At 36.8% G+C, this 237,778-nt stretch overlaps 1 protein-coding gene across 3 annotated transcripts; it reads right to left on the bottom strand.

Annotated features, from left to right (window-relative positions):
* Nucleotides 1-47,613: 47,613 nt before the first annotated feature.
* On the bottom strand, nucleotides 47,614-228,408 carry nolo (ADAMTS-like no long nerve cord). 3 transcript variants are annotated; one of them, XM_090394335.1, is made up of 19 exons: nucleotides 227,824-228,408; nucleotides 184,362-184,448; nucleotides 146,626-146,781; nucleotides 144,987-145,217; nucleotides 143,010-143,154; nucleotides 138,449-138,578; nucleotides 132,224-132,425; nucleotides 125,851-126,016; nucleotides 125,302-125,416; nucleotides 124,508-124,638; nucleotides 114,604-114,765; nucleotides 113,817-113,946; nucleotides 112,662-112,872; nucleotides 95,655-96,195; nucleotides 91,953-92,806; nucleotides 81,544-81,696; nucleotides 71,528-71,710; nucleotides 66,017-66,168; nucleotides 47,614-51,579 (listed from the first exon to the last, which is right to left on the bottom strand). In XM_090394335.1, the coding sequence occupies exons 1-19, from the start codon at nucleotides 227,869-227,871 to the stop codon at nucleotides 51,573-51,575; spliced, it is 3,804 nt and encodes a 1,267-aa protein (XP_090250461.1). In that variant the 5' UTR covers nucleotides 227,872-228,408; the 3' UTR covers nucleotides 47,614-51,572. The 3 variants fall into 3 exon arrangements, with proteins under 3 accessions (XP_090250461.1, XP_090250460.1, XP_090250463.1); XM_090394334.1 differs by having other exon boundaries at nucleotides 66,021-66,168; XM_090394337.1 differs by lacking the exons at nucleotides 47,614-51,579; nucleotides 66,017-66,168 and having other exon boundaries at nucleotides 71,640-71,752.
* Between the last annotated feature and the right edge of the window lie 9,370 nt (nucleotides 228,409-237,778).

The following is a 237,778-nucleotide window of genomic DNA, read 5'->3' as shown; positions in this document are numbered from 1 at the left end:
TTGACACTGGTGGACAGTCAAGGCAGCAGAATATCACTTGTAAAGGATATAGTGGAATTATTGAATGAGCACTTTATCGGTGTATATCATACTGATGAAATTGATGTAGTGCAATATATAGAAAGGAGGTAAGTATTACATTTCATATGGGTTAGGTTTGTGCAAATAGAAAGATAAAAATAGAAAAAGTAGGGGGGGGGGAATATATATTAAAGATTGCGGACATGTATGATGCTATGTATTATGGGAGATACTAAGGAAAGTGATCTGAGCTCACCCCACCTTTACCACGAGTTGATTCAGACCTAAAAATACTTCAGGCGCAAACTTGACTTACCTGCTTGTTTGCTTGCTTGGGAAAAATGATTAAAACCACGTTTATAAAACTGCTTGGTATCTTTAACATATAGTATACCCAAGGTAAAGAACTGTCTATTTATATATATATATATATACACACCGTATTTTTTGCTGTCCTATAAGACGCACCCCCCCCCCTTTTTTTTTTTTGTACACATTTTTTAGGAAAAAAACTTTATCACTGAATATTATAATGAATTTACAGTATTTCAAATATAAAGTAAAGTAGGTCCACTTTCAACAAATACCTAATCAACTAGGAAAGAGTACCCACCTTTCAATCTTTTTCGTCAAAACCCAGAAATTCATCTCCAGAGTTAATGAAGAGACACTTGAAACCTCTTCTAAATCAGAATCTGAGTCCTCATACAACAAATTGTCCTCTGTACCATCCAGTGCATTACTAATGCCACACTTCTTAAATGATTTAACCACTGTCTCAGTTTTCACAGCATCCCATGAAGCTTTGACCCACTCACAAACTTGCGTAATGCCAAGGTTCTTCCTGATGGCATAACCTCAAAATCTGAAGATGAAGGCATCTTTTGTGATATTTTTGTTTAAGTCCACATACATAACTGGTTTCTCTCTATGAATCTTGAACACCATGATGTTGATCCAGTAAAGTTGGCAATCCCTCTGTTAGTGGCTTTCGTTTGATGAATAATCATTTTTGTAGATACTGAAAGTCCCACTTTTCTGTGGTCTAAAATCCAAGTATTCAGTTCTACCTCAAGTTCTGGCCATTTTGCAGTTCCATTTCGTAGGTTATGTTTACTGTGAATTGCTTTTTTTAGATCCTCTTCCTGATTCCACCAAGTTCTTATCATTTTCTCAGTTTGGGGGTGGCACGAAATGTCTCTCTGCAGCCCTGTTTCCATGTTCTTTAGCATATGCAGTCACACGTAGCTTGTATGCAATATTGTAGCAGTGCCGACGTTTTTCAGCCATAATTTGCCAAGAAATTTAGAGAAAATTTAATGGCAGAACTTATCACCGTTCACAACAACCGCGACAACAATTGGAAAGTTTAAATGAAGAGGAACACAGTTGTGATCGTCGATGACAGTGCATGCGCATCCACTGAACTCTATGTAACTGGAATGCTCTCACACACTGCAAGGAAGCAAGAAAAGAAATTGTGTAACTCAGAAAGAGAAAATTTCCAGAATGAAAGTAATAAAAAAACTGAGTATCGGCATATAAGACACACCCTGTTTTTCAGATATTTTCAAAGGAAAAAAGTGCGGCAAATAGTGTATATATATAAAACTATATGCTAAAAATCACAAATTTAAGTTCAAATTGTCTAATCCATTGGATTGCGTCTGGGGTAGCCTGGAACAGGTCCATCAATGTGCCCTGAAAACTCTGCAGTGGTGTGCTGAATAGTGAAATACCTCCTTGTGGTGCACCCTGGGTGACATCTTTGGCAGCTAAACTTTAACGACTATTGGGAGCTGAACCTGTCATTTTTTTTGACCTCCCGGCTGATATGTGCAAAATGAAAGGAGAGTGTAACAGGAAGGCAAAGTATTAGGAGAATTGGAAGTGAAAGAATCAAAGGTGTATCAGGTGTTGCTACACCTTCAGGAAGATTTGAATAGAATTTTGACTTGGACAACTGAGTGGGGATTGTAGTTTTAATATTAATAAGTGCAAGGTGTTACATTTTGTAGTGCAGAAATATAAGGCTGTGTACTATATTGATGGTACCATACTGCAGAAAGTGGATGAGATTTGGGAATTATGGTTGAGAGTAGACTGAAATTTAGAGGCCATATTGCAAGTGTTGCAGAGGCTGCACATCATAGTGCTACTATGATAAAAAGTACTGTAACATGTAGGGATAAGGAAGTGATTGTGCCACTGTATAAAGTACTGGTCAGACTACACTTGGACTATTGTGTTCAAATTTGATCATTTGGTTTTCAGTGTGATGTGGAAATATTGGAGAGGGTCCAGAGATAAGTGACTAAAATAATATCAGAACTTTGGAATGCTGGCTAAGGACAGAGGTTGAAGAAATGTGGATTGCAGAGTTTGGTGGATAGAAGGAAAAGAGGATATGATAGAGACATTTAAGCTAGTGAGAGGATTTTATCAGATTAATCTAGATGGGATTATAAAAAGAGTGGAAGTGAGAAGGGGAAATGCCAGAGGCCATCCCTGAAAGTTATGTAGGCATGTGGTGAAAATGGAGGGGGGGGGTGAGGAGTAGATTTTTTACAAGGAGAATGGTCAGTGAATGGAATGCATTACCAGAATGTATTATTAATGCAAGGAGTGTTAAGGATTTTAAGATTCGGTATGATATATATGTTGTCAGTTGAATGAACTTCTCATAAGTCTGCCGACTCCATGGAGGGTGGAATAATAGTAATAATAATAAATGTTTACATAAATTTATTTAAATGCATTTTGATAAGTACAGGTACTTTGGAATCTTGCTATATAGTATGTGATTTCTTATGACTTCTCTTTAAATACTTTTAACTTAAATTTATTGAATTTTCTCTTTGCCCATAACCATGTCTGTCTTCTTACACCTTTGTTATTCTCATTTTTCAAATTTGTACATTTTAACGTGCCATAAAAGTGTGTAGTCAGAAGGTGATCAGTCAGCACATTCTACACCAATAAAAGCTACTGGTGAGTTCATCTTTCATTTGTTTTGTGCTGTGTGCTCCAGGAGATTGCCTCAAAATAAAATAGCTTTCTTGTTTATAATAAAAATGCAGCCATTACATATATATAATTAATTTGTCGAATATCAAAGAAATATAAAACTATAGACTTATTGAAAAAGGATTTTAGTTTGTGAAATAATTACTGTTATGAACAATTGTGAATAATAAATAACTAGTATAAATAAAGTTACCAGGAAAACTAGACAAAAAGACATAAGTAGTTATTTTTCATATCCTATGATTTAACATGGTGTATTCAATTCTTGCTATAGCAAACAGCATTATAACAAACTCACTTGTGGCTTTTAACAGTTTGTTACAGCAATTGTTGATAACAGCATAGGGATAATACACACAATATACAAACATTAGAGATACCTACCTAATAACATGTTGGTCCTCTAGCTCAATGGACACTGGCATCCGAGGCATTGACTCCACCAAATACTGGAAGGTTGCCAGAGGTAATTGCACCTATTCCTGTTGCAACATTGTCTACAACTGTGCCTCAGATGTCTGTAGAGCATAGAGTGAGCTTGGTTCTGATGTCTTGCTCTACAGCATCCCAGAGACATCCAGTTGGTTTAAATCTGGGGACTTCAAGGGCCACTTGATGGTCCCAAACTTAGATGAGTGTTTCTCAAACCCAGTGGGTTCGAGGAACGCGCATCTGAGTTTGCCAATGCACCACCCCCACCAGGTTGCAGTCGGAGGGGGTGCATTGGCCTGTTGAAACCGACCATTGACTGCAGGATGCATGAAGGCCATGAAAGTGTGTAAGTGATCAGTCAGCACATATGAACCTCTCCAGACACACTGAGGGACCAAATATGTCACATGAGAAGGTTCCCCCAAACCATCACAGTCACCACCTCCTTGAACAGAGCCAACCTGACACTACAAGGCCATGGCCCCGTGTGTTCCACACCTGCACCTTCCCATCAGCTCTGTACTGATGATAATGGAATTCATCAGACCACATGACACTGGTACACTCTGCAGAGGTCCACTTTTGATGGTCCCAACATCAGGCAAAGTGCAGTGCCTGATTACGAGCTGTCAACAGTGGTACATGATTAGGGCATTGGCTCCTGTAGCCCATGGTTTGTGTTGCTGTTTCCCTGTGGTTGGTCCGTATGAGCCTGGACAGGCTACATCAATGGTGTGTGGGTGGTTGGCCACCTCTTGCTTGCTTGCTGGGGTGCTGGTACATCCGTTGATATACTTTCAGTAGACCCTTGATATGGGTTGCCCTTGAGAACCCTGGGGCTCTTATCACTTGGACAATAGAATAACTCATCTGTTTTTGTGCTGATATGTTCACAATCAAAGTCAATAAGAACGCCACATTTACTCATGTTCATCGATTGTGATACTGTTGGGAAGTTGTGATGCCTGCCTATTTACTGTTTGCATTTAGATTGGGTACATTTGACTCTGTGCAGGGAATGCCAGTGTCCATTGTTTGAGTGTACTATGCTAAAGGAAATTCACTAAAATAATTCCAGTGATCCTAAGGTGCTTGCTGTAGTGAGAACTGAGTATATCCACAATAAAATATTCATTTATTACAGACTAGTTTGCAGGCTGTATGGTCTGCCACCTTCACATAAAATACCTTAATTCTCTGTATGTTTGATATACTTTTAACTACATTATTTAAATTTAAAAAAAATTTCCAGTGAAACAACAGTCAGACTTTGTATTTACAGTGTCAGACACAAGCACCATGTTTTTTTTATTGCACTGTGTGGATGAGCAAATTTCTGAGGCTTCCTTGAACTTAAGTGTACCAAATTACAATTGCATTATCTTTCTTCTCTTTGTGTTATGTTCTAAATGCATAATAAATTCTGCAAGGAGGAGTCTGTCTTACAAACTACTGGTTTCTTTAATGATTAAATGAGATGGCTTCATTGATCATGGGATAGTAGATTACTTATTTGAAGGAGTGAAGGTGACTTAGGTTTCAGTATCGAAGCTGTTCTGCTCAAGTTTTTTTTTATGTGAGAGAAAGTAACAGCACCTCTGTAGTGCTGTTACTTTCTGTGTGCTAGTAAAATAATGACTTTTTTTGTTTTGTAATCAATATTTAGGATGTCATTTAGGTAAGGAGAAGATAGAAAATAAACCACAAAGAGGCCTGCATTTATGTAATTGAGACTAATTATGAGTAACATATGTAAGTTTGAATTACATAAATTTGAGTTTACATATCAAACCCGACTCTTAACAGGTTAAGCGTCTCTGCAGCATGTTAGGAATATTAATATGTAAGGACTTATTGTAGTACATCAAAAGCTCCACTCCTGGAATCCATTTCAGCACAAATTGTGAGTCTTAGTTAAATGGCCTCATAGCCTGAGTTGCTTCATCTGTAAGGCCATTACTATTTAACTTGTATATTAATGATATTGGCGAAGATTTGGATGGAGATATTCAGTTGTTTGCAGATGATGCAAAGTTGGGATGAACCATAAAGAGTAGTGAAGATGTTGTGGCCTTGCAAGAAGACTTGAATAAATTGAGTGATTGGGCAAGCAAATGGGGATGTGAGTTCAATGTTGCAAAATGTAAGGTTTTAAAATTTGGAAAACAAAGATGGGATGCAGAATTTATGCTTGGTGAGAATATATTGTTGGAAGTAGAGGAAATAAGAGATCTGGGAGTGATAGTGGATAAGGATCTAAAATTTAGGGGACACATCGCCAAAATTGTGAAGACAACACAAAGACTTCTGGGAATGATGAGGAGGACACTGACATGTAGAAGTAGGGAGATTCTTGTTCCATTGTATAAGGCTTTGATTAGGCCACACATGGACTATTGTGCCCAGATTTGGTCACCTGGTTTTCAGAAGGATGAAGAGATGTTGGAAAGGGTCCAAAGGCGACTGACTAAGGTAGTCTCTGACCTCTGGAATGTCGAGTATGAGGAAAGATTGAAAAGATGTAATTTGCAGAGTCTAGTGGAGAGAAGGAAGAGGGGAGATATGATAGAGACCTACAAGTTGGTAAGGGGTTGTTATAGGATCAATGGTGGAGAAGTTCTACAGAGAATAATGGGAGATCAGGGGAGAACCAGAGGTCATACCTGGAAACTGTATAAAGAGGGTGTGAGTAGGGGAGTGAGAGGCAGGTTTTTTTCGTGCAGAGTTGTGAATGATTGGAATGCCTTGCCTGAGAGTGTGGTGTCTGCAGGGAGTTTGAATGTGTTTAAGACCTGGTATGATGAGATGTGTGTGAGATAAAAGGACCTCCTAGATGAGTCTTTGACTCCATGAGGTCTTGTTTAATAATAATAATAATAATAATAAATAAACCAAACCAAACCCAGTTAGATGAAATTAGATGTGTAACTCTCTCTCTCATGCACATTTATCTACTGCTCTTCCTCTGATGGGACATGGTTAACAAACTTACAGCCAGTAAAACATCTGCCGAAACACATAAACCAACTTATTGGTTGATGATCGAGAAAGAAAATTGCTTAAGAAACCACGTTAACAAAATGCAGCCAATTAAGCTTTAATCATGCTCTAGCATCTTGTAAGATACTTTGCAAAGGTTTCAACTTTGTGCAAACTCATAAAATCTCTAAAGTGTACATGATTCATCTATTTGGATAATGTTGCTGAGTCAGAAATCATGTAGATTCAGCAGATTCTACATGAATTTATGCTCTCTGGAGCATGCATAATGATAGTTACCTTTATAGTATTTAAAGCCAATAAAGGTAACTCTCCAGTAAAAGATGTGAATACTACACAATGGTCCATGAGTTTTAGGACTTGATTTGTTGCACGTATAGTACTGGAATGATCTATTGGTAAATTTACCAAGTAAAACCAACTAATGTCTACACCTCCAGAGAGAGGTTAATTTGTTTAGTAGTGTGTGAGTTATGTGTAGTAAAGTGTTTTTTCTTTGTGCATCATGGATATGAAAAGTAAACAGAAAATTACTATTAAATTTTGTTTTAAACAGGTCTTTCTGCTACAAAAAAAAAAAATCCTAGAAATGGTACTAAAGGCACATGGAAATGATGCTCTGAACTGATCTAATGTCTTCAGACGGTATTCACAATTTCATGATTGAAGGGAGGTGGCAGAAGATGACGAGAAGTGGCCATTCCACATTGACTCAAAATCAGGAAAAACATTGCTGCTGTCGCGAAGTTGATGAAGAACAATCATCGAATCACATCGCAGATGTTAGTGACACTTCAAACATCTCTGAGTGTTGTTCTTTGCATTCTGAGTGAAGATTTGTGAAGAGGAAGTTTGTGCACATTTTGTCCCAAATGTCTTGAAAGCTGGGCAAAGAAGATCAAGTCCCATCCTGTCAAGACATTATTGCAATGCGGATGTAGATCAAAATTTCTTTGACAGAATCATTACAGGAGATGAAAGTTGGTGTTTTGCTTACACCCTCTGTCCAAAAAGAAACTTAACTTTTCAAAAATAGAAGAAACTAGTGGTGCCACCTGTTGTATCTTTTTGTTGTCGAAAGCGGCAACCTTCATTAGTGTTGTGTCAACTGTTTCATTAGAAGCTGAGTTATAGTGCCAAGAGTGACAGTGTGTTTTGATGAATGGTCGGAAAATGAGTTTCAGACAGAGAGCTGCGATTGACTTTTGTGTTAAACTTGATAAAAGTTTTACCGAAATGCTTCAAAAAGCATACGGTGATGAATGCTTATCCTGTACTCAAGTTTAAGTGATTTCAAAGTGGTTGTGAGACGCTTGAGGATGACGAAAAGCTGAGCCATCCAAAAACTGGACTGAGCAAAGTTAACATCCAAGAAGTGCGTGATTTCATCAAAGAAAACCTGAAATCGTCCATGAGATTGAACATGAATTGGGGATTTCAAAATCAACTGTACACAACATTTTGACCGAGAGTTTAGGCCTTCGTAAATTGAATTTGCAATTTGTTCCCCACAAGTTGACCAATGACCAAAAAATGTATCAAATTGAACACTGCGAGGACCTCATTAAAACTGCTCGTAAGGACTTATACTTCCTTGAAATGATTGTTACTGGTGACGAAACGTGGTGTTTTGATTATGAGCCTGAAACAAAGCACCAGAGTGCTGAGTGGAGACCACCAGAAGAAGGACATCCAAAAAAAAGTCACTTGGAGAAGTCAAAAGTAAAGACAATGCTTATTTGTTTCTTCAATTTGTTTCAAGATAAAATTAACCATTCACCTTTCTGCCTGGCCAAACGATCAATGGTGAATTTTATCTCTAAGGTTTTGAAGCGAGTGATAGTGAGAATTCGTCGCGTACGGCATGAATATCGTGATGACCGACCGTTCATCAAAACACACTGTCACTCTTGGCACTATAACTGTTTCTAATGAAACAAATGTCATATATACAGTTGACACAACACTAATGAAGGTTGCAGCTTTCGACAACAAAAAGATACATGTGGTGCCACTAGTTTCTTCTATTTTTGAAAAGTTCGGTTTCTTTTTGGACAGAGGGTGTACAATCCCAAACAAAGTGAGAGTTCTGAATCGATTGGCAAGACATCTCCCAGATTGAAGAAATTGAAATTCCAAAAGTCATGCAAGTATGAAGAATCCTCTATGAGATCCTTCATACAGGATTATCAGTGGTGGCCTGATATATATCACATTCAAGAAAGCCAACAGTCTTATCCAGCACTTCTACAATTGGCTCAAAGAAAATAAAGACTAATTAACTTCTAAACAACCAGTCAATTTGATGATTGATAGTTCCTAAAGTTGACAGACCACAGGTGCTGTAAGTCTTGGATGTCAGATTCTCTTAACATATACAATCTGTCAAGATATTTATCTAAATTATTAGTCCTACAAATTGGATAGATGGACTTGTATGTCAAAAAAGTTCCAGATATTTTATTTCATATCATAAATGGTTACCACTTTCAGATATAATCTTAATGTTGTAACCAACCATTGGAAAAGTAATATTGTTCAATAACATATAAAAAGAATGCTTAGCTAGCCTCATCAGTCTTCTCACAACTGGTCAACATTTACAACATACCTTCAAGCAAGAAATCTAATCCTAAGTAACCACACACACATGCACAATTTCCATGGGTGACTACTAATTCTCTTCTCTTCCTTCTTTCCATGTAGTGAAAAGAAAGTATCTTCAGTGTCAATTCTATAGAACCCTTTTAATAAATTATATGCTTCTAACATTTTTCTCTCTCGTTTTTTTTTTTTTTGCATGTCAGCTGGTTTTTGAAGCCCACAGACTTTTAGTATATTCTCCTAGGGATTATTCTCATCCCTGCATGTTAGTGTGTTCTTCAGCAACTGTGTAATTTGATGTGCTTAGAGTTGAAGTTTAGAGAACAATATTCCCTTTAAACTTCTACTATCATTCCCCCCCCCCCTCCCTCTCCAAAGTTCCTGGCCTCATTAATTTCCTGAAGTTCATTTCATTAATATGGTACTCAGCTGTGTGCTCTATGCCTTTTTAAAACTTCAGCTCACTGACTTCATTAATATTGTTTGTATGAACTTTCCATGATGAGTATGCTGACTCCATGAAGGTTGGTTTGGGCACAGCAATAGTTTTATTAATACCCTAATCACCATGCCTGAGATACTAATTGGCCCATAATTTGCAAGCTCTGTTTTGGAGCTTCTTTTATGCAGTGAAACAAATTTGTCCTCTTTCCATCACTTAGAACCTCCCAAGAACCAGTTGTCTCTTGTCAGATGTCATCTCTTTCCAGGAGGTTGACTACCATGAACTTCCACCATGTATGGTTTTGTGCTTCTCATTCACATTCTTCATAGGACAGAAAAGGTCCAGTCCTTAATATTTTCCATCCAATCTGTTCTTTGTCTTCCTCTTCTTCTTTTTCCTTGTATCATTCCTTCTATAAGTGTTTTTTGTAGGGATTCATGCCTTACTACGTGACCAAGATAGGTTGGTTTCCTTTTCTTAATGGTTTTCAACAGTCCTAATATTATCCATTCATCTCTAATATTTCTAAATTAGTTTTTTTGGCAGTCCATGGGACGCTAAGAATTCTTCTGAGGATCTACATCTCAACGGCTTTTAGTTTATTTTCACAATATTTTGATATTGTCCAGGTTTCTGCTCCATGTAGCAGTGTTGACCATATGTAGCATTTGGACAGCCTAATTGTTTTGTGTGAATTTGCTTTGAGATCAGAATGTTTTTCGTGCTAATGAAGGTTGGTCTAGCAATTTCTATTCTTAATATTTCCTTATCACACTTTCCATTCTCTGTAATTAGTTGACCCAAATATACATAACTCTCTACTTGATCTAAAGTATTTCCTCTGATCTTAATATTTATATCGGGTATTTTCCCTTTTTCTCTTGTTACCAGCATAATTTTTTTTTTTTTTTGAAGTTGAAATTAAGTCCATATTTTTCACTTAGCTTCAGCTTGTAGGTTTTGAAGATCTTTTTTATTTTCAGCCAGCAATACTGTATCATCTGCATATCTTAAGATGTTTATATTCCTGCCTCCAATGCTGACTCCTTTAAATTCTTCTAATTGCTGGAAGATATTTTCAGTATAGAATGTGAGGTTAAACAATATAGGAGAAAGAACACAGCCTTGTCTGACACCCTTCTTTACTGGGAATTCCTCCAAGCTTTCTCCTGATATTTTTGAGGCAGTTTGCTCCCAATATAGATTTATCAGTAATATCGTATCTTTACCATCTACTCCTAATTTTCTGATGCATTTGTTTTCATTTGATTGTTTGATTAGTGTTCATGTTGTATATTGTCAAAGGCCTTTGTTTAGTCAATAAAACATAAGTAGACTTCTTTCTGCTTCTCCAGATATCTTTCTATAATAGTTCTAATGTTGAAGTTCCTTTATTTTCCTGAAAACCAGATTGTGTTTCATTAATTTCCAATTTGATTTTATGTTTATTTCTTTCTAGGATGATATATAACATAACTTTTGCTATCAGACTGATTGTTCTGTACTCTTCACATTTGATTGTCTTCGATTTTTTAGGTATTGATAGGAATGTTGAGTGCTCAAAATCTTTTGGTAGGTGTCCAGTTTCATATATTTTGTTACATATGTTAGTCAGTGATCTTATAGCCTTATCATCTAAAGCCTTTAGATATTCTGTCATAATCCTATCCATTCCTGGAGCTTTTCCTGGTTTCAGTTTTCTTAATGGCATTTGTTACTTCCCAGGTAACAGTAGTAGGCCCCTCTAAATCTTGCATTGGCTTATCTAGTCTATCATGATTGTAGAGTTCCTTTGAATATCTACCCATTAGGATGTTTCCACTGCTATCTTCAATGCAACGAGAGCCTACCCTTTTGCAAGATTTGCTGTTAGTTCCCTAACTTTTTTTTCATAAAGTTCTCTGGTTTTGTGCTTTTTGTCCAAAAGTTCAATTTCCATGCATTTGTTGTTGAGCCATAGTTCTTTTGCAATCCTACATTCTTTCCTGATCTCCTTGTTTAAATTCTTGTATTCATGACGATTTTTGTGTTTCTTTCTTTCCTCCATTTTCAGTATCATGTCATTCATCCAGGATTTATTCATCTTCTTCTTCTTCTCAAATTTGGGAATTGTTTGTTTTACTGCCTTTTTTTTATGCCCTCTTTAAATTTCTGCCATCTATCCTCAATCTCATCTTTAGGGTAAGGAGATGGAATCAGGAACATTAACAGCAGTGGATTGTGCCAGTTCCTTTTAAAATTTATCTTCTATTTCTTGTTTTTTAAAAGAGCCAAGATCATATTTTTTTATGTTTGTAGGTTTCATTGTTTTCTTTAATTTTATTGCTGCTTTAATCACCACAGAGTTGTGGTCTGATCCAATATCATCCCTGGGTATGTTTTGGCTTGTAAGATGTTATTTTGGAATCTTTTTTTAATCATTATATAGTCAATCTGGTTCCTTCAGCTGTCTCCGGGACTTTTTCTGTGTAAAGTCTTCTAGGAGGGTGGCTAAATAAAGTATTTACTATTACCAGATTGTTTTCTTCACAGAACTGTGAATTGATCTTTGCGTGATTAATGAACTGTGATTAATCTTTCTCCTCTTCGATTTCTATATCCCAGGTCTTGGTTTCCCATGCAGGAAGAGATCTTTTCTGAGCCTACTTTAGCATTTAGATCTCCCATAACGATAGTTATATCATCTGATTTAGTGTTGTTAAGTGCATTTTGAATGCTTTCATAGAAACATTCTACATCTTCATCTGGGTAATCAGAAGTAGGTGCATATATTTGGACAGTAAAAATATTAAAAGATTGGGCTGCACTTTTTAATGCAATTATCCTGTCACTTATGGGCCAAAATCCAAGTAAGGATTGCACAATCTTATTTTATAGTACAAATGCTACTCCATTCCTATGACTGTCTCCACATGAGTATGTAATTGAATGGCTCTTTCTGTTTATTTTTCCACTATTAGTCCATTTGACTTCACTGATACCAGCAATGTCAATTTTCATTGCTTCAAGTTCTTGTATAAGGTTATCTAACTTCCCAGCTTCATATAAGATCTTTACATTTCAAGTTGCAAGCCTTAAGAGAAGAGTCTTGGTTTTCAGACATGAAGGATCAGGAGATAACCCTCCCTGGAGGGTTTAAGGCATCTTCGTCATATGCTATTTTCATAGTATCCGTCTTACGTTCCCGAGTTTCTTTCTCTTCTTTCCTGTAATGTTTCCAAGAGACAAAAGTTGCAGAGGGTCCAACCTTGTCTCTATTGCTTAAATCTAACGTGGTTCTCTGTTTCATGGTTTACTATGGAAAGTTATGTGGTGAGGTTCCTGTCACTTCCATGGTGACTGGCCACATGTTTTGTCTCTGAATGTGCTCGGACTATGTCACATGGTTTGCATCATGCCTTCATTACCATTGTCAAATTGAACTAGAACCAATTAGGAGTAGTTAAATTATTTCTGAGGCTTAAATTAAACAGCTTGGTCAGAGGAGGTGCACATTCTCTTAATGCACAGACTGATATGCCATCTAATCTCCATGTTTGCATTAAAGTTCTGCAATATTGTAAGCACCTCCAATTCACCTACCTATATTCTTTGAGTTAAAATATTTTAACTAGCATGAAAGATTTCTAATAAACTGAATCAACATAGTTTATTTTTTATGTCACAAAATATTGTACATGTATTTGAAAAAAAAAAAGGGAAAAAAATCATTACTACCTCTGATAAAGGCAAGTTCTTTAGAGGTAGCCAAATGATCCAACAGTTTGATGGAAATTCAACACTTGGATGCTATAAAACTTAGAGATGCACAGAATGAATCTGAATCCAGTTGAAGGGAGTTTGAAACTTCTCACAGTTAACTGAAGACTTTGAAGATTTGAGTTTTCTTTGGAAAAGGCAATGACTATGGTTAAGATTGGAAATCCGTTGCTTTGGAAGTCTTTACTGAAGAGGTAACGAATGGCTGACCTCACATCAAAAGGCGCCACCATTGAGGCACTTACTGAAATGTTAGAGTAAGGCATTACTGAAAAAAGATGATATAGAAAGGCTTAGGTGTTGTTGATGATTCATAATGTTTTATGGTGTAAACAACACCAAGAGAGGAAAAATACATTTATTAAATTCACTAATATTTCTTTGGTTTTCTAACCAACATTAGAGTACAGTTATAACTGTGATAGGCACAACCCTAATCTACATAATTGAGGAAAACAATTTAAATTGTAACTGACAACAGAACTAATGACCTTACATGGCACTCTATGGATCAGATTTTTTCAGACTTTTTATGGTGATCTGATTTTGGATAAAACAAGTTTTATTCAAAACTTGTTTTATGCTATAGCAGCAAAATTTACTTGGAAGGGATGGTGGGGGGATCAGAAAGGCTCCTTATTTCAGAAGAAACTATATGTAGATTTTTATTTTAACAAACTGGAAACAATGACTTGTAAAAAAATTTTTTTTCCCTTTTTCAATGATTAAATAAAAGATGTGGCTAGTAGAGTGTGAGGACTAGATTTTTTGCTTAGAGAGTTGTGAATGAGTAAAATGAGTTGCTAGAGTCAGTTGCGAGTGCTTTGTCTGTTGATGGGTTCAAGTTGAGGTATGATAGATTGTTCGTAGTTCGGGTCTCCTGCGATGAGTTCTTGGACTGCATTAATATTAATAATAATGTGTTTCTTTATTATATTGTTATGAAAGTGCTACTTTGGTATGATATGAATACAGTTTAAATTGTATTTTCATGAATGTGTAAATACAAAATGTAGAAAACAATTTTCGTGAAAACAAAAATTGTATTTACATGAATGTAACCTACATTCATGACCCCCAGGTATATGGGAATTTAGAGTTTGATTTATGATGGTTTACTTATGTTTTATTGTGAATTCCACTCTCAAAAAGTAACAGACCTATGGTACAATATTTTCCAAATTTTATCTGGCTATGTTTCCTCCCCCCCCTCCCTTCTTTAGTAGTAGTGTAATTTTTTTGCAGATGATCATGTCTACATTACATAATTATACGTTTATTTATGTATGTAGTTCGCTGACTTAAATAACTATATTTGTAATTACCAGTAAAAGTATCTGATATTTTTAATGTTATCTGATATTTGTAAGGCAACAGTGATGTATGTACATTATTAAACTTTAATTAAAAAAAAGTTGCATTTCTGGTGTTTTATTATTATTATTTCTTTAACATTTATAGCTTAATTTTCTCCATTGATAGCTCATATGCCATATTTTGAATGTTTGTATTTTCTGAGGACCGATAATTTTTTTCCAGTACTGAGAATTAGTACTGTTGGTGGACTTGAGAATTAGATAAATTATCTAATCTAATCGATTATCTAATCACTCAAGAATTGAGAATCCTGTGCTAGTGGCACTTGGCAAGCCATATCATATCTATAGTAAGCAGGGTAGTGATCACATAGTATATGAGGAAATTCATTTTTCACTCAAAGTAGTTTACTAACATCCATATGTCTACAGAATATGAAACACAGCTTATTCGTTAGAGAATGAGGAAGTTATCCACTCAGTCATTCAGAGCAGCACAACTTGTTTATATCTACCTATTAGTCCACTTCCAATTTCTTATTCGTTTGTGTTTCCCTAAGTTGCTGAATTATCAAAGCTGGTTAACTAGGAGGAGTTTTCCATGTAACCTTTTTAAGGAATGTGGAGAATCTAGACTTCTGACCTAATCTCCAATCCAATAGTAGGGTCTATACCTGCACTGCATACTGAATGGGTGATGGTGAGCTATCAGTGTGGGATTTAGCTGACCAAATTGTCTTATTGGCTTAAACCAAAATAAAATGATCGTACATCACAAAATTTCATGACAGCTGGGCATTGCCTAGCTCATAGATGGCGAACCTATGGCATGTCAACGATTTACAGGTAAATCGTTGACATATTTCAATTCAAAAAAAGGTTGAATTGAAATTTCAAAAAAGGTTGAATAATTTATAATTCAAGTTTAAATTTTTATTATTATTATTACTACCACGGGCTACTCCAGGAGTCCTTAGACTCATCGAGGGAGGCCCTAAACATCATGTTCACACAGCTGTTCAACATTCTCACAGTATCTATCATACCTTGCCTTGAACTCGCTCACTGTCATAGCACCCACAACAGACTCTGGCAGCTTATTCCACTCATTTACCACTCTAAAAGTAAAGAACCCAGCTCTAATACCCCTGCTAACCACGCTCTTGCCCAGCTTCCATGGGTGTCCCCTAGTTCTCCCACCACCAGTCCTGATCTCAAAAATATCCTCTGAATTAATCCTATAGAATCCTTTTAGCAATTTGAATGTTTCAATCATATCTCCCCTTTTCTGCCTATCAACTAGTTTCTGCAACCCACAGATCTTCAACCTGTTCTCATATGGTTCATTCCATAGACCTGCTATCATCTTAGTCACTCGCCTCTGGATCCTCTCAACCTCCTCCCCATCAAGAAGGAACCGAGGTGACCAAATCTGGGCACAGTAGTCGAGATGAGGTCTTATCAGGGCTCGGTACAGAGGTACAATAACTTATTTTTCTCTGCTTGTCAAGGTATTTTTCAACAACCAAGTGAGTTGATGAGCTGATTTAGCTACTTTCGCAATGTGCCCCCTAAACTTCATCTCCCTATCCACCAACACTCCCAAGTCCCTGGCCTCATCAATCTCTTGGAGTACAGTTCCACCAATGTGGTATACTGCTGCTAATCTTTTCACTCCAAAATGCATAACCTTACATTTTGTCACATTAAATTGACATCCATTCTCCTTAGTCCAGAACTCCAATCTATCTAAGTCATCTTGCAAGACTTTGACATCTTCTGCATTCACTATCGCCCTACCCAACTTTGCATCATCAGCGAACAAATGAACTGTCCCACTTAGACCCTTCCCTATATCGTTAATGAACAGATTAAACAGCAGTGGTCCAAGAACAGAACCCTGTGGCACACCACTAGTCACAGGCCGTTTTTTGGACTCTACTCCTGAATAAACTACTCTTTGATATCTCTCCATCAACCACCCAGCTATCCATCTCACCAACCCTATATCCATTCCCATATGTTGTAGTTTATGGATTAGAATTCCATGTGGTATCCTGTCAAACGCCTTTGCCAGGTCCAGCAGTATCACTGTAAACCCATTTCCCTTATCCAGTTCAGACGTCACCTTGTTATAAAACTTGAGCAAGTTACTGAGGCATGATCTACCCTTCACAAAGCCATGCTGTCCTCTGTACAGTATCTCATTTTCATCAATCCATTCCTGTATTTTTCCCTTGACTACTTTCTCCAAGACCTTGACAACGACTCCTGATATGCTGATCGGTCGGTAATTTGCAACCATAGTCTTGGATCCTCCTTTAAGCAGTGAAACTATTTTCCCCTCTTTCCATGCCTTCGGGACTAAGCCAGACCTGAGACTCAGATTAAACAACATGGTCAAGGGCACTGATAATTCATTAGCCACTTCATGCAAGACCCGTGCCGGTATACCATCCAATCCCACAGATGTATTCACATTAAGGTTCTGTAATAGACTATTCACCTCCACTTCATTCATCACAATTCCCATATAAACTAATGGTTCCTTCATTTTTTCAACGTCACCACCTGGATGATATACTTTTGCAAAGTGCGCGCTCAGTAACTCCACTATATCGACTGGTTCAGTGAACTCTTTACCATCTTCATTCCTTAAAATCATTTTGCCATGTACAGTTTTTTCCTTGCTTGCAGCATATTGAAAGAACTGTTTGGGATTCTCTTTTGCTTGCATAGCTAGTTTCCTTTCATAATCGGCTTTTGCTGTTTTTACCACACTCGTTACCCTTCTGGCCTGTACTTTATACTTTTCGTGTGCCTGCAGGTCACCCCTTTCTTTAAATTCCCTCCATAGTTGTTTCTTTTTTTGCAGCTCAAGCTTAATGGTGTTATTCATCCATTTAACCCCTCCTTGTTTCACTATTCGGACCTTAGGTATACAATCAGCCATAACCTCCTGTAAATACTCTTTGATCACTTCCCATGCTCTATTGACGTCCAGCCCTTGCAGTTGTACATGCCATGGCACTGATCCAAGCAATCTCCTAAGCTTGTCATACTTACCAGCACTGTAATTCCACATATACCCTGTCTTAATCACAAATTTCACACCTTTAGCCACCTCCCAGGTCAAGACCTTATGATCACTCTCACCAGTAGGTGGCAACATGGTCATATTCATTACAGTCAAATTCTCAGATACTATTACCAGGTCAAGCACTCTCACACCCCTAGTATTTTCAATTACATGCTGTTTCAGATAGTTATCCCTTAATAATTGAATAAAATCCATTACCTTCCTCACATGTGTCCTCTCCTCCATCCAATCAATGTTACCATAGTTGAAATCCCCCATAATAATTACCCTCCTTCCACTCATTTCATCAATTTGTTTATGCATACCATTTCCACCATCTATTCCATCACCTGGTCTATAGCAGCACCTAACTGTATATTCTATTCTGCCAGTATCAATCTCACACCAAATAGCCTCAAATGAGCTCCTTTCACTATCCTGCAATACTTCAATTTTCCTTGGCTGCAGTTCATCAGCTGCCATCAATAACACCCCTCCACCAATTTTATTCTCTCTGTCCCTCCTAAACATACTATAACCTACACATTCTATCCCACTAACTATATCATCTTCCGTCAGCCATGTTTCACTAATGCCAATAACCTGTGGCCAGGAAGAGCCAATCAAGGCCAAAAATTCTTCCTTCTTGTTCCTAATACTCCTGGCATTAGTATACATGAATTGCAGTGTTCCCTTTGTCCCACCCCTATCTTGATGCGTTATTCTAAATATCCCATTCCCATTTTTTGTCCTTATTGCTGGCTCAGGTACATTATATACATTTTTACACTCAACTATCTCACTGATGTCTGGATATCCACTTCCCCCCCTCCTTGGTAGTTCTAGTTTCCCTGGTTCTGCACATCCATTTTCACTTCATTCAGCAACACTTTTTCCAGTCTCCGCACACCAAGTCCATTCAAATGCAGGCCATTCATCTTCTATAAGTCCTTTCGCCCATCAAACTCATTCCACACGTCCACAAATTCCACACTACACCGTCCGCATAACCTGCGCATAATATCATTTGCGATTATGGCCCTCCTTCTAAACTCCTCTCTGTCATACCGCGGTAACAGACTCACCATTCTAACTCTGTCACTCTTTTCTTTCGCTACCTTTAACAATACTTTCAAGTCCTCTCTCATAAAAAATTTATCACCTTTCAATTCATTCGTACCAGCCACAATTGTTATTTCTTTCACCCTCTGTTTTTGCACTCTAATGCTCTCACTTACATCCTTAAATTTCGCACCCGGTAAGTACGATTTAGTTACACTCCCATCTATTACTCCTCTTAATAACGAGTCACCATACAACACTCTCTCCTTCATTTCGGAAACTCTCCCACGCTGTTTATTAACGTTAGCCGAATCACTCTGGAAAGAGTTTTGCAGGTGCTCTAATTGCCGCTGTGCATCTTGTATCACTGCGCGCAGCCTAGCGATCTCACTTCCTACAAATAATTCCTCATTTTTTTTATCATTCAAACCATTTCCTCTTTCTGTATAATTGCTCTCACTCTCTCTTAGATCACCGCTCACATTGCCATCTTGTACACCGCAATTCCCTATCGAGCCACTATTTTCACTCGCGTTCTGGCTTTCTTCAACCATAACTGTCTCACAACCTGACACATACTTCGACTCCTCACTTTGCATACACTTTCTACACATTCTTCCACCACTATCACTTTCAATCCATACTCCAGCCTCATTCGGGAATGCATACATTCTACACACATCACATTGGACAAATTCTCTCACATTATAGTTTTTGAACAATGGCGTCGTATTTTTGGACGCCATTATCTTACGTCGCATTGGAGCCATATTCAAATATATGAAACGTATCGTTAAAGACTAAATTAATTTACGGAATTTACACCAAAATCACACAGACACAACAAGCTACCAAATTTAGACAATATTACGTTATGATTTTTAACATATTCTAATTTCCATTCAAAATGGTACTTAGCTTTCGGGAGCTCCCTGAAAACACGACCGTTCCTCTGGCCCTCTAGCGGCGACTCTTGTTTTGTTTTGCATATGATTGGTGCGGTATTAACAAAAGGTCGTGTGACACAAAGACAAAGACGACCTACAATTGTTGAGTTGAAATGTTAATTCTCTTCAACCAAATTCCATAACATGTGAAACTGTCATAACATTCACTATATATCTCTTAGTTGTAACACGTTAGCGATGGGGGTGTCGTTTATTGTTCTGATGGAACTTCTTTTTATTGACGGGCTCAACTCACACAAAGTTTCAACCTTTGGTTGAATTTTATTGCTGCTTGTTTGCATTTGAGCTGGCACAGGAACTCACACATGCATTATATTGCATATTTCAATTCGTGGTAGAATTTTATTTGACGTTAGCCTTTGTGATCTGTCATAATGACATCGAGAATTTCAAATGCAATAAAACAAACATTTATTTCATGTAATTGAAAAATTGGACAAGAGTTTTTAGTTAGATATTGTTTTTCCAGTGCAACATATAGTTTTGCTTGAGTCTATACAGCAAAGTTTCTGTGAGAGGGGACATGTGATTCATGTTCCAGCTTTTATTCCTGCTTTTATTCCAGCTGTTTCTAATTGCACTATTTGTTGAGAAATATATTACACAGACTGCAAAATCCTCCATACCTTAATCAGGGATACAATAAAACTACTTATTTTTCTTGCATCTGCAGTATAATAGCTGTTGGGGAGAGCGTGTTGTTAACCACAGGGAGCAAGTTACTGTCGCCTCGACATGAACATGTTTAAACATTTTTTGTGTGTGAGGCATATGCAACACTTTTTAATGTCTTTTTTCATAAAGTAAAAAATAACTTTTTTCATAAAATAATTCGCCCTCGCGTAACTGGGGTGCCAGTTACGTGAGGCGAGTTATTTTCGAGTAAATATGGTAAGCATTTCACCGACAAGTTGATATTCTTCTGATGCTTCCCTTGCTCAGCTAACTTTGATGGTGAGTTACAATGCATAAATATTTTACTCACTATTGTTTTTTTTTCAAACCAATATAATGAAAATCAATTTAATAATACAATAATCAATTTTACACTGAATAACATAAATTTATATATAAATAAATATATATTATAAATTTATATATAAATTAATTAATTAGTTAAGTTAGATTAATTTTCTATTAATTTTTCCCCTATTAAAAACTGCCCAGCACATGCAAATTGATTGGTAAATTTTTGGCACACGCACATAAAAAGGTTCGTCACCACTGGCCTAGCTTAACAAAACTTAACTATTATGGTGGGAACCAAGGTGAACAGTGACAGGTCAGCTGCTGGACTTAAACTCCAACTCAATATCAGCAGGGTTAAAATTGGCACAATTGGCATAAGCATTAACAGAAGAGAAGTGGAACTAGCAGAGTGTATGAGATGGATATAACGCATTAACAAGGGAGACAAAAAAGATTCTTTTAAGCAACAAATATGTGTTATATTCAGCCAATAATGATCAGAGAAAAGAAGTACAATTGACATGAGAGATTGAAAAACATGAATATTCTTCCAAGAAGATGGTATATGTGGAACTGCAAGGCAGGTGATTGTGATAGGCTTCAGAGGAAGCTCTGTCATAACATAAAATCCTGCAAGGATAGAATGTTAGTAATGCATGGGGGGCATCTTAACTATAGTTAGTTAGTTAGGAGTTAAGTTTAGCCAAGCAGGCCAAAGGAAATCCCAAACAGTTCTTTTGTTGCATGGTAAGTAAGAATGATTACAAAAGAATATATTAAATAAATGCTGATAGTCATGAGGTGACAAGCAGATAGAATAGTTGAGTTACTTAAGTGACCACTTTGCAAGGATATATCATCTGAGTGAGGTTAATGCTATGACATGTGACAGAAGCTTATGTGAGATTAAACCTAAGTAACAAAAGTTGAAGAATTGGAGGTCCTTAGGATATTGCAGAATCTGAATACAAATACAGCTGTTGGATTGAATGGGATATTGTCTCACATTTTACGAAAACATGCAGAGGAAACTGGTGATGCCTTTGACTGGGCTGTTAAATTTAAGTCTGGCAAAGTCCCAAGAGAGTGGAAGGAGGAGGACAAAATAATTCCTTAGCATAAAGGAGGATCTAAGTCTATGGTAGCAAATTACAGACCAGTTAGTATCTCAGGAGTGGTGGTAAAAGTACTGGAAAATTTGGTCAAAAAAGAGAATTCAGAAATGGGTGGATAAGAATATTATTATTATTACGTGACACCTCCAGGGAGTCCAAAGACTCATCGAGGGAGAGTACCTACGCTACAACTCTCCGTCTCCTCCACCACTCATCCACAACTACAGCAAACCTTATCTACACCAACACCATCTACTGCTCACTACCACCACTAGTATTTTCACAGACAATCACAAACATTCATGCTCGCGGTGGGATTCAAACCTACAGCCTTTTGACTGGAGAGTAGATACACTAACCACTCTGCCAAGATGGTTTTGTGGAGGTCAGTCATACATTAGTAATTTACCAACTTTTTTTTTAATAAAGTGACAGTTGAATTGGATAAGGGAAATGGCTGCATGCTTTTTTTTTAACAAAGGCATTTGATAGTGCCACATGGAACTCTGTTACCCAGATGAGAACAAATGGGAATGGATATGACACTGGTTGTATGGGTAATTGGATAGCTGCTGGACAGATATCAAGAAGTGGTATACAGAGCAGCAGAATTCAGGTGAATGCAGATGATTAGTGGTGTGCCATAAGGTTCAGTGCTTGGACCACTACCATTTATCATAAAAGATATAGGAATATTAATTTTGCTGATGATGCAAAATTAGAGTAATAAGTGAATCAAGGCAGTGTGAAGAACTTGCAGTATGATTTAAATAGGCTGTCAGTATGGCAGAAGATAATGGGTGTCGGTGTAATGTGGAGAAATGAAAGGTGCATTGTGGATAAATAAATTACAAACTGTGTACCATTGATGGAACTGTACTCCAGGAAATAGATGAAGCTAGGGATTTAGGGAGTGGTGGTAAAGAGAGAATTGAAGTTTAGGGGACACATTGTTAAGGTAGCTCATAAGACACTTGACTATTGAAGAATATGCTAACATGTAAAGGTAAGGAAGTTAATCCTGTTTATAAGGCCATGATATGTGCACATTTGAATTACTGTGTGCAAGTCTAGTCTCCTGGACTGCTTGGAAATGAAATCTGGAGAGGATTCAGAGGCGAGTGAACAATATGGTGAGTGGGCTGTGGAATGTGCCCTATGAAGATAGATAGATTGAGGGTGTGTGGATTGCAGAATTGGTTGATATGGAAAAAAAAAAAGATTATGATAGAAAAGTTTTAAGTTACTTAAAGGGTTTTATAGGATTGATGTGGGGAAATGTTTCGGCACTTGGCTAGAAGGGGGGGGGTCGGGCAGAACAAGAGCATCCCTGTAACTTGGGTAAGAGTGTGGTTATTGTGGACTAGATTTTTTGCTTGGAGAATTGTGAATGAATGGAATGGGTTGTCATAGTCAGTCTTGAATGCTATGTCTGTTAATCAGTTGAAGGAGAGGTATGATAGATTGTGTGGATAGTTTGGGTGTCCTGTGATGAGTCTTCAGACTACATGGAGGTGACTGTACAATAATAATGTTATTCAAACAAAATATAAGGATGTTGGAAGTTTATTTTGCACTTGGTTAGACTATAATAAATTTAGTTTACTCCTTTATCCAAGTGTAAGCAAACAAAGTTTGCACCTGGAAATATCTTCAGGACTGAGGTAAGGTGGTGCAACTCCAAGCAAAGATGGACCAAGCTCTCATCACTCCCTGGTGTTGCACCTCCTTACCTCAGTCCTGAAGATATTTTCAGACGCAAACTTTGTTTGCTTACACTTGGATAAAAAATTAAACTAAATTTATTTAAGTCTAACCAAGTGCAAAATTAACTTCCAACATCTTTCTCTAAATCCAGAGTAATTCAATAATAAGGTGGTACACCTGTTGCCAACTTGTATAGGTAAATATGACCTCTCCTATTGCTTCTGCCTTAGTATCTCCAAGTTTGGGTCTGCCTCCCATGCTGGATATATATGAGAGGCTCTGCTTGGAGTAGATTTTTGTCTGTCTCTGAGTAGAGCCACCGCTGAGATTATGGTTCTGTCTGGTGGTGGTGGGGTGAGCCTGCCACTGGGTATAGCTAACGCTGAGAAGTTCTTCTTGGTGTTGGGGTGAACCTGTCACTGAGTGGAACAAAGCTGAGTTGGACGATCTTTTGGGATCGTCTAATTTTTAGAGAGGTCTTTACTAAATACATCTCAATAAAGGTTGAAACCGGTCTGGGTAGTGGCCCTTTCCCTTAGTAGTAAGGAGACATATCCACAAGGAGATGTGCTTTGCATTATGGGAGATACTGAGACAAGGAGTAATGAGAGCTTGGTCCACCTTTGCTTGGAGTTGCCTGGTGTTGCACTACCTTACCTCAGTCCTGAAGATATTTTCAGGTGCAAACTTTGTTTGCTTACACTTGGATAAAGGATTAAACTAAATTTATTAAAATATAAGGATAATCTTGAATGGCAGGCAATAAAAGGTAGAGCAATGCACACACACATGTTAGAATGGGGATTATACAAAGGGACTTTTTTTTTTTGTGCATTTGGTCTTACAGAAGATTCTACTAAGGAAGAAGCGGAATAATTTTTTGAGATATTGGAGAAGGCAGCTGACACAAGGAAAAAGTTGGTCTTTATTATAGATCTAAAGAGCAGAGTAAGAAATGATTACCAGTCATAGAAATGTTTTGGGAAAATTTGGAGAAATGAGCAAAGCTGATAATAATGGTAAGTACCTGCTGGATTTCAAGACATGTACTAGTCATTAGTAACATGTTCTAAGATGAAGATGTGTACAAATTGAAGAGAAGACACAAGAAATAAGTTTTTCGTTGACTGTGTTATTGTTGTTAATGATATCATCATGCTTATTCAGGATGCAGAGTATACAGAGAATTTGAAATATGTAGTGATCTCTATTTAGTTTTGAGCAGGATAAAATTGAATATCATGTTGAAAATAAAGGTGTGGTAAGAAAGTTTTAAAAGAAACAAAGTCCAGCAGATTTTTAGAAGTGAACGGTAGACACAAATATTATGGAAGGAAAAATGGATGAGTTCGAAAACAAGAGTCGTACTTAGAGACACACAGTGGCTGACACTGAAGAAAACATTGATTTACTTCGAAAATACCTTGCAGATAATTTAACTTCATCCAGAAGCATCTGGTGTGATTATCTGTAATAAGTTAAAAAAAAAAAAAAATTAAATCTTGACTCAGGAGGTTAAAGATGCAGTCAAGGAAAAGAAGAAAGTGAATCAAAAGTTCCTGCCAAATTAGTCAGTATGTACTCTGAGAGAATATAATGAGAAATGTAAGAATGCAAACATGATGTGAAGTTGGCTAAACAAAAGTCATGAGAAGACTTTCATAAGAACATAAAATAAATATCAGGATGGTGGCAAATATTTGGAAGGCTATTGAAATATTTTAGAAGCAGAGGAAAGAGTGTTGTGGAAGTAATGAGTTAATAAAGGTAACATGAAAACTGAAGGTAGAGATATTCTAGATGTCTGAAGTAATTACTTTGAAAGATTACTAAATGAAACACGTAGTATCAGCATGGTAGTAGAAAGTAAGGATCGAGAGGGAAAGTAATCAGGAGTACATATCAGTACGTGAGATAAAAAGCCATCAAAAATCTGAATGGAAATACAGCTTAGTACGTGATATTTGACCAGAAATGCTGAAATATGGAAATATAAAAGTTTTACAGTGGCTACACTGCATAATTTAGAAGGCCTAGTCAAAGGCAACCATAAAAGTGGAAATAAAACAATGTGTGGTTTACAAAGGGATTTCCCTACCGAGGGTTCCTAATAAGATTTACGCAAATATACATGAGAAAAGATGAAGAAAATTGCAAAAGGGAAAGAAAACTTGGAGAAGAAAGCTGGGTTCAAGCCAAGCAGGAGTTGTCAGGATCAGATTTTCACTTGAAGACAGGTAAATCTTTTAATTTGAAGATATGTTTGTGATTTCTTAACTATTTCAAGTTATCTAAGTATCTGTATTTAACTTTTGAAAATCTGGAAAAGGTGTAAATTTGGAAAATTCCAAAGAGGCATCGAAAGAAAAGCTGTTCAGAGTTTTTTTCTGGTGTAAATAAATGGGATGTGATGTCAAGCAATGTGTAATCTATATTTGAGTTGTAAGCCACCAGTGAAAATTAAGGGGGGGGGGGGTATAGGAAGATGGTTTGATTTTATATCAGGTATGAGACGAGGCTGCACATTATCTCCATTGTTGTTCATCACCTATATGGATCACGTTATGAAGGAAGGTGGCATTAAATGTGATGTCAGAATTGGAGATCTATACAGATCTTTACTTTTTTGCAGACGATGTTATATTTCTAAATAAATTGAGTACAAGTCTGCAGGATCCCCTAACTAAATTGAATAAGTGCTGTAATAAATTTAATATGAAAATCTGCAATAAAAGGACCAAGACCATGAAAATAGATAAGAACATTGAAAACATAAACTGCATCCTGAATGGAGAACTTTATAGAACAAGTAAAAAAAACTGGTTATTTAAGTACAGTTTTTAGTGAAGATGGCAAATTAAATATGGAAATAGATAACAATTAGAAAAACTAGTGTAATAGGAAGTCAACTGAATAAATTTATATAGAATAAGAGAAATTTGTCAAAAAAAAAAGTAAACTAATTGTATATAAGAAAGTGTTGAAACTAATTTTAATTTATTGGAGGAAAAATGTCAATAGGAAGCTAATGTTTCAATCCGTACTAACATAGCATCCCATATCCCTTCAGAGAATACATGTCAGGAATTTCATGATGGATTATTGTTTCCCTTAATTTTAGTACCAACCTTTCATGGGGTTGCCTTTTGGAAAATCCAGAAAAATTTCCATGTATGTATTTGTTGGTTGTAATCAGTTTATCTTTTGATGGCACATGAGGTGTTCTATCGGTTGCCTTTTGGAAAATCCAGAAAAATTATCATGTATGTATTTGCTGTTTGTAATCTTATTATAAAAAATATGAAAGAAAAAAAAAGTATTTAAAAACTGCAAGGAAATATAAGTATTAAAAAAATGCACTCTTCAAGAACATTCTTAACTCCATGTCATCATTTCTAGCGATTACTATTTTCATCAATCCAGTTATGTTTTTAGCCCATACAATATTTATTACAGATTCAAAGTACTTGAATAAGTAATATATTCAGTTTCCAAAGTAGAGTTCTGAATTATCTAACCTTTAACCCACAAATTGTACAAATGTATTATAATATGTTGGAGTCACATAAGCAAAGCAGCTTAAAAGAAAAAAAAAAACTTATCTAATCTGTAGTGTTAGATAAGTTTTTTGGGGGTATTTTCATCTATGTTGCAACACGTTGCAAGCACTTCAATGCCTATCAGTGCCTAGTCTCATCTTTCCCCATTGTTGTATTCAGACCGAAATACACCACTGAAATATTCATTGCATCATGTCATCATAGCATTTCCAGCAACTGGAATCATTTATTGATATTTACTCTCTCTTTAATTGATTGGGTAACTAAAACTATAATTGTCCTTGACTTGTTCTGCCAGCTTTTTTTTTTTTTTTCCATATTCCACTTTCTCTTTCTTTGTCATGGCTGTTGCTTTTCTTGTTTTTGCTTTACACCACTCAAATAAGCACCCTTACATTTTTTTTCCCATTCCCTATCTTGGAAATTTGAATTCCTTCATATTCTGTTTTAGTCAGTTTATCTTTTGCAAACACTTGCTTTTCACTTATTCCTAATATATCCATCATTCATACTACTGTATGTTAATAATTAGTAATGTTAATTATATATTGGGTTTTATCCTTTATCCAAGTGTTAGCAAACCAAGTTTGCACTTGAAGAACTTTCAGGACTGGGGCAACTTGTGGTAAAGGTGGTATAAGTTCTCATCACTTGCCTTAGTATCTCCCATAATCAGAAGACTTTCATAAGAACATAAAATAAATATCAGGAAGGTGCAAATATTTGGAAGGCTATTGAAATATTTTAGAAGCAGAGGAAAGAGTGTTGTGAAAGTAACGAGTTAATAAAGGTAACATGAAAACTGAAGATAGAGATATTCTAGATGTCTGAAGTAATTACTTTGAAAGATTACTAAATGAAACAAGTAGTGACAGCATGGTGGTGGAAAGTAAGGATTGAGAGGGAAAGTAATCAGGAGTACATATCAGTACATGAGATAGAAAAAACACATCTCCTTGCAGACATGGTTTCGACCTTTATTGAGGTCTCATTAGTGGGAGCCAGACCCAGAGGTGGTGATACTAAGGTGGAGAATGGAGAAGTCATATTTACTAAGGCAAGTGATGAGAACTTATACCACCTTTACCACAAGTTGCCCCAGTCCTGAAAGTTCTTCAGGTGCAAACTTTGTTTGCTAACACTTGAATAAAGGATAAAACCCAATATATAATTAGTAGCATAGCCAAGTGAAAAAACTTCCATAAACTTATCTCTAATCCAGAGAATTTTAATAATAGGTTGTGACACCCTTTGGCAACTCGTATAAGTAAATATGACTTCACCATTATTTCCGCCTTAGTATCACCACCTCTGGGTCTGCAGAAGTAGTTGTTTCTCACATCACTGCTGAGATTATGGCTCTGCTTGTGGTAGGGGTGAGCTTGTCACTGAGTGGAACCACCTTTTAGTTGGACAGTCCTTTGGTATCATAGCATCATACATGTCTGCAAGGAGATGTGCTTTGCATTATGGGAGATACTAAGCAAGTGATGAGAACTTATACCACCTTTAACCACAAGTTGCCCCAGTCCTGAAGGTACTTCAGGCGCAAACTTTGTTTGCTAACACTTGGATAAAGGATAAAACCCAATATATAATTAGTAGCATAGCCAAGTGAAAAAACTTCCATAAACTAGTAATGTTTTTATCTAGTTTATTAGCCATAGTTGAGCAATCCAAGGCCAGTCCCTCTTACATCTTTTTCCTTTGCTCTCTCACCTAAGGCAGCTAATTTTAGTTCTTTTATCATCTGTTATCTGTCTTCCTCTCTCTGTTTCATCATATACTTGTGTCTAAAACCAAAGAATGAACACTATTTTTGAAGATTATAACTGCAAATTCAGCTTGGAGCAATTTGTATAACTGACAATTTCAAGTAGAAAGTAGGTACACATCCAGATTTTTGAATCATGTGCAAAAGCATCATCTGGTATCACTCAACAGGGCAGAAGGCTATGCTGAGCAAATTGTGTTTGAAGGGAGCTCTTTTTGTGAAGGATAAAATTGCAAACTTCGTTGTCTTGTAATGTCTCAAAAACATCATCTAGATGATTTCACTTGGGGAATAATTATTGGAAAGTTTGAAGGCCACAAAATTACTGATATTCTCAGAGTTTGGAATCCCACATACCATTCTATTTAGACTGAGTAGCATTTCAAACCATTGGAATGCATTCCAGGCATTGCTGAGAGGTCTCCCTTGCTCTACCATGGAGCACGAAGACAGATTTTTGGTTATAACAGCAAAACGTAATCTATGCACCGTGGCAGGTCAGCTTGCATTTTGGCTCCATTCAGGTACAGATATCTTGACAAACTCTAGCAAGACGTCTGTGACAATTAGGCCCATATGCACAAAGGCCTGTAGTCTGTGTGTGTCTCTTTATCCACAGCTTATCATAGAGCATGTTTTCAGTGTTGTGTATCCATAAAAATTGGACACCAGTGGACTAATATACTCTTTACAGATGAGCCATTTTAGTCTTTCCTCTGATTCTAGATGACACTTCATCTGGAATGAAAGTGGTACTGCTTACCATTGGGTGAATGTTCTTGAAAGACATGGTGTTGCTGGGGTCGTGGTGTGGGGAGGCATTATGCTTAATGGATGTGCTACAGGTGCTGGAAAAAGGGACTGTGACTGGTGAATGATAATGCAACAAAGCTCTTTAACATTATATTGGATTGTTCTATGGTGCTATAGACAAAGAGTTCACTTTCATGGATGACAATGCCACACCACATCGTACACAAGCATTGGAGATACTTCTGGAGACCAAGGATATTAATCGAATCAAGTGGCTAGCTCAGATCTCAGTCCCATAGAATGTGTTTGGGATGCAATAGGGGAGATACTGCTGCTCGAAATTTCCCCTCCAGATAACATACAAGGTCTTAATGCTTGCTACAAAGGAGGAGTGGACCAGTTTGTGTCAAGGACTCCTGAATCAGTTGTTACTAAGCATGGTACAACATTGTGGGAGCTGCATCACAGTTCAGAGTGTACATATTCCATACTGAAATGTCTTTCCACATAGTTTTCTGTAAGCTACATCCTTAGGAAGTTTGTAACTTTTGCTAAAAAAACACATTGCAGTTTAATTTGTAGAAATGTATAGCATATTTTATGTGTATTAGTATGCTGGCAATAAATTTATGTTCATGAAAATGTTTTCATATACAGGTAAAATTGCAATTTGTCCTTAGCTTTTGGACACCAGTGTAATAATCCACTGCACATTCTCTCTTTTGAGTTTTGATCACTTGCACTATTATCATTTAAAGACTCCCATTTTCCTGACTCGAGACATTCTTTCAGTAACAGTCTTTGCATCCTTTCACTTTCATGCTTAGAATATTATCTTCAGCTGTCTTTTCACATTTCAGATTTCTAATAGCTTTTTATCAGTATTTCTTTATTACTCTCAAAAAGGTGTACAGGGTATAGTACTACATGATTAAGTTTGTTGCTATTAATCTTCCTATTGACTTTTTTTTAATGAAATTAATGTATTTATCAGGTCTCCAATATTGTAAATCCTTTGTTTTTTTTTCTTCCTTTTGATGCCTCTACTGACTATATCAATCAACCCAGATCTTGGTCTTTCTTTGGGTCTTTTCCTGTTGCTCTGCTAGTGAACACCTGTTTTGCATAAGCTTTTTTTTCTCCCATTCTTCTTGTGACCATACTATCTTAGATTGACTCTTCTCACACATCCTGAATGAAAGGAAGTTAATGATCAATGTCCTTTTTCAATATTTTTATTGTTAATATTCTGACACTGATGCTGTCTTTTCAGTCATTTTATTTTCTTCAGAACTCTCATATCCATTGTCATGGAAATAAATCTGGTCTTTATTCTAACTTTTTAGATCCATAGGTTGACTGGTTTCGACCAGTCAACCTATGGATTTCAGATTGTGAGCTTCGACCAGGTTGACTTGTACACTCTTAGTTTGCCTAATTTCTTGCTTATTCTACATAACTTTATCCAAGTGCTACTATACTAGTATTTCTTATTCTATTATCTCTTTTGATAATTAATTCTTCAACTTCACAGAAGATAACAGTGAAAATAGTATGCCTTTCTGCTGTAACTTGATTTCACATCCAACCAGCTTTTCTTATACTTTAGTTCTGACTTCAGAAACAAGAATAGACTATATACAGGTCTTTATAACACAAGTTAAGTATAAGCTATATATTGCTATTTAACCATATAACTAATGTTTTCAGGTCCTTGTCCATACAAGGACCTTGTCTTCAAGACAAGAGACTTGAATACAAGTCTCTTGTCTTCTCAGCATTTTTCAATACATCCCAAACAACTATATATAGAACATCCTGTTATTGCATTTCAAATTTCAAAACCTTATCATTTGCAAGGTTGATGTGCTACTTTTGTGTGTCCACATTACGATCATTCTACCATTATATTCAAATCCTTGAGAGAGTCAGAACATCAATTTCATTTTGCATAGCTCTCTCTTCAACTTTGCATCATCTGTAAATACATGTACATTGTTTAGAAAGAAGTCAACGGATACCATAGTGTGAGGAACAAACAGCCATGGTAACTGCCTTAATAAAATGTATCTCATTTTGCTGTGATGACTGCAGCAATCCTATGGGGCATACTTTCCACAAGTGCACGATAGCGATCAGTGGAAATTTTGGATCATTCTTCCTATAGGCATGTAATGAGGTTCTGGACTGTTGTGGAGTGGATGTCCCTTGATCTCACCCAGGGCTCCAGTTTATACCACAGATGTTTGATGAAGTTGAGAACAGGACTCTGTTCTCAACTTCATCAAACATCTGTGGAGGCCAGTCAAGTGTGGTAATCTTCATGTCCACATACCACACAGTTGCAGCAGCAGCTTTATGACACTGTGCATCGTCTTGCTGAAAGAGACAAATTGTCAGTTCCGTAGAAACACCACAAAGTAAGATGGATGGCTTATCTAGGATATTCAGATACCTCTTGGAGTTCAATATTTGTAGCACTACAAATGTGTCATGAAATTTTGAAGAAACAGTAACTGCTGGATGGACTAAATGATGGCAAACGTTTTAAGGATTTGAGAATAGAACTTTAAGAATGCTACTGATATTTTATAGCTAAAATATCAGTAGCATTCTCTGCTAAAAAGAAAGATCACATGTTTGGCTTCATTATAAACAAGAGGATAAAACATTTTATCATGGACTTCAAAGCAAAATGACCTATAATGTGTAGATGATGAATCAAATTTTTTAATACAGTTTTATCTGTACAGATGCTCTAACTGAAGAAAAGAATGATGCCAAAAAAATCTCTTTTACAATGATTTAGATAAGCCCATGAGGAATGCCCAAGATATTAAAATTATTATAGGTGATTTGAATGCTATGATGGGCAAAGAGGATACATATAAGCCAACAATTAAGAAATATAGCTTACATAATAAATCCAGTGATAATGGGAACAGAAACATGGCTATTGGTAGTACAATGTTTAATCATTCATAAAATGACCTGGAAGTCTCCAGACAGAAACACCTTCAACCAAATTGATTACCTTTTAATAGATACAAGACACTTATCCAGTTTGATGGATGCCATATTCTATAGAGCAGTGTTTCTCAAAGTGTGGTACGTGTACCCCTGGAGGGGTACGTGGCAATTTTCGTCTATGCATAATTAAAGGAGTCATTATATTTTTCAACAAACAGTGCAATTAGAGACAACCTGGGATAAAATGGCACTAACTAATGAATCACATCCCCTCGCCAACAGAAACTGCTGTATAGACCAAGCAAAACCATATGTTGCCGGTGGAACATATGGTTTTGCTTGATACCACTCCCATCGTTAACGTGTTAAAACTAAGATATATATATTGAATGTGTTTCAGATATTATGGAATTCAGTTGAAGGGAATTAGCATTTCAACTCGACTGTTGAAATGCTAATTTGTCTTTGGTTTGCGCAATCTTTTGTTAATACCGCACCAATCATATCCAGTTCTCCGCTGCTCTACGTAACTCAAGTCTTGTAAATTACTGGTAATTTTTCTTAAAATAATGGGAAAGAAGATGACGCTATTTGGGTAGATGACGTTGATGATGCACACAAAGAAACTGTTCTCGATGCCAAAAGTAGTGATAGCGAGTAGGAGCTTCTTGGTAAGTTGCACCATTTTCAGTTTTTTTCTGAAAACTTTACTTTCTGAAAATTCCCGCATGTATCTCGCAACACGATATTTTAGCTTTAATTTTGGGAAAAAAAGTTAGTTATATTCAAGTAAATACAGTATTTTTTTTTTTTTAGCTTTCAAATTCTTACGTATGGATCATTGATTAAAGATTGGATTTATAAAACCCCCAAAAGAGAGCAATATAGCAAATACAAGTAGCTGTAAGCAACAAAAAACATTGATATTGCATCTGGATCAAATGAAATTGATGAGTGTGTCGTCTGACATATCTAGAGAACCAAAATTTAAAAATAAATCATATTTTTTGTTTACATGAACATATAAATTCAAATAAAATAGATATTTAATTTTAATTAATATTTTAAATTAATTTTTTAATTAATGAATTTAATTTTTAATTAATTAATTAGGAGGTACTTGGTAATAATGAAAATTTAAGAAGGGGTATGCGGATATCTGAAGTTTGGGAAACACTACTATAGAGAGACAAATATTGTCTCTAACTACTGTCTAGTTATATCAAACATTAGAAGCAGAATCTCAATTACAAGGAAGATGTATGGATCCCATGCCAGAAAATTTAATAATGCAAAATTACATAAGCAAGGTGGATATTAGATTCAGCATTATTTCAAAGCTGAATGTAAAACTATAAAAGTTTTGTAAGTTGACCAGAGAGCTTGTGGGAATACATTCCTCAGCATCCCCTAGTTGCCTTAGTGTGGACTACTTAAAAGACATAGGCATGTGTCTATATATATTCACCTTTTGTCCATTTTGATATGGTTTCACTGGCCTGACAGCTGTTTTGAACCGGTTAGTTCTCATCAGAGACTAGGTAGAAACCTTGAGAGCAAAACCCTCTCGTTCAGTAAGTCTTCTTTTCAGCCATTTGCTGTCCACTGCTGGACGAAGGCCTCCTCCAGTTCCTTCCACCTCTCTCTGTTCTTGGCAATTGTTGACCAATTTTTCCCAACAAAATTTGACAATTCATCACTCCACCTTCTTTTAGGACATCCTCAGCCTTGTTTCTCTTCTTTTGGAATCCAGTTCATTAGTATGGTGGTCCATCACTCATCTTCTCTTCCGGATAGGTGTCCAGCCCATTTCCATTTTAGTTGCTTGTGGTGAAGAATGATGTCAGTGATATGAGGAGTCTGGCTTCTTATCCAGGTGTTTCACTTATCTTTTAATGTGATGCCTAGCATCAATCTCTCCATTTTTCTTTGAGTTGTTGCTAGTTTATTTGCCAGTACTTATGTTAGAGACCAAGTCTCACAACCATATGTAATCACTGGAAGTATACACTGGTTAAATGTCTTCCTTTTTTAACAGAGTGGGACATCATTGTTTTGAAAAATGCTTTTCAATTTTCTTAATGCACTCCAAGCAAGTTGAACTCTTCTATTTATTTATTTCCTTTTGGAGTCCACAGTTTAGATCAATGAGATGACCTAAGTATGTATATGAAGAGACCCTTTACAAGAAATTGTTTTCTATTATTATGTTTTTTGTTGTTACAAAATGATTAAACATGATTTTATTTTTTTCTCTGTTTATTTTTAGATTGACTTTTCTGTTTTCATGATATAGGTCTTCTATCATTATATTAAGGTCTTCTGGAGTGTTTGCAAAAATTATATTATCTGCATATCTGAGGTGTGTTAAGTTTCTGTTATTAATTTTTATATTCTCGTTCAGTACTAAGGAACTTGAAACGTCAGAGATGTATTTTTCGTAAACGAACTCTCAGTTGGTGTGTAAAAGTGATTACTAAAATAAATAGCCAAGAGACTCCAATTCAGTGATGCAAAATTACATAAGCAAAGTAGATATTACATCCAACATTATTTCAAAGCCAAATGTAGAAACTATAAAAGTTTCTTAAGTTGAAGTCAGAGCCAGTTATAGCGAAAATGTTAAAGCTGTTTACTCTGATAGAGTTCATTTTGGTAAATTAGGAAACTACAGCCATGTTAGGAATATTATTTTAATTTCCCTACATTTTGACCTTTATATTAAGATTATCATCTGGAGTATACACATACATAAATATAGCAAGACAAGCTATAAACAAGTATGCTAAAGTAACAATGATTTGATCAACTGTTATTCTGCTAATGGTTGTACGGGCATGCACATCCATGGAGTCCAAAGACTCATCACGGGGGGACCCAAGCTATCCACACAATCTTTCATACCTCTCTTGAACCCATTTGCAGATAAAGCACTCACAACTAACTCTGGCAACCTATTCCATTCATTCACAACTCTCCAAGCAAAAAATCTAGTCTTTACACCCTTACTAACCACACCTTTATTCAACTTCCACAGATGACCCTCTTGTTCTGGTCCCTCCAGCCAAGTGCAGATCACCTTGGTTATTGATGACTCTTCTGATCCTGTGACCAGGTCCAATACTCTCACACCTTTAGTCCCATCCATCACATGCTGCCTTAAGTAATTTTTATCTCTTTGTATATGTATAAATTCCATTTTCTTTCTTCCAGTCTGTATCTCTAGTTGAAGTCCTCTATAATTATTATTACTCGACCTGTACTCGTTGTACAGGTCAAGTGGCGATGCATGTTTTCCAGATCATCTGTGGAACTTCCTGGCCTATAGCAACAACCAACTGTATTTTCTGTCTAATTTCTGTTTAATCTCACACCAGACTGCATCAAATGAACAGCCATCCTCACACCTATCTCCTATTCTTCTTTGGCTGCAATTCATCTGCTATAATCAGTAGTACCCTTCCCCCAATCCTATCTTCATTATCATTCCTGAAAATACTAAACCCTTCACATTCTATCCCTGTAACTACATCATCTGCTGTTATCCAAGTCTCACTAATGCCTATAACTTTTGGTGAGGTTGCACTAACCAATACCAAAAATTCCTCCTCTTGTTCCTGATACTTCTGGCATTAGTATATAGAAGCTGCAGCATCTCTTTAGGTCCCCACCCACCTTTAGTTCCTGAATTAACTACCCTATTCAATATTTTTGCTTGAGAGACTAGATTCTGCCCTTGTTCATTCTTACTCACTTGCCTCATGGGTGGTTTCACACATGCTCACCTGCTTCCACTCTAATTGCTTAATTTTTCGTGAATTTGCACTTCAGCATGCTTTGAACAAAGCTCTAGACACCTAACACCAAAACCAGATGCAGTCCATCAGCATTGTACAATTCCTTCTTTCCATCTAACACAGATCTACAAATTCTACATAATTTATTCTGCTCAACCTATGTATAGACTCATTAGCTAGCAATACACTCCTCTTCCTCCGTTCCCCTCTATCATAGCATGATAGGAGACTACAATCTTCACCTTCTCCCTCTTCAGTTTTGCTTCTTCTAACAACTCCTTTATATCCTCCCTCATAGAATACTTCTTGCATCTCAAATCATTTGTGCCAACCAAGACAACCATTTCCTTTATCTTACCTTTTTTGCATTTGCATGGTGTAACTAATACATGAACTGGGTAAACACATACACCAGGGGAAACACAATTTTGTCACAATTTCATTAAATACTCCCTGATCATTGAGTCTGCATATATGCTTTTCTCCTTAACTTGTTTTTCTTGTTTGTTTGCTTGGTCTTTATTATTACTTTGGCCCACCTGCTTCCTTCTCTTTTCAGCCCTGATAATCTCTTGCTGCTTCAGCAATTTTTCAGGTTTGTGCTTTGTTCTATGAACAGTAACATTCAAGCACTATTTCTTCATTAATGTCCATTTCATTCTTCTTGATTTTTATGGCTGCACATTCGACATTAATAACATAATTTTCCATCCTATCATTGGTACTGTCCATTCTACTAACATTTGCTATGTTCTCATCACCTAATAGGCACTCGAGTTAAATAGATGCCTGAAAGATGTGCAGCCCAGAATGTTATGCAGGAATAAGAAGGCATAATCCTGAGTGAGAAAAAAATTATACTAGAAAGATAGGTAGAGCATTTGATCAACTATTGAATACTATATCTGATCAGTCGGATGGCATCAATAAAAGAGAGCCAAACTGAAGATTTTGAAGCAGTTCAACCAATACCACCAATTGCTGAAGTGGAAGCAGCTGTTTCAAAACTTAAGAACAGTAAGGCTCCAGGAATAGATATGATTGAAGCAGAATGAATAAAAAATATAAGTGCAGAATATTTTAGGCAGTATTGTCTATTACCAAAATTTGGATTAATGAAACAATCCCAGATGATGGAATCTAAGTATCAATCATATGCCCTATCCATAAGAAAGATGTAATCTGCTCTAACTATAAGAAAATCAATTTATTATGTACTACCTATAAAATTTTCTCCAGCATTCTATTCAAGAAACTTTGCCCCTATGTAGAGAATGTTATTGGTGATTATTAATATGGATTCCTTCAAGGAAGATTTACAAATGACCAGATATTCATTATATGCCAAATACTTGAAAAATGATGAATGAACTTGATGATGATGCAGTTCGTGGTTTGGTGGAGAGTTGTAGTGTAGTTGCCCTCCTTCAATGAGTCTGGGACGCTCTGGAGGTATCAAGTAATAATAAAATTTGGAATTGAAACACACTGTCTTTTCACAGATTTAGCTGCATATGATAGCATAGATAGATCTCATTTCTTTTAGGGTTACACGTGATCAGCACTCATATTTGTATATTTAGGGACTCAAAAACACACGTGTTGAACAGATTATTTTATTAATTACAAATAAAATAAAACTTGACGTTTCGACCTCTATATCGAGGTCATCATCGGAAGAATACAACTGTATACAGACCAAGTTACATGCTCATGCTTTCTATACCAGTAAACTAAATCTATGCAGTTAATAAATCTTTTTTCTAGCCTGACCTCTAGTGATAGAAAAAAAAAAAAAAAATATATATATATATATATATATATATATATTTTTTTTTTTTTTTTTCCTCTATCACTAGTGATAGAAAAAAAAAAAAAAAACTAGTGATAGACCTCTAGTGATAGAAAAAAAAAATAAAAAAAAAAAATATATATATATATATATATATTTATTTCTATCACTAGAGGTCAGGCTAGAAAAAAGATTTATTAACTACGTAGATTTAGTTTACTGGTATAGAAAGCATGAGCATGTAGCTTGGTTCTGTATACAGTGTATTCTTCTGATGATGACCTCGATATAGAGGTCGAAACGTCAAGTTTTATTTTATTTGTAATTAATAAAATAATCTGTTCAACACGTGTGTTTTTGAGTCCCTAAAATCTACAAATATGATAGATCTAATTTATTTATTGCTTTGGAGAAACTACAGATACCACAGAAACTTATCGCCTTGGTTAAAACTGCAATGAGAAGCACTCATTGTCAGATTAAAATCCAAAACACCTCTGATCCAATATATATAAAAATGGTGTTTGACAAAGAGATGCCTTATCTTGCTTATTGTTTAATATAGTACTTGAAAAGATTTTTAGTTCCAAATTCTGGCATGTGTGGTTCTGATATTGATATTATAGTGGTAAGACTTATACGTTGGTTAGACATAACTGGTAATTAATTTACGGAATTAACAACGCATATAAAGTAAATTAATTAAAGATAACTTTAATGAATCACTTCTATATTTCGACAATGTCACATTGTCATCTTCAGGAACATAAAGATATGGTATGTGCACTACAGGAACTAACAAAGCAAATGAGGCAGAAATTAAGACACTAATTTTGTTCCTAAAGTCCTAATGGTGCCCTCTTGCGGGCTAATTTGGTAGTCTTGGCCGTTGGGCTGAAGTTCTCATAATGAAAGTCTCCCAAATTTGGGGCAGTTTCATGCACCCAAATTTGTTGAGGTTAGGAACGTTTTTTAGAGCTGCTGAAGATTCTTTGAATAATCTTTCGTATTTAAACTTGCTGCGATGGATTATTTTTGTCTTCTTCCAACGGATTTTATGGTGGGTATCTAAGGCATGGTCTGCCAGCCCAGAGCGGCTGTACTGGTGAAACCGGATGTAGTCTTGGTGTTCTGAAATCCTGATATTTGTTGTTCTGCCTGTTTGGCCAAAGTAGGACAATTTGCAGCTGCAAGGGACCTGGTATACACCAGGTAGGTCTAGGGGAAGTGGTTGGTCTTTGGTAGAGCGGATAAGGGATGCCAACTTTTTATATGGTCTGTAACAGGAAGTAAGGTCATATTTCTTGAGGATATTAGTTATTTTTTCAGAGGTGCCCTGGATGTAGGGGATAGTGATAGACTTGGTGTAGTCTTTATTGTTGAGGGGGGGAGGGGGGTTGTGGTTTTCAGGTTTTAGTATTTTTTGGATTTTTTTGGGGTTATAGCCATTGGCTAAGAAAGTGTTGAGGATGTGGTTTAGTTCTATAGTCAGGGCCTTGTCATCTGAGCAGATTAATTTTGCCCTGTTATATAGTGTTTTTATCACCCCATATTGTTGTGAGGGGGGGGGGTGGGATTGCTGGTGAATGTATCTGCCAGTGTGGGTGGGTTTTCTGTAAACAGAGAAAACCAAAGATCCATCAAGCTGGCGGGTGATTAAAGTGTCTAAGAAGGGTAGGGTGTTGTTTTCCTCTTTTTCTAAGGTGAACTGGACTCTGGGATGTTGGTTGTTTAAGTGTGTTAGGAAGGAGTGGAGTGAGTCTGAGCCATGTGGCCAAATAGCAAACACATCATCCACATAACGAAGCCAAATAGTGTGTTTTTGTGGGGCGGAGTTTAAGGCTTTTTCTTCAAATGTCTCCATAAAGAAATTGGCCAAGGGTGGGGAAAGTGGTGAACCCATGGCTGTCCCCTCTATCTGTTTGTAGAACTTTCCTTGCCAAACGAAATAGCCTGAGTTCATTGTGAACTGAAATAGGGCTGAGATATCGGGAGGAAACTTGGCTTGGATGAGCTCAAGGGTTTCTTTGAGTGGGACATTAGTGAATAGGGAGGAGACGTCAAAACTGACCATTATGTCAGTGTGTTGGAGTGTGAGGTTTTCTATACTGGCTTTAAAGTGGGCCGAGTTTTTTATGTATGATGGTGTGTTGCCAGTGTAGTGTGTGAGTGTTTTGGCTAAATGTTTGGCTAATTTATATGTGGGGGAATCAATGCCATCCACTATGGGACGTAATGGCACATTTTGTTTATGTATTTTTGGGAGTCCATATAATCGGGGGGGTCTAGAGTTATAAGGTTTAAGCTTGTTGGTGACTTCCACAGGCCAAGAAGTGACTTTCTTAAGGAGTCTGTGGATAGTTCTAATCTGAGAGCTGGTCGGATTATATTCAATGGGGAGGTAAGTAGTACGGTCTCGTATTAAAGAATTTAGCTTACCTTTGTAGTCTTTTTGATTGAGTACCACAGTGGCGCTTCCCTTATCAGCTTTGGTGATTACTATTTTTTTTTTTGTTTTTTAATTCTTGTAGGGCTGTATATTCGTTTTTGGATAAGTTGGATTTTGGAGGTTTGGCTTTAGTGAGAACACCGACTACATCCAGTCTCACGTTGTTGGCGGTATGGATAGGCAGGTTGCGAATTCCACGCTCTATTTGAATCATGATTTCTTCAGCAGGAATCCTTTTTGGAGCTAAGGCGAAATTGTGACCACGTGAAAGTGCGGCCCCCTCCCCCCCCTCAACAATAAAGACTACACCAAGTCTATCACTATCCCCTACATCCAGGGCACCTCTGAAAAAATAACTAATATCCTCAAGAAATATGACCTTACTTCCTGTTACAGACCATATAAAAAGTTGGCATCCCTTATCCGCTCTACCAAAGACCAACCACTTCCCCTAGACCTACCTGGTGTATACCAGGTCCCTTGCAGCTGCAAATTGTCCTACTTTGGCCAAACAGGCAGAACAACAAATATCAGGATTTCAGAACACCAAGACTACATCCGGTTTCACCAGTACAGCCGCTCTGGGCTGGCAGACCATGCCTTAGATACCCACCATAAAATCCGTTGGAAGAAGACAAAAATAATCCATCGCAGCAAGTTTAAATACGAAAGATTATTCAAAGAATCTTCAGCAGCTCTAAAAAACGTTCCTAACCTCAACAAATTTGGGTGCATGAAACTGCCCCAAATTTGGGAGACTTTCATTATGAGAACTTCAGCCCAACGGCCAAGACTACCAAATTAGCCCGCAAGAGGGCACCATTAGGACTTTAGGAACAAAATTAGTGTCTTAATTTCTGCCTCATTTGCTTTGTTAGTTCCTGTAGTGCACATACCATATCTTTATGTTCCTGAAGATGACAATGTGACATTGTCGAAATATAGAAGTGATTCATTAAAGTTATCTTTAATTAATTTACTTTATATGCGTTGTTAATTCCGTAAATTAATTACCAGTTATTGATATTATAGGAAGGATACAAAAAAACAATGAAAGAAACTTTTATCTGTTTAGAAAAGACAGCAAAGAAGATGTATCTGCAAATTTATCAGATATATGCCAGTAACTAGAAAAATGTATGATGATGATTCTTCTCAAGTTGAAATTGGTTCGTATAAATTTGAAACCATGTGTAGTTTTAAATACTTGGGATAAGAAGTTAATTGTAAACAGTATTGAGATTCAGGAAACATTTGTCTCTTGCAAACAGATTTGCAAGAGATGTCAATTTGCAAACAGATGTCTCTATGCAGTTAGGAAAAACACCTTAGTCCCATTTCATCTCTTGATCTCAAGAAAAACAAAAATAACTATGTACAAAGTGCTTGCAAGACCAGTATTAACTTATTCCTCTGAAAACTGGTTGTTATCAACGGCAGATGAAAAATTGCTAGGTCTATTTGTAAAAGGATTCTCAGACATATTTTTGGAGCAGCACAAGAGAATTGGAGATGGCAAAAAAAGATACAATAATGAATTGTACAGATTGCTTAATGAGCCAGACTTTATTAAGTACATTGAAATCAATAGATTAATTTGAGCAGGATGTGTGGTCTGAGTTTGATGGATGGAAAGATTTTTACAATGCTAATAGGCTGCACTTAAATGGATTTGGAGTTAGGTGTCTGCAGAGAGCTTTATTTACTGTGAGTGTGAAAGTATAAAAGTCGGGAAAACTAAAACAATTAGGACAGATGCAGATGAGTTTGTGTGAAGGCACCAATGAAGTGAATGAGTGGGGAATGAACAAAAAATGTGGAATTTTTCAGGGCAACAATATCAAATGGGATAGTCAATTCAAAATATAAAATTGGTTGCTGCTGTAGGCCAGAGGGTGCCAGCGATGATGTGGAAGATATGCATCAGCAGATTAGCATGATGAATGCAAGTTGAGTAATTATGGCAGGCTTCAACTTCAGAGACATAGATTGGGAGGAGGAAAGATCACATGGTAAGAAGGAAATGGAATTTATATGCTTACTGAGAGATAATTATTTGAAGTAGAATGTGATGGAGGGGACTCGGGTATGAGAGTGTTGGATCTTGTTATAGGGTCAGAAGACCTGTCCATACTAAAGTGGCTATCCCCCAGTTGGAGAAAGTGATCATGTGGTCTTGACTTGAGAGCAAAACAAGTTTGAGATTCCAGTTAAGGAGTATTATGTAGAGCTATAAGACAGGCGATTATGATACACTTAGGAGATAGCTTGAAGCAGTACCATGGCATAAAGATTTTCAAAGGAAGGATGTTCACTGAGCATGGAGAATAGTTAAGGGATATCTGGAGGAAGTGGTATCACACTATACCCAAGGTCAGGAGGTTAAATCAGGTGGAAATTAGATGTATGAATAGTATCATTAAGCATGAGCTGCAAAAAAAGAAAATGTTGTGGAGAAATAAGGAGAAAATAAGGAGAAAGATGACCAGCTAACTCATGAATAATATAAGGATGTAGGGGAAATGTTTCAACACCTTGGCTAGAGGGAACAGAAGAAGATGTCATCCCTAGAAGTTGGGTATGAGTGTGGTCAGCAAGGGTGTGAGGACTATTTTTTACTTCGAGAGGTGGTGAATGAATGGAATGGGTTGCTTTGTGTCTATACTGGTTTCAAGGAGAGGTACGATATTGTGTTGATAATTCAGATCTCCCACAATATGTTTCAGGACTCCATCAAGGTGCCTGTGCAATAATAATATATGGATGGATAATAACAGAAAGATAAGATGATGTTCAATGCTATACCAGAAGGAAAAAGGGAAATTTGAAATGGGAGGATGGAGTGATCTAGGATATATTAAGGCTCTGGGAATCAAAAATTGGAGGAACACAGCAGTGAATAAGGAAAACTGGCAAAAGTTTCTGAAGAAGGCAAGGGTCCTTGTAAGGCTATCAAGCTAATGATAATTATAATCCTATGGCATCAAGAGACTCATTGCAGAAGGTACACAACGTCATAAAATGCTCACAAAACTGCTTTAAGCTCATTTAATGGATCTGCATTCATCATACTGTCAGGCAGTGTGATCTGTGCATTCTGCTCACCAGCCGCTCTCCATGCAAAGAACTTGCTCCTTACACCCTTCTTATAGAGTTTCCACCTCATTCTATTAAACATTTCTTCCACATTAGCCTAGCAACAACTTAAATGTCTCAATCATATCTCCCCCCTTTTTCCTCCTATTCACATGCCTTTACAAACTGCATTCCTTCAATCTGTCTTCATACTGCACATTTCAAAGACCAGTTATGCCTTAATCACCTTCTCTTCTAATATATTATCACCTGCTATGGATCTTTGTTCAATGATCCATAGGAGGGGGTATTGAAGGCTTTATACACTGTACAGAAATAAAGAAGTTATGGTTCCATTGTACAGTGTATAAGAATACAGCAATACATAGAATTTAGTCCCCTGGATTTCATGGTGATGATATATTAGAAAGGGTCCAGAGAAGATGATTAAGGTGTAACAGGTCTTTGAAATGTGCTGTGATGACTTTAGTTTATGCAGTGCAACCCCAGAATTTCAGATCCTTGTCCACCACCACTCCCAGGTCTCTTGTCTTCACAACCTCCTTCAAAATTTCCCCACTGAGTGTGTGCTCTGCATCCCATTGTTGCTTATAAAATTTTGGAACCTTACACTTTGTAACATGGACCCCAGATCTTCAGACCTGGGAAATTGTTATACTCAGTTGTGTTAAATAAATTGTATTATAAAGAACTGAACTTATCATTTTCATCCCAATAGTTTTTAACTTACCAAATGTGCAACTACATGTATAAAGTGATTCAAATTTGGTCATGCACCTACTGTTCTGTTGTTTGAAATCCCTCATTGTTGTTCTTTGCTTGCAATGATGATAATGATGTCGTCTCATGTTATGTAAAACAAAATATGTGTAAAATAAATATAATTTTAATTTTCTACTGTGGTACACGTTTGATTGTATAACCTATCTGACAACCAGTCTCATTTATCCAACGCTAATCTAGTATCCAATCCCATCTATTCAATTTAGTTACCAACTTGTGTGGCAATTTACAAAAGGCTTTGCAAAATCTAAGTATGTCACTATATATGCACCTCTTGTCCAATACATTCTTCACCTTGTTATAATAAATGGATTTCATCCATTTATTGACTTATTCACTCTTTTTTTCCTTTAGAATACATTGACATGTTGATTCTATTAAATATTTTTTGGTCAGTGCTCAAATAGCATTTATCTCCTTCCTGCTTAACTCCTCTTTCCATGCCACAGCTCTAAGCTGTCTCCTAAGCTTTTCATAATCACTAGTCTTCTGGTTGCACATACAGGGTGTTCAGGATAAATTTGACAGTTTCGTAAGGAAAAAGAAAATCTTCTTTGTATCTATTAAATTTAATGAATTGACAAAAAAACATTACAGGCAGAGTTAATTACAATACTATCAACAAGATTTACTCAAAATAACCACCATTAGCATCGATCACAGCTTCAATTCTGCTTCGGAACCTCGAACAAGCTGATGCTACAGTCTCCCTGGGAAGGGCCGCAAAAACTGTTTTAATTTTATCCATTAACTGGGCTTTTGTATTACTGGAAGTGCGATTGGTGTCTTTTTCAACTGCGCCCCATACAAAATAATCCATGGGGTTAAGGTCTGGGGAGTTTGGAGGCCAAACATTTGGACTGGTGAAGTCGTAGAAATTTTCAGACAACCATTTTTGACTTTTCCCAGAGGTGTGGCAAGGGGCCGAATCCTGCTGCCATACATACGGCCTACCATTGGCTACCCTTGTTATCCAGGGCTTGACTACAGTTAGCAACTCCACGAACAAAGCCCGAATTCCAATGCCAGGGTTCTTCAACACCTGTTCCTGCAGATTTGCGAGGAATTCTGCTGTACGAACGCAATCAGATCGTCTGCTAGGGATCTTTCTTCTTGCTACATCCTCGTAGTCACCATTGCAAGTCTCTAGTTCATGCCTGATTGTTTTTACTGTATTCAGGGAGCATTGGGCAGCAGTCGTAATATCCTTATTTTGATGGCGGGCACGAATCATCATGATACAAGTTATTCTCTTCCATGATTCAGGTGGGTTCCAGCTATTCATCCTTTCTGACATCTTGTATATGAATGAAGAAGGGTCCAAACTTTTAAATGAAGAGAAGTGTGTGTTAATACATGTAACTTACGGAAAAATATAATTAATTATAAATATGTCAAATTTATCCCGAACACCCTGTATATCCTTTGCTCATGCATGATCAGATCTAACTGTCGATCATTGCATGCCCTCCTTTAAACACTGCCTAATATAGTTGTCTCTCAAGAAACTTATTTTCCTTATTCCTAAATGCTATCGTTTCATTTCCATCTATATACTATATAGTGATATGTTATTATATCACTAACTGAAGTTGCTTATATTATAGTTGCTGTTTTTTATCACCACACTCCACATTCCTTGGCCTATAGCAACATCTGACTAAATATCTCTTCCTGCCAATCTCTGCCTCACAGTATACTGTCTCAAAACCACTGTCACTATTTCCTTCTTGCATTGCCACTTTGTGTGAAAATAAATTCCTTCATCAGAAACTCCCATCCCCCCCTTGCATTTTTGTTCCCATCAGGATGTCATTCTCATCCAACCACATTTCACTTATTCCAACAGTTTTTGAACAAATAAATTCAGTGAAACAATCCCATTTCCCATATTTCTGATGTTTCTAGCATATATTGTAAATAAATAGCAGTTCACTTTAGGGCTATAACCACTCTTACCTGTGCTATCTGTTGGTTGACTTCCCTACTCCTCCCTGTATCTAATCACCTTTATCATCACTTACCCCATATATCTCTTCAGACTCAACTGACTTCCCCTTATATTCCGGCCATCTCATTCCTATGCTAAGCATCCTCATACACTCATTCGCTGCTGCTGCGAACACTCTGCTTATGCCACATCTCCCTGTCCATCTTGCACTCCTGTTCTCTCTCACGACTATTATTTTTGCCAGTCTATACAATAATGCTATACTATACTATATGTTAAACGTGTATCCAAACGTATTTCCAAAACACTTATATCTATTGCCATTCTAGTAGCCTTCTGCACTGTCAACCAAACTGCTGCTTTTTAGCTTAATGAAGGAGAGACTTTTCTCACTAGCCTATCCTGATGTTTATCTACAGGTGTAAAAAATTCTACAATTTTTTACACCTGTAGTTTATCCTACTTTGATCAAATGCAGTCTACTGCTATTATATAAACAGCTGTAGACTGCATTTGGCCAAAGTAGGATAAATTTTGACTTTCTAAAAACACTGTGAATCCCCAAACAATTAACATATTCACAATAACTATATTGTGATCACTGACCCATTTCAAAATTAAAATCTGTACTGATATTTATATCACCAAATTCAATTTCACTCAGTCACATTTTTATTGTTTCCTCAAAATATGATTTACCAGTTTGTGATGCTTTTGAATGGTTAACTGTTTTTAAGACTTGCAGTACAGGGAAATCAACCAGTGCTACAGGTTTGGCAAATCCATTTTATGACATGTGTTTAAGGAGAGACAAGAGTTACAAGTATAGTAAAAACAATTTTTAAAAGTTAATGCCAAATTTGCTTAGATCCTCAAAATTTCTCATATATCAGCACTGAAGGGTTAACACCAAAGTAAAAATCAGAAATATTAAAAAAGTTGTTTTATTTTTTGGATCTTATTTCAATTAAATTATACTGATCCTTCCAGTAAGTAGCTCTAGTTACATACATATAATTGCTGTTAAGTACATATGGATTGACAAATGAATACTCTGAACTAACTGTTTAGCACCTGCCAAAGTAGGTTCAAAAGAGTTATTTCTACTGTGTGATTTTAATTATGCTAGATTTCTCTGAATGTGTATGTTGTATATAAGAGAGAGAAAAAAAAAAAAGCTGAGATTGAGACACCAAGAATTTTTTTTTTATTCATTTCAAATACAAAGTACAGTGTTCCCTCACAGTATACTTTATAAATTCTACATAACAGTATAAATGTAAACCACTGAAGTACAATTCATTGTCTACGTTCTCAGATGAAACCTATTTCATAATTCATTAAATAAGAATCGATGGAGGAAAAAAAAGTTGAATTAAAATAGTTACTGGTATCTAGTAACTATTAATCTTTTTTTCCTGTTAAGAAGTGACAGAAATTTGAGATTTTAACTTATTTGTAAAAGTCTGTGGAGAAAGATATAGAAAATAATGTGTATATATATTATTTGTTTGTTCCATAATTTAATAGACTAGTTTTAATGTAGTTAGCAATCCGTGTATCATATTGTTAGGATTATGCTACATTTTCACAATTGCCCTCTTTGGCAGAGCAGGCAGTATTTAGTACACTGATTTCAGTAGTGTTTTTATCAACTTTGCTTATTTAAATGAATCACTTTACATCAGTAATCAGAGAGAGTTCTTTGATGTATTCTGTTTCTATAATATCAGTGTCCTCTTGCTTTGGTTGGTGGTGAAAATATTTGATTGCAAAATATGCAATCCTGCTCTTCTTTTTTTCTTCCACACTGAATAGATACTATATTGCATCTACACATCTGGTTTGGTTATGGTTTTCCATTTGGGAGATTGGAGAAATGCAAGTGCACTGCAGATTTTCTACTTTAGACAGTAAATGCTAACTCAGAAAGTCATGTCAAGAGAGTAGGAAAATTAATTTCAATAGTAGCAAATTAACAAGTCAGGTCTTAATGCCTCTCATAGTCACTTGTATTTTGCTGCATTTTTTCATTTGGTATTTATTTGAAATCAGTATATTAAAATCATCTGCAAATAAAAAAGTAACAGTGAAGCTACATCAGAAATGGATAGTAAGTGATTCAAACTTCATATCTAAATATCTACAATTGTTAACAGATATTTATGACTTCTAATTAGAGAGTGAATGAGATTTAAAATTTGCAGTTACTAACCTAATTAGTGCTTTGATATTTTACCGAAGTGATTGTTGATATGATGGAGCTTAATTTTATATGCTAAGAAAACCATTTGTCTAAATTTAAACTCAAATATAGCATCAAGAAATACTTTACTTCAATAACTTTTATTTCTAAGGTTTTATATATAAAAGCAGTCCTGCCAGAGGTTCTTATTTGATGATTATGCTAATCATAGGTTGTCATAAATGTAACTGTGGATACCTGAGAAATATTATGTAAATCATTATCACAAAACTTAAGAATCCCACATAAATTACCACTGAATTATACATGAAACAGAAGCCAAATCACAAGTTTAGTTTAGCTTATGCCATTCTTGTTACAAAAAAGTTGTAACAAACCAAACGAATGTAGCAGTATAAACAATTTTTTTGTTGTCGTTGAAATCCATTTAAAATTTAGTTAAAATCGGAACATTTTGTGACACTTGAAAAATAAATGTATTTTCTTATTTTGAGATTAAATATATAGATAGTAAATTAGTATTGGCACTTGTTCTGTAGAGACCTACCATATGGATATAAGTTTTGTTTTTATTTATTTCATTAATTCTAGCTAGCTCCTCATAGCACGAGAACTAATGGAACAGATAGTGAAAATACAGTGGCATGTAGTGGTAAATAGCTACTGTTACTTTGTGAAAGCCTACTATGTACATACTACACATCTACAGGAACTGTGAGAGATAAATCAAAATATCCACCATAGTAGGCTTTTCTACAGTGTTTGCACTGCAGTGCAAGAATATAAAAAGGTGGGTGGGTAGGGGGACTAGATTAGGTGCAAAGTTTTCCAACGATTTGTCTCCTAGCTACTGCCTTATTGCCACTATTACACTTTGGTTTTTGGGGACTGTGATAGTATAGATAGATAGAAAGGAAGAGAGAGAGAGGCAAGAATTTGGGGGAGAGGGGGAGAGAGAGAAATAGAAAGCGATAGATAAATTTCTCACGTGTGTTATGTGTATAGTGTACACATATATGTAAGAGTTATGTCGGCAGTGAACTGCACGCTTATGCACAATTACTGTAAAAATTAATGGACGTTTCACATCACCCATGTGTGGGTTTTATTGAATGAATACTATCTAACAAGTAACCCGTGGAATGTTCCGAGCAGTATATGTGTGTATACACACACACACACACATACACACACACCAATGCTCTAGTGATATATTAAAAGGTCATTCGGAACCACATATTAATGAAAGCACCTATCTTTATATACTGATATTTACTGGACTTGCTCACACTCCATTATCTGAAGGGACATGATGCTCTGGAGTGTAACGATGATGATGACCTGTACCAGTTATGGACTCTGCTCTGTTCATTCTATAAATATTTTAAGTTAAATGATTTCATATCTAAATGTGCTTCTAAAATGGAATGTATTTAATCATTTGTGGAATGTATACAGATTGAAAAGGGTATATGTTAAATCTGGAACATCGAATTTCTTATTTATTTATGCAGTGACATATGATTTTATTCTATCATTACTAATAAGTTAATGACGTATCTTGAAATAATGCTTAGTGGATTTTTTGAATTTTGATACGAAATGTCTGTATAAATCAAGAGTGTTTACTAATTTATTTTAGTAGTTTGTAATGCAGTTTATTATCTGCATAATTATCAATAAGTAACATCAGCAAAATTTTAATAATTATTACTATTATCATTATATAATAGTATTAGTATTTAATTAGCACAGTAAGCTTTATTTAATAATACTGCATGGATGTAGTTTTCATTTAAGTCGGTCATTTCTAACCAAAAACTGTCTGCCTTCAGAGTCTTTTTATGCTTCCCTCCCTTCCCTGAGCTTATCAAGAAGGAAAGGGAAGGAAAAGAGAGAGAGAGAGAGAGATATGTTTTCTTGTAGGTATCTAAAGCTTACATGGTTCTAAAAAAAGTGAATAAATTATCATTCTCTCATTAAAAGAGTATATATATAAAGAGAGAGATGTAGAAGTAAAAACTTACAGAAAAAAGGCAGCAAACTTTGATTTTTTTTTTCACAACATTAAGAAACAATGTATCACAGTCATTAGATTGCTATAAATAGTTTCAAAAACACAAAGATTATTTTACATACTTGAAGGAGCCTCTGACAGATATTGAAACTGCAGACTTAAAAGAGTATAATTGTATATATTGCAGATTTTATCCAAATATGTTGATAACAATGGCAATTAAAAATGTCAGAAAATCATTTCACAACAAAAAAGATGAGCTACTGACTATTTAATTATTAACATTTTTAGTATAAAATTAAAAATGATATATTTAATAATTGTTCATTTCACAACTCATGTAAAAGATTACTTCTTATGTAAATATAACAAAACATTTCAAACTATACATACTAATTTATAAATACAGCAGAACAGTAAAATCTAATGCAATTTTTTGTTTCGCTGAAGACCAGTTGAAATTTACATCTGATTTAATTTATAACTCTTAGTAATACTAACAGATAGCAATGAATCTTCAGTAAACTATAATATTTGTTCTTCTAAATTGAAGTCATAGTTGATTGTTTTGTACAGTTTATTTAAAATTTTTCCATTCCAGTCAGGCATGTATATATGAAAACAAAATTTATTTTAACTTTGTCTATGGTATCACTGGAATGACAGTATGGAATGTGGCATGATATGAGGTGAGCCAAAGATAATGAAAGGGAGGAAGATCAGAAGATAGAGACAGAGAGATAGAAAGAGAGCCGTCCAACATTCTTCAACTAGTATGCTTGACTCTTCACCGAACCAATCATGGGAGATGGATTTCTTAGCTGTCCGTGCACGTTTTACAACAGTGATGTCGATAATGTGACATCCAACACATTTGAAGGGTCTTTGCTAAACCACAGTAGCTGGAATCATCTGTGCATTCAGCTTCTGAAATAAAAGAAAGAGATGTGATTATTATAAGTTATCATGATGTTAAAAAGATGTAGAAAAAAAAGAAAGAATAGGAAATGAATTTGAAATATCTGGACTATGAAACAAACATCTCATAACGGTGTATCTGTTTGGATTGTCAAGTTTCATTTCTTTTCATATAAAGAAAAATTTTGTATAAAAAGATAAGTGGGAGACTGGTTATGTTGCATTTTTTGTAAGGACATTTGCCATTATGAAGCTATGCAAAGAAGAAGATCAAGGTAGGGATGTGTGTGTAGGATTACTGAATTCTCTCTCACACACACACACACACACACACACACACAGGAGGGAGGGAAAATGAAATGAAGAACCAAAGTGAAAGAGATCAATTGTTGAATTCCTTTAAGAAAAAGTTGAAATCACAATGAGATAGTGGAACTCACTTGAGATCCTGATAAATAATCTTTCCCTAAGAAAAATTTAACCAAGATCAAGGTAGGCACGTGAAAAAAATGCTAGAAACAGTTTCTTAAAATTTCCTTGGATCTCCTGACAGTATTGATTACATCAAATTGCAGTAATTTTCAGGTTCAATATATATGGGGACGAGGGGTCTGGAAAGCTCTGATAAACATCTAGAACAAAAATGATATTAAAGCAACTGATATAACCACAAGAAAGAACATATTTTGCAAGAAGAATGATTGTTATGGGAGATTTTAACTACAGTAGTATAAATTGGAGAGAGGAAGATGCATGTAGCAATAGTGGAATGGAATTTCTAGAATTCTTGAGGGACAAATGTCTTGGGCAACATGTAACAGAGGGAACAAGAGGTTCAAGAGTTTCGAATTTGGTTATAGCATCAGAAGAGTTGTTAATAACTGAGATGACATCTCTCCCACCAGTTGGAGAGAGTGACCATATGGTTTTGACTTGGAAAATGAATAGACATGCAGGAGTATCAAAGAGAGGAACTTATGTGGAATTATAAGGCAGGTGATTATAATAGTCTTAGATGTCAACTTGGGGAAGTATCATGGAGGGAGGAATTGGAAGGCCGGGATATCATTAGTGTGTGGGAAATTGTGAAAGAATATTCGTTAGCAGCAATGGTAAGTTGTATACCACGAGTGAAGAAGAGGACACAATTTGGAGTAAAGTGGATGACAAACAATATTAAACAGGAATTGCATGCGAAAAAAATGCTATGGAAGAGATATAAGGAGACAGGTGAAGAGAAGTGCATGAAGAATATAAGACACAGGCCAGAAGAGTGACTAATGTGGTAAGGAAAGCGAAACTGGAATATGAGAGGAGATTGGCCCTAAGATCCAAAGAAAATCCTAGGGAATTTTTTAGCTATGTGGCCAGTTAGAGAAGAAATGACTGTGGAAGAATGATATTGTGGGATAAAAATGGAAATAGAGTGACTGATGCAGAGGACATAGTGGAATTGTTCAATGAACACTTTATTGGAGTATTTCACCCTAGAGGAGTCAGTTTTAATGCTAGAGGGATAGGGCAGGTTCGAGGTTTAGAGGTACATGAGGAGAGTGTGTTTCAGATACTGGGTACTCTGGATGTCAGTAAAGCTTTGGGACTGGATGGTATTACACCACGAGTTTTGAGAGAATGTACTAGGGAACTGATAGTGCCTTTAACCTGGCTTTTCAATGAAAGTCTGGCTGCGGGAAAGGTGTCCAGGGAATGGAAGGAAGGTAGGATAGTGCCATTGCATAAGAGTGGTAACAGACTGGAAGTGTCTAATTATAGGCCAGTCTGTGTATATGTCATCAGTAGTAGTTAAGATCTTGGAGAAAGTAGTGAGGGACTGTATACAGCATTGGGCAGATGAGGGTAATGTTATCTGTCAGAGTCAACATGGATTTGTGAAAGGGTGCTCTTGTTTTAGCAATATTCTAGCCTTTTATAATAAAGTTACAAGAACATTAGATGAGGGAAAGGCATATACTGCAACTTTCTTAGACTTAGCGAAGGCATTTGACAGGGTGCTACATGATAAGCTGATATTTAAGTTGCAGCATATGGGTCTGGATGTCAGATTAGTCAACTGGATTCAGGATTGGCTGTCTAATAGGTATCAGAGAGTTGTGTTTGGTGGAGCAGTTTCAAGGAGGCAGAGGGTTACAAGTGGGATCCCACAGGGCTCAGTACTAGGACCTATATTGTTTAACCTTTATATCAATGACATTGCAAGGGGATATTCAGTTGTTTGCAGATGATGCGAAGCTGGGAAGGATTATTAGTAATAGTGCAGTTGTGGTAGTCCTGCAAGAGGATTTGAATAAGCTAGATAGATGATAGGCAAATGAATGGGGGGGGGTCAGTTTAATGCAGCAAAGTGTAAGGTCTTGAGGTTTGGGAAACATCGATGGGAGGAGTTATACTGGAGGAAGTAGGGGAGACAAGAGATCTGGGGTTGATGATTGATAGAAACCTGAAATTTAGGGGACATATTGCAAAGGTGGTGAAGGGAACACAGAGGATTGCTGCAATTATGAGAAGGACACTGACCTGCAGAGATAAAAGAGTTATCATTCTGTTGTATAAGTCTCTGATCAGATCACATTTAGACTATTGGTCTCAGATTTGGCCCCCAGGATTTGAAGGGGATAAATTAACTGTGGAAAGGGTACAAAGACAGATGACAAAGATGGTTTCAGGACTGTACAATTTTGGTTATGAGGATCGGCTGAGGGAATGTGGACTGCAGAGTTTGGTGGATAGAAGAAGGAGAGGTGATATGATTGAGACTTTTAAACTGTTGAGAGGTGGTTACAGGGTTGACACTGGGGAGTTCTTTTGCGGTTGAACAGAGGGAAGGAGTGATGACAAGAGGCCATCCCTGGAAGTTACAAAAGGAAACTGTGAGCAAGAGGGTGAGGAGTGGTTTCTCACCACTGATGGAGTGGTGAGAGCGAGAACAGTCAATGAGTTTAAGGAGTGGTATGATAGACTTTGTGTTTCTTAGGGGGACCTCCCCTCGATGAGTCTTGACAGACTATGTTTCTTAGGGGGGGGGGGGGCTCCCCTCAATGTGTCTTGACAGACTTTATGTTCTTAGGAAGGACCTCCCACGATGAGTATTTTGATTCCATGGAAGCCTGAATATTAATAATAATAATATCATCTTTAACCCCCATGTTTCATCAAATTGTAATAATTTGTTCTTTTTCTTTTAGGATATATAAGAAGACATAAAATTAATTTTTGTTCTAGGTGTTGATCAGAACTTTCCAGACCCCCCCCCCCAGTACTTGTTGGAACTTTTGACAGAGCCTAGTACCAATAAGAATCACAATGTGTAAATCTATTTTTGATTAGACTTTTAAAATATTAATCCTCTTTTTTCCAAGGATCTCATAGTCAGTATTTTAGAAATGTTGGCGATAACAGATTCTGAGTATGTAACTCACAAAACTTGAAAAATATCTAAAAATGAAAAAGAGAACTGAAGAACAGTTGGCAGACGATTAACAAGCTTCCTACACAGATGATCTCCTTTCTGGGTAGGATTACTATATATAAAAAAATAAATGTACCACAGTTATAACCTGAAAATGGTATCAGTGTTCATTGTGATTTCTAATTTAAGCACTTGTTTGTGTGCAGTGGCAAAGGTATGACTTGACTGCAGAAACTGACTTAATAGTACCGATAACAATTTTTATTTTATTTTATTTTTTTTATTGATCCCTGTGCACAAGAGTTCACAAGACTTAAAACAGAGCAATGTTGTACGTAAACAAGTGGTTAAGAAGAAAGGAGTCTGTTAGCAAGTTTCTTGAGAAGCTAGAAGTTGTATTCATTGGAAAAAACAGTGTGGTGATGGCTATTTCAAAGAACAGCAGTAGATAGAATGAAAAGGTTGGTTCAATAGAACCAAAGGTCAAATGGAGAGTTTGAGAGCAGTGGACGATGAGGAGAGACTGATTGACTGAGTGAGCAAAAGGTATATGAGGAACTGAGCAAATTTGATGTTAATAAGCCTGTGGAACTTGATGATATATCACGACATACACTGCTTGGAAAGACGTTGACAGACATCCCCATGAGCAAGGTGCATCATGCCATGTAACGAGTTGCGTTTTTTGTAGCTGGAATAAATTGGAGGAATATGATGCAACTGTGTCCAGGTGATATTGTTGCAAGAAGAGAACTGATGGAGTTTGAAAAAGGCATTGTGATAGGATTCCATGTTGTAAACCTATCTTCAGCAAACTGTTGACAAATTGGGCCATCGCAGGTCAACAATGATACCATACTGAGATGAAAATGCAAGGAGTCGACTGCAAGTGCTACTCACAGTGGATGATCCACCACACTCATTGAATGTGACTAGGATTCTAAAAAGGTTAATATATAAAAATCCACTATTTGTCAGCCGGCACATTGATTGCTGAGTTCCGGGCATTGACAAGCACACGAAACTGCACAAAAACATTCAGAACCAAGATTTGCAATATATAAGTCCCATGTTACCAAAACCAACATGCAGCATCATCTTCAGTGGTACAAAGAGCATACACAGTGGGACATGGAAGCTTGGAAAACTGTGTTATGGAGTGATGAATCATGCTACATCCTCTACCAAGCAAATGCTCAGTGAATGTGTTTTACCAGATTGTGTAACTCCAACTATGAAATTTGGAGGTGGTGGTGGTATTGTCCTGTTTTTCCTGGTTTGGCCTTGGATCTCTGTTTGTGGTGTCACGAACATTGAACTTCAAGATGTATCTGAACATTCTGGACAATGCAATACTTTCTACTTTGTGGTGTTTCTATGGAACTGACCATCGTCTCTCTTTCAGCAAGACAATGCACCATGTCATCAGGATGCTGCTGTTGTAATGGTGTGATTTGTGGACATGAACATCATGCTTGATTGGCCTCCAGAGAACCCTGATCTCAACCCTACTGAACATCTATGGGATAAACTGGAGCACCAGGTGAGTTTAAGAGATAGCCACCCCACAACAGTCCAGGACCTCATTACATGCATACAGGAAGAATGCTCCAAAATTCCCATTGATTGCTATCATATGTTTGTGGAAGTAGTATGCCTTGTAAGATTGCTGCAGTCATCACAGCAAAAGTAAGTCCTACATCTTATTAAGGCAAGTGCCTTGGCCATTTGTTCATCTCACTATGGTGTCAATTTATATCTTTTCAAGCAGTGTATTTTGAAGGAACATGCCATGGAGTTAACATCTGCCTTGGCATGTTTGTTTAATATGAGTTTTACATTGGGTCAAGTTCTAAAGGAGTGTAAGGAAGGCAAGATTGTACCACTTCATAAGGGAGGTGACAGACCTCAAGCCTCAAATTATAGGTGTTGTGGTTAAAATGTTGGAAAGTCTAGCAAGAACCAGAATCCAGAAATGGGTTGACAATAGTGGTATTATTTTTGATGGACAGCACAGAGTTGCTGAAGTGAGGCCATGTTTTAGTAATCTGCTTACTTATTACAATAAAGCGACAGCTGCATTGGATGAGGAAGATAGATAGATACATAGTAGTATACTTAGATTTTGCACAGGCATTTGATAGATTCCACATGATAGGTTGATAGTCAAAATGAAGATGGTGTTGAATATTAGACTAGTGCATTGGATTGGAGATTGGCTATCTAATAGATATCAGCAAGCTGTGTATTGGGGAGCAATATCCCAGAAGAGGCAAAGTCACTAGTTGTATGCCTCAGGGATCTGTTCCAGGGGCATTGCTTTTTAACCTGCATGCTAATGATATTGTGTAAGATTTGAATGAATAGGGATATTGAGTTGCGTTTGCATATGATGCAAAGTTAGGATGAACTGTGAGGAGTAGAGCAAGTATTGTGGCCTTACAAGAAAACTTGCATAGATGGAATGAATGGGCACAAGAGTAGGGATGACAGTTCAATGTTGTGTGTATGACAAAGAGACTGCTTGCAATGAGTCTTTGACTCCATGGGTGTCTTGGGATAATAATAATATGTTTGGCTTTGGACTGTGTATGGGTGTTGACCAGTGAAGCTGTGAGGACGAGTCATCTGTTGATTGCCCTTTTCTGCATATGAGAATTCTTTCCACTCCTTTGGAATTTGGTCCAGTCTAAGAATCAAGTTAAAAAAGTAGCCAAATTTTAAATGTTGCTAACTACCTGGAAACATTTCCTCAAAACATATATCACCAAGCCCTACAGCCTTATTAACATCTTACTCAGTTCTTCAATACCTGTACCTCAGAAAGTACCTCTGTCTCTCTTCCAGGTAGTTAGCAACATTTAAGTTCCAACTGATGTCACATTCAAATGAAGTCTCTTTATGAATTACTCATTTAATATCTCAACCACATCCTCTGCAATGATTATCATTTTACCATCTTCACCAAGCATTATCATCTCTTTCCATAATCATTATTTCTTCTACTGGAACCATATATATTAAATAATGAAATAATTCACTAAAGAAAGGGTTAGAAAATTCACTGATGTGCCTTTGTTTCCTGTTTGTAATTAGTACCTCTTTTATATAGACATTAATCTCATACAGGAGTAGTTTCAAAAACAAATGGTGCCATATTTGGGTAAGTGACATACATGGAGAAAGGAGGACCACTTTCATTAACAGTTGGAGATTATAGTTGTATTTTCCTTGGGAAAAATAGTAAGGGGGAAGGCTGTCCCAAACAACAGAGATGAAAGGAATAAAAGAGAAGGATGAAAAATCTGTTTGATAAGTTTGAACTTGTGTATTGTATTTGGATGTTAAATAGAGAGGAAACCATCTACCATGTCATGCAGTGTACAACTAGAGAGGGAAAATGGCGACTTAGTCACCATACCACCAGCTTGGTATGGAGGCTTTTGTGCAAATGAAATCAAATTTCCTGGAAATGACAAGAGTATCTGCATAAGTTCTCCAAATCTTTCAAGAGCTTATATCCAAAGCCAGATAGGATTGGATAGAAGATCTGCTATAGAAAAATAGTGGCTGCAGATGATCTCAATTGTTCTGAAAAAGAATGAAGTAAAGGCAATGGACAATAGTTTGATGGTTGGATTTTTTTTTTATTTTAAGGATCGGCTGAATGTAGGCTTGCTTCCATACTGCTGGGTAAATGCAGATGAGTATAATATCTTGTAATATATAACATGGTTTAATTCTGAAGTGAAAATTTTAAGCACAACTGGAAGGATACTATCAGAAGAGGTATGCAGAGCAATCAGCTCATTTCGCTTGAGGCCTCCACTGAAAAGCCTTAGCAAAGGTTCTTCACATTCTAGATGGGATTCGAACCCAGGAATTTCCAACCAAAGCACATAATGAAAACTATTTGAAGTATCAGGACTCATTCTCGTTTGCAGATGGACAATTTGTATTAGATCATTACAAATAGTAAATAGTTCAGAAGTTAGAAAAGGGAAGCCAGTTTGAATTATAAAAGCTGAAGTCTCCAAGGAAAATGATCTCACTGTCTGGGTAATTAGACTGTAGAAAATCAACCCTCAGAAATAAATAATTAGAGATTAGGCTAGTTATGAGAATTGGGAGATCGGTAAAGGCAGTAAATGAAAGCAACAAAGTGTGAACAAGGAAATTTTAAGCCAGAGTTCATCATAAAGAGATGATTTAAGGACTGTCATTTTCTTCCATGGAAGTATGCAGAAGTTCCTTACTGAAAATTATCATGTTGAGGTTCAGTAAGGAATCACTGATCAGATTTTGATACAGTAATCCCTCGATTAATGCACCCCCAATTAGTCCGTTTTCGATTAGTGCGTCATTTTTTTTTCGATCCCCAAATTCGATTAGTGTGCCTGTATACATCTTAGAAATAAATGTTACAGATTTTAAAAATTTTCTATCTATACATTTTTTATGGCTAACTATTTTAAAAAATCACCACCAGAATGAAATAATTTAGTTACTGATTTGAAACATTTTACAAAGTTATTTTTAATGCCATATACTACACTACTTCCATGTATGCTATGTATACTATGTTCCAAATTTTTACCGCCAAAATTTATGTCGTCTACTACATAGCATTTTCCTGATCATATCTCACACCTCCTTTGCAATTATTTTCCTTATATACATTTTTTTTTTTAACCAACCTTTCATCATGAGCAAAAGAATTAGTGAGCAAAAAAGTGAAAGTGTGAAAATGATTCAAAAAGTAATCTCATTGGAAGAAAAACTTGAAATAATAAAGAAAGTGAACAAGGCAAGTCCAGAGCAAAGATAAGACAAGAACACAAAAATAGGTGAATCAACTCTAAGAGCAATTTTAAGCAAAGCTGCTGAATACAAACCTGCTGAACTGACCTTATTAAATCAAAAGCATTAAGTCTCTTTGCAACCTTGAAAGAAAGGGCTATCAATGATGGAAAAAAATAATTCTACATTAGTGCTGGGTGGTTTGAAAAAGAGCCTACATAATGTTCTAATCACAGGCTAAGCTGCAAGTGCCGATAAGGAGGCGGCTGCAAATTATCCAGAGATTTGAAGAAAATTGTATAAGAAGGCGGGGGGGGGATCTATTGTGACCAACAAATATTTAATGTCGATGAAACTGGCTTTTATTTGGAAGCCAATGCCTTCCAAGACTTTTCTGGCTAAATCAGAAAAATCTCGGCCTGGTTATAAAGTCGCAAAGTTAAGTGAAATTACTGCTAGCAAAATGCAGTCCATTTGGAGGCACATTCTTCCACATTGTGCAAATGATTTTAGAGGCTTTTCAAATGAATCTAAGTTAATTAAATCTCATTCTAAGAAACCGAATGATTCGGACCTGCTAAATTTAGATGCACAGCAGGAAGATCCTGATGAATATGAAGAAAATTTAATCACTGACAAGCCCAAAGAGATTTCACAGAAACAAATTTAAATATTTTCCATGCAACCAAAACTTTTAAGTAGCAATGTTTAGAGAGTTTTAAGTAGCAATGCCCTTGTGAAGAGAGAAGCAGGAAAATTTGCAGAAGAGGCAGTTGTATGAAAAAAGAAACAGAATGCCTGCCAGAATAATAGATTTATATTTTGAATATGTTTTATTGTCTTTCAGCTTCATAGTTTTCCTTTAACTAGGCTCTGATTTATACCCTAATTCTTTTATGAAAAACTCAAGGGTAAAAAAAAAGAAATTTGAGGAGCGAATTATACTTTTTTCCATAGGTTATTATACTCGATTAGTGCGTTTTCGATTAATGAACCTGTTTTAAAGAACGCATTAGGTGCACTAATTGAGGGATTGCTGTAATTTAAGTTTGAATTAAGACTACAAACGTTAAATTGTTTTTTTGTTTTTTTTTGCATAGACTGATTTTTTTGTGGCAGGTTTTTTTCCCTGAACAACAGTGTCACTGTCATTTTTGATAGTATCTGTTGGAAATTTATAGAACAGGCGCATGCATTGAGGGGGGGAGGGGGGGATGAGAAACTAATGAGCATGACATAGGGAGCACCCACTCCATAAGTCATGCTCATGTCTGTGCCTATATATGACCTCCATGCACCAAATAATCCATATAATTCCACATAAATTCCTTCCTTGATACTTCTGCATGCCTGGTCATCCTTCAAGTCATGACTACATGGTCACGCTCACCACATGGGACAAGTATGTCATCTTGGTCACAGTCAGATCCTCTGGTGCTTTGACCAAGTCCAAACTTCTTAATTCTCATGTTCTCTCCACCACATGCTGCTTAAGTCATTTGTCCCTCAAAAATTCCAGAAATTCAGTTCTCTTATACTTGCTCCCCTTATGAAAGAGCATACTGTATGCTCTTTCTTTTACCTAGTTCATATATAAATATGAACTAGGCATATGAACTATACTTAAATTTCTCCATAATTATCACACATTTTGCACTTACCAAACTCATATACCTAAACATTTCCTGCTCATCACCATCTATTTTTGTGGTTTATAGCAAAATCCCACTAAAAAGCTTGTCCTATCCACCTCTTCCTCACACCATATACTCTCAAAGCCATCAATCCCTTTTCCCCTTTTAGTTCTCTACATTTAGAGGGGCACATTTCATCTATTAACACTCCACCATCCCTCCCTGCTGAAATATGCTATATCCTTAAATGCCTTACTACCCTTCAATGCTATATGCTTATAGCATTGAAATATATTGAATACAGTACAGTTTGCATTTTTGGAAATTATGGAGACAACTACTGTGTTTGAATAAAAACTTTAGTTTACTATTACTAAAATTTTACAATTCGACGTTTCGACCTTTATGTCAAGGTCATCTTCTGGAGCGTACAAATATACACAGGAAACAAGCTATACTACAATCATACTGGTTCGTTAAAGACACTGACTAACCGCTACCACAATTGTTGGCCTGACCTCTGGTGAAAAAAAAAAAAAAAAATTATACATCAACGCTAGAGTCCTATTATTTGTGTTGTCTACTATATACATATATTAACATCATTCCAGCCAGTTGGAGTTGAATGGTTTCTAATAATAGCAGATTGGTTAGAGTCCTGACTATGTTGAATCTTTCAAATTAGGTTGGCTGAATGTGTGCCATCCAGATCCTTGGAATTTTCATACCATCTTTATTGTTGATATTTGGGTGGTTTATCAGAATTTCGCAGGATTCTTTAAATTTTCTTTCGTACCATGTTTTTGTGCGGTGTAAGGAGCAGGTGCTTTTCCAGTTGATTTGGTGTAAGGTGTTAAGTGCATGGTCTGAGAGGCCTGCTTCACCATAATGGTTATATTTAATGTGTCTAATGTGTTCTTTCTTGCGTATAGGGATTGTCCGTCCTGTTTCACCAATGTACGGCAAGTTACAGGTGCAGCGGATGCAATAGACTCCAGGATGTGCTAATGGGAGGAGAGGATCCTTAGAGGAGCTGAATATGGTTTTAAGTTTAGTGGGTGGTTTAAAGGTGGCATTGAGGTTATAATGTTGTAGGATTCTGTTGCTTTTTCTGATAACTTTAATGTATGGGATGGCTATGGTTTTACTGTAATCTAGATTCGTTTTTGTGTATATTTGTATGCTCCAGAAGATGACCTCGACATAAAGGTCGAAACGTCGAATTGTAAAATTTTAGTAATAGTAAACTAAAGTTTTTATTCAAACACGGTAGTTGTCTCCATAATTTCCAAAAATGCATTCGGATCACCGTGCAAGCCTAAAAGAAAGGATACAGTACAGTTTGTTTTGCTGTTAATTATCTACAGAACAGCTGACTCATAAACTGCGAAAGAACTATATACCATGAAATCCCCCTTAGTGGAGGAGACCAAAATGAGGCTCAATAAAAGCTTGTTGTAGGTGGTGTCCCAAACATCATAGTTTTTCCAATACTCATAAAATCATAAAAAGAGTTAAGTAGTAATTGCTTTTATGATGTAAATGGCTTGAAACAATTTTACACCATTTATTATTACAACTCTATAAAATGTTCAAACTGTCATTTTTGTCTCTTGGTTTCATGAGGGTTTCAGGTCAAAGGTAAAAGATATTTAATGCAAAAACAGGTATACTAAGCAATAAGTATCTGGTCTCATCTCATCATATCATTAGCTGCAATGCAATGTCATCAATACATTCTTTTCAGGTAGTGTATGACTAGCTGCACAGAATGTAGCTAGTCATACAGTTGCTACACATTTGACTGTCAAACATGTAGCAACTGTTTGAGAGCTACAGCAAAAATTGGGCAATGATATTGGCCTTACTTTCTGCAACCATTGTTATTTATATTTTTTATATGTGAATCCCACCAATGAAAAGATGTATATATATATTTTTAAAATTAAAAATTCAAAAATTTATATTCTTGTTTAATCCTTTATACAAATGTACTTGGATAAAAGATTCAGTGGTGCAGGGATCCCACATCTAGATGCTAGTGCTTTTTTACACTGCTTAAAGTCTCTGATTAGCAGGGTAGTGATCTCACAATGGGTGACAAACATGTACAGCCTAACAACTTTCACAAACATTCCTGTCACCATGGATGTTTGTGAAAGTTAATTCATTTTAGGATAAAAGGAAATGAAAGACTTATTTTTTAGATATCCATACAGTGAACTGTTTAGCTACTTTTCTTTTTATTTTAGTAAAATTATGGAGACTACAACTGTGTTATGAATAACTATTTTAATTTCCCGATGTCTTGACATTCATATGAAGGTCATAATCTGGAGTACATGCACAAGCTATGTTACATTACATAAATGGCTACAGCCAAAATACTATTAACTAAATTTTTTACAAGACCACTTAAAAACAAAAACTAGATCACAATAAAACTGTAGCCATTCCATACATTAAAGGTATATCAGATCAAATAACCAGAATACTACAGACATACAACCTTAATGGCACCTTTAAACCTCCTGCAAAATATTCAACTCATCCAAGGATTTGCTTCCTCCACTGGCCCACCCTGGAGTACACTGAATTCATTGCACCTATAATTTGCCCTATGTAGGTGAAACAGGATGCACAATTCCTATCAGAAAAAAGGAATATAAATGGCATATTAACTTTAGTAACTATGGTAAATAAATCTGGCCTTTCTGATCCTGCCCTGAATACTCTACATAGAACTGACTGGGAAGGCACCTATTTACATCACACAATTTAAGGAGGCTGTGAAATTCTTATGAACCATCCTAATCTCAACAATAATGGTGGTCTAAAAATTGCAAGAATATGGATGGCATATATTCTACTTACTTAACCTTTTGATCTAAGAGTTAGTTATAATTAGGACTGTGAGCAATCCAGGATCATAACTCTAATATAACACTTGTTAATTTATGGATTAGGCTACTACTTTGTTGTATTAAAACTATCTATATGAATTTGTTATCTGATGATGTTATAAATAGAATGTAGCTTTGATGTAGGTTTTTTTTCACTAGAGATTATTATTATTATTACAGGGCTCCATGGAGTCAAAAGACTCATCGTGGGAGGTCCTTCCTAAGAACATAAAGTCTGTCAAGACTCATCGAGGGGAGATCCCCCCCCCCCTAAGAAACAAAGTCTATCATACCACTCCTTAAACTCATTGACCGTTCTCGCTCTCACCACTCCATCAGGCAATGCATTCCATGGTTCAGCCACCCTCCATGCAAAGAAACCACTCCTCACCCTCTTGCTCACAGTTTCCTTTCTTAACTTCCAGGGATGGCCTCTTGTCATCACTCCTTCCCTCTGTTCAACCAAGCGAAAGAACTCCCCAGTGTCAACCCTGTAACCACCTCTCAACAGTTTAAAAGTCTCAATCATATCACCTCTCCTTCTTCTATCCACCAAACTCTGCAGTCCACATTCCCTCAGCCGATCCTCATAACCAAAATTGTACAGTCCTGAAACCATCTTTGTCATCTGTCTTTATATCCTTTCCACAGTTAATTTATCCCCTTCAAATCCTGGGGGCCAAATCTGAGACCAATAGTCTAAATGTGATCTGATCAGAGACTTATACAACAGAATGATAACTCTTTTATCTCTGCAGGTCAGTGTCCTTCTCATAATTGCAGCAATCCTCTGTGTTCCCTTCACCACCTTTGCAATATGTCCCCTAAATTTCAGGTTTCTATCAATCATCAACCCCAGATCTCTTGTCTCCCCTACTTCCTCCAGTATAACTCCTCCCATAGAGAATGCAGCATCCCATCGATGTTTCCCAAACCTCAAGACCTTACACTTTGCTGCATTAAACTGACCCCCCCCCCTCATTCATTTGCCCATCATCTATCTAGCTTATTCAAATCCTCTTGCAGGGCTACCACATCTGCACTATTACTAATAATCCTTCCCAGCTTCGCATCATCCGCAAACAACTGAATATCCCCTTGCAATCCACTGGCAATGTCATTGATATAAAGGTTAAACAATATAGGTCCTAGTACTGAGATCAGGCAATTAGAATAATGATTGATCAAATCATTGTCACTTTGGCTTATTATTAGGTATGTAGCTTTTCTTTGTTGTGTGTACTCCAGATAATGACCTAATATGAAGATTGAAATGTTGGGAAATTAAAATAATTATTCCTAACATGGTTGTAGTCTCCATAATTTTACTAAAATGAATGCTAATCACCATCTAACACTAAAAGAAAAGCTTCATATTTTTGTTTCTGATTATATAATTCCCAAATTTAAAACAGAGTATAAAAACTCATTTTATACTTATTTAAACATAAAACGGATGAATAGTGCATATGCTAATTTAAATAGCACATATATCTAACAAAGAATAACAGAAAATGTTTAAAACAAATGATTACAGTTATTCATGAAAAGAGAAAGATTATCAGAGAGAGCATGTGTATGTGAACAATTAAAACCTGAAGGTTATAAGTGTTTTAATAAATAAAAACTTATTTTAAATGTCAAGTAACTGCCGAAACCAAAACACAATAATAATCACTTACTCACTCAAAGCGCATGGTGAAACTATGCAAGGCCTGATCACAGATGGCCTAGGCTGTTCACGACAGGCATTTCCTGCTGGCTTTTTGGTTCCATACCATACACACTGTAAGATTCGACTCTGAAATCCTTGTTCAGAACATTCACCAGTACACTAGGGAGAAAGAAACAAAATAATTATTTGATGAAGAGAATTTTGTTGTGGGTTATGATTTTATGGATGATAGAGAAGTGGAATGCACTGTTTGAGTGAGTTACCAGAACTTTAGATGGAATAATGAAGCTCATTGCAGTGCAGGAGGAATGCTTCAGACATCAGAAAGTCTGTTGTATCACCTTTTAAACTTGTTCAGTGTCTGCACACCCTCATCTCTCTCTCTCTCTCTCTCTCTCTCTCTTGGTCAGTGCATTCCATACACCTACAACCCTCCATGAAAAAAAAATTAAAAAAATGCTGTTTACTTTTTTATTGGCAATTTCCTGGTTTAATTTCCAGGGATGGCTCTTCCCTGGAAATTACTTTTTTGTTTATTTTCATGCTTTTCACACAACCCCTACTACTTCTTTATTCTACTCTAGTGGTGCACCCAGGGAGGGGGCCAAGGGCCCTGTTCTCCCCCCCCCCAAAGTTAAAAAACACTAGAAAATTTTCCAAAATACTTTTCCCTAATTAAAATTCATTTTTTATTTATGTTGTGTCATCTCTTCTATTTATATACTACTTATGCTTATGAATTAGGGGTCACATAAGATGAGAAAACCCTATAGCAGTGTTTCTCAACCTATGGTCACGGACATTCCGCCACTATTTTTATTTGTAGCAGCAGAATGACAACTAATAAAAGAGGGGTGAAGTGAAACACAATATGGTTTTATTCTTCCACCTTCCCTTGCTGTTTTGTCAGATTTGAAGTGAACATGTGCTGTCCACATGACCACAATTCAACCAATTGCTTGTTGTTTACTGATTTTTATTGTTGAAGGTTTTTCCTCCTTCAACCAAGGCTCAATATATCTTCGGAAGTGCTAAGTAATACTTAGACAAAATGTGTTGTGAGTTAACTCCAGTATTTATGTTTTTTGGAAATCCTGCGAAAAACAAGCTGACAATTGAGTTGAAATGCTCTCTTCAACCGAATTCCAATAATATGTGAAACTGCCATAACAGCATTCACTATATATATATATATATCTTAATTTTAACACTTTCGGTTGCATTTTATTGCTGCGGAGCGAACTCACACAATCTAATTAATGACAATAGTTTTTAGTTATTGTGTTTGCCGGTGCAACATATAGTTTTGCTTGAGTCTATATATATATACAGCATACTTTCTGTATGAGGGGACATGTGATTTATTAATTAGTGTCGTTTTTATCCCAGTTGTCTCTAATTGCACTAATTTGTTGAGAAATATATTACACAGACTGCTTATACCTTATTCACTGACATAATAAAAGTACTTGTTTTTCTTGCCTCTGCAATATAGTGGCTATTGGGAGAGGGTGTGTTGTTTCCCGCTGGAGCAAGTTACTATCGCTCTGAACGTGTTTCAGCTTTTTTTCATTTGCGAGGTATATGCGAAACTTTTTAATTTCTTTTTTCGAAAAGTAAAATCAGGGGTTGAGAGTTATATGCGAGTAAGTACGGTATTTCAATTATGGATAAGTACATTGGTACCTTCTTTAAACGGAAAAATATCTCGGATGACAGTGATAATACAAAATGAGTTTGTAATGACAGTTTGTGTGTAGTTTCTGAAGAGAAAGAGGTCTGTAATGAATCCACAGAAACACAGAATTCCCATCAGTTACGATGCGATAATATTAATACGCTGAAAGGAAAGGAAAGATTTGCTGACTTGCTGGACACTCGACCAGTGGATCGCATTCAAAGGTAAATACAATTGGTTATTTTGTAGGAACATTTTTCTATTTTGTGACTTTTCTCCCTTTACGGTAATTATGCCTACATCGTGTTATTATTCACAATTGCTTGCAGTTTTGAATGTGTATATAAATCAATATCAACAGTAGCCTGATTACGAACGCGTGATGAAAGGGACGGGGAAGTTTTGAGTAAATACAACTGATTATTTTGTATAGGGCCCCGAAACTTATTAGTTTAGAATTTAATCACTGGGAAAGGGTTTGTGTCTACCTCAAAACTCTGAAACAGAATTTGGAAACATTTTCCGAATAACTTTTTATAAGAAATTTCTGTGATTTCACGATCCATTTCATGCTTGCAGTCACGAAAACGACCTTTCGTTATCGAAAAAAGAGCAGCTAATTGAGCTTTCAAGTGACAGTGGGCTTAAAATGCAATTCCGTGATCGTGGTTTGGCTCGATTCTGGATCTCGCCGTCAGTGAGAAGTGAATTTCCCGAATTATTTGAAGTTGAAAATCGTCATGCAGTTTTCTACAACCTATCTTTGGGAGAAACGATTTTTATTGCTCCTTCAAATAAAAACAAAATACAGAATTCGTCTTAGTGTGTGTGCCGATCTTCGACTGAAGTTGACCAATATTGAGCCAGATATCCAGCAACTCTGCAGAGGCGGAGAAGTTGAACCATCTCATTAAAAGTAAATAGTGACATAATTATATCATATTATTTATTTGTTTAATAAAAATTAAAACTTTGTTTTTTAATTTTTATCCACAAAATTTAATTTTTTATCTATATATATCCGGCCTGGTTGGCCGACTCTCCAGCCAAAAGGCTGCGAGTTCGAATCCCGCAGTGGACATCGATGTTTGTGATTGTCTGTGAAAATACTAGTGGTAGTGGTCGGAGGTAGACAGCGTTGGTATAGATGATGATTGTAGTTGTGGTTGGTGAAGAAGGAGAGTTGTAGAGTAGGTGCCCTTCTTCGATATGTCTTTGGACTACCTGGAGGTGTCATGTAATAATGATATCGACAAGATATGTTTATCGTGCATCACATAGTTTGAATTTGGCACTTGGAAATGCTATATCTGTGACAAATAAGAAATTGCATTGGCATAATTGAAAAGGTACACAATTTCTTTAATACCCCTAAAAGACAGGACGTCTTTGTTGTTTATAATATTAATATCTTTTAAGATTTATAATATCTTTATTTAGCTTGCAAAAAATATTTGCGTGCACCTTACCATTGTCTAAAACAATGCAAAAATTTGACAGTGACCTCTTAATTGCCCTAAATTTTGTTGATGATGTTGTGGCTCAATTAAATACCGTTCGTGAAACGCCAGATTCTTCATTAAAAGATATTTACGATGAAGGATGTATAAAAGCTAATAATTTTAATATTGACATTAAAAAGCCAAGGACTTCATCAAAACAAACATTAAGGTCCAATGTTCTAGCCGATTCTGTAGAAGAATATTTCAGGAGAACTATTTCATTCCATTTATTGACCAAATATTGACTCAACTTCATGAACGTTTCACTCGTCACCTCAATATTTTGAAATATATTTTTTTCTCTTCTACCAAATGGAAAAGATGCTCCAACAACAAGTGCAATGGAAGATTTTCGTCAATTATGTGAATTTTATGCAGATGATTTGCGTTATACAAATCCAGCAATTTTGAACGCCGAATTCAAGTTGTGGTATAAGAAATTTGAAAAACCGTTTGCAATAGCTCCATGCAAAAATTCCGTTGATGCAGTTTCAAAGTGTGACAAAATGATATATCCTAACATCTATAACTTATTAAAAATATTTGCAACGCTTCCGGTAACAACATGCGTCAGTGAAAGATCATTTTCTAACTTACGCCTTTTAAAAACCTATTTAAGATCTACCATGACACGATCACGATTGAACGGACTGGCTTTGCTATATATATATATATATATATATACACACACACACACACACACACAGAGAGAGATATATATATTAATGTAACCATGACTGAAATAATTCAAGAGCTTTGTAAAAATAAAAGAAAACTGGCTTTTATTCTTTAAACACATTTTTATAATCACCTAATGAATTTTATTGAATGAATGAAGTTTAACGAATTTTAGTTGAACGGATAAAAATATTTTTAATGCAAATTCATTGTATTAAAAATATTTTTATCCGTTCAACTCGCCCCCCCCCCCCAAGATTCAATCCTGGGTGCGCCACTATTCTACTCAATATTAAATCATGTATCTTAAATTACCTTTTTGAAATGTAATAAGAATTTTTCTTTAACTTTTTACATAAGCAGTCATATTTTTAGTCCACTATTATTTAACTCTTTATTTTTTAAGTACTGTCATAGGTAAAGAAGGTTTGAAGTTTAATACTAAACTATTTCGATGCAAATCATATGACAATTTATTCAGTAAAAATATTATTTTTAAAATTAAAATTTTTAAAGCAAGTAGCAAATATACTGCATTTTAATATGTTAAGAGATATTTTGCAGATTCCATAAACTACTATACCATAAAACTTGAGAGCTTAGGTAGAGCCAACAGGAAGACAAACATCCTACTTACACCACTCAGCATATTCCATGGATATCAATCTCTGCACTGCTAAAAAGAATTGAGAAGATGGGGTGGAATTATGCGCAGTGTAATTGAGGCCATGATGGTCATTGTATCTGTTAACTGTGTGTGTGTGTGTTCTCTAGCTGGGTTGCCTGTCTCGCGAGAGGATAAATTGTGCCACTTGCACATGAGCTGCTGCAGTGGCGCACCCAGAGGGGGACCAAGGGGCCCTAGCACCCCCCCCCAAAAGAAAAAGGAAAAAACACTAGAAAAATTTCCAAAAATCTTATCCTAATTAAAATTAATTTTTTAATTTATGTTGTGTCATATCTTCTATTTCCATACTACATATGAATTAGCGATCATTGCAGATGCTCAATCATAGGTCGTATGCATTCTCAAATCGTCTACTCAACTCTCCCCCCCCCCAGGTTAAATCCTGAGTGCGCCACTGAGCTGCTGAATATAAGATTAACTAAAATCATTGGTGTAGAATAGGCATTCGGTAACTTTGCATGGACAAATCAACAGCACAAAAAAGGCATGCTAATACCACATAATTGCATATTTACAGTGTGAGTTAGAAAATAGTACTTATAGGCATTTTGAATGTTATTAATGTAAATTTTCTAAATTTTTTTTTTTTTTCTCGTAAACATTCTTTTTTTTTTCCCAAGAAATCAGTTAAACACATTCAGGTTTTTTTTTTTTTAGCGCTATATGGAAGTGACTTTTTCCTACAAAAATCCTACCCCCCCCCATTTTTTTAAGGAGGAAGAGATAAACTGGTAGACATAACTTACAAAGGAATCAAGGCCTGATAGTTGCAGTCTCCGTGAGAGTAACAGCGTTAGCAGAAGTCTAATTCTTGTTAAAGCTACTATTATATTAGAAAGTTAAATGATAATTATACTGTATAATATCCAAGAGTGATATAATCGTTTAAAATGTTTTAAGTATTTTTTTTTATTTCTTGGATATGAAATTTTCATAACAAAACTTCTAAGTGATTAAATTTGAAACTATTACCTCTGACCACTCTCCAACTTTCCATGTTCCTCTGCACTGTTCATTGGAGCAGTCCCTCTTCCTTCGCGGTCTCGTGTTTTCATCGCATTTGTTGGCATCGGCAATAGTTCCATTGTGAAGGCGACAATATACTTCTCTCCTCTGATAAGCAGTCTTCCAGGTGAAGCAGTTGGCGTCCGAGCACTAGAACAATGATTAGAGAGGACCCATCATTATTCTTTAAACCTATAAGGTAACAGCGACCACACTATTATAAGTGAGATTACTATGATAATAAGGAACATCAACATGGATAAAAGACTATGTAAGTGGGAAAAACGTACAACTCGAATCATGAAGCAGGAGCGCATCTTGAAAACGTTGTTGAACTCAATATGAAAAACTGGTCGCTATCATGACTATTGGTGGACTGAAATAAATGATGCATCATTTCATTTTTTTTTATTAACTAAACGTAAATTGCACCAATAATGAAGTATGAAGGCGCTGTTAAAAAAGTTCATAAAGTGAGTTGACCATTTGGTAAAAAAAAAAAAAAAAAAAAAAAAAAAACCGGGATCACTAGATAGCAATTTTATTACACATTTCTATATGCAACACTGTCGAAATAGTGAATCGCGTGCGAATGTAAAATTTTGCATTAAACTGAAGAGATGTTACTAAATAATTTGCTAAGGCACAAAGGCTCCGTCTTACATACTATCAAGTAGTTTAAATAACACGCACACAGTTATAATTAAGTAATTTCGCTGGTTAAAGTGCTGATTCAGAAAAGCCAATCCTATAATGCCTTTTATTTCTCCAAAAGGTGTAGGCGGATCTCTTTCAGCCCTACTTTTGGAAGGCTAGTGGATAGCCACCTCCATCCTTAAGCATCACTGAAAGCTAAGTCCATGGCTCTCATTGATTTCAGAGCCATCAGAAGAGAGAGTACCGCAGATAACTGCTGCTATCTTGAAATCCTAAACCATATTGTGTAAGTTAATGTAGGTTCTACGATTTTTTATTTTTTTTCTTGAGTTGGATAAAAACCCGAATTTTCAGGAGAAAAACGCTTAATTGCCTAAAAATGTAGACTAATTTAGGAAATAGTTGAAAAAAAAAAAACATAGGAAAACTTTGTAAACTCGGCAGCTCCTATAACGGTTCAGTTTTTCTTCTAGAGGTCTAGCGCTCTGGGAACAAACGTCATTTTCAAACGGCTATGCAGGCACAATTCAGAGCTAGATGGAAAAAAAAAAAAAGTACTACTTATAATTTAGACAAAAATAATTATTTTATTTATTTATTTTATCCTAGATTCTGAACATGCAACGCGTGGTGGCAACCTCTATATTCCATAACTGGAAAATAGACACGAAAACAATAGAATCTTTCGGCTCTGTTGACATGATGTCCGCCTTATTCTGGTAAACGAGCTTAATAGATATGTTCAATGTCTTATGACGGCTATCATGGATAACAAGCCCCACTTATGATGAAGAGACATTAGTACTTTATATTAATATAAACTGGACTGTATACATGTAAGTTGTATTGTATATTAATTCAGTGATGCACACCCCGGACGAAAATTTTGCATCATGTCGAAGTTAAGAAGGAAAAAAAAACAGTAATCATTGCTTATGATGACACTAAAGGTTAAATGGGAAGCAAACGTGTGATAGCATAGCAACGACATGTGGATATCCATATTTAGAAAGAAACGTGAGAAATGTTGATGTTTTTAATGGCATACAGAATTTCATGTGCGGACAAATTCTTTTTAAATTCAATCTGAAAGCAGTTTAGTGTTGCACAACGAGAAATAAAAGCGCATTCAAAATATGGCTGCCCTGTTGTATAAAAGAACTTGTGACAGCATGCCCCTCAAAGCGAATGCACTCAAATAAAAGAAATACTGTTGGCCGATGTGTAGCCGACATACTGTAAGGTCATAGCACTTTTCTTTGAACTTGATAGTGGTTTTATCAAGTATTTTTGTTTCCTTTGTTTCTTTATGTAATAGTCAAGAAAAAACACAATACTATGCTCCAAAGGACTGACGGAAAACAAAATACTGTACTTCATTCCTGAGAAACATAATGTTCATATACTTGTCATTAGTGAAACCTGATTTGACACTTCTTTCCCAGTTGCACATAAAAAGTAGGTCTAATAAAGAATTCAGTAAAAGATTTTTCTCACAAAAAAGTGATTATATTGCTTTCTTGAAGGGAAAGCTTCCAAAAATCTGAGTGTTACAATAGTCAAACGAAGAAATCCTTCCAAAAATTAGAAAGTTGCACAATAAACAGCTTTGAACACAAATTGAACTCAGTTGAATTAGATGCATGGAAATCTTTTAGATCATAATTTTCGGGTTTTTGATAAAATTCGAGATTCTGGATGTTACGAAAAACACATTTTTCATACGAATTTCTTCACAGACAATTTAGCTAAGTGTGCGTGACGAACAAGGTGAATAATTTCGCCAATATACACCACAGAGTATAAGTATATAAGGGTCTCGGTTAGCCTCGTGGCTTTGCGCTACGCAACCATATGACAGGGGGAAGGAGTGTCCCAGGTTCGATTCCCGTCGAAGACGTGAGGAATTTGAGGATCTTCCTCAGCCATAGCCAAGTTAGCCGGTCTTGGGCGCGGGCAGTAGGGTTTTTCCGCCAGTTTATCTGGCGTTTTTTATCCCGCAAACGGGCCCCGTGAACATACGCCTCTACAGGTCGGTTGGGAGTGGTACTAACAAGAAGTCGCATCTAAGTAACACGCGGACCCTGCCGAGGAAGCTGGAGTAACGCGTAGTGAAAGAAGTATAAGTACCACAGAGCGACTGGGATCTTTCAATGATAGGAAATCATTACTAATTTTTGGCAAGAGAATATATATTACTGTTCTTGAAAAGAAACATTAATCTCCTGTGTAATATATTTAGAAGACCATGTTTTTGTGCATTCATTTTAGTGTTTTAACATTTACGACAACCATGATGCGAGTCAAATGATTATTAACCATTCATCGTGAAAGGTCCAACAGTTTTACTAGTGGTCTCATGTTTTAAGTTCATTTAAATAATGTCACCTTTCAAAATGCATAACATATATTTTGAGTACAAATTAAAATTACTGAGAAGAGACTTCCTCGTCTCTTCTGTAGGTATTTATTATCCATGGACTACATTCTGCTAAACTAGCCACCGTCATTCTTACACTTTCTTTCAAACTCTAAGCATACAAACAGCTACTGGTCAACATCCATTTACTATCTAGCATTAAGCTTAGCGCACTAAATTCTTATAATCCTCTTTCAATTCTGTTTTCACCGAAGATCGCAGCCTTCAGCTGTTCAAGAAAACGCCAAGAGATTCACTCTTAAGCTTTCACCACCAAACACGATAATGATGTGCGGTACGTTTTGCAACCTTGCTTTTGATTTTGTTCATGAGAAACTTTTGTCCTAAAACAAAATTCTGCTTAGCAGGCCAATAAAAACTACATTAACGTTGCACTAAAACTGTGAAAAGACAGCCATTTTAGTGAAATATTTTATCATCAGTTTTTTTGGTAAAAAAAAAAAGTGCCTGAGAGATTAAAAAAAAACAATAATAATATTCTTAATTGATGACCAGTAAAATTAATGAAAAAACCTTCGTGTTATTAGCTGTCGCTTAAGTATAGTTTCCCCATTTTTTATATTTTTTTTAAATGCGGAACAAATAGCGTGATAACCAAAGGAATTTGAATTGTCAATCACCTAAGATAATTTTTTTTAAAAAACGTATTTTTTTTAATTAGAAAATTTATAATTATTGAACTTACAAGGAAAAATTATTTATATATAATAGCAACATTGTGACTTAGGTAAAGGGCTGGGACCAAAGCTCAACTTCTCCAGATGTGGAATTAATAAAAAAAAAAAATATATATATATATATATTAAAGGAAAATCTGAGGAGGAGGGAGGAAGAAACTTGTGAATCCAAAAGAAGGGGGAGGGGGGGGAAGGGAAAGAACAAAGAATCTCTCGATACACCGCTTCTCATTTTTTAATTTGAATCCTCCCATAAATTGTCTCACAAACTGAGAAGCACTACCTAGACTGAAGGTTAAGTCCCTTGTTTGTTCTATAATATCCACGAGTTTATCATCACGTCGTGTTCAGTTTTAGTGTTTCTAAGATATAAGATGCTGTTTATCTAAACGCAGTTACGCATTACACAGTTTCTATAATATATCTGGCACGACAGCATCTTGGTCACTACTTGTAAATTATCAGTCCTTCAACGTCATTTTGAAAATACTTCCGCGATGTACACAACACAAAATGAGACCATAAGGGGAAGGGGTTCGCAACCACTCAATCAAGACTCTGCTGTAAGTTGACAACAAAACAATGCTATGGAGCATTATAGTATGGGAATTAATTTTACGTAAGACAACCAAATATAAACATAGAGCGGATGTACTTAAAGTTAACAAACGATTGTTTACAATCTGTGGTATATTTCTACAAACAACGTTTTATTAACATTTTTATTTTCATATATTTTATTGCTCATAAACTATATATCAATATTTAATCATCAGATAACGCTTATGAAGAAATATGGTCTTTTATAACTCATATAAAAACAATACTGTTTACCATCTCCTTACTGCATTATAAATCATAAAAAAAAAGATTACGTAGTTATCAATAAATACGTAATCTTTTAAAATAGTACACGTCTTCTTACTAAATTATAAAATGCTATTATTACTCGAGTAATCACCTACTTACATATACGTAAAACACTATTCGGTTTCGGAGTTCGCCAAACATGCAAAACATTGCTGGTTTGATGGGTGAAGCACTAATGTTTTCATATTCCCCTTTGTCTGTGAGGGAGGTTCTTTGAGTGGAGTGTTATTGAGCTCTAGGCTCGTCCTGTGAGGACATTGAGATTAGCTACATTCAGCTGAGCGTAAGATTGATTTGGGTCTTTTATATATATTTGTAGTATTCCGCTTCATTGTAGTCCGAAGGTTGTTTGATCAGTGGGTTTGGTTGATTACTTGCTTTTGATGAACTTTTCTGCTAGATCGTGGAGAAGGGAGGAAACGTAAAGAATGTTGACTTCTCTGTGAATCTGGGAGTTTCTTATGAACCATGGGGCATCCAGAATCATCCTCAGGCATTTGTTCTGTATCCTCTGCAGTTTTTGAATATTTGTATTCGAGGTATAGCTCCAAGCAGGAGATGCGTAAGTGATGACTGGGTGTATTACCATCTTATATATATATATAAGTAGTTTGTTACGTACATCCAGCTTGCTTCTGCTGTTGATCATGGGGTAGAGTTGCGCGATTGCTTTAGATATCTTCGAGCCAATGTGTTTATGTGATTGCTGAATTGAAGTTTTTTGTCGAGTATCACGCCTAGGTATTTAACTTCAGTCTGCCATGGAATCTTGACTCCTAATAGGTGTATATCCTTCTTGCTCTAGACCTTCTTTTGGGTAAACATAATTGAACTTTTTTTGGGTTTACTTGTATCTTTCAGTCCATCAGCCGCTCTTCTAGTATATGAATACTGCTTTGGAGTCTACTGATTGCCAGTCGGGGACTGCATGATCTTGCTAGTAGAGCAGTGTCATCTGCATATAATGCAGTGATGGTTGTACTAGGGTTTTAGGGAATGTCAGCTATGTAAATTAAGAATAAAAGAGGGGGCCCTGAGGCACACCAGCCAGAATTGCATCTAGTTGATGCAATTTCATTTATTTTGACTTGCATAAATCTGTCTTTGAGGTATGTATCTATTATTTTTATTAGTTTAATTGGTAGGTTGAATTCTATGAGTTTATAAAGCAGGCCCTGATGAATTATAGCCACACCTTGTCAAAAGCCTTTGCAACATCTATGAAGACTGCAGCTGCATGGAGGTTCCAATTGAAGCCTTTTGTGATATGCTCAACCAGTCTATGTATCTGTTGTACAGTATTACGGCCCTTTACGGAATGCAAATTGCTTGTTTGTAATGATTCCTAACTTGTCCGTTTCAGATTGGAGCCTTGTGAGTATAACTTTTTCAGCGACCGTACCAAGACAGGGTAGAAGGCTGATAGGTCTGTAGCTTTCTGGGAGTTGGGAGTTCTTTCTAATCTTTTTTGATAGTTATGATGTCGGCAATCTTCCAGGTTGTGGGAAAGTGCTGAAATCTGAGAGTAGCGTTGATTATGTTGACTAAACGAATTATAGCTTTTCTGGGTAGTAATTTGATTATTCTGTTGGTGATGCCATCTGGACCTGGAGCCTTTTTGCTGTTCAGGTGGGCTATAATACTTGTTATTTCTGCTGGAGAAGTAGGTGTGATAGGTTCAGAATTGTCCTTTTGTTGTCTTAACGCTTGCTTGACACGGCGGTGAATTTTGTAGATAAGGTTGTTTAAATTTTCATAAGAGTGGTTACATTGTGTTTCCAAGATGTCTATTAGAGCTTCAGCTTTTTCTTTGTCTGTGTGGGCTTCTTGGTCTGTACTATTTCTGAGTTCAGTTGAGCATGCCGTTTTAATAACCACCGAGGTGGAACAACAGCGACATGAAGAAATTTATGAAATTTATTAATTAATTTATGAAATGCAAAGAAGCTTAATTAATATTAATAAGTGTATATATATTAATACAGCCTATTGAAGCTATCTTATTTATACTAAGCAAAAACGTTTACCAGAAACATTAAAATTAAAAGGTATAAACTAAATAGCATACAGTTAAAATTGTTATAAACTGTTATATTTTAGTTGTTGATCGTTTCTTTATATCTATCCACGGCTCTCATAGCACATTTAAAATCCGTGAATGTTTTCATATTTTACTTTTAACTGTCTTAGGAATATTGTATACAAAATATATGCACGAAAATCATTGCAAGCCTTTTTTATCAATAGTTTCTTGGAAAGTTTATTTAGTGTTTTGACTTTCGGTAAAACGTTGATTATTGCTCTCCATTTGAGGATATCTCCACTAGAAAATCCTCCACTTTACATTTGAAATGATAGAAAAAAATATGATTTTTTTAAACAAAAAATCTCTGTCAGCTGCATTAATAAAAAGCGAAAGATTTATTTCTGAATAAAAAAATTTAATTTATAAATAAGAGGCATAGAAATGTATATACTGACGAAAAAAAATTGCGAACAACTAGCAGTTTTTTATTTAAAAAAAAAAGAAAAGAAAAAGAAGTGGTCTTTTTCAGATTGACAATATTGATGTCAAAATTACGCATAAAACTGAGACCAAAACATTATGGAAAGCAAGCCAAAAACTCTTCGCAGACGTAGCAATACTTCATTAAATAATAATTATTATTCTTATGCAAGGCCTCTATGGAGCAGCGGAACTCATCGTATGAGGTTCGCCTCAGAATCTGCAAAACTATTTATCTGTGCTGTCGCCATCTTCTCACGCAATGCCTTCCATGCATCTACCAATTTACTTGTAAAACACTTCTCACTCTCTCAAACTTGCTCCTCTGTGCAACTTCCAGAGATGACGTTCCTTGGGCTACCATTTTTTTTTTTTTTTTTTTTTTTAAAGCTAGCCTTATAAACCTAATGAGCTATACAAGCTCGTCCAGAAGAGGATTTCACAAGCATCCATGCTCACGATGGTACTCCAACCCACGACCTGTTGGTTGGAGAGTAGATATGCTATCCCTCCTCGGCCACCAGTCAGCAATTAAAATGAAAAAGAAAACTGAAAAATCACTCCTTTGTTGGTAAATCACTCTCAACACGTTATCTATAACAGCGTTTCTCACAGTGTGGTCCACTGCCAAAAGTGGAACGCGTGGTTGTGGGGATGTGAGAGAATTTTATTACTGAATAAGTTTTAGTTATCTTAGGTTGTAAATTTTCAGATACATTTTAAAATAGTATACATTAAAATCCTACTAAGTAAAAAGTTTTTTTATATAATTCCTTTAATTTCAATATTGTAATATGCCTAATATTTTACCACATGCTGTGTATTGAGAACTTTTTACTTTTTTCTTTGCTCGAGTGGAGTTGGACGCTGTAGTCTCATCTCCACACAAAATCATCCATGGCTACAGCGTCCAACTCCACTCGAGCAAGGAACGGTAAAGCGAAGGTCAGTCGACTTTCAAAGCCCTGCGGGCGCCACTCCTGTGTGGATTAACTCGAATGGGTAGAAATGAAGACTCTTCCGTAGAATATTCCACACAGTTGTGTAAGGCACATCATGTGTCTTGATTACAGCACGCGCACGCTGTTATTCATGTCCTGCTCAACAACGGCAGTAACAACTTCATTCACTTGTGAACTGACTGATTTGCGATTTCTGCCAGGTCTAACTTCCAACGATCCCGTTTCTTGAAAACGACTAATGATTCGTCGCGAAACACATGGAGTTAGTGGACATTGTCGACATTTGTTCAAGCGACGAAATTCGCGGGAGTGTAACAAGAACATTGCAATTCTTTAGGTGGTACAGATTCATAAGCAAAGCACGTTAGAGCAAGGTTAGTCCTTGATTAACCTTGGATGGTATTAACAACCAGAATGAAGGGAAAAATCCCGTGTTCATCTTTTTAAACGCTCCTGACACCTGCCGAGTTGCGTGATATGTAAATTCTATGTATTTGGTTTTTACAACGTTCCCTGGTGGTGAATTTTGGAATTCATTTTCCCCCCCCTCAGATATCGCTTCTGTGACACACAACGTATTCTTGCAAAATTTCGCAGCATTTAGTGGATGGGAACGGGATTGATTTTGATCACCTTGTACATTCCGTTTGACTCAGAATGTTTATCGGCTTCTTCAGTCGAGCAGATTTCCAGTATTTATGAAGGTTGTGTGGTAATCGCGAATAATTATCATGGCGCGTGTGTGTGAATTTTATTTGCGAGTTGTACATTAGCCGGAACTGCACACCTGTTTTGGGGACGGTAAATTCAAGTTTTCCTAGAGAAGAAATCCTACACTTCCGTCGGAAATTAGCATTCGATTTCAAAATGTCTAGAAGGATTCTGCTTTTTATTATTTTTTTAATGCGAATTCCCACTTACAATACATTAGCGCTGTGTGCAGGTTAAGAATTTTATTTATTTATACATGTATGGTGTATTGCATTTTTAAACATAATCCTGAAATCCTACTCTAAACAGCCACATGGGACTTTTTTTCCCAAGCTACTGCCACTTAAGGCCTCCAGTAAGTAGGTGTCATACCAGACAAGGAATTTCATCTTTAACCTAAAGATAATCACAAAGATCTATGCCCGCAGCGGGATTCGAACTCGCATCCTCTTGACTGGAGAAATGATAAGCGGGCGGACCATTCAGTTAACCAGGACGGCAACACCTGGATGAAAACATAGTAAGTTTTTTTTCCCTGCAAATACTAGGAGATTAAAACCTCTTAAAACATTATAAGGAAAAGTAAAATGTTCTTACCCTAGTATAGAAAGCCTCCGTAATAATTCAATAACTACACTCTTTTGGCTTGAAAGACTCTGTTTCAAATCCTTGTAGAATCCTTAAGAACCATTCTGTAGAGAATTTTCAGTTGAAAAAAAGGGAGTTAGCTGATGGTTGAGTATTTTCACTGAAACGAGTTTTTTTTTTTTTCCATCTTGCCAAACAGCACAAAAAAAAAAAAAAAAAAAAAAAAAACACGTGATTAACAGATATATAAGACGTTGGTCCCATAGCCATAGTTGCTTCCTAAGTTCCAAATTAACCAACAGAGGCGCGTTTTTTGCTTGTTTTGAACTCCTTAGTATGTAACCGCCCATGCAATATGCATTTAATTATTTTAACAATCTTTTGTTTACCTCAGCTTGAATAAAACTAAAGATGGATATTCTGTTTTAAATATCTTGCTTTAATCATTCATGTCTTTAAAAGTTCTTTCGTTTTCAAATAGTAAAATTGTATAATACGTTGAATAACAACTACTTAACTCGTCTCTTCAAATATCGATTATCTTATTATGATCATATCGAAAGGATAAATACCTGGGACCAGGGCGCTGTTGCCCAATGAGGACATTCCTCCGTCCCACACTTTTGAAACGTGGCGGGATGTTCAAGTCCAGCGTCGATACATAATCTGCTGTCTACTGTTTTGGAGATGTTGTTAAGCCTTACTAAACATTGAGCAGCACGAACCTGAAAATAAATATTGTATCATTACAAATATAAAGAGAGATCAACTATTTAATGAATATTAAACAGTATGGGACGAGATCATATGAAGCGTACATTAGAAATAATGTACACACACCCCTTGAGGGTGCGTATTAGGAACTAGAAGTCAACGAGAAGAACTAAAAGTCACTTTTCTTTTTATAAGAAATACGATTTATTCACAATGTTCATTCACATAGCACAAATATAAACCTCGCTAACAACAATAATTTTTTGGTTTCGATAATGAAATGCGGAGAGTAGGCATATTTAAAATAATTATAATACTGGAGGAAAACTCACGTAAAATACTTTATTATGCATAGAATTTTCGCCTAAGTTCATGGGCATCATCAGTACAAGAACACAAAATAGCATTTGAACACTAACAGACAATTCTGAAAAGCGCCACCTAAGTACAGTGTTAAAAGTTAGTTTTATTTCAAAATGAGCAATTTTCAATTTAAACTAGTAGAATCAGACATTTGCAGTAGAAGATTATGTACTTAGGTGGCGCTTTTTAGAATTGTCTTGCTCAATTGCCATTTTGTGTTCTTGTATTGACGATACTTATGATACTTAGGCGAAAATTCTACGCTTAAAGTATTTTACGTGAGTTTTCTTCTGGTATTATAATTATTTTAGATATTTTTTTTTAATCAGAAAAAATGAAATACTGAAAACAAGAAGAAATTCTAGAAAATTCATTAATTTTAGGAGCCTCTTACAATTTCACTGCTGGTTGTCATTTAGTCATCATCCATGCGTTACTTCACGGAAAATTTTAAATTCTATTAATTTAAATTGAAAATTGCTCATTTTACTTAAAAACGTAAATTAACCTAAATGTCTATTTATTTATTTTTTTTTTTTTTTTTTAAAAAAAACGTGTTACGAGCTAACATAGTTTAGTCAATATAAACAATACCCTTTGACAAATTTATGAAATGTATTTTATAAATTTTAAATATTTATAAAATTTATAGGCTGTGCTTTGTGAAGCAAGCAAATACAGCTTATTTGCGGTGGGAATCTAAGCAAGTACTGCACACATAAAATAATAAGGATAACAGAAACATTGACATGTCAATACATATATATATATATATATATCAACATGTATATATGTGCCCTCTGATTTTCGGAAGTCCGCGCGGTTAGCCTAGTGGCTATGCGCTTCGCAACCATATGTCTGGGGAAGGAGTGTCCTGGGTTCGTTTCCCGTCGCCGACGTGAGGAGCTTAAGGATCTTCCTCAGCCATAGCCAAGTTAGCCAGTCTTGAGCGTGGACAGCAGGGTTTTTCCCCCAGTTTATCTGGGGTTTTTCATCCCGGAAGCAGGCAAACTGACCCCATTCATGGGGCCAGTTTGCCTGCTGTAGATCCACATGGACGGGACTGTAGATCCACATGGATCTACAGCCCCGCCCCTATTGGGGCTCAACTCGTCCCAATAGGGACGGGGGAGAAAAGGGAGGAAACTCCATATAAATAAATAAAAAATACTTTCTCTGGTTTTCATGATTTGAAATATTCGTTCGTCCAACTTCTATAGGGAAATTACATAACAGCTGGAGCTATTAGTTAACGGTAAGCACAATAACAGATGAATAAAATGGAAATTTACTATGTGAGTTTCGACTTTATTCAAGTTTGTCAGAGCAACACGTGTAATAAAAGTTCGATATTTTTAAAGTTGTGATGTAAAGAAGAAGGAATAAAAATAAATGGAAGAATCATCAATAACTTAAGGTATGCGGGTGATCCAGTGGTGATGGCAGAAAGCGAAAATCATTACAATAAATTGTTCAAAGAATTGAAAACTCCTGTAGAGAGTACGGACTAAGGATTAACACAAAGAAGAAGACCAAGATAATGATAATGGGCAGAAAAATAGGAGTAATGCAAAAATAAGATGTGGAGGAAAGATTTTAGAAGTGCAAAGATTTCAATATTTAGGTAGTTGGATCTCAGAGAAAGGAACTTCAGAGTTGAATATTAGAAAAAGAATAGGTAAAGCTAAATCGGCATTTATGGAAATGAAGAGAATTTTAATCATCATCGTATGTTACGCCTTCGCGCAAGCCTACACATTCTACCGCGTAAGCTTCCGTAACCAATAATCCCGCGGAATAGGTTGGTTGCTCCTTATTCCAGGTAGTAGCCCATGTCTGTCGAAGCGTGTGTTCACGGGGAAGAAAACCCCCAGGACAAACTGGGGAAAAACCCTGCTGTCCACACCCAAGGCCGGCTAACTTGGCTATGGCTGAGGAAGATCCTTAAGTTTCCTCACGTCGCCGACGGGAATCGAACTTATGACGCTCCATGGTCGCGAAGCCACTAAGCTAACCGCGTGGACGAATTTTAATAAATAAGAATATTAAAAAAAGGTGTGAGAATTCGAATAGTTAAAGCAACAGCCTGGAGTATCAAGTTATGGAAGTGAGTCATGACACTCAGAAAGAGAGAGATGGAAAGAATTGATGCATTGGGAATGTGGTGTTATAGAAGGATGGAAAAGATTAGCTATACAGAGAGAATATCAAATCAAGAAGTTTTAAGAAGATTTGGGATGGAAAGAACACTGCTTAAAAACATTATGCAAAGAAAGACCAGATTTGCAGGACATTTTCTGAGAGGTTCCTCAGGACATCTGACAAGAACTATATTACAAGGGAAAGTTGAAGGGAATAGAAGGCGTGAAAGGCCAACCAAAGAGTGGTTTAATGACATCATGGAATGAACTGGTTTAAGAATGACGGAGGCAACAGACCGAGAGAAATGGAAGAGTTGCTCATCTGCTGCAACTCTCTTTTTAGAGGATGCTACCGGACGACGACGATGTAAATCACCGTTGCGTGGAACTCTGTGGTTCACGCATTTGTGCGCATGAAATTTGATCTAGTTCGATTTTATGAAACCAAACTCGAACATCAAAGGCAAATGGGCATCTTTTTTTAAATTAAAATAGCTTCGTTGAAGTGATATTCTTATAGTATTTTGAAGCCACAAGTCGTGATTGCTAAGTCACTGTGTATGACACCCCCAACCGGCCATGACGTCTATAGATGTCTAGCAAAATCTGGATACGATTCTGTAACATCTATTGAATAACATGGATAAAAAGTTCGATTTCGTCTCGCTATTTCATCCACCATGGCCGGTAGAGAGTACTTTTTCGATGTCATGTGAAAGAAAAAACTATCCTGTAATATATATAGACAAGTTATTTCATATCTACCAGAGATCATCAAGAATGTGGGAGCTTTGGGAATTGATAGATTCTTCTTATTTGACTAACAGGTTGAATGATGCCACTTTTGTTATAACTTTTTAAGATCTTTGAAATCGTTATCGATTCCTCTCTAATACAAGACAATAACGGTCGCGATATCATTAGGGCGGGGGGTGTCATAAAGGACGGTGTATTTTTTCCCCCGATATGTCTTGAGTTACAGCTCTTCCTAAAAGTTGAATTTTTGTTGTAATTATACCGATTCTTTACTGTCAACAAAACTTGAAAGTGTATTAACTGCTCACTTTGTGTGCTACTTTATGGAGAACAGTCGAGGGGGGGGGTGCATTTTCTGTTTTTCCTTTCTTCTAGGACGTCTTTCAGGAAGGAAAGTGTACTTCCTTGTTCAAGCTCCATTGTAAATTGGATGGTAGAGAAGAAATTTCTCAGAAAGTTCAATATTAAATATGGTGGAAATTATCAGTACCTTTCACATAGCTAATGCAAAGTATAAGTTTTTGTGGCGAACCGTTAAGAGCCTGATTTAATATTTAGGCTCTTAACGGTTGTGGATAAGAGGCTTATTGATACTATCAACAATTCAACAAAGTGGGGTGCCTTCTTTATGTATTTGGAACTCCCATAAATCCTAGCAATGACAGCGAGGTTCGACTTTAGTTTTTCTGACAAACTATAGTCAAGTTCGCTTTGCAATTGGGGACCGAGTCGATTATTCTGTACTGTAGATGTTTTTGTCTTCTAATACGATCGACGTATTTTGCCCTTTATGTCAAAACACTGTCATTACTAGGATTTATAGGAGCTATAAGGTACTCAAAGTAGGTATCATACATTTCCCAATTGCTGATAGTAGCAATGAGCCTTCTTACTCACTTTCCAAGTGGAAAGTAAGCCCTCAAATTTGTTTCGATAGGAATGATTTTTTAAGGCTTCATTATCCTAAAGCCACAGTCTAGTTTGTAAGAACCGATTGTCATATTTTCAAATTTTACAATTATTTATATATATATATATAAATTTATTTATATATCCCATTTCCCTTTCGCATGTTAGGCTCAATAACCTGTCAATGCCAAGTAACTCGTCTGATCTTAAACCTAATTAATGCGCTGATAGGGCGGTTGATCCTATCTGCATTAGTGTGCTAGGCTGTCAGTTGTGTGTTTTCTTCTAGTCGGTTGTTTTATGCAAAAGAAAAAATCTTGCTACAGCCGTATGAGACTGGCTAACTCACCTACAGTTGCCGAGCCTTGAAAAGGCTCTTCAGCCTTGACGGGATTTAAATCCCTGCTTTTCCAACCAAAGGATTTCATCAAAATTTGATTGAGTTATATATTCCGAAGAGACCAAAAATGTATTTTTTTAAAGCCAATTCATGTCCCTAGTAAGTGAAGCGGTCTCGCACTGGGTGATGAAATTCATCTTCCACCTAAAGACATTCCTGAACATCCATGGATTCGAACCCATAGCCTATTAGGTGGGAAGTAGGTAAGCTAATCACTCGCCCAACTTGACCGATCTGCGCATTTTACTTCATGTTTATTGTCCGGTGAACGTAAATGTTGGTTTCTTCTACCGAGTGCATTCGTTTTTGTGTATTTAAATTTTTTTACTGAGAGATTAAATAACTGTTAAGAATTAAAACGATAAAAAAGTAAAAGCGAACACATGAATCGTTATACATTTTGAATTATCGAAATTTATTCTTATAAGAAAACATTTTTCAATTGACTTCTCTCTGCGAGCGTTTCTGAAGAAATAAGTCGCAATAAACCATAAAATAAAGAACAGTTTCAATCGAATATTTAAACAGATAGGCTTTTGTTACCTCTTGATAACTTCCATGACGCAAAATCAGCTGAAGAGTGTTACAGAAGTTAGATTTTCACCGAATCATACCAATCATGGTATTATGACTACGAACGTCAATCTGGGCAGAGGCCCCTTTAAAGGCTGTTAGTATCGCATATTATTATTATATCACTGTCATTCCTTCCCTTAAATTTTTATATATAACGGAAAGAAGTTTAATTTCGTTATTTATTAATATAAGTAAGACCAATAAAATAAACCATAGCGTTGCCGTTTATACGAAACGAAAATTTTAAAACGAAAATCATCAAATAAATAAATGAATGATATTTTAAAACAAATCCATTGTGATTTAAAATAATAATAATTTTCCTGATTTGTGGAATTTCCGAGCAACAAGAGGTACATCGTAGTCAAAACGTGACATTTATACTAGAATTTCCCCCTCCTCTATTAAAACCGAGTTTTGGCGCCAACAACGTCTCGTGTAGTTTACGTAGCATATCTTATATATTCTTTTTTTCTCCCATCAAATAGCACAACAAAACATTGTAAAAATCCTAATTTCTAAAAGTTTTACTGTTGATTGAAATTTGCATTTTTCTTAAAGGCAAAAGAAACTAACTACTAAAAAGGATCAAAAGAAACTCCAATACAAAATGCAGGAACGACTGATAACACACAATCAGTACCATAAAACAAAAGATAATAAAAGAGGAACAGTTGAAAAAATGATAACACGCGAACATTTCAGAGATACTCCGTTTGAAGGGGCGAACAAAACTTAGAACACTTCTTAAAAGTAGGTTAAGTGATCCTTTGCTCAGACATGGGTGGCCAGTTTTTTAGAAAGTTTTCGTATAAATTTTAAGAAAGACCTGGATAAAAACGAATTGAATGCTAACGAATGTTTTGAACTTTTTGGTACTCGACCGAAATATTTGGAATTTGTTCTTTTCCTGAAGATAAGGAGAAACTATATTGGTAAACTTCAGAAAAATTTTGGAATGCGAGTTGATTGAGATTATTTCAGTGACTGCTAAAATGAATGAACAATCAAAGAATAAAGTGCTTTTGTCAACAACAACAACAATCAAAGCTCTCTCTCTCTCTCTCTCTCACACACACACACACACAGAGAGAGAGAGAGAGAGAGCGCGAGAGAGAGAGAAACAGGAAGCAGTACAGAAACAAGAAAAGCTGTTTAATAGGAGTATTACGAATGTAGTTTACCCTGACCTTGGATTGGTCATTTAACCAATCTACCGACAATGAATCAATCATGAAACCTTTAGATCGATACAATGCAGAGGTTATATCGAAATTTGGGTTCTGAATCGGGATAACGCCAAGATTCAATGCCCCGTTTCATGTGCGAAGGATAAATCCGTTCCATAATATCCCACTATTTCTCTTTCTCACATTTTCGGACTTTGGGGATCGAAAAATGAGAGAAATGAACAGAAATACATTTACTGTAAATAATACACTTGGAGAAACAGGAACTTTAAAAAAAAAAGGACGGCTGTTATTTGGTTATGCTTTTCGGCCTTTTTTTAATCTGTTTTGTGGGAGAGGAAAGGAAACGAGTTTCCATCTGGGGTTTAACTTATCCTCCGTTGAAAAGTCTTCATAAACGTTCTTTGGGACTTAAGATTCGAATCCCGTTCTTTGAATTCAAAAGCACAGGAGCACGAACTGTGCTGCGAAGGTACAGCGAGTCATAAAACGCAACGTCAACAGTAGTTTCCGCTTTTGGTAACTCAGTGGTAAGATGTGCAATCTATTTCCGAATATTTCGCATTGCAGGCTAACGAATGCCACAAATATTCTTTTGAACGGAAAAAAAGAAAGACGAAACTATAACGAAAAAAAAATAAGATGATATTTTAGAGTTCTGCGAACATTAAACGTTAGTTGATTTGTTTTTTTTTAGTCTCGGACTATTTGGTAACGATCACAAGTTTTTCCCACTGGAATTACTCATCCTCCCTCCCTGTTTCTTTCTCCTTTCTTCCTTTCTCAAAATTTTAAGAATTTAGAATCATGTTGGAAGATGTTTCTGTTTCCAACAGAAACTGATGGGAGAAAAATGAAATGAAGATTTTACGAAAGGATTTTATGATAATAAATGCTAGAAAGATAAAATGTTCTTTGTTTTAGACATTGCTTCAATTAAACCATCCACTAGCAATCAAAAAACGTTCGGACTCTTCTCGGCCCACGATACGAACCCAACAATGCAGGATTAGTCAGCTCATGCACGTCGATCATGCATTTGGTGTGTGTGTGTGTGTGTGCGCGCGCGCATTACAAAACATTCCGTGAACTATTTCAGAATCTAGGCATAGTCACGCAAATGCATGAATTGATTACTTCATTCTTTGCTGTTATATTTAACACACAAACATGCATTAACCATTAAGAGAATCAAACACCAGCATTTCACGCTCAGCATCATTTTGCAAACTCCGTAGAACAGTTCAACTTGCTTAAGCATTGATACTTTAAATAATGTTTTGTATGACTTCCTAAGACTTTCTTTAATTTAGATTTTCAGCAGTCACGGCTATTCCAGACTATCATATCGATTTGGTTTTGATGATATCCTGATGCTAAACTGCAAACTCATTCGACCCTAATATGCTTCCCAATAGATATTTCTGTTTTCTTCAAATTGCGTTCAGTTTCTGTGTGCTGTCCATTGTTTACTTGATTAATGCCAGCGTGTTTTCATAGAAAAGAGCAGATGTTAGCTGCAATAAAGCATATGGCCGGTTGTTTTGACTTCGATACAAACCATGTTGTTAGAATTTTGATGCGTTATATTAGCATTTCCACTTGGATAAATACAAGTATAGTTAAAAGCTATCTAGTGTGTGTGTGTGTGTGTGTGTGTGTGTGTGTAGAACTCTTTGAAACATAAAACAAGCGTAATGAACCCCTTATTTTATACTGTCTAGAATACACCAGGTGCACAATAGAATGATAAATTATGCATGATAACCTATCGAGTCGTATTTGACTTTCCTCAAGAGATTTTACTTGGCATTATGAAGGGGTCTGGCGAAACCTCGATTATAGTTTGTTAATTTATTACAACCCATTGGTATATTCTACTACTTAGTTAATTAGCAGGGGAGGCTCGTGCATTGACACTGAGAAACTGCTGCACTCCCAATTTTTCTCGATATTTAAATATATTTATGAATTTATTTATATTTGCTAGTAATATTTAATTTTATCATCAACAATCCTATACAATTCTCTTATTTTGTATAAAAATAATAAAAATTCATCCTGTAGCACTTAGGAGGGCGAAGGACGCTAGCAGCACTGTGTTTACCACAGTGTCATATTGCTACACGCAAACATATGCACGTCATAGTGAGATGCAAGCTATTAGCGTAATGCCGCACTGTTCGTCGCGCAGTTCCACTGTTGTTTATATGCAGTTTGCGCCAGTAGTAGTGTTCGTAGTGCTTATCGTGTTTACTCTGTCTCTTTAAATATTTGGACATTACAATTAAAGACATAACATTTGTTATAGTTTTTATTTTAGAACATTATTGGGGTTATTGACAATTGTGACCTCAAAATTTTTAAGTAATTTTGAATTATACTAAACTGTATAATTTTATCGATAATAAACAATATTTTTTCATTCATATTTATGAATTTAGGGACACAAAACACACGTGTTGAAAATATTATTTTACTGATTAATAATAAAATAATAACTTGATGTTTCGACCCATGTATTGAGGTCATCATCAGAAGGATACATGTGTATAAGAACCAAGCTACATGCTGTTGCACTCTATACAGGTAAATTTCATCTACGTTGTTAACTAATCTTTTTTTCTTAGCCTGCCCTATAGTGATAAAAAAAATTACCAATAAAAACTACTCTACCAAAGTCCTCACGCACTAGGATTCTTCTGGAATTATACAGTTTACATTGTTATATTACGATTATCTTCTGGATTTGTACAGTACAGGTTGCTATTGAATGTTCAGGGGAAAAAAAAAAACACTTCACCAAGTCTTCTTGTATTGAGATTTTTCTTCGTGGTTGCTATGGAGGTTGCAGATGGGTCCTCCACATTCTTGGAATGGTTAGACCGTTATTTTTATTCAGATTCGGATCATGTTTGAGCATTTCACATGCTTCCTTGAATTTCCGCTCGAACCAGGTTTTGGTGTGGTGTAAGGACTTGGTCCCTTTCCAATCAATTCTGTGGTATGTTTGGAGTGCGTGTTCAGAAAGGCCGATTTTTCCAAAATGGAGGTATTTTATGTGTCGTTTGTTTTCATCCTTTCTGATTGGGATGGTTCACCCTGTTTCCCCTATGTACGGTATGTTACATGTGCAATCTATTTTGCAAACCCCTGGGTGGGCTAGGTGTGGCAGGGGATCCTTGGAAGAACTGAGTAGGTGTCTTAATTTTGTCGGGAGTTTAAAGGTCGTTTTGATGTTGTATTTGTGTAGTGTTCTGTCTATTTTTTCTGAAATGCCTCTAACATATGGTATAGCAATAGCATTCTTGAAATCTTTTTTGTTATTAGTGGTATCTTTGTGGAGAATCTTGTGAATGGTTTTTATACTGTATCAATTTTTTTATAAAGGCATGTTTGATGGTCTCAAACATATGAGACCATCAAACATTTTTGTCTGTAAATTGCGTGTGTTCTATTGACTAGTTTGTCTTGTGGAATAAAAACCCCGATTTCTGAGAGGAAAATATCGTACCACCTTCATATGAGGTGGGCTAACTTCAGTTAAAAAGGCCTTTATAAGGCGGAACTTATAAAGGTTCCGCCTGTCTTAGACGAACGAGATTCAATCCTAGGTCTTTCCAACCAAAGAGCATCGTCGAATACTAAATGAACTATGGAAGCCATAGTCAGTGTATGTAGTTCAGGAAATTTGGTGCACATATACGTCATTTTTTTCTTTTTTAAATATCTCTCAAGTGCGATGTTTTATATAATGATTTACATATCTTTTGCTCATTATTGTGGATAGGCAGCAAAAATTTGTCATTTTGGCATATTTTTGCCAAAATATTGTCATTAAAAATTTCGTTACACTATTATATTTTTAAATTATTATTCCCAAAATGTCATATGTTTGTAAACATGCACAAAAATACGAAGATAAGATTTACCTGGAATCCACTTCCTCCACAAGTCTGAGAACATGTCGACCATTCCGTTATAACCCAATCAAATTCTAAATTTTCTGCTTTGCCTTTACCAAGAACGAAGCTGTTGGACATGAGTGTAGAAGGATTGAAGATATCCGAATCAGTTTCAGATTCGGTGCTATGACTGCTGAACATACCACTGCGAGAGCCCCCTAGTGTATGATGAAGATTGACAAGTAGTTTCTGGATATGAGGAAGAGCATGGTGACTAGATGCTCCAGAACTTGCTGGATGTTCTATCTCTAAACTGTTCTCCCTGCGAGGCGTTCCAACATTGAACTCATCACTTTCCTGGTCCGAAAAAAAAGTTCCGCCATTTTGGTTGTCCCACATATCAATAGGAAGATCCGATTCACTTTCCAAAGAGGTATCACCGTGTTCAGTCATATGAACTGCACTGAAATAGTGTGAGGACGATGGCGTTGTTTGGACTGTGGTGGTGGTCTCCACAGGCTCGGTTACAATACTGCTACTTTCAGTAGCAAGGGTGGATGTGGTGATTGGAACTGTCGAGGTGACTGTCAATACAGAAGAAGACGTCGATGACGGGTGTTTATTTTGTTTCGATCTAAATCTGGGTTTATTTTTTCTTGGTCCTTGTCGAGGGTAGCCTACAGTGAAGAGAATGGCTGGTTCGGAAGTGGTGTCCATTTCGACGTTGTATTTTGGATTTTTAACTTTCTCTCTGGGTTGATTGAAATAGTGGCTCTTATTATCGTCAATTCTTATAGTTTGATGATGCTCGTGACTGTAATCCTCCTCGTCGTCCTCCTGGAGAGGTTTTTCCAGGTCTCGAAACGGCTTATTACTGTTGCCTGAAAAAAAAAAGTAGAATATTGAATTTCTGATGAGTCAACTGATACTAGTTTAGAAATATCAAACTCCTATTGCAGTAAAAAGTTCATTAACAATTAGCAGTGTTAATAAAAAACAACAACAACAACTTAACTCAAAAGTTCCCTGTTTCGTTTGGTTTTTGTTGTAGTAATACTCTTTATTGTGGCTAGTCTGTTCGTTATATTGCTTTGCTCGTTTCATCTCTCTCTCTCTCTCTCTAGGCTTTGGTCGAAAAATAATCATTATTAATGAAGTCACAGGTAAACAACTTTTCAGTATACAATTCTATTTTACTAGTGACTGGGTTATCACCACTATACAGGGTAGCCATAATTAAACTTCCCTATTGCATAGCCTTATGTAGCTCGATCTAACTAGCGAAATGTCACCAAATTTGGCAGAGAGACTAATCAAGACACGGAAAGAAGGATTTCATGAAAAAAATTAGTTCGAAAAGGATCCCAGAGAAATATGACACTTTTGTGGTTCAGGAAACCGAAAATTTGCATAAAATAAAGTTGAAAAAAAAAGTACTGTCATTTTGGTTGTTCAACATATCAAGAACCGAAGAGGTATCACCGTGTTCAGTCACATGAACTGCACTGAAACAGCGTGAGGAGGATGGCGTTGGTGCTGTTTGGACGGTGGTGGTCTCCCAGGTTCGGTTTTGCTGGCACATCATAAGATTTATAAAGTAAAGAGAAAACTTCACAACGCATTTCTATTAATAGTCGTGTTCAGCATGCGTCTCCTCTAAAGGTTTTTCGTAAATTTTTCCTTAACGAGTGCAATTCGTCAGTCGCCTTTCGTGAGTTTAGAACCCACGTAAAGATCCTCTGCTAATGCAGTTAGATCGATGATTCGGAAGCTCGAAGAATCAATCTTTGGAAGTTCGACCTGGCAGAGAATGGAAACTAGTGCCAACACGAGTAATCGAAGAAGCTTCCACCGCGATTGTCGACAGATTACACGAAAATGTTGCTGGTGGTAGCAGTGCCCTTGTAGTAGCGCGGCAATTGGATATGCCTTATCCCACGGTACGGAAAGTCTTCAAAATTATTACATTTTATCCATACAGGATCAGCCACGTACAGCAGCTGCTACACGATGATTATGATAAATGACTTACATTTGCTCTGACATTTCTAGTCAGATTGGAAATCGATTATGTTTGTCTTGGAAAATTCTTTGGGGAGATGAGGCGCACTGTTATCTGAAAGGGACCGTAAACACCCTAAATTTGTGAATTTTGGCTTCTGAATCGCCCCATGCGCTCTAGAAACTCCCATTACATTAATCGAAATTTACAGTTTGATGTGGCTCCACAGGAGATTTTATAGTAGGGCCATTCTTTTTTGAGGACATCACTCCGACAGGACCAGTAACTTATCCCATTACCGTACGGAAATATCGCGATATGCTGAATAATTTCATCATTTCGCAACTTCAGCAACGACGAGACCATTTTTATGCAAGATGGAGCACCTCCCCACACTGTACGACCAATAAAGGAGATTCCACGGCATCACTTCACAGAAGAAAGAGTGATTAGTCTTTCCGGTTGCATGATATTACTCCATGAGATTTTTGGTTATGGGGTTTCTGAAAGCCAACGTCTAGCGTGGCGATGTCTTGACAGCCTTTGAGGACAACGTATCAAGGACTGTGACGAACATTCCTTCAGATATGTAATGTTTTGCGTTGAGAATGCTGTGTACAGGATGCAATTTTTAGTCTACGAGAACGGTGGCCACATTGAACCAGGTCCTCTTTTGTACGGATGAACTCATCGAGATCATCCATGATCGAGTTGTGCAACAAGTTTGTGACAACACTTACGCTCCAGCAACTGTAATACCGTAATTATTGTGCTCTAAATTAAATTGATATGAAATGTTTTATTGCTGTGTTAGTGCAAGAAATACAGGGAATCTTTTATTTCAATTTAGCCTTTGTTATTCATTTGTTTGTCCATGTTAACGCTATTTTACATTGTACAGCGCCATATTCTCCCCCCCCCCCCCCATCGGCTACTTTTCAAACTAAATGTTTTTCGAGAAATTCTTCGTCCCATGTAACTTGTTTCTCTACCAAATTTGGCGACATTCCGATTGTTAGATCGAGCTACATAAGGCTCTGAATAAGGGACGTTTAATTATGGCCACCCAGTATTTTGATTATACGATTAAAGTGAATAAAATAAGCTAAAATAAAATCTGAAACAGAAAAAAAAAGCTTTAGAAATAACGAAACGCTCTGTTTGCCTGGTTCGTAGTACATGGAGTATCTACTCCTCATTTGTGGGTTCGAATCCCACGGCCTCTCGATCATAGATCTTGATCACCGTCCTGTTCATTAGAAGATTGAAGTAGCTTGAAATGAACCATGTTTGGTTTCCAGAAGAAAGTTCTGAATTATCTATTCTTGGCCATCCACGATATTATTATACTAAGCTCTGCAACTTTTTTGTGGTGGGATTCACATGAAAAATCTCAGTTACATTTATGGAGTATACTTTTCTTTCTTTTATTAAGCGGATTGTAATCGGGGGGGGGGGGGGAAGACGCCAAGCCGGTGGTGAGCAGAAGCTGGGTATCAGTTTTAATTGCTCGATTTGTTTTTGTACATATGGGACAATGAACTTCGAATTATGCTTAAGACTGACATCTCTGTTCTCTTAAAATATACGATATATATATATATATATATATATATATATATATATATATATATATATATATATATATATATATATATATATATATATATATAACTGAGTGTAAGGGGAGAGAGAGAGAAACTATAATGTAGCAGAGAACTACTCACTTTCGGATGGTCTCTCCACCGTTCGATCTTCCTCTGAACTGCCATGCCCTGGAGGGAGTGGCTTCACAGTGATATTGAGGTTAGCTTTCGATGATCCAGCTACGCATGTATACGTGCCTGTATCGTCATATGAAATTCGCCGAATCCTCAAAGCTCCTTTCTTGGATACTAAAATCCTCTTATTGGAATGAATTGGGAGAAGATCTTTGTACCACGTGATGTTAGTTTTATTGAACTTCCTACTCGGGCACCTAATTTTAATATTGGTTCCTTTAAAGACGATTGCACGGCCTCCTACTTTCAAGAACACCCTCCTCTGTGGTTTCTGCTGGATGTAGATCTGCTGAGAAAGATAGATCTCTTGTTTCTGTTGCTTCTTCTTTTCTTGATCGTGGCAGAGCTTGAAATTGCAAGGTTTTTCTACTTTTGGACGCTTTCTGGAACAGCTAGAGGGGGAAAGTTCCACGACCTCACCAAAAGCCAGTTCCTTTTGGCATTTTATTTTTCTCATTTTTACTCCTCCTCCACAACTCTTTGAACACTGAAATATCATAAGAAAAACAGATTATTCGACTTAAAAAATTAATCTATTTAAAAAACGGATTTGAGTCATTTGTATAAAGCAATATTAAAGCTAGTCTAAAGGTTTTTCTTATTGTAAAATTCAAATCTTCCTCAATATATATATATATTAATTTAATAGATTAAGGATGACCAAATACAAATTTTTCTGTTATTATTATTATTAATTATTATTATTATTATTATTATTATTATTATTAAAGAGAAATACGCTCGCCTACTCGCCGGCGGCAAATAGATTTTGCCGGCTGACAATTTAGATTTCTAAATAAAATCTTTTTTTTTTTTTTTTTAACTTTAAGAAAACCAAAAAGAATATTCGTAACTGCAAAGGGCCATTCTAGTAACAAAATATTTAACAAACTATACTGACGTCGAATATGTCTGTGGTTTAGCAAGTTTTCTTTGACTTCCGTTATAGAGACCACACGTTTCTTAACGACAATTACATTTTATCGAACTAAACAATATAATGCAAGTTCATAACTGTTTTATAAGAAATTAAAAAAAAACAACAACTTAGAAATGCTTCTTATCCTCCATATACAATGTAACAAAAACCAAGATTTAATCCTATACCAGGTTTGATCTGCATTTATCAAAAATCTGACAACCGAGCAAATGGGATGTGATACGCTTTATGCCATTGAAAGTGACAGCAACAATTAGATCACTTCGAACCCGTGGTGTAGCTAGAGCTTTTGCCGCCTGGGCGATCCCTGAGTTTGACTTTATACACGCGAAAAATACTACAAACAGTCAAAACGACGTATAGGGAAATAAATTAAAACACTATGTTTATTTTTGAAGTAAAACTTTAATTTCAACATTCTAAAATGTTATTTTTCTTGCTTTTCTGTTAGCAAAATCGTCGATGACATTGGCGAAGTCCATTTTATAGCAATGTAGGTAATTCTTAATCAATTTTATTTAGAAAAACTCCTCTCACAACTAGCAACACTTACAGCAGTTGTGAGGAACATTCGTATTACAATAGTTGGAACTGAGTTCTCGAGACCGTATTTTAGAATTAACTGCAAAAGCTCAAAGTGTCGCCCGGGACGGATCTCCGCCCCCTCCCCCTCCCTAGCTACGCCTCTGCTTCGAACGCTTGCACATGACTCAATTCAACGTGTTTTTTTTTTTGTTTGTTTGTTTGTTTCCCTCCTCTCCCTCACTCTGTTAATATGTTTGTCGAAGTTCTTATAGCATCGGCTATGTGTAATTATTTTTCTACTCTTTTATATATATATATATATATATATATTGTATCACTGATGATGTAAGTCTTACGACTTACGAAATTTGTAAGGTTATGTTGTCTATCGTAATAAAAATCTATTTATTTCTGTTTAGAAACATTTGGTCTTCATACCGGAAATTTAGTTACTTATTCACATGTGACGTCATTTTCACGCCATATGGTCATCACTCCCGTACCTAATAGGGTTTTGGGAGTGAAGCCTTCTGCTAGAAGATGCGGTAGAGTGGCAGAATCCATTTCCACATAGAGTTAGTAGGATAATCACAAACATCCATGCCCATGAGGGATTCGAACCTACAGCCTTTTGGCTAGACAGCGAATACGCTAACCACTCGGGAAACCAGGCCCGGAAGTTAATTATTTTCCAAAAAATCAATGTTGCTTTTCCTATTTTTATTATTTATTGACTTTATGGAATGGTTCTCACAGTGGACTTATTGGGATATATCATTAAAACTGGGAGGGAAGGTATTGGACAAGTGCTTTTTTTTTTTTTTTTTTTTTTTGCGGCGAGTGTTGAGCCCTGATATTAAATGAACCTCTTCATGGAGTTCTGTTACTCATTTTGAGAAGCTCACTCCATTTCACGGAATTAACTATCAGTGAATTCACAGCTTACTCCAGCAACATGTTCCACTCATTACGAGGATTATAAGATTTTCATTCCTTGAATGATTAGTCTTGATCAAACGTCCAAGGATGACATTCGTTCTTTCTCCTACTCTAGTTATTGAAATAATCTCCCTCGTAGATGTCTTCATGGACTTACACTCGGATGTTTTAATCCTATTCCTTTCTTTCCCTCTTATTTACCAACTTTGAAACCCAAGGTCCATTCTCGCAGTAAACGTCTAGTTCTGACCTCAGTTTCAGATCTGCGCACATTATTCCATATATAGACGAATCAAGATCTCGTAAAGCGGAACAATCATTTCTCATCGATATTTGTTAGCATCCTCAATATAACAAATATCTTCTGCGTTCTTTATCATCTTTAGATGTCTATAATACACAACCTGCAATCTTACAAGAACTGGAGTCTTACCAAATTCCTCAAAGAGAGAGAGAGAGAGAGAGAGAGAGAGAGAGAGAGAGAGATTAAAAAAAAAGAAAAATAATCCACTCTCTAAATCTATAAAGGTATAACTGTCTACTCGATAAAGATTCTTCTTAAAAGGGATCAAAGACAGCCAGTATCCTCCATCTTTCATGAGAGTTTATGGTATCCCCTATCAATGCGAAGTCCAGTATTTTGGACAGGGAGAAGTTTCTAATCAGAGCAGTACGTTCTGTCTGTACTCGAGTCACGGATGGACCAAATTAAAATGCCCTTATAAAACGATCGCTTCATTAGATGAAAGAAATCAAAATTATTGCGTAAGTCTAGTTTTCCGGAGGAAAATCCTGTCTCCTCTGTATGACACCATCTAATCCTGTTCTAATTGCAACAGAACTAATGGATTACTTTTAAATATATTTTGGTTCACTGCTTGAACTTCCTTTCAAGAAAGAGACAAAGAACGCACAGTCATACGTCAAGCATCTGATTTTGTATTTTCATTCATTAACTTTCTTACACTTTCAGACAAGCAAAACAATATTGCCATGTAGTACGGAGTCTTGAATGAATCTGATCCTTCAAACCACAATAGCCCACAATAGATGGCGCTGCGCGCCCGGCTAAAGTGAAGCAAAAAATGCAAGCAAGTTGTGGATAAGAAGTGGGCTGTATTTAGTTCTGTATTGTTGTCGTTGAACATCGTTTCTGACTCAGTCCTGTTCATTTCCAATCACAGGGTAATGTCTGCCACCGCGGCGCCGTGACCTTCTTCCAGTTGGTCTATTTTTTATTCATTATTATTTTTTTATTAAATTGCTAGCCTGAAACACGGGCGTGTACTTCCATGTGTACGACCAACTGACAAAAGCGGCGATTATCATCTGGTGCCGCGTGGTGAACTCAAGTGGCAACGGTGATAGTGCGTAGATCCGGTGCTCGCGTTCGCCATTACACGAATACCGGGAAAGCTCACGGAGCGGCTGACACCTGTACGGACACTCCTTTCTGCGTTAAAAGTTTTTCCAGAACAGTTCTTTAAAAATTTTCATTCTATAATTATAATTCTTCAGATGTACTGGTCTCGATAGGCCAGATCATATAATGAGTTGGAAACGGCTGAAGGAAGAAATCGCATTTTAAAAATATATATATAAAATAATAATAATAAAACATTGCAACTTAAAAAAAAAATTAATCATTAATTTTGTGCATCTTTTGCCGAAAATGTTCCGACATCGTATCATTTTCTACAGTGGCTATTCAATTTAAAAGAGTTGTTTTCTTCATCGTTCTGAAGAGGGCGCTTAAGTATCTCCGGTTTGCACTTTTATCGCGAAGTAAACCGATAATTGCGTTTGTTTATTACGTGGAATTTCAAGTTTTTTTTAATATGATTATTGCAAAGCATTTTATTAGATTCGCGACAAATTCATTTAATGTTCCTTCTATTTGACTGCAAGAAACATTGCTAAAAATTAAAATAGTTTACTAAACCTTTTTAAGCCGCTTATGTCCAATAAAAACCAGCTCATGCATGTATGAAGCGGTACATCACACTTAATGTAAAGAACTTTTATCAGCACAAAATTCACCGGATTATCTTCATAATTACCTTTTCGCTTCAAGACCACTGCTGATGACAGGATTAATACTAAAGTTGGAGGGGACGTTAGCTACAAGGAGTTAAAGTTAACTGTCATTAGAACTAATAAATTTCTCGCCTCACCAAGGATGCTTTGATATATAGACGAGTTTTTGCTTATTCGGGCACTTATAAAGTGAATTGTGGATACAAAGCTTGTTAGTTGTAGTTCTGAACATAAACTGCGTATTCAACTAGCTTCCAAATTTCAGCGTTAGTGATTTAGTTGCGTTTGAATTACTTGGAGGTATCGCTTACTCAAGAGAGAGATATTATTACTTGGTTCAAGAATACGTGTTGATACATACTCAAAAAGTTCATTTAAATCTTGAAGTAGAAAATATCTATAGATCTGCATATAAAAATGTTTAGAGAAAATGGGATACACTTGATTTATTTAAGACATGTTTTGATTTGTTCAAAAATGAAGATGCATATGTTTTGATTTAAATTATACTTGACAAGGAACTGTTGGATACGGAGACTTTTTCCCAATAAGTATTATTGTAAAATAAAATAAATACAGTTTTATTTGGTCGTAAATATAAAGATAACGAAAGCTACTAGTTTCGTCACTAATACTTGTGGCTTCTTTTTCTGGTTTAAAAATACATTAAAAAATATAAAATAAAGGCAAACATGGACTATATTTATTAACATTACTAAATTTAACATTATATTTAATTTAATTTAATATTATAATTAACATTACTTAAAAAAACTATCCTTCCTAGATGTTTTAATTACTGAAAAAAAGTTGACGAAGGCTTTTAATTTGGTTTATATCGTAGGCTTACTCGTGTACGTCGTTTACCTGCATTCATCTTCCTTGAATCACCTGTCACAAAAACTTGGTAACATACGCTCAAAAGAGGGCACCCGCTATTACAAGAGTTAAAGACAAGCTGTACTCCAACTACTTGTTCGCAAAGATATTCACAGAAACTTGCACACAAATTGTTATTCTCTAATTTTGCTCTACAGCAAAATCCTGACATTCATTAAGAGACTTCACTTTCCATCCCTTAAATGGTGGTAGTCTTTCTATCAAAATCGCAGTCTCCTCAAAGCTCGTGATATAAGTGTGGGGGATTCAAGTATTTTGATTGTATGAGGTTTACTTCGTTCGCCTAAAGACTACAACCCATTCTACAGACATCCTAGAGTCTATAATATTCCCTGCTCTTGTGGTTTTTCTTACACAGGCAAGATATCTTGGAAATAAGACAAAGGACACATTAGAGAAGTCAAAATAACAGATAAGACAACTCGAGCCTGACTTTTCATTTCCCTTCATTCCCCCCCTCACACACCACAACATTGAGTGGAACAAGAGTTCCATGCCTTACATAGAAGACAACTTAGGGTAATGTCATAGTTCATGTTTGTATTCATTGTATTTCTTTTTATGTATTTTTAACCCAGAAAAAAAGTCATAAGTATTAGTATCGAAACTAGCAGGTCTTATTATCTTTGCATTTACGATGAAACGAAACCTAGATGATTTTATTTCATAACTTATGTATTAATTTTACTTTGATATCTTCCTGGATCTGACTCTTATTGATGAGACCTCAATGAAGGTCTAAACCGGTCTGGGTAGTGAAACATTCAGTAGCTATATGCACATCCAAAACGAGACATGCTTTGCATTGCGGGATACTAAGGCAAATGATGTGAAGTCATCAGCCTTTTATTCAGGTAGCCCAGTCGTGAAGATACTTCACACACAAACTTTGTTTGTTTGCAATTGATAAGCAAAAAGACCAAACAATACTTCGAAACCAAGTTTAAAAAAAACTTTCTAGAAATGTTTTTTTGATTTATTTAAAAATAATTAGATGCTAAACTATTTTTAATTCTTTTATAAGAGTTAAATATCAGACTCTCTTGCGATATTCAACAATAGAAAACGCAGAAATGTTCAAAAATTAATCTTCTTTATCAAAGTCTCAGGACATTCTAAATGTATGTGGAAAAGAAAATATTTTTCTGTATAAAGAATTAAAATTTAATTTTTCATTAGCAGATTTACACGCAATTCACAGTTATAATCTTAATATTCCACCCTGTTTTCACGAAACATCACCGAACTAGACATCCCATCCATCAGTTTATCCTCCGCCCTAATGAACCCTACACCCAGAAAAAAAAAAAAAAAAAAAGTAGGTCAGCAGGCCTAAGTTGCTACCCACGCTGCACCCAGTTCTGGATGCAACTGATTCACTGACATACAAGCTCTCTAAGCACCTACAAACTGGGAACATCATCATTTGCTAAAAATGTAACATTTCATTTCCCTCTTGAAAACCTAGCTTTTAAATAAATACAGAGTTGATAGTCTTCTAGCCTTGCAGATTAACTATCAGAGATTATTACACAGAACTCCTTATCAGGCAATTTGATTTGACTATAGCTCTCAATGCATTTTTCATATTGGCTAATTGCTTGCGCAGAACCATTTGAACAACAGGCCTTTTGACACAGTTTTTCGCTTAAACTAAAATACTGGCTGTGGTACACTAACGATATCTTCCTCAATTTGTCTTATGCATATATTCTCTACAGGTCTGGAGAGAATTGTTAGGATCACCTTACCCTTCATATGAATTAAACCAGAATGAAAAATTTTCCTTTCTTCACTAACTAGGACAGAGAAAAAAATATGTGATGATTTATCGTAAAGATATTTACACAGATCTTTATTTAATGTCTTTGTTCACCATTATGAGCGTAGAATTTTGGCATCAGTACTTGGCACAAGAGCAAGGAAAATTAATCTAAAGTGAACAAAATTTCTAATAAGAATTAAAAATCTTCGCTACGGTATTATGTCGAAATATTGCTAGAAAAGCTATCTATACGACAAAGCTGCTCATGTAAACGATTACAAAACAGTTAAAACAGTTACATTAATTTAAATCAGCTTCTGTGTCTTTCTGAAACTGAAGCTGAGGTGATAATGTTTATTATTATTATTATTATTCAGTTACTAGGTTCAGTACCGTCGACAGAGTGTAGCATAGAGGCAGCCCGCTTCACGAAATGGCTTAATAAGGGCGTTCGTTCAGCCATATTGCGGTAGGCGCCGTCTACGCTAACAATTCCTGTTAGCGTAGCAAGTGCGGAAAGAAGTTTTTCCAAGCTTAAACTGATTAAAAATTCTTTGCGAACAGCAATGACCCAAGAAAGATTGGTTGGTCTAGCAACTATATCGATAGAGGCGGACATAGCTTATAATTTAAATTTAGAAGAGCTTATAAACAGTTTCATTGCGCGATATCCCCGTAGAGCAAACATTTAATTAATATTATTATGTAATCGTTTCGCATTAATGTTTTTCTTGTAATAAAAACAAAATAGCAATTGGAGATTTTCTTATATTTTTGTCTTATAATCCATCGGGGGGCGATATTTCATTGTTTGCCTCAGGGCGCGATCTAATCTGGCAACGCTTCTGACTAGGTTTGACTACTAGCAACAGAAGTTAAGCACTTTTGACACCCAAATTATTTTAATATTAAGTCTTACGATTAAGATGTAGATACATACAAAGCAATCTATCATGCAGAATTCATACTTCGACTAAATCGGAAAAAACAAAACAAAAGAACAACAGAATTTTGGTCAACAGTGGGCACGAAGGAATGAATACAGTCACACAGTCGAGTGGGAGATCCTGGTATAAGATGAATCGGATATAATTCGAACGCAAATACCACATAAAAATATGCTATGATCTATAGATATTATGAGGGTGAGAAGGACCTTGGAAGAAATAAAGTTCCAATGCTTCCCTTCTCTGATTTTTATTCCACGCCAACCTTAGCATTGTAGAACACTCATTAATAGACAAATGAAAGGTTCGGCATTGCTAATTTCAAATATCTTCCCCCTCCAGAAAATCCATAAGCGTGTTCCCAGTCAGAAAAGACTTGGGTCACAAAATAAGGTCAGCGAAACTGTATTCTTATCTTCGCCTGATGAGGGTTTGCAGTCAGACACAAACCATTACTACTGTATTACTTCAAATAAAAGTATTCTTTGGAAGCGACGTTTTTGATAATTATTTATGTTTCTGCCCTCCAAACAAGAGGATGAATTAGAATCATACCGGCCTGGGTGTTTGAGAATGTCATTAGGTTGTAGATGAATTTCATCCCTGGATGTTAGACCACCACCCTGCTTAGTGGAGAACAGAACTAGTTTGAATCAACTTGTTCACATGCCAACCAGAAAACCCGAACCACTCCCCCAGGTAATTCTGACCACAATCTAGTGCTCATCCCCCCCCCCCCATGCAACACAGCCACTCCCATGCAAGAGTAGTTTGGCATTATAACAGTGTCAAGTGGGATAGCTTCCGTGATTTCTATGCGTCATTCGCATGTTTGGACTATTGCTTACGGCCTTCCAACTGCTGAAAACATACATATGTACTCCTCACTGGCATGGACAACATGCATTCCCCTACACTACTCTGAACTGCCGTTCCCTAACTAAACTCTGGTTCTCCAAAAGATGTGCCAAGGCTGTACAAATGAAAAAAACACCATAACTGGCTCACATCAAGAACTCCATTCTCCTTTAGTGCTTATATTGAAGCCCAAAATAGATGCAAGAAACTATCAATTCTTCCACAATAGAATTGGAAGGAGCAAAAAGTAGGAAACTTGCAACCTGTCCAAACGGCAGCCGAGCCTTTTGGTTTCTCGTCAAAGCATTTGGTCGAAACTTCAGTCCAACACTATTCCCATCCCTAGCATACCCAGATGGCTCTATTGCATCATCACCTACCGAAAAAGTCAATCTCCTAGCTTCAGATTTTACTTCCAATGCACGCATAACTGACAATGGTAAATGTCTCCCCCCCCTCCCCCCAACCAGGTGCCCAACATGCAATGCCCCTATATTCTTTTGCCAGACAGAGATCAGAAAAATATTATTCAAATAAAACACAAAAAAAGTCTCCTAGCCTTGATGACATCTCCAATTGTCCTGAAGTTGTGTGCACCAGAAGTGATTCCTATCATATGTCGCGTGTATGTACTCTTTACGCCACTAGTATCTATCCCACAGCCTGGAAATTGGCCTATATTTAACCCATTCCTAAGAAGGGCGACAAATCACTGCCATGTGACTACCGCCCTATCTCACTCATCTCAGTCCTATCTGTGATGGAGAACCATCAATTCTCAACGCCTACACTACCTTGAAGGCACCCATCTAATAAACGACCACCAATATGGATTATATCGCTTCCGATCAACAGGAGATTTGCTCATATATGTCACCCATCTCTGGACAAATGCCATGAAGAAATTTGGTGAATCTTGCACTTGATATCCCCAAACGTTGCACTTGATATCTTCAAAGCCTTTGACCGGGTCTGGCACGAAGCTTACTAAGCAAATTTTCATCATTTAGACTCTCTCAGGACTTCTGTAGTTGGATTGCCAGCTTTCTGTCTGGACACACACACTATATGTGATGATAGACGGCTCCTATCCTCTCACCATCCCACTAATGCTGGAGTCCCACAAGGTTCTGTCTTCTCATCAACCCTCTTCCAGCTATATATATCAATGACCTACTTCAATTGACCTTCAACCTAGTAGATGGTTTTGCAGATGACAGCACTTTGCACTGCTCCCTTTCATTTGATAAACCTTACCCTACATAACTCACCTCAACCTACAGAACATCAACCACCACAACTGCTCTCAATTCTGATCTCCAAGTTATCCTCCAATGAGGGTTCAGATAATCTCGTTAATTTCAACGTTAATAAAACTTAGTTCTGTCTTATTTCTCATAAAAAAGGACATTTTACCCAGTAACATTTTTGACAATACCCAAAAACGAGATTTCTCTTCTTGGAATTACCCTGACATTAAGCGTCTCCTAGAATAAACACATCACAACCACTGATCAAACACAACTCAGCTTCTAAAACACTAGGATTTCTCTTTCGCTCAAGACGTTACTCCATCTCTGAACAGCTGTTAACCTTATGCAAATCACAAATCCGTCGAGCTATTAAATACTGCTTGACCCAATACAGAGGAGAGCAATTAGACTTATTAATGACCCATCTCTTACCCAACTCGTTCTTACCCACTTTCGCACAGACATTTGATTTCAGCAATATCTGTGTTCTACAAATATTTCCATGGGAAATGTTCATCTGAAATAGCATCAATAATTCCCCGACTTAGTACTAAGCTCGTTGGAACAGATTCCGTCCAACACCCTTTCTCAGTATACCTTGAACACCACAGAACAAGTTTCTTTTCCTCCTCCTTCATCCCTATTACTGCCGTATTGTGGAACAGTCTTTGCCCTGATATATTTCCCAAGGAATCAATATACAGGCTTTTAAATCAAATGTAAACAAGTTTCTTCTTTCCCAATCCACTACCCATACACGGTACTAACGTACTATAGGTTGATTAACCAACCTCTCGTGTATGGGCTCAACATAAAAAAAATCTCCAGAGTAGGTTTCCGCATTACCAATCTCTAAGTTCGTCAGCAGTATTCGTAGAGTAGTACGATAAGTTTATAACCTACCGTGGATTGATTCACATAAAAATAATCTATTCATAAATTTATTAAATGAAATGACTCCTATGAGCAGATATCAATTAGATTCTTCTTGCAGCAAAAAAAAAAAAAAAAAAATCCTCACTTAACATGTTAAGTTCCGATAGATCAAAACTTCGAACATTCTTACTCGTGTATATTCTACTGTATATATATTCATTTACACAACTTTTCCGAAATCTGGACTTCTACGCTACAGACATCTATCGGACGTATTTGAAACTACTAGATGAAATTCAATGGTTACAATGCATGTTTTTCTTAATTAAATGCCTTTTAATATAAACTGCACACGTATATACTTCGTGGTCTTTTTTCGACATGTTTATTATGAATTTCTTCCAAGAGCTTGAAGTTAGAGAATGCAATATTTATAGTACATATAATACTGCAGATATTCTATATTTTCTAATGGCGTCATGTGTGTGTGGAGAGAGAGAGAGAGAGAGAGAGAGAGAGAGAGAGTGAAGGAAGTAAGAGAATCGTATAACTTTGTTTATGACACTTGTAGTGAAAAAAGTGATGCAGTTACGTGATGCGTGGATTTTATATGCCTTCTCTTTCAGCTTCTGAAGTGCATTAAGTCTGAAAGAAACTTCGCTGGTTTCTTATTTTCTGCATTAAACTCGTAGCGAAATTTTATAGTCGCATTTGGCAAGCGTACAACATTTCTATCTTCCAGTTATTAGCCCAACACATAAAATACAAAGTGTATATTTTGACTTGAACCACGCTACAGGAAAAACAATTTTTTTTTTTCCATTTTGAAGGCTTAAGAGGGTTCACCTTACTAAGCGTTTCTTCCTTGCTAGAAAATTTAAAATAAATACTTAATTCGATGTGTTATTTTGTGGCATTTACTGAATTTGCTCTGCGAATCTACCAATCGCTTGCCATAATGTTTTTACTTCGTTTCATAAGTATATAAACAAAGATTCGGAGATTCACGTTCTTTGCCTCACTCGTATAATGGTGTGGAATTACAGTGACACTACACAGATAACACGTCATTATATGTCACACTCTACTATTCAAAGTACAATGTGAGGCATGCATTATAACAGTTACAGAAAAAAAAATATAATCTATACATGTAAGGGTTTTAAACTTATTAATTTCTCTGGGTTTTTTAGTTCAATTCTAAAAAATCGGTTTGTCTGTAGGGAAGGAACTACACCGAAAAAAGAGAAATAATCACATCGACTGACCACAGTTGCCATTAACTGGTATACGCGTATTATTCTGTTTTCGTTAATTTTCTTTGTTTTATTTACAATGGCAAGTCAGTAAATATTCTATTAGGAATCTGTAAATATTAGGACTATATAGTTTCATTTGTACATGGTGAGGCGTTTGCTTTTACTACGTCTTCTCTTTACAGCCGATAAGGAGATGTTGACATCTCATCCTTTAGGCATTTGGTAAGATACCACTTCATACCATCCCATGATTTTTTAAATACCTTTGGATGATAGTTCGTGAAAGTTTAATTTGCAAAAAAAAAAAAATATGAATTATGGTTCATGCACGTCTTTCAGACAGAATCCCCCACAGATATGAAACCTCTGAATGATTGAATTTTATGCGACTGTCAAGCTAGCTCTACTCTCTCTCTCTCTCTCTTCCTAGTATTCATAAGGGGGAACGTGCGGGGGGGGGGAAGAGTTAGCGTGTGCATTTTGTAAGATTAATTGACCATGTTGTATAAAGGGCACCGTATATTATCCTTAAACATTTTCAAAGCATTAAATATTACAGAGGACTAATGAAGTAGTCTGGAAGTTGTAAACGCATAAACCACTTGCTTATAATATGCTATTTTTAATTGTTTTGAAATTTTCATATTAAATTATGATATAAATTTAATTAATTTTTTTCTGCGGTCATCCATCATGCAGGCATGTCCGAAAAAGGTTGTTCCCTTCACATTATTTTCTGCATTCGATTCTCTTTCCAATTTACTTTTCTATAGTCTTCTTCATTTGTTACCTTTTGCATCTCCAATTCCTAGATCCTTTCTATAGTACGTTATTTCGAATACCAGTATTCGCCTCACATCGTTTTACCATTACCCGTGTCTCAAATCCATAGACAGGAGTCTCATGAAGCAGTGAACACAGCTTGCCTTGTAAACACAACTCAAGGTTCTGGAGATGGTGTCATGCTGTGGGGGCATATTCTGTTGGCATGGAACGGGTCCCATGATGTTGCTGGAAGGCCGGGTGTCCTTCAAGGAGGATCTGTACATTGTTGCCAATATCCACTACTTGAAGGTTTCACTTTTGTTGTCCAATATCTTATCTCCTTTTTACTAACTTGTGCGTCATGTTTCTCCCTGGGTACGTGAAACTCCCAGGCCTCTTCCAGCTCATTTTCATTGATTTTTATTTGCTTCTTCATTATCTTTTCTCGAAATATCGTTGTTTTAGTTTTTTCATATTCATTATCATTCCATATCTGTTTCCATCTTCACATAATTTTAGCAATATTCTTTTTAGTTCTTCTTTATCTCCATCAGTAACGACTCTGTCATATACAAATATTAACTTCTTAACTCTCGTACCGCGAACTGAAATTCTCCTTGCGTTTTCTGTTATAACACCCACTGTTCTTTCCAAAAGCACAATACACATGTTCGGAGATAGCGGGTGTCGTTGTTTCGCATCTTTCTTTGGTTCGGAACCATCTTCCTATTTCTTCACAATTCCTCACAGCAGCCTCTGCATTACTAAACAGAGTGAACAAAGCAGGCATGAATATTTATAGTTTTATGTCGAAATTTTAACAGGAATATTTGGCACAGCACTCCTGTCTCTTCTGAAACCTGCTTGTTCATCTAAACTTTCTTCTATTCGTCTCTTCATTATTTCTGTTCATATTATCATAAGTACTTTTGTCACATGACACTCATTAGGACAATTTTTCTGTAATTTTTACAGTCCATTTAGCTTCCTTTTTTTTTTTTGTGAATGGGTATCAGAAATGGTGTTGTCCATTCTTTTGCTGCTTTCTCTTCATCCCACGCAATGTTGCACTACGATGTAGTTCATCTATCATTATCTCTCCGCCACTTGAACAACTCCCCTGTGATCTCATCATTCTCGGGGCTTTTATGGTTCTTCAGATGCCGTACTGCTTTTACAATCTCTTCTCTCAGTATATTTATCTCGCCGTCTTTGCTTGGCGGTAATATTTCCTGAAATTCATCAATTAATCTTTTTTTTTTCTTAGCCCATAACATTTCCCCGAGTCTTATATAACTCACAGCACCTCCATCTCTCTCTCTCTCTCTCTCTCTCCTATTTCTTTTGTTCATCAAGATTTCGCCCTTTTCACATTTACCAGTTACTTCTTTGCTTTGTGCTGCATTTGTTGATATTTCCGATCATTTTGCTTCGCTTCTTCTGCACTCACCATAGTTTTTATTGGTATCCTCGCACCTCTGTAACTACTTTGTCTTGCCTTTTCTAACCACTTTCTTCTCACTGGATTTCGTTCCATACTATTCTTTCATTTCCATATCTGTTTTATTCTTTAATGCTCTATTTTCCTGAATTAGCTTTAAGGTCTCTAGTGAAATACACTTCTTTGTTTCTGGGACTGTTTCTTCCACTCAGCCGATTTTTTTTTTTTTTCCAGTAATGGATTTAAATTTTTTCTCAAGCACTTTCCTGTACGCTTTTACTGTAATTTACTTGCTCAATGTTCTTCTATCTCTCTGACCTTGAAACTGCAACTTCTCTTTTCGTTTGCGTTTCCTCTTGATACTGGTAACCACTAAGCCATGACCCGATTCCATGTGTCTGCTCCTTGAAACGTTCTACGCTGTTAGGCTTATGTTAACTCGTATGTCTAGCATGTTCTTCGTTGTTCTATTAGACAAGGGCGAATGCTGGTCTTGAAATTCATGCTTGCTCTTGTTATCATTCAGGGAGTGAGAGGTGTGATTGAAGACTGATTACCATAATAATGATTTAAAACTATATATTTAGAAATTTATGTACATTTACTCATACAAATACAACATTTATTTTACAAATGATATTCTATCTTTTTCAATTTAGTTATTTGAATACAAATTCTACCCTACGGTTCTTCTTTATGAACTGGTCAATAACATCGTCATAAAAAGTTGGTTGTAACTTAATTTTCCCAAGCAACACAAACACTTGTAAAGTCTGGCTGAAGCTCACTGACTAGAGCTACTTTGACTGCATATGGCCCGTGTTTAAGCAACAGGGTGAGATGACGTGGAGGGAGCGGAAATGGCTATGCGCGCGCATGAAATCACAGTGCTGAAGCGAGGACCTGGATGCTCCCACAACCGAGCAAGCCAAGGTAGCTTGACTAGCATCGGCCTTCGATACACAACGCAGAGCTCAATAAATGCCGCGCAAGTTTAAAACGTCTTCTGTCTACAAAAATAAAAGCCTAAATGGAATGCATATAAATGCATGCATTTATTAACAAATAAATATTACTTCTTTCTCAATTAATGAGCTTGCGCAGCAAGCATGGAGAATTCGCCACTGCTATCAGGTGATTGTCATGTCCACTTTCTGCAGTCTTTTTGATGGAATTTTGGTTTGCAAATTACTATGTCATTATTCAAGGAAAACTCAAGTATTCTTTCTCTTCTCTTCTCTCATTGCTTTCTCCAAATCCATATTTCTCTATTACTCTTACCCATTTCTTGTTGTCTGCTCCAATTCTGGCATTCTAATTTTCTCCAGTGACTCGTATATCTATCTCTCTTTGGTACCGATTCCAAAATTACTTCTAATTTATTACAGAATACATCTAAGAAATATTATTTATTTATTTTGTTTGATTCATATAATTTTGTTATCTTTTCTAAACTATTGACTAGGACAGGGTTTCTTAAAAATTCAAATATTTATAGCAATTTTTATCTTGTTGATAGAAGTATGCATATAATATAAATTTCTTTCTCGAGTTTTAGGAGAGCGACATGTCAATAAAACGTTGAGAAACATTAGGCAAAATTAGAAAAGATTTGATTCAACACAATTTGTTGAATTCTGTGAACTTTGACCTAGGAGTGGGGAAGATCTTTACTACTTTCTGTTGATTAATTACTAACATCACAGGTAATAAGACTCATATTACGTTTTTTGGGGGTAGGAGGGACTTAAGGAAAAAATAATTCATCATAATTTTTTAATTATGCTGTTCCATCTTTCATTATTTTACTTAGGTCAGGTGACCTGTTAAGACCAAGCAACGGCTTATATAAACCTAATTTTTCGGTGAGATTCTACGGGTAATCCTATTATCTCCCCCTTTATCTCACTGTTTGTTGGTTAACTCGCTATCCCACTTTAAGTCGAAAAGTCTTTATAAATGTTCCTCGAGTCCCAGATGGGATTCTCCAGGTTTTGAAACCAGAGAACTTTGCTGCTGCCATCCGCGCTATGATGTTAGACGATGTCATATGGTAAACAAACCAGCTAGAGAACACATGGACGGACTGAGAGATATAGCAGACTGGCAATAATATCTATCCTGCAACAGCATAAATAGGATTTATGAAATCCAAGTTACTGGACCATTGCTAGCCATTGAACTAACCACGTTAATGGACTTATCTCCCTACCCCATCTTCCATTATCGCGTGAGGCTCAGTAGAAAATCATGGCCAAGTACATTGAGTCTTAATTCCAACGCCATAAGTTTGCTGTGCGTGTAGTCCATGGAATTTTAACTAATTTCAGAGAAGATGGTTAAGTGGATGTAAAAATTGAGAAAAACGTTTCTCAATAGAGACTGGGATGCATAACTGACAAGATTACGCCTAAAATCTCCGTGCTATTTGTAGACTAGAAAACTTACCTTGCCCCATGGCTCTACATGCCATCTCGTGGGACAGTCAAAAACATGACAGAATTGTTGCGAGCGAGGTGGAGGCTGCGGACATAAAGTGTTTGGAACAACCAAGATATTGGCGGCGCCTCTGGTAACTTCATGCAGACACTGGACCTCTCTCGTCTGAATACCTCCCCCACAATGTTTGGAACAAGGGGAAAAATCAGATACGTTCCACCTAAAAAAAGATGAACGAAGTATTAACATTGTGCTCAAAATAAATTGGATTTATTCAGATTTTTTTTTTTTAGAACATAGCTGTGTGTGTGTGAAATATAATTTAAAATATACTTTTTTATTAAACAACAAAACTGTCATTGGCGCTATCTGGATGATGCTAGAAACTCGAAACTTTCAGCTGTGCAAATATTTTATTTTGCTTTATTTCATTTTCCCCAGCACAAAATGATTTAATGGTTCGTATAGATTTTCCGTATATTAGGGTGACAGTTACTTGGGAGACAGACGATCTTATATTTATTTTCAGATCATTTTGTTCAAGCGAATATTGTAGTTTTTGGCAGAAGAATGGATTACTTTTAAAAACACGTATGGTGTTTTTAAAAGTATAAGTAATTATACCTTTTTAGCTCTGCTAATCAGAACTAAAAAGCCGAACGCACACACACACACACACACACACTAGTTTTTCTTTTAGATAAGAGATTTCCATTTTATTCCCGTTCAGATCAATCCACAATCAGGCATATAATTCTTTTGTTTGTTTTTTTCGACACGATAGGGATATACACGGAATTATTCCATATTCGTATCATAAACTTTACAGGCGTATTATACACACTAACGAAAAGGTTTTAATAAACAGCGTCCGGAAATCTTACCTTTTCGAGATACTTCCATCTGAACATTACGCCAAGGGAACTTGGCGTAATTTCAAGGAATCACATTCATATAGCGGGCATGCAAATATTGATTCAAGTATGTATGTATAGAATTAACAATATTTAAAAAAAGGGATTTATTAATTATTAAAGCTAAGCTAAGCAGAGCGGGAGTACTCTCAGTATCTGTGTCGAGTATTAAAAACAACGAGCATAATTTAATATTCATTAGGAAACTCATCTTATAAATTAATGAGGAGATGTGCTTATTAAATCTTACCGTGGAGGACAAGGGTTGTCGTTGCATGTTTGAGTGACGGCTTCTGGCTTCTTGGTAATGTCACACTGAAAGAGACTGATTACGGCTTGATCATGGTCTCTTACGCACTGGATGATGGACTCTCGGATCCCTGTCAATAGGATCGATGTTATTTAAGGCAACAATAACCATCACTATTAAAATCTTTTTGTTATAAAAAAAATCGTATATCTATACAATAAATGAAGAGAAGCAAATAAGTAAATAAAATATAATAAATTTAGTTTAATCCTTTATCCAAGTGTGAGCAAACAAAGTTTGCGCCTGAAAATATCTTCAGGACTGAGGTAAGGTAGTACAACACCGGGAAACTCGCAGAAAAGGTGGATCAAGCTCTCAACTCCTTGTCTCAGTATCTTCCATAATGCACAGCACATCTCCTTGAGGACATGTATACTGCTATGCATTAAGGGAGGGCCACTACCCATACCGGTTTCGACCTTTATTGAGGTCTCGTCAGTGGGAGCCAGGCCCAAGTGGAGATACTAAGGCAGAAGCAACAGGAGAGGTCATCCTTATCTATAGGAGTAGCCAAAAGGTGTGCCACCTTATATTACTCTGGATTTAGAGAAAGATGTTGAAAGTTTATTTTCAATAAACTTTCAAGTAAATAAAAAGTGGTATATTCAAGTTATTTGACCTTTATAATTAGAAAAAAAAATTGTTAGAGTTCTTAATAAGGTGGTACTTAAATACTAATCACTTCTTTATTAAAACATGCGACTCAGCATTGCATAAAAATGCTCACCTCCTAGACAGGAGGCACTGCAAGGCGTAAACCCCGCCATTCTCCAGCTGTAGGTGACCTCTATTCCAACCTGACCTTTTGGAACCACATCGTCTATTACTTTGTTCTGATCAAGAGCACACGGTCGAGGGAAGCAGTGTTCCACTTCTTCTGGACGGGGACCTAATTCAATAAATAAATAAATATATTTAATTTTAATATATATATATATATATATATATATATATATATATATATAATATTAAAATTAAATATCACGAAATGAAATAAATAAAATGGTACACATAAATAAAAGTATAAATGAAAGGTGAGTTATAATATCAAGTTTTGTATGGCATACTACGTTATATATAGACATCGGAAATAATGAGCATCTTGAATATTTCATGTATCCTCCTCCTCTTTCAGCTTCTTTAGAAAGATTTTGAATGCTAAGATGCACAGTCCATTTCAGTATCCATTTAGCTGTGAAGGAACCCTTCTTTGGTTTAGGGTATCGAGAATTGAACTGAGTGCGATTCTTGTAAGGTCATATAATATAAACAATGAGAACTCCCCGCTCCACTAACTACGCATGTTGTATTGGATATTCTTGACTGCATTTCCAACCAATAAAAACCTACCCATAACCTATAATTATATGTTCCGAAGTACACTGGAAAAGTCATCTGTCTGAATATAAAAGAGTGTTCATGCTAACTCTCATCTACAAGTAGCTACTGTTCGAGAATGCGTCTCGACTGCGAGGAGTTGAATCATTTTCTTGATAAAAATGGTTGTCATTTGTCAAGAGGAGCTCTGCGTTATCAGCCTTGTGATTTAAGTGGAATTAGGAAGAAGGTGGAGCATACTGAAAATAAAATATTTTATACAATTCTTTCTCTATATTTTGGGACATTCATAGTTACTGGAGGGTCCTTTAAATAGAAGAAACTCCATCCAAAATTATTGTACTTTAATCATATAATATTTATTTCGCGGAATATTTTGTTTGTTCAATAAATTTTATTGTATGATATTGGAAATAAAAACAGTAGCAATTCATATAAAATGAATCGCTAATACGTTTCGGAAAATGCGTTGGATTTAATTTGTCCTTCTGTCCCCGATAAAAAAAAAAAGTATAATGCTTTGGGAAATAATACCTTAAAAATGGCCAATCACGACTGTTCTTGTACTTTTTTTTTTTTGTGTGCAAAAGTAATTCTTAGCTTTGACTGTACGGATTTTATTCGAATTGGTGTTTAGAATATTTACTGCAAGTCATTTCAATTTTTGTGTTTTCAATCCCGCATAAAATTGGTAAAATGTTTTAAAATTATAAAATTCTCGATCAAGAGAATTAAATGATATTTCACATTCAGAATAAATTAAAACGAACCCACCCAATGGACACATTTTAACTTGCATTCCTGTAATAACAATTTTGCCATTAACAGTTTTCCCTTTTTAATCAAAACTGGTACAATTGTCGAAACCGACTTTGATTAAAAAAAAAGGGAAAAAATGTAAAAGAATTGAAATAATAGTAATAAAGGGCGGACAAAAATTAATGAACGTTTACATTTCAGTCAAAATCCTAAATGTAAACGTTCATTAATTGCAAAATTAGACTAAACAAAACCAATCTATTGACTTCATTGGCCAAGTATACAGCATCTGAACTCTCCAACCCAGAGGCAGTTAGTCTGAGTTGGAGAATTCAGATGCTGAATTCTGATCTGCGGATCAGAAAGAAGATGAAGTTAGACTTGGTACTTTTTTCCAGAGACTCCAATTAGTAGAGGGGGGAAGGGTTTCACACTTACTATCTAAGAATATTATCAAATATCCATGATGCAGTGGGAGACCCCCCCCCTCTACTAACTGGAGTCTCTGGAAAAAAGTACCAAGTCTAACTTCATCTTCTTTCTGATCCGCAGATCAGAATTCCCGCACTATGTAATCCTTGGTTCACTCACGGACCACTGATCTGACCAAGGACACATGGCATGTTGGCCCTCCGACTACACTATTATAAACAATCACTGTTACAGAGGTTCAGAATCGGACTATATTTCTCAAAAGCAGAGGCAGCAGATTTAAAACCCACAAAAAAAAAACGAGTTGAGCGTTCAGTATTGTTCTGAGCTTTTTAGGATAATTTTTTGATATAAGAATCTAATATATGCAGGTCAAAATTAGAAGAAAAAAAACACCCACGACAAAAAAATAAAATAAAATAAAAATCTAATCTTTCTCTTCCGACAAAACACTAACCACTATTTATTGGAGTAGTCTCCGATAAAAAAAAATAATAAATAAATATACTGAAATAATGCTTTAAAAATGGCCAATCACGACTGTTCTTGTACCTTTTTTTTTCACCCCCCCCTCCCCATTCCTAAATATGTCGGCATCTGAACTGTTCTAATAACAATATTAAACAAGTTCAAAATGGTTTCATTTTGCTCTTTCGCACTATCGGAATTCAGAATGGATAGTAGAACTTGCAAAACCTCAATAGTTATCGAGGATGTAGATATTCATCTTTAATTTATAACTAACGTGACCCGACCTTCTGATGCACCCTCTCTTGTCGTCGCTTTCTTCGCTCAGCAGGAAACTCATAAAGAGGATGCCTGGAAGACAGGCATATCTCCGCATGATCCCAATAGGTGGCATAAAATCAATCATGGATGACAAGGATTCGGTAACACCTGTAACCACGATGCGATGTCAGTAATCTTTCCAGTGTTTTGAAGTAAAAGTATTAGCGTTGAAATATTTCTTAACTAGTGTGATCACCTCACTTCCTTTTTGGCCTGGAATTTGCGAATGTTCACCTCTTTCCTTATTCCTGTCTCGCCCTAGCACGTTGTTTCACCACCCTATAATTTTCTGAAGCAACAAATGCCACGTTGTCTACGTTTGATGGTGAACCGTCTCCTTCTCGTGTAGTTTACCGTTTTTCACTTAGGGGAAATCCTGGATCGGTGGCGGAAACTTATTCACACCGCTATCAGGGTGTATCTGGTGATGTTAAATGTCCCGTTATGACAATCGTGCAAATGCAGATAGATCCGCCTTTCAGATCTTGTTTGTCAGTCATATTATTTTGGACCACCGAAATTTAAATGAAATGTTCCATTCAACACCTTTTTTGTTTCAGTTAAGCAAAAAAAAAAGTCAAAAAAAATATTGGTTAGGTTTATTTTCTGCGATTCAATTTCTTATATTTTATTGCACGTGCTCATTTTATTGTGCACGCATTTTAGCGATTGTTACAATTGAAACTTTACTCATAGAAAGAGGTAGGAAAGAAAGATCACATAATAAAGTTTGTGCTAGAATTAGAATATGTTGCGGAGTTAATTACTTTAGCTTAAAAAGTTTGTTTTAAATAGAGTTAATTTAGTATTTTGATAAGACACGTTAGATACGTAGCGTAGCACAGGGCACCAAAGCGAAGAAAGGCAATGGCGTCCAAATCGCAGTATTTGTTTGAAGAATTTAACCAAAGGGAATTCGTCCAGTATAAGGTCTGTGGAATGCATGTTTGCCGAGAGCGACTGGAGTTTGGTTTGAGAGCGGTACTAGTAGGAAAGTGTGCCGAAAGTGTCATGAAAGCGAGGATCTCAAGTGTGTCTCAGGTCGCGATATTGACGTAGTGGATGAAAGTCAGAATGCAATAGAAAATTGTGATGTAACGCCAGATAGCATAGAAAGTGATTTTAAAAGTGATACAGTTGATGGTGAAAGCAAAAGTACAGCGCGAGAGAATGGTTTGACTGATAAAAAAATGAAAAATGCATCTGAGAAATTGACTATTATGAATATGACCATATTACCACCAATTGGTGAGAGTGATCATAAGGTCTTGACCTCGGAAGTGGCTAAATGTGTGGAATTTTCAATTAAGACAGGGTATATGTGGAATTACCGGGCTGGTAAGTATGACGAGCTTAGCACATTGCTTGAATCAGTGCCATGGCATGTACAACTGCAAGGACTGGATGTTGATAGTGCATGAGAAGTGGTTAAGGAGTGTTTGAGGGAGGTAATGGCTGACTGCATGCCTAGAGTCCGGAGAGTAAATCAAGTGGGAATTAAATGGATGAATAACACCATTAAGCTTGAGCTGCAAAAAAAAAAAAATGAAAAGAAAAGAAACAATTGTGGATGAAATTTAAGGAGAAATGTGACTTGCAGACACACACACAGTACAAAGCACAGGCCAGAAGGGTAACGTGTGTGGTAAGAAAAGCTAAAGCACATTATGAAAGTAAATTAGCAATGCAAGCTAAAGTGAATCCCAAACAGCTCTTTCGATATGCTGCAAGTAAAAGAAAAATAATGTATACTGCAAAATGATTCTAAGGAATGCCGATGGCAGAACTGAATCAGCTGAAATAGTAGAATTACTAAGCGAATACTTTGCAAGAGTATATCATCCAGGCTGTGACATTGCAAGAATGAGAGAACGAATGGCTGATACAGGAATTGAAGTCAATGAAATGGAGGTGAATAGTATATTATAGAACCTTAATATAAATACATCTGTAGGATTGGATGGTTATACCAACTCGAGTCTTACGTGAAGCGGCAAAGGAATTGTCAGTTCCCTTGACCATATTCTTTAATTTGAGTCTCGGGTCTGGGTTAGTCCCGAGGACGTGGAAAGAGGGGAAAATAGTTCCATTGCATAAAGGAGGTTCCAAGACTGCTGTTGCAAATTACCTACCGATCAGCATATCAGGAATCGTTGCTAAGGTTTTAGAGATATTAGTCAAGAGCAAAATACAGGAATGGATAGATGAAAATGGGATACTGTATGGGGGACAGCATGGTTTTGTAAAGGGTAGATCATGCCTCAGTAACTTTCTCATGTTTTATAATACAGTGACGGTTGAACTGGATAAGGGTAATGGATTTACAGTGATACTGCTGGACTTTGCTAAGGCCTTTGACAGGATACCACATGGAATTCTAATCAGTAAACGGCAGCACATGGGGATGGATATAGGGTTGGTGATATGGATAGGCGGGTGGTTGATGGAGAGATATCAGAGAGTAGTTTATTCAGGAGTGGAGTCCAAAAGAAAGCCTTGGCCTTCTTTTGGACTACTAGTGGTGTAGCGCAGGGTTTTGTTCTTGGACCACTGCTATTTAATTTGTTCATTAATGATATAGGAAAGGATATGAGAGGAACTGTTCATTTATTTGCTGATGATGCAAAGTTGGGTAGAGCAATAGTGAATACACATATGTCAAAATTTTGCAGGATAATTTGGATAGATTGGCAGTCTGGGCTAGTGAGAATGGATGTCAGTTTAATGTAGCAAAGTGTAAGGTTATGCATTTTGGAGTGAAAAGATTAGCAGCAGTATATCGTATTGGTAGAACTGTACTCCAGGACGTAGACGAAGCCAGAGATTTTGGTGTGTTGGTGGATAGGAAGTTGGAGTTTAGGGGACACATAGCAAAAGTGGCTAAATCATCTCATCAGATTACTTGGTTAGTGAAGAATACTTTGACGAACAGAGATAAGCAATTTTTTGTTTCTATTTATCGAGCCTTGATAAGACCCCATCTCGATTACTGTACCCAGATCTGGGTGCCAGAGTTTCTTCTTGATGGGGAGGAGGTATAGAGCATCCAGAGGCGAGTGACCAAGATGATAGCTGGTCGATGGAATGAACCTTACGAGAACAGGTTGAGGATCAGTGGGTTACAGAAATTGGTTGATAGGTGGAAAAGGGGAGATATGATTGAGACATTCAAATTACTGAATGGTTTTTACAACATTAATTCAGAGGAAATTTTTCAGAACAGGTCTGGTGATGGGAGAATTAGGGGCCATCCATAGAAACTGAACAAGAGTATAGTTAGCAAGGATGTTAGAACTAGGTTTTTTACTGGAGAGTGGTGAATGAATGGAGTAAGTTGCCAGAGTTTGTTGTGGGTGCCATTGACTGTAAATGAATTCAAAGCAAAGTATGATAGATACTGTGCAAATGCCGAATAGGTTTTCTTGATATGATGTTTAGGGCCTCCCTCGATGAGTCTAAGGACTCCTTGGAGTAGCCCGTAATAATAATAATAAAGTCTTTTTTTGGAACTGAGGTATTGTTAACATACCATTTTTATAAGGAAATTATACTTATTAGATCATCGTGATCTGTCTTATCTTATCTTCTTCCTAACTATTTCTGAACAATAAATTCAGCTTAGTTACCAGGAGCCATCTTTAAGCTATATTTCCAATTCTCGAAAGTGGAATTTGAAGAGCTGCAGGCATTCCTATCATAATCATCACTGCGTTATTTCCGATTGGAATTCATATCCGAAACTGGGTACAAAAATAAAAGACGGTGATACGAAGTTTCCAAGAAAGACTAAACCCCCCCCCCCAAAAAAAAGTAACTGGGGCTTTTACCTCCAAAAGAGACCAAACGAAGAATGTTGAACATATGCAATTTACGAACACGAAATACGCTCTTCACAGATTTAGTAATTATGTGACATCATAAACAACTATAACCGCTAACATACTTAACAAAAATACCTAGTATATAATCAGGCTAAATACAATTTAGCCTGATTGTATCATGATATCAGATTAAGTTGAATTGATGACACTGACATAAAAATATCTTGTACCTTTGTATAAGAATACAAAGTTTTCGACGAATCCTTATAGGCTGCGCAATTATGACCTTTGCATTGCTTTTGAAGCTTGTAAACTGCAAAGCTTTCTCGAATATGATTGGGATTCTTCTTTCTCAGCCGGGACATTCTTGTGCACCTAAAGAATCATCCGCATCGTTCATGCACAAATCTGTTGCTTTTGTTGAAACTGTTTTTCCGCAACTTTCAAACGTTCGTAGCAATGATGATGGGCTATTTTAGTACACTGTTTGGTTATTCATTTTAGAAAGGTATATTTAATTGTTACACCTCGGGAAAATATTTAATTAAATATGCGCATGTTACTTATGTAGTTATTTATATGCATACAGGTTTGGCGTGTGTGTGTGTGTGATACGTAAGTACACGCGCGCACGCACACACACACACAAATTAGCTACTCATCATGTATTAATCAGAACATGGTTCTGCAGCATTTCGGACCGTGGGAACAAAATAGGCATTGTGGGACCTCTGGTTGCACCAGTTTACCTCGAACAACTGCCATAATTAAGTGAGGTTTGCAACATCACGCCCATACGGGAAGAATGAATTTTTTACGTTTCTTGGCTGATAAAGAAGCCTTGGTTTCGATCTCATCTACAATGAGGGGAATTTTTATTAATATTTTTTCAAATAATTAGGTAGTGATATTAGGCGACGAAGATGGAGATTTTCGTTCTTCCGAGTAATACTCTCACACCACTCACTCCAAGAACAAGTAGTTTGAGATACAGCGTACAATATATACCGCTATCACTCGGCCAACAAGCTGAACAGAGCTTAGACGCGTACAGTCAGGATTAATACTGACGTCAAAAAGAAAAGAGAAAGAAGAGGATATTTTAATAACAACGCATTGCTTTTGTCTACCTGCCCATGTGTATGCATATAATAGAACCCATCCGGTCTATAAGTAAAGATTTTGATAAATGTGGGATCTTCAATGAATAGATTGATCTTATTTCACCGAGAGACCAGTTAGCTACAACTTTTAGTGACTTACAGAGATGATACGAAGTTATTCGTTGCTTTGATTTTCTACATTAAACCACAGAAAAATGAAATAAATTTACTGTATGTACAGGTTGATCAAAATTAAAGTATCCCTGTTTAAGGCGTTGTGGAGTACCATCCAGTGATCCAAATACTGCGAAACTTTGCAGGAATGACGCACAATATATTCACATTGTGAACATGCGGAAGCGACATCTGAGAAAGAAACAAAAGTAATTCCAATTCATCACCAGGGAGCGTTGTAAACACCAAATGCATGGAATTTGCATATCACACAACTCGAAAGGTGCCAGGAGCGTTTAAAAAGATGGACATGGGATTTTTCCCTTCATTCTGGTTGTTAGTTCCGTTCACAGTGATGTCGCTAACCTTGCCCAGTGTGCTTTGCTCATGAAGCTGTGTTACTTAAACAATTTGCACTGCTGTTGCTGCACTCGCGAATTTCGTCGCCTGAACAAATTTCGACGAAGTCCACTATCTCCATGTGTTCTGAGACGAATGATTAGACATTCTGTAGAAAGGAATCGTTGGGAGTTCGATCTGGCAGAAGTCGCAAACCAAACAGTTCACAACAAGTGAATGAAGCTGCTACTGCCGCTGTCAAGCAGGCCATGAATAACAATGTTGGTTCCTGTAGTGCACGTGCAGTATCAAGAGATATGGATGTGAAATACACATCTGGAAAATTCTATGCAAGATTCTGCATTTCTACCCATTCCTGACGCAGGAGTTGTGCGCCCACAGGACTTTGAAAGTAGACTGACATTCGCTTTAGCATTCCTTACTCAAATGGAGTTGGACGCTTCGTGGCCGTAGATGATTTTGTAGGGAGATGAGGCTCACTTTCACCTGAACAGAGCTGTGAATACCCACCATTGCTGGGTATGGGCTACGCAAAACCTACATGCAATCCAACAAACTCCTTTGCATACACCCAAAGTTACTGTCTGGTGCAAGTTTACAGCTTTATCAATGGACCATTCTTCTTTGAGGACTTCATCAGTCAGGTCCTGTGACCTACTTAGTTACTGCGGAGAGATTGCGATATGATAAACAGTTTTGTTGTGCCACAGTACATCGGCGCCTGAGCATGGATTCAGTCATTTCCCTGCAGGATAGGGTCCTTCCACATAATCGGTCGATCCGTACAGGAGGTTCTTCGAGAACATTTCGCGGAAGCCAGAGTGATTAGCCGTGCGTTTCCCACTGCATGGTTGCCTCGTTCACCTGATCTGACTTCCTGTGACTTTTAGCTCGGGGGATTTCTCAAAGACAAGGTTTATCGGGCTCATTCTGATAACCTGCCAGTGCTGAAAAGCAATGTAACGCAGCAAGCGCCAAAACATCAATCGCGACTAACTGTTCTGCCGTTGAACATGCCTTTATGCAAAAGATGCGGTTTGTGGCATACTGGGGGGGGGGGAAGCACATTGAACAGTATAACGCATGAATGCATAATGGAAGTAAATAAAAATGTCGTTTATGCTCGTGTCGCTTTCTCCCTTTCACACACAGAGAAAAAAAAATCACTGCATATGTATTAGGCACGTAATATAGCGTCTCCTGGTGAAGAATTCTGGAACTGCTTTTTTTTTTTTTTTCCCTCAGATATCGCGTTCGCATGACACGTATTCCTGAAAACTTTTGCACTATTTGGGTTACTGGGTGGCATCCCCCACAAGACCTTAAACAGTGATAATTTAATTTTGATCACTTGTATCAGTTAAAATGTTTAAAATTAATGCAAGAGACAACTAAAGCCATGATGCCAGCATAATATCATATTCATTATACATTCAAAGGTGACCGTTTGCTTTGGAGAGGAAAATCATGACTATTTGGAAGAAAAAATATCACCAGAATATCTGTCCAATAGTGGCTCACTCTATTTCGGTAGAAAAAGTCTTTGAGCAAACAGCTGCTATACAGATATGTATTGCTAAAATATAGTCATTTTGCATACTAAAAAAAAAAAAACTGATACCATTATTACATTAGATAAGGTTTCTAGTTTTCTCTCAGCTGCGCAATCACCTCGGAAAAATATTTACTGCGCATATTCTCAACCCATTAATTCATACTAATGTATGGTGAGGAAATAAAAAAAAAGAATAAAATAGAAAAGGCATTAGAACTAAAATGCACTGTTCTAATTATTTTCATGCCTTAACTTAGAAATATATGAAATGGAAAGCTCCACAGCTGCTTCTTTGCTTACCTGGGCATTCCTTATTTGGCAGTTTAGCCACCGTTCTCGAGAATTCCAAGAATATCTTACATTCTACCAATCTTCTCCTCGTTCCTTCCCCACAGGTGACGCTGCATGGCCCCCACTCACTGGCGACGAAGCTGAAAAGTATAAGACGTGTGTTATGTATCGATATTGTCAAAGCGCTGATCATCGAAGGGCGTCTTCGTCCAAGTTTCTTATGATAACAGTGGTATCTTCATAAAAATCAATAGGTGTTATTCTTTCCAATGAAAAAAACAGAAGAACGTTATTAGACACAAGAAATAGGTGAGTATTGACGCACTATGACAAGTGTAACGCTGCAATATTGATTTGTTATGCAGGTTAAACTTACAATAGTATTAAGCCTGACATAGAGAGATTATGCTTTCAAAAAGTATTGGGACACGGAAAAATTCAGATAAATGAAGACGTATTTTTAATATGGCAAGACTCATGTGTGCTATAGTTCGGCAGATTGATTGCTGTCGCAAGAAATTCTACGTCATAATAATAATATGAAAATTATGAAAACAAAATAGCGAAATGAATCAATGTTGCCTTCTATTATGTATCATTTGGGGCGAAAATAATTGAGTTGCATTCTTTACTACTGGAAATATATCTACGTCATTATCAGAATCTATATTTAAATATGGTGTTCAAGTGTCTTTTGGAAATATATTAAAAGGCTTTCTAAAAGACGAAAGAAAGCATATATCGATACATGTTATCTTTACATAGAAGGAACAAGGGAATGGAGAACTATATCGAAGGCCTACCTTGGTTCTGTAGAAATCGGACCAATCATTTTCTGAGTCCACGGAAGAGATTGAAAAGGATTTGGCAGTGGAGGGGGTGGCGCATCTTCCTGGGATTGATTGTCATCGCTGTGTTCTGAAATAAATGTTAAAAAGATTCCTGGGAGTTAACCATGGATTGATTTGCTTATTTAAATAATTAGATAAGAATAAAAAGGATATTTACATTCACATCGTTCATCATAACAAATCTTGAACGCTAACATATTTGACGTAACGCAGCTGTTTATTTCTATATTATTACTGGCAATCATAAAATCATTCTGATGATAATTAAACACACCCACTTTTTATAACGATAATAATAGCTAAATATAAAGCTGAAATTAGGATTTCTTAAACTTTTAATATGCTTTTAGCTACGTAATTTTTTTTATTTATTTTAAATAGCGTATGAAGATCGACTTTTTTCATTGGACCCTTTGAAACTGGATACATTATTAAGTTTTACAACCATTTACAGAATTATGAGAACAAAAGAACGAGAAAATGAATGTCTGCTTTTCTTGCCTTCCAGATTGGCTGCGTCGTTGGCTCCGTAGCAAGAGATGCCAGTGGTGCATGTTTGTTTCGTGGTTGGCATGACCATACTATTGCAGTACGTGCTGTGATGACCTCTGGCGTCTCTACAGATTATAGATCTAGTCTGAACGCCATGTCCACAGGTTACGGAGCACTGAAAAGAGAAGATTTATGAAAGGACTAGTAATAATTTGCCATAATAGCAAAATGGTAAACTTAAGTATAAACCATCTTAAAAGACCATAATTAGGAAATATCTTCCATTCTTTCTGATTTGTTTATCTTTTCTGTTAGCGTCTGGTAGCTTAAAATTACATATAAGTCCGTATTTTAAATACCTTTTAACTAATGCAATAGACATTTTGTTTGTTGTCGACTGTTTTAGAACACACGCTAATTTTACTGGCCTGGCCTGTAATTTTAACTTACTTGCTGGCCTGTCTTAAAAGGCAGTAATAATGTCTGTTCATGAAGCCGATTTGTTTGTGAGTGGAAAACTTTGTTATCTCCATACGAGACCGCTAATTTACCTTCAGAATGAAAGGCCCTTATAAAGGTTCTTCTCATACCGGGATGGAAATCGAATCCACATCGGCAATGCCTCGGCACGACAATGCTGATTTTGCTCCAATGAGATCAAAGTCATCACCGAATAAAATTTTTAGGAAAAAATTATATGATTATCTTAGAAAGTGGGTCTGGAAGAAACATGTGCGCCTAACTAACCACGCTACACATATCGGATTAGAATTAGAAACTTTTATTTAATACCGTATTGGACCTTCCTTTGGCCCAGATTACCGCACATATGCGGTTTGGCATCGATTCCGCAAGGTACTAAATTACATCTACGTCTGCAACATACCTGGCAGTCCTTTAACTAGCTCAGATTTTTGCGGAAGAGAATTTTGCTCCCGCATCTGTTTATCTAACATATCCTATATTTTCTCCACGTGACTCTTTTGTAGTCTTCCAATGTCCAGTCAAGGTGTTCCTGACACCACTGTAGACGAAGTTTCTTCTTCGCAGAAATAGTGGTTTCCGTATAGGCATGCGACTGTCAATACTGATCCTCTTCAATTCCATGCATATAGTTCAGTGAAATATGGGAATGCAACAGCCTTCATTGATTGGCTCGGTTAATTGCTGGGCATAATAAGTTCCGTTCGTCTGCACAAGCCTTCTCAGACGATGACAACAATCTCGTTCCTGACAGACTGTCTTAGTATCACAGTTACGCCTCTCAGACAAGCAATGTAGGTAATTTTTTCAGTGAATAAACACAAGCGATATCTCACCTTTTGAGAACAGTCAGCTCTGCTATTTTCCAAAATCGTGGCTCCAGCCAGACGCCCTCCCCTACACAATAAGCCCTCTATTGAGCTGCGAAAGATTCTTTTTTTTTTTCACTGTATTCAACACCATTGACGATTATCAACCGGCAACATTCTTAAATCGTTGCCTGGAACACGTGATGTTGCGCGACCAGATATTTTGCATATATGCTGCGTAAGTGACGCTTACGTAATATCTGCATAAAGGTTTATGATTCAAATAGCCGCTATGTAATTCGATAATGGTAGTACATTTCTGCTGAAGAAGTTATTCAGAGTAGGAGCTTCACAAACAGTTATAAAACGCAGTTAACTCTCTCATACCTTTCTGCCTGTAGCAGAAATGCATAGTGCATCCACTCTGAAAACATTCAAGTGTTTTACTCTTCTCATTCCCAAGTTCTTCCCCACACATATACTACCCAACTTCTCCATTTTGTATGCTATCTTTAACTTCCTAATTTTTATATGGTTCCTAGCCACGAAAAGTTTTTGTAAACTTTTTTTGCGTAGTACATTTGTACCATCTCTGAGCTAAGATTCTTTTTTTTTTCTATAAGTTTTATATTTTCTTGTAGTTTCATTTATTTTTTCCATAGTCCGGAAGCCCTGCTCTAGAGACCAAATGTGGAACTTTTCAAGCCACTTCAGGCCTCCAATAAGCCGGACGGTGGTCTCACACCTGGAGATGAAGTGCATCGACCATCTGATATAGGCACGCTGCAAAGATTTAATTGTAATAACTTCAGCTACCCTTCTTCATGCCCTCATTCTCTCTTGCTTTATCTATCTGCCCTTCCGAAAATTCGAATAAATCGAAAGAAAATCCACTCTTTCTATCACATTTTGATTTTGAATTTGGCCTCTTTGTAGAACTACAAGTCTTAGGGAAACTACAAAACTTACGAAAAAATTCTGACTTATGTTAATATGCAGTGCACTAAATGAATAGCAAGGTATTTAAAGTGCGTATAATAAGAACTGAGAGATTCTTTTTGAGAAGACGCCAATGCTACTTATCATGGCTGTTTTCGACTTCAAGTAAGGTGTGATAGTAGGTCCATCACAAAACATCAACCTCCTACGAAGTTAATAATTGGTTATGCTTAGGAATTAGTTATTAGTCAAACCTTTTTATTTCGAGTCGACGTAATATTTTTTATCAAATGCATCTTAACATCCCAGTCCTATTTTGAATCATCTTCATCTTAATTTATTAGCTAAATGAATGGATAGCCTTCTCCTTATATTACAGGAGTCAATGCAAAAGAATGTAAAGTTCATCAGCACTATGATTGTTTTTATGTAAGAAGCAAGATATTTTCGTAAAGCAAATGTAATGGTTGCATGTCTTGGTCAATGAAACAGCAAATGGTATCGAAAATAGTTTTATTTCATTCAATGATCCAAATTTTCTTCGTATATATTTCGAGTCAAGTTCATTTTATAATTCTATGGGTCAGTCATAACTTGGACCGACCTTCACTGAGACTTCGTTGTAAACATTAATAAAATATTTCGCTATAATGTTCGATTAATTATTGAAGATTAGTTGATATGCATGATCATGACATCCAATAGACTACTCCAGTTTAATTTAATTAATTTATTTATTGCTTTAAATGAAAAGTGAAGTAGTGCGAATTTGTATGAAATTATAAAAAAAGTTTCCGAAAGTTTTATTTCAAAGTTTTAGGATTTTCAATTCGGTACAATACTTATTCCCCATAACAATCGATTTTGGAAACAACCAATCAAAGTTCGAGTGCTGTAAACTAGGGGGGGGGGCAGCACTATAACAGCTAACCTTTCGTGTGTGTGTGTGTGTGTTGATTCATAGAAAAAGAATCATAAGACTTGTTTTGCGTTACATATCGTGCCAAAAGGTGGAAAAAGATACATCCGGTGCTATTTGTAATCAAAAAACACTTCCAAAACTATGCTTCCCGTTGTTGGCAAATAGAAATTAGAAAGACATTAAACATACTTTAAATACTAGGTACTGGTTTTCAAAAGTACTTCAAGAACTATTTTGTCCAGTTCTGCGTGTGCCAGAATCGGGAAGTTGAGTTGGAGATAAATGTAATTACGGACATTAGGAGTATATTTGTCCTCACATTCCTATTCATACTTTATTATTTAATAAACATTATTGTTAAAATAGTGAGTTATTAGTAGGCTAAGAAGACTTCATCAGCCACTAGAATTGTATTCTGATTTGGCTCGTTGAAGGATGAAAAAAAAAATCGAAGACAAAAGAGAAAAAAAAATGAAAGATGCAGATATGAAAACCCAACGTATGGTTATTTCCTTCTTCATTTATTTTTTAAACATAATCCAATTTTTATTTATTTTAATCACACCCATTGTTGTCTACTTTTCTATAAATAAAATAAAGATTTTAAGGGGAAAAAAAGCTTGTAAAAGTATGTGTTTTTCATTTCCTTAGTATAAATGCAAGCGTAATGTTACGGTAGTTTGCAGTAGGGTTAGCCTGTGATGATCTCGAACAGCTTAAATAGTTCAAAATAAAGTAGATACGTCCTGAATACAGAACAAACCTTCGCGGAGCGAAGACCGGTTCTCGGCTGTGGTGTAGCGAATTTTCCATCACTAACTCATTATCGTTGACAATGGGTTTACTGCGGACTTCACCCCATTTAACAGTGCGACAAAAACACCCCACTTCTCATTGCCGGTAACGCCTCTGTATACTGCAGTCGGTAACGGTGATGACGCCCTTTGATTGGAAAGACATTCTAATGGCTTTTCAAGTAAAAGTAAGTTAGCCGATCTCGTCCGGAAGTGGGAGGAGTTTTTTTTTTTTCATTCAGCAAAACGTGCAAACTTAACAAAATAACACTCTATTTATAGACCTGATACGTTGCTTTTGGTGTAATCCGAACAACTAAACAACCAAATTCATCCCCAATAATCAGTCCATTCTAAAACGGTCCATGAAGTTAAACGGAAGCATACACTTGCTAAGATTATTTTGGTGATTATCTCATTAAAATCTTCATGTAGACGGATAGTCACCTAGTATATTGAATGCATATCACAGATCTTTTCAGTAACATTGCGAAATTAATATAAACGAAATTCACGAATCTGTACTCGAGGCGTGTAATGTAGAAGATTATGCATTGTAAGGGAGAAATGGAGATATCATATCCGAAACCACGATATGTGACGTATATGTCACGCGTATATGTGACAGAATTATAACCGGAAGCCACTATATTTCATTGAATACATTAATTCAATCGAGTTGAATTAATTTAAACGAATAATTAAAATCATTCCATTATTCATTTAATATAATTTCAATAAAGAAGTAAATAACTGGGAGATAAATCAACTGTTAATCAAAATAACGTTAACGATTTTAATCTAGAATCCACCGTCACTCCCTTTTTTTTTTTTTTTTATTAAACTAAACTATAATGTTATTCTTGTAAGGTGAAAAAAAAAACCCATTTCCGACCATATAGATTTGTATGAAATAAATCCACAATATTTATTTTTTTTTTCTTTTATAACGACATAAATCTGTGTGGATGGCAAAGTCATAAAAGGAAATGCTATTCTCGTTTTGTATTTCGTAACATCTTCTTACTGATTTCCTGTCAAAATATTTAAAAAACACAAATCTAGTCTTTGCCGTTCCTTATCCCACATAGAGCACCATTTTTGTTTACGATGCGTTTTTTAAAACTCTTAACTGACGGGATATGACGTCAGAGATTAGAGTTATCATACAGTTGAAATACTGCTATTCATAATGACTAACAGGATGTAAGATAATAAGGACAAGAAAGAGAGAGAGAAAGAGAACATAAAGGGGAGAGAGAGAGATTGGATGATTTTCTTTTCAGAGAGATTATTTTCAAAATATTTACAGTAGCAAAAATTCGAGTTTTTTGGAGTCAAACATCCTCCCACCTCTGTGTAAGACGGGCTAACCTTATTCAGTTGAAATGCTCTTATAAATGGATCTTCCGACTTCACTACGAGGGATCGGAAAAAAGAAAGAAAGACACACACACACCGAGAAAGAAAAGCAGCAATAATTTATCTTTTTTATTATTATTAATTTTGATTAACCTTTAAGTAATTTAATGTTGGTTTCGATTTCCGTTAAACTCATTTTCCTTTGTTAACACTTCGCATCAATAATAGTTTTAATCCGTTCAACTCCACTTCGCGTTAGAAGTGAAAATTTTGTTTTTGATTAATGTTTGAGTTCCAAAAGGTTTATTACTTTAAATGTTATTATTGTTTCTCTCCTTCAGTTTCAAGAACTTCCTTTCTTGCTTCCTATTGATTAATGCGTTTTTTTCTTCTTCTTATATATATAGGAATTGCAATAGATGAACACGTGATCAACCTTTACGGTTTGTGCTGAACACAAAACCCTTCTAGGTACTTACACGATTTGCAAAACAAATGAAAGCAAAAACTTTTAGAATAAGTTGGTGTGAGAGTTTCTCAAGACTGTGGATCGATCGCGACGATATTTGAAGCGAAAAACTCATCGATTACACTTGGCTTCCTTAACAAGCAGAAATACCTCCCAACATGGTTCCACGATTTGGATTTTTCTCGCCTCATATTTCTCTAATTAAAATTTTATTACAGAGAAAAATACCGAAAATAAAAAAAGAACGTTATGTGCACGAACTTTGATAATTGTCGCTTATTTATATTTTTTTAATTGTAGTCATGAGCTTGAACAGTCAAAACTTTGTTATTTAATATTAGTTTTGATCGCTTTTCTTTTCCTTTATTTAGAAAAGATTTATTTATTTTAAAATACTCCATACGATCCCATTTAAAAGATAAATACTTCCATTGTATGGCCTAGAACTGAATCAATGATCGATGAAATATTCCCTGATTCAAATGCAACTGGAGATTTAAAAATTTACCGTAGATTTACAGGAACTCAAATGGTAGTGTACAAATTAAAACCTGTGCAAGACATAATCATTAAATATTCAACTAGTTGGCACCTAAAAACATACCCCAGACCAATGGCCCTCGATCCATCGTGGGCAGTGGTGAAGATTACATGGACGTTCTGTCAGTGGCTTCTGTCTAGGGCAATGCCCACCGCTAACTGGAATGAGAGTTCCGTTAGGACCGCCTTGGGCACAGAATACATGCCTGTTCTGTCTGCCACCACCGCAGGTCACTGAACAGAGACTCCAGGATTCGGTGATCCACCTAAAGAACAATCAATAAGATCGAATATCGCTTGAAACGATTGTTAGTTAGAGTAATACTTGTTTTACTATACTATATACTCTATTTTTTAATTATTAATATATACTATGAGAAACACAGTTATATGATTACATCTGTACTTAGGCATGGTATATTATTATAGTTGATTATTCAATGCAATATAAAATTGAATAATTCTGAAATATTGAGGTAGACAAAAAAGTAGACTTCACTGGAGTTGGACAGAGAAGATGAAAGGATTCGCAATTTATGAACTTATTCTATCTGCATGTGTAAAGCATGGAGGTATGTCTCTTTCCAAGGGTGCTGTATGGGATTCAGAATGTGACTCCGTACTAACTTTGCTCTCTCTCTTTCCTCAAATCATTTTTCCTTCTGGAAACTTCATCTCACAAAACAGGCAAACCATTTAGAAGAAACATTCAGTTCACAGATATAATACGCTAGCCTCATAGTTAGTTGATTTGACTGTAGTTTCAAACCAACCCAATCCAATGGCGATTCTTTGTCTTTTTAAAAGTGTTCGGACCGTGTGTGTTTCGAGATTATTAAATATTCTTTCTTTGACGCGCATTCCCTTAGTATACTTTGCTTTCGTTTACACTCTACTCTCTCTCCACATGTGGAGGAAGTGAAGGCAAGCTAAAGTGCTTCCACATGGATCTCAGATCTCTGTATTAGCGGAATGGGATTTTTTAAAAAAAGTTGTTCTTCTTTTAACCGATCAGTCAAGCCAGTTTTTTAAGTATTGTCCCAGCTTCCTAATTCTAAAAAAAGAGATTGCGTTTTCGTTTTTCGTATAAATGATCTGTCTGCATGTTGATGGAGCTATTTCATAGCAGGGAACTTCAAAAAAAAATCGCAGCCTTGGAATGCTGTAGATCATTACTTTATGTTGACTGCTTAACGGTTTTACGATCTCAGTGTTGCAAAGAATGGTGATAAGGTTAGGATGTAAGGAGATATGTCTCTGGGGTAGTCCAACTGCATATCTTTACTTCTGGCTCTTTTAATCTTTAAAACGAACCTCTTTCACCGTCTTAGTGCATATTTGAAATTCTTTGCGTCTGAAACTGCTGTTGTTTCTTGTTTGGAAGTACGGCAGAAATAAGTAAAATGCTATGGGGCCAAAGCATTATGTCTGTAACCTACGTGTGTTCTCAGGCTGATTCGTCTGTTTTGCCGGATGAACACACCCAAGTGGTTCCCGTGAGTAAAAACTTCCTCCATCGAAGGATATCGTTGATACCGATGGAGGCTGTTTGTACCTGACGAAATGTTATATGCGATTATGTTATTTATCCGTGTTCAGGGTTAACTGCGCATTCAAACAGCGTTAATTGCAAACGTACTCACCATTACAAGTGCCCTTGTTACTAGGACGTGGGGGCTCATTTTGAGTAATTAAGTTCTAATTACTTTTTTAACGCAGTTTACATCAGACATCATTTTAATTATTATTTGCGTTATCTAAGCGAGAGTTTTCATCGACATGAAGTGATAACAGTTGTCGATTTTATTTTTAACTCACTAAAAATGACTGATAACTTTATTTTAAAACTTACTTCAAATTTACACATCTTACAGCGCTGATTGCTTGAAGGTCCTCAGATTCAGTTGCTGCAACTAAAAAGAATCGAATGCAAGCACTTTTGAAATTATGGTTAGAAAAGTTTCGTGAGGAGAGTCAGGTTGAATATGGCGGCATTCTTGGGAGGGAGAAAGAGAGGTCAACATTCCTTGATATGTTTAGGAGGGGTGGAGTATCAAGTACTGTGGATACGTGACTGACGAGACGGAAGTGTGGCAACCTACCCCTACACCTGTGCCAACGACTTTCCCTCGCTATCAGAAAAAAAAAAAAAAGAAAAGAAAAAGAAAAATCTCTACTTCGGTAAAAGGTCAAATTACGGTGACAGGGTACTTTTAAATGTTGCTTTCGCTTGTATAGTCAATTTTAACGCAGACTGCAAAGTTCGCGGCAACACAATGCTGATAATGAGGGGTGTTGCTTTGCCCTCGGGGTGGGATAAGAAGTCTGGGTCTGAAATATCTTAAGTGAGGGATGTTTTTGTGAATCACAGTCAGTTTTCGTAGTTTTTAGAATCACTTGAAATCAAATCTCGAAAATGTTTTCGAGATTTGATCTTTAGAAAAACTTTTCTAAAATGAATTTTTTTTATCCATTCTTTCAGTTTTCTTTAATTCGTGCAGTTCTATAATCTGCATGACCAGTAAGATATTCGATAATGATTATTAGTGAATTAAAAAGATAAAAATAGATTGGGTTAAAACTTTCACACATTAAAGTCATTTATATGTGCAATTTACCACCATTCATATGATCTTCCAGATAATGATTTAATAAAAAAGAGGAAACTTTTGTAACTTATGCGGCGCTTCTTTACAACGCTTTTTTTTTCTTTCAAAAACCAAGATGGATAACTTGAATACATGATCCTTAATTGTCAAACTGGATTCCACAACCTCACAAAGCCTCCGAAGATCACCTCATCAGGATCGCGAGTAATTTTTGCAATTTCATAACAGTAATAACAAATATAATGATAAAATGCTGCCCGTTTCCACGTTTCACTATTACGCCTGTGCAATTCACTTCTGCTCGAGAATACAACTCTCGCCATCTTGTGTTCCTAATGCTAATGACTATTGGTAGTATCGTATATCTGTCGTGTATTCTACAGTAATTACTTTCAAAACACTACTAACTTGTCTCATTGATCAAATCAGAAATGGGCTTGGCAAAAAAAGAAAACATAGAAATAAATAAATAATAAAAGATGTTCCCTAGTCAGTGACTAGAATGGGACCTACGTCTCTCTTCTATGCCTAGAAAACCTGTGGAAGACTACGCAGACAGACGTTAAGAATTAAAAAAAAAAGGTTCTTATGAATGTAGAAATTTCCTTTAAACATAAATAAAATGAAATAGTCTTAGGGGTTGCCGACAGTTTTCAAATCAAAATGGAATTCTGTAGTATAGAGAAGTCACAAGTTTCATTCTTAGCACAGTGATTCGCGAAGTTACCACTTTTATATTAAGGGAGGCAAAATTTCAACTTTCTGTTTCTTCTGCGTCACTGAAAAGACATTTCAATGTCAAAATAACTGGTTGGAGGCGGGAGGGAGTGGACGCGTACCCGCTTTCCGCTAACAGGTTGTGGGTTCGAATCCTACTGTATGATGGATGTTAGCGAAAATCTTTAAGTGGATGTAATTTTCGCCATCTGATGTGAGACCACCAACCTGTTATTATCTAAACCGATAACCTTCCCACGTGCTGATTATACTCGTACTTGGACTTATACCTTATTTGGATGGGATTCACATAAACAACATCTAACAAACATGTTGCACTTGTATTTTTCTTAACATTTGCTAGTGAGCTTGAGGAACGGTATGTTCGAGCAAAACTTACAGAATAAAATAAAACGCTTCGGTTGAATATCTTTGATAATAATAAAAAAAAAAATCATGTTTATGGCTCAAAAGTTGTTATTCGTTTTATAGCTGTTCAGAATGATTTGCTGATCTACTGCTACCAGTAAAGATTAAAATATTTTAGTATTCTGCTGTCCCATACGAGGAATTTTATTATATAACATCAACATTCGTATAACAACGCTGTCAACTGATTACCTGCAGGTTTTTAATTGCAAATCCCGTCACTCTTAGCCTTTGATATTCTTATTAATGTGTTTTCTATTCTTGAGTTTTGTTCGAAGACCTACAACATTTTGCTTAGAAACTGCACTTGGGAGATAATAGCACAGTTTGATCGCTCTCATAATTCAATTCAAGGACGTAATTTCAGAATGGTTGGCAAATGCTATCGATCTTTCAATAAGACGTGAAAGCCACTCCTATATCTGAGACTTAGAAACTTACAAAGTCAACCTGTAATTCTTGTTTTGTTTTATTCTGTCCACTAATAAAAGACAAACTTTGAATTTTTTTTTGACCTTTTCTCGTAACTTTTGTATTTATAAGGTTATTTTCATTCATTACCATCTGATTCGATGGTAATGAATGAAGATTGTTTTTCAAAGATTTGCTCAGTCGGTTTCGACAACGTCCTTTTAGTTGGAGAGACCTGGGTTCGAAACCTGTCTAAGATGTAAAGAATCGTTTATCAGGCCTTTTCAACTAAAAGCGAGTTAGCTGGTCTCATGCGCAGCTGGCAGGAGTTTCCTTTTTGAAGCTCGGGTTTTCGTCAGGCAACAAGAAATTTATCTTTGACAAATGGCAAAGATAATCGTGGCCTCCACATCCTGAAGCGGGCCCCCAGGCCAGGATTTTTGGCTTCCCCCCCCACACACCTCAGGTTAAGAACAACGCACTGCTTTACAGTCTCCATGGTTTAAGATCAATTAGTTTAAATGATAACACAAAAGTGATATTTATTTAAAAAACTACCAACATCTGCTTAATACAAACTAAAAATAATATTCAAAGTACATTTTCTAGCTTTTGTCGACAAATTTATCAATAATGTCAGTAAAATCAACTCGCTTAGCCCAATCATTTTCGATGCCCAAAATTGTAAGGTGATTAAGTCGCTCTTGGCTACCTGTGCTTCTTTTCCATGTTTCCAATGAATAGGCCAGTCTGCCGAATGATCTCTCAGCTGAAGAAACAGTAACCGGTATTGTGCAAAATAGTTTAATGCAGATATTGGCAAATATATCTTGCAGGGTTTTGTCATAAATTGCGTTCAGAAGTCTCACCGGACTATCAAAAACTATCTTATGAATACTTTTAAGGTGAAGAATTTCATTCAATAACTCTTCTGACAGATCTTTTTCACACGTTGTGCTGCTTTTGCGATAAGTTGACCACCGTCCAAGTTGTGGAAATTTAAAATCGGTGAGAATAATTCACATGTATTATCTGCTGCTTCAAATCTTGTTTTTAAATCATTCATAATGAAATCTGGATAAATTACGAAAATTTTGAAATCTTGTTCAGGTTCTACAGTAGTTTCTCGATTTCCGCAAAATTGAGGTTGCACACGGATTGCTTCAGCAACTACTTTTGCTTCTTGGACAACACTTTCCCACGAGTCACGTAAGTGTTGTATTTCTTGCACTAATTCTCTTAGAAGTGCGGACTCGACCTCAAGAGATATTCCTTTACTTTGTATAATAATATTCTTATTGTCAATACTTGCTAATATTTTGTGCCAAAACATTGTCATTAGCATACCTTTATAAGATCTGAAATATTTTTTCAAGCCTTTAATTGTGTTCGGTGTTGAAGGGGAAAGCGAGACGGGCGAACCAAAACCGAAAACTAAAGTAAATCCTTTCGAATGGGAAGGTTCAGAAGCGTAACCATAAGTCTGAAAAGATGGATAATGGGTTGGAAACGATTGCAAAAGCTATTAGTCCCTCTCGGCACATATTCATTCATATTTTATAAAGTTTCTTTTTGTCTTTTGTTAGTCTCGCTTAACTGGCTGACCCAACAAGACGTGCCCCCAGGCTAGATCCTTGTCATCCCCACCCTTGTGGGGGGCATGAAGAGAATACATGCAATTTATAGGCAAAAGAAGAAAAAAACATTACAACCACCAGCATTATATATTATTCTTAATATTATTATTATTTATATTGCCAGCCTGGTTGGCCGAGTGGTTAGCGTATCCACTCTCCAGCCAAAATGGCTGCGGGCTCGAATCCCACCGTGGGCATGGATGTTTGTGATTGTCCGTGTAAATACCAGTGGTGGTCGGTGGTAGATGGCGTGGGTGTGGTTGCGGTCAATTGGTGATTAAATGATGGAGTTGTAGAGCAGGTGCCCTCCCTCGATGAGTCCTTGGACTCCCTGGAGGTGTCAAATAATAATAATTAGGAATTCTGATAATTTGTTTAATTTCAAAATAATGCTTCGAGAAAATAAAGCTCAAAAAGCTTTTATTTGATCAGCAGGGAGTTACCACATATTTCGCTAAATTGTTAACGTTAAAAAATATTACTTACACAGCTGGACATTTTTCTTTATTGCATTCTTTAATCTGAGGCCTTGGCCTAGACGTAAGGTCGCACAGCCTTTCATCTATCTCCTTTCCAGTCTCTTTGTTAAGGCAGACTGGTCTAGCCATTTGATATCCTGAAAGAAAACGAAAAATTACAACCATTTTATGGAACAGTTTAAATGTGTATCGTATTATTTCGATTAAAATGAATTAACCAGTTTTGCAGCGGTAGTGAAATACCACTGGGTGACTCTGTAGTTGCGATTGCCCGTATATTGATCATTGCTAGCAGACGATCTTTGCTCGCGTAAATAGTAACTAATGATTTGCTATCCGCAAAATTTGCTATTTACTGTTTAGCTTCGGGATAGTATTAAATTAAACTTTGGCAGTTTTACATACAGACAAATAATAATATATTTAATTATTTGAACTTTCATTAGTAATTCTTTTTACTGCGAACTTGAGCAAGTAGCACTTTATTAATCTACTGTTCATTAGTCTGAAGCACAGTTTTATTCACAGAGTCGTATTTTGTGGAATGCAGTCGTAGCAGAAACGAAATATATCGTTTAGCGCTATGAATGTCCTTTCCCGTTTCATTATTATTTATTAATTTCGTTAATAAAATAAATAAATGCTAATAATTGCTCGTATTAACAGGCATTACCTCAGATATTTGAAAAATTTGTAACTGGTCTGGAATACGCTACAAAAAAGACTTTTAATCTTTCGTTGACTCTGCTGCCACCTTGTGTTCATTTGTAACATGTCTTGACTTCAAAATTGCAAAACTCACAAAGCGTTGTTGTTTCTAGGTTACATGCAAATAGTCCATGTCTTTTTATATTGATCATTAGTTAACTTCGCATTGCAGGATTCCGTATGGATATGAATAAGCCAACTTCTCAAGAGCTTTACAGATCCGATAAACGAAACTACAGGTATTATTATTAGTTATGTGTCTCAGTTTGAAATTATGGTTAACATTGTCCGATGCTAATTGAATAAAACATTCGCTAAGATGGAAAGCTAAACGGCTATTTTTTTCTGGCGAAGTTAATTAAATTAATGGGATAAAAATCCCTTAACATTATCTTAGAGTTTCGCCTACTGGCTGTAAAATAATAAGGGATTTTTATCCCCTTAATTTAAAACATCCCCTGTTATGAAATATCTTCTTAACTACACATCCAAGTATTATACACAGTTTATGATTTTTGTTTCCCTAATATCCCACAGTATTTGTATTTTTGTAAAATTTAAGCTGAAAATATCACTTCAAATCATGGAAAATAATACAGTTGTATGATATAACATTATAATTCTCTCTCTCTATATATACATAAAAACTAGAGTTTCATCTTGATTTCGGTTAACTCTTGGTAGTGACACTGTCCTTGAGGTGTGGACGTTCGTTTTGTCTAAGCATGAGTTCGTGGGATTGGCCGGTTTTAACCTTCGCTGTGTCTAGGCTAAAGCTAATGAGGTCGGTACCGCCCTTTTATTCTGTGTTCTTGTTAAGAAAATGTTTAGTCATAGATGAGTAATGAAACCAATGTTATTGATAAGAGGTTTAAGAACCTGTTGAATAGAGTATCATTGACGTTGTATTCATTTCATTTTTCACAGAAGAGTTGATTCTTTGTTAAAGCACTTTACATGGACGGCTGTATTGTAAATCGGTGATTTTCCAATGTGTGCTGACTTGATGTTTAGAACCAGCATAGATTAAGTGCACTCATTGGTTCACGAATCATGATAGCTAAGACAGCTTTGATGATTTTATACAACTTCACAGGTCGTACAGTGTGGGAACGTCTTTTTTACACTTTCCTAACACAACGTGGTATTGCACAAAGCAATGCTTGTAAACATGTAGTTTGAAGAAATAATGGACCAACACAGATGGGGGGGGGGGGGGGGGGCAGAAGCCTACAGAACATCAGTGGGATAAACAGGAACGCACAATTGTGGTTCTATCAGTGTGGTTCTCTTCAAGCGTTAAAGAAAGAGTAGAACACACAAACTTTCTACCAGAAATTAGTATAAAAAGGACATATTTATTACTGCCAAAAAAGTGGAAGAATTAATTATTATTTTCCGAGAATAATGACATTTTATTTATATCTGCATGAGTACAATGACATTTGGTATAAATGAAGAACAAATAGAATTAAGGCGACTGGAGGAGGTGGTAAATGAAGAACAAATGCATGTTTTTAGACTTGGACGGAAACTGAAAGGAATAACAAATGTAGCATACGATAAAGTGTTGCAGGGCATTGTAATGATGAAATAAAGTTAAATGACATTGAACGATTTTATATATATATATATATATATATATATATATATATATATATATATATATAACACAGAACTTTGTGAAATAATAGGCGCCTTTACGCCGTACCGTACCATACCCCGCCTCCCCTCCAAAAAAAAAAATAAATAAATAAATAAAACACACTAGATAAATTTCCTGTTTACAAGAATGGCTTCTTTCATTCATACCAAAAGTCAATCTTCTTACAGTTATAATAAAATGGCGTGATGGCTGAACCCCCCCCCCCCTCTAAAAAAAGCGGTGTGGTATTTGAACACATGCACTACTCTATAAAATACATATACAAGTAATAAAATAAAAATAAGTAATAAGTTAAAAAAATGGTGCTGTCCTATTTTTTTTATTAGATGCGCTATTTGTGAACAATGAAAAATTCACGTTTGATGCAGGCTACATTGGAAATACACACACACACACACACAGATACTTGCGTGTTAGCTGCAATCATCCCATAAGCCAAAACGTTGTGAATCATCATCATCACATTATAAGCGTAGTGTACAATACTAACTGCAGCACTTACACAACAGAACATAATGCATATTTTTTATATGAATTTTTTTTGTGATTGTTCAGGAATTAACTTCAATCGTAATAACAATATGAACGATCTCACCAAATACAGCACACGCAAAATTCTGGTTATATTTTCAACCAAGAGAACTGCAATTTTAGCTGATTTTGTTGGCATATCTTTCGTGAAATATCAGCTTAAGTATTCTCGTGTGTGTGTGTGTAGATGCTGTTGTCTTTTTTTCATATTAATGAAACGTCAGAAACAATCTATCGTAGAAGAGCAATAAAGATAGCCACTATCTTCAACAGTCATTAAATGATGTATTCTCTTATTGGCCTACTCAGTCATCAAGCTACCGTGGATAACTATAATAGAGTCACTGAACTTATATCAATAAGTAAAATAAAGCTATAGCTACCAGCTTACGGTTGTCGTCAAGAGGGTCTTCAATTTGCGTGATGTTCGTGTATGCTGTGCCACATTGAATTCGATCCATTTATCACTCTATGTGCGTTTAAATATTCACCAGAACGCGCTGATGTTTAAGATTTTAATTGCTTTCTTGAAATTTAATAGGCTTATTTGGGTCCAAAAGACTGCTTTTATAAGAAGGTTTCTCATTTACTTTTTTTTTCTTTGGTGACCCGTCCTGTACTTTACTTCTACTACCGATAAATGAAAAATCTATCTCGGATGATGGAGAAATACGAATCAATAGATGTATTCGCAGTAATGCAGACGCCAGTTTCCAAACTTCAATCCATTTCGCTTTTGCATGGTTGCACCAGTTTTTCTTTGAAGAACGAAACCCAGAATTCTACTCGGGGGAAGTTACAGACTATACATGGGAATCCTTTTCCGAGAGGAAACCGATCTAAGCGCTAATGGCATACAGCTATAGTGACGTGTTTGACCATCAGCAACAGTTCCGGCAAATGATTTCCGGTCGCTGCCTCAAAAAAAAAAAAAAAAAAAAAAGATTTTTTTTTTTCTCCTTCTTAATCAACAACTTTATCTTTCTTAAATAGCGCATATGATTTAAGAAATTGCAAGTTTTATTTTCTGACCCGCTTTCTCATTTCCCCGCCTCATAAATTCATTTTAATGTATATTATAATCATTGCCGGTGTCATTGCAGCACGCACACACACACCCGTTACCTACAAATCCATTGTAGTCATTTACACAATTGTGATCACCACAAGGGGGACGTTTTTCATTCTCCATCAAACCCCCCCCCCATCTCCGCGCCCTTTTTTTTTCCCTTTTACTTAGCTCGTGCTGCACGCGGATCGTCACTTTAAGTGCATAGTAAAGCAAACATTCAAAATGCTGATGCTCTCCTGCCGTTAGCTGTACAAATACTCTTACAGCTTTGCTCGCGGAAGTGCTGACGTCACAATATTTCCGCGTGTCGGTTGCTAGGTAGCCGAGTTTGTTAATTGTTCCTGATGTTAGAACAACGATTACTGTGTGCAGTTGTTGAATTATATGTGTCGCCTGTGTTAAGTTTTTTTTTTTTTTCCTTTATGTACACGAATAAAAACTTAATATCAAAGATTCGTCGCGCATGTCCAGACGGTTTAAGCAGTTACGACAGACTTATAAATCAGAATACTTACTCAATCTATATTTAACATATATTAATTTAATTCAGCATAAATAATTTCTATTTACGAAAAAAAAATTTATTCTTACCTCCGCCACAGGTAGCTGAACACCTAGAGAAAGATGTTTCACCCCACACATATACTGGACGGTGACATGTCGATCCATCTCCTCCACAGACTCCACATTCATCTACAGTTTTCGTGGATCCCAATTGGAGGTCACATCCTACAGGCTAAAGGTGGTAAAGCCGCTCTGTTAGAATTTGGTTCGACTCCAGTGGTTAGTATGGTATTGTTTATCAATTCAATTAAGGATAACTATAATATTTTTATATGCCATAAAATTCATTGAAAAGTGAATACATTTGTTAAATGGTTTTTGCCTTTTGCTACAATCGCTTAAAATCACAAAAGAAATATGTTACTTTCGTATATACTACATATATATGTAGTATATGCGAAAATGTGAGTCATTTATATGGCGAAAGAGAGTTAAAATACATGGAGAAGCGTGACATGCATATTATTAATAGCAAATTGCTTTCGAGGCTTGCCTTAGTTACTGATTTTAGAAGTAACAAACAATTCTTGGTGGTGGATGCGCGTGTTTGACACTCGTGTGTGAGGGTTAAACAATTATATACGATTCACGACTATGGGTGATCGAGTGCATGCATACGTGCTCACGTTTTTTTTTTTTTTCCTATGCTTTTATTGATATTAACATCAATTGGATATTCAGTTATTATCATCATGTATCACGTTCTACGTTTATCTATTGGTAAATTAGTTTAAAAATTTAATTGCTTTTTAAAGTAGCGTCATCAACAATAAAGGAAACTTTATTCTTTAATGATTTTTGCATTTCTTTAGTTTGTTTCATTTCTTATTGATAAAGGCTATTGAATCTTTGTGACGTTAAGTATACCGTGTTCACACGTTCGCTTCTTTTGGGCGTACATATTCGTATGTTGTTGTCTATTAAAGAAAACACGTTATTTTAATATATTCTTGTATTTCATCGTCTTTTTAGGAATAGTAGTTAATCTATAAACATCTGAATATCTAAAAAAAAGGGTAATATTTTTACTTTGGGCTGGTCAAACGGAAAGTGCTAAAGCGACAAAAACAACAGGATGACGAACGCAGGCGTCACTGTAGGATTGTAGGGTGGTGCACCGTCTTCGAAATTACTTACCCTCCCCGAACTCTGCAAGCGGAAATGAACGTCCCGTGATTATTATTACACTTCCAAAACTTGACCTGACAGTCCTCTCCCTCATCACCGCTTACCTTTATTGCTTTTCGCTCCTCCCCATACCCCCCCCCCTCCCAAGCATCAATATTCCTGGCTGGCTCCATTGTTGATGTGCGGGTGTCAGCTTAGTCGAGTTTTTTTTTTTTTTTTTATAACTTCGACACCCGAGGGATTCTAGTAGTATTTTTGAATTAATAGATCGTCTGTATGAATTTCTGATTAAAAATATTATAGTTAAAAATCTTATTTTAGATAAAATGTTAATAAATTAAATATTTTAGTTGAAAATAGACATTAAAGTATATCTATATAATTGATCCTTTCTTCATTGACACTGTTGTTGTGGTTATAGCCTTTTGGCTGTTTAGGAGCAGTTATATACGCCACCATCTAGGAAATGAGTATGAGCAAGGTGGTTTACCGTTGCTCTCCTTGCCGTACTATATCCCATGACTGTACCCTGTGTGTTCAAGGGGCTGGTTTGTCTGCTTGGGGGACGAACAACCCCTGATAAACTGGTGGGAAAAAAACTTGCTGTCCACGAATCGAACCTAGGACACTCCTTACCCAGGCTTATGGTTGCGAAGCGCAAAGCCACTAAGCTAACCGCGGACTCAGTGAGACTACAGAATCGCAAAGGTGATAGATGTTAATCTACTTTGATTCTGGACTAAATTTGGGCGTTTCTTGCAATGTTTACGAACATAAGTGCGTAATCTGTGCGTGCCAATACTTCCAGTTACTTGGAGATTCTTCACATAGCAATAAATGGTAGCAAAATGTATCAGAAAGTGGACACACACTTACCATGCACTTGCCTCCTACACACATATCAAGGGAACCGTCACGACATCTAGTGCCATCTCGAACTCGAGGTGCCAATTTGGCTACAAAGCTGTAACTGCGAGCTTGACAAGTTAAACTGCATGGATCTTCAGGATCGTGGTAAGGTAGCCACTCGTAACGACGTCCACGGTAAGGTACTGCGTCGTAAGCCGAACACTGAGTGGCACGAAAATCTCTGGAGTCGTGACATGGCTGAAAGAAAAAAAAAATGCATTTTATTAATTATAGTAAGAAAAAAGAAAACATGTTTGATGTTTGCATAACGTCATTCTATGGATAACTTGGAGAGAAAACAGGGAAAGAGACAGTCGAGTTAGGTATGCCAATATGAAAAGGTGTTCTGAGTTCCCAATAGTTCATAATCGCATACGTCACAATTGAAAATGAAAAAAAAAGAGATTATTTAATTAAATATACGATCACGAATGTTCATTTAGTGAAACAGTTTAGTTCTCTAAGCTTTGAAAATTGTCGGATGAGTATTGAAAGCAAGCGGTCACTTTGGGGAATGTAAAACGTACTGTATGAGGTCACCTACATAATTTCGTGCGATGGATTTCTTTGAGACATGTTCATGTTTTCAGTTGTCAGTTCCTTTCTCCCCCCCCCCCTCGGGATTTGGGCCGTGGTTAAATTAAGACGTATCTCTACTTATGCATGAATAATACACTCGAGTATTCCACTCATAGACAGGAGAAGCGTGCAGTAAGACCTTCCCTATAGCATTTCGAGTATCACGGAACGTGCCAGAACGGGTCGCGTGGAATAAGAGAGGGAAAAAAAAAAAAATGTGACATCCTCGACAGAGACTGACACCGCTTCTGTGGTTAAGGATGCCGTGCATGTTTATATTTTATTCCTTAGAGTCGGCAGTATAATTAAGGTCAACGTTTGCTGATGTTTATTAACGAGATGCTAGCGGGATTAATTCAGAACTTTGATCGGTGATGGAATGCGTCGTACGTGTTGATAAATAAACCAAAGGTTCAGGACAGTGTGAAAAATTCATTGCATGACAGCTAATGAGACTGTTTTGAAGTGTGAAAGGAGACGTCGCTCTTTCGGTGGCGGTGGGGGGGAACTAGTCGGGGCTTTCTTTCAAATGGGTCAGAGGTTTTAGGACATTTTGAAAATCAGCAAATGCTGTCTGATCTCAGCGAATTGAACGATAGAATTCTATTCTAGAGAATAGATAGATAGATTGATATACATTTCGAAACAAGCATCAGAAACTGTTCAATAATCTGCCAGTTTGCAGTTTCCGAAGTCCTTGAAGATTCGTCGAACCAGAATGTAATATGTTTAATACAATAATAATAACAGCAAGAAAAATAAGAAATAAAAAAAGAAGATAATAATAAGAAGAAGATAATAAGAAGAGGAAGAAGAAAATAGAAGATAATAATAAGAAGAAGAAGAAAAGAGGAAGTTTCTTCTTTTCGCTGAATGTAACTAGATTTTTATTCGTATGTATTTCTTATAGACAGAATGCGTTTGATGCGTTAAACTGGAGGTCATTTATTAATACTTGTGTACATTAGTCTATACAAAGTATAGCTAATCATATTTTAATTAGGAAACTTATTATTTTTTTTTTTACCTGCATGTTACAAATACGGTATCTTGAAGATTCTCCTTGGCATGATTTTCTGCGACATTTACGCAACTGGAATGTGATGCCTCCATCACAGCTTCTAGAACACACATCCCATTGACTCCATTCTTCCCAGCCTTCATAAAATTCTCTTTTGTCATCCTAAAACGAAAAAAAAAGCAACGCAACACTTTACATGCTGGGATATTTTTGTAGGATAAGTTAATTTATAAAAACTATGTGAGGTTTAGTTTTAAAAACTATATATTATATAAGAGAATCCAATTTACGAAAAATGGCTTTAAAATGCGCCCTGTTGGTTACTAAGTTATGGGAGAGCAGGTTGTCTGTTAATTGCAAGTTGTTTTTCTGGACAGTTTGTGTGTTTTGTTGGGGGAGAGAACTGTCTGCCGTTTCTACATAAGTCAGATAACTCACCTTCAATTGACATCCTTATACAGGATGCCGTATTTACAGCGATATGTAAATATGGCGTCATTCTCTCGATGTGCTATTGAGAGAAATATGATAACTTATACCATACTTTGCTTAACGAAATTACATTTATTCGAAACATAGCAACTGCCAGGATTAAATTATTCATTTTTTTTTATAGAACCTCGAAACTTGAAAGAAAGATATTTCAATAAACAAATAAAGTAAAACACACAAGTGCTATTCATGTTAATGCCCAATGTGTACCAAAGAGTATTATGATTAAATATAAAAGCAACAGAAAAACTGACTTTCTGTTGATTGTAATATTTCTAATTTGAATAAGTTATTTTAGCTGGAATGGATCTCTGAAGACCTTTGTAACTCTTCGAATTGCTTCAATAAGATAATGAGCTATACAAGTGGTTAATAAGACTCTTTTTTTTAAAAAAAACAACACCGAAATACGTTTGGTAATGTTCGATGAACATCAATAACGGACACCTTGTTTCCGAACGCGGTATCATTATGTAAAATTTTCATTAAAATTATCGTCAAAAAAAAAAAAAAATCCGCGAGATGTGCTTTGAACAAAAGGCACTTGACAGAAGTGTTGAATGTGGCGACTCTTGTTGGTCCTTGCTTATGACTTGAGTACCTGTCTGTTTTTCTTATTGCTACCAGATTTTCGAGGTTCTTTACCCTTACACACCACCATGATTCTTTAAGGAGCATGGGGAGGAATTTCTCCTTTGAATACTTTTCTGAATAGATGTATGGTAAACTTGAAAAGTTTGTCAAGTGTTATCTAGACGCGCTAATGGTGCTCCAGCCACGAAACCTTACAAGTACTTCTCCTCTCCAACTTCCAGTATGTGTCTGTAGTTTTCTTCTTGTACACACACACACACACTTATTGTAACCCTTGGCAACGAACTTCACTGACGGCTTCACTGGATTTCGATATAATCGATCCAGGGGCGCAACTGACTTATCACATAGTCTGAAGTACATTCACCAGTGGGTTTGTGCTTGTACGTGTGTGTGTGTGCGCGCGCGCGTTCAGTGCCGTTGGAAATTCTTTATTCAGTGGCGGGGCAAAAAAAGAGTATTCTTTTTTTGTTAAAAGTCGAGATGTGGTCATTCATCCGTTTCCTGCCCACAAGATCTTGTGTCAGCAGAGACACAGAGATTTGGTTAGGACTATAGGAGAGAAATAAAAAAAGAGAAAAGAGAAGAATTCTCTTTCGTATCAGACCCAAAGAAAAAAAAAATAAAAGATTAAAGGAATTCTTTACGATGTAAGATACTGTAATAAAAGCCTAATTACTTCGGTTCATGAAGCATATTTAAAGTTATTCGCCTGTTTATACAAATCTTAAAAATTGGACAGTGAATGGCAATGATGCCCGTCCCGACGAGTATCTTCAGAAAAATACACTTTGGGGGATTTTTCTGAAAGTCACGTTTTTCTTTGTTCGAGCGAATGTGATTCACCTGTTAACATTGTGATTCGTCCGGGGGGGGGGATATTTTTTAATACATAAAAGAAATATCTAATTTTCTTTCAACCTCCGACACGGAGCGACAGGCATTCCTATATCAATGTATACGAATCATGGCCATAGTTTAATAAAAAAAAAAAAGAGTCTTAAAGACTTTAGTCTAGTTTTCTTAAGCAAAAATAACACAAGTAACTAACCAGTCAGTCATTCAGTCACGTGATTTGAAAGTAACATCTTTATACTACAGTAACTAAACCCTTATTCATCATTGCTACAAAACATGGACATCGCACATCAACCCCAAATAAAAATGCACCGCGAGTTCTGTGTGATTTAGCGATGAGTAAGTCTCAAGAATCTCCCTTCAACCATTCTTAATATTAATATATATACAGTATACTGTGCATGATACTATTACTTAAGTGCTTGTTCCTTGAAAGTGGTTGGGATCGTCTTACGAAATACAAGCCACTAAATCTATTATGAAGACATTCACTTTATCTCTTTTCAGTCTACGTTTGCCAAGTGTTATTCGTGGTTTTTATATTTTTATAAGCAACATTTCTGTTATCTTTAATCGTCTGTAGATTGAATCGTCCACCATCTATAAATGATAGATTAATTTACTGTGAATACCGTTTTGATTTGTTTACGTCACTAGATAAAGAAATCAATATGCCAGACGTTCTACGGTATTCCCGAACAATTACACTTTGATTGTTCCATTTGTCATGTGACTCTCACTTATTAGCGCAGTTAAAATCTCTTTTAGCACGGACCCAAAGGGGGGGGGTAGGGGAAAGGCAAAAAGTTATTGTGGAGATTCACTAGCGGCAAACGCCCCTACAAATAATTAACTCCCATCATTGAAGAACAACCACTAAGTAGACAAGCCATTACGTCCTCTATGGAGCAATCGCAGACGTGAGCAAAGGTCAAGGGTAGCAAACAGAATAATTCCATTGAGAAAATGGACTTCAATAATTTATGAAATTCAATCACGTTTATTGTGCGGTAAATACACAACGTTGTCACTAAATGTTCATGATAATTAATACGTGGGAGGGATAATGATTCTCAGAGAATTCCAGATTGACTTTTTTGAGGGGTGGGGGTGGGGGGGGGGGCTGAGTTGTTACAGAACGGAATACGAAGCTTACGAACTGAGTCCGGCTATAATGAAAGTGTGCGCAGAGTTCATTTAATCTGATTGATCTTGTCTAGGAAAATAAATGCAAGAAAAAAGGTAGGGGAGAGATGGAGGGGTGTGTGTGTGTGTGTGCAGCTGGAGATGTATTGTAGATGTTTACTATGTGATGTTAAAGAGAGAGAGAGAGAGGGGGGGGAGGGAAGCATACTCACACTCAGGCACGCACAGGGCTCGTGCTAACCACACAAATACACCACTCGGTATAGCGAAGTGCACCCTACCGTTAAAGTACTCCAACCGAAGCGGTAAATTGCCCCCAGTCAGTCATCGGTATGCTTAATGCTTTTGCAGAGGTCAATTTTGTAGAGAGCTTGGTGACAGCGAGACTGCTGGGTGATTTATTAGATTTTTTTTTTCTCTTTTTTCCTTGTGTCATAATCAGAATTTGTGTTTCCCAGAACAAACGATTAATGACAAGGTTCAGATAGAAAATAATGAAACGAGAATACATTTACAATTTAGCATCTAGTTCGGAGGGTGAAATATTCATAGGTTGTCGTAATGGGAATCGAAGTCGCTACATTAAGTAGCGGTGTTTTTTTTTTTTTTGGAGGTTCCGCCAACTGAATTAGGATCTTTCTTTCTAATTCTCTCATCCCTCATGCTTCATCATTCCTTCCCCCCCCCCCCCCTCACTATGATATTGTGGCTTCGTGAGGAAATCAAGTGCTGCCTGTAAAAGCTTATACCTGCTTTTGAGTTTGTTGTAGCGAGAACTGGGTTCGCGTGCTCAACTCCGATTTTTACGACCTCTAGGAATTAGTGGACGTTTTAGCGTATCCACGATGTCATAGTCGACTAATAAAAAACCGAGCCAAGTTGTCATAGTGGAAGCCTGTTAGCTGTAGAGAAACAAGACTGAATTAGCGGTAAATTTTATTTTCGGTTATTATAAATATGTATGTGAAAAGGAAGACAAACTAACAGGAGAAAAAAAGTACATCACACACACTGCAACGCCTTACTAAATCACTTAAAATATTTTAAAGTTTTTTTAAGCATTCATAATTAATACAATACTTCTGTGCATCTTATACAGGGTGTTCGGGATAAATTTGACAGTTTCGTAAGGAAAAAGAAAATCTTCTTTGTATCTATTAAATTTAATGAATTGACAAAAAAACATTACAGACAGAGTTAATTATAATACTATCAACAAGATTTACTCAAAATAACCACCATTAGCATCGATCACAGCTTCAATTCTGCTTCGGAACCTCGAACAAGCTGATGCTACAGTCTCCCTGGGAAGGGCCGCAAAAACTGTTTTAATTTTATCCATTAACTGGGCTTTTGTATTACTGGAAGTGCGATTGGTGTCTTTTTCAACTGCGCCCCATACAAAATAATCCATGGGGTTAAGGTCTGGGGAGTTTGGAGGCCAAACATTTGGACTGGTGAAGTCGTAGAAATTTTCAGACAACCATTTTTGACTTTTCCCAGAGGTGTGGCAAGGGGCCGAATCCTGCTGCCATACATACGGCCTACCATTGGCTACCCTTGTTATCCAGGGCTTGACTACAGTTAGCAACTCCACGAACAAAGCCCGAATTCCAATGTCAGGGTTCTTCAACACCTGTTCCTGCAGATTTGCGAGGAATTCTGCTGTACGAACGCAATCAGATCGTCTGCTAGGGATCTTTCTTCTTGCTACATCCTCGTAGTCACCATTGCAAGTCTCTAGTTCATGCCTGATTGTTTTTACTGTATTCAGGGAGCATTGGGCAGCAGTCGTAATATCCTTATTTTGATGGCGGGCACGAATCATCATGATACAAGTTATTCTCTTCCATGATTCAGGTGGGTTCCAGCTATCCATCCTTTCTGACATCTTGTATATGAATGAAGAAGGGTCCAAACTTTTAAATGAAGAGAAGTGTGTGTTAATACATGTAACTTACGGAAAAATATAATTAATTATAAATATGTCAAATTTATCCCGAACACCCTGTAAGTACATTTTATTTTAGATCAACTAAGTGCAGTGTTTATATTGAGCATTTTTTTTTAATCTTCTTATATCGCGAATAGTTTTCGGCGTATGAAACATCGCAGACTGTAAATATTGTCATGATTTTGTAATTATTTCCTTGATCTTTTAATTATATTATTTACATTTATTATATTTTCGATAATAGGTCATGTTACTCATGTTCTCAGTAGTCACTTCTAACCATTTGATTAAATATGAAAGATATAGCATCCACTCTTATGTATGTGTATTGCAACAGTACGTAATGTAGAATGTATATAAGGTTTTTCCTATTTTTTGACAACCGTTTCTTTCAAAAAGTTGAATTAGATACTTACGCTGGAGTGATGGTGAATATTTTGCAGAAGTTGGTAACAACTCGCATACAGAAATGGGTAAAAAAACAAGCTATGATCTGCAAGGAGCAGCATGGGTGGATTTTTGCTGGATTTTGCTAAGACATTGATAGGATACCACACGAAAGGCTGTTGCATAAACTGAAGAATATGGGATTGGAATATAAACTCTTGACTCGGATCAGGGGATGGTTGACAGACGGATAACAAAAAGTGGTATACGGTGGGTGTGAATCTGCCAGAGTTCAGTCCTTGGATTTTTATTTTTGTTTAATCTAAATATGTTATTGATATTGAAAGGCCTGACAAGCGATCTTCAATTGTTTGCTAATTTTTCTAATGTTGATGCAAAAATAGGCAGTGAAATCAAAGATGCTATCGATATACAGCATTTACAGGGTGATTTGAATAGAATGGGCTGGAAGTGTGGGCAAACAATAATGGCTATCAGTTCCATGCTAGTAAGTGTAAAGTTATGCACTTTGGCATGATGAGATTTCCAACAGCATATTATATTGGTGGGAATATACTTGGAATGTATCTGTACTTTCAAGTTTATTACTATCGCTCTCTCTCTTGTAATTTTGTTGTTTAGCACAAATTACAAATACAACTAACTCAGAGGATAATTGCGAAGTTGAAACGAGCAGTGACATATAAGGATATGGAAGCCATTTTGCCTCTGTAACAAAGCCTTAATACGACTATGCCTCGACTAGTATACACAGATTTAGTCTCTTGAATTCCGAGAAGATAAAGAAGCTGTAAAAAGATAGCAAAGAAGGGTTACAAAGATGGTGCTGGGATTATGGGATGTAGATTACAAGGACAGATCTGAGAGTGCGTGAACTGTAGACACTGGTAGACAGGAGACAAGTGATATGATAGAAATCCATAAACTTCTAAGCGCGGGTTATAGGATATCGGCTGATAATATTATGGGTTATATGGAAGGTAACGAGAGGACAAGGGGCATCGTGAAAGTTGAGTTTGCGTGGGGGTAAGAGCTAGATTTTTTTTTCTCATAGAGCAGTGAGTGGAACAGTTTGCCTGTTGAAGTGGAGAATGCATCTACGAGCGTGAATGAGTTTAAGAAAAGGTATGACAGCTAGTGTGAGCGATGTATAACCTCCCTCGACGAGTTCTTGATTCCATGAAGATGCGATAATAACAATAATAATAATAAACAAATTAAGGTGGTAATAATGTGTATGAAATTGTGTGTCTGGCTAGTGTTTTCTAATGAAGCGATGAAGAGTTTTTTGACGTCATATGATTGTATAGTCATAACGAAGAAATGGAAATTATTCATAAGAAAAAATTCTTTATCATTTTAATTCATCAGGATTTCGTCCATTTGATTTCGTCCATTTCTTTTATGCTGTCACCAAAAAGGCGATGGTATGAAGCAGTTAATTTCGTACAGTCTTTACAAAAATATAAACAATATATGTTTGCATATTTTAAAATAAAAAATAAACAGATAAATTCAATAATAAACATCTTTGGGAAATGGTTAAGAGGTTTCCCTCTTTTATAAACTCTTCTCATGTCGGAAAAGCTGTTAGAGATGGATTTCACCCTTTATACTTCAAACCCACTTTCACAAATCTCTGGAGATACGCATCATCATGGTAAACAATCCAACGGCAGCTGGAAAAGATTTCTTAGAATTACTGTTGTGGCAATGGTCGAGACCTCATTTTCTGACTGATTGTATACGTTCTTAGAGTTGCTTGTCTTTTTTGCAGGTCGAAAAATCCTACCATTTCTGTCTGCAACCATTTAAATTCAAGATTGAAGAGCCAAGAAAATAATCATTGCCTACGCCTTTTTGGTAGGATTCGAATCCATCTCTTTCCAACCTAAAATGATGGGGTTATTTCTTTGACTTCACCGGACTGATATCGGAAAAGTCAATAGTTTAATTATCGTACTTTGAGGATTGAGGGATAAAGAATGTATATGGAAGAGAAGTTTAATTGATATATTTTTATGGTAATCCCCACAAAAGAAGTTGTGTTCAACCTATGGAAAATTAGTACTATGGATGGGTAGGAAGGTTGAAAGAAAGAAAAAAAACAACAACCTTTGTTAACATAGGATTTAAAGACTCGATTATATCCATTGAAATATCCAGAAGAAAAGATGGATTCGGACAATAGCAATAGAAGAAATAAACGAAGAGAAAGAAGAAATTGTTATGGAAGTTTGGAGTTGAACTGCAGATATTTTAACAGATTTATAGGAGAGAATGCTTGTGTGTGTGTGTGTGTGTGTGTGTGTGTGGTTGAGGGGGAATTACACTGTCATTTTTGATGAAAACAGTAGCATAGGAATATCTGCAGAAAATGCAAGGAGAAAAAAACTTAAACTTGTGGTTGAATCAGTGTTGGTGAGAGGTAAGCCATCGTTCATGAAAATATTTCTGTACTGTGTCAAGGATGTAGATGTTTTGAACCGGAAAAATTGGAAATACAGTCCTACTACGTAAATGAATCAAAGAAATAATAAATTATTTCTTTGATTAAATTCTTTGATCCACTTTGATCGGTCAAAGTGGCTGTGTGAATTTTTGCTTCATCAGCGATTAAATCAAAGTAGGTTGCGATCTGAATTACCTAGAAACAACAGAGAAGTATCCCTTGGTTAAGAAGAAGAGTGGTTACAATTATCTCGTATTTTAGCAGGCGTGTGAGCGATTTAAGTGGATTGTTAATGATAACGCGTGCATCAAAATATCCATCTGCTGAATGAACAGTTGGAAACTCAGTCGAAATTGCCAACATGAAATCTCTTAGGACTTTGCTATTAGAATATTTGGAGAAAAATCAGCAATTTAAAAGGAAAATAGAAAAGTTCGGAATATTTAGTGATATTACGAAAGTCACAGCGATTAGAAATAGGGTTGATAAGATGAAGGAAATGATTGTTTTAGTAAAAAGGGTCCAAAAGCGGATATTCTAAGTTGAACGGTTTTAGACTGAACGCCAACGATGGAGAGAGTAATTGGAGGAAGTGAGATGAGTAATTGAATAAATAAAAGTTCAAGGAACATAGAATATACAGCAATGGATTCTCTGCTAAGTCATACAAAGCGCTTGACCAAATCCCTCTTCAATACTGTCTTTGGTAGATCTTCATTTCTCACTTACCGATATGTTCGTAAACTATTATTTTTTAAAACGTGTTTTGCAAATCAGTATATATTGACACTGGTTTCCAAAGCTGGTTTAAATTTGGTTTTACATCCATTTGATAAAAATAAGCACGAAATATTTCATAAAACTCTGACCGTACTGCTTTAGGAAGCGGAAGGAATTAAAGATTAAACACTGCTTAAGAGAGAGAATCGAACTCGGTTTCTTTTCTAAGTGTTGCACAGCACAAAGATTCCATTTGTGCACTTCTAATAACATGGAAAATATTCAGCCTATATTCTAACGTATCCTGCGAGATCCTAAGTAATATATCCACTGTGCAACTCAGTTGGCATTGAAGATGTCTTTTGGTTGGATAGGTCTAGTTCGAATCTTGTCTAGAACCCAAGGGATTTTTAACTGAAGGTGAATTAGCCGGCTTCATACGAAGGTTGAAGGCTATATTATCCTGCAAGAATTTGATTTTTAACTGAAGTGAATTAGCCGGCTTCATATGAAGGTTGAAGGCTATATTATCCTGCAAAAACTTTTTAACTGAAGTGAATTAGCCGGCTTCATATGAAGGTTGAAGGCTATATTATCCTGCAAAAATTTGATTTTTCACCCAAAAATTGCTCATTAACATACAAAATATCCTGACCTTATAAACCTTTTGCAGTCATTCGAAATTTACCAACCCAAGTGATGCTAAATCTTCATCAACATGTTCTTTGAACTGATTGGATATTCTTGGTAGTGATAGAATATAAAAATGTTCCTTGACACTTCTTATCCCGCAGGGAATGTAATTCTTGGTCATTTTTCTCCAACAATCGCCTAAGAAAGAGAACTGTTAGGTTAGCGTGGAACTTGACACTTTCATCTGCATTATATTTAATTTACTTCTACTTAGCGTGTTAGCAAGTAGGTCCGGACATTTTCCCTTGATTTGCAATCAGCTGGGTTCGAATCCCGTTCAAAACATGCTGAACTCATGAAGAGCTAACTCAAATATGAATTAGCAGTTCTCATGCAGAGCAGATGCCTATGAATAGAATTTCATTCTAGAAAGTCGAGTTTTTCGATCCTAAACGAGCATCCCAAGAGCAAATGCAGTTAATAGATTGTGGTAGTCTTATAGCCTTTGTTGCTTCAGGCATAATTCGGCCATAAAGAAGCATTAGATAGCAATTGACGATTACTGATCATCAACATTCTTTAATAGTTGCCTTGAAACACGCCTGGATACACGTAACACTACGTAAGTGATTTTATGAATATCTGCATAAAGGTGTCTAATTCAGTGGCGGATACGATGCTACGCGACATAAAGCCTACGAGATAGCATCGGAGGAATGGCATCCCATCAATCTTCAATAATATTCTGAGATATTGAAGCAATATTGGCGACCAAATGTAATAACGAACACTTCTATTCGATTTATACCACGAACTCCCAGTTTGATTAAAAACTAGCTATGGGGAAGGAACGCCACGGCCAACACTAACATCCGGGTCTTGGTTGAACTATCAGCTCACACTCATCTTGGATGCAACTGTTATTACGATTGAGGATAAGAATTTATTAGAAGTGCCTTGTATAAGAATTTTGTTCTTTTCCATTCCTCCCTTCTCGTGAGTTGATTAAGGATGATGAGGGATCAGGGATGCGTATAAAACACCTCCTTAAACTGACTTTTTTTCAAACTGTGGCCTGCGAATATTTAGTGATGTCAAAAAGAATAGATGTTAATAATTTATGATTACATTGTTAATATACAGAATTATAGAATTATTGGCAGTATATTTCTAATCGAAAAAATAGAAAAAGTTAAAAAAAAATATAAACATAAATGGAGCACGTTCAAAGAATGAAAACAGAAAGATTACCAAAACAAGCCTTAAAGTACAAGCCATTAGGAAAAAGAAAACCAGGACGTCCTCTTAAAAGATTCAACGATGCCTTCTAAGGCCGGAACAGGCCACTCTAGGCCTAAATTCTTGACAAGCATGATGATGATGATATTTCTGATAATAAAACAATCTTGTAGTGATGCAGTAATTTATAAATCAAAATGAAAGTCGTTAGATTGGTAAACTTTCAGAGCTTGTAACTAAATTATTAGCAATTAACTGTAGAAGTTTTGTTCTTCAGAAGAATTGACGTTTTCAGAAGCATATACCATTGATTCAGTAGGGTCCATTGTTATAGCTGTTATGCTATAGCTACCATCTTTTTCATTAGCATTTAATATGAATCTTTTCTGCAATTGTTTTTCAAAGGATACGGACAGACAGTGATATTTCTGAATGGAGTATTCAATTGATTCAACTGATCTCTTTTGTTTTCATCTCAGGTGTCATTTGAAAAACTTGGATTTTTTTTTAAATATTTTCGATATTTGCACAAATCAAATGGACAAATCAATTAGAATGACCAACTACATGGATGCGTAGTTTCCAACATAATTAAGAATTCACGATTCTTACATGCACAAAAGAAGTAAAACTTCAAATACGAAGAAGCAAAATCTGATCTAAAAATGGGTTGGCCACTCTTTACAAAACAATAAATTTGTGTTCCGTACCTTTTGAAAATCACTGTTGGCAGTTGGAAGTGGAGCGTCAAAACACACTGGTAAGTGGGGTAGCTACACCTTTCCGACATCAGCACATTGACTAATGGCTACGGAAACGCTCCACCCACCAGCAACTGAATGAGTCCACGCACCTGACGCTTTCACTTCCAGCCGACACCTTCGACATCCGTGTATGGCGTGACACAGCGACGCGAGTTTAATATCTTCTTGGGATCTTTCGAACGAGCGACGTTTCGTCTACTTGGAAGCTCGTCAGCGAAATTTGGTAACGTAATAGCGGCTTAGCTGACTTCTTATCTCCCTCTCTCTCTCTCTCTCTCTCTCTCTCTCTCTGAAAAAAAAATCTAATTTCAATGGAGGATCCTCTCATGGAACGAATTTATTGGAACCGATACTTGAGCAAGCGGAGGTTGAGTTTGTTAAATTAAATCCTTAATCGAAGCCAAAGCCTGTCTTGTTATGGTACCCCCCGTAGCTTCCCGACACTCAGACAACCTTCTCCTCTCCATCGCGGCTCGGCTAAATGCCGATAATCAATTTACTTCGTGGTTAACAGCGGCTCTTCACAACGGACCATTTGTTGTCCACTCGACTCTGCGGTATAAAAGGTGCTAAGGTTTTGCCGGCTCGATACTCACGATCACTGTAGCGTTAAATGCGATGGGATGAACGTACAGATAACTGCTCTGTCGTATGACGACCACACTTTATGGAGGTAACCTTTGATTTACCTTAATAAGGTGGAGTAATAAAATGAACAGGGGAGAATGGCTACTGTAATGTTTTATAACATGTCCAGGTTACCAAACCCTAGTCATTGTTATGCAATAAAAATGTAGGGGTAAAAAATACTTGTGAACCCAAACAATACGTTGGTTTCTCATTGGCTGACTATAATGATAGCATTCAAATACTTTACATTGTTATAATTTACAGTAGCAGTATTGCTATTCATGTTGCAGAATGCGATAATTGTATTGTTTTCACACGCGCATGCGCATGTCTGTGCGTGATTTATTTTTTCTTTTTTTGTGTGTGATTACTAAGGGCATCATATAATTAAATCTTTCCCTTACCTCAATAAAGACTTTGCTTAAAAATAATTAATTTTAAAACACCAGAAATTACTGATAATAATTCATAATTCATGCTGATAAAAATTCATATAAATAAGCCTTTATATGAATTAAAGATGAACCAAGGCACTTCGGAAAAGCTAATGATACCATGTCGTATAAGTAAAAAAAAATGCATATTTCTATGTTTGCTATCAATTGAAGACAGTTAAACTAAAGAAGATAGTTGGTTGGTGATTGTGTAGAACTATGGTTGAAGCAACTAAGGCTAGTCTATTATGCTCGAAAATTGCGTGTGTTCTTACGACCAATTTGTCTGTTTTGTGGGATGAAACCCAAGGTGAGAAAACTCTTTTAACTCCTTATGAGACTATCTTCAAATCAAAAAACCCTTAAGGGATCTTTGCGTGAATAAGAAAGAAAGAAACAAAGGATAAATGTACAGAAGTAACTGTGAAGGAAGTTTGAGAACTTTTCAAATCTGGAGCCTCTAAAACGACCTTGAAGAAAACTGGCAGATATTTAAAACTGATCTTAATCAATTCCGAAAGAGAAGGTCTATAGTAAGACAGAATAAGAAAAGAAATGCGTGGTGAACTGAAAGAATCCAAAGAAGTAGTCAATAAGAAGAAAATGTCACGACAAAGAGATTTGACAGCAGACCTTCGTGATGACCAAAAAGAATGCGTAAAGTTGAGGAAGTAAAAGAAGTTATTGCAACTTAGCAATAACTTCTTTTGCCCTCTAATAGACATTGGAATCTTTGGGGATCAAGATAGAAGAAAAGGGTGAAGAAAAACCAAAATGCTACTTTCTGAAATATTAAAATAAATATAAGAAAGAAAAATGAATATTTTTTGAAATTTATAATAGGAAAATATGTAAAGTTGTTATAAGGAAAGAAATAATGGAGAGATAGAAGGAATATAATTAAGGAATTTTGGTAACGGCCAGAAGAAAAGGATGAGAATAATGAAAAGAATGAAATTAAAGAAATGAATGTAGAAATTCAGTAAAGAATCAGAACAGGGTTTGAGATGATTCAATTTATAGGAAAGGCAAGATAAGATCTGTTTTTGGAAAAAAGTTAATGAAAGAGACTGCTTTAACCACCAAGGAATTTCTTTCTATAGCATTCCCGGTAAGATAGGTTCTATAGTCTTCGAGAAAATATTAATGGCCATTAAGGATTATGAAAAATCATTTGAATGAGGCCCAGTGTGGATTCAATCAGAAAGAAGTACTTCAGAACACCGCGTCTTTACTAAGATAGCCGAACTGAAATAACAATAGCATTTGATTAAGAAATGCATTTTTACACCAAGAAAACATTTAATAAGGTCCCATGGAAAGAATATGAAAAAATATTGTGAAGGAATGCATCTTAACCAGTCTTTTGAGAGGGATACAGAGCTTCCGTAAGCGCTCTGGCGATAATGTTAGGACAGTCAATGAGGAGGTCAAAGGAATAGTTGATGTGAAGTGCCAGAAATACATATGGGATAATATTGTTTTACAATATTATCTCATTCGTGGATAATATTGTAAAGAATTATGAGATAAGATCCAGGAAATGTACAGTCGAATGAATGAAATGTACAGTTGAATGAATCTACAGGAATAGTGAGCGATTGGACTGTGCATTAAGAAAGTCATTTGTGAATAAATTAGAAATGAGTGAGAAAACAAAGTTGATTCTTACTAAATGCATATCCTGCTTTGACTTAAAACATTGAAACATAATGAACAGTCAATCGTAGTGAAATTATGATCATGGAAATGCATCATTTCAGCATGCTCGCCAAAAAGACAGGAAGAGACAACGTGCCTTCATGCAGCTTAAATCTTTTTAACGTATACCCACACAGTACTGAAGCAATAAATCGAGTAATTAAAAATAATGTGATTAAAGATGGCTCGGCCAACACCAGAGATCCTTATTCCAAAAAGGGAAATATGCATATTAAAGATTGAAGCTTTTGTGGATGGGATTCATATCAATATGATAAACTGGTTATTGGTTTTTTACACGGATTAAAAAACAGCATATGAAACCGATTAAAATCACATGCAACCTTCTCCCTTTGGTAGCTCCTGTTTTTGAACGTTTTTTTAAGTAATTTAGGTTTTTACCAGTTGAAATTAAGGCATGACTGTATCCCTGCCTTTTTCCCTGATATCGCAAGTCTTTATTAGAAAAGGTATACAGTTGTTTCATTGAAGATTATACTGTTCTGTGTATCATGTCTAATTGCATCATCTGGATCTTAAAATACTCGATATGGGCAGCATCTGCAGGTTGAACGGGATGCTGAAGATGTTGGTTTGAGTCAATTGACATATATCCATTTTGTCGAGAATTTCATATAAAGCATTTAAAGATAATACTAATTATTATTTGTAATATTTTGTTGGACAAATGATGAAGTTTTCGTCTACTTTTATTGTGTTCTGTAATACTTTAAAGTTACATTTTGTTCCAATTTGAATTACGCAATCATATCGCTGCTATCAATGATTAATGTAGTGGAGCCGTTCCCACGAAGGGTGGAACCTGTACTTGGGTGGGCCAATGAGGTAGATAAACTAGGAGATCTTGCTGTGGAAAGCCAACATAGATTTTATTTCGTTTCAGGCCTACAATTAGAAATATACTCCACTCGATTACAGCTATGCACGATGGTCCATAGCTGTCATCACGTTGATTCTAAACTACAAATATGGCTAAGACTTCACTCTGTAATTACAACGATGGATGGTTTAACCAAGTAATAAATATTGCCCTGAGATTTCATAACTTAATTGAAAAACGTAAAGATTCCTCTTGAAAGTTATACGAATATATTTATTTATTTGGCTGAGTACATTCTACCTGTTTTTCAAGCGTGGATCACATTTGTTATTAACAATACACAATGCATGCATAAAAATATTAAATACAACTAAAAGTATAAATTTGAATTTACATTCTCGCTTTAATTTTCGAAAATTATTAGATAGTTGTTTAAAACTATAAATTTGTTTATTTTCTCTTTTTTTTTGCTAACTTTTTATAGCTGTTTATATTAGTGGTTAGTTGAGTGGATAGACCGACTCTAACCTACACGCTTAGGGTTCAAATCCCGCCGTGGACATGGATGTTTGTGTTTATCTGTATCTTCTATAAATGTCGATTTAGGTATTATTTGTATAGTGAAAGTTTGATTATCTATAATAATCCCTGCTCTGAAGTGGGTTGTCTCGTTTGATGCGAAGAATTACAACTCAACGCAAGCTAATACGCTATCACTGTAAAGTTTAGACAATGTTAGCATCATATTTACAAAGAAAGATTACACTGGCCAACAAAAAAAACATTTTTTTCTGCTGATTATGATCTGACACTTGTTTTTTTACTAATTTGGGTGCGCTGATTTCAAATATCAAACCCATTTTTCTCTATCATGTCAGGTTTTTCCTCTATGGCATTTTCTTTTTGCTAATTTGTAAGTTTTTGATAGTTTTAAGGAGACAGTACTATTTAGAGGATCAAAAAAAATCGATTTTTTAATATTATTTTCTGAAAGTATGTACTTTCAAAAATTTGTTCCTAACTTTTTATCAAGAAATTCGAAAAATTCCCGAAGATATAGCCTATTATTCAAAGCGGTGCGCATATCAGAATCGGAGCGCTCACCGCTCTCGCTTGTTAGTAAACGAATAAATGCGTTTTACATGCAATTAAACATGCAATTAACAAGACAAAAAAAAACAGAGTCTTTATTGAAACGTTATAAGCGCTCATCATACTTTCACGATCGATTAACGATTAACTGATTTCGATCGTTCCTTGTCCGCTATGTCGCATATAGCATTCATTTGTTTTAGGCAGTTGTCATCTCCTACTTTTCATCACCTAAATGTATTAGGTCGGTTATCGGCCTCTCTCGCATTCAAAGCGCCAGTACGTGCCGTTGCAGGTTCTTACGCATTTATTCGTTTACTAACAAACGAGAGCGGTGAGCGCTCCGATTCTGATCTGCGCACCGCTTTGAATAATAGGCTATATCTTCGGGAATTTTTCGAATTTCTTGATAAAAAGTTAGGAACAGATTTTTAAAAGTACATACTTTCAGAAAATAATATTAAAAAATCGATTTTTTTTGATCCTCTAAATAGCACTGCCTCCTTAAAACTATCAAAAACTTACCAATTAGCAAAAAGAAAATGCCATCGAGGAAAAACCTGACGTGATAGAGAAAAATGGGTTTGATATTTGAAATCAGCGCACCCAAATTAGTAAAAAACAAGTCTCATATAAAAGTCAGCAAAAATTATGTTGGACTGTGTTATCCAAGCTGTTCAGTATTAGTTTTAAAATAGAATAGTAAGTATGGAAAATTTCCTGCAGCGTGTTATATCTTCATACTTTCATAGAAATCCTGATAACTGACTTGCGGTAATCTGTTTATGACTAATTGCCTGCAATGGACGTTTTCAGGATACGAGTAAGTGTCAGATAACTTGGAAAAATTCCAGCTCTCACACACACACACACACACACACACACACACACACACACACACACACACACACACACACACACACACACACACACACACACACACACACACACACATCAAATCAACACAAACTTAATTGAACTTTGATAGATTAAGAAACCTTTTTTCTGTAAGCCATTCGATCAAAGAGAGTGCATTCAAATAACATTTTCCTGTTGAAGTTTCAGTTACTGGAAAAAAGAATTGTTGATCTAACGTGACACTTGAAGGGACTTTTCTCTCTATCCCCCCCCCCTCGACCGTTAATTTACCCGTACTCATGGCATTCACGCAGTCAATCTAGTCTAGGAATGCATTATGGGGCTTTTAAGATTAACATGCAAATACTCTTTTGGGCTTGTTCTTTGCCTGCTATCCGATAAGAATGCAACCTTTTTTCCATTATAAATACCAGGAGTGTTTTTACACACACACACACGCACTACTGTATATATTCCTAGCATCACGTGAGATACCTTGCTGATCTTTGACCCCTACACATACTGATTAATGGTAACTGGAGTGCGTGACAGTCAACACTGAGCCCTACAAACACGAAACATAATTTCCGAGTCGCTGCATCTATCTTTGCTTGCGCTCGACTATTCTAGGGCACGTGCTCCAGATAATTAACGCCGTATGAAGACACCCGAGAGTCGGAAAGGCGAAATATGTTCCCTCCCCCCCCTCTTCATTCCATATTTTCGAAGGTGTGTGTATTTGCCTGTCCCCTCCTCTTTTTTTTTCCCCTGTCTTTGCCATGCACTATATCGTTATGCAGCCAGTCAACCCAAGGCATACCTAATTGTACTTAATTAATAGGGTCTAAATCATTTATGTTAAATGCTATTGTTTTATTTGATGTACCTATAGAAACAGTAGCGATGGTATTACAAAGTATGCTCGGTAAATATCACTTCATGTTTTTTGCTAAAGAGAATTAAGTTCAAAATACGTTCCATAGAAATAGGCGTCAAGACTTCATTGTAATGTGGTTGGCTTGATTACTGATGCGTAAGCTACATACTTATGCATTCTAAAATCTACGCAAAGAAATTGAACAGAACACATTTATTTAGACGATAAATTTGTTTAAGAGTAATAATATTAGAATATTTTATTAATTTAAAATAAGTCACGAATACTCGAAAAACAAAAAAAAAGTAAAAAAGGTATAGAAAAGGAATTGACATATAACAAAATATAGCAATTTGCATTCTTTACTTTGAAAAAATAACTCGACCGTGATAGATGGAAGTTACCAAAATTAACTCCAGGGGCATGCTTTTATCTCTCGGGATTGAAAATGAAGGATATCGATTCATATAGAATGTAACTTACTCTTTGAAGAACCAAACAACTTCTTTCAGACCTTTTTGTTGAAATAAATGACGTTTCCAAAATAGGGGAATTTCAGAAGTTAGAATTGAGGATTTATAATTTTGTAATACTTTTTATGGCAGAGGATCTTTTGATCATTTTGATCTAGTTTATCATTCTGTCTCAAACACGGATGTTAAGGTAAATTTGAGAATAATAGATATTTTTACTTCTCTCTACCATCGCCATTGTTACCGGAATATTTGTCATCTTCTTAGTCTCTTTCTTAACGTATCACTACACTAGAATATACTCACTGTTTTGAAATACACATCTGAATTCCACATATTTATTTATATTTATTTCGCATACATTTTAAGTTATTTTTTCCGATGTTCGTATTATCGCATTCAGCATCATAAACTGATAACGCTGGCAGTATCGTTATGACTAACTTGATTTCTTCGTTTTAATTAAATAAAATGTTATAAAAAATCTTATATATATATTCATGTTTATGAATAATTTTCACAGGGAACAAACTTAAAAAATTATTTTATTAAATTTTAATTTTCAGGATTGCAAATATCACTCAATTACGTACATTTATAAACTTATGGTTTTGCTTGCGGTTTCCAAACTTGTTCTCAAATGCTGAAAAAAAAGAGCTTATAATTGATAAATACGACTGTTTAAATTTATTTCATCTCTCTCCTTCTGCCACATACAAATTCATTAATTTATATTCCGTAAGTGATAATGTTCTGTCAGTAAAGATTTACAAAAAAGCTCCAGTGACTCATCAATCAATACAAAGAAGTAAATGTCTAGCACAAAATGTTGAACATGGATAGTTAACTTTGGATAAATAAGAAAAAGCAGTTGGAGCAGTTCCAAATAATGTATTCACTAGAGGCAATCTTAAATATTAACGCATTTGAGCAAATTCTGCACAGCATGGGCTTATCATTTATTGTTTTAATTATACCACGGAGGCATTTTGAAACGTGGCCAACAGGTGTAATATTCCGTATAAAGTAGCCACATCATTTTTAAATGGCTTTATCATCATAAACATTCCGAAGGAATCATTAGTAGATTATTTTAAAATAGAATTACAAGGGAACAGACAGACAGGAAGGCTATTGTGTAAATATTTGTTATTAATTGGCCAGCAAAGGCACCCCTGCGAAACATCTTTTTTGCAAACAGATCTGCACTGCAGAGAAGCTACCCATCCAACAACAAAATAGTAACATGACTTCATCAGAATATTTTTATTATTTTTTTTTTTGTTCTTTATTTTAGGGTGTGATACGTTACAAGAAACAGTCGTCTGAGAGTGCTCACTGAAGACCGTACGACCAATGAGGTGTGAGAGATATTGGTCCTTTCTCCTTATATGGCGCCCTTAGATGACATCCTTCCGGGCGTCTGCAGACAGACCGCCCTTACAAGGTCGACGCCGTCTGGTCCAGCGTTTTCTTACTGTGTAACTTTGCTCTGCGAGTACTACAAGAGAGTACGGCGATAATTTAATATGGCTAAAAATAGGGTGATAGTAAATTACGTAGCCGTCATGTAAATAAGATGGCAATATAGCATTCCTTTTGTCTATCTCAAGAAAGCAAAAAACCTATAACTGCATCTTAGACTGAAATCTAAGATGCAGTTATAGGTTTATACGACAAAGATAAACAGAAAAACAATAGCCTAGCTGCTTCTCGTATTACTGGCGTCCAAGAATTTTCTGAAGTAATCAGTTCAATAGAGAAATAGTAGATTCGATAAAAAGATAACAGCAAAAAAATATGTAACAAAATTTGTTTGCTAACCCTCCTGTGAACAGAAAGATTTAGGTTTTTTATTGAGCAGATTAAAGAGCCACATGCTAGTTTTATCAGAAATATGACCGTGGCAAAACTTGCACCGCTAGATGGAGCCACTATTAGAATTATAGTTGGTTATCAGAATTCCTATCTCCATCAATTTCGATAGTCTGCATCTGTCTGATACTGGAAAAGCAAAACAATTTTTGATTTAATGCGCGATGAAAGATCACCTCGATTGCGTTATTAAAATGTTTTCTTTCCATAGCATCGCTGTTTTGACATGAGTACACACACACACACACACACACACACACACACACACACACACACACACACACACACACACACACACACACACACACACACACACAATGATCTTCGCTCCTTTGTACAAAAAGGCGAGACAACATTTGGGATATTTCCGTACAAGGTCGACTTGAAAAAGTTCAAAGTTTTTGACAAAAAGCAATTTACAGCTTGTTGAAGATCTTTTGCAATTTATGATCTTGTTAGGTATTGCAGCACTTCTACAGCCACTAGACCGTAGAATTCCAGTCGACTTTATCACTAGCCATGTCTAGATGCTGCAGAAGACAGTAGCTGATAGGAGTTGTTTGTCTCACTTTGAGAAACAGACGTGCAGTCTAATGTATGGCTAGACCTTTGGACGGAATTCGAGTAGATGCGTGCTGTCCAGAAGAAATGTTATACAGGTGTGGGGGAAAACTTTATTTATTTTTGAGTGTCTGAAAAAGGAAGAAGAATTGTCCGATAACAGACAGATTTTGACTAATATTCTTGTTTTCATTTCCTACGTACTCGACTTTGTCTTCATAGATGTCTGTATGCTGCATAAGACGGTAGGGGATGTGAGTTATTTCTCTATTATGCGCTTACTTTGGCAAAGTACTTTGAGGAGTTTTCACTATGAGAGCTTGTTCGTCATGCTATTTACGAGACTGGATGAAAATTAGCTTTGGAGGGATTTCAACTTATAAAGGCTGTACAAAGTTTTTATATATTCTATTGCAAAATATTTAATTATGATAATGACTTATTGACATTTGTAGAATAGTAAGATATAACAAATTTTCAAAAACATCGCATTTCAATAAAATCCGTTCATCTAGAACTGAATTAATAATTTTCTAGAGTCAGAATCTTATCTTGAGCATCGTTGTTTGCAAATGGCGTTTAAAGGTTTGAAATAGCTGGGGAAAAAAGGTTTGAATTGGCTTGAAAAAGTTTTGAAATGGCTGGAGAAAGCTTGGAAAAGTTTGAAATTGCTGGAAAAAACTTGATGTGTTTGGAAAAAAGTTAGGAAAAAGCTTGAAGGCTTAAAGAGGCCTGAAAAGGTTTCATATTTGATCTCTAGGGAAAATTCTAGCTCACTCATGGCATTAATGAATGATAGATTTATAAATTTATCCTACCATAGCGAGAATGTTGGCTAAACTCATTTTCAAATGAACTGATAGTTTTGGAATCTCATTCAGATTGTTATGTAATTTCAAATATTTATACGTGTGAGTAGCTTTATCATATCATCCTAATGATACTTAAGTCATCTCTAATGTGGAAGTTAATTTCGTTTTTCATAATATCATGTCAAATTGGGTATCAAAACTTATTATCCCTATTAAACTTATGATTATTAACCAAAAACAAGCACCACGTTAATGTTTTAATCTAATACTCGTTGATATTTCCAAATGCTATATTTGAAACACGTTATCAGATCCATCTTCTTACCTTCCGCTTTTAGCAAGAGGGAAATCCTATTCTGATGTTATTTTAAAGATGGTTCAGCTATAATGCTACACTTTAAAATGTCCTAAAGTGGGATTTATTAATTTAAGAGGATTAAATGGCTACCCTATTGCTTCAGAGTTTCATAGAAATTCCGGTTATTATCATTGAGGGTGACGAATAAGTGGAATGGGCTGCTTGAGGCGGTTGTCAGGTTGTGGGTGAATCAGTTTAAGGAGAAGTATGAGAAGTTAATAATGTTTAGCTTCATCCTCTGAGTAAATTTTGGATTCATTGTGAGAGGTATGATAGATACTGTATATTGTGAACGATGTTTGTGGACCTTCCACGATGAGTCTTTGGACTCTATGGAGAAATGACGCGTGCATTCATAGTGCTAGGCCGTCCGAAGAAAGACTGTTTTAAGTTCGATTCTAGACGCCAACTAGACGGGCTTTTTACTAAGCCTTTCTTCAAGCGGTTCCCGAGTTCGTCGATCTCTGGAATGGGCAAAATCTTTTTTTTTACTCCCGGAAACTCAGGTTTTTCATCTCTTAAGAAAATCTATCGTGGAACCCACATCATTTCTGAGAATAATATATTGGATTATGGTTAGGGAGCACCACCGGATGCCGTTATTGGGGCCAACTATATGTGATTGGCTAAGGGTAGAGATTGATTGCTCCTCAGTCTCCAAAAGATAGATTTGGCTCAAACGGCCTCTCCTACTCCCTTTGGCAAATAAAAGGCGTTAGTGGATTATGATTATTATCATTACAGACCAAAGTAGTACTAACATTAGTATTTAATCCAATGGATTGGACAAGTTTTACACCATCGATATTAGAATAAGTATTACAGGTTAGCCAGGGGCCAACCACCCCTCCTGTAAAAACCCTATTGGTTACGAAACAAGCACTACATGAAGCCTCGGAATTCGGACGCCTTTGCGATGATGATTATTAATCGTTTTGGGACCTGGGATATACGTAGTTTGGTGAAAGAAGGAGCTCTTTTTAATGTGACGAATGTCTTACGACAGTATAAAATTGGACTTTGTGCTGTACAAGAGGCGCGATGGCCGGGACATGGCTCGACCCGCAATCAGGGGTACACGCTAAACTATAGTGGTGACGAGAGAGGACGAAAAGTACTCGGAACTGCGTTTCTAGTTAGTGATACATTTTTGTGTAATATTTTAGATTTTAAACCTGTGAACAATCGGCTGTGAACTATTAGAGTTAAGGGACGTTTTCAAAATATGTCTATTGTGAACTGTTATGCGCCTACTGAAGAGAGCTCGGAGAAAGCTAAAGATTGTTTCTACGAAGTGCTTGAGCGTACTTGTGCTAATCTACCGTCCTATGACGTCAAGCTAGTAGTGGGAGATTTCAACGCGAAGCTGGGGAGAGAGCGTGTGTGACGCCCTTTCGTGGGTAGTGAGAGCCTGCATGATGAGGAGTGCAATGATAACGGGATCCGACTTGCGAGTTTTGCCGCCGCTACGGGATGCTTTGTAAAGAGCACTATGCTTGCGCATAAAGACGTCCACAAACAGACCTGGAGATCGCCGGACGGTAGAACAGCTAACCAAATAGACCATGTACTAGTATAACGACGTCACCACAGTTCCATCTCGGATGTGAGAAGTTTCAGAGGAGCAGATGGAGATAGCGACCGCTATCTGGTAGCCTACGATTTCAGGCATAGAATTGCGGTTCGGAAGTCCGCGTGTCTTACCATACGATCGGCATGGGACCTGGACAAGTTGAAAACAGCGGAAGGCAAGCGGGATTTCCAGTTAGACTTGCAGAATCGTTTTGGGGAGTTACAAGAGGAAGAGGATGATCCGGATGGGATGTGGGACACCATCAAAAATACGGTCGCGTTAGCTGCCTCGAGAACTGTGGGAAAGAGAAAGAGGAGGAGAAAAGCATGGTTTAATAGAGAGTGTGAAGAAGCTATAGCGAAACCAAGGGAAGCACTATTGAACTACCTAACGGATAGCAGGAAGAAAGCTGCATATGAAAGGGTGAGAAGAGTGGTGAATACATGTCTTACGCAGGGAAAAGCGGAAGTATCTTAATGAGAAAGTGGCTAGTATAGAGAGAAATAGGGTGACGAATAATGGACGGGAGATGTGCCGGGCGATCAAAGCCATACGAGGTGCTCAGACACAAGCGGCAACCATAAGAGATGAGAGTGGAAATCTATTAAAAAACTCAATTGGTGCTCTCGCTCGGTGGCGTAGATATCTCGCTAACTTGCTGAATGTCAGTGGTGGAACGTCAATATCGGAGGATTATACTCCTTATCAAACTGCTGAACCATTTATTGAAGAGCCGACATTTGGTGAGATTACTCGTGCTATCCGCATGCTGAAAAATAATAATGCTCCAGGAGTGGACTGCATACCGGAGGAGCTCCTGAAGAATGGCGGGGACGTCCTGCTGGAGCAGCTGCACCGACTCATCTTGATGATCTGGCGAGAAGAACGGCTGCCAGGCGAGTGGAAGGAGTCGCTGATCACCCCAGTATATAAGAAAGGAGATAAGGCTCAATGCGGCAACTATAGGGGCATCTCACTGCTGTCGACTGGCTCCAAGGTGCTGTCTAACATCATGCTAATGTGCCTCACACCATATGCAGAAGAGTGCCTTGGTGACTACCAGATGGGCTTCAGGAGGAACCGTCCTACAATAGATCAACTCTTCACGCTGCACCAAGTTTTTGAAAAGTGCTGGGAATATAACCGGGAAGTTCGTAATATTTTCATAGACTTTTCTAAAGCCTATGACTCAATAATACGCCCAAAAATATGGCAGGTGTTAGAAGAGCTGGGAATTCCTCGAAAACTCCGAAAAATGGTGCAGGTGTGCGTAGCTGGTTCGAGAGCAAGAGTGAAAGCAGAAAATGACCTGTCGGACCCGTTTCAAGTACAGACCGGTGTGAAGCAGGGTGATGGGCTTTCTCCGATTCTCTTCAATCTAGTGTTGTAAAAAGTAATTAGGAACACACAGCAAATGGAGTCGACACTGGGGTGCAAGTTAGGATTCTTGGCTACGTCCAGTTGATGCGCCATGAACGTGATGGCGCATCAACGGGACGACGCAGTGTCATTGGTTACTGCTATTGAGGAAGCTGCAGAAGACGTTGGCCTCAAGATAAACGCCGAGAAGACGAAGTACCTTTTCATGAGTCGCCATGCTGCTCAAGATCCAGAGGGAGCTGCACAGTTTGAGAGGGTGAAGGTATTTAGGTACTTGGGTTCTTTCGTGACTGAAGACAAAGTTGAGGCTGATGTCCAGAGTCGGGTAAATGCTGAGAATGTGGCCTATTATCAGGTTCGTTCCCTTTTCGCCTCGCGCTTGCTGTCTTGGACTACAAAGGTGGGACTATACAAGACTGACACCGTAGAGTTCTTCTCTACGGTGCTGAAGCGTGGACTCTCACGGCGAGGCAAGCCGATCACCTGAGAGTATTCGAGAACAAGATGCTACGACGTATCTATTGAAGGGGTCATGGCAGACGGAGTCTGGAGGAGACGGTCCAATGCTGCCATTCACGCTTTACACAACTCGGCAGACGTCTTGATGGAGCTGCGAGCCCGGCGTCTTCAGTGGCTGAGGCACCTGTGCCGTATGGGCCCCGAAAGGAGTGTGAGACAAGCGTGGGAGGCCCGACCCCGATCAGGGAGGCCGCCAGGGAGACCGAGAAGGAGATGGGCGGATCAAGAGAAGGAAGACCTGCAGGCTGTCGGGCTGGAGACCAGAACGTGGCGGACAGTCGCAGAGGACCGTGCCCAGTGGCGACATGTGGTGCTTGAGGCCAAAAGTCCCCCCGGGCTAATAGCACCTGGCTAATGTAATTACAGGTTTTCTTAGAATTTTTTGTGGTCAACTAAACTACGTTGTTTTTAAGAAAACAAAGGAGAAGAAAACGAATATGAAATTGGCAGAGGATTTGGAATACTGCATGAATGAACTCCATCCGCAGTACATAGCGTCCGATTGTTGTCTCATTTACTTCTTTGAAATTATTTCCGAGTTATAACGCGTAGTGGTATACCGAAGATTCACCCAGAATTACAAAATTGCCTTCATATATATTTCTTTTCTTTTAGAAATTTGAATACGCTTGAATCATGAATTTAAATAAGCTTAAGAATAATTATTATAATACACGTAAACGTATAGTTTATAATAATCGTATTAATTTTTGCTATTCCATTTAATTGTTTATTGATTATTATAACTGTTGAGTATTGATAGTTAATTTATATATTATTCGCCACAAAAAAAAATAGTGGAGGGTGAATATTGAAATTTAAAAGCTCAAGATCTGTTTATCAAACCGTCTTGATCCTGATTCAGATTATAACAGAGGCCTCCGATGGAAGACGCATATCAGTGGATGATATGAAATAAAGTGTGCATACATCATAACACTGCAACGTATCACATTTGATTATAATTGAAACATTTTGTCTGGTAAAATGACAGACAATTATAGTAATAATTTTCAATTTTCAAATTTGATAACATAACCTTTGGTATTCGAGTTGGTTTGGTTTGGTTTGCTTAAAGGACACAAGCTCTGCTCGGGAGCCTATGTTCCTCTTATTTAGTGCTTTAATTACGTTTCACTGATCCGAGAGCGGTTTCGAACTGTTGAATTTCATCAGAGACCAGACAGAAACCTAGAGAGAAAAAACTCTCAAATACCATGCCGATGCTATGTTAGAAAGTCCAACATACGGCTCGATATTTTGTCATTTGATTAAACATCTTATAATCAGGTCATAACTGAAAATACGCCCCCTTCTCAGAATCAAAAGTATGATTTTGCTATTAAAAGAAGTTGTGGACTGGTAACGCATGTTCAGTAGAGTTAATCGAGTCCTGAAACATGTGATTTCCAGACACTGATGCATCATCCGTTGTGTAAATATAACCTGAAAAGCATTTTATACACGAAACCTGAGCTGTGTCTATTTTCTGTTCGAGAATCGGAGAAAGCCCATCACAAAGTACCGGGAATATTACGAAACATTCCGAAAATACACATACCGAACCACGGAATTAAGACCACAGTTACGCTTTTTAGACGAGCAATGCTGGTTATTTTACCACTGATTAAACATCCGGGATATTTTACCTTTTGAGGAAACCACTCAGCTCTGCTGTTTTCAAAGTCGTGGCTCCAAACAGACGGGCACTCACAATAAGCCCTTTATCAAACTCCGAAAGATCCTTTGTTTTTCCCATTGTGATCAACTCTATTGACGCTTATTGACCAGCAGAATTCTTAAATACTTGCCTTGAACACGTGGTAACGCATTTGACCAAGTAGTTTGCATTTACGCTGTGTAAGGGATGTTTACGTACATCTGAATAAATGTTTCTAATTTAGTGGCAGGTATGTGCATAAATACTGTCTCATATAGAAAAAAATCTATTGAAAAAGATATAAAATAAAACGTAAAAATATGGAAAATTTTTGAAATAATTGCAAAAAAGTACAAGTATTAGAATTTTTATATTATAACTATTAAAACACCATTTATTATTATAACAATAAAAACTATGCATAAAAAATAAGTGTTTTGGAAACGTTTTATCCCCGTGTGGTGACCGGGATGAGAATAGCTCCACTGCAGCCCATGCATGTCGTACGAGGTGACTAAAATGGGTACCCAGGGAGGGTAATAGATGGCAGTACTGTAGCCAATGAAGTTCTGAGGCTTGGCTATTGCTGTTACCCACCTGCCATGATCAGAGCTTAAATAGCTCAATAACACCCTATCCTTACATTGTCCTCTACAAATAGCGGGGAATATGAAAAGCATTCTTGCTTCGCCCATCTAGCCAAAAAAAAAAAAAAAAGTAGATACTTCTCGGAGATTGTGTGTGCAAGAGAGAGAGAGAGAGAGAGAGAGAGAGATCGCGTTCGATTAGGTTTTTATTTTCAGAGGTGTTTCGTGATTCTCACATTGCACTGTCTCCGACCCAACTCGAAACCTACTTTCTCCCCCTCTGCACGAAAAGTGCATGAGGTCAAATGGCTGTGTAGGCTCCACCCGCTAAGAGGTGGGGCCTACACAGCCATTTGACAAATAAAACTGCTGAAGAAGTTATGAAAAAGTTTGAAGTTGAGTAGCCTGGTTTCGTGAACTTATATTCCACGACATAAAATGACACGGAAGGTGAAGATACAACTCCAGGGGAGGAAAAGTTAGATTTAGTAGTTTCCGCACCCACTGATTTTAAAGAGGTTTATGTGCGCAAGAAGCTTAAAACAACAGAAACGCACAGGGGCGATGGAATGAAGAAAGACAGCCCAATTCTCTCCCAAAGAGATGGTTCCTCCGATTGTCCTTGGTATAAAACACAGATGGACAACTCTAAGGTCCACTATGAGTGATCTGTAAATAATATACGCAGGGATTAAAATGTGGAAGATGGCATAAAGATCCATCCCGCCACAATAGACGATTATTCTGAACTAACCAAAAAGATGGATGGCCTGGGATCGATTAGGTTCGAAATACCACACATTTTCCCTCAGTTCTGAGAAAAATCTAAAGGTGGTGCTTCGTGGTGTGTCAGAGGATATCACCACGGAAGAGACAGCAGCAAATCTCTGCTACCAGATTTACCACTAGTTAAGGTTAGAAGAATGCTATGTGCTAATGAAGAGCCTGATGCCACTAGTCGTAGAAATTCATCACTCCTACAAAAATATTTACGATATAACATCAATCTGTGGGCCCATTTGAACCTTTAAGGGACAAGCATCATCTGGGCAGTGTCACAGATGTCAGAAATATGGACATGCTCAAAAGCTATGTGGAACTGACTATAAGTGTTTGAAATATGGTGGGGGTTATCTCACTAACACCTGCACTAAGACGAAAACCACCCCCGACCAAATGTGCCAACTGCAGTGACCCACCCCTAGCCAATTATAGAGGATGCATTTACTTTCAAAAAACAAAAGGATAGTTACCAATAATCAGTCCCCCTCTTTCTCTTGTATGCAGACATCAGAAGTTACGGTTCTCCAGTGTCTCGACGTTAAGCATAAGAAGAATGCTACGCTTAGCTACTGCAATAGCTAAGAATCTCAGCTACTGCAGGCAGAGGTCATTAAGAGGGTGAATAGCCATCAGCGCAGGACATATGCCGACATGACTTGCGCGATAAAGGCAACATGCCAAGATCAGGACAAATCACAATCACATCCAAATCTAGCAGCAATCATTATAGCTTCTCTCGCAAATATCGCAGACTAGACTACAGAGTCGGTGGCACTGCCATCTTTATTAAAAATTACATTAAACATCATTCGTTAACCAACCCTCCGACCACTAACCTTGAGATTACAGGCGTTGAAGTTCACAATAACACACCCGGAAAACTAAAAATCTATGTTGCATACAACTCATCGGTAAGAAATTTGCTACTTTCTGATTTGGATGTCATCCTTGGCGTTAGGGAGTCCATCATCATCATCATCGCTGGGGATATAAATTCTAACCATCCATCTTGGAATAGCAAACCCACCAATAAAAACGGTCGCATCCTTTTCAGTTACGTGGGATTTAACTACTCTGTTGTGACAGGTCCCGCTGAGCCAACTCATCGCAATCCTACTGGTGCAGCTGACATCTTAGCCACAGAACATTAAATGAACGACATAACCCCATACTACTTTATTTAGGAAAACAAGACCCCCCCCCCCCCCCAGTGTCTTTCACAGCTTGGGAAAAATTATCCAAAGTACTTCCTGAATATATCGGCCCTATTTCCTGTATACGATCAAAGGAAGAAGCTGACACAGCAATAAAAAACCTCAAAAATCAGAGAATAATTTTAAGAGAATAATAATAAGAGAGAAAACAAAGCAATGAAAAGATATCATAACACACGCTCTCCTCGAAACAAAAAAAAACCCTAAACAAACTGAATAGCTCAGTCAGAAATGCTTTCAAAAATCACAGGAACCAACAATTATAAAATAAGTTAACATCTATCTCCCCTACTGATCACTCCATCTGGAAACTCTTAAAAAATTTCAGAAACATGAAGAAATCTCTTCCCCCTCTCCAATCAGATCTGGGCCTTGTACGCGCGGATGTTTAAAAACCAGAAGCCATAATAATGAATTTGGAAAATCAGTGTAAACCAGCATATGAGAACTTAAACATCAACCATATATATAGAATTCATCGCCATGTCAGATGCGCACTAAAACAATCTGACAATAATTCCAGCCCTGATGACGCCTACTTCACGCCTACTTAAAGTACCTCAAGAATAAAAAAGCGCTAGGTCCTGATGGCATCACAAAGTTATCAAATTACGTGTATTAGCCCGTATAGCGGTAGTACATCTCACCAACATAATAAATGCAATCCCTAGACTACTGATACAATAATTTCCTCTCTCTTGAAAAATTGCTGACATAGTTCCAGTACACAAACCGGACAAAGACCCACATCTACCTCAAAATTATCGTCCTATTAGCTTACTTTCAAATCTTCGAAAAATTGCTGAAAAAAATCATCCTCTCCAGACTCCAAGATTCAGTGGACAATCAAAAAATCATCCAAGAACAATCAAACAAGAACAATTTGGCTTTCGTCGATATCATAGTACCATCCAACAAATTCATAGATTGATTGAATACATCACCACAGGATACAACTGGAGACAACACCGGAGCCGTATTTCTAGACATCGCAAAAGCTTTTGACAAAATTTGGCACTATGAGCTGCTGTATAAACTCATCATTTCTAACATTCCATTGAAGATATTATTAATCAAATTATGTCTCATGAACAGAGCAATGCAAGATAAGGAACGGTCTCAATTCAACTTCGTATTTTGATTGGGGTTCCACAAGGATCCTTACTGGTCCCGATTCTATTCTTAATCTATATGGCAGATATGCCAAATAACCCCATATCATCTTTATGCAGATGACACGGCAGTTTTAGCCAGATCGCTTCATCCGCACCTCGTAACCAAGAAACTTCACGATAGCATTCTAAAACTAGAAAAATGGTTTGCGGACTGGCGATTGCAAGTTAACCCATAGAAAAGTACAGCCATACTCTTCACTAAAAGATTAGCATCTCCCAAAGGGTCATCGTTCTGTTCAATACCAAAATTCCATGGCAAATAGAGGCCAAATATCTCGGAATACTACTGGACCAAAGATTAAGCTTCAACAACCGTATTTGGAACCGATCCTGTGGCTTCCTCTCTTTGAGAGGATTGCAGCTGATTACTAGGGAGATAATGACGCAAGGTGGTTTCCCGTTGCCTTCCTTGCCATACTGTATCCTATGACTGTATCCTGTGTGTTCACGGGTCCGGTTTGCAGGATGAAAAACCCCAGATAAACTGGCGGAAAAAACCCTGCTGTCCACGCCCAAGACCGGCTAACTTGGCTATGGCTGAGGAAGATCCTTTAAACTCCTCACGTCGTCGACGAGAATCGAACCTAGGACACTCCTTCCCCAGGCATATGGTTGCGAAGCGCAAAGCCACTAACTAGGCTAACCGCGCGGACGTATTAGGAACATACCTACAAAAGTATCTAAAGCCATCGCCCAATTCTACCCCTTGATTAATAGACACGACAAATTGAACACAAGAAACAAACTGCTACTCTACCAGACGGTGATTCGTTCCATAATTACAGATGCCTCTCCAGCTTGGAGCCATACCTCCAATACTAAATATTCTTAACTTGCAACGAGTGCAAAACAAATGTTTACGAATGATACTAAATGCACCATAGATTGTCAGAAACGTTAAGATGCTGCAATGAAACAGACCTCTACAAACATAGAAGACCTAAAGCCATTTTAATATCAAGTGAAAATATGTAACCCACATGCCCTCACAGGGCGAGCTAAAAACTCATAAAACTTTCCCCCTTCATTGTATCCTAGGTATGAGACAACGAGGAGTATAAAAAGCATCTTGCTTCACCATATGAAACAGTAATGTTCTGAGTTCTGAGAAACGTTTTAATTTGTTATGAATTACAACGTGTTCTTCACGTGCTATGTAATGTCTAGAATATCATCATTTGTACATCCAAGACCAATGTAAGCCGGAACTGAGGTGTCTTTAGCATAAACCTTAATACCATTTTTCATTAAATTCCAGAGTGACCTTGTCAGAATCTTTCTCGTACAAAAATATCCCGATTTAAACTTAAACTGAGACAATTCGATAACATTTTAGTCAAGATTCTAAATACTAAATTTGAATAACATTTATCTGTTTAAAGCCGTAGATGAAGTGTTTTGCGTATTGATGTTCATGAAGATGGACTGACAAAAACAAATTAATCGCTACCTTAAATATTTTAATTCATGGACAGAGTTTTAAAAATGAATCCGGGATGCGCTATTGATGTTTCTAATTTATAATAAATTAGATAAATAAATTCTAAAATTTATTTATCTAATATTTTCTATTTCAATTTTTTTATCTGATCCGAATATTAGACATTTTAATAGCAAACAGTCGTCTTGCTATTTTGATGGATTTCGTTCTAACAATGTGCGGGAACAAAATTCCCTGCGCATGTCCTGTGCGAATATTACAACTGCGCTCTGATTGGACAGATCTTTATGGATATATTTCAAGAACACAGAAACAACAAACTACGTACTTTACAATACACAAACCAAAAATGTGTAAAAATTTAGGTATAAAACTTTTTTTTTTTTCGTCTGAAAATGCGGGGTTATTTTTCTTATTAAATTTGACATATCTGTCAAAGAACACATTTATTTACATGCATAACAATCACTGGAAAAAAGGGAATCAAACGCGTTAAGCTTATAACAAACCACATGATGTAGTTGTAACATGCTATTAAAATGAGCCATTCGTTGCACATCATCTTCGCCGAACAGAAATGAGTCTTTTAAGTATTCCGAAAATATGAAAATCATATTAGGTAAGGTCAGACCTATGGAGAGGGGGTTGCCCAGTCTTACCGACATCTTTTTCACCTTTTATAGTTAATTTTCGCGACTTGATGGTATTAGCATGAGGAAGAAACCGAATCAAGAGACTCTGATAGTTAAAGCAAAATATTAATATTACCTTCTCTGAGTTATGAATTGGTGCTTCTACGCATGCTCATTTTCACTGGTTGAACTGAAATGGTTCAACTGTAGGTTGGGTCGGACACTGTGGAATTACGACCGAAGCAACTCGGCTATCAGGCCAGAGTATTATTATGTCTGCGAAAATTTTGTACGTTCTTCTTGGCTGGTTTGTTGGCTTTGTAGGATGGAAAAAACCCGAGGTTTCTGCAGAACCAATGCTTACTGTTTCGTATGAGACCGAGTAACTCACCATCAGCCGAAAACCTTTCGCCGCAGAGACGGAATTTGAATACAGATCTTTCCATCCAAGTGCCGTGAAGTCATCGGCACAGTGCTACAGAGGGTGGTGCCATGTTTTGTCGTCTTAACCTCAAGAGAAAGACATTTACTGAGCTTCCTGTTCATAGCAAATGAAATCTTTCAGAATTTGCAATCAGATTTCTGTTTGAATGAAGAGGGATGCTTATTGTTTTGTATTTTCCCCACATGATTTTATATTGGAGTCATTAGTGATAACTGTTCATATCCCAAATCCGCAGTCCTTGGGTTTTTTTTCCAAAGTTTTCTTTGAATATTATTATTATTATTATTATTACTGGCAACTCCAGGGAGTCCTTAGACTCATCGAGGGGGGGCCCTCAAAATCATGTTTATCACAACTATTCGACATTCATACAGTATCTATCATACCTCGCCTTAAACTCATTCACTGTCACAGCATCCACCACAGACTCTGGGAGCGCATTCCACTCATTCACCACTCTAAAAGTAAAGAACCCAGCTCTAACACCCTTACTAACCACACTCTTGCCCAGCTTCCATGGATGTCCTCTAGTCCTCCCACAACCAGTCCTGATCTCAAAAATATCCTCTGAATTAATCCTATAGAAACCCTTCAGCAATTTGAATGTCTCAATCATATCTCCCCTTTTCCGCCTGTCAACTAATTTCTGCAACCCAAAAATCTTCAACCTGTTTTCATAAGGTTCATTCCATAGACCTGCTATCATCTTCGTCACTCGCCTCTGGATCCTCTCCACTTCCTCCCCATCAAGAAGAAACCTAGGTGACCAAATCTGGACACAGTAGTCGAGATGAGGTCTTATCAAGGCTCGATACAGAGGAACAATAACTTGTTTGTCTCTGCTTGTTAAGGTATTCTTCAGTAACCAAGTAATTTGATGAGCTGATTTAGCCACTTTTGCAGTGTACCCCCTAAACTTCAACTCCTTATCCACCAACACTCCTAAATCTCGTGCCTCATCAATTTCCTGGAGTACAGTTCCACCAATGTGATATACTGCTGCTAATCTTTTACCCCAAAATGTATAACCTTACCATTAAATTGACATCCATTCTCCTTAGCCCAGAACTCCAATCTATCCAAATCATCCTGTAAAATTTTGACATCATCTGCATTCACTATTGCCCCACCCAACTTTGCATCATCCGCAAACAGATGCATAGTTCCTCTCAGATCCTTTCCTATATCATTAATGAACAAATTAAACAGCAGTGGTCCAAGAACAGATCCATGCGGCCTACCACTAGTCACAGGCCATCTTGTGGACTCTGCTCCTGAATAAACCACTCTCTGATATCTCTCCGTCAACCACCCTCCTATCGATCTCACCAACCCTATACCGATCCTCATATGCTGCAGTTTACTGATTAGAAAACATATCTCTATGGCTTTGTAATTTATTTCATAATTCGTTGTTAAGGTCTCCAACAAGAACGGTTCATTTTCCTTTGACTTCCTATTTATTGAAAGCACAGCAGTTAGAATAGGTGATGATTTCGGGAAATGGTTTAAAACAAGCAGAGGTACTAGACGGGGGGGGGGGACCCAATATCACCAAGTATTTTCATTACACATTTAGAAAGACAATGGATAAAATGAAGGAAGGTGCAAAAGGAATATCGGTACATGGGATGAGAATTAACGATCTGAGATTTCCAGATGACATTGTTATTATTGAAGAAGACGAAAGAGAACTACAAAAAACATTGAAACTGTTAAATGAGGAAGGGAAAAGATTTGGACTTGTTATGAACTTGGAAAAAACAAAGACAATTTGGTATTTGGTGAGAAGAGCATGAAACAAAAGATACAAGTGGATGGAAATGATGTAGAAAATGTAGAACAATTCACATATTTGGAAAGTAAAATGACATATGATTTTTGGACCGTAAAAAAGAAATAAAGACCAGGATTGCAAAGGGAAGAACAAATCTGAAGGCCATGAATAACATCTGGAAAAGTAAAGTGATCAGCCTGCAAACAAAACTAAAAGTACTAGAAACATGCACCTTTAGCAGTGTACTGCATGGATCTGAAACGTGGGTAATAAATAAGGAATCAAGAAAAAGAATTTTGGCATTTGAAAGAACTTGTTACAGGAAGATTCTAAGAATAGGATGGGTACAGAAAATCCAATGAAGAGCTCTATCGGAAGATACAACTAAAGGAGAATCTAACAGAAGATTATAAAACGGAAGCTGCAAATATTTGGACACATCTGCAGAATGAGTGAGGACCGGAAGATAAAGACATTCATGTTTGGTATTATAGATGGTGTGAACAGAAGAGGTAGACCATACAGAGAATGGATAGACGACATAAACGACTGGTGTGGAATGGGTGTACAGAAACTGCGTCACTGTACACTGGACAAAGAAAGGTGGAAGAAGTAGTGAAGGAGGCGTCGGACACCAACGGGCAGTGAGCCCGTGGTTCGTGATGATGATGACTGTGTATTAAATACTACGTGAATATAATGTGGATATTCGTGTTTTCTAATTGCAGATTAGTCGCCACTCTACTTGAATCGATCTTTTACTCTTCTACACATACTGGAAACCGAATTAGAAGCCTTTCTACTCAACGAACGTATACCCAAAATACCCAAAATAGTTGCCTAGAACACGTGGTGACGTGCGTCACCACGTGTTCTAGGCAACTATTTAAGAATGCTGCTGGTCAGTAATCGTCAATAGTGTTGATGACAATGGGAAAAACAAAGGATCTTTCGGAGTTCAATACAAGGTTTTATTGTGGGTGTCCGTCTGGCTGGAGCCACGATTTTGAAAACAGCAAAGTCTGACTAATTTATCGAAAGGTAATATATCCCTGGTGTTTATTCAGTGGAAAAATAACCACATTGCTTGTCTAAGAGGCCTAACTGTGGTCCTAAGACAGTCTGGGGGGGTTAGAGATCGCTGTTGTCTGAAAAGGCTCGTGAGGACAAAAAGAATTTCCTGTTTGCAGTCATTGACCGAAGCATTTATTGTTTCCGATCCCTATCTCGCTGAAGTAATGCCTAGGGAATTGAAGAGAATCGGTATTGGCAGTCGCATGACCATGCTGAAACCATCTGGTTCTGCGAACAACCGGAAAGTTCGTTTACAGTTGTGTCAGAAACATGAGAAGGGACACTGAAAGATTGGAAACAAGTCATGTTGTCTGATAAATTACGTTACACCTTGTTCTGTACCGATGGTAAACGGGAAAGTTTAGTGGGAGCTCTTGAGCCAATGAACTCAGCTTGCCTTGAAACACAACTCAAGGTTCATGGAGATGTTTTCATGGTGCGCGGAATGTTCTTTTAGTATGGAACGGGTTCCTTGATATTGCTGGAAGGTCGGGTGGTCTTCAAGCAATATCTGAACATTGTTTACGATCGAGTTCATCCTGCAATGTTGATCTTTCATCCAGCAGGTGATGGTTGTTTCATGGACGACAATGCTACTGTTCATCGCGCCAGAATTGTTCAGCAATGGTTCCACTCGCACGACAGCGGCTTCCACAATCTTTTATGGTCATCATAAAGCCCGGATCTGAACCCCCCCCCCATTGAGAATGTATGGAACATGTTAGAAAAAACAGATCCGGGAGCAAAGTCTTCTGTCAAATCTGAGCCAGGCGTAGATGTAATTCAGCACTTTGTGGAATCGATGCCAAAATCTCATATGTTGTAATTTGGACTAAAGTAGATTCGACACGGTATTAAATAAAAGTTTCTAATTCAGTGGTTGGCATGTGTACATTCGAGTAAAACAAATGTCGGCATGTAAGGTCTGCTTATATTCCTCTGCTAGCTCCACTTGTTTTCCATTCGTTCTGGGTTTATTGATGGCTTTCAGTTCAACTGAGATTGTTCCAGTGACCGAGACCTCTTGCTGTTCCTGGTTTTATGATAAAAAAGAGAGGTGGTGGTAGTGTTTAATTTCGCGACATATCAACCGGCCTGCAATCTGGTCGTGTTACATACCACAGAATAAAACCTCCGTATCACAATCGGTTTCGAGGAAGCCTTTTCGTTGGAAAGATCCCATCGATTAGACGTAAACCTTTATCAGGTCTTTTCAGTCGAAGGTCAGTTTGTCGATCTCATACGGGCAGGGTTTGCCATCGGGAAAGTCCGGTTTTCCATCTAGAAAAACCGACAACCAAGCCATGGAACACACATGATTAACAACCATAATACAGTCAAGATTAACAGCCCTGTCAGAGAATTAATTACGTTTTATTTGAAAGTTTATTATCTGAATAGCCGTCAAGGTGAATCGCCAACCCACTGCACTGATTTGAACCCAGAATTTCTTTGGCTTTAAGTGATCGATGATTTTCACCGGTCAGAGAGCTCATCACTTTAATTATTATTCAGAGTCCCTTTCCGGATCATTTAACCCTTAGCCCAGCCCCCCCCCCCCTATAGTATTAATTATAATTTTCAAAAATATTTAATAAGCAAGATTAATAATTCTATTTATTCCTATTACATTATACCTTTTGCATGTTCAGTCTGTGCATACCTTACCAATTAGAAGCTAACATAAATAAGCGAATATTTTTCGCTTACCAATTCTTTGAAATCTACATCTAGCAACTCTTCTGAGGTGACATTTCCCTTTTCGCTGTCTTGGGAATAGATGCCGAACACCACAGTCTGAAAAGAAACAGGAAACCGCAAATAAGACGTCATGTAGTAATATTATGTTAAAATCAAAGTTAATTGGATAATACACTGCTATAAAAGGTTAATGAATTTCACTCGCAACTTCAGGACTGTACAGAATCTTTCGCTAGGGCGTCAAATCACTGTTAAGGTTAAATAAAAAAAAAATCGATATAGAAAAATGAAAGCACTTAATGTAAGTTGATTCGTTTTGTTAAAACGAATCGAAACAAACCAGTTTATTATTATTATTATTATTATTATTATTATTATTATTATTATTATTCTGAGAATGCCCATTTTGCGATGAAATGAGAACTTAAAGCCATATAAATCTCCATCACGTGACGCTTTAGTGGTTAAAAACGGCACGTGGCGCTAGTCCCCCCCACCCCTCCTGAAACTACCGTAAGTACCCGAACTGTATTTCGCATGACGGAATGTTAATGAGTTTCATGAGGGGGGGGGGTGGAGATGCCTTTTGTGTCATTAGCCATGAGGTAGTGGAAGAATGCTAATGAGAGGTTTCGAACCAACGTGGTTTTTATTCATTATTATGTGGGAAACATCACAGTCACATTCATCTCGGTTAGTTGTACACATAAACGTCAACCAGCAGTGGGGTGGGGGAGGATTTCAGTGAATATAACTTCGCTGAAAGCCTTTGTACGCGTGTTTTTTTTAACAGATAAGCCTATTTTGATTCAAGTCTGTACACTGCGGTTGTTATATTTTTTTTTTCTCCTTTATCACTTCCCTAGTTATAGAACTAATCACTCCCCTGCCACCCCCCCCCCCACATATTCGCAAGATTTAGAAATATTGGGATTAGGTGCGAGTGGACTTTAAAGAAAAAAAAAGGATTCTTTTAATTCTACAGGCACGACAGAAATATATAACATATGATTGCCGCACACCTTTGATATTAAGTATTTCCATTTGACGTTGGCAAATTATTAATCAGTTCCTTACAGAACAAAATTCTTGTTCATCTTAAAAGAATTGCGTATTTATATAAAGGTGCTTTCAATAATAAAAAAAGAAAAAGTCTGACTAGACAAACATTTGAAAGATAAATTGCTAGTAAGAGACCTAATGGAAAACTAAGCAAGACATTACGAGAGCAAATTAAATAAAATTTGGAGAGAAAACTGGCCAAAATTGCAAGACTTTAAAAAACAACACTCAAGTCTGAAAGAACAAGAAAAAAAATTGGACAGAATCGACTCAACTGATCCAGCATTGTGTTGTAACAGTCAACAGAGGTTAATGACTTCATATTTGCATTGTTAGAATGTAATTGTTATATTACATTCTAACAATGTAATTGTAATTGTTATATTACATTCTAACATGAAACTTATTCTAAGCCTAATAATGAAGGGGATACAAATCCTTTGATGTTTATCTGCCAGTAAGCGAAACTCTAAGAACTAGGACTAAGATCTATGAGTTTCATACCGAAAAACTATCGGCAAATCCAAGTGTAAGTAACCACTTGGTAGTACAACACCAAGGCAACTCGAAGCAAAGGTGGAGCAAGCTCCCTCACTATCCTTGATATTTTTTCTCATAATGTAAAAACACAGCCCCTAGGGGATGTAATACTGATTACATTATGAGGAGAGGTCACTACCCAGACCGGTTTCAACCTTATGTATAGGTGAAGCGGCCTCTAAAAATAAGATGATCCCGAAAGATCGCCCAACTCAGCGTTGTTCCACTCGATGACAGGCTCACCCCGTCACAAAGAGAAGAACTTCTCAGCATTGGCTCTACCCAGTGGCAGGCTCACCCCACCACCAAGCAGAGCCATAATCTCAGCGGTGACCCCACTCAGAGACAGGCAAAAACCTACCTCCAAGTGGAGCCTCTCAAAGCCAGATCCGCCCCGCACCGGTTTCCACCCTCATTGGGATCTCATCAGTGAGTAGGTAGTCCTGGAAGATAACAAGGTTGAAGTGAAAAGAACTTACATACCTTCACTATACGAATGCCATAAAGGTGTGCTTGTATATTATAACATAGAATGAAAGCCAAAAGGCTATTTTTCTGGCAACCTTAATAGTTCTTAGAGTTTCGCTTACTGGCAGATAAACATCAAAGGATTTGTATCCCCTTCATTATTATTAAGGTTGCCAGAAAAATAGCCATTTGGCTTTCATTCTATGTTATACTAAGCCTATTTCAGTCGTATTCATAGGCAATATACAAGTAGATTCAAATGCCAAACATATATCGCTGCAATAATAATTAATATTTTAAAGTCTTGAATTTTTCCTTATATTTATGATTTTTCGTATTTTTACTGACAAATAATATCTATAATTTGGACTTTGAAGAATAAATTGTCATTTGGTTCGTCTACACATCGAATGACGTCACAGTCAGACATTCAAAACATCTCCCATATTTTTATCTTGTCTTGTTAAAAGTTCCCTGTTTAAAATGCCCCTTGTATTTCCTTGATATGACACGCATACTTCAAATTAATATAAATGTTTAATATTCAAGTACTAGAACCTCCATGCATTACTGAGATTTTACTATGCGAACCATGACGTCTGGAATGTTTGGTAGGGGCCTTAGACAAAGCCATTGTCTGGGATAAATTGATAATGGCTGCGAACAAAGTTGTAAATTTTTCCAGGCCTGTTTTTTGATAAAGTAATAAGCTTTCGAGTAATACATTGTTAGAAATCTGCTGCTAAAAAAAACCGTGTTTTATGCATTGTTACGATTCAGTATTGTTACTAACATACCAACAATCTCTTTTAGATTTCCAGTTAGATCACTCAAAATACGTTTAACATTACTTTAAACGTATAAATTAATGATTACCATGTGGGAGGGTTGAACTCCTATTTACCAACCGTTTAAACTATTCTTTAATTTAACATAATCTCTAACCATTCTATTTGAGTCAATTTGCGATGATTCAATGAAGTTATAGTCTTTTACAATCTTCAAGGGCATTTCGAAATTTATGACCGCACTCAGCTCGATAGAGTCATCAATATTCAGACGGACACACCACTAAACAATCGTTTCTTCGTATCACAAACGAATCAATAAATCTACGGTGATGCGTAACACTGATTGCAGGCTTCAAGTCGGCCGGATGGTGTTTCTTTTCTCTATTAAAGCTATCAGACATCTCGCAATCAATGTCTGCTACCGGAATTTTGAACTCAAGAGTTTAAATTGCTTAACTCTGTTTCTCATTCTCAAGGTCATAGAAGGATTAAAGGAGATTGAGACATAACGTTCTCCTTTTTTTATCTATTCCTCATTATCTGTCTTTCTATCTTTTTTTTTCTTCCATCTTTGTCTTTATTGTTTATTTGGTATATTTAATCAGGATGTGTACAATACTACCAAATGCGTTCAAGATCTGTTTTTTTTTTTTTTTTTTTTTTTTGTGGCAGAAAAACCGGAGTACCCGGAGGAAATCCATTCCACATGATCGCACCATATATTAACGTCAATGTAAAAAAAAAAGAAAAAAAAAAGATGTCTATTTCGATAGAATACTGTAATATCAAAGTACAAAATGTAGTTCTGCATATATCAAGTCTTGACTTATTGGAAATCGTTCAAGATCATTTCCTGTTTTCGTGGAGCATTGATTATCAAGTATGCTGACGTGGAAGTTTACTGTGGCTTTATATTCTATTCGATATCGCCAGTAAAATGCTCAAGGACAAATATCAGACTCGTTCTTTAATGTGAAAACACCGAAACAGATACAAGTCGAACACAGTATTTTTTATCCAGCAGTTTTGGGATGAATCGAAAAGAAAAAAAAAAAATGCTAATTTTCCTTCTTAGAAATGCCGATGATAATATTCTTGATTCTTGACATTTTTAAGAGAGGGGGGGGGTTGGAGGGGTTTTCATAGTTTTAGTGATTCTCATAAGGATACGAGACACGAGGGCATCTTCCATTCTATGCTAACGATCCAATGCTAGATCGGTTTTGAAAATTACGGTGAAAATCAATCCGAACTCCTGCACAGCTTTCATAACATCTTCGTTAACACCTTCTTGCATGCTGGCGGTTCATTATCACTTCCGTTCTGGTAGACTTCGTACGACCCCGGGGTCGCATATCTGTCTGATACCTTTTCCTCCCCCCCCACCCCAAGTCCTTCGCGTCACGTGTTGCTACATAAACTGCCGTTGCTTCTGGAATTAGGTAGTGTAGAGGCGCACGTGAAATCACAGGTTGACCGCAGACGTATTCTTCGACATCTTAGTAAGTTGTAAACACCAGTCCAGACGTATAAATGTTGGTCTTGGTGCAGTTATTCACGCGAGGCTTTTCTTGCATAAGCGGTCATTATCATCTCATTATTGCAGCTGTCAGCTTTGTTAAGCCGATTCAATAATTTAAGTTATTTATTTTGAATTAACAATCTAATATATCCCAAAGAGGAGCGTGAAAGTCACGTCTTATTATTGCATGGTATTTATTCACACAATATGACGTCACACAATTGATTTTGTTACGTCACATTATTAGCAGCGCTAATGTTTAGCTATAACGATATCCTATTGTTGCTGCAATTACCTCCAGTTGCTGATATATTGTTACGTCATCACCTAACTGTAAATATTCTTTTAATTGTAAACTGATCTGTTTCTTTTGTTCTTTATTATTAGGAAAAAAGCATGAAGTATTGTAATCATATGACAATGCGAATTATATATTATTCCAGATAAGATTGCAGTAATAATAAGTGGAATTGATATTTTATTTTCGAATAGTTGCATTGCTATTACCGTCTTTTTGTCCTCCTGAATCTGCAGCAAATGAAATGAAAGCAACCCTATCCCACATATTTTTTATAGCCAAATTTATTTAAATTAGGAGTATTCTATAGAGAAGGTACTCATACCAAGATATTGTATATCAAGGATAGTGATGGAGCTTGTTCCACCTTTGCTTCGAGTTGCCTTGGTGTTGTACTACCAAGTGGTCATTTACACTTGGATTCGCCGATAGTTTTTCGGTATATACTCATAGATCTTAAAGTTTTGCTTACTGGCAGTTGAAGGATGGCAGAAAAATAGCCGTTTGGCTTTCAATTTATGTTATACATTGGCTATTTTGTACTCATAGGAATGTACTGTTGTCATGGAAACTTGGAATTATGACGTCAGACCTGTTTTTATTGTTAAACAAAAAAGACTGTTTTATTTTGCACGATTGCTTGAAAAGAATGTTGGTATTTAAATGCAAATATTTTTCAAACAAAATCAATTGCCATATCTAAGATGGTTGTTCAACTACTCAAGGAGTTTTGTAAGTAGGGCGTCAAGAAGATGATAAATTCAAGCAAAGCTCAGCGTGTTTTATGATGTGCAAAATAATTTAGGAAATGGAACAAAATTACTGAAACTAAGACCAAATCAACGTAAATTTACAGACTTCACTACCATTGTTAAAAGAAAAACAGAGAAGCTGTGGCCGCTGTTACTCCGAAAATGTTGCAATGCACGCAGTAAAAGCTGAATTACATGTTACTTGGTGGATGTCGAGCTGTATACTTAGAGCTCACAATGAACTTGTTCTTCACAAAAATATATAATAATCTATAAATAAGCTATAATATATATATATCGATTATACACACAGTAACGAATATTCACAATATTCGTTACTGTATGTATAATCTACTCTATAATATAAAAGATAAGCTTTTTTTTTGTAACGTTTTTGTGTTACGTTTTTTGTCAAGTTATTTGAAACGTTTTGAAACTCAGGGGCTACCCTGAGTGTCGAGTCTTCAAAATTCAAGAACAGGCCTACCAAATCGAAACTCGGGGAGGTTGGGCGCCAGGGGGGACGGTACTCTCCCTTTCGAGTCATCAGAATTCAAGAAGAACAGGCCTACCAGTCCGGAACTCAGGAGGGGGGTGTGTGTGGATTCCCTAGTATAATATATATAAATAAGCTATAACATAAACTACCATTCACAATATTCGTTACTGTATAATATAATATAAATATAAATAAGCTATTTTCCTTTTAATATACAGTACTACTTATACAGTACAGCTATTCTTTTTCGCGAAGGCATTTTTATGTGTAAACACAAAGGCATTCGTTTTTTAAAAATTTATTTGGTGTATATTTTTCATTTAAGAAATATTAAGGTTAACTTTTTTTTAAATTTGATATTTTTATTAAAATTGTAAAGAATATCTCAGATCCATTCATATTTTATAGTTAAATGCAGAAAATCTAGAACTGCTAAGGTACTGAATCGAGAGATTTGCATTCTTTAGATTTCTACCTGGTCTTGGCTGAAAAATTTCGGAACTTTTATCTATTTCTACATTTGCTATAAAATATAAATGGATCCATAATATCCTTCATTATAGTATCTAACGTATGCTAAATTGAAGCCTTTCGGTTCTATACTTTACTAAACAATTTGCTTCAACTTTGAACAGATCTCAACCAAGATCTCAATGCAACAACGTTTAGAAACCTGAGTTCTCAATGATCGATTTAATATAAAACTTGTATAATCTAATCAAACAGTAAGTTTTGCATTAAGTGCCTGAACTAAACAGAAAAATCACTTAGAAAAGCACAGAAATAATAATAATAGTAATAATAATAAAGGAAATGAGAGTGGTTATATCGATATAAATTAGTTCTTTTAAATTCACTTTCTCGCGCTATCTGCGATACCTGTAGCATATTAATTATTTTGATATTTTATTAATTCTTTTTTATTAAGATCCATCGCTCTATCCTGATAAAGAAATATCTGATTTTACAAATAAGTGGATCTATCGTCCTTTACGTCTTTAGACGGTGTCCTTGACTGGATTCGAATCTAGTCATAGACATACATGAGTTTTTCTAGGCGTTCTTCGGCAAGGTTAAGGTATCGAGTCTCAGACGAAGTCGTAATGTATTGTTCAGCATTGACAAACGTTGTCATGGCAACGGACTCCTCAGAGTAATAAAAACGAATATTAATTGGTACTCCTCCTCCTCCTCCTCCTATGTATATTAGGCCTAGTGGTCTGTTACGTTCGTATTAATCTATTCAATTCTATTACATAAGTCCTCAAACACGCTACTGTACGTTACTAAGTTGCAATTACCATGGTTTATTTATTTATTTTCAGCCAATCCTAAAACTAATTAGAAGTACAATCATATTTAGCAATCGGCTTTCATTGGTTCCAGTACGTACGTTTTGAACACGGTCAACTGATCACGGGTTTCGAAACAAAAGACCAACTTAATCCCACGTACTATCTGCAGTGCATATAAAAAAAATGAGCCATAGGGGTTTGGGGAGAGGGAATCCTAGGATGATGGATGATGGCTAAGAACAAGTGATCAATATTAACCGAAGAATTACTATTAGCTTTTATTTCACGAATAATTTATAAAGCCGCAATGTCCTTTGTCTTTATAAATATTAATCGGCTAACATTTTACACACTTTTCTCGTGTGGGCTGCCAGAATTACTAACAGAGAGATCGTAGAAACACAAACATTTAGTGCAGTGAATGGTTTGATAAAATATTAATAGAAGTTGTGTGCCCTTTTTAAATTTATTCATTTGATGCCTTAGGCGTATTAGAAAATTATGAAGAAGAAATAGGCGTTATTATTATCCATTTGGTAATTACGTCATTCTTTTTTTTCCCCTATTTATCTTAACTTTAGATCGATCAGTTTAACACAGCCATTTTATATTGCTGAAACGAACTAGCCGATTTTTTTTTTTTTTTTTTTTTTTTCTCAACTGTTACATATAAGAGAAGCTTATCTAGGCTTCATCGGCCAAGGTTTTCCTCCGATGGATTTTGATATATTCCTGTTTGAAAATAACACATTTGCACTTTAACAGGCAAACATGGGGATGATGGAAACAAGATGTAGGAAGATAATGGTCGCAGGATTTCGAAGATAGGTTGAGTCACGTATAAGACTCGGGTTGTATATCCGCTATGAGAATGTCCTGCCACTTCTAACATCTACCGCACGCGTCTACAAGGTTGACACGAGTCGAGAAGATTTTGACACCCCAATAGAATTGGTAATGAAAATGTAAAAAGAACCGGGGATTCTAGCAGTCGACTAGTTAGTTGAATTTCATCTCTGGGAGTGCAGCGAGGCTGCTTTAAACTCCTTGTGCTTGGCGGGCGATTCAGGTGGAAAGAGACGGTCTGTCAGTCTACGGATATCAAAAGTAAGATAGCGCTGAAAGTCAAACTACCGTACAGGTTTTCGACCTCCGGAAACTATTGATTTTTTTGCGAATAGTTCAATAAATATTGCTTATAATGATTGGGATAGGCGACTTTTTTTTTGTATTTTCGTGGATTTAAGAGACGGTAGTGTGTTTGAAAACAACGACTAAGCAATGGGGGACTCTATAATTTAAAATGAATTGTTTTAATTTTTTTACCCTTTTTTTTTTTTTTTTTAAGTATGATGAACCCTATTGAAGGGTGTTATTTACCTGAATCACGTGTCAGTCGAAACTGTCGATAAGAGGTCAGCGACACAAACCTTCCTATCCCCCCCCCCGCTCGTTCCTTTCTTTATATTGTTGATATTACTCTCGTCCAAAATGTCGTTTGTTACGAACATGAACTTCGACTTGGGTTTTGTAGCCTCCTCCAGTGTCGTCCTAAACACATTGGACACGTAGCGATTGCAAATCGGAGAGATAAAAACCACCAATAGGTCGAACTATGTCAAGATTTTTCTCGGAGTTTACAACGGTAAACAGGAACAGGGCGCCATGTTTGAGATAAGGTTGTGTTGAATGGACGCCAAGGTTAAAGGAAAAATGACGTTAAACCCTAGCCAGTGGGAAGTCGAGATGATGGGTGTGCCTTGAGTTGTTTCATTTTAAGTAATTGTTGAAGTCAAAGTCATTCTAAACCGAGATAAACAATCGAAGCTCTCATACTGCAATAAATCAGCATAATAAAGTTTCATAAAAAGCGTATAGTTCATCGCAGTACTGTGTGATGGGTGTAGGCTCGTGTAAATGAGCCTGCCTACATCTAACAAACTGATATAAATGTTCTCTTTTAACTGTTGGGGGCTTGTTCACATCAATGGCGAACCCAGGGGGGGGGGAAGCAAGGGAACCCTTCCAAAAAAAAAAAAAAAAAGAAAAAGAAAGGGGAAAAAAAACACTAGAAAATTTTTTAAAAATCTTTTCCTAATTAAAATTTATTTATTATTTTTTTATTTATGTTGTGTCGTGTCTTCTATTTCTATACTACTTATGAATTAGCGATCATTGCAGATGCTCAGTCATAGGTCGTATGCGATGCGTAGTGTGTATTCTCAATTCGTCTACTCAACTCCCCCCCCCCCCCTTCCCAAGATTAAATCCTGAGTGCGCTACTCGTTCACATACACCTTTTCCTCGAAGTAATCCTCATAAGAAGACGTCAGATCTGAAGAACTTGATGGCCAATTCATTTCAGATCTTCGCAAAATTATTCGCTCGCCAAAAATGCACAAAATAAAATTAAATGATTTTGATTCGTTGTTGGATTGTGAACTATTGCATTATTAATTTCCCAAATGCTCCTGAAAAAAAAATAAATAAAAATAAAATGAAAAAAAAATTCACGTTTTGATCTAAAACATAAAACCTTGAACGATAACAATGAAAAAAAAAAAAAACCAAATGAATTGCATATTGTTAGATGGATTCTGCGCAGTGTGGCCAATAACTTCATAATCCAAATTCATACAAATCGATACAGCCTTAATAAAATTGTCAAATCTAAATTTTAAACCTTAATTTTCGAATTTATTCTACCACTTCTTGAACAAGGATGGGAGTCGTTTATTTGTATCCGATGTGACTGGAATTCATAACTGAATATTGTTTGTGGAGATGATAGTCCCACCTCAGTATCACTTGATTCTTCTCTTTTATAACACAACACACACACACACACACACACACACACAGCGGTAGTTGGGCAAACTGATAAGAGAACTGTTACTTTCACTTTATCCACTCTTAAATAAAACGTCAAAGAATTATTTAGTTAATCCGCTATCCACTTTATCTTTCTTTCTCGCAAAACTTCAAATGTTGATCTTATCGAAAAATAGAAATTCATTACACAGATTAGATTGGGTTGCTAAGATATAAAAGAACGCGAGGGATATAAGTATATGATGAATAATTTTAATTGAATCTAGAATTATACATAACATTACTTCATCGTGTGTACACACGACTTTAGATAACTGCTAGATTATTTTCAGTTTTTCTTACTTCGAACCCCTTCCAAAGTAGGTTATGTTTACTGATGTCATCTTGTTCTATCTTAGGTAAATACATCCCTCCTTTTCTACCCCCACCCCCCACCATCCTGGTTGTAGTGACGGATTGGGAAAGACTGAGGCATCACCTGTGTTTGAAAATGGGAGTGTGTGTGCGTGCGTGTGTGTGTGTGTGAACTCGATCATTTCAGACCCAAACATGACGGAATTTAAAAAGCTATCCACCCACTCAAGACTGTATATTTAGTTAATGCAAGAATACAACTCCACCCCTATGGTAAATACAACAGGAGGTGAAGTTAGGCGAAGTTGCTCTGGTAAAAATTAAAGGGAAAAACCACTTGAAGATGAATTGGCAAACGCCTCTTTTTTTTTTTTTTTCTGTTCTTCACACTAGTAGGAGTGAGGTGAGACAATTAAAACGCTTTCCCCCCTTTCCATTTTCACGTGATAAATAAATATGGATCTCTCCTATCCCCCTTATGTTTATAAAATAAAAAATTTCTGAAAACTTGGACGTTACAGATGAATGTGAAAACAAAGCTTGGATGATATTTAAAGAATAAACAATAATATGAAGACAACACGCTTATTTGAACAATGCTATTAAATGCTAAGTACTTCTAAGATATTTTGTTCCTCGGGCTTAGTTTGAATAACGTTAAGGTGGAGGCAACTAAGGCTGCGATGTCAGCTTTTCATGTCTGTTAATTTTGATTCAATTCATGTGTTATAGGAGAAAAAAAAAACATCGTTGAATTATTCTCGCAACCAAGCATTGTCGAATGGTATTTTGGGTGCAGGCTAAACACGCTTCAAATCTTTACATCTCTTTCCTGGGCACTTGTACGATGCACTGCAATACTATTTGTTACGTCATGGTTAACTTCGATTTAGTGGTGTATAAACCGCGCGGTTAGCCTAGTGGCTATGCGCTTCACAAACCATATGCCTGGGGAAGGAGTGTCCTAGGTTGGATTCCCGTCAACGACGTGAGGAGCTTAAGGATCTTCCTCGGTCATAGCCAAGTTAGGCATGGTTTTTTGGCAGGGTTTTTTCCGTCATCTGGGGGTTTTTCATCCCGCAAGCAGGCAAACCGGCCCCGTGAACACGCACACATTACAATCAGGAATATTGATCTAGCCATAGGCCTGATTCATCAGCTATGCCAGTCCCGAGCCCGGATAAATTTTTTTTTTTTGGGGGGGGGGGATTAAGATGGTGCCGTACCTTCTCGTAAAAGGGACTAACGGCTGTTGTATCATCATACGACACTAACTAGCGATATAAATTGGCCAATGTATATTTGTTTTTCCACTGATGCCCTTTATATCCATTAAAAGATAGATAGAGCTCTTATTTGCAATACTTCAGCGGTTAATTCCTATGACAAGAGAACTAGAGTCTGTAACTAGACCACGATTATGTCTAAGGTAGATAGCACTGCAAATGCAAAAGCGCGAAATGAGTGAAATGAGAACCCCCCCTGTCGATATCACCTTTTTCTATTTTAAGTCACTCAAGGAATCAACCGCTATCCACACCCAAAGGCCGGTAGATTTTCACTTGGGAGAACCCTGTTAATATAATAGTAGAAAATGGAATGCTGTCTAGCGTTTCATGCAAGCATATTATTGTATGCATTTGAGTAAGTCCTATTCCTTTTTTTTTTTTTTTTTTTAAGATCGCGTCTTACTTTTATGTCCTGTGCTTCAATGCACATTATTATATCGAAATTTCTCGTGCACTCTCCACGAGAGGACTATAAAAATGGCGCGGAGAATTCACGTTATCATTTGAAGTCGTCGTGGGATTTTATATCATCGTTTTCAGTTGAGAAAACAAAGGAAGGCCAACAACATAGAGTGGAGTGAGTGAAGGATAAAAGACAGCCAGATATTATATTTATTTTTATCTGTATTTTAATCTCTGCCTCTTATTTTTGATTTTTTTGGATGATGATAATGATGAGTTTCTCTCTCAAATCTTTCGGTTTAGGTTTTTTCTTTCTTTCTCTCTTTGACCTTCAGCTTGACCTACTTCTTAGCAAGTCCTTAAAAATTCCGTCCGCTGTGTTTATTAATTCAAAGTCTTATTAAAACACATTTCCCATCAAACTCCTATTATCTGGATGTGAATTGTCTCCCGATAACCCCCCCCCCCCGCGCGCCCAATGTTTGGTGGGAACGAATACCGTTTCTATAGAACATCAGGTGGCCAAGAACCGCTCTATTCTGGTAATGTTTTATTGCCATCTTAATATATTTTCGAAATCTGTGAGGCGTCCATGAATGTAATTTCCATAAACTGTGGCTCTTCTTAAACATTAAGTAAATCCAGTTCGTCCAATCACAAACACACCGTCGCTCCTTCAGACGATTTGAATTTATGGCTCAAGTTTTCCTTCGATAGGTTTTCTTGAGAAATACATCGGCATCCTAAGTGGAGTAGAGAATATCATTTATGGTTTCTAGGGCAGCATATGTCTCGCAATATTATCGAACTACTATACTATTTGCCGGTAAAACGATACAGAGCACCTGAAGTAACGTATTACGGTAGTAACCGCTGTTTGGAACACACACTTGAGTTGCATATAATATATCTTATTATATCTTATTAGTGTTGAATTATAATAATAATACAAGTACTCGTGCATATATATAATTATGTGTAATCTGCATTCGAACTAATCAGCATCATCACGTTGAAGAAAATATAATTATATTAAAATTATTTTGTACTCAAAATGGTGTATTGTTTGATATATATTTTCCATAAAAGTTTTCAAAAAATATGCTTTGAAAATTATTATTTATTTTTATTTTATTTAATTTATTTATTATTATTATTATTACTTTAACGAAAGAATTTTACCTGCTTTTTTACATGTATTGAACAATGAGTGAACTGCAATGTTATATAGTAATATTCCCAACATGCACTTCGATTTTCGATTCAAATTTCCTGTCGTCAGTGCTGGGAGGAGAAATACTGTCTCCGCTTATACCAAAGCCTTTTTTTTTTTGTTTTTTTTTTTAATTATTATTTTTATGCCTTCCATGTAGATCAGTAATATTCCACAGATTTTCGGAAATTTAGGACGAGGATGCTTCCTCATTCGTAATGAAAAATAATAAGTATAATTGACAATTGACAATTGACATTTATGTCTTTAGGGGTGAAGCAAGATGCTTTTCATATTCCCCGCTATCTGTTGTGGTTGCAGTGAAGGTAAAATTTATGAGCAGAATGCTCGCCCTGATTGGGCATGGAGATTATGCATCACTAAAGGAGGCCAATATAGCTTTTGGTCTTCTGTATTTGAATATGTCCGTTGGATCGTATGCTGTAGCTTGTTGAACCAAATCGTTGGGATGTGTGGACGTCTTTAGGAAAAACTTGGTGGCTAAGGATCGTAGAAAAGAGAAGATATAGGGAATATTTGTGTCTCTGTGGAGTTGAATGTTTCTAACATACCACGGAGCATTCAAAATCATTCTCAGGCACTTGTTCTGCACTCGCTGTATTTTGATGATGTTAGCATTAGAGGTGTGGCTCCAGGCCGGAGAGGCATAGGTGATTATAGGACGAATCGTCAACTGGTATAGCTGCAATTTGATTCTGTTGCTGAGCTTGCTATTTCTATTAATTAGCGGATAGATCTGTGCTATGACTTTAGATGCCTTTGTGCATGCAGACTTGGTGTGTTGATTGAAAGATAGCTTTTTGTCGAGAATTACACCCAGGTAATTTGTTTCTGACTGCCAGGGAATTTTAATATTGAATAGTAACAAATCTCCTACAGGAGACATTGGCCTTTTTGAGAAAAGAACGGCTGAGCTTTTCTGGGGGTTGACTTCCAATCTCCATTTAGAGAACCAACCCTCCAGCTTTAGAATGTTTTCTTGAAGCTTTCTGGTAATGAAAAGGGGTCTGAGAGATCTGGTTAGTATTGCCGTATCGTCTGCATATAATAAGTATAAGGTGAATTAATCAAGCTTATATATTTTTATCTGTTTGTCTAAAATTTGGTGTCAACATAAAACATGCAACAGATTTTGGTTAACGTTTTTTTTTTTTTTTTTTTTAAACTTAAATTTTAAGATACAAAAATGTTTAATAAATTTTGTTTTGTTTATATTGTTTATAAAAACGTCACTGGAAGAATTCTAAAGTGGCGCTTTCAGTTGACACTTGTCATACTGATTTAAAAATGTCAACTAACTTTAACCCAATGCAGTTTAAAAAAATAACCGTTTAAGGGGACAAAATGCCCTTTTCGTATTTATTATTTATTTATATTTGCAAAATAATGCAGACCTCGAAGTGGTTTGGAAAAAGTCCATGGGTGTCCGGATTATGTTAAAAAAAAAAAAAAAAAAAAAAAAAAAAAAAACACGAATTAATAAAACTGCCAAAAAATTAAAAAACATATTTTACATTTTAAATATAAAACAAAGAATTTTATTACGAAACGATGGAACCACCGTAGTCATTTGTGTACCAATTTGGCGAATGCAACTCTTCTGGCATATCTTCATCCTCTACTGTGCGCTATTCGATTCCTATTCTCCAACTACCAAGCTAAGAAAAACATCTCGTGACCTTATTACGTCCCAGTTGAGCTAATCGTTTTACTAATCCCTTATTATTATCTTTCACTCACTATGAAGAGTGCCGGCGACCTTTCCTCTTATGCGGACTCATGTCGGCGGTTTATCAAAGCACTTTAAGTGATAAATGACCGACACGAGTAGCGTCCGCTCCCCACAGTCAGCACGTGGCACGACCCACATCAATAGGGAAGTTAACGTATATACCATTTCCCCCCCCCCCCCACCACCACCACGTTTGCTTGTACTAGGGATGGACACTCAAGCTGATCACCCTTCATGAGTAATATCGGCATCCATACATGCATTGGTGCTGTTTTAACTCCACTCACTCAACGACGAACTAATCCCAACATTGTCGTTTTGAAAGCCTGTTCTCACTGTAATGGGTGGTACCATCTCGATGATAAATATTCAGTAAGGGGCCTAGCAAAACGTGGGGAATCCAGAAATGATTATTATTAGGCCGAGCTACATAAATGTATATATTAACACATGCAAGGGGAAAACCATAATTGGAACTAAAACAAAACGAAAATGTTTATCCCTTTACATTTATAAGGCTAATGATTATTATTATTATTATTATTATTTTCAAATATATTATTCTGTGTGCATAATTTCTTACTCATAGCAGCATACGTTTTAACTACATAGCAGGAACCTGTGCTTTTTCCGAACTAATTTTTGACAGCATTTTGTGATGCCATCTACCGAGAATAGGTGAAAACATGGCAAAGTATAAACATATTTATTCCTCAGTCATATTATGATGTTCAAAACAATGTTGACTCTTTCTGTGGTTTGTTACTCGCATTATTAATCATATATTTCTCATGAAGGAGAAATTTCAGATACAGATATACAAGGAGTCCCCGTGGTTAGCCTAGTGGCTATGCGTTTCGTAACCATATGCCTGGGGAAGGAGTGTCCTAGGTTCGTTTCCAGTGGCCAACGTGAGAAGCTTAAGGATCTTCTTCAGCCATAGCCAAGTTAGCCGGCCTTGGATGTGGACAGCAGGTTTTTTCCACCAGTTTATCAGGGATTTTTCCTCTCGCAAGCAGTCAAACAGCTCGTGAACACACGCAGCTACAGCCATAGAATATATCGAGAGGCATAGGGCTAGTCACCTTATCCTCGGGACGGGTACGACTTAGAAGAGCTTAAGATAGCTCTAACAGGCCAGTAGGCCTAATACGTATACAAGGAATACGACCCCACTCGGCAGTCCATTGTCGAAGAGGTATACCACAGATTCTGTTTTCTTTAACACTTAAGAGCGACCTACATCGTACCGTGCTTTCCAAACCATCCTAAATAGGTTAGTCAATCCTTATGCCCACAATCTTCTATGTCTTGTATTCTTCTCTCCTATTTGTCTGTTTTTCGGGATGAAAAACCAGAATTTCAGTAAACCCGACTAAAACCTTTATGAGACCGGCTAACTCACCTTTCGTCGAAAGAGACCAGATAAAGGTTCCTCACGTTATGGACGGGGAATCGAACCCTGGTCTTTCCGACAAAAGGGCTTCATCTATACTGCAGTGACTTACTATAGATTAAATTGAGCAGTAAATCATAATTCAAAGTAATTACTCAATGTATAACGGGCAAGATCGGTTAAAACAAAAACCCAGTGCACTTGCAAAAAAAAAAAAAAAAAAAAAAAAAAAAAAAAAAAAAAAACCTGTCATTTGTTGTTTATGCAACACAATGATCGTATCAAACGTGATTGTATACTTTAACGTATTCTTATACTTTAGTAGAAATTTGGGTATTATATTTCTAGCAATGGACGATGTATTATATTATACATCGTCCATTGCTAGAAAGTTAGATCAATTCTAAAACACAATCGTTCCACGCACCTTCTATATATATTTTTCAAGGCTAACCTATCGTGCCAGGGTGCCATACAATCCCACCGGATCTATTAGATCTCCGTGTTACATGTGTGCTGACACTTCCCTTGGGCGTTGGTGGACGTCTCTGGTTCATCGACTAGCTTGTGCCGCCGTGGAACTTCCCTAAATTATTTGTGTCATTCGGTAAATTGATTTCACCTTTCCGACCTGATTTTTCGGCTCTGTTTTGTTTTGTTTTAATGACTTAGTGGTGTATTTCTGACATTTCCCTCCCTCCCGTACTGTTTTTCTTGAAGGGAAAAAGAGCGATAAAAGTCACAAGGCATTCTGTCGAGATTGGAGCAGTGTTTGTTACGATGTTAGCCGTAAAACTTAAAAAAAAAAAAAAGTAGGAAATAATGCGAAGGTATGTCTTTAGTTATACAGTGTTCCGTTAAACTTCTACTGGCATGATCACGTGGGTGGAAGATCCTTGGTACTTTTCCAAGATAAGGAAAAGTTTGAAATTTTATAAGCCTTTAATGTTTCCTTCTACTGTCACAATTCTGTGTTAACTCGTTCCTTCTATTTGTCCTTATTCTTTGCTTCATTTCTTTCCTGGGACATTCCGTTACTGGTAATCTAACAATGGTTATTGCTTTAATCTCGCACCAGTCTGTTTTATTATTTTGTTTTTAAACTCGAAGTAAATGAATTAACAATTTAGTAGTTTGCATTGTGACGTCATTATGGAGAAAGAAATCAATCACATTTTAAAAAGTTCGTTTGGTTAATTTCTTTTGATAACTGGCAAGTAACCATGGCAACTGTCGGTAGCCAATGAAATACCAACAAATTGTTACATTCGTTCTTTATTTCATAGTATGCATGCAAAGACTTTAGACTATGGAGAATCTTGCATAAAAGTAGAGATTACGCACTTCTCAGCTGGTTTTCCTGGGATACAAATAACTAGACGATAAACCACTCTGCGGGCGCCTATGAGACGCATTCGATGACGTCACTATTGAACATTTTGATAGGCATATCTGTGATATTGAATGCATTGCACTTGCTGGATTTTCAAGTGTGGAGGTAAATGTTTATGAGGTTATACTCAGGTCATAGGTATCCAGTTTTACTATCATTTGACTGATTATGTTTCGTGTAACCCTAGCATGCACTCTACGTTCTATTTAAAAACCGAATGGTTTGCTAATAAGCCCGAGTTGACACGTTACACATCATTATGCATATATAAAGATAAACTTTCTTTCAAAAACCGAATTAGTGACATCCATCTTCTTCCTCAACAAGTATATATTGTTTATTTTTTTAATATTAAAGCCAGATAATACACTGCGCATGACCAGAACTGTCTCGTAATATACAATATTAAAAGACTTACAGAAATATGTCATTTCTGTTTGAGTTATCGTTTGGCAAATGCAATACCAACAAACAGTATCACTATCATTGTTGATAGTCATTTGGCTGATGTAACGCCTTTTAACAATACAAAAACAACAACAAAAAAAAACTTTAACCAAACGTGAATATTGTATATTAACAACAATTAAAACGCAAATGTCGTTTTCACTTGATGTAGCTATGTAAACAATGACACACGATAGTACTGCAATATACATAGTGAAAAATATTCAACAATAGCCATTTAGGAACATAAAATTGACATAAGAACCGTTATGTAGCACTACATTGTACTATGTCAAGGACACTGCACATTGACTCATTTGTGTCCTTGAGAACACGCGCTATTCTACATCGTAAAATCTGTTTCTCCCCCCCCCCTCCACACAAACAGTTTCTTTTTAGTTTATTATCGACCAAAATGCTTATGTAGCAAAATCTTCAACGTCCTTCTTTATACAAAAACAACTTAATTTTCTGCCTGTTATTTGCTTATGTTATACAATTAGCTTCTAGCATTCTGTTAAGTTACTTTTACTTGACGGAAGAGTTTTAAAAACCAACTCATATCCGTGATTAAGTGGGGTGAGTAATTATCACTGGAATTACACTTTAACGATAGTCAACCTTCCAACAGGAAGTGATTTTTACGTAACTAGAAATGAGTCTTATCTAACAGGAAAGGGTTTGATTTAACACGGAAATAACAAGCGATAATAATGATACCGAATTAAAAAAAAATTTTTTTTTTAAAAAACTTTGCTTGTTTATGGATACTTTTAATACGTAAACAGAAAAGGTTATTATCTGTCCCCCACCCAATGTTCACCAAAATAACATCTCATCTTATGTCGATTTTGTTGGTCATTTATGCTGACTTTGTAAGGTTTTCAGTGTTGAATGATTATTCAAAGATCACTTGTATTAATATAGATTGAATAGCAATGCTTTAGCCGAGGTGTAAACAAAGCCACGGGTTGTGACGTGGAATTTTATAAACTGATTTGAAAACAGATGAATTATTTACAACACATAATCCTTTTAAAATGCAACACCTGTCGTCTGTTAACGGTGAATTATATTATTGTTGTTTTGACGTTTTGACAATTCTCTGAACTACTCCACAGCAGTAATCTTAATCATTTAAACTAGACGGGAAACCAATTTTAATCGGAGGGGGAATGAAATTCAATATAAATTGTTCCCACCAACATGGGATTCAGTAGACAGGTTAAAAAGTTATGTGCAATTAAGAAAAATTTGTTGATTTTACTCCCTATCCATATCCACAAGAACAAAAATGTTACAAAATTGTTTTTAATAAATGACAAAACTGGCTTTCTATTCCTGTTAATGAACGTTGAGAACATCCGAGTAGTCCATTCTTGGAAAAAAAAAAAAGTTTTAACATGACCTGTTAACTTTCCGCCTATTCATAAACTTTTAATAAGTACACAATAATTATATTGCGCCGATTATATATATAAATATATATATATAATATAGTATTAAATATATTATGTTTATATAAAATAAAAAAAGTTATAAATAGATAAATAATGATTTATTAAAATATAGATGATTCTTCAAATTTATCTAATAAAATTTTAAAATATTCCGACACCATAAAATTATAGAGAAATTATTGCTATAAATAAGTAGTTTAAACATATTGGTTTGATCAGAAAGGTGGATCAATTGATCGGGAAGTGCGGTGAGCGGTGATTGATTTTATATGAGATGCCCATATAGGGTAACGGATAGCAATGCTGAACCAATGAAGTTTAACTGAGGTTCGGCTGTTGCTGTTACCCCCTTGGGAGATGAGTTTTTGAGTTCGCTCTCTTAGGTTTTGCCCTAAGGGAGCACTTTGAGTCTCCGGCACGGCCCGCTGAGGGGCTTTGTCGGTGAATTATTTTCCTCGGAAAATTTGAGCGGTTCTGCTCAGTGGTCGGGGATCCCGTCACTGAGTGGAACCAACGCTGAGATTAGGACGGTCTTTCGCCCACTATGGAGTGGCCTAGAGATCGTCCGTATTTTTGAGATTTCACCTTTACTTACATAGTCGGTGATTGATTTTATATGAGATGCCCATATAGGGTAACGGATAGCAATGCTGAACCAATGAAGTTTAACTGAGGTTCGGCTGTTGCTGTTACCCCCTTGGGAGATGAGTTTTTGAGTTCGCTCTCTTAGGTTTTGCCCTAAGGGAGCACTTTGAGTCTCTGGCACGGCCCGCTGAGGGGCTTTGTCGGTGAATTATTTTCCTCGGAAAATTTGAGCGGTTCTGCTCAGTGGTCGGGGAGCCCGTCACTGAGTGGAACCAACGCTGAGATTAGGACGGTCTTTCGCCCACTATGGAGTGGCCTAGAGATCGTCCGTATTTTTGAGATTTCACCTTTACTTACATAGTCGGTGATTGATTTTATATGAGATGCCCATATAGGGTAACGGATAGCAATGCTGAACCAATGAAGTTTAACTGAGGTTCGGCTGTTGCTGTTACCCCCTTGGGAGATGAGTTTTTGAGTTCGCTCTCTTAGGTTTTGCCCTAAGGGAGCACTTTGAGTCTCCGGCACGGCCCGCTGAGGGGCTTTGTCGGTGAATTATTTTCCTCGGAAAATTTGAGCGGTTCTGCTCAGTGGTCGGGGAGCCCGTCACTGAGTGGAACCAACGCTGAGATTAGGACGGTCTTTCGCCCACTATGGAGTGGCCTAGAGATCGTCCGTATTTTTGAGATTTCACCTTTACTTACATAGTCGGTGATTGATTTTATATGAGATGCCCATATAGGGTAACGGATAGCAATGCTGAACCAATGAAGTTTAACTGAGGTTCGGCTGTTGCTGTTACCCCCTTGGGAGATGAGTTTTTGAGTTCGCTCTCTTAGGTTTTGCCCTAAGGGAGCACTTTGAGTCTCCGGCACGGCCCGCTGAGGGGCTTTGTCGGTGAATTATTTTCCTCGGAAAATTTGAGCGGTTCTGCTCAGTGGTCGGGGAGCCCGTCACTGAGTGGAACCAACGCTGAGATTAGGACGGTCTTTCGCCCACTATGGAGTGGCCTAGAGATCGTCCGTATTTTTGAGATTTCACCTTTACTTACATAGTCGGTGATTGATTTTATATGAGATGCCCATATAGGGTAACGGATAGCAATGCTGAACCAATGAAGTTTAACTGAGGTTCGGCTGTTGCTGTTACCCCCTTGGGAGATGAGTTTTTGAGTTCGCTCTCTTAGGTTTTGCCCTAAGGGAGCACTTTGAGTCTCCGGCACGGCCCGCTGAGGGGCTTTGTCGGTGAATTATTTTCCTCGGAAAATTTGAGCGGTTCTGCTCAGTGGTCGGGGAGCCCGTCACTGAGTGGAACCAACGCTGAGATTAGGACGGTCTTTCGCCCACTATGGAGTGGCCTAGAGATCGTCCGTATTTTTGAGATTTCACCTTTACTTACATAGTCGGTGATTGATTTTATATGAGATGCCCATATAGGGTAACGGATAGCAATGCTGAACCAATGAAGTTTAACTGAGGTTCGGCTGTTGCTGTTACCCCCTTGGGAGATGAGTTTTTGAGTTCGCTCTCTTAGGTTTTGCCCTAAGGGAGCACTTTGAGTCTCCGGCACGGCCCGCTGAGGGGCTTTGTCGGTGAATTATTTTCCTCGGAAAATTTGAGCGGTTCTGCTCAGTGGTCGGGGAGCCCGTCACTGAGTGGAACCAACGCTGAGATTAGGACGGTCTTTCGCCCACTATGGAGTGGCCTAGAGATCGTCCGTATTTTTGAGATTTCACCTTTACTTACATAGTCGGTGATTGATTTTATATGAGATGCCCATATAGGGTAACGGATAGCAATGCTGAACCAATGAAGTTTAACTGAGGTTCGGCTGTTGCTGTTACCCCCTTGGGAGATGAGTTTTTGAGTTCGCTCTCTTAGGTTTTGCCCTAAGGGAGCACTTTGAGTCTCCGGCACGGCCCGCTGAGGGGCTTTGTCGGTGAATTATTTTCCTCGGAAAATTTGAGCGGTTCTGCTCAGTGGTCGGGGAGCCCGTCACTGAGTGGAACCAACGCTGAGATTAGGACGGTCTTTCGCCCACTATGGAGTGGCCTAGAGATCGTCCGTATTTTTGAGATTTCACCTTTACTTACATAGTCGGTGATTGATTTTATATGAGATGCCCATATAGGGTAACGGATAGCAATGCTGAACCAATGAAGTTTAACTGAGGTTCGGCTGTTGCTGTTATCCTGGGTAAATGAGTTCGCTCTCTTAGGTTTTGCCCTAAGGGAGCACTTTGAGTCTCTGGGGAAAGTGTTCTCCGGCACGGCCCGCTGAGGGGTACTTGCCGGTGAATTATGAATTATTTTCCTCGGAATATGAGCGGTTCTGCTCGGTACTCGAGTTTCACTGAGTAGAACCAACGCTGAGATTTGGACGGTCTTTCGCCCACGAGTGAGTGGCCTAGAGATCGTCCGATATTTTTGAGATATCACCTTTACTTACACATACGGTGATTGATTCATTCAATCCAATATCCTTGAACGGTAATGGATGGCAATGCTGTTGAAGTTCTAACTGAGGCTCGGCTATTGCTGTTACCCTCCTGCCATGATCAGAGCTTTAATAGCTCAATAACACCTTATCCATACACTGTCCTCTACAGATAACGGGGAAGACGAAAAGCATTCTTGCTTCGCCTCTTTAAGCCAGTCCTTATAAGGATTATTATATTATATATAAGGATAAAGATTGGTTTGATCATGAAGAAGACAGTTGGAAAATGGCGGTTCGCGTACGCGTATCAGTCTCGCGTTTTGATTAGTGTGATATTTTTGGATGATATATATATATATAGAGAGAGGTAAGCGTTCTTCATTTTGTGAAATATTTGCTACCTATGCTGGTAGATCGATTTGATCTACGGGATATTTACATTAAACTCTAGGACCCATTTCTCAAACTTTATTCTAACAGAGTTGTTGCCTCCTATCAGACATGTCAAAACCTCTCACTGAAAGCATATTTGAAGAAGTTTACAGAGAATTCCTAAGATTAGGAAAACTATTGAGCGACAACTGGCCAGGGAAAGTAAAGCTGTTAGATACATTCCCCCCACCCCCTACAGCAGTCACAGAGGATAGGATGGATGATTTAAATGATGGCAGTATGTTGACTGAACCGGAATTAAGACACTCAACTAATATAGAGGATGCTGCATCTCTGGATAATACTCCGCAGTTTTTGGAAACCAACACAGAATTTCAAACGGTCAAAAAGGAAAGGAAAATCTCCTCTACTGCAGATACACCCAAAACAGTGGAGATAGAACTTAAAGAAAGGGTACCTCCAGTGGTCCTAAGGGCCAAGGAGCACTGGACGTCCGTTGCATCCGCACTGAAATCTTCAGATACCACCTTCATTAAAGCCACAAACAAACACAGAAGAAGAGATTCGCATACAACCTAAAACGTTATCAGACTACAGAAAAATAACCAAACTTCTAGACAACAACAACCTGCCATACCACACTTTTGCACTCAACAGTGAAAAAAATTTAAAAGTAGTGTTAAGGGGAGTAACTGAAACATTACAAACAGAAGACGTCACTGCAGACCTCCAATTTAAGAGATTTAGCCCAATTAAAGTCAGCGGAGAGCTGATAAAACACCCTATCCCCTAATTCTGGTAGAAATAAGTAAAGACCAAAAACATATATATACAATCTACAAACCATCTGTGATCTAGTCATAAAAGTTAAGGCATTGAAACATAAATCAACTACAACCCAGTTCCATAGATGCCAGAAAATTGGGCACGCACAACGATGTTGCAAGGCTGAATTTCGTTGTGTGAAATGTGGTGGCAAACACGCATCAAATGAATGCTATAAACCCCGCACACATCCAGCAAAGTGTGCAAACTGCGGAGGACCACACCCTGCAAACTATAGGGGCTGTATAGCATTTCCTCAAAACCAGTAAACCTCTTCAAGAACACACGTTCTCCCATCAAACCATAGTCTCCACAACGGATGGAAGATCGTATGCTGAAGTTACAAGATCAACCTTCCAAAAAGACCCAAAACCAAATCAGTCACAACAAACCTATCCTACTGAACATAACAAGCCACTTAGGTGAAATGCTTGCTGAACTCCGACAAACCAACTCAACTCAAGAAGCCAAGGATATCATCTTAAGGCACACACAATCACTCTTTATGGAAATTCTTAATGGATAAGTCTAAAAGAAAATCGAAATCGTTACAAATTGTATCATGGAACGCAAATGGTTTATCTATCAAATTACGGGAGTTTGCAGCAGAAACCCAAGCAGACATCATCTTCATAAATGAAACACATCTTCGTTATAGTACTTATCGTACAGACAGATGCTTTGCTAGAGGTGGAGGCACTGCCATCTTTGTGAAAAGAAACATAAAATTCAATAGCCGAACCCCAGAACACATGGAAACTACAGGAATAGAAATACATATGGAAAACACAAGCAGCATTACGATACATGCAGCCTACAACCCCCCAAAATAAAAAACTCCTTGAATCTGCCTTAGATATGATACTAAATACAGGCAGAGCAGTGATTATAGCCGGAGATTTTAATGCCAAACATTCAGTCTGGAACAGCAGAAACTCAAATATTAAAGAATACTTAACTCTTACACCACTTCAAGAAATATGACAGTAATAGGACCCACTGAACCCACACATTGCGGAGCAACCGGACGTCCTGATGTACTAGATATAGCTATATTAAAAAACATAGCGCACAGCTATCAGATACAAGCAATCAACGACTTAAGTTCTGATCATAACCCCATCATATTACAACTAGGCACCATACAAGATTTAACGGAAAACACCACCACATTTATAATTTGGAAACAACTTCCCTCAGCCTTCCAGGAAAACCTTGGTCCAATACCTCATATAACATCTGCCGAAGATGTAGAAAAAGCAGTGAAGACTCTTGAAAAACAACTGCTGACAGCTATAACACAGGTAACAAATATAACCAAAGGTACACCATCAAATAAACTCCCAGAGGATATGAAACGTCTTATCCAAGAGAAAAACAGATTAAGAAGACAATATCAGAGAACAATAGACCCAGCGGATAAACAAGCAGTCAATAGAGCAACAAACCAGGTTCGATATGCCCTAAAGGACCACCGTAACCAACTCTGGAATAAAAAAATTCTCCAATTAAACACAGAGATCAATCAATATGGAAAATGATGAGATCACTCCGTTCAAAGCGTTTTACATTTCCTCCAATCCAAGGTGAATCTAATGTTGTCTACAACGACGAGGAAAAAGCTGAAGCATTTGCTGACAGTTTAGAAAAACAATGCAGCCCCAATTATATCAATACAGATATAAATTTCATAAGTAAAATTCACACCCAAGTGCGTAAAATAACTCAAAATGCCTCAATCCAATCCAATAACAAATCCGTGTCACCAACAGAAATATATGAGATTTTAAGAAAACTAAATAACGAAAAGGCTCCGGGTCCAGATGGAATTACAAACAAGGTACTCAAGTTACTTCCCCGCAAAGGGGTTACGCATCTGATAGCCATCATTGATGCCATCCTCCGGCTAAATTATTTCCCACAGCGATGGAAAATTGCCGACGTTTTCCTAATTCCCAAACCTGAAAAAAATACACAGTTTCCTGAAAATTACAGACCAATCAGCCTTCTTTCATGCATAGGTAAGATAGCCGAACGTGCTATTCTCACACGGGTTCAAGAGGCAACAGATATCAACCATATAATTCAAGATGAACAATTCGGCTTTAGGAAATATCACTCCACAACGCTACAAATTTACAGAGTTATCGAACATATAACCCAAGGGTATGAATGGCACCAATACTCTGGCGCAGTTTTCCTGGATATCACTCAGGCATTTGATAGTGTGGCATCGCGGACTAATTTTTAAACTACACGAAGTTGGTATTCCATTACCACTAGTTCTACTTATCAAATCATATCTAAATAACAGAAAAATTTAAATAAAACTCAAAGGTATCAGATCCACAGAGAGGAGAATCACGGCCAGAGTCCCTCAAGGCTCTCTGCTATCTCCCCTACTCTTCTCCATATACATAACAGATCTCCCCAAACTGTCCCCAGCTATCACCGCTCTATATGCCGATGACACAATCATTATAGCCAGATCCCTCCGTCCACACCTGGCCACAATCAAGCTGCAGAGAGCAGTCAATGAATTGGAAGATTGGTACACCAAGTGGCGTATCGCAATTAATCCAAACAAAAGCTCTGCAGTACTTTTCACCAGACGTAAAGCAGAACCGAATACAAGCATACAAATGTTTGGTAAAATCATCCCTTGGCGAAATTCTACCAAATATCTGGGAGTTCATCTTGATAGACGTCTAAACTTCAAGTCGTATATGGATAGTGTCGCCACTAAGGCAAGTCAGACCATAGCACAGCTACATCCACTATTGAATAGGAACAGCTTCCTAAGCATAAGCAACAAAATCCTCCTTTTCAAATCGGTAATCAGACCGCAACTAACTTACGCCTCTCCAACCTGGGGTCACACGACTAAAAGCAACATCAACAGACTTCAGATAATACAGAATAAATGCCTAAGAATGGTTCATCAGAAACATCCAGTTACATTAAGAAGCCAATCTTCCAGATATTAAGACCTACATGACAAGATTGCGGAGAAATTCTTCACAATCACGGATAATCACCCAAATCAGCTAGTTCGACAGGCAGCGGACTACAAGCCCTGAGATCGTTTCAAACATAAAAAACCGAAATCCTCCATCGCAAGAGAAAGCTGATATAACCTCAATGCTCACAATGAGCGGGTAAATTACCCACAATAATCTCATCACCCACAATCTAAAATCCAGATGAAGGGATAAAGAGTCAAGGACTCAGTCCATCAACCAATTAAGTTCAAAGTTGGTTCGATCATTTTGAATAGTGATGCAATGCAATTTTGCTTCAAGGGCAATAAACATAATAAAAGTGTATGAAAAAAAAAAAAAAAAAAAAAAATATATATATATATATATATATATATATATATATATATATATATATATATATATATATATATATATATATAAACTTGGTTATTTTACTCCTAATCCCAAGTAAGCAAACAGTTAAGTTTGCGCCTGAACATAGTTCAAGTGTCTAAAGGTGGTGCAACACCAGGGCAACTCATTGTAAAGGTGGGTAAAGCTCTGATCAATATATATATATATTTCATATATATATGTATGAAATATATATATAAACCATTACAAATGATGAAGACGTTGAGGTAAACATCTTTAAAAAAAAGGAAAAGGAAAACATCAATTTGAATGTAGTCTTTCCCAAAAACAGTTATTCCTAAGAAATAACTAAGAAAATGTAGACATTCTTAGTGCAATCAAAAAATGAGACAATGCAGAAGTGCTACGTAAGAGGCCTCTATTTACGAAAGTGTAAGTATGTAGATTTTTACACAATAACCCTGGAACTTTTTAGTTCCACTTCAGGCCTCCAGTAAGTAGGTCGATGGTCTCACACCAGGCGATGACAATCGCAAACATCAATTCCCACAGCGGGATTCCAAAGGGCGGACAACCAGGCTGATATAAATGAAAGAATTAAGAAATTCTACTGCAATTAAAAGAAAGAAGCAATTAAAATTAGAAAAAGAATTAAAAGCAAAAAAGGTGTCAGGGAAATTTTAAGTCTAATTTTTTAATTTAAAATAACCAGACCATAATCGAATCCAAATTTAAGTGTGCGCGCGTGCGTGCACATACACACACACGCACACACACACACACATGCGTGGATGGGTGTCAGTGAAATGTGGTGTACGAACTTATATGTCACTCCTCAGCAATTGTATCACTATTTTCTGAACTCCGGAGTATCTGCAGGCCGATAATTGCTACTGAAGTGTCGCCAAGCTAGGGACTCCGTGCAAGTTCGGCGCCGTGCAGTTGACCCCATTTGTTTGTCTCTCATTTGTCAGCTGCCACAGCACACACACACACACACACACACACACACACACACACACACACACGTTGGGACAGAGTACACCTTCTAGCTGCTATCAGACACCGCGCGCACCACAACAGGATCTCTTTGCAGCAAAAGCGATTGACGAGGGCGTATGCTGTGAAATTTGACCGACGTCAGATATCGAAATAGGAACCGCTGTTGTGTTTATTGCACTCGTCCAACTAAGCCGTTCCCACCACACACGACACACACACACCTGTGTTTGCTTGACAAGAAAAAAAAAACAAAAAAAAAACGAGAAGGACGTCATTTCTTTGGCTTTCTTAGTTTGTAATCTTTCTCTGTCTCCTGGTAGGAGATGCAAGGTGTCTCATCTGTATAACAATTAGCATTTATTAATGTCCAAACTGGGTTGTTCTTTATTATAATTGATCACGCGTGTGCTTGGATTGTCATACAAAACACAAATAGACATTTTTTTTTTTTTTCCTCTCCCGGTATTGTAAGCCTAACAGTAAGCAGAAACCGTTACTGAATATTCAGATAAAATTTGAAAGCCTTTTTTTTTTTTTTTTTTTTTATCGTTTGTTTAAGCAAAAGCAGACGACTCGATGAGCGACATTGTTACACGTAATTTTCTAGTCACGCTTGCCTTCTGCCATCGTGAAACGTGCAGTCACAAAATGAGAAGGTATATATATATATATATATATATATATATATAAAGGTTAATTAAAAATAATGAATTGCTTAGCTGAACAATATATAAAGGATTATCCTGTAGAAGTGATTGAAAAACGAATTAATATTTCAATAATATGATTAATGAATTTATTGAGTATTTGTTATGATATACCAGCTCATATTGGACATGAATGGTAAATGTGATGGTTCCCCCCCCCCCCCCCCCCCACACACACACCTGAAGCGAGATATAAACATTTGGGCCACACCAATCCCGATGGTTGCTTCCTGGGTGTTCAAAAAAAAAAAAAAAAAAAAAAAAAACTACGCATCACGTGACACTGTCCTCTGCCTAGGATTTAACTAAGCATTTGCAGCGTGTGTATGTTTTATGTGGGTTCTTTATAATGCAACTTTTTTCTGTTATCATTCTTGTTATATACTGATACTAAACTAATATTCTTCAGCTGAGCAGTTGCTAATCACAATATTCAAAGAACTCTTCTCTGCTAAGAAGAACGCAACATCGTGGCGTACTCGATAACGTTTTTTTTTCACTGCAAAGCCAAGGTTCGAGTCTGAATTTTTTTAAGTCTTTTCCAAGTGTAGATAAGTTCTTTAGCGTCAGATGATTGAGTTATGCTTGCTAAACACAACCCCCCCCCCCCCCCAAAAAAAAAAGTCAAGACAACTTAATTCAATCAACCCGTCTTGTTCAGATGATGATCAGTGAACCCTAAGATTTGCTTTTCAATGAAAGTGAATTGGCCGATCTTTTCCTCCAGAAACTCTTGTTTTATTGAATCAAAAATCACAAACCTGCCGGACCTCTAAAGTTAGTTATTTTGGTCTAATTGTGAACAAGTAAGTACTACGACAACTCGACAACTTTTGCCTCCCCTTGAGAGGCAAAAGCTGACGCTGTTTTGCAGGTCAAGAGTCGGTTACTCTTGCATTTGTAAGAATATTTGAAGATGAACAGCCATCTTTGGTGATAGTTGATTTTCATTGTCCATTATGAGATGTCACCTTCACTTCGTTTATTGGAGGCTTGAAGTGGTAAAGAACCACTGCTTGTACCTCAAAGTCTGGACTCAAAACACTATGAGGTCTGACTATGTGGCTAACTCACCACCAAAGGTTATTTTTATTCTGTAAGCTACGGAGCTGCACGGCTTATGAAAGGAAAGGTTTCGTGGTAATATAAGTTTACTATTCAGGGATTGCGAGCCTCCGTTAGCTCATTCAGTATAGACTATAGCTGTTTGGTCGGAAAGAACTGGGTTCGATTCCGGTCAGTGACGTGAGGAACCTTTATCGGGTCTCTTTCGACTAAAGATGAGTTAGCCGGTCTCATACGGAGGTAGGAGGGTTTTTTTCACCAGGAAACTAGGGGTTTTTCGTCCCTTAGAACAGGCAAACCTGCCGGTGAACACACACGGATTATAGTCATGAATATTGCCGTTAGCTGATGCAGCAGAGGAGTGACGACTCGGCTGCATTAATTCTTCATAAGTCCCCTCATCAGGGGGGGCTTAACCCGTCCTAAGGGGGGGTAGATGAGAAGGATTGGATAGGATCCATGCATTTATTCATTAATGTGAAAGAGCGGAATTAATTTCGGTATATTTCTGGAGTCAAAATGATGAACTTAGGAAGAAATAATGTAACATGTGCATTACGTATGGTAAAAAAAAAAAAAAAAAAAAAAAAAAAAAAAAAAAAAAAAAAATCAAGTGATTTGTTTAAGCAAAATCTCTGGCCTCTTGAAAATTCGTTTTTCGGAATAAGCGTCAGGATTTTTCATTTGTATTTAAATTTTTCAAATGAAATGCGTGTCACAATAAACGGATGCAAATTAATTCTACCTCTTAGAACAAAAACAGCGTCTACGTTAGTCTTTAAAAATCTTATTTTGCAATCATTTCTCAATTTTTCAATTACTTATTATCCTAATAAGGTCATATAAGAAACGTACAATCTGTAAAATAGCTTGAAAACTTTATGTGAAGGTTCATAAATGAGACTATCGATTGCTGCTATTCATAGCCGACCTTGAATATTGCAGAATCGTGTGTGTGTGTGTGTGTGTGTGTGTGTGTGTGATGGGTATAGCACTTTGCATACTTGACAAATGTGTGATATCGGTGTTTTTAAAAGTTCTTCCAGTGTACGAAAAAAAAAAAGGGGGATTTTTTTAATAAGGCATTTTTTTACTGCAGGATTAACGACAACTTTAAATCAAGCCAATTATTATGAAGATAATTTTTCATTTGAACAGGACGATAGTCTAGTTTTGTGTACTAATATCCAAATTTATGACAGGAATTATGATATTAATTATATTAGAGGTTAGTAGATATTCCTATAATTTCGATACTTTATATAATTAATATATATATATTTTTAAATCAGTTCCTTTTGTTAGTAAATCGATAACAAAAATGTGACTGTTTTATGGCGGGATAAACTGGCAGCTTTTAACACCTAAATTTATCACCTAGGTGGCGTTAATGTCTATTGGAAAAGCCGCTGCGAAGTTAGAATATTATTAGACATCAGAAGAGAGTTTTAGCTCGGAGAGAGAATTAAGGATTTTTTTTTTTTTTTTTTTTAAATACATAGCACGAATTACTCAGCGGAAGTTACCTCAGCGCATGCGCACTAAATCTGGTTTAATGTGCATTTCAGAAACCAACAATGAAATACACTAACAAATAAATACATGAAAAGAACGATTAGATTGAAATGCCACTGACAACAATAATTGAAATTTGACGAAGTTTCTCACATTCAGATTTCTCTGGTGATTGAAGATGGAGATTTCATAGCGAAATAGACGGATAGATGATCGAAACGAGATCTTCCTGTGAGTATGAGATGTTTAGCTTAATTAACGAAAAACGGCAAAAGCAGTACTAATTAAGAAACAAGATTATTTAAAAACAATCACTTTACCAAAGTGACTGTTTTTTAAATCACTTTTATCATGGGCTGTTTTTTATATTTTGAATTTCCTGAGATTACAGCCGTTAATTCACCTCATTGAAATACCATACTCTTACCAATGAAGGTTTTATTTCACACACATACTTGTTGAAATTCATTTGCTGGTTTATTTATTTTTCTTTTTACAACAACCCAGTTAAGAAATCCTACACACAAGAAAGTCTTTGACCTCTCGTGTATTATCTACGCCTAAAGCCTACTGACCTATTATATTAAAATGGAAAATATTATGGATCCATCCGTATTTTATAGACAAATATAGAAAAGGTTTGAATTTTACCAGAGAGCTTATGAGTATCAAACATTTGGCATCTGAGTTGCCTTGGTCGCTGAATGAGAACCAACAGCTTTCGAAACCTTCTCTTCCTATATTTAGATATAAAATATGAATGGATCTATAATATCCTTCATTTTAATATATAATTTACACCAAATAAAAGCCTTTCGTCTGTATATTTTAGTACTCTCACTAATATTCATATACTTCGGACCATATTAATTAATAATAACTGAAATATAGCTTAATCAAACGACATTTCCCTTGCTATTTTGTAGTATAACGTTTACTGATTTACAGTAATTTTAATATCTACATCTTACCAAAAGTGTCATGCGACTGCTGGAAAGTCCTTTGAATCACCCCCCCCCCCGAGAAAGAGTTTACAATATTTCAGTTAAGAATGATAATCGGATATTCCTATTTGCAAAATCTGTGTACATGCAACAACTACACAGTATTAAGCATTCCCAAGTTTGACGGTTGACAACGTACTGAAGTCAGCTGGTGACAGTAAACCCCAAGATACGATCAGATAGGACTAAATACTAACGAACAGGAGCCGATAGTCCTTAGGGAGGCTCTTTATCTCGCCATCAGAACCTACAGAATCCGTGTTTAGAAATACAAGTAGTCATACGGTGTCCCATAAGTGTTTACCCCAATATGTAAGATAGTTAATGGAGTTTGATTTATTTTTTATTTTCTGGTGTGAATATTTATCATATATATATATATATATATATATATATATATATATATATATATATATATATATATTATACTGTTAATAATCAACTTTTGTGTCTTTCATATATTATATTATCGTTAACAGAAAAAAAAAAAAACTTTGTTTAACAAACAATAGTGCAAAATCAAGATAATTGCGACACTGAATGAAGTTATATTCGTTTTTTTTTTCTTCTTTTTTTCAGCCATTGGAAAGTGTATTATTTTAGCAGAAGCTGTTTGGCTAGTCTAAAAGAGGACCGGTTACGAACAAAAGTGAGTGAGCATCAAAGTAAGATACCGCTAGTGTCTTTCAGTGAGGTGCGTTTGCTTGCTGAGTAGGTGGTTGATTCTTGTTTGCTTTACATGGCATTTTATTTCGTTTTTTTTTTTTTTTTTTTTAATTTTTAAATTCGCCATTCAATCCTTATTTGACTTGAGAATTACCTCTGGGATTTAGGATGAATTACAGTCCTATTCATACAGGAATTCGAGCAATCAATGGATCCCGAAAAAAAAAAGATATTCAAATTCAAAAGTCTTTTTTTTTTTTTCTTTGGCAGATGGATTGAGTCCTTGACTCATTATCTGATTGAATAAAATGTGTGGATGGGGTGTTATTTAGCTATAAGCTCTAGTCATGGCGAGTTAACGGCAATAGCCGAACTTTGGCTACTGAATAAGTAAAGTCATCTCTAAAAATTAGGCGATCACCCGGACCACTCCCTACGTGTGGCCGAAAGACCGTCCAACTCAGCGTTGGTTTCACTCAGTGATATGCACCCCCCCCACTGAGCAGAACCGCTCATATTCCATTCCAGCATCCACCGACAGGGCCCCCTCACGGGCCGCGACGAAGAACACCCTCCCAAGAGAATCAAAATACTCTTTCAGGGCAACCTCCCCAGAAATCCAAGTCTCACCCTTCACCGGGAGCAAAACTCTACGTCCCAGAGTAACGCAATAGCCGAGCCTCAGTTAAAACTTCATTGGCTATCTGTTACCTTGGGTAAATCTCAAGTCATAGTCTCCTTACTCTTATAAGGACTGGCTTAAAAGGGCGAAGCAAGAATGCTTTTCATCTTCCCTGTTATCTGTAGAGAACAGTGTAGGGATAAGGTGTTATTGAGCTATTAAAGCTCTAATCATGGCAGGAGGGTAATAGCAATAGCCGAGCTTCAGTTAGAACTTCATTGGCTACAGCATTGCCATCCATTACCCTCCAAGGGTATTAATCACCGATGTTTAAGTAAAGGCGAACTCTAAAAATTCGGACGATCCCTAGACCACTCCATAGTGGCCAAAAGACCGTCCGCATCTCAGCGTTGGTTCCACTCAGTGACGGGGTCCCCCACCACCGAGCAGAACCGCTCATATTCCGAAGAAAAGCATTCACTGACAAAGCCCCTCAGCGGGCCGTGCCGGAGAACACTCTCCCCAGGGACCCAAATTGCTCCCTTAAAGCAAAATCCTTAAGAGAGCGAACTCAAACTCTCGAATCTCTGCGCCCAAAGGGGTAACAGCAACAGCCGAACCTCAGTTAAACTTCATTGGTACAGCATTGCATTGTTGCCATCCATTACCTCCAAGGGCATTAATGAATCAATCACCGACTATGTAAGTAAAGGTGAAATCTCAAAAATACGGACGATCTCTAGGCCACTCCACAGTGGGCGAAAGACCGTCCTAATCTCAGCGTTGGTTCCACTCAGTGACGGGCTCTCCGACCACCGAGCAGAACCGCTCAAATTCCGAAGAAAATAATTCATTCACCGACAAAGCCTCTCAGCGGGCTGTGCCGGAGAACACTTTCCCCGGAGACTCAAATTGCTCCCTTAAGGCATAAACCCTAAGAGAGCGAACTCAAAAACTCATCGCCCAAGGGGGTAACAGCAACAGCCGAACCTCAGTTAAACTTCATTGGTACAGCATTGCATCGATTTCTTACATTCCAAGTCACAGTCTCTGATAACTGATAACTGATGTGGCATGATGGATATCAGTCCCAAGGACTCCAATCCCTTTGTCTCTATGAAATAGTCTTGCATTAAAGATTAGCGAGCACTTGGCTCACCCTATTTAGAGCTGTATGGAGGAACCTGAACCGATAAGGAGAGCTGTTTTCGGGCGCTTATGTTTCCACCTGTCGTGTTCGTCATAGTTAGAAGATTCTCGAATGAGTTGATTTGGATGAACAGCTGCTTTGGCAAAATAAGCAGCAGCACTGTTATGGAGGAACGTGGGAATATCTGGAATATCGGCATCACGGTGCAAGAGAGCATTTCTGACAAACCACGGAGCGTTAAAAATCATACGGAGGCACTTGTTTTGAATAACTTGTAGCTTGTTGATGTTGGTGGGGGAAGTGTGACCCCAGGCTGGAGATCCGTAAGTTAACGATGGTCTGATAATTGTTTTATAGATCCGTAGTTTGTTTTCAGTGCTAACTTGACTTCTTCTATTGAGGAGAGAATAGAGTTGTACAATTGCAGAGTTTGCCCTTTTGCATGCATAAACTATGTGGGAGTTAAAGTTTAAACGGTTATCAAGCTGAATGCCTAGATATTTGGTAGTAGATCTCCATGGGATGGCTGTGTTAAAAAGTTTAACTTCTCCAGAGTGAGATGCTTGTCTTCTTGTGAAGAGAATGGCAGTGCTTTTATCGGCATTTACAGATATTCTCCATTTTCTGAACCAGTCCTCCAATTTTCTTGCTGCAGTTTGTAATCGCTGAGTAGCTATATTAGGCCTAAGAGATCTGCTAAGAATTGCCATATCATCCGCATAACTAGCTATAGTGGTTAGTGATGTGCTAGGAACATCAGAAACAAAGATGTTAAAAAGCAGCGGTGAGAGCAGCGAGCCTTGAGGGACACCAGCAGTGATTTTTTTCATTGAGGATCGAATTCCGCGCAACTTGACCTGGATTTTACGGTCCTGTAGAAAGGAGTTAATAATTTTGGTAAGGTAAAGAGGGATGTTGGCTGTAATTAATTTATAGATGAGACCTTTGTGCCACACCTTATCAAATGCTTTTGCAACATCTAAAAAGATAGCTCCTGTATGCTGTTTCCAGTTAAAGCCTGTAGTGATGAATTCAGTCAGTCTGTGAATTTGCTGTGTAGTGCTATGGCCGGTACGAAAACCAAATTGTTCTTTCGGAATTATGTTATTTTTATTCACCTCCTCATTAAGTCGGTTGAGAATGACTCTTTCTGCGATTTTTCCTAAGCATGATAAAAGACTGATAGGTCTATAGCTCTGTGTCATTTGAGGTGCCTTACCAGGCTTGAGAATAAGGAATATATCAGCTTGTTTCCATCTTGAGGGGAAATAATTTAATCTCAGAATTGCATTAATAATGGCTACTAGATGCATGACAGCTTTGTGTGGGAGGGCTTTAATTGTTTTGTTGGTAATTTCATCTGGACCAGGGGCTTTTTTGTTTTTAAGCTTCCTAATGATTGAATAGACCTCTTTAGGTGAGGCGGGACAGATATTATCACAGCTACAAGGTTTCCGAAGCGCAGAGCGTACACGACGGTGTATCCTCTCTATGAAGGTCAGATCAGCATGCGTATAATTAGGACGGCACTGAAGCTGGAGGGCATCAACGAAAGCTTCGGCTTTTTCATTATCTCTGTAAACAAGACCTCTTTCTCCGTGAATGGGCTGGATGTTAGAGCGATCTGTACGGAGAGCTTTAGTCAACTTCCACAGAGAATTATCTTCAGCTTTGAGAGAACAGAGTTTTCTTTCCCATTGCTGGTTTTTGTGATCTTTTAATGCGTAACGAACTTGGTTGGATGCTCTATTTAGTACTCGACGGTCTTGCGGAGATAGCGTGTTGTGATAGCGGCGTCTGAGTCTATTTTTGTTCCTGATCAGAACAAGGATTTCTTCAGGAAGTGAGTTGACTTGAGCTGGGGTGGAAATAGAACAAGCTGCGGATAAGCCAGCGCGTATTTTACATTCAAGATTGCTGACTGCCAGGTCAATTTCTTCACAGGTGGAGATAGTAGGTACTGAGTCTATGATAGTGTTCATTTTAGCCTTGAATTTTGCAAAATTAGTGTGAGATTGGTTGGGAATGAGCTCAGGCTCCCCCCCTAAACTTAAGAGTACTGGATTGTGATCTGAGCTGAGCTCGTCAACCACTTGAAGTTGAAATTGATGACAAATATTGTTAAAAATAGCAATATCCAAAACATCAGGTCTGCCGATCGCTCCATAATGTGTTGGCTCGATTGGGCCTGCAATAACAATATTTCTCTTCAAGGCAAAATTGTAGAGGATCATTCCGTTGTTGTTAAAACTCTTGCTGTTCCATAAAGGATGCTTAGAATTGAGATCTCCTGCTACAATTATTGCTTCATTTGTATCTAGTAGCTGAGAGAGATCAGAGGGGAGTAAAGGTTTGCCAGGGGGGTTGTATACAGAATAAATCTTTAAGCTGCCTGCATTGTTGGTATGAATTTCTATGCCTGTCTCCTCGAGGTTAGATGTATTAGTCTTCTTAATCTCATTATAGCGGATGTTTCTTCTTACAAAGATGGCAGTGCCTCCTCCTCTGGCATTGAGTCTGTCATTTCTAAGTAATGAATAATTTCTGAGTTTGGGATTATCGCAGGGACGTAGGTGAGTCTCGTTTATGAGGAGAATATCAATTTGTAAATGATCTGTAAGTTCCTGTAATTCCAAACTTTTGTTGTTGAGACCGTTTGCATTCCAGAATATTATCTGTATAGAATTTGATGTTGAAGCTGAATTAGTCATTAATCATGGAGAAGATGACTTGAGTATTCCTAAGGAATTTGTTGGTATCGGCCTGGCTTGGATTTGTTTTGCTGAAGGCCATTAGCATCTCCCCTAGTGAGGCAGCAAGAATTGCTGAGGAATTTTGACTGCTAGCTGCAGGGAGTGCCTCGGTGTTACGTGAGGAAACCACAGAAGCATAAGATTTATCTGGTGTAACTTTTCGTGCTTTGATTTCAGGCACATATCTCACAATATTTTTCTGCGTGGGCTGAATTAACTCCTGTCTAGGTTTTTGAAGGTTGGATGGATAGAGAGAACAGCCCTTGTAATTAGCAGGATGTGGGCCACTGCAGTTCGCACATTTAGCAGGTGTGGACTTTGGTTTGACGCAAGTGTGCGAGGGATGGTTGCCACCGCATTTCACACACTTGTAGTCTGCTCTGCATAACATTTGTGAATGCCCAAATTTTTGGCAGCGATGGCATTGACCAGCCGATGCCTTTCTTCTTAGTGGCTCGGTCTTGATGACCAAATTGCAGACTATTTTAAGATCATAAATTTCTCTCTGATCTTTACTGATCTCTACTAAGACCAGAGGCATGGGACGCTTGTCTGCTCGATACATTCGAGAAATCTTTATTGGCTCCAAGCCTTGTAATCTAAGGTCAGTAGCTATTTCTTCTGATGTTATGTTTTCTACCAATCCTCTGATCACTACCTTGAGGTTCTTTTCACTTTTGAGTTGGTAAGTATGGTATGGAAATTTATGATCATCCATAAGTCTGGTGAGCTGGCGGTAGTCCGTTGTTCCTTCAGGCTGTATACGGACTCCGTCATCTGTGTTTTTGGCTGATGAGAACTTGATGTTATTTTTCTTCATCGTCTCTGCAAGCAATGACCATTTCTCCTTAGATCGCAAGACTACTGGTGGGATCCTCTCTTTGGGCTGTGTCGGTATATTTGTCTCTGTTCTTGCGCTAGATTGTGCTGATGTGTCCATTTGAGGTACAAATTCAGGTTCTGCAGCAATAGACTCTTTCTTTCTCTTCTTTCTGCTGACTTCCTGATAATCATTGGAATCTATGTCAGTTGTTGTGACGTTGTCATGTGTATTGTGAGGAGAAATTTCGGAGGTTTGAGGGTCTTCTGTCTCGACCTCCATAACCTGATGAATTTCAACTCTTCCTGGCCATTTCGTGTGCAAAATGTTACCAATTTGCCGAAAAATAGCTAGAAGTTCTTTGAAAGAGAGATCCTCATATGGTGAATCCATAATTAAATCTAGACTTGAAGTGGGGGAAGGATCTGCCTTGTCCCTTCAACCACCAAGTGCTGCACAGGGCAGGGAACAGGAGAGGGCCTGAAAAATGTTTTTGAAGATGAAATAAAAGTCTTACCTGCTCTGATGATCGAGCACTCTGTTGACGCTGGATAATGCACTGACGAAAATTAAGTGACTGTTTATAACAGCAAGCTATTAACTACTATTACAATGAATAATCATAAAAAATCGCTAAAACATATCAATTAAATTCACAATTCATCATCAATAATACCCGATACGAAACACTAACACACTCGACTGATAATTCTAAAATCAGAATTCTCAACATCGACTACTCGAGACGCCATCCTGAAAAATATCAAATACCTCTATAAACATAAACATCAAATGCACAATCAAGTCATTACACCGACTCCCAAGTCACAGTCTCATTTCGCTTCAATCAACTATCTAAAAAGTTATATTAATAAATAAAAGGTGTATTGATAAATTCTCTTTAGATCATTTAAATATTATTACCAGCAAAAACTTTTGAATAATTTACATATTAAATATAACTTACTTTAAGATTCAATATATAAAATAGTTTTATATCTCAAATAAATTAATTCGTATCTTAATTGGTTACAATTTTATATCTTCGCTAATAAATTTGCTTTTCTTTGCCATCACAAAAAAAAATATATGATTGAGAGCAGAATGTGATTGATGTAAATAAAATAAGGTGTTTCACAGAATGTGAGGAATAAGAAATGGTTGCAAAGAAGGAAAAAAAAAATAAAGGAAAATAAGTAAATCATAAATTTAGTTGTAACTTAACTACACTTTGCGTTTAACAGGATATTATTTATAGTTATCATTTGGACCAGGAAAATGAAATAATAATTAGGGATGAGTACGATACAATAAGAAAGAGCCAAGGATTTTAAGCAGGAAGGAGAGTTCAGCTGGATAAGTTATCAAGGATCTGGGATTCGTATAAGGATTTGTTTCGATGAGAAAGTAATCGCCCTGGAAGAAAAGAGAAATTCTAGCTTTTTGGATGCTGAGGCAAGTACCGATGTGACATATTTATGCAAAGGAAAACTGAAAGTTGTCGTCACTTCAGGGAGAGAAATCTATTAATTTTTTGGAATTCTGTAATTCAATTATATTCGCTAGAATTGGAGAGATTTCTTTTGTGTGGTGAAAAAATTAAGCAGAATTGATTTCAGGAGTATTGAATTCGACTAAATTTGTTTCTCCATTGAAGAATGGGATTTAGGGATATCGATCTTGTTGTTCGTTTGGGTTTGCGGACAAAGCAACTACGGCTAATATTTTAGGTGTTAAATTACTTCTGTTCGTGAAGCCAGATTTTTACATGAAAAATTCAAATTTTTGGGATTAAAAAAAAAAAAAACCTTTCTAGACATTTTCGAAACTCAGACCAACGAATATCGAGGAGTTGGCTGTTGTGTTTATGGCAGCGTTAAACAAACGATTGTACTAACACGAACATCGTAAACGAAATTTCTAGTTAGTGGAAACAAGACTATTAATATTCTCAAGGGAGCGAGTTCTTTCAGGAACAATGTCGATACGTACTAAGTGATGGGCGAGGTATTTTGAGGAAGAAATGTAAGACATCCACCAGCACACAGTGGATCATCACAGAGAGAGAAAAAGAGAGAGAAGACTGCACATTCAGCCTTCTAAGGCACACCAGATGAAATATTTCGGATATGCAATGTTCAGAACACGGCATGGATTTCTTCGAACTTCATCGACGAATACGAATACGACTGGGGGGTAATCTTATTATAAAATTATTATTTTTATGATCATCCAACCTACCAAAAGTGGGAACGTCAAGCGCATTCCTGGGGGGGGGTACAGATTATAGTCTTGGGAATGTGCGAATTCAACATTCGCATTTATCAAGATTAAAATACACTTCCCAAGGAGGAAATAATTCATACCTTCAGGCCTCCAATTTTAATGTCTGTAATTGGAGGCCTGAATTTTCTCGAAATCTTAAAACCAGAGCGACAACTGAAGACTCCATTCTGATCAAAATCACTGAACTATCTTTTTCTCTTTATTTATTCATTTCTTCCTCGTAGTATGGATGATGCTATACATAATACAACCATTTCGTGCTGACTAGCTATAAAAACACTGACATACAAAATCAGGGCTGTACTTATGCACAGGCACACGAGACTCTAACTTAGAGGGGGGGAAGCGAAAAACAAGGACAAATTTAAGGGCTCTAAACAATGAGAGCCCCCCCCCCCCCAAGTGTACTCTAGCATCTCGCGGCCGTGGAAGAAGTATAAGTATTGCCCTGATACAAATTCAAAGATTACAGAACAATCTCTGATTTGGTTGAAGAATAATAACATTTAAATTAAAAGAATTCAAATTATATGTCATACCGGATTCACAACAAAAGTATAATCTCTTCAAGAATCTTCAAAACTTCAAATAATATTAAAGAATGGATAAGTAGCGATCAGTAGCTCGCGGACTTCAAAGATAATCTTTGAAATTGTGTTCTCTGACTCGGCGCAAGATGACAAATGAAGGGCATTGAAGTAAACTGTCACTCCAACGCTAACCGTTTTAAAGTGCGATGCCACTCCAGGAAGCCATGAAAACGGATTTGTTTGGTGGAGATGTCCCGCAACCGAATGTCGTCTTTATTTCCCCCTACTATCCCCCCAACTCAATGGGCAGTCGTGTTGTTAGACTCACGACGGTAAAAATGGCCGGACAAACACTTGAATGCAGGTTCATGAGGCGCGTGTAGCTAAATATATTCTCTTGATGGTGCGGGTGAACTGTGCTCTTTCACCTGTAGTTCAAGGTCAAGAAAGGTAGGACGCCCTTGGCTGAAAGTAGTCCCGCCTTCTACTGCAGGTCGGTGCTAAACGTTCGGGGGAATAAATCAGTGGTTAACACTCTAGGGGGAAATCCGAACCTCATGTCGTATTGAGTGCTACGAAACTCGGACCGCTTCCGATATTTTGTGTCACACACACGGGGCGGTTTTTTAAAAAAGCGTTCGCTTTGCTTCCACCCTGTTTGACCGGTAGTGGGTGGAAGAAAGAAGCCGGTCGCCACACAGTGAATGTGCCGCTATCGTGCCCCCAACCAAATCACCTGCCTCTAAAATCCCCCGTGTTTGTTCCCACTACACGCTGGGCCTCTTTATGGTGCGTGTTTGCCTTCGATTTCCATCCCACTCGTCTTGTCGGAGTGCTGCTTCGCCATCGTTGACTCATCCCCTTCCCCACCCATGGCTCTCTCTTCCTCCCCCCCCTCGCTTAGAAAAACGGAAAGAGAGCAAAGTCATTTGCGAAGCGGCGGGAGGACTTTGTAACGCTATAGCCGAACAACTGTGGCATGAAGTGGCACGAGTGAGATGGCGAACACCCCTTTTTGTTTTCTCAGCGAGGATCATCGTAATACCCGGATGCAGTTACTTTATGTACTATAGCAATGTATTCGCGAAAAACTAAGCAAATACCCGAGAGTAAGTAGGGTTGTACAAAGGGGACCGATGTGTTTGTTTACTTAGATCTCTATGGCCTCTTCATTCGCGCGATGTTCTCGAATAGGATGGCGAATTAAAACAAGAGAGTCAATCGGACGCCATACTACATTTCTCATAGAAAGCGTGGAACAACATACACAACTTTATGATGGTTTGTTATCCGAAGAAATAACTCGCAATCAAACAAATATACGTAATATAGTGAACAATTTATAAGTAAACATAATAAAAAGAAGCGTGTTGACGCTCAATAGACTGAAAACAATGAAGCGGAACCGCTTTTCTTTGATTGTAGAATTAACAATGGAAAAGAAAAGATTATATGGAAATCGCTGTGAACTGCATTCTGTTTTGATTTTAGCAAAAATTCATTATTTGCGACTAAATTGACTGTTGGCTTTACGTTAGCATTTTAATACATGCAAAATGTTAACGTTACACGCATTTTCACCCTCCTGGCATCATCTTTTAGTTAAGTACATGAATAAAATAAAATGGTGTTGGAAACTAATAAGACTTTTAATTTATTATTTATTTATTTTTTCCAATATTTGGACTTTTGTATGAAATAAATTTCTCTTTCGTTTCGTTTCTTAATGAAAAATAATTTAATCTTAAAAAAATACTTTATAAACGTAATTTTGCAATGCAATAATATTTCATGCATTATTTTTAATTATCTATAGATTTTGTAATTTTTCTGGTGCCGTAAATATTTTAAATAACTTTCAGAAAAAGTCCTCAAGTTGGAACTAATATAAATCCGAAACGGAAAATATTTCTTCAATACTTTCTAAGACTAACCATTATTAACAACTGAAAATGAATAGAATAACGTAATAAAAATACAAAACTTACCATCACAAGTATAAGAACACAATATTTCTGTCTATAAATGGACACCATACTTCAAAAGAATGATACGCACACAATTACATAATAATCCATTGGCAATTACCCACCCTGGTAAGTTCACTATTTTATTATTTATTTTTTTTTTTGGTAAGTAAATTCCCCAAAGTTTTACAAGGGATATAAAGACATCGATGTTAGATGCACTGCTACTACAGAAATGTCTTGGGAGCGGCACCTCAAAAATTCTGCAGATTCCTGAAGGCACAGTTTGTGGTATGCATTAAAAGGTTGTAAACTTTCAGGCCGAAGCACAAAACGGGACTTTTTTCGTACAAGGATCGGAGGTTTTCTGTCCGGAGGGGGAATAGTGAGTAAGGGGGAAGGGGGAAGGAGGATTGAAGGCTAAAGTCCGGGTTTGCCGTTCGACTGCCGCGTTTTCGTTTAGGTACTGCTTTGCCCCTTCACCGGTACTTCCTGCAAGTTTTAACGGGCGATTTTTCAGTTTGCGGGCAAAGAGGCGAAACTTCTCGGAAGTCAGGTGGGCGTAGGAGTGGAGAGAACGTAAGTTTGATACAGAAAGGGGCCCCCCTTCGCTCGTTTCAGCTGCCTAAAAGTACATAAAAAAGCATGGCAAAGTCTGCCGGACTTTTCCCCACTCGCTGAATCAGCTTCCAAAGTATATAGGCTGTTCGCAGTACACGTGGTTGGTGCAACGCTACCACAGTTAGATCGATGGTTCGTTCTTGTGTAGGTTATCATTGGTCCCCATTCTTATGTCCGGTGTCTTCGACACTGGCGTCAACTTCTCGGCTAGTACGCATGTGTGGCAGTTTGCCCAATCTAAATGGAGCCGAAAATGATTAGAACGAGGCAAGGCTTGTCATTTTCTCCGCTAAAATCGCGACTTCAGATATCAGACTGACAAATACTACGGCTTAGTCCTACGGAATTTAATTAATATTACTTAATCTCAATCGCCTGAAAACACTAAAGGCTTTTTTTTTTTTTTTTTTTTTTTTTTTGCGGTTCTTAATTCCTACAGGTTATTCTCATAAGTAAAAGCACTCTGGGTATCTTTTCCCGTTTTTTAAAACTTTTATTCGGTTTCAAATATCCAGTTCTTTCATAAAAGTATGTAAAAAGAAAGAATATTTTTAAGGACACGGAGAAAAATTATTTTAAATCACATTTTTTAGGTTTTAAGTTGGGAAAAAAAAGTTCTTTTAGAAGTGTCTGCTGAGTTATGCTCTTTAATTAAAAAAATATTATTTTTTATAGCGAATTTTTATAGCGAAGTCTTGAATTGAACATTCCATAGCGTTTATGCAGTTTGAACAACAACAACAACAACAACAACAACAACATAATAATAATTATTATTATTATTTCCAGCAGTTGCTAACATTCCATTCTTATACAAGTCATTTTAAGCGCTGAAATTCAATCTATTTTCTTAATAAAGTTAAGATATCTATGAATATATTGTGCTAGACAACATCTATAAAAATCACTTAAAATTTATAAAAATAACAAACTGTTTTCCCTGATTAATTACTAACGATATACTCTCATAAAGAGTTACTACATGCATTCCCAAACTCAACACATAACGCTTAGTAATATCATATAAAAATATATCCCTAACTTGTAATTAACACAGCGTGAGGCGCATGCTACTATTAGCACGTGCTTGATTGAAACGTAACAATGAACAATGGGAAACTGGAATATTAAGTGCGTTTTTACCAAATGCGCATGCTCCTATTAGATTCATTTTATTTGCCTTAACACAAGTTATTATTGAGTCTAATATTAAAGGCTGAGGCTATTATTAGATAAGGTTATTTTTTTCTAATAACTTTATTAAATAAGATTGCGATTATTATTTGATTTGAAATTTAGAATCATTGTGACCCCAACCTTTCATATTCCGTTGTCTACTTAAATATGACTATTGAAATAATTCCAATAATGGTTTTCAACAATGGTGTAAATGTACATTGTTAAACAGTTGACTGTTTATTGTCTGTTAAACATAAAGGAGCATGCGTAAAACAGACATTGTGACGTCAGTGAACTATATGAAACTGTACAGATGCATTGTATTGAGAGAATCTGATATTTTACTAAGCGAATACAAAAAAAAAAAAAAAATGATTCGAACTCATAGCCTATTGGTTGCTGAGTGGAGATCGTCAACCCTTCTTCGGTTCAATTTATTGTCTTTTATAAATGAATCTTTAAACGATATGAATGAGTCGTTAGGATGATCCAATACACATCAAAATCACGTGACTTGAATATATCAGTTGTTTTACGCCACAAAATTTTACGCTTTTTTTAGCTTGAAAAATCGGAGAATTTGCCCTTTAGGCATGTGAGACCTCACACCGCGCTAACAGAAGAAAACATCGGTAGTCATAGCGCACAATAGCAAGAACTTCTAAGCAGTTTCCTGATCGTTTTTAATCGGAATAGGTAGAAATTGTCTTTCAAGTAGGAAGACAAAATTATGTGCGAAAATGTAGGTGTTTCTAAATTGTAGTTAATAATCCCGAGGATTTCGCATTGGCTTTAAAAGGGAAAACTACTTTAAAATGTTTTCAGGGGAAATGGTACGAATAAAAACTGAGAAATTACAAGGTTTTTTAAAATTTAATTTCGTTAAATTTCGTTAATTGGTTGGTTATTTGAATCAAATTAACTCAATCAATTATATAGTAGGTTTTTTCCTTCTGAAAACTTAGTGTTCTAACTCAAAAAAAAAAAAAAACCTTCGCAAAATTGACTCTAGAACTTACACTCTTTCAGACAATAATAATACTAGTTAGGGTTTAGGAACACGAGATGGCCGCTGTTGTTCTTGCCATACGCTTGTCATCCGTAAATCTACAAATTGTCGATAGTGGTAAACTTAATTGTCGATAGCCGCTTAAAAAGCACCCGCTTATTCCCTGTGAAGAATAAAATGTGTTGTATTGAGTTCTATTTATTTAATTCAATACATTTTTATTTTATGTTTATTTATTGTTTCCAGTTGCATTATGGTTCTATTGCATGATAAGTTTATAAGCTTTTGTGGATCGGATTCACAGTAGAATTATTTCTTGATTAAAAAAAAAAAAGAATGTCTTTGTAGATTTCGGATCATTTCAGTGTGGTCATCATCAGGCGATATAATCAGGAATAACCTCATAACGAAAATTAAACAAACCGGACACAATACAGTAAAAACAAAAGAATTTTGTATACCGTTTTACCTACTCATATATTGCTTTTACAGGAACGATCTTGAAAATTATAAACCGAGTTATTATTTAGTTGAATTGAGGATGGTAAGTAGTGCTGAAGTAATCTTTTGAATCCACCTAATACATCATTAGGATGCCGATAAATTTTACATTTCGCTCTTAGCTGTATTTATAGTCTCAGTAAGTTATACGCAGAAACTTGACATCCAACATTACGATAATTCAGGACAATTTCAATATATATGAAGGTCTAAATAAAGCTATTTCCAAGAATGAGAGAAATTGTTCACCTGTATCTTTTTTTTGGGGGGGGGGGATAGAGATGATAAATCGATTGGCATGACAAGTCCTAAAGAATTTTTTTTAGTGCTAATTAGTTTGTCTTCATTTCACTTCTGACATATCCTTGATATCCATTGTTATCAAGCGTAATGTCCATTTCCATTCAACTGCGTAGATTTCTTTGTTTGATTAGCTGTATATAAGAGCGCATGCGTGAACTAACACCCACTATTCTAACATTCGTATGTTGTAGTAGAAAGAGTAAAAAAAAAAAAAAACCCTTTTACATTAAAAAAAAAAAGAAATTAAGGCAATAATTACCTAATTTTAAACTCCACTTTTGAACCTTTAACAAGAAACTACAAGTCCGGTAATTTTTATGCATTCATTACTATTTGGGGGGGGGGGGACTTTTTCTTACACATCTCAACAATTTAAAAAGATGCGTTTCGATGGTCATTCTTTTGTGCGTGGTTTTACGGAAAAGTTGTACGGTATTTATGATCATCGCAATATTCCACTTTGGCACTAATCCAAGTGCTGAATGCATTCACTTGCATGGATTGAAGTCTACTGTCCACAAATAATGCTCTTCTTGATATTTAAAACCATTTCTCCTGATAGAGAAGATTTTTTAGCTTATTACTAAGACAATTACCAATGAAATCATCCATATAAATCGAAGACTCATCTACGTTAGTTCAATGTCTTTTCGTTGCCTGTAACATAACTGTTTTTTTTTTTTTTTCTTATCTTATCCGGCTACTCTTCTAATGTTTCTAGAAAGCCATATAAATGCATACCAAGATATTATTTAATTTATATCTTTCCTATCCTTAAACCTCCTGTATGGGAAAATAAAGAAGATTGGGTTCTCTGCATGGTCTGATAATTTGTCACAATATTTTAACCTTATTTCCTATTCATGGTAATAGTTCTTGATCATGCTGATAGATGAAGTCTTATTTATTTATTCATTTATTAGTATAGCAAATTTTCTATGATAAAGGCTAAAAAAAAAAGAGATGATTTGCTTATCTGTGGTTTATTTTTACATGTATAGCGAAACTATTAGGTCGTCCATTGTTTCCAGGATCTATTTCCATTATCAGATTTTAAAATACATACACAAGAATAGAAAAGTTTTCTTTGATATGTTTTAAACACACCGCAAACGTCATTAAACAATAAACTGATTGTCAGAATACATTGTTGACTCATACAGTCAACCATACATTGTTATTACAATGCATTGTTAGAAGAAACAGAAACAATCCAACTATACATTGTTAGATTACCTTGAAAACCACACATTGTTATATATTGTTAGCAATTTCATTTATCGAACAAAGAATTTTGTAGTTTTCATTACAATGTAGATTTCTACCCATGACAGGAATGTAACAGGAACTTCGATTAAAAAAAAAACAAATAGCGTATATTATAATCAGTTATAAATAGTTTAATTTATAGATATAATATCGATGTCAAAGATATAATGAATTATTTTGCCTATCTCTCAAAATAGTTTGCTCCAACGTAGTGCAATAAGTTGGCTCGAAGATACATCAAACTTTTGACGTAAAATGCATAACCGATATATCATAATATGGGCAGAAGAATGCAACATTTCTGTCATTTACAAGTTATTTGTTGGGACGGGCTAATTCAGCGTGCTGTTGAGAAAGTATTCTTTATTCTGTCTTATGTACAAATCACTGTGGCTATAATATACCACATTGGTTGCGGTAAGGTTGTTTTTTGCCCGTCACCCAATCTCCTGTTTACAGTTCTCACGGCCCTCGGCGTGCTTGGAAAGTTTTATGCCAATTTCTTATGGGGGAGAGGGGGTTATTGGAGAGAGCGAGAAGGACACTAGGTGGCCTTCAGGTAGCGGTAGTTTTTACCACCTGCAGTATCACGGCCCAATGAAGGGAGGAGTCGTGACGAATCGTTAACAGGCCACACTTGAGTACTCTGTAGATCGGGAAATTAAGCAGAAAACTATTCGAAATGTTTGGTTAATTTTGAACATATTTATCGTTTTATCATCCCTGAGAAACATGTGTATCGATATTTCATAGTAGAGTATACAACTAGTACTAGACTCTATATTATATACTTTACTAGAATTGACCATTAACATGAGGATATTTGCTATAAAAAACAAAAAAAAACTATAACTCAATCTGGAGAAATCAACAATGCTTTACAATTAAAAATTAGACGCACTGTTGATTACATTTAAAAAGCATTCTTGATTTCTCCAGATGGAGAAATCAACAATTTGGTGAAATCGACATTTGGAGAAATCAACAATAATTGATTTGTTGTTGTAACCCACAACAAATCAATTATTGTTGATTACATTTTAAAAGCATTGTTGATTTCTCCAGATGGAGAAATCAACCACAAATCATGTGGAGATATCAACACTACTTTTGAAATATAAACTAGACGCATTGTTAATTACATTTTAAAAGCAGTGTTGGTTTCTTCAGATGGAGAAATCAACCAAAATCATCTGGAGTAAACAACAATGCTTTTGAAATGTAATCAACAATGCATCTAGTTTATATTTCAAAAGCATTGTTGATTTCTCCAATCAACCACAAATCATCTGGAGTAATCAACAATGCTTTTGAAATATAAACTAGACACATTGTTGATTACATTTCAAAAGCATTGTTGATTTCTCCAAATGATTCGTGGTTGAGTAAACAGTGCGTCCAGTTTATAATTCAAATTATAAACTAGACGTATTGTTGATTACACTTCAAAAGCCGTGTTGGTTTCTCCAGATGGAGAAATCAACCAGACATCAACAATTAGTACTGCAAACTAGACGCCATTTTATCGTTGTTTTAGTAGCACAGATATGGCAACAATTTATAATTTCTTTTATTACTACCAAACTGAAGAAAGCTTGAAAGCAATCATTCGAATTAATCAAGGGATTTCTTAGCTATTTAAGCAAGGTTTCTGTCTTGTGGCTGATGATATAGCATTTGTTGATCACAGATGTCGAGGCAATGCCCATAACGGCCACTATGTAAACGTAATGGGGAACCTGCAATGAAATCGAAGGAATATAGCTGTATTCGAGTAGTTGAAACCAAAGAGAAATAATTGAACGGTAGCGAAAAAAATTATTTCTATTTTATTTATTTATTTATTTATTTATTTTTTTTTTCGTTCTCAAAATTGAAGGAACACATTCAGAACAAGCATAAAAGAACAATCGTATAGAATTAATTTGGAACACATGGATTGGGTTAATTTTACTTCCGCGAGTCACTCATCATAATTCCTGTCAGTTCTGACAAACAGTTGGTATTTATTTCATTTTATTTATTTATTTTTACTGCAGCACTAGTATTTCCCCTCTAATGATATCATTTTTTTTTCACTGCAGATACTGGTGGCGCCATCTAACGACGATCATATTGTAAAAGTGTTAAGAAAGCAAACTTCCAGTGATGAGTAGTGTTGTCAATGGTTCATGCTTATTTAGCAGTGTGTACCCGCACTTCTCCAGGAAAGAATTGCATTTTTAAAACTCTGGATTTTACTTTCAATACGGTTAGTTTGCCGGGATTTACTCAGACTGTACTTTGTTACTTTGGTAGATTCTACCAATTTTTTTTTTTTATTAAAAAAATTTTTATTTTTTATTTTTGGCATCTAGCCACGGACTTAAACGTCTCAAAGACTGTACGTGTGTCTTTCTGCTTCCCTTACATGTTCTGGATAGTACAAAAATACATCTCGAAGGTACCATTACATAAGAGAATTATACGTTTGTATCGTGGGCTATGGATTTTATAATTTATATATATTTATATATTTTTTTTATTAATTTTTTTAGCTAGTCCAGAAAGTCCTAGAGATCGAACATGGAACTTTTCAAGCAACTTCAGACCTCCAATAAGCGAAGCGGTGGCACACCGGGCGGTGAAATTCATTTGCGATCTAATGACAATCACCTACAAACCTTTCTAAGAGAGGTGGGATTGGAACCCGTAACTTATTGGTTATACAGTGGGTATGCAAACCACTCGCCAATCAAAGGTTCATCTCGATTCATCTGCCAAGATTTATTCAAAGCCTCTGTGGATTTTGTGTGTGTGTGTGTGTGTGTGTGTGTGTGTGTGTGCGTGCGTGTGCGTGCGTGCGTGTGTGTGTGTGTGTTCCATGTGCGTATCTCTGAATATGTATAAATACACTGACATCAGGATGAAACATGCAACACGCGCGCTTTCCATTGTTAGTTTTATTCAAATACGTTTATTGTTATTTGTTTTTAGCTTAACTGTTTATTTCACCCCGAGGTAGCGAACAATAGTTGTTCACCAAACTAGTCGAGTACTCAATATATTTTGAAACCAATTAGTTCAATGTGTATTCATACCGATCTTAACTATTATGATGAGTTTTCTATCCTTATCTCGTGTCTTCCGTGATTAATTACGTTATATAAATAAACAGAGCCTATTAGGAACCCATTAAAACCAAACGACAACAGCATTCTTGTGTTTTAATATTTCATTTTTCACGTACCACACGGAGATTGCGCACTTCAGTTCTTTCACACACTCAGAGATTTCGTGAAAAAAAAAAATGAATACAAAAAAACATAGCAAATTAAACAGGAGGGTAGCCATAATAATTTCTTAAGAGAAAGAATCACCCCCCCCCCCTCCGTCCCAAAAGGTTATCGAGGGGGGGTTTGTAAGGCTATAATGCAGCACTTGCATTATCCTCAAGGGTCTTCGTTCACTGCACCGTGCAGACCACACACAGACAAACGCACATTCTTAGTGCTACACCAATAAGTCAAAATCTCTCGCTTGTATTCCAGCCTCTGTTATCCACCCCCCCCCTAGTGTCTCGACACTGGCGAGACGACCCGTAACTGTCTCCTTTTGTTCCCCCCCCCCATCCTCCCCTCCCATCAAGCAAAAGTGAATTCCACCAAACTATTAGTCAGCGAGAGGCAGCTTGCAACATCCTCGTTGTGTGTGATGGGTGGTTGATTAGCTACAACATCTCGAGTTCAGTTTTCTATTCGGATCTGAATGCGTCTGTCTTTTGTATTTTATCTTTTCGTAGGCTGTTTCTGATGAATAGTTTTACGTGCACGGCCCATAAAATCATCCACCCCCCCATTTTCCTGCCTTCATCAGGACGCTTTGGCTCATCGAAGAGAACAGGGCGGAGGACAGAGGCGTGTCACAAGTTTCTTCCTTAACGGAGCAAGACTCGTTAATCGAATACTTAATTGCAGTTACGCAACATCCCTGTGGCAGCGAGATCCGATTTATAACTATAACATTCCTTATTGTGGACGTATGCAATCAGTCGGTCTTCTGAAGGATGCTATCATTGACCCCTTTGGCTGCTGTTCCCCGTCCTACATGCGATCTGAATACTTAATAGAGCCATAAGAATTCATCTTCTCCTCCCCCCCCCCTTCCTATTTATTGATTAATTTTTAAATTTCTGTAAAGATAAGAAGGGCATCTTACAGCATTTCTCGTAACTCCCCCCCCCCCTTCTCTTTTTTTGTTCATTTTTATACGGAAACTGCTGTGATTCAGACAGAAATCAAAGATGCGATGTTGTTCGCGATATTTAAGATGAAGTGCATCTAGCTAAGGAAGGGCGATCTGGCCAAAGGTGCCCCCTGCAGGATTGCTCTTCTTCACTGTCTCTGTCGGCCGACTAGCCGGCGCCGTCTGTTTGCGCTCCGGCTGCTGCACAATGTATCTGCTGCCTCCATGGCCTTTTCTGCCGCAGTCTGCATAAAGTAGGCACACACTCTGGAGGTCGTAAGGGACCGAACAGAAGAAGTGAGAGGGAATCCCTGATTTTATCGTGGGGGTCGACGTTTCCGAAGAAGCATTTGCTTGCTTTTTTCCCCCTTTTCCCCGTCACTCTCTCTCTCTCTCTCTCTCTCTCTCTCTCTTTATCTCTTTCCTCTATAACATCTTTCATCTAGCGTTGTCATGACAACGGGATGACGAAAGATGGAAAAGAAGCGCTTCGTAATTTAGACAGATTTGTGATTCACTGTTTGAAAGAATGCTGCAGAAATTGCATTCAAAGAGATGCTTCTAGCAGATTTGGAAATAATTAAGTGATGGGGGGGTTTGGATATAAGGATTAGCGCGGTTTTGTCTTCGTAGAGCTTTTAGCAACGGACAATCTCATTATATTAGATTATCTGCGATTGTTCCTCTACTACAGTGTTTCCCAACGTGGGGCGTACGCCCCACAGGGGGAAAATTTGAATATTTTTGGGGGCAATTAGAAAATGACGTTGCATTCGTCCTCTCATCACCGATATACTCAAAAACTCACCATTGTCGGCGATAAATTGTCGATGTTGCAACCCTGACTTTCCGAGAAAAAAAAGGTGACAT

Source organism: Typopeltis vanoorti, chromosome 6 (genome assembly GCF_054136105.1).
Source record: "Typopeltis vanoorti isolate ZY-2024b chromosome 6, IOZ_Tvanoo_1.0, whole genome shotgun sequence".
NCBI classification, from domain to species: Eukaryota; Metazoa; Arthropoda; class Arachnida; order Uropygi; family Thelyphonidae; genus Typopeltis; species Typopeltis vanoorti.
Note: the sequence above shows the minus strand (reverse complement) of the source record. Positions and strands in the feature narration are given on the sequence as shown.

Coding starts and splice junctions, on each gene's coding strand:
- nolo (XM_090394334.1), bottom strand. CDS start 227,871: ATGGTGTCCATTTATAGACAGAAATATTGTGTTCTTATACTTGTGATG. Junction 146,782..184,361: donor ATGTAGATTTCAAAGAATTG/GTAAGCGAAAAA, acceptor TTTTCGTTTTAG/GATGACAAAAGAGAATTTTA. Junction 81,697..91,952: donor GTGGAGGAAGTGGATTCCAG/GTAAATCTTATC, acceptor ATTTATTTTCAG/GTTCGTGCTGCTCAATGTTT.